Source organism: Neofelis nebulosa, chromosome 15, assembly GCF_028018385.1.
Source record: "Neofelis nebulosa isolate mNeoNeb1 chromosome 15, mNeoNeb1.pri, whole genome shotgun sequence".
NCBI lineage: Eukaryota > Metazoa > Chordata > Mammalia > Carnivora > Felidae > Neofelis > Neofelis nebulosa.
Window position 1 is genome coordinate 66,493,041 of NC_080796.1, and position 286,948 is coordinate 66,779,988.

General features: G+C 45.4%; 4 protein-coding genes and 4 long non-coding RNA genes across 14 annotated transcripts; 6 read left to right on the plus strand and 2 right to left on the minus strand.

The window, feature by feature from the left end:
- Positions 1 to 27,513: 27,513 nt before the first annotated feature.
- On the plus strand, positions 27,514 to 67,348 carry TMCO1 (transmembrane and coiled-coil domains 1). Its single transcript, XM_058702433.1, has 7 exons — positions 27,514 to 27,732; positions 28,125 to 28,202; positions 32,369 to 32,428; positions 37,951 to 37,997; positions 39,770 to 39,837; positions 49,398 to 49,542; positions 66,768 to 67,348. Exons 1-7 carry the CDS (start codon positions 27,663 to 27,665, stop codon positions 66,864 to 66,866), a joined length of 567 nt encoding a protein of 188 aa, XP_058558416.1. The 5' UTR covers positions 27,514 to 27,662; the 3' UTR covers positions 66,867 to 67,348.
- A 15,874-nt stretch (positions 67,349 to 83,222) lies between these two features.
- On the plus strand, positions 83,223 to 107,094 carry ALDH9A1 (aldehyde dehydrogenase 9 family member A1). Of its 2 annotated transcripts, none has more exons than XM_058701664.1 (11): positions 83,223 to 83,465; positions 86,123 to 86,268; positions 92,233 to 92,362; positions 93,322 to 93,456; positions 95,019 to 95,215; positions 96,131 to 96,271; positions 97,934 to 98,122; positions 98,576 to 98,663; positions 101,413 to 101,554; positions 104,291 to 104,403; positions 106,172 to 107,094. In XM_058701664.1, exons 1-11 carry the CDS (start codon positions 83,285 to 83,287, stop codon positions 106,213 to 106,215), a joined length of 1,506 nt encoding a protein of 501 aa, XP_058557647.1. In that variant the 5' UTR covers positions 83,223 to 83,284; the 3' UTR covers positions 106,216 to 107,094. The 2 variants fall into 2 exon arrangements, with proteins under 2 accessions (XP_058557647.1, XP_058557646.1); XM_058701663.1 differs by having other exon boundaries at positions 83,224 to 83,465; positions 106,189 to 107,094.
- A 6,439-nt stretch (positions 107,095 to 113,533) lies between these two features.
- On the minus strand, positions 113,534 to 137,697 carry MGST3 (microsomal glutathione S-transferase 3). Its single transcript, XM_058701665.1, has 6 exons — positions 137,543 to 137,697; positions 120,287 to 120,410; positions 117,889 to 117,962; positions 117,063 to 117,120; positions 114,695 to 114,767; positions 113,534 to 113,784 (listed from the first exon to the last, which is right to left on the minus strand). The coding sequence occupies exons 2-6, from the start codon at positions 120,401 to 120,403 to the stop codon at positions 113,648 to 113,650; spliced, it is 459 nt and encodes a 152-aa protein (XP_058557648.1). The 5' UTR covers positions 120,404 to 120,410; positions 137,543 to 137,697; the 3' UTR covers positions 113,534 to 113,647.
- Positions 137,698 to 137,996: 299 nt separating this feature from the next.
- Positions 137,997 to 163,919, plus strand: LOC131496244 (uncharacterized). Its single transcript, XR_009254393.1, has 2 exons — positions 137,997 to 138,604; positions 163,510 to 163,919. It is a non-coding gene; the product is annotated as an uncharacterized LOC131496244 (long non-coding RNA).
- Positions 163,920 to 169,453: 5,534 nt separating this feature from the next.
- LOC131495865 (uncharacterized) lies at positions 169,454 to 193,172 on the plus strand. 4 transcript variants are annotated; one of them, XR_009254170.1, is made up of 5 exons: positions 169,454 to 169,910; positions 170,169 to 170,273; positions 182,317 to 182,385; positions 189,687 to 189,752; positions 192,616 to 193,172. It is a non-coding gene; the product is annotated as an uncharacterized LOC131495865 (long non-coding RNA). The 4 variants fall into 4 exon arrangements; XR_009254171.1 differs by lacking the exon at positions 192,616 to 193,172 and having other exon boundaries at positions 189,687 to 189,809; XR_009254168.1 differs by lacking the exons at positions 182,317 to 182,385; positions 189,687 to 189,752; positions 192,616 to 193,172 and adding an exon at positions 170,533 to 170,750.
- Positions 193,173 to 203,648: 10,476 nt separating this feature from the next.
- On the minus strand, positions 203,649 to 222,745 carry LRRC52 (leucine rich repeat containing 52). The gene is made up of 2 exons (XM_058701784.1): positions 221,818 to 222,745; positions 203,649 to 204,114 (listed from the first exon to the last, which is right to left on the minus strand). The coding sequence occupies exons 1-2, from the start codon at positions 222,437 to 222,439 to the stop codon at positions 203,789 to 203,791; spliced, it is 948 nt and encodes a 315-aa protein (XP_058557767.1). The 5' UTR covers positions 222,440 to 222,745; the 3' UTR covers positions 203,649 to 203,788.
- Positions 222,746 to 222,775: 30 nt separating this feature from the next.
- LOC131496314 (uncharacterized) lies at positions 222,776 to 238,557 on the plus strand. Of its 3 annotated transcripts, none has more exons than XR_009254425.1 (6): positions 222,776 to 222,880; positions 227,910 to 227,995; positions 229,053 to 229,233; positions 232,186 to 232,309; positions 235,015 to 235,177; positions 236,113 to 236,187. It is a non-coding gene; the product is annotated as an uncharacterized LOC131496314 (long non-coding RNA). The 3 variants fall into 3 exon arrangements; XR_009254426.1 differs by lacking the exons at positions 222,776 to 222,880; positions 236,113 to 236,187 and adding exons at positions 222,931 to 223,101; positions 238,288 to 238,557; XR_009254427.1 differs by lacking the exons at positions 229,053 to 229,233; positions 236,113 to 236,187 and adding an exon at positions 238,288 to 238,557 and having other exon boundaries at positions 222,777 to 222,880.
- An 8,695-nt stretch (positions 238,558 to 247,252) lies between these two features.
- Positions 247,253 to 270,326, plus strand: LOC131496317 (uncharacterized). Its single transcript, XR_009254432.1, has 5 exons — positions 247,253 to 247,954; positions 254,295 to 254,444; positions 267,126 to 267,208; positions 269,347 to 269,673; positions 270,238 to 270,326. It is a non-coding gene; the product is annotated as an uncharacterized LOC131496317 (long non-coding RNA).
- The last annotated feature ends 16,622 nt before the right edge of the window (positions 270,327 to 286,948 follow it).

Consider the following 286,948-nt stretch of genomic DNA (forward strand, 5'->3'; position numbering starts at 1 on the left):
CCTGAAACAAAGGCAGACGCTCCACCGACTGAGCCACCCAGGCACCGCCCCCGCCCACTTATTTCTATAGCCTTTTTCCCCATGATATTTCCTTATAAAAATTTCGACACATAGAGTTTAAATGTTTTAAACTCTGGGGCGCCTGGGTGGCTCAGTCCGTTGAGCGTCCGACTTCAGCTCAGGTCACGACCTCGCGGTTGGTGAGTTCGAGCCCCGCGTCGGGCTCTGTGCTGACAGCTCAGAGCCTGGAGCCTGCTTCAGATTCTGTGTCCCCCTCTCTCTCCACCCCACCCCTGCTTGTGCTCTGTCTGTCTCTGTCTTTCAGAAATGAATAAACATAAAAAATAAATCAATTAAATGTTTTAAACACTGACAGAACCACCATCTAGACTCCACCACGAACATTGTACTACAGGTGCTCTATCACACTAGCCATGTGCCCATCCCTCTAGCCAGCACATTTTTATTGTTGCACTTGGGTTGCCTTTACCTTGTTAGTTTGAAGACACTTACTGCAAAATGATTTGTACATTTGTACATTGCTTTTTTTTTTTCCTTTTAATTGCTATATCCCTAGCACCTAAAACAGTTTCTGGCACCTGTAGGACCTTAATAAATATTTGTTGAATAAAGGAAGAAACACCATGTCTCATTTCTACATTCCCAAGGCCCACTGGGCAGAATGACAAGCAGGTAAGAAGCATTTGATACTTGTTGAATGTATTGAATCAACAAATGAAGAATGAGGAAGAGGTAAAAATACCAAGGAGTAAACTTCTCTCCCACCATTTGGAATGAAAGGTGGTGTTCCCTAGATGGTATTTCCACGGTTCCTAGTCTTATTTCCAAATTTTTTCTTTTCCTGGCATTCCAAGCAACTGTCTACATGTAGCCTTGTATGTGCATCTATTAACTAGTCCAACCAACTCATTAATTGAGCTAATTCATTACACTTATCTGCACCTTGTCTAAAGGTTTTATTTTGGGGGAGGGGGGCGCCTGGGTGGCTCAGTTGGTTAAGCATCCCACTCTTGATTTCAGCTCAGGCCATGATCTCACAGTTCATGAGTTCAAGCCCCTCATGGGGTGTTGCACTGACAGTGTAGAGCCTATTTGGGATTCTCTCTTCCCCTCTCTGCTGCTCCCCTGCTCATGGGGAAAAAAAAGAGAGAGAGAGAGAGAGATTTCATTTTTTTATGTGATTTCTACCTTCGACATGGGACTCGAACACACAACCCTAAGAGCAAAAGCCACATGCTATACCAAACCGGCCAGGCGCCCCTCCTGTACCTTGTTTCATAATTTGACTTCCGTGCATAAGTGCTCTGAAGAAAAAACAGAAGCTGTCTATATAAAGGTAAGGCCTAATTAGCAAGGACATCCAGCTGCGCTCTGCTCTCCCATTTTCACTCCCTTCATTCCCTAGGGCTGCCTTACCTCCACGTAAGGAAGTCACCCAAGTCCATTTACATTAAGAGTATTCTCAGCACCGGTGACCTCGACAAGGACTTTGTATCTCTGCTCTCTATAAAGCAAGGCAGGCTGTCCGTGCCATTCCCCGTGCTGTGTCATCCTCCCTCAGGGGCCTGGTCACCAAATCCCACAGCTAGGGATGTTCAAATGATGTTTGAGTCTACTGTAGCAATTCCACTGCAGATTCTGAGCTAAGTGATTTCCAACCTTCCTCCTTCCCCTCCCACTAAAGGAAAAAAAAAAATGTCAACAGACTTTAGCTTGTCTCTGAAACATTTTGGTGGCCCGTATGGGCCTTTTATCATTAGCAATTGCTTGGACAGATCATAAGCACTGTTCTGAAATGCTGGCCAGATGATATTAAAGCTCCTTACGTCTAGCTCTATGATATTAATCACATTCTCAGATACTGTTGGCAGTGTGTTATACAGCATAGTCTCAAACCCCAGCATCCGCAGCATCAGGGAAGGCAAAAGCTTGGGCCCCGTCCCAGAAGTGAAGAATCCAGGGGTGCCCGGGTGGCTCAGTTGGTTAAGCGTCTGATTCTAGGTTTTGGCTCAGGTCATGATCTCACAACTGGGGAGTTCAAGACCCACATCAGGCTCTGTGCTGACAGTGTGGAGCCTGCTTGGGATTCTCTTACTCCCTCTCTCTCCTCCCCTCTCCACTCTCAAAAATAAATAAATAAACATTAAAAAAAAAAAAAAAGAATCCAAAACTCTGTGGGTGGAGCCCATTAATCTGTGTTTTTTTTTTTTTTTTTTTTTTTTTTTTTTTTTTTTTTTTTTTTTTTTTAAATTTTTTTTTTTTTAAATTTTTTTTTTTTTTTTTTTTTTTTTTTTTTTTTAACGTTTATTTTTTTTTTATTTTTGAGACAGAGAGAGACAGAGCATGAACGGGGGAGGGGCAGAGAGAGAGGGAGACACAGAATCAGAAGCAGGCTCCAGGCTCTGAGCCATCAGCCCAGAGCCCGACGCGGGGCTCGAACTCATGGACCATGAGATCGTGACCTGAGCTGAAGTCGGACGCTTAACCGACTGAGCCACCCAGGTGCCCCCCATTAATCTGTGTTTGATAAGCCCTCCAGGTATCTCCAGAGCCCACCCACCAAAGTTTGAGAATTACTCATCTGGGGAAAGAAGGCAATGGGCTCCAGTTGGAAAAGCAAGGTTTACATCCTTGCTTTGCTACTAGTTTGTAAGCTATGGCAAGTTACTTAACTCCTATGGACTTCAGGTTCTTCAACTGTTAAATGATACGTGGTTTGTAGGATGGTTGTGAAAATAAAGACTATGTGCCGGCATGTAGTAGTTGTTAAATAAATACCATTTCCCTCCCCTTCAATCACAGCTCTTATTACAGAAGTCCCACCACTCAGGGATTAGGAGTTCCAGAGATAAAAATTCCTAATCCCCCAGGTCCCTTTAAGGTAAAAATTAAAATATCTAGAACAGCCAAACGGACAGAGACAGAAAGGAGATTGGTGGTTGCCTACAGCTGGGGAGGTTAGAAAGCAAACAGGGAGTGGCTGCTGAAGGAGTACAGGATTCCTTCTTCTTTCTTTCTTCATTTTAAATAGGCTCCCGGCCCAAATGAGGCTTGAACTCAAGACCCTGAGATCGAGTCAAATGCCCTTACCAACAGAGCCACCCAGGCATCTCCAGGATTTCTTTTTAGATAAATGTTCTAAAATCGACTGTCTTGATGGCTGCACAGCTTTGAAAATCGTTAAGAACCACTGAACTGGTTCTTACCTTCGTGAATTGTATGCGGATTATATCTCAATAAAGCCACTTCAAAAACCAGGTTTCAACAAGCAGGCTAGGAGAAGAGAGAGATTTTTAGGAATTGGGGACAGAAATGGGCAAAGGCACAGAGAGACTGCGAATTAAGAAGAAGGTGTCAGAAGACTTTGTAACCTATAAAATGTTACATAAATGCAAATGTTGTTAATGTTGTTTAACTCAACATATTGACTTTTGTGCATACAGCTTTACCCCACAAAGACAGTTGTCACACCAGGGCTTTTATATTTCAGCTGGCCCAACTACAGAAATCCCATATGTCCTAAGAAGCCTTCTCAGACTTTGAAAAGATTAACATATAGATTTTCGCTCTATAGAGATTTTCTGATTTTCTCTCCTGTCCCCAACCAGGATATATTTTCCAGCATGATTGTATGAAAGTAAGACTGGGGTATAACCAGAAGTTTAGTCGTCTCTCCCAGAACTTACTGGCTCCCAATATGAGCAAGCTCCTGGCAACCTCATTTTGTTCACTCTCCGTGTTCTAAGCCTTTTTTTAAAAGTTTATTTATTTTGAGGGGGGAGGGGCAGAGAGAGAGAGATTGAGAGAGAGAGAGAGAGAGAGAGAGAGAGAGAATCCCAAGCAGGCTCCACACTGTCAGTGCAGAGCCTGACTCGGGGCTCCAACTCAGGAACCAGGAGATCATGACCCAAGCCAAAATCAAGAGTTGGATGCGTAACCGACTGAGCTGCCCAGGTGCCCCCTAAAACATTTAGCTTCATTTTGTTCACAGGGCTTTTCCCAGACCCGTGTCTGACCCTTCGCTTCTTTTCCTGTCTCCAGACTAAATTCTTGCTCTCCCACTTTTCTGCAATGACTTCCCTCACTTCCCCCAGTCAGCTCTGGGCCATCTTCTCTGCAAACAACCTACTCGTCCCCCCTCCTTCACTCCGGGGCTAATGCTCTTTCCATCACACCGTAACCGATGCACTGTAGTTGGTGATGTACAGGGGTGGGACTAGGGGTTGAGAGAGGAGACCTCTAGGGTGCAAGATGTAAGGGGGCTCCGACTGTCAGACGGAGCGAGTGCAAGTGTAGGGTGAGCCTTGAAAAGGAGCCCCTCCTTATGCGTTGACTCTAAGCGCCTTCCTTGCTTCATCCCCGTCCCAGCCCAGGTGACTGTCGAGAAGAGAAGCAAAGAATTGGTATAGCTGATGGCAACTGCCTCAGAGGAGTACCTACATTTAGTCTGGTGGCCCAGGATGGCAGGTTTGACTGTCCTTGAGATCCTGGGCTGAAGTGCCAACTGGAGGCCAAATGAGATTAGCAGGTCCAGCCAATTAGTCTTAGCTCAGGGTTCAAGTGGTATTTTTCTATAAGGTTATTTTGGTATGTCAAAGTGAACTTTCCCTGGGTCATTAGGAGAGAAAATTAGTTCAGTTCTGCTTTGTAATGAAATTACAGCTGTTCCTGGTGGGAAGGAGGCTTCGGGCTTAAAGGGAGGAAGGGCTAGTGTTTCAGAAATATTTTTAGTCACAGACTAAAAAAAACTAACAACAGCAATGGATTCCCCAGGAAGACACGTGCCCACACACGCACACAAGTAGAATCTTGAGTATAATTTACTCAGGCCCTACATAACCCCCGTTATCAGTCTGGTGGCCAGGAGACGAAGTCAGGGCGAGGGCAGCCTCAGAGGAGAGCATCTCAGAAGTGTTAGCTCTTCTTAGGGAATATGGGCCACCTCTGTGAGTACAGAGGGTACAGGGGTCCAGTGGCTACAAGGCAATCTCCTCAAAGGCATCCATCCAGATGTCCCTACCCGTGTTGCAGGATCCTCAGTTTTTACCGCCGAGGCTCTAACATTCCCAACCCTCCTGCCTCGGCTGACCAACGCAAACAATGACGGAACTCTGAGACTCTAACAATTGGTATTTCTGCCTGTTGCTGAAACGTGTCTGCCCTGCTTCTGCAAGAGATCAGGTCCTCTTTGGAAGCCACCAGAGGCCTCTGACTCTCACACAGAACCCCTGACTGCTTGCTAACAGTATCATTACGACGTAGTAGCAAGAAGCCAACTCCACTGTGTGCGGGCACTGGTCCCCCGTCTTTCTGAAAGGCCTGAAACATCGCACCTGCCACAGCCTTCGCCTCTCCAGGGACATTGTCCCAGGTCACCACCAGGGGAATCTTTACCTCACTTTAACCTCACTATGAAAAGAACCGAGCCACCACCTGGTGCCACGTCCCACTTCCCAGCGTCCTCCTCATCTGCTGGGCAGTAGATGAGCCAGTCCCCAATACCCCATCTGACCACCAATTTCGTGGACCACTTTTGATACCATTTGTGCTCATCTGGGCCCTCGACGAAGCACATGCCAGTAGGAGTAAATGTACAATCATTAGGGGAAATGGCTGCAGGAGGAAATAGGAAGAGGCCGGAAAAGCCTGAGAGAGAGGTCGTTTGGACTGCAGCACGGGCCTAAGCCTGAGTATGGGAGAGGTACAGAGACAAAGAATGTTGGGCAGAAGCATCCTAGACTACCATGCAGACGAAGAAAGGCTCAGCCAAGCTGTCGTGAGTCCTTAAGTCAAAGTTGTTAGCGATCAGAAGAACCTCATAACTTCTAGGAATGGACCTGCCTTCGTATTCCGGTGACACACAGCCACCGGCTGGGACTAGCCTGGGGGGAAGCGTGGCCGGGAGCAAATGCAACAACATATTTCAGGGCACATTAGCCAGCGTCGATTATGTTCTTTGTAGGTAGAGATCTTCGAGGACTTCTCCCGACCACCACATACCGAGAGCGAAGTATGGAAATATCCAACTTGAATTGTTGAATTATCTATTGGGGAATGAATTCAAAGATCCAGCCAGTTCTCAAGACTCCCCTGTCTTTTGCCTTTCCCTGGACTCCCAGGTCTCTGAGGTCCCCTCCACCCAAGAATGTGTGAGGAGCTCCTCCCAGCCATTGTGGGTGTCTCTCACTTCCAGGATCCCCCAGTTAGATTGCCGACTGCTTCGCCACGTGTTCTGAACCAGAACCTCTCATCCTCAAGCAAGAATCTCCCCTATCTGTGCCTCACTAAGTCCGCCACTCACTGCTGGCCAAGGGCATGGAGCTTTGCCCCCTGCACCAAATGGGCTCTGACACCTCTTGCAAAACCGAAAACTTCCCAATGAAATAAAACACAGTGAAATAAGATTCTGGGCTCTGACACTTTCACCAGTGAATTCTACCAAACATTCAAGGGAGAGTTAATACCAAGATTACACAGACTCTTCCAGACAGGAGAAAAAGGTGGAACACTGCACAACTCATTATTTTATGAGAGCAGCACAGCTTTACCACTAACATCTGGCAACGTATTACCAAAAAAATGGAAAATTAGGGGCCCCTGGGGGGCTCGGTCAGTTAAGCATCTGACTCTTGATTTTGCTCAGGTCATGATTTCATGGTCGTGAAACAGAGCACAGCATCAGGCTCTGTGCTGTTAGCACAGAGCCTGCTTGGGACTCTCTCTCTCCCTCTCTCTCTCTCTCTCTCTGCACCCCCCCCAATTTAAATAAATAAACTTTATTAGAAAAAAATTGGAAAATTAAGGGCCAGTGTCTCTGATGAGCACATGTATAAATCCTGAACACAATTTAACAAACCCAAACCTAGTACTATATCACAGCCCGTCTTATTTATTTAAAAAAGAAAAACGAACTAAAATTAAGGTAATATTTGAAAAATCTATACTTTAAATAATGTAGATCTGGCTCAAAAACAATGATTGTATCTTTAGATATGGATAAATCTTGCGATGAAAAGAACTGTTTCTTGAACACTCCAAAGCAGTTTCCCAAAACGTAGGCCTTGAAACTTTGGTTTGGGGAGGGGAAAAAAAAGATACTGGGAGTGAACAAGTTTGGAAAAACCTGTGCACTGCTCTGCTCCCCTTTCACTTCCTGGAGAGAGTCACGGTGTCCCTGAGTGCTTTCAACACCCTGAAAAATACTGCAATTAAGAAACATGTTTGTTTGTTTAAACCTGTGTTTTACCAAAGTTACCAAACCACAGAATCCTTTTTTCTCATTTGCCTATTAGCAAGGGGCAGAGCCGATGTTCTGTGGAGTTCACCCTAAGAAATGCTTCTCTAGGGGCACCTGGGTGGCCCAGTTGTTTAAGGGTCCAACTCTTGGTTTTAGCTCAGGTCATGATCTCATGGTTCCTGGGCTTGAGCCCCGTGTTGGGCTCTGCACTGACAGCGAGGAGCCTGCTTGGGATTTTTTTCTCCCTCTCTTGACCCCTCCTCAGCTGGTTCTCTCTCTCTTTCAAAAAAATAAAAAAGTAAACATAAAAAAAAATGCTTCTCTATAGCGACTGAGTGTCAAAACAACAAATCATCTTACAAGGAATTAAACAGTATCCTGCTACCTTGGAGGAGGTCCTAAGAGACCTATTTACATGGAGAATAATATTTATTGACTTTAGCTTTATATTAGATAGATGTCTCATGTACAATATTCAGCTAGTAATAATTTATTATAATTGTTCTCTGGCTTAAAAAGTTGTAGATATTTAGTATAAAAAACAATGAGGGAATTTTTTTTTAATGTAACGTTTATTTTATTTAGTTTTTATGTTTAAAACTTCTTAATGTTTTTTTATTCATTTTTGAGAGACAGAGAGTGAGCCGGGGGAGGGGCAGACGGAGAGGGAGACACAGAATCCGAAGCAGGCTCCAGGCTCTGAGCTGTCAGCACAGAGCCCGACGCAGGGTATGAACCCACGGACCACGAGATCATGGCCTGAGCTGAAGTCAGACACTCAACCAACTGAGCTACCCAGGCACCCCTATTTTATTTTTGAGAGACAGAGAGAGAGCACGAGCGGGAGAAGGGCAGAGAGAGGGAGACACAGAATGTGAAGCAGGCTCCTGGCTCTGAGCTGTCAGCACAGAGCCTGACGCAGGGCTCGAATCCAAGAACCGTGAGATCATGACCTGAGCTGAAGTTGGACGTTGAACCGACTGAGCCACTCAGGTGCCCCTAAGAAATTTTTTATGCAGAATGTGAACATCCTCTCTAATCATCTCCCCAAGAGTTAATCATAATTATGATTATTATTTCAGTTTTGTTATTTTTATTTTGTTATTATTTTATTTTATTTTATTTTGTTATTATTTCAGTTTTGAATATTCATATCCGCAAAGTTTTCTACAATAACTGCTCACTAGCAGAAAAGCTGGTCAGTTTTTGTGAGCTACTGAAAAACATACCTATTAATATTGCAAAAACACTTAAGCATTCAAATAAATATGAGAGCTTTGAAAAATATGTGGGAAAGGAGAATATTTTTCTTTCATGTTTACTTATTTTAGAGAGAGAGAGAGAGAGCAAGGGAGGGGCAGAGAGACAGGGACAGAGGATCTGAAGCAGGCTCTGCACCGACAGCAGAGAGCCCGACATAAGGCTCAAAGTCACAAATCGTGAGATCATGATCGGAGCCAAAGTTGGACGCCTAACCGACTGACTGCACCACCCAGGCGTCCCTGGCAGAGAGGAGCATGTTGAAAGTTAAACACAAAAGGGAAGATTAAAGAAGTAAACTCTCAAGAAAAGAAGGCAGAAGATTGAAATCTGCTAACTTCCCAAGAAATAGGACACAACAAGATGTGAAACAAAGGGAACATTTATATGTTTATTTTAGGGTACTCCAAATATTTATCTTTTGAATATAATATTTGACAATATCATAAAAAGCAGCTTCCACTATGGCTACTATAAATCAAGACGTACTTCCATAGGAAACAATGCACAGGCCCCAAAGAGAAAATGAGTAAAAGACATCGGTAGCTGATAGGCATAACTGAAAGGGTGGTATCTCTCATCCATAACCAGCCAGGACTTGGAATCCAGATAACTGTCACCCTGTGACCCGAAGTACCACTACCTGTCACCAGAGAAGACTATAATGAGGCATTCATTTTCCCCTCTCCGTTGGGGTTTTTAGGGATTAAGTGGGCTTTGAAATGACAAGAAAAGGAGTTTTGTAAATAAAACCGCATGAATGAGCATACCAGATCAGACTCATGGATCCTTTAATGCAGGACAGGACATCTGGCAATAGCATCCATGGCTATTTTGTGGAAGGATCTCCTTTTCCTCTGCGTTCCCAATTAAAAGTTTCAGGTGCAGTGCTGATAATCGTATTTCCTTTTAACAGCTCAGTGTGAAGCATCATAATGTTTTCATCTTGTTCTCAATCCTTCTGTGAGATCACTTGCACCTCCTCCCGCGGACCTTTCTCTGGCTTTGCTGTATTTTTCCTGTGGAATGGACACAGAACTACGTGTAGTATTCCAGATGTGAAATCTCACTTTGTTTCATTTACAATGCCGTTCTTAATGACCCCCGATTTCTGCTCTTTGGGGCTGAAGAAGGAATCTGAACCAGAATGTTTGAAGAACAAGATGATTGTCTCTCTATTCTTCCTTTCCTAGACTTAGGTGATAGTCAATCCTTCTTTTAAGTTTGATGGAGAGAAAACTAGACCAGTAAGTCAGGAGACCTAGCTCATGGTCTGGAATTATCAATAAGGAACTCGGTGACTCTATAATTCATTTAAATTGTATGAACTTCAATTTATTCATCTATTAAATGAAGGGATTGACTTCAAGATGTTCTGAGTTCTCTTGCAGCTTTGCATTCATATAACTGAGACATTGTAGCCTGTGTGGCACTTTCTCTCCATTCTTATTCCTCACGAGGACTTTTAGTAGTATATTCCTACCTTGGCATTTCACTTACTGGAATTGGTTAGTGTCAACCATAAACATGAATGTTTCACCTTAAATGTAAATGCACTTCAAATGTAACATGCACTTCAAACCTTCAATGTGTAAGGAACCACCCCCACTGTGCATTTTAAAGCTTCTGCTCTTTATGTCCTAGCTCTAAATTGGAACTGAATCCATTCATTCATTTATACGTTCCTTTATTAAATATTGACTTCCGGGGCACCTGGGTGGCTTGGCTGGTGAGGCGTCTGACTCTTGACTTCAGCTCTGGTCATAATCCCAGTGTCATGGGGTCGAGTCCCATATGGGGCTCTGCCACCGGGCATGGAGTCCACTTGAGATTCTGTCTCTCTCACTCTTAAATTAAAAAAAAAATCTATATCTATCGATCTATATATATATATATAACTATATATATAACTATATATATAACTATATATATATAGTTCCTATTATTTGCCAGTAAGACAGACGTCATTCCTACTTTTACTGCACTTACAATCAAGAAAGAAAAGAGAAACAGGTTCTCGAATAGGTCATGACAAAAAACGTGAAGCTAGGGAAATCATTAAGGAATATATAGCAGAGACGTCTGTCTAACCAAGTTCCAGAGCAACTTCAAATTTTTATTTATTTATTTATTTTTAAATTTTTAACGTTTGTTTACTATTGAAAAACAGAGAGAGGCAGAGCATGAGCGGGGGGCGGGCAGGGAGAAGGGAAGACACAGAATCCAAAGCAGGATCTAGGCTCTGAGCTGTCAGCACAGAGCCCGATGTGGGGCGTGAACTCTGGAACTGTGAGATCATGACCTTAGCCAAAGTCAGACGCTTCACCGATGGAGCCACCCAGGCGCCCCAGCAACTTCAAGTTTTTAAAATAACCTTTGGCAGGGCACCTGGGTGGCTCCGTCAGTTAAGCATCTGACTCCCGATTTCGGCTCAGGTCATGATCTTACGGTTCATGAAATAGAGCCCTGCTGTGGGCTCCTCGCTGACGGCACAGAGTCTGCTTGGGAGTCTCTCTCTCCCTCTCTCTGTGCCCCTCCCCCACCACGTGCCTGAGGGCACTCTCTCTCTCTCAAAATAAACAAACTTAAAAAAAAAAAAAAAAACCTTTGGCTCCACTATTTGAAACTGAAAATTTAAATAAATTACACTTGTAGTTCCATTTAAGATAATGTAATTTAAGTAATAACATTTATAAATTTTCTTTTCCCTAAAAAAGTAGCTACATTCCAGTATCCCTATATCAAGAATACCTTCTAACCCAGGAGAAGAGTTTCCAAATGGCTTTATATTTCCTCGTAGCTGGAAACCACTTCCTTCCTTTTATATGGTAGGTAGTAAACAACAAAGCATTTTTCTCCAAATGCAAAAGTGGCCTGACATAGGTAAAATGCATCAAATCCAATATAATTTATCTGTTGGTCACAGAAATGTTTCAGCTGTATTCTACATGGAATGTCCCACAAACCAATGTAATGTATTTGCTACAAAGGAACATAATTGGCCAGTACAGACAATGGTCTTTTGTCTATTTAAGAGGGCAAGGCTTCACTGTTGCTGTTATTGTCGAATACTTTTAAATCTTAAATGTAATGGCTTTGACTTTTTAGTATCTCCGTTACATAAGTAGTATAGAATTATAGACAAATTAGAAACTCTTAAGTGTGTAAAAAGAAAATAATCACCCTTAAAGTTTTAGTCAGAGATAACTACTATTAACAATTGAGCATATAACCTCTTGATGCTCCCCCCTTTCCATTCTTTTATTTAACATACTTCAACTGCACAGATTTGAAGTGATCATCACCCTTATTTTATAACACATTCTCATCACTGACCCTCTTTATTTGTTATTTATTTAATAAGCCAATAAACATCTACCACCCTTGCAAGACCTAGAATACTGATGACAAATCACAACTTATTGTCAATGTTCCAAATGTTTTCCTATGCATAATACATATATATTACTCTTTTTTTTTAAAGTACCTTTTTGGGGCACCTGGATGGCTCAGTTGGTTAAGAATCTGACTCTTGATTTCAGCACAGGCCATGATCTCACAGTTCATAAACTCGAGCTCTGCAGCAGGCGCTGTGCTGACAGCGTGGAGCCTGCTTGGGATTCTCTCTTTCCCTCTCTCTCTCTTTCTCTGTCCCTACTCTGTTTTTGCTCCCTCTCCCTCAGAATAAATAAACATTTATAAATAAATAAATAAATAAATGTCCTTTCTAGTCAAGATTTTATTAGCCAAGTCTCCATAGTTAAGAGATTGCACTAAACAGCAATGTTTGCTCTAACACATATTTACCAAAGAGCCAATATAGTCACATAATATACTGTGAACTTGCAGTGAAATCAATATGCATTTATATAATTTTAAACACTGAACAGTATTCCATTGCATTCATTTGTTATGATGTATTTAATTAGTCCTCTTTTTTAGCATTTAGATATTCTGCTTTTTTTCAATTTTTTAAATTGGGTCCCTGCGTGGCTCAGTTGGTTAAGCATCTGACTTTGGCTCAGGTCATGATCTCGTGGTTCTTGAGTTCGAGTCCTGTACCAGGTAAGCTCAAGCCCTGCTTCTCTCTCTCTCTCTCTCTCTCTCTCTCTCTCTCTGCCCCTTGTAAGATTCTCTGTCTCTCTCCCTGCCTCGCTCTCAAAAACAAAATAAAATTTTAAAATTTAAGGCTATGAAAACATCCTTAAAAATGCTTAATCGCCCAACTTCTGATTATTTCCTATTGTTGGATCAAAGGGTATGCACGTCTTCAAGCCCTTTGATACATTATGATAAATTACTTTTAAAGTATTTTTTAATGGTTATTAATGTTTGAAAGAGAGAGAGAGAGGGAGAAGGGGAGAGGCAGAGAGAGAGGGAGACAGAGGATCTGAAGCAGGCTCTGTGGTATGTGGGTCTTGAACTAACAAACCAGGAGATCATGACTTGAGCTGAAGTTGGACACTTAACTGACTGAGCCACCCAGGCACCCCTATGATAAATTGCTTTTAAAGTTTAAACCCATTTAGGCTCCAATAGCAGAAGTTCCTGATGCCAGAAACCTCAGGCAGCTGGAAGTTGCTGGAGTGAATACAACAGGTTAGACCGAGGGTGGACAGAGCACTGGCAGAGTCTGTTACGCTTTACGAAGAGATTGCATATAGATCATTTAATTTGGGATATTTTGGCATACTTTTAGGTCGTATGTGCAAGAGTAACTGTATACCTTATGATGAATGGAGGTGTGCCTGGCTGGTTTAGTTGGTAGAGCGTGTGACTCTTGATATTGGGATTTTGAATTCGAGCCCCATGCTGGATGTAGACACTATTTAAAAATAAAATCTTTAGTGGCCCTGGGTGGCTCAGGTCGTTAAGCATCCAACTCTTGATTTCAGCTCAGGTCCTGATCTCACAGTTTGTGAGTTCGAGCCCCACATCAGGCTCTGTGCTGGTGGCATGGAATGGGGTTGGGATTCTTTCTCTCTCTCCCTCTCTCACTGCCCCTTCCCTGCTCATGCTGTCTCTCTCTCTCAAAATAAATAAGTAAACACAAAAGTAAAATAAAATAAAATAAAATAAAATAAAATAAAATAAAATCTTAAAACAAAACACTTAACTGACTGAGCTACCCAGGCGCCCCTTAAAATCTTAAAACAAAATAAAACATGATGAATGAAAAGTCACAGAAACAAAATTTAGTATGGCCAGAGGTGAAAAGTTCTCTCAGAAAAAAAACAAATTATATGATAAAGACTGTGGAAATCAATTAGAAAAACAATAACTGTTAAATCCCCTCCAATTTTTATGTATCTGTGACCTTTAGGCCAACTTGAAATGTGCAATATATAAGCCTACAGGTAGATGAAGACAAAGAAAATACTTTTAAACTCTTACAGGATTGTATATTTGCATATTTAAGGACTTTTCTAACCTGAATTAGTAATATTCTAACATCATTCCAGTCCTTCCATTTACCCATTATTTTAGGTTTCAAAAATGGTAACAACTTTGTAAAATAAAATTTATATCTATATATCTATATTTATATAAAATAGGTAATATAAACACAAGGTAAACAAAATTAAGCAATTTGAGGGGCGCCTGGGAGGCTCAGTCGGTTAACCAACCGACGTTGGCTCAGGTCACGATCTCATGGTTGGTGAGTTCGAGCCTCACATAGGGCTTTCTACTGTTGGCACAGAGCCTACTTCAGATCCTGTCTCTCTTTCTTTGCCCTTTCCCCACTTGTGTGCTCTTAATAAATAAACATTTTTTAAAAAGTAAGCAATTTGAAAGAGTATACAATAAAAAAGTGTATCTTTACCATGCGTATTCCCAGTGTTACTACCCAAAAGTAGTCACTCTTACTGGTTTCTCATGTATCCTTTTTTTTTTTTTTTAAAGAGAGAACAGAGAATTTTTTTTTAATGTTTATTTACTTTTGAGACAGAGAGACAGAGAGACAGAGCATGAACGGGGGAGGGTCAGAGAGAGAGGGAGACACAGAATCCGAAACAGGCTCCAGGCTCCGAGCCGTCAGCACAGAGCCCGACGCGGGTCTCGAACTCACGAACCGTGAGATCATGACTTGAGCCGAAGTCGGCCGCTTAACCGTCTGAGCCACCCAGGCGCCCCTCATGTATCCTTAAGACAGTCTATGAAAAAAACAAATACACACACATATATGTACACAAATACATCCATGAGTGTGTTTGTGCATGTATGTGTATATTCTACCTCCAACTAAAAAAAAAAAAGTAGCATATGCTATAAACCCTTCTGCACTTTGTTTTTATCACTCTGTCTTAGAGAACATTCCTTATCAGTACAAAGGTATTTGCCTTGTTAAAAAAAATTTTTTTTAATTGAAGTCTAAATGGATAACCTGAGATGTAACAAGAAAAAGATGAGGAAGATACCCATTCATTCATTCCTTTACTTACTCATTCAACACGTATTGAATGTTCACCATTTTTGAGGCGCATATCAGGAGCATACAGATGAATTAGAAACCATTTCTACCTTCTAGGAGTCACAGACTGTTACAAAAACACACTCACATAGGGGTGCCTGAGCGGCTCAGTCTGTTAAGCATCTGACTCTCGGTTTCGGCTCGGGTCGCGGTCTCGAGGTTTCCTTAGTTCCAGTCCCGTGTCCGGCTCTGCGCTGGCAGTGTGGAGCCTGCTTGGAAGTCTCTGTCTCCTTTCTCCCTGCCCCTCCCCAACTTGCGCTGTCGCTGCCGTCTCAAAATAAATAAATGAACTTAAGGATAAAGAGAAATGCATGCACGTAAACAATTAAGCGGCCGTAATACGATGAGATGTGATGTTGTGGCACATACCGCGGCACTACAAAGGATTAAGTAATCAACTCTACTTGTGGCAGGAACAAATGCTAAGCACCTCATAGCCATTATCTCAGTGAGGCTCACTGGAACCCTATTAAATGCCTGTGGGGTATCCTTATCAGTCAGGGTTTCATTAGCTAGGTCCCCACAGTTAAGACGTGGCACGAAGAAACAGCACTTTCCCTATCATATATTTACCAATGAACCAATTATCTAAAAAATGAGTCCTTGAACATCCCTCCTGATTCAACATATCCTTCTACTCCATTAATCTCTTTGCAAATTCGGTCCAAAGCACTTGCAAAGTGAGATTGTAAATCTCTTGTAAAAGAGGTAGGACTTTCATAAAGTCACGAAAAATAATAGTGGAGAACTGCTCCAATTGTAAGGAAAGCCACTGACAAAAATGAGGACGTTGTGAAAGTAGACTAGTTAATAATTGGAAAAGAAAAAACCAACAGGGGTGGTGGTATAAACAGACATTTCATAAGAAAATTATTTGAATGGGAAAGGATCTAAAAGCAAAGCATCTTTCTGTTTTATGTAAGCCTCATGGTAATCAAAAATCTATAGCAGATACACAAAAGGTAATGACAAAGGAGTCTAAGCATACCACTACAGAATATCATCAAATCTCACAGAGAACAAGAGAAGAAGAAAAGAATAAAGGAATTAAGAAATAGCCAGAACACAATGAAGAAAATGGCAATAGTAAGTTCATAGCTATCAATAATTACTTTAGTTGTAAATGGACTACACTCTCCAAGGAAAAGACATAAAGTGTCTAAATGGATTTAAAAAAAGAAAGAAAAAAAAAAAGACCCAACTATCTATAAGAGACTCATGAGCTTTAAGAACACATGCAGACTGAAAGAATGGGAAAAGATATTCCATGCAAATGGAAATCAAAAGAAAGTAGGAATAACTATACTTAAGTCACACAAAATGGACATTAAGGCAAAGATTGTAATAAGAAATGAAAAAAAGTTCATTAATATATTGTACCTAAAAGAGAGTACAACATTTGTAAATATTTATGCACCCAGTATAGAAGCACCTAAATATATACAGCAAATATTAACAGACCTCAAGGGAGAAATAACAATATAGTAATGATAGGAGACTTCAATAACCTACTTTCAACAATGCGTAGATAATAGGAACAGAAAATCCATAAGGAAACATTGCACTTAGACTACATGTTATAACAGATAGACTTAGCCATTTACAGAAAACAATAATCCAACAGGAGCAGAATGCACATTCTTCTTGACTGCACATGGAATATTCTCTGGGAGAGATCATATGTTAGGCCACAAAACAAGTATTAACACATTTAAGAAGACTAATATGTCTAGCATCTTCTTTGACCACAGGGTATGAAACTAGAAATCAATCACAAGAAGAAAACTGCAAAATTCGCAAATATGTGGGGATTAAACAACATGCTACCGAACAACCAAAGGTCAAAGAAAAAAAAAAAGAAATTTAAAAATACCTTGAGACACATGGAAATGGGAACACAATATACCAAACCTTATGGGATGCAGCAAAAGCCGTGCTAGGAGGTAAGTTCATAGTGATAACACCTACATTAAGAAAAAAAGCCTCTGAGAGGCATAGAGATTGGAATAGTCCGGTGAACTTTGCAATGTTGGTCCTCCTGGGGAAAACTTTGACATCTAAGAATTAGTACAACTGAAAGCTTAAAAAAGTTCTGTGATCTTCACTTACACTAGGCTCTTTCAAATAAATATTTACTTTTGTATCTAATTTTGATCCTATTTTGATTTTGCCATATTGTTTTTCTCAAAGGGAGTCCCCAGAATTGTGTAAGCTTTGGGTCACAAAGCTTAGATATACCTCTGGTAGAAACCTTAGAATTATTTAAGTATTCTCATTTACTTCATCTTATGTGTTCTAAGAATTACTATTCCATCCTGCAAAAGGTTCTTGGTTTATCTCCTTCTCAATTTCTGCTGCTACTACTTGGTTCAGGGCTCCCTTACTTGAAAACTGCATCATGATGATGGCCTGATACTTGGTTCCTCTGTGATCTCTCAAAAATATATCTATCCTATGTAAAACCGCCAGACTAATTTTTTTTTTCCTTCACAGAAACACTTACTTTGCAAAATTCCCATCCAAGCTCAAGATATTTTGGTGACTTTCCACTATTACTGATCTTCTAAATTGAGATGCTTAAATGCCCAGGCAAGAGTAGTAATCTATCAGAGGGTACCTGAGGCCACAAGGGAAATGTGACATATCTTCCTAGAGTATCATATTTGATGGCAAGTAATTTAAAAGATTACTCCCCACCTTCCCCACTGTCTTCTTCTACTTATATCATACTGATATAGAGTTGAATACGAAAAGAACTTTTTGGGGGGCACTGGGTGGCTGAATTGGTCAGGCGTCCGACTCCTGATATTGGCTCAGGAACTCACGGTTCATGAGTTCTAGCCCCACATTGAGCTCCTCACTGACCATGTGGATCCTGCTTGGGATTCTCTCTTGCTCTCTCTCAAAATAAAAGAAACAAACTAAAAAAAAAAAATTATGTATTTTCTTTTGAGAGAGAGTGGGCAAGGGAAGGAGGAGCAGAGAGAAAATCCCAAGCTAACAGCATGGAGCCTGACACAGGGCTCAAACTCACGAATTGTGAGATCATGACTTGAGCTAAAATCAAGAGTCAGAAGCTTAACTGAGTGAGCCACCCAGTGCCCCCCAAATATAAAATAAATAAAATAAATTAAAATAAAATAAAATAAATTTTTTGAGCTCAGATGCAGAGAATTCAATTCATCATTATTCTTGGTTCATGACCATCATTGGTGTGTTCAAGGGCCTCAAGCATTCATTCAGTCTTTCATTTAAAATAGCAAATATCCATGAAATCACCACCAACATGAAAACCAAGACATGAATTTACATTTACATACACCTCTTTGATCCTCCATTGCATCACCTATTATTATCGGTAACTTTATAAAAAGTCTACCACATGCTGTAATTCTTAAGGACTTACTCTTTCCACTCAGTATTATATTGCTAGGATTAACCCATGTTTTGGCATATATAACTCTAATACATTCATTTGGAGTGTTGTATAAATATACCCTAATTGATTTATCTATTCCTCTACATGTAGATAGGCATTTGAGTTATTTTCAGATCTTGGTATTAAAGAGGGGGCTCACATGAACTTTTTTTTTTTTAATTTTAAAGCAAGTTGGAAAGAGGGGCAGAGGGAGAGAATCTTAAGCAGGCTAGAGAGAGACAGAATCTTTTTTAAAAAAATATTTATTTATTTTTGATAGAAAGAGAGCTCAAGTAGGGGAGGGGCAGGCTGAGAGAGGGGGATTGAGGATCAGAAGTGGGTTCTGTGTTGACAGCAGCAAGCCCGACGTGGGGCTCGAACTCGTGAACTGTGAGATCATGACCTGAGTTAAAGTCAGATGCTTAACGCACTAAGCCACCCAGGCGCCCTGAGAGAGAGAATCTTAAGCAGGCTCCATGCTCAGTGAGAGCCCAACATGAAGCTTGAGCCCATGACCCCAGAATCATGCCCTGAGCCAAAATCGAGAGCCAGACACTCAACCGACTGAGCCATCCAGGCTCCCCTCACATGAACACTCTTGTACATTTGTCCTGGTACCTTTTGAAAAGTTTCTTTTGGATATATGCATAAAAGCAAAATAGTTGGTCAAAGGGTATGCACATATTTACCTTTACAGAGTAAGGACAAACTTTCCAAGGGGCCTGTACCAATGTATACTCTCACAAGGAATGATTAAGAGATTTTGCTGATCCACATCATCTAGATATGGTCCAACTTAAAAATTACTTAAAAATTATGGTAACATATACGTAACACTAAGTTTACCATTTTACCCAGGTATAGAGGTACAGTTCAGTGGTAAGAAGTCCATTCACATTGTTGTGCAACAATCACACACAACCATCCATCTCCAGAACTTTCTCATCTTCCCAAATGGAAACTCCATACCTGTTGAAACAATAACCCTCCATTCTTCCCTCTCCCCATAGCAACCACCATTCCACTGTCTTTACGGATTTGACTACTCTAGATACCTCATAAGTGGAATCATGCAGTATTTGTCCTTTTGCGACTGGCATGTTTTGTTTTGTTTTGTTTTTAATTTTTTTAATGTTTATTTTTGAGACAGAGACAGAGCATGAACGGGAGAGGGGCAGAGAGAGAGGGAGACACAGAATCGGAAGCAGGCTCCAGGCTCTGAGCCATCAGCCCAGAGACCGACGCAGGGCTCGAACTCACGAACAGTGAGATCATGACCTGAGCCGAAGTCGGACGCTTAACTGACTGAGCCACCCAGGTGCCCCTATCTATGTTTAATGTTTTTTTTTTTTCAACATTTTTTATTTATTTTTGGGACAGAGAGAGACAGAGCATGAACGGGGGAGGGGCAGAGAGAGAGGGAGACACAGAATCGGAAACAGGCTCCAGGCTCCGAGCCATCAGCCCAGAGCCTGACGCGGGGCTCGAACTCACGGACCGCGAGATCGTGACCTGGCTGAAGTTGGACGCTTAACCGACTGTGCCACCCAGGTGCCCCTATCTATGTTTAATGTTTTAAGTAAACACCAGACTTTCTCCCACTGTGGTTGTACCATTTTACATTCCTCCCAGCAATGCGTGTTCTAATTTCTCCATTTTTCCACATCTTCACCAACAGGTTCTTTACTTTTTTAAATGTTTGTTTATTTTGAGAGAGAGAGTGAGCAGGGAAGGGGCAGAGAGAGGAGACAGAATCTGACAGGATTCTGACAGAGCCCAATGCAGGGCTTGAACCCAAAAACTGTGAGATCATGACCTGAGTGGAAATCAAGTCAGTTGCTTAACCAACTGAGTCACCCAGGTGCTCCAGGTTTTTTATTTTAAAGAATTGTCATTCTACTGGATGTGAAGTAGTATCTTATAGATTTGATTTGCATTTTCCTAATGATTAGTGATGTTGAGCATCCCTTTATGTGCTTATTGGCCATGCGTATATTTTCCTTGGAGAAACGTCTGTTTAAGTCCTTTGCTCATTTTTGAGTTGAGTTTTGTTGTTGTTGAGTTGTAGGAGTTCTTCATATATTCTGGATTTTAATCTTTTATCAATATGATTTGCAAACATTTTCTCAATCTCATAAATTGCCCTTTTCAGTTTATTGTATCCTTTCATGCACAAGTTTTAGATTTTGAAGTCCAATTTATTACTTTTTTTCTGCTGTTGCCCATGCTTTTGGTGTCATATCCAAGAAATCATTGTCAAACCCAGCATCATTTTTTCCCCTATGATTTCTTCTAAGAGTTTTATAGTTTTAGCTCTTATGTTCAAGTCTCTGACCCATTGAGTTTTTTGTATATGGTGTAAGATAAGCATGTAACTTCATTCTTTTGCATGTGGATATCCAGTTTCCTAAACACCATTTATTGCAAAGACCGTCCTTTAGCCATTGAATGGTCCTGGTACCCATGTTGAAAAACATTTAACCATATAAGCAAGGGTTTATTTGGGGGCACTCTATTCTATTTCACTGGTTTATAGGTCTTTTTTTTTTTTAACATTTATTTATTTTTGAGACAGAGAGAGTGTGATCAGGGGAGGAGCAGAGAAAGGGAGACACAGAATCCGAAGCAGGCTCCAGGCTCTGAGCTCTCAGCACAGAGCCCGATGTAGGGCTCGAACCCACGAACCGTGAGATCATGACCTGAGATGAAGTCGGATGCTTAACTAACTGAGCCACCCAGGCGCCCCTATAGGTCTATTTTTATGCCAGTATCACACTTTTTTGATTACTGAGGCTTGAGAGTAAGTTTTGAAATCAGGAAGTAGGAGACTTCCAACTTTATTCTTTTTCAAGATTGCTTTGGCTACTCAGCGTCCTTAGAGTTTCCATAGGAATTTCAGGATGGATTTTTCTACTTCTGCAAAAAATGCTGAAATTTTGACAGGGATTGCATTGAATATGTGGACTGTTTAGGGTAGTATTGACATCTTAACAATTGAAAGTTTTTCAACCCATGAACACAAAATGTCTTTGTGTCTTATCATTTCTTTCACCAGTATTTTGTAATTTTCAGTGTACAAATCTTTTGCCTCCCTGGTTAAATTTATTCCTAGGTATTTTATTTTTGATGTTATTGCAAGTGGAATTGTCTTCTCAATTTCCTTTTTGGATTATTATTATGGAAAATAACTGATTTTTGTGTGTGGATTTTGTATTCTGCCACTCTGCCAAAATTTGCCTACTAGTTCTAACAGTTGGTTTTTTTCTGTGGAATCTTTGGGGTTTTCTACATATGAGATCTTGTCATTTGTAAACAAAGACTAATTTTAATTTTCCCTTTCCAATTTGATGGCCCAACTTTTCAGGCTTTATCTCCAGATCTGAGGTTCTCATTCCCTCCCTTCTGCTCCTTTCTTTTAGATATTTTTGTTAAGTTTATTTATTTATTGTGTGAGAGAGAGAGAGAGAACAAGCAGGGGAGGGGCAGAGAGAGAGGGAGAGAGAATCCCAAGCAGGCTCTGCATTGTCAGCACAGAGCCTGATGCATGCCTTGAACTCACGAACCAGATCATGACCAGAGCCAAGACCAAGAGTCAGTTGCTTAACCAACTGAGCCACTCAGGTGCCCCTGTAGTAAAAAATGTTTGAACATTAAATGGCTATAGCATCAAGCTTAAGACTTCTTATCAGTCTCTCAAATATACAACATAAATCTTAACATTTATTGGTTTATAAACTCACTTAAGAATTGGATTTTAAAAAAAACTAGGGCTCTTTGATTCAGGGGAAAAAATGTGCATACCAAGTTCTTTGCACAGTATCAGATTCATGGATCTGCTGAATTTCAACTTTGTACCTCTTATAGATATAATCCAGTTACCTTACCTAGTCAATTCCATTTCTATTGAATATATATTCTCTTTACACATATTGGTTGTTTCTACTACATACAGGCTGTGCTGTCCTCCCTCCTTCCCACTCCCAAGTCAATGTTTTTAATCACTGATTCTCCCATGTCCTGATTTCACTTTTTCTTCAAAGTCAAGCTAAAATTCCCCATTCTTCCAAGGTATTTATCCAACCTATAGTCCTCTCTCCCGAAAAGTATCATTCACTCACTCATTCATTATATATTGAGAAGCTTCTCTGTGCTGGCCCATGTTCCAAAAGTGGGAGATGTAACAAGAAGACAGTTTCTGCCTTCAATCCAGAGTGCTGGGTTCCCCAGAAGGCAAATTAAACACACACTTGGGACACACACTCACAGTGAAAATCATTTGAAAAAATAAGTATTCCAAAAGACAGTAAACTCACATTTCACTTTAGCATTAGTTTTATTTTAAATTATATTTTGGGAAGGGGCCTCATAATCTTTTCAGTGCTTAGTGTTTCTGAAGGTCTTTATCTAGTCCTCCTAGCCTAGTGGAGAAAAAAAAACAAAAACCTTCCCCTAAAAATCCGTTTTTCTCCTGTTTTTTCCAATGTGAATATATTCAGGTACCCAAGGGGGGAAAAATTGGGAGATGCCCTCAGCTCCTTCCTCTTCTATAAGTTTTTTTTTTTTTTTTTTTTTTTTTTAATTTATTTATTTATTTTTGGGACAGAGAGAGACAGAGCATGAACAGGGGAGGGGCAGAGAGAGAGGGAGACACAGACTCGGAAACAGGCTCCAGGCTCCGAGCCGTCAGCCCAGAGCCTGACGCGGGGCTCGAACTCACGGACCGCGAGATCGTGACCTGGCTGAAGTCGGACGCTTAACCAACTGCGCCACCCAGGCGCCCCTCTTCTAAATTCTCTATATCCAATCATCTTTGTAGTGGAGAAGGATCACTATTGGCTACATAAAAGAATGGCTTGGGTGGGGGGGGGACATAGGTGGGTGTGTAACTAGAGACCATTTAGAAGTCTGTAATGCAAAGGAAGACAATGGTAACCTGAGCTAAAGTGCAGTAGAAGGAATTGAAAGATGTAGAAAAGAGAGAGAGAGAGAGAGAGAAATGAAGCGGGGAGAATTTATCACATTTGGTGATTAGATGTATAGGATAAAGAAGAGGGAATAACTGAGGGTAGTTCCTGTTTTCTGGCTTGAAAACCAAGTGGTGCTACTCTGTAAGAGAAGAAAGGAAGAAGGGAATATTGGACTTAGTGTAGAAGAACTGGGTATGTTCAGTCTGGGATCTCCAAATGGAAATGCCCACTTGGCAGTCGGATATCAGGTCTGAAAATCAGGACAGAAACTCAGGCTGTAGCTACTGCTTTATGGATCATCAGAAGACAGACGGTAACCAAGGTTTTTTGTTTGTTTTTTTTAAATGTTTATTTTTGAGAGAGAAAGACAGAGAGAGGAAGACAGAGGATCCAAAGTGGGCTGTGCGCTGACGGTAGGGAGCCTGATTAGGTGCTCAAACTCACGAACCAGGAGATCATGACCTGAGCCAAAGTTGGACACTTCACCAACTGAGCCACGCAGGTGCCCCATAACTGAAGCTTTTGAAGAGAACAAGAATCCAGGGAAAATGGATAGAAAAAATAAAATTAGTTCAAGGATTATGTGCTAGGTGATTTAATAGAACCAGTAACAATAACAATCAACACTTCATGTGCCCTTTCTCTGAGCCTGGTACTCTTCTAAACACTTTACCCACAAAATCTTTAAAAAAGAAAAACCACCTTTGGATTTAGGCCTCACTACCATTATGCTATTGTATATTCTAGGAAACCATGGCACAATGCAGTGAAATGATTTGCTTAAAACTGCACATCTACTGGAGTGGCGAAGCCAAGATCTGAAGACAGGCGGTCTGACTCCAGAGTGGTGGTCTCAGTCCTACATAAACCTCAAAGTAGTTCTGGAAGGTAGGCATTTTTATCTCTACGAATTTAAACTCAAGTCAGGCTCGGAGAAGCTAAATCACTGATAGTAATAGGGCTCACACCTAGTGGGGCAGCATTCAAACCTAAGGCCCATATCCGTTCATATCTGTTATAAAGCAGGGGTTTAATTTCTCTCGTCTTTTATGATGCCTGGCCCGGTCCGAAACATTCGTTTAGAACCAGTGTTGTTACTAACACTTCTAATAATCACATTGCAGGTTTAGCTCCCATTTACCTTCCACAAGTTACTGGAGGATGTACCATAACGTAAGAAAGTATAAACTAAGGGAGAAGATACGGGTACATGTAATAGTGAATCCTATCCAAGAGAACAATAAAAGGAAGTCCCAGGACAAAAGCCTTGTCATAGGCATGGGGACTGAAGGCAGTACAGTAAACTCTGAAATGGTGGTCCTCATGGGGAAAACTTTTGAAATCTAAAAATCTGTACAACTGGAAGATTAAAAAACTTGGGATATAGGATAAAGGAATCTGGTAGAATGTAGGAAGTGTGTTATTTTAACTTGCCTCTAGCACTGTTCTTAAACAAGGGTAATAGGGTCATGATATTGTTGCCCCAGGAAATGATATCCTAGCAGCCCATGGTTCTGTAGTAAATTTTTACATAGGAGTAATAGAAATTCCTCTTATTGTATTGTTGATTGTTACTGTATTGAGGCTTTTTTCACTTAAAAAATATATATATATATATTTGTTTAGAGAGAGTGAGAAAGGCAGGGAGTGAATCCCAAGCAGGTTCTATACCGTCAGCGCACAGCCCAATGCGGGGCTTGAACCTACAAACTGAGACTATGACCTGAGCTGAAAGCAAGACACTTAACAGACTGAGCCATTCAGCCACCCCGCATTTTAACACCTCTGAATGGCATGCATCTTACAATCGACGGCGCGTCACGGTTTCCCTAGTTGTTTATTTTTTCTTAGCCGCTTATGTTTCATCTTACATGTTGGATTTGAGGAACTGTGTCAGGCACAGCTTTAAATGCTTTATAATATACTTTCTCATTTAATCCTCTGAACAGTTTTATGCAGCTTGTATTATTATCACCATTTTGCAGATAAGGGAACTCAGGCTCAAGGACAAGATGTTCAAGGACAACTGTCAATGAAGTGGCAAACCTAGAACAGAAAACCGGGTCTGATTTCAAAGGTCATGTTCTTGACAGATGGTAGTTAACATTTGTGGTGAGCAGAGCATAATAGCTGTGGAACCACTACCTTGTGCACCTGAAACGAATGTAACGTTGTGTGTCAACTGTACTTCCATAAAAAAAAAAAAAAAAAAAAAGTCATGGGGTGCCCGGGTGGCTCAATGGGTTAAGTGTCTGACTTTGGCTCAGGTCATGACCTCCCGGTTTGTGAGTTCGAGCCCTGCGTCTCGGGCTCTGTGCAGGCAGCACTGAGCCTGGAGCTTGCTTCGGATTCCGTGTCTCCCTCCCTGTCTGCCCCTCCCCAGTTTGCACTCTCCTCTCTCTCAAAAATAAACACTAAAAAAACAAAACAAAGAAACAACAAAAAAAAAACCCCACCATTAAAAAAAAAAAAGTCATGCATTTCTTGTGCTTCAATATTTACACAAGTGATACAGAGTTGAATAGAAACCTACCCTACCCAAACCTTTAGTCCTATGGTGGTCTAGCTCCAATGGGAAGTCTTCTCAACTCCTCCAAGAAACGAATTTGCCTTCATCTATGCTCGCATATTTTACAAATACCTCGATTATACCTTATTATAATGTATGACTTCCAAGAACTTGGAAGTCAGCAATACTATCTTAATCACCCTCTCTGACCCTACAGGGCCTACCTCTGTACCTACTACCACATAGAAATTCATAGTTCAGGGGCGCCTGGGTGGCGCAGTCGGTTAAGCGTCCGACTTCAGCCAGGTCACGATCTCGCGGTCCGTGATTTCGAGCCCCGCGTCGGGCTCTGTGCTGACAGCTCAGAGCCTGGAGCCTGTTTCCCGATTCTGTGTCTCCCTCTCTCTCTGCCCCTCCCCCGTTCATGCTCTGTCTCTCTCTGTCCCAAAAATAAATAAAAAACGTTGAAAAAAAAATTAAAAAAAAAAAAAGAAATTCATAGTTCAAAGGAGACAGGTTCTCTGCTGCGAACTCTTAAGAGACGAGAAATGCACATAAAACTAAAAAAGGCCAAAAGTAGCATTACAGAACTCTCAGCACATCGGAGTTTAAGTGAAAAGAACCAGTGGTAGAAAGTACAAGCCAAGGGGAGCCAGTTGAGCCAGCTTCCAGATTTTCATAAACACACACTCCACTCAGACATAATCAGTCTGAAAAAGCTGAAAACCTCTGCACAGGCTGAAACCAAGCTTCTGAGGCATTTTCTTTCACTGCTACGGCATTTAAAACGAGTTACCAGCATCTAGAGATTGAACGTTCACATGCATCAAGACTTCGGTATTTTCCTGGAAAGCGCGAAGATAATCAACACTGGGAGCTCCTTCTCCCAGGGAAACTGGCCGGATGTTGAGAACCCATCGTTCCTTTCAGAGAAAATGATCGCTCCCTCGTTCATGCTTAGCGCCTCCCATCGTTTCCTTGTGCCCAGCCTGCATAAGATGATTTATACGCCCCCACCGTCGGCATTTGGGTTTATGACCCCTCTCTGGACTCGCCACTCACTGCTCCACTACACCACGTACTCTCCACCGCCCGCGTCTTTGCCTAGAAAGGCCTCTGCTTCCCCGCAAAGCACTCCTACCCCTCGAAGCACTGCTCCCATTCCTTTCGCGGCTGTCTCTGACCACCCCCTCAACTGGGTCACAGCAGCCTTCGGGCCACACCTCTCTTAAAACCCTAATCGCACCGTCTGTACAAGTTTCTCTCCTTCGCTAGGACGGGCGTTCCTTGAAGCCAGCAGCCACGACTAACTGATTTCCGCGTCCCCAGCTCCAACTCCGTGGCCTGGCACCTAACGCAGGCGTTCAATAAGCCACCTGACCGGCCGTAGAGGTGTGGCTGGGGCGGAGGTGCGGACGAGCGGGCACAGTGGATTCCGGCAGGGAGGAGGACATCCCAACAACCCGGCGTGCTAGGGCCGCTGGGCCCAGTCTCGCCGCCGCAGTTCCGGCGCGGCCGCTCAAGGCCCAGCTCTCGCGAGATTGGGCCTGGGCGCCAGCCCTCGGGGCGGCGTGGTTCCCGCTGTGTTCGCGCGGCCACGCAACTCTCCGGAAGTAGCCCTTCCGGCGCCGTGCCCCGGAAGCGGAAGTGTGGCTCCGGGCTGTCAGAGAGCGTTGCTCGGTGGTCCTGAAATCTAGGGAAGCCGTTTTCGCTTTATTTTTGCTGGCTCTCGAGCGCTTCCCCCCTGGCGGGTGGGAGTGCAGAGAGGAAAGCGCAAGATGAGCACCATGTTCGCGGACACGCTGCTCATCGTTTTTATCTCCGTGTGCACGGCTCTTCTCGCCGAGGGTGAGAGCGGCTGCTTCTCTGACGTTTGATCAGCTTCCGAGGGGAAGGATCCTAAGGCGCGGGACCGTCGGGCCACCAAGGGAGTGGTCGCGAGCGTTGCTTGCTTAGGGTTGGGATGGGAGGGCTCATCCAGGGAATCGGGGTAACTCGGGAACAGGAGCGGGAGGGGTCGCTAGGGTAGATTTCACTTGCGTATTTGTGGAGACACCTTCATATCATGTCTCCGTTGTTTTGGTTGAAGAGTCCATTGTCTTAACATTCGAAAAAAGTTAGCTGCTGGTAAATATAAAGCAAAAAGTTGAAATCCCTCCTTACCCAGCAGTCACCACTAATAAGTTTGTTGTGAGCGTTATAGACATTTCTCTATTAGCATGTTGCTTTTGATGTTTCAGGCATCACCTGGGTCCTGGTGTACAGGACAGACAAGTACAAGAGACTGAAAGCGGAGGTGGAAAAACAGAGTAAAAAATGTGAGTATGGCAACAGCCTTTAGCTGTAGCTCCCTATATGGGAGTGCAGTATTGGATATTTTTATGCAAAACGTGTAATACAAATGGCAGTGCTACGGGACATGAGAAGTACTCGTTATGTGCTGTGGTGGTTCTAAAAAAGAGATCCCGTTCACTTTTGAGCAGCCCTGGAAGCGTTTGTGATGCAGATGGCCTTGGTGTCCTCCTTGGGTAGTTAGAAATTGGATAGAGAATGAGATGGGGGAAGGATCTGGGGTGAAGAAAATAGCATGTGTGCAAAAATGTGGGCATTTTAACAAGAAAGTGTGTTTGGGGACCAGTAGGTCATTATGATTAGTATCAAGGTAAGCAGTGTCTTCAGGGATAAGCCAGGTTTCTGATGTGTGAGGAGGTTGGTGGAGTTTGAGGAGAAGGTTAAGAACACGTAGAGTTTGCTGTCTTTGAAATACAGCAGGAATTCTCCAGGACGCAGCTGAGGAAGCTGCGAGAGGCATTACGTGAATGGTTCCTTCCAGGTTTGATGTGGCTTTCAGTGTCCTTTTCTGCCTTTTAAAGATTAAATATAACTTTTGTATCTTAACATTTCTATGACTTTCTGTATTCTATGACATACCTTTATGTCTTCATAAGAGTTTATAGGGTTTTCTTCTTTGCAGTATCTCACCTGATCCGCATAGTAGCCATTTATGGTTATATAAATATTACCGTCTCTGTATAGAAAAGAGATTGAGGCTCGGAAAGGTTAAATGACATACTAATGTCTCAGCAAACAAAGAATTAGAATCCAAACTTCTACTTTTAAAATTATAGTTTGCTGCTCCTTCACTTATTCAATGTGGATAATGTACCTCCACATATAGAAACCAAGCTCATTATCTTTACCTTCACTAATGCGGTCCTCTTCCAGTATTTCCCTATGTGGTGAATGGTACCTCCATGCCTCCGATAGTGCAAACCTGAAACCTTGACTGTGAACCTTTCTTCACTTGACTTTCAGAGTTTGCTCTTACCTTGCTGATCATTCTGTTGCAGTTTCCTTGTTGGTTACTCTTCTTAACCTCCTATTGTTGGTGACTCCAAATTTGTTTTTATCTCTCTTTTTTTTTAATGTTTATTTATTTTCTGAGAGAGAGACAGACAGAGCACGAGCAGGGGAGAAGCAGAGAGAGGGAGACACAGAATCCAAAGCAGGCTCCAGGCTCTGAGGTGTCAGCACAGAGCCCAACGCGGGGCTTGAACTCACAAGCCAGGAGATCATGACCTGAGCCGAAGCCGGACGCTCAACTGACTGAGCCACCCAGGCGCCCCTATTTTTAATCTCTATACTCAGTCCCTTGGTGAACTCAATCATGTGCTATGTTTGGCAACGGCACCTCAATTTATATCCTGAGCTCTCTCTTCTTAACGCGGGATTCATACATCCCTGTAAAAGCTCACCTTGTGGTGAGCTTAGCATAACATGTAAAGGAGTTGGATCAGTATGTTGTATACCTGAAATGTAACATTATGTGTCAGCTATACTCAAAGAAATTTTTAAAGATTCATGTCTCATTTGGTCAATTACACTGTAATGTCTAATACACATTTCAAACCCAGCATATCCAAATTGAATACTTGTTTCTCACTTCCAAGCCTCCATCCTTGGTAGCAATCATGATGGCAAGTGTATCCTTCTACTTGCTCAGGCCGTAATCCTTGTGCAATTATCTTTAACTCTCCTCTCACACCCCGCCTCTAAGACTTTTGCACCACCTTCGGATACATTCAGAATCTGACCACCTTTCATCACCTCCATGGATGACTGCCACAGTCCAAGACACCTTCATCCTTTGCCTGAATTATTGCCGCAGTCTCCAGCAGGTGTTTCTGTTTACCTGTGGTCTGTCCCCAAGATGACACAGAATGAGCCTTTTTAAAGACTCTTGGCTCATGTCCCATCTCTGCTCATAACCCTGTGATGGGGTCCCATTTTCACTCAAGAAGAGCCGAAGTCCTTACAGTGGCCTACAGAGCCTCCCCCATTTCTACTCTGATACACTTTTCCTCTCAACACACTCTGCTTCGACCACACTGCCCTGCTTGCTGTTCACTGTGTATCAGTCATACTCCTGTGCTGGGACCTTTCTACTGGCTCTTCCATCTGCCTGGAATGTTCATGTCTCTGATGTCTGCTCAGCCAAGCCTCTTACCTTCGAATCTTTACTCAGAGTTTACTTCTGTGAGTCTTCATTTGACCACTGTCTTTGAAACTGCTCATCTCTTCTCCCACGACGACTCCTCATTGTCCATATCCCGCTCTATTTTTTCCCCCATGGTTCTTGTCACTTTCTGATATATGATTTATTTGTGTATTGTGTTGCTGTTTATTGTTTATCTCCACTTGCTAAAACAAAAGCTTCACTAGGACAGGGTTTTTGTCGTTGTTGTTCTGATATATTCCACGCACCTAGAACAGTGACTGGCACGTACTAAATGTTTCATAAGAATTTGCTGATTTGAATACTTTCTTCCCTCACTCTGCATGTGCAGTCTACCCTCAAGTTACTATTCTCCTCTTGGGAAGCTTTCAGTCTCTCTACATCCCTCCAGTCCTGCCACCACCACATGGTCTAAACTTGTATCGTGTTTCATTTCATCTACTGCGGTAGCCTCCTCATTGGTCTCCCTGCAGCCACTCGAATTTATTCTCTATAGTGCATCTAGAGTAATTTTTTCAAGACACAAATCTTATGTTACTTGCCCTTCTTTTGTTCTTTGTTTTGATGTTTATTTATTTTTGAGAGAGAGGGAGACGGAGCACGAGCAGGGGAGGGGCAGAGAGAGAGGGAGACACAGAATCCAAAGCGGGCTCCAGGCTCCGAGCTGTCAGCACAGAGCCTGACGCGGGATTCAAACCCACAAACAGCGACCTGAGCCACCTAGGCGCCCCTTTAATACAACTTTTAGAAATAATACATGTACTGTACTGTTTGCTAGTAAGGGAAGTATGCTGAGATAATATACAGAACAAAGAACGTAAATAAACTAAAGCTAATTTTTGACATACCTATTCTTAGTGCATTCATAGGTGGACTATGATAGGTGGATAGATCAAAGATAGTAAATATAAAATTTAAATATGTTACATTATTCCTCTTTATTTATTTAAATTTTTTTTTAATGTTTATTTTTGAGAGAGAGAGAGAGAGAGAGAGACAGAGTGCGAGCAGGGGAGGGGCAGAGAGAGAGGGAGACACAGACTCCAAAGCAGGCTCCAGGCTCTGAGCTGTCAGCACAGAGCCCATTGTGGGGCTCAAACCCACAAACTGTGAGATCATGACCTGAGCCGAAGTTGGACACTTAACCGACTGAGCCACTCAGGCGCCTCACATTATTCCTCTTTAAAAGGTTACTTTTGCTTTTACTTTTTTTATCATCATATTAATTGAAATGCATCCAAAGAAGTTGGTCTTAGCTTCCTTTGTTTGTTTTTAAGTAATCTCTATGCCCAGCGTGATGCCCGAACTCATGACCCTGAGACCCAAGAGTCGCATGCTCTGCTGCCTGAGCCAGCCGGGCACCCCAGTCTTAGCTTTTTTGACTCTCCTGATCTCCCTACCTTGTGCATAGGTCTGTCGTGGCAGTTTTCTGTACTATAATTGTTATTCGATTGTCTGCCCTCACTAGATTGCTCCTCAGAGGGCAGGGATCATGTTTATCTTTTTATCTACCTAGAACAGTGCCTGTTATTTGGCACCAGTAGCAGAATGAATGAATCCCTACCTTCTGGAGGGGACTGAATATGAGAATGAACTGTAAGTAACCGTAGTTCTCTGAGAGAGCAGAATTTGAAAATCATGCTTAGACTCAACCTAAGGCAATCACCCTCAGCTGATGGCTTAAAAGCCATCTTAGTTTTTATTATGTTCCATCAGTTATTATTATTGTGGCCTTATGTAGTCCATTATAGGTGTTTGGTGATGCTTACAGTATTGTTTTAGCCTTAGATTGCTGTGTCTGCCTTGTCCTGCCACCAGGTGTGGGAGTAGATCAGGTGACTTACTCATGACCATAATCAAAGGCAGGTGTAACTTTCTTGTGAGCTTCTTTCATTGGTTCAGCTGTGGTAAAGCCTCCTTCATTAGCATAATGCATGATTAATTTTTGCCATATTACTGTGTTTACAGTGGAAAAGAAGAAGGAAACAATAACAGAGTCAGCTGGTCGACAACAAAAGAAGAAAATAGGTAAGATGAGTTACTGGTATACACAAAATTTACCAGAAATAAATTTTGGAAATTTGAAAAATTTTAAATTAGAAAAATAAATTCTTAGGTAATGAAAATATAATGTAGTTGTTAACAGTGGTAACTCATGTTTGTATAATTTTGTGGTTTACAAAGCACTTGAATACATTCCCTTGATTGTCTCTTGTCCATTTTGTAGGATAAGTTCAAGCAATTGCTACTTTTTTCTCTTAGCTCTGAAATTTTAGTTTTTGTAAAATGATGCTGACCATTGTAGCTTTTGAACTTGGCTGAGGGTTCTTGGCATAGTTTGATAAAAGTGTATTTTTTTTCACATCTGACATTATTTCCAGTTAAGTCTGAGTAACTTGTATTGTTGCCATGGCTTCCTTAATGAGAATTGACTAATGATGGAAATCCACCAGGGGTAGGAAATTTTCTGCTACGTAATTTTTATCTGATCTGGAGAGTAATACCTGTTTTTGGTTTTTCAGCGTATTTTAGAACTTAATTTCAAAATGTAATTCTGTTCCGAAAAGATAAGTGATGAGATATGATTTGTATTTATACTTTATGATACTTCTTTATTCTGAAATCAGGAAAAAACTGTGAAACTGTGTGTTTGGTTCAGAAACTGTGTCTCTGCCTAGGTCACTGCCGTTAATTATATCCTAGGAGAGAATTCTATCAAGCTGGACTGTGCTGCCGTCCTGTTCTGATTAAAGGTTTTGAATTTAGTGTAGCTGATGGTTTCTAAATGGCTGACTCATTTAGCTCCGTGGCAGGAAACTGCTGTAAACTTACTCTGGCTCAGGTGCTCTGGTCGGCACCAGAGAAACAAAAGTAGAAAAAATTCTATTAGAAGTCCATTCAGAGAGGGAAAACCGACCAATGCCGTATGGGAAATACTTTTGTAGGGGTATATTCTGAGTGTTATAAAGGTAAAGAGAAAGGGTATTTAAACCAAGCTAGGGGATTCGTTTTTCTTGAAGAGATAATGTTTTAGTTGAATCTTAAAGTTTTAGTGTGAATTAGTTAAAGAAAAATGTAAGTAAATAAAATAGTGGTCAGAATTTATTGAGTACTTAACCATCTACAGCACACTGAAGTAAGCACTTTACATGTTGTTGTTTTTTTAAGTTTATTTACTTATTTTGAGAGAGACAGTGTGCACACAAGGTAGGGGCAGAGAGAGAAAGAGAATCCCAAGCAGGCTCCACGCTGTCATCCCAGAGCCCAATACGGGGCTGGATCCCACGAACCCGTGAGATCATGACCTGAGCTGAAATCAAGAGTCCGGCACTTAACCGACTGAGCCACCCACGTGCCCCAAGGCGTCTTTTTAAAAATCAACTTTACCTTTTTATATGTGTCTTTTTTGTCCTGTTCTGTTGGGAATGGTCCCTAGTGAAAAGTGGAATCAGTGAAATATGTAACACACACCTTAAAATTTTTTTTTACATTTATTTTTGAGAGACACAGTGAGAGCGTGAGTGGGGGAGGGGCAGAGGGAGGAGGAGACAGAATCTGAAGCAGGCTCCACGCTCTGAGCAACAGTTCAGCAGAGAGCCCCATGCAGGGCTTGAACTCACAAACCGTGAGATCATGACCTAAGCCAAGGTCAGATGCTCAACTGACTGAGCCACCCAGGCGCTCCTGTAACGTACGCCTTTTAGGCAGCCTCAGACATAATCAGCTGTTACTTGCCCATGACTAAAATGCCTCATTAGTAGGACTAATGAGAATTAGTCTTAGCTTCTATGCCATCTGACTACATCTTGTACAGCTGATCGTGCTCGGCCGTGAATTTATCAGAGCTAGGCAGGAGTGAAGCAAACATCTAAGAAATTTGCGTTTTTTACCTCCTCTAAAATCAAGTGAATATTAACTTATTTCTGAATTATTTAAAACCCAACTAAAACTGCTTTATTTGTATATGGTCAGTACTTAATAACAATTTGAGTTGAAGAATCTTCAAGAACTATAGTAGTGTTGGCATGTTTCATATACCTGTGTTGCTATATTTTTGTTAAGCCATGTATCCATACAGCCTACCTTGACAATACTTAGGGTTATAGTTTCTGTTTGGACATAATTGGAAAAAATGGAATAGAGCTTCAGAAAAACCGTCGCTTTAGTTTGCTCTCAACTTTGAGGCTCTTTTTGCTTTTTCTGCCTCTTTAGGCTACCAGCTTTCTCATAAAGGACTACTCTTCCTAGAAAAGGGTTTTTGGTATGCTTTATCTTCAGATCAACTTTTATTATATTGCTGAGTCATTCATGCAACAATTGTTGAGCACACACTACAATGTTGAGCAACTAACTACATGCCAGTTACTAAGGATACAGAGGTGAAGAAGGCATAGAGGTTCCTTGTCCTCCAAGAGCCTACCATCTAGTTGGCTCTTGGAGTTTATGGGTATAGAAACAGATCATTATAACAGAATGTACAAATTCAGTGAGTATAATGATAAAGATGTATATGGAATATTCTGGAAGCATAAAGAAAGGACTGCTAATCCAGTGTCTTAAGACTACATTGTCTAGTACAGCAGCCATTAGCTATGTTTGGCTTTTTTAATTAATTAAATTAAGTTAAAATTTTAGTTCCTCTATCACTTTGGGCCACATTTTCTTTTCTCAGGAGCCACATGTAATTTGTGACTACTTTACTGGCGGCACAGATACAGAATCTTTTCATATTGTAGAAAGCTCCATAGAATAATGCTGACTAAGGAATCAAGATTTTCAAAAGGAGATGAGACAGCTGAGGCTTAAAAGTTGAGTACTAGCTAACTAGGAAGGGGTTGGATAGGGACAGGATAAAACATTCTAGGTAGAAATCCCAGTTGGTCAAGACTGAGGAGTTTTGGGGGATGTGTGGTTCTCAGAGCTAAAATGAGAACAATCCAGGGAAAGTTGAGACAGTTTGTCATCCAAGTAGAAAGGACTTCATGAACAAAGACGTTGAATCCAGAGAAAAACTTCATATAGAGGGTGTTTGGTGTTGCAGCAACATAAAACTTAATGGGTGGGGGGAGGGGGTTAGCAATGAGGCTGCAGAATAAGCAGGGCCAGACGGCCGACTTGCAGGTGACGCCGGGACATGCTCTTGAGGATGAAAAGCCATGCCAGAATTTTAAGCGTGGGAGCATCACAATTTTGGTCGGTTCTGCCTTGTGGGTAGATCTAACAGGCAGCTACGTGGAAGATGGATTTGAGGGAGCAAGTTTGGAGGCAGTGAGACGTGCTGGGAGACTTGAAATAACATAGGTAAGAGGGGTTAGAAATCTTCATTCAGATGTGGTAGGAAGGAGGTGAGCAGGGGGAGGGTTTCATAAATATGAGGTAAAATTAATAGGATGTGGTGTTTGGATGAGAAAGTAGGGAGTCAGGGATATGCCCACGTTTCTAGCATAAGTGCCTTTTATAAGTACCTTTTATTTTATTTTATCTATTTTTAATTCTTTTGAACATTTATTTATTTTTGAGAGACAGATCATGAGCAGGGGAGGGGCAGAGAGAGAGAGGGAGACACGGAATCCAAAGCAGGCTCCAGGCTCTGAGCTGTTAGCACAGAGTCTGACGTGGGGCTCTCTCAAAGCCATGAACCGTGGGATCGTGACCTGAGCCGAAGGCGGATGCTTAACCGACTGAGCCACCCAGGCTCCCCTCTGTAACTTTTTAAAATTTCTTAGCAGTAGTCCCTTCCATCTCTAGTTATTTTAAGCCTACCTTCTCATCATCTCATACCCCAGTCCTTAACCCCACAATTTAAAAATGTCTTGTTATGTTGTAAGAGGACTGCCCGGATAGAAAAAGAGCTCCTTCCCCCAAGATAGACCTCAGCTTCATTGCTTTTCGTTTATTTTCTTCCGTATACCCGCAGCATCCCCCTGTCTCCTGTCCATATCCTTTCCTCCCACGGAGAACAAACTGGATAGGAGCAGTTCAGGGCAAGAGATCATATATTCATCCCACTGTGTACTGTTGGGAAACTGCGGTACGGTCTGCAGGCCAGTCTTCCCGTAGGCCTGTTCTTCATCCTCCTTTCCTTTACCTATCCAAATTTGCTAGCCCTCACACCAATTTATTCTAATGGTGGATTTTTTTTTTTAATTTTAGAGGATATTATATTTTGATTTTATAATCTTCCCGGGAGGGTGGGGATTTTTGTGTGTTTTGCTCATTCATGTATCCCTACTGCTCAGAAAAGTACCTGGCATGTAGTAGGTAATCAATAAGTATTTCTTGAATAAATTAATCCCGGTGATAATAATACATGATCAAAGAGAGCGATAGCATAGTGTATATACAGAATATTGGGCTGGCAGTTGGGAAACTTGGATCTAGTCCTGGCTTATGTGATCTCTGACAAGTCACTTACCCTCTGCAGGGTCTCGGTTTCTTCATAGAAACCATGAAACCCTTTATGTTGATGGGAAGATGGTAAATAAGGGCATTAGCGCACACTTGAGACTTCTTCAGCAGTCGGGGTTGTGTGTGTGTAACGACTTTCTTGAAATCTATGTCAAATTTTCTAGCTTTCTAAGTGACTTACCTGTAAAACTGTTTATTTGTGGAGTGATTAGTCTGTAGTATGAAAGAACTTGAATTTTAAGTGTATCTTGATTGGCTTTTATTTTTTTAGACTATGCTGTCTTGAAGAAACTGAAAGGGGGAAAAGGATCAGAGATGAGTAGTAACTCAAAGTTGAAACCTAAGTGCAGTCATTATGTTTACACTTCCCATCAACGTAGTGTAAAAGTATACCTTAATGTGGAGTTAAAACACTAAATACCAGGGGCGCCTGGGTGGCGCAGTCGGTTAAGCGTCCGACTTCAGCCAGGTCACGATCTCGCGGTCCGTGAGTTCGAGCCCCGCGTCAGGCTCTGGGCTGATGGCTCGGAGCCTGGAGCCTGTTTCCCATTCTGTGTCTCCCTCTCTCTCTGCCCCTCCCCCGTTCATGCTCTGTCTCTCTCTGTCCCAAAAATAAATAAAAAAACGTTGAAAAAAAAAATTAAAAAAAAAACAAAAAAAAAACCACTAAATACCAGAGATAATTTTTAATGAATCTGTAAAGATTCTTATTTTAGGGGCACCTGGGTGGCTCAGTCGGTTAAGCGTCTGACTTTGAGTTGTGGTTTCGAGCCCCGTGTCGGGCTCTGTGCTGACAGCTCGGAGCCTGGAGCCTGCTTCGGATTCTGTGTCTCCCTCTCTCTCTGCTCCTCCCCCACTTGTGCTCTGTCTCTCTCTGTCTCTCTGTGTCTGTCTCTCTCAAAAATGAATAAACATTAAAAAAATTTTTTTAATTTTTTATTTTATTTAAATTGAAATATTTTAGTGCTCTGATACACTTGAATTGTTTGCTAATATGAAGTATACAGCGTTCCAGGTATTCAGCTCATCTTCTTAAGTGATACTGAGACAGAAGTGCTTTTGTAGTCACCAGTCAGTGACAGTTTAACATCTGCTTTGTGCTCCGCATTGCGTATATTAACCAGTTCATTAATTCTTTTCAGAGAGGCAAGAAGAGAAGCTGAAAAATAACAACAGAGACCTATCGATGGTAAGAGTCTTAAGTACAATTTTGTGATAAACTACAAAATATTTTTTTAGCAAAAGGCCCTGATTTGCATTAAGTACACCATACTTACCTTTTCAGAAATTCACCCCATAATGTCCTGGGAGTTCCTGGACCAGACAGAAGTGAAAATATGCTCCTGGGCTTAAACTTTGATTTCAGTAGTAGGAAGAACTCTTCTGGGCTGTCCGGAGCTCATAATTTGTCCCTCTCACACAGTTCTTGATAGCTTCCCCCGTGTGTTTTAAATGAAGTAGTCTGTTTTCTTTTTTATGTGTTTTATTTATTTATTTTGAGAGAGAGAGAAGGAGAGAGAGTTCCAAGCAGGCTCCGCACTGTCAGCACAGAGCCCGACGCGGGGCTCGAACTCACGAACCATGAGATCATGACCTGAGCCGAAGTCGGATGCTTAACTGACTGAGCCCCCCAGGTGCCCCTGAAGTATCTATTTTCTTTTTCTTTTCTCATGTCATTGCTGAGTCTTTGGTTTTCTGGTGACCTGTGTCAGCCCAGTATCTGAGTTGAAGCGTTAGAGATGGCCTTTATTGTTGCCTTTGTTCTTTAGAGGCCTTTTGTCCTGAGTGTCAGGCACACCATAAAGTGTGAAGACAAGTGATTTTATTACCCATTTACTCATTATTTGTAAGCGGTAGAGTTTGTTCAAGCGTGTCTAAGGCATAGGTAGGCTAATTATGTGGCTTGACTAATTTTTCTATTTAATTTCTGTATGTTTAACACAGGACATTTGAACTGTGCAACAGTTGCCTTTGCTTACTGAGAGACCTTTACTATATTATCTTCCGTTTCTTAAAATTCTTACTAATTTAAAGCTGTAACTCAGAAGTGCATCTTTTTGAAAATAACTTTTCTGTTGACATAATTATAAATGTTTATAACACCAAATTCAGAAACTACAGAAAGAAGAGAGAAAAATTACTGATAAGCCTGTCATCCAGAGATAACAGCTATTTTTTTTTTTTAAGTTCGTTTATTTATTTTAAGAGAAAGAACTCGAGCAGGGGAAGTGCAGACAGAGGGAGAGAGAGAGAGAGAATCCCAAGCACGTTCCGCACTGCCAGTGCAGAGCCCAACTCGGGGCTCGAATTCACGAACCGTGAGATCATGACCTGAGCTGAAATCAAGAGTTGGATGCTTAGCCGAGACCCCCCAGAGATAACAACTGTTAATCTTACATTTTTCTGATCTTTTGATTACTTATACTTTTACCACATATGTAATTAAGTAAGAAGGTAGCTGTAAGGAACAGAATACTTAACCAACAATGACTTAAATAGATAAAGATTGTTTAGTTGCTCAAGAAGTCCAGAGTTTGGCAGTCCTGGGCTGGTGTGGCAGGTTAGTAATGTCCTTAAGGACTCTAGATTAAGAATCTAGCCATCCTTAGATTATGGTTGTTCGGTTATTTGATAGTGCGTTGCCTTCAGGTTTTATGTTCTTCGTTCCGAGGGAGAAGAATGAGCAAAAGGCCTAACGGGATGCTGGCCAAGTTCATCCCTTTTAAAAATCCCATTCAGTACTTGTAAGTCATTGGCCAGAATTGGGTTGCACGGCTACCCTTATACCATTCATCAGTAGGGGACAAGGAGAAGGGCTTGGAGGTGGAGGGCGGATTAGCCAATAAACAACTTTTTGCCGTGAAGGGCCTTTTAAACATGACGTGAAACCAAAATTTTTGAGGGTGTGTGTTAGTGGCAGTTTTCTTTAGTGTGAAATGACAATTGTTGGTCTTTTTACAGGTCCGAATGAAATCCATGTTTGCAATTGGCTTTTGTTTTACTGCCCTAATGGGAATGTTCAATTCCATGTGAGTAAACTTTAATAATAACATGGTTTTACATCACTGTTGTTGTCTCTGTGTGTGTATGTGTGAGCAGTTAACTTTTTTGGGTAATACTTTACTTTGAAATTTGAAATTTATAGAAAAGTTACAAGAATAATATATCCATTATCCAAATTCACCCATTTTGCTCCATTTTCTTTCTCTTTTTCTGTCTTCCATATCATATATGTACTCATACACACATTTATGTTTTTTTTTTTAATTATTCAAGGGTATATCATAGGGTTCATGCCCTTTTACATATAACTACTAAAATGTATATTTCCTACACACATGGACATTCTCTTATATAACTTCGATTCAATTACCAAAATCAAGGAAATTCAATTCTGAGAGAATGCAATCATATGAAAACTTTTCATCCTCTTTAATATTGAGGATATTTTATGTACAAGGTAAAGACCAAGGTATTATGGGGCCTCTAAAAAGAATTTAATATGTCCTGTGTGTTTTTAAGTTATTTACCAGCATCCTGGTTCAAAACGAAGGGGGTCCTACAGAGATGTTTGACGCTTTAACAACTGTTACCTGTATGACAAGAAAGTAAGTTACTATTATCTAAACTGGCAGGTAGCAGGCTTGAGTAACGGTGGAACTACTTTTGGTAGGAACTGGGAAAATATCCAAAGATGACAAGCAGTCATTGATTCCTTGTCAGGGCCCACCTGTATCACCTCTACAGAAAGCAGAATTTCCCTCTCTCCCTCTTTACTCTTTCCTCCTGCTCTTCCTCCCCTGTTCCACTTCTGCCTGTCTCTGCCTCTCCCTGTACCTCCCCACTTCTTCTAGTCCATTCTTCCCTCCCCACCAGCGCAGTGCCTACTCTGTGCCAGGCACTGTGGTGGGTACTGGAATATAACAAATAAAGCATGGCCCCTGCCATAATCGATTTTATGGGAAGAAAAGATAGATAAACAAATATGTTGATAGATGTTGTAATAGAAATCTGTGTGTATAAAGTGGGGAAAAGAATTGAGTGGCTGTTTTTATTTAGGTGAGGACTAGAGGAGGTGTCCAAAATGGTTTTAATATAAAATTTCCTTTTAGCTAAGGGTCTAAAATCATAGACCTTTAGAGCTGAAAGGGACCTTTGGAAGATGAAATAACTTGCCTGAGGTATCTAAGAGTCTCATGATTTCAGTCTTATAATTCTTTTTTTTTTTTTTTTTTTTTTTTTTTACATTTATTCATTTTTGATATAGAGAGGAGACAGAGCACAAGTTGGGGGAGGGGCAGAGAGAGAAGGAGACACAGAATCCGAAGCAGGTTCCAGGCTCTGAGCTGTCAGCACAGAGCCCGACGCGGGGCTTGAACTTGCGAACCTCGAGATCGTGACCTGAGCCGAAGTCGGATGCTTAACCGACTGAGCCACCCAGGCACCCTTCTGTCTTATAATTCTAAACTCAGTACTCTTTTTCACTCTGCCATACTTTCTCTCATTTCTTGGATACATATCACCGTGAATTATCAGGCAAAGCAATCATTGAAAGGTTTTATAGTTAACTAGTAAGTGTCCATTTACAATTGAAATACTCAAATATCCTTCTTAAATTGTTACATTCTAGGCAGCATAGGCCTGGCTAAGTACTCATCTATACTTAAAAAAATTTTCTTTTAATGTTTATTTGGGAGGGGAGGGGCCGGAGGATCTGAAGCAGGCTCTGTGCTGACAGCAGAGAGCCCGACGTGAGGCTCAAACTCATAAACTGAGATCATGACCTGAGCTGAAGTTGGACGTTTAACTGACTGAGCCATCCAGGCGCCCTTCATTAATACTTTTTAAATTTGATGCTTCACTTCTAGTGTTCTCATACTTCTGATTTTTTAAATAATATTTTTAAGGTTAATGCAGTGTGTGTGTGTATCTATTCTGATTGGCCTTAGCTTTATTGTGTGATTTTTGTGACAGATTTCAGTCCTGCCCTACTAGAGGTTCAGCATTTTGTTTTATTCCTTAGTTTTATGTTTGTTTGTCTTTTACCAAACTTATGTTTATGTCTCCCTCTAGTAGACTGTAAGTTCCTATAGTCTTCCCATGTAACAGTTTTTATATCCTTAGGGTTTCAGGGCTTACGTAGATATTTACTGAATAAATTAAAAAAATAGTTGTAAATATACACCCCAGTTTCCTCATTCATGGTTTCTGTACTATTCTGAGGTAAGAATTTGATCCCATTTGAAATGTGAATCAAAACAAAAAAATTTTTTTTTAATGTTTTATTTATTTTTGAGAGAGAGAGAGTGCGAGCAGGGGAGGGGAAGAGAGAGCGGGGACAAAGGATGCATAGCCAGCTCCACGCTCACAGCAGCGATCCCAATGCGGGGCTTGAACTCACGAACCATGAGATCATGACCTGAGCCGAAGTCAGACACTCAACTGACGAAGCCCCCCAGGTGCCCGTGAATCAAAAAATTTTAAATTATGGGGCAACTGGGGGGCTCCATCAGTTGAACGTGCAACTCTTGATTTTGGCTCAGGTCATGGTCCAAGGGATGTCAGATTGAGCCCCGCATCAGGCTCTGTGCTAAGTGTGGAGCCTGCTTGGGATTCTCTCTCCCTCTACCCCTCTCCCCGCTCACATGTGCGCTTGCTCTCTCTCTCTCTCTCTCTCTCTCTCTCTCTCAAATAAAAACAAACAAACAACTGATTAGTGAATCAGTTGCAGTGGAACCAAATTCTCAAAAGTATGAGTCTGAATGTAGTTGATGAAAATGTCTTCTACTAACTCTTTGGTCATAGTTTATTTTAGCCCCAGATAGCTCAAAGTGTCCTTTAATAAGATAGACTAATCTCAGCAATAAATGTTGTATTGAGAGTGTTTATTTCAGTATTAACACATCAATAGTGTTTGGAAAAAATAATACAGAATTGTGTACATTCTGTTGACAGGTCAATAATGTAAATCTAATTTTCAAAGACTGTATGTCTTTACTGATAAGAGTGTTGACATTAGGTTTAAGTAGGGAGAAGTCTTGACTTGTAATCTAAGTTGTGAAACATGGAAATGGATCATTTGGCTTATGTTCATTATTTACAGTAGGAGGTAATATTAGATTATCTTTTTAGAAGAATTTGCCAGTTCTTTCATTTTTTTCTGTAGTTAAAACTAGAGCTTGGCATGCAGTTTTGATTTGAATCCATAGTTGGTTTAGTTGCTAAATGAAGCTAATACATTTGATTATAATCATGGAATCACATAACCACAAAGTATCATAACATGTTTTTCATTTGCCTTCCTTTGATTTTCTCGCTCCAGTTTTCAGTTTTCCATGAGTGCTCTGTGTGAATATTTATAGTAGGTTTCAACTATTTTTAATGTTTATTCAGGTTGAAAAGCTGGCATGCCATTTTTTTGGTCCCTCTCACTGTGGGAGGTAAAAGAAAATTGCCCAGTCTAAGCTCTCAAGCAGCTTACTGCCTTCAAATGGAATAGACATCTATATAGGAAATATTGATTTACGAGTTAAAAACTGTTTGTTCTTATGTAGCAGTCATCGTAATTTGTAGAAGGTCCATTATAGAGGTCTCTTAGAGAGAGAAATTCTATAACAATAGCACCCTATCCCAACTATATTTTTCCCTTTTCTTGGGCTACAGAACAGCCTGGCCCTGGGCCTTGGAGACGCATATTTCTGTTTATGTTATTTCTGAGACTCACTTGGAACCCATCATGTTCTCTGCCACAGCAGCATTCTTCCTGATACTTGTGTGTCTTTCAGTGGGTACTCATTTCTAGTCACCTGGAACTGAAGGCTTTGTAGCTTCCCTCCCTCTCCTTTCTTCCTTTCAGCTCACATTTCTTGTGTATCCAGCCTGTCCCAAATTTATCCCAAGTTATCTCTAATACTGTCAACCCTCTCCTCCATTGGTTAACGGTTCCTGTGGACTCTGACCCCTCTGTGTCTGTCTAGTCATCCATCCATGTATCCATTCTTTCCTTTCTCCTTCCCTTCCTCTCTTTCTCCCACCTCCCTCTCCTCTTTCTGTTTGTGCAACACCAGCTCTCCTAGTTTCAGCATGTTACCTTTCCTCTCTGCTATTACCCTTAACCTTGGGCGTAGCAGTAGCTTCCTCGCTGCTCTCTCTCCTCAGGTGTTCTGTCATGGCAGCATTAAGTTAACCATCACCAAAAGCATGTTCCTCATTGCCTAACGACCACACTGCTGCTGATGGAATAGTAACTGTGTGTTGGCCACTGTGCTAAACCCTTAACTTTTGTTGCTTTTGTAATCTTAACAGCCTTCTTTTTTTTTAACTATTTATTACTGAAGCCACAGTTTCTTAATTAATTAGTTAATTAATGAAAGAGAGCGAGCAAGCAGGGGAGGGGTAGAGAGAGGGGGACAGAGGATCCAAAGCGGGCTCTGTGCTGACAGCAGAGAGCCCGATGCCGGGCTTGAACTTCTGAACCATGAGATCATGACCTGAGCCGAAGTCCAAGGCTTAACTGACTGAGCCCCCCAGGCACCCCTTAACAGCCTTCTGAGCTGAGGATTATAGTCTTTCTTTTACTGATGAGAATGCGAAACTCCCAAGTTATTTAACTTGCCCAAGGTTTCAAAGCTAGTAAACGTTGAGCTGGGATGTAGTTCATGTGTCTCTGATTCTAGTCCTTACATAGCATTGTGCTGCTCTGACTACTGACTTAAGTCCAAATTCCATAACCTGGCTTTCACAGCATTCCATGCTTTGGCCAAAGCCTGTTTTTCAAACTTTGTTTCTTTTTATTGCCTACCAACTATTGTGTTCTAACTGCACTGTTCACTGTTCCTGAGACACACATTCTTTCGCATGAATTTTAGAATCACTTATGTCCCAATGTCCCCTACAATAATCTCATTTGAGTTTTGACTTAAATTTTATTAAATTTATACATTAATTCTGAAGTGTTAGACACCTTTATCATTTTTCATACTCTCTTCTAGGAACATGGTGTTTCGCTAAGTTTGCTTTATGTGCTTTTGTGGTTACTTTCCAAATAAGTATTGTATATATTTTGTATTGTCTAGCGCGTTACTACTCGTATAAAAGCAAGCCACCAGTTTTTGTCATTTTATTTTGTAACTGACCATCTTGCTGAACTCTAATAGATTCTAGGATTTAATTTGGTTCTCTGATTTTCTAGATAGATAATCATATGATCAGACAAATAACTTGTTCTCATTCTTTCTAAATTTCCTCCTCCCTCCTTTCTCCCTGCTGTCTCCTTCTCTCTAGTTCTAAGCTGAATTGAATTAGAACAATTGGAAGAGGGTCAAAAACTTAATAATGAAATACCAAAAGATAGTCCAGAAGGGGCACCTGGCCGGCTCGGTTGGTGGGGCATGCAACTCTTGATCTTGGGGTTGTGAGTTTGAGCCACATGTTGGACGTAAAGATTACTTAAAAATAAAATCTTTAAATAAAGGGGTACCTGGGTGGCTCAGTCAGTTAAGTGTCCGACTTTGGCTCAGGTCATGATCTCATGGTTCATGGGTTCAAACCCTGCGTCGGGCTCTGTGCTGATAGCTCAGAGCCTGGAGTTTACTTCAGATTCTGTGTCTCCCTCTTTCTCTGCCTGTCCCCAGCTCGTGCTCTGTCTCTCTCAAAAATGAATAAATGTAAAAAAAAAAATTTTTTTAAATCAGATTATTTGTTTTTTGCTATTGAGTTTGCATTGTATTGTATTTTGAGTAATAGCTCCTTAGTCAGATGTATGGTTTGCAGATTTTTTTCTCCTAATCCATAGGTTGCCTTTTCCTTTTCTTGCTTGCTTGTTTCTTTTGCTGTCCAGAAGCCTTTTCATTTAATGTAGTCCCACTTGATGATTTTTGTTGCTCGTGCTCTTGGTGTCATACCCAGAAAATGATAGCTGATGTCAAGGAGCTTTTTCTCCACATTTTCTTCTAGAATTTTTTTTTTTTATCTTAATTTTTGTAAATTCTTTTTTTTATTTTTTTTTTTAACACCCAAGTTAATTGGCATATATAGTGCAACAATGATTTCAGGAGTGGATTCCTTACTGCCCCTTACCCATTTAGCCCATCCCCCTCCCACAGCCCTTCCAGTAACCCTGTGTTTGTTATCCATATTTAAGAGTTTCTTATGTTTTGTCCCCCTCCCTGTTTTTTTTTTTTTTTCATTTTTTAAGTGTTTATTTATTTTTGAGAGAGACAGAGCATGAGCGGGAGAGGGGCAGAGAGAGAGGAAGGCACAGAATCTGAAGCAGACTCCAGGCTCTGTGCTGTCAGCACAGAGCCCAACGTGGGGCTCAATCTCACAAACCCTGAGATCATGACCTGAGCTGTAGTCAGATGCTTAACCGAATGAGTCACCCAGGCACCCCAGCCCCGTTTTTATATTATTTTTGCTTTCCTTCCCTTGTGTTCATCTGTTGTGTGTCTTAAAGTCCTCATATGAGTGAAGTCATATGATATTTGTCTTTCTCTGACTACTTTCACTTAGCATAATACCCTCCAGTTCCAGTCACACAGTTGCAAATGGCAAGATTTCATTCTTTTTGATTGCTGCGTAATACTCCATTGTATATATCTATACCACCTCTTCTTTATCCATTCATCCATCGATGGACATTTGGGCTCTTTCCATACTTTGGCTATTGTTGATAATGCTGCTGTAAACTTTGGGGTGCATGTGCCCCTTCAAAATAGCATACCTGTATCCCTTGAATAAATACCTAGTAGTGCAATTGCTGGGTCGTGGGGTAGTTCTATTTTTAATTTTTCGAGGAACCTCCCTACTGTTTTCCAGAGTGGCCGCACCAGTTTGCATTCCCTCTTCTAGGAGTTTTATGGTTTCAGGTCTTACATTTCAGTCCTTAATTCATTTTGAGTTCATTTTTGTGAGTGGTATCAGATAGAGGTCTAATATCATTCTTTTGCATGTGGCTGTCCAGTTTTCCCAGCACCATTTATTGAAGAGACTGTCCTTTTCCCATCAAGTATTCTTGGCTCCCTCGTCAAATATTAGTTGACTTATATGAGTGGGTTTATTTTTCAGCTCTCAATTCTGTTCCCCCAGCCTGTTGATCTGTTTTTATGCCAGTACAATATTGTTTTGCTTATTATAGTTCTGTAATGTAGTTTGAAATCAGGATGTGTGATACCTCCAGCTTTGTTTTTTCTCAAGATTGCTTTATCTACTCAGGGTCTTTTGTGGTTCCATATGAATTTTAGGATCATATTGCTGTTGGAATTTTGATAGATATTGTATTGAATCTGTAAATGGCTTTGTGTAGTATAGACATTTTAACAATATTAACTCTTCCAATCAATGAACACAGATATATTTTCATTTATTTGTCTTTTTCACCTTATTTCTTAAAAATTTTTTTGATGTTTATTTTTGAGAGAGAGGGAGCACAAGTAGGAGAGGGGGCAGAGAGAGAGGGACAGAGGATCCAAAGCAGGTTCCACACTGACAGCAGAGAGCCCAATGTGGGGCTCAGACTCACGAACCGCGAGGTCATGACTAAGCTGAAGTCTGGCTGCTCAACTGACTGAGCCATCATCAATTTATTTCATCAATGTCTTAGAGTTTTCACTGTACTCCTTGGTTAGGTATATTCCTAAGTATTTTGTTTTTGATGCTATTGTAAGTAGGATTGTTTTCTTTGTTTCTTTATGATATAGCTCATTGTTAGTGAATAGAAATGCATAGAATTATGATTTTTGTGTCCTGAAACTTGTCTGAATTTGTTTACTGGTTCTAAAAGGCTTTGTTTGTTTGTTTTTGTTACAATTTCAAGTTGAAAATAACAGAATAAAATGACTATATGTGATTAATTTATTGGGTTTGTATGTTAGTGATAAGAGGGGATAGACAGCTTATATGTGTTCTGTCCCTTCTTCTCGCGGTCTGACTCTCCAGTAGGACAGTCACAGCAGCGTACCTGGAACAGCATATTGTGTGCAGCATGGAACCAGAAAATATTGGGGCAATTGCATTTAATATTTCTTCTGAGAGAATGGGAGTATCTTCTGAAAAAATTATTACTTTTGTTTTGCTTTTGTGCACTTAGGAGAGAATGACGGTGATTACTTCAAGCAGATCTTTAAATACTTGTGTCGTATATAAGTCAACTCACTTCATGATTGAGCCGTTTCCTGTGTAAATATATACTGGGAAGGCAACTGGCAGTAGTAAGTGGACGGTCATGTATATAGAAGATGTCAGATTCATTCTATTCTGTATTTACAGGACAGTTGTGTAAGAAGCTCTTTAGAAGCACGGTAGTTGGTCTGGATATTTAGGGATTTTTTCTCCCCCAAAGACAAAGGTGGTATTTCTACTTCTCTTTTCCCTCTCCCTCCATAGAAACAGTCTAAATACCAAGTGTTTTTCTAAGAGGGCATTTTCTAGCCACTTTAATTGGAATTAAAGACTGTCTGCATAATTCAGCTATGTTATAAAGTATCACTATCCTTAATCACGTTAATTTTTATAATTTTAATTATTGACCGATTATACAACTTATTCATAGAAAAGTATAAAAGAAACTCAACATAAATGCTGATATGTATCTTTTTAGAACTGTTTTCTAAGCTTTTCTCTTTCAGGAACATTTTTCTTTTCTATTTTAGAAAAAGTAAAAAGAAAACTTTCAAACACTAACAGTATGTTAAAAGTTATGTCTAAATATTGTGTATGCATCTTAAGCACCTACTTTTTTCATTCACTGCTATATAGTCCGTGAATTTCTATTTAGAAATATTCAGCCTGTTTAATGTGTGTATTGGGAATCTCTGAGTCTTGTAAAGAGGGTTCTTAAAGTCTCCTTGGTGCCACGGTTCAGAACAGCGATTCTCAAAGTCTGGTCTGGGGCTCCCTGGACCTCCTTGAGACTCTGAGGAAGCCCTTGAGATGAAAATTACCGCCGTCATAATTGTAAGATGTTCCCCCCCCCCCCCCCCCTCCGCTTTTTTACTCTTATTCTCTTATTAGTGTGCGGTGGAATTTCCCAGAGGCTTCAAGGTTTCATGGTGTAACCCTGCAACAGCCTGAATACTGAAGCAGCTATGCGAATTCAGCAGTGTTCTGTTAAACCAAACAGTAAAGATAGTTGCCAAAAGAAAAAAAAAAAAAAAGAGCCTTTCTTCTCACTAGATTCTTTTTTGTTTTGTAAAAGATATTTTTCATAAAAAATATTTGTGTTAACATAATGAATTTCTCACTACCTTTTAAATGATTTAATACATATTTTAACATTTCTCAGTTTTAATTTATAAAGCAGTAAATATGGATAGATATAACCTTTAAACAATGTAGGGTTCTCAAATTTTCAGAACGTTAAAGGGTTCTGATGCTGAAACAATTAAGAATCATTAGTTTAGAAAAAGATTGATGGGAAAAAATCTAGGTCTTTCCCTACATCCTTGTTCAGTACGTCTCTTTTTAGAATATCACTCTTTGTTTTTTAGAGATCAAGGGACTTAGAGTTCTATTTCTGTCTCATATTCTTCCCTGGAACTAAGAAGCTTGTCAGTCTTCTAAAAATAACAATTCCTTGTTTTTTCCTTTTTAGATTTGATGGTAGAGTGGTGGCAAAGCTCCCTTTCACCCCCCTTTCCTACATCCAAGGACTGTCTCATCGAAACCTGCTTGGGGATGACACCACGGACTGTTCCTTCATCTTTCTGTATATTCTGTGTACCATGTCAATTCGACAGGTGAGTGACCGTATCCACTATTAAATATACGTATCCTTCCTTGCTCTCACACTCTAAGTTTGCTTTTGCTTTTTTAATACTGACAATGTTTCAGAACCCCAGTGGATCCTCTAAAGCTGTTTTATTTTTATTTATTTTTTATTTATTTATTTTTTAACGTTTATTTATTTTTGAGACAGAGAGAGACAGAGCATGAACAGGGGAGGGTCAGAGAGAGGGAGATACAGAATCTGAAACAGGCTCCAGGCTCTGAGCTGTCCGCACAGAGCCTGACGCGGGGCTCAAATTCACAGACCGCGAGATCATGACCTGAGCTGAAGTCGGCCGCTTAACCAACTGAGCCACCCAGGCGCCCCTCTAAAGCTGTTTTAAATGTGTGTCTAGTTACTGATCCTTGGGGATGGGTGGTGGTAGCCATAAAGTGAAACATGGTTTCCATATCCCATGTTTAGAGCTCTTAGGTTCCTTTTTCATTCCAGTCATCTAAAGATACAAAAATAAAGAGCGGGTTTGGTCTTCTCAGTGTCGTCTCTTCCTTATTACATACCACTGCCTTCTGGCACTTCAGGAACACAAACAAATGTAGTAATTTGGTGATTTTTAGAATATTCACAGTTGAGATACTCAAGTCGGTGTTAGAGAATTTACATTTGGTCACCAGGATTGTAAGACATTCATAGTAAAAAAGGGTAAGAGCCAAGAGAGAAGTATGGATAGTTGGGGGAACCCGGACAGAGACAGGACATTTGAATAGTTGGGGAAGATTCAGGCAGAAAGGTTTAGAGAATGAAGTGGCTTTTGAGATAGGACTTTAAAAAGCAAGAAGAGTCATGATCTCGTGGTTCGTGAGTTTGAGCTCTGCATCAGGCTCTGTGCCGACAGCACGGTCAGTACAGAGCCTGCTTGGGATTCTCTCTCTCCCTCTCTCTCTCTGCCCCTCCCCTGCTCACTCACTTTCTCTCTTTCTCTCTCAAAATAAATAAATATACTTAAAAAAAATTTTTTTTGAAGTGAGAAGAGTCCCTGGCTCAAACATTTTATATTTCAGTTTATATATTCAGTTTATAAATAAATAAAATATTTATTTATTTACTCATTTTGAGAAGGAGAGAGCAAGCAGGGGAGGGGCAGAGAGAGAAGGAGAGAGAGAACCAAGCAGGCTCCACACTGTCAGTGGACAGCCCCATGCCGGGCTCCCTCTTACAACCATGAGATCATGACCTGAGCCAAAAGCAAGAGTCAGATGCTTAACGAGCTGAGCCACCCGGGGTCCCTATGTTTCAGTTTTTGAAATACTACCATTCAGCAGGCATTTCAGTGGGGAGATTGGCGCATGAGAATTCTTCTGAATACTGTCAGTGGCAGCAGATTTTTTGATTGCCCTGGCATGTGAGAATAAGTAGGAAATGGAATAATAGTTTGAAGCTTACAAAGGTCTTTGTGGTCTTACTGCTTAATGCTTTCCCCACCTCCTCTCTCATCCAACCCTCCAGCCATTCTCACTTGCCTGACAATTTCCGTGTCCCGCTCACCCACGTTTGCTTTTTGTGAATGCTCTTCGCTCTCTCTGGCTGCCTCCCCCCTCGTCCTTTTGCAGATTAAATGCAACCGGGTCTCAAGTCTTCCTGGCATCATTTCTGACATTTACTACTTTCTGAAGGATAGATTTGAGAAGGCCCTGATGAGGTGAAGGAAAGTCAGAAGCCTATCTGAATTGTCTAGCAAAACATCATCATATTCCGAACTACTACGGTGATGAGAGGGATGGAAGGGAGGGGCAGGTTGGGACCTACATGGAGGGAAAGCAGCAGAACTGAGTGAGGGAGAAAGGAGAAACTCAGGTGAGCCCCAGGTATGGCTTTGGTGACCAAATGTAGACTGGTCTCACGAAGAGGGTGGAAATTGAGGAAAGAAGAGCAGGTTGGTTAGAAGATGAGCGGTTTGAGATGTTTATGGGGCAACTAAGTGGGCATGTCTGGCAAAAGTTGTACACTTGTGTGGCTGCGATGGGGTGTAGGCTACGTGCCTTGAAAATGTCTCTTCAGTGAAGCATTGTGTTTGGCTTAACCAAAGGTGAAAGCCAAGACAGTGACAACACAGATCTCTTTTGTTGGTTTAGCGGAGGTCCGTTGCGTTCCAGAATATTGTTCTTAAATGTGATTATTTAAATCTGAAACTTTTAAATTGGAGCTGTGTCCAAATAGTAATAAAACACAATGATGTATACATTCCACTTTAAGCAACAAAGAGCAGTTCTGCTTTAATTACATTCAGATGTTAATGCTTTATGTGTGACAACTCAAAATAGTCACTTAAAAAAAAAAGTTTTTGAATGTTTATTTTTGAGAGAGAGAGAGAGAGAGAGCGCGCGCAAGCAGGGGAGGAATGGGGGTGGGGGTGGGGTTGGGGAGGACACAGAATCCAAAGCAGGCTCCAGGCTCTGAGCTGTCAGTGCAGAGCCCGACGTGGGGCTCGAACTCACGAGCTGTGAGATCATGACCGGAGCCAAAGTTGGACACTTAACCAACTGAGCCACCCAAGCACCCTGACAACATTTTAGATGGGACATTTGCACTGCTACCTGGCCATTGCTCCCCAGAATCACCGTCTGAAACTGTAGAGTTTTAAAACTGAAATAAATGTTAAGAATGATGGGGCATCCGGGTGGCAGTCAGTCTGACTGCCACTCAGGTCATGATTTCATGGTTCGTGAGGTCAAGCCCCGCGTCGGGCTCTGCGCTGACAGTTCAGAGCCTGGAGCCTGCTTCGGATTCTGTGTCTCCCTCTCTGCCCCTCCCCTGCTCACACTTGCTCTCTCTCTCTCTCTCTCTCAAAAATAAATAAAACATTAAAAAAAAAAAGGATGGTTGAGGATGTTCACCTCAATCTGGTATTTAAACTCCTTTCAGGTATTTCAGAAAGTCTGGTGAGGTGTTTGTTTAGCAGTTAATTTTATCAGGAATGCAGTGCTCATTTACCATGGTGGTCAGCGGTTTTTTTCTGTTAAGGTCTGGATAGTAAATATTTTTGTGTTTAATATACTCTGTCATAACTGCTCAGCTCTGCCATTATAGTAGGAAAACAATCATAGACAGTATGTAAATGAATGAGAGTGGCTGTGTTCCAACAAAACTTTGTTTACAAAAACCGGCAAGGGGCCAGCGACAGTCTGCTAATCCCTGAAGGTTCAGGCAGAGACTTGCAGCTGCTCAACTCTGCCATTAGACTATGAAAGCGCCATAGACAATGTGTAGACGAACATGACTGTGTTCCAGTAAGCCTTTGTTTATAAAAACAGGCGGTGGACCAACACGATATATCTTAACTCCTGAGGACTATAGTGCACAACATGTGCTACAAAGTTAAAATAGAATAGTAGATCCTAGACAGGTACAGCTTAATAAAATAATTGTTTATTGAGTACAGAGAAATGGAGGAAAGGGGCAGTGAAACACACACACACACACACACACACACACACACACACACACATACGCACACAAATAATCAATGTGTTTTGAGCCAGGGAGGATACATACTCATTTTTTTTTTTTACTTGTCCAGTTCTGTGTGCTGATACTAATAAGAGAAAAGTATACAAGAGCTATAGTATTGCATAACTAACATAACAGCGTTGTATTTGAAAGATTTATTTCTTTTGGTATACGGTTATCTTCCCCAAGACGAATGGTGAGTTCTAACTTGTTGTTGCGTCCTGACTGCTGGTCATCTTGGGCAAATAATTTAATTACCCAATTTTATACAAGGTATTCTAATATATTCAAAATCTTAGAAAAATCACCCAAATGACCTGCTTTTATAATTTTTACTTCACTGGCTGCAAATGGTTTCTGTACCTGTTCCTCACTGATTATTAGCGTATATACTGGAGGATTGTGAACTTACATCGGGTCTAACATACCTTAGCATTTGAAGTGCTATTATGGAATATATGCCTCTTTTTTCTTTAATTACAATGTTTGTTAGCTTGCTATTTCTATGTTTTGTTTTGTTGTTTTGTTTGCTTTATAGGATCTTAGGTTACCTGATAATAGACTATATACAGATGCCTATGAAATGAGCAGCCATAAAATACGAGGCTTTAAGAAATTCAACTTATAGACGTACTGTCATTTCCCCAGCGAGGCCATTCTTAGGCACGGAAGTAGGCCACTTAATTTCAGATATACCCGTGGCATAAAGTAGTTTTAAGAGAACGTAATGAATTGGGTTTTTTTGTTTGCCTGTTTTGGGATGTGAAGTGGAGTACGTGATGGGGAAACTAATATAGAATGATTCAAGCTTCCATGATGATTGCTTATATTCTGCCTTATAGGAGTTTTTGTTTGGTCTATTTGTTATTTTTATCTATTTTCTTCTTTCCTTTCCAACTGTTCCAAGGTAGTAAGTTCTCAATTGTCTGCATATATCTTAAAGTACCTATGTATGCTACGTAGTATACATCTGAAAAGTATATGTTAAACAAACAGTAGGTGCTACACCGAAATATAAACTTGTAAATTTGGCAAGTTGGGGTTACACCATTTTTTACTCCCAAGAGCAAGGTAGGAAAATGCGTTTCTGCCAGCCTCACCAGCAGAAATTGCTTTTGAGTTTTTATCAGTCTGAGGGATAAGAATTGCTTCCCCGTAGTTTTAACTTGCATTTTGGATTGAGCATCTCTGTTTGTCTAAGGCTGTTCATATATTCTTTCCTTTCCGTGGTGGCGAGAGACTGTGTATGCCTTTCGCCTATTTCTCTAATAGGTTGTTGGTCTTTTTCTGAATTTTAGCTCTTAACTTTGGGACATTCGCCCTCTCTGTGTGCTCTAAGTTGCACATAACTTTTCCAACTTGTCGTTTGTGTTCCAGTTTTACTTATAGTGGTTTTTGCCACACAAAATTTTATTTGCTCGCTGGATTTTAGTTTTTCCTTTTAGATCAGATTTGTCTGTCTTTTGTGGCTTTTGGATTTTGAGTTATGGTTAGAAAGTTCTTCTCCACTCTAAAGTTACCAGGAAATTCATCCTCCTTTTCTGTTGGTACTTTTTTGGTTTCAGGTTTTGCATTTAAATGATGAGCCAGCCCATCTGGAGTTCATAGTTACCTTCTTCTTTCTTTATGCTCTTCTACTTGGCCAGCTATTACGTGATTTTGAAGAAGGAGAACGCAAAAACATGGATTCATCTGAGATCACAGTTTGCCTACTTCTTTTTTTTCCAAGACTAAGAAGCCAGAGAGCCAAAAGAATGCAGTGAGATGAATGATTGGACTTGAATATAAGCCCCGGCCAGCAGCCTAGTAGTGTTTTCTCTAGAGCTCTCAAAATCCGTCTTTGAAATTGGAAAGTCTGTTCAGTCCCAGTGACAAGTGTGTGAGTGGAGACGCTCCTCCTTCCTTCACACCTTGTTTAGATAAGAGGTCTTCTGAAATGTGCTAGTGTCCTGGGGCCGGCTAAGCAGCGTGATCTGAACCCCTAGAGTAGAAGAATGTGGAGGAGTAGGCCAGACGTCTCTGTCATGCCTGCTGAGTGTCAGGGCTCTCGACTTGTCAGGGTGACTGCCTGTGGCAGCAGTGGAGTCTTGCAGGATTCTCAAGCCAGTCCTCTCTGAGGTCCAGACACTACTTTCTGGTTTCCTATGTTCGGTAATTCCAGTGCTGTTAATCTTTCTTATTGATTGTGTTAAAATAGACGTAACACAGAATTCACTATTTAGCTATTTTCAGCTGTGCAGTTCTGTGACATTAAGCACATTTATGTTGCTCTACAAGCATCTCCATTACCCCCAATCCCTGGCACCCACCATTCTGCCTTCTCTCTCCCTCTGAATTTGACTACTCGTGTCTGTGGGTTGATCTCGTGTAAGTAGACTCATACGATGGTGGTTCTTTTGTGACTAGCACGTTCTCAAGTTTATCCACACTGGAGCATGGGTCGGCACTTCCTTTTCTAAGGCCAAGTAATATTTCGTTGTATGTGTGAACCACGTTTTGTGTGTCCGCTCACCTGTCAGTTGGGCTGCTCCCACCGTTTTGCTGTTGTAACGCTGCTGTGAACATGGTGTGTCGATGTCTGTTTGAGTTTCTCTTTTTACGTCTTTTGGGCTATAATCCCAGAAGTAGAATCGCTGGGTCATAAGGCAATTTGACATTTAACTTTTTTGTGGAATCACCAGCTGGTGTTCACAGCTACTGCGTCATTTTACCCAGTGCCGGTCATCTTAAGGCTTCAATTCACTACCAACTTGAGACCATTCATTAAAAGTTTCAAGTAATTTTTCATGTTTTTGTTTCAGTGAGTGAAACCACAATTTCATTCACTCAAGGTCAGTTTTATGCTAAACATGTAAAAACAATGTGTGTTTCATGCAAGTTACCTCCAGCAGCACTTATGGCCTTGCTGGTTTTAACAGGGAAGTCTTCTTACAATAGTAAACTAGAGTATAGCATCTAGGAGAATGAGAAACATTTCTGTTATTAGTGCCTTTAAAGTGTCAACAGTTTAATTGCTGAAGTGATTAGATACATTTACCATGGGTTTTCCTGCATTTATGTTTTTAAAGTCTTTTAGTTGTGAAAGATTATGACTACATTTACATTTGTCAGTTAATAACATCTCTACAGTGTTAACCAGAATCCACTTTACTAAATGTGAGTGATGGTATAATTCAAACAACCAGCTCTGTTCCCTTCATGACAGTGTGCACTCCTTTTTATAATGGAGGTATAATATAATATAAGGCTGAATCACAGGTGTCTATCTGCTTCAGTCATTTCCCCCCCATCCTTAAGAGATTATTATCACATTAGTAACAATTTCTTGGTAGATTCTGTTTGTTCATTTATTCATTCAACAAAATGGAGCATGGATATGTATGAGGCTCCATGCTGGGTGCTTAGTATACACTTTGAAACAAAATTCACGTATAATTATGGTCCTTGCTGTCATGGAACTTCTGTTTCTTTTGAAATTAAAAGGTTAATTTTTCCAACTATAGCTTCACTTAAAAAAAATCATTATCAAATATGGAGGTGTAAAAGTACATTTAAAATTATTTTTTTCTTTTTTATCAATGTTTATCTTTGAGAGAGAGAGAGGGAGAGGGAGAGAGTGAGTGAGCGGGGTGGTTGGGGGTGGGGGGGAGACAGAGGATCCGAAGCAGGCTCTGCGCTGACAGCAGAGAACCTGACATGGGGCTCGAACTCACAAACCATGGGATCATGGCCTGAGCTGAAGTCAGCCGCTTGACCAACTGAGCCACCCAGGTGCCCCTAAAATTAATTCCATTATACTAGTCATTCAGAGTAGAAGCAGATTGAACAATGATTGAACTTTGAACCTAAACTAACACAATTTTATGATGTATTGCTAGTTCACATAAATATTTGTGAATCTGGTTTTCATCCGTTACTTATTTTTTCCCATAGTAGGATGTTATTAGTTAATTAAATGATTCGCCATTGACTTAGAGCTTTCAAGGAAAAGTGGAAGTAATACTATACTGATCATGTAATAGATTTTAAGACACATTCCTACTTGAGAAACTTTGAAATGATGGGGAGAGAGGAGGAAGACAACATAAGGTTGAGGAGATACAGGTTTTGGAAGCAAAGCACCAGGTTTTGACTCTTGCTGACACTTAACTAGCCGAGTGTCCTCGGGAAAGTCCTAGAACCTGAGTCTTTCCACAAAGGTGAAATGGGGGCGAGTGTACCATCTCACCATGTTATGATGATCACAAGACAATAATACACAGTGTTAGCAGTTCTTAGGGTGACATTTTAAAAAAAATAAGTACCCCCTCCTTTGGGGTATTTTTTAAAATTAGTATTTGTTTCGCGGCCCAGATAGGACAAAGTTGCTTTTTAAAGATTGAAGCAGGGTGGTATGTCTGTCATTAACTGAAAATAAATCTAATTAATTTTTCTCATTTTATCTTTCCCCCTTTTTAACATCCCTTAACGTTTAGTGATTAGTGCTTAGCTGCCTTGACCTTCACACCGCAGCTGTTTCCTTTGTGTGAGTTTGTAGCAGCGGAAATGGTAGGTCTGCCAGCTCCCATCGGAGGTGTCAAGTTGGTCCAGGGTGGTGGTGGAATTCAAGAATAGGAGGAAATTTCCTTAATTGCTTTTTAAATTTTCTTGTTAGTACGAGTGAGTAATAGATTACATAAATAGTGATCTCCTCTATTAAAAAAGTGCTCTAAATCAATAAAAACTCAAGCAGATTTACCTGGTAAACAGCTAAGGGGAAAGTGGTCGATTCTTATGAATTTATGTGACTATAAAACCTATGAATAGAATTCCCTTTCTTTGAAAGCAAGAAGGATTAGTTGTTCTGAGGAAGAATGGAAGAAAGAGTTTTATCTTTTTTCTTTTGTCACCCATATCTTAATATATTACTTGATGTGTGTACGACTATTATCTGGAAAAGTATCGGTGAGAATTTGTCATGGTCTCTTTGAACAGCTGTGTGCTCAGGAGAGAGATAAAAATAAGCATATTTTATTTTTTTTCACCCTTGGCTTTCCTGGGGCAAAGAATTTTGATATGCCTTGTGAATTTATAAAAACAGGTTCTAATTATGTCTTGTCAGTATATCTTAAAGTCATCAAAATGAGAAGACCAGATGCCTGCCATCTCCTGTGCCACATCATTAACATATGTCACTTCAGGACTTAGAGCTCAATTCATTAATGTCAGTATAGCTCATCTACAAGCAGGGTGTTTTCATTTTTAGCACTTAACTTAAAATCAGAGAATTGCATGAAGTTTAGAAAATGATAGCTTAGCTAGTACGTGAGAAGAACAGATTATTCAGGCATTATCTTACTCTGATCTCTGCGAATTGTTTCAGTGCAGGAGTTCAAGGCTTTATTTAGAATATCGCCTGTCTTGCTGAAGATTGACTCAAGTCTTTATGCTATGCCAGGAATTCTTTGATGCTGAGAATACAGGGTAAAAAGCAGTGGTTTCTACCCTGTGAAACTCATACTCTTTGTGGAGAGATAGATCCATAAGTAATAGAGTATGATTGATGCCCTTTGTCTGTGTGTTCACGTGCAAAATGGTATTGGAGGGAAGACCATGCTGTGGAAGCCAAATGGCTAAGGGATGAAAGTAAGAGTTTATACAGAGGGGCCATTTTGTTGTATCTTGAAGGACGAGTAGGGGCTTTCCAGTCTTAACAGAGCGTTCTTGGCATCGGAAGTAGTGTGAGGAACAGCACGGAGGCTTGAACGTGTACAGTGAATACAAGACTGTACAAGTCAATGCAAGCGAGTGCAGAATTGTTGGTGGGGTGTAACAGGAGAAGAAGCGGGCCCCTGCTTACTACCTGTACCTCACAGTACAGCGTCGAGTGATTCCTTTGTTTTTCTGGGGTTTGTCTTTTGTTTTGTTTTGTTTTTATCGTGTTTACAGTGCAAGTCTCCTGGCAACAAATTCTCTTAATCTTCGTTTATCTGAAAATACTTTTATCTATATTCTTGAAGGATATTTTCACTGGATATGCAATTCTGGGTTGACGAGGGGTTTTGTTTGTTTTAATCCTTTCAGCTTTTTAAAATGCCCTTCCCCTGTCTTCTGGCCTCCATTGTTTCTGATGAAGAGTCCTTCCTATCTTTTTTTCCCTGTAGATAATGTGTCATTTTTCTCTGGCTGCTTTTAGATTTTTTTTTTTTTTTTATGTTTGGTTTTTCAGCAGTTTGATTGGATGTGCCTACGGTATTAATTCTTTTTTTCTTGATCGAGCTACAGTTGTTTTTCCTGCCCATTCCTTCCCTCTTCTTCTGTGATTCCAGTGTCTTATATGTTTGTCTGTTTTTTCAGTATTGTCTAAGAGGACACTGAGGCTCTGTTCAATTTTTAAAAATCTTTTCCTCTCTGTTCTTTAAGCAGGATAATTTCTCTTCATTTGTCTTCAAGTTTACTGATCCTCTGTCATCCCTAATCTGAATTAACCTTAAATCCATACAATGATTTTTAATTTTTTTTTTTAATTTTTAAATTTATTTTGATAGACAGCATGAGCGGGGAAGGGGTAGACAGAGAGGGTGAGAGGGCGAATCCCAAGCAGGCTGTGCACTGCCAGCACAGAGCCCGATGCAGGGCTCGAACCCACAAAACTGTGAGACCATAACCTGAGCCGAAACCGAGAGTCGGACGCTTAACTGACTAAGCCACCCCAGGTGCCCCCCCATACAATGGTTTTTAAATTTTGATACAATATTTTTTTTTTCAACTTTTTTTTTTTTTTTTAATTTATTTTTGGGACAGAGAGAGACAGAGCATGAATGGGGGAGGGGCAGAGAGAGAAGGAGACACAGAATCGGAAACAGGCTCCAGGCTCCGAGCCATCAGCCCAGAGCCTGACGCGGGGCTCGAACTCACGGACCGTGAGATCGTGACCTGGCTGAAGTCGGACGCTTAACTGACTGCGCCACCCAGGCGCCCCTGATACAATATTTTTTTAGTTCCACAATATCCATTTGGTTCTTTTTTTTTTATTTAAAAAAAATTTTTTTTTTTAACGTTTATTTATTTTTGGGACAGAGAGAGACAGAGCATGAACAGGGGAGGGGCAGAGAGAGAGGGAGACACAGAATCGGAAGCAGGCTCCAAGCTCCCAGCCATCAGCCCAGAGCCCGATGCGGGGCTCGAACTCACGGACCGCGAGATCGTGACCTGAGCTGAAGTCGGATGCTTAACCGACTGAGCCACCCAGGCGCCCCCATTTGGTTCTTTTTTTGTGATCCTTTTTCCCTGCTGAGATTTCCTATTTGTTCATTTATTATTATGAGCATATTTTATGCTTGTAGGCATAGTTATTTAGTTACTTTAAAATAAAAACCTTATCGGGGCGCCTGGGTGGCGCAGTCGGTTGGGCGTCCGACTTCAGCCAGGTCACGATCTCGCAGTCCGTGAGTTCGAGCCCCGCATCAGGCTCTGGGCTGATGGCTCAGAGCCTGGAGCCTGTTTCCGATTCTGTGTCTCCCTCTCTCTCTGCCCCTCCCCCGTTCATGCTCTGTCTCTCTCTGTCCCAAAAATAAATAAATGTTGAAAAAAAAAAAAATTTAAAATAAAAACCTTATCTACTAATTTCAACATTTGGATAATCTGAAGGTTGGACTCTGTCGCCTGCTCTCTCAAGTATGGGCTAAGTTTCTCGTTTGTTGGTATATTTAATTATTTTGGATTGTATCTTAGACATTGTTCTGATAGATTGTATAGACTCTGGATTCTACGATTCTTTGAAAGAGTGGTGAGTCTTTTAGTTAAGCAGGCAATTAACTTGGCATTCACACTCTGAACTCTCCTCTGTGGTCGGCTGTGCCTGAGATCTCTGCTATGTTAGTCTCATCTGGGCTGCTCGAGGGCTGTCTAGTGCACGCATAGTTTAAGAGATGTGGGCAGAGTTTCAGTGTAGTTTTGAACTCCTCTGTTAGCTGTTTTCCAGGATCCTCTCACTATCATCATTAGCTGCTGTGGCTGCACTAATCCCTGTCTTTTGGTTTTTCAAATGAGTAAGGCTTCAGTTTATTTTTAAAAAAATTTTTTTTTCAACGTTTTTTATTTATTTTTGGGACAGAGAGAGACAGAGCATGAACGGGGGAGGGGCAGAGAGAGAGGGAGGCACAGAATCGGAAACAGGCTCCAGGCTCCGAGCGGTCAGCACAGAGCCCGACACGGGGCTCGAACTCACGGACCGCGAGATCGTGACCTGGCTGAAGTCGGCCGCTTAACCGACTGCGCCACCCAGGCGCCCCAGTAAGGCTTCAGTTTAATTCTGAGTCTTAGATACCCCGCCCAGTGCCAGCTGCATCCTCCTACCCATTATAAGATTAAAAATACATACATCCGTTTATACATCTGAAACATACAAACATCCATCTTGTCTTCCAGCACTAAACTAAAATTCAGAGCATTCTCCTTGACTGCTCCTCAGATAAAGGGCTAAACAAGAGATCTAGGAAAGTGTTCATTGGAAGGATGGTTATAAGAGAGAGAGAGATTAGGATTGTCACTTGATTGTCTGACGTACCTCCACCCCCTCAAAAAAAAAAAAAAAAGACCTTTAGCACCAGCAAGGCCTTTAGACAACTTAGGACAGAAAATATTCATTCAGTATTACAAAGGAAGTGACATCACTATAGTGCAGATTTGATGTGCTCATGTTTCTTTCAGAATTTCGATTTCCACTTTGTAAGAAATGTGTGCAAATCTGCATTATAATTTGTTACAACATAGTCACGTTCTAGAATGCTAGAGCGACAGGGGACTTGGGCTCCTTGAAGGTGCTTGGTGAAGAAGCTTGAAAGGTCCAGCAGGAGGCTTCAGGTCCCTTCAGTATTTTATCTGTTTTCTGTAGTGGGTTTCTTTCATGAGATTTTGTTTAAAGAAAGGATTAAAGGGTTGAAAATGATTGATCTGGCCATCCCGCTCCTTTCAAGGGGGGAGGGCAGCTGAGATTTGGAAAGGTGAGAAGACACTGCCTGTTGTTTCTTTGCCTGGGCTGCCAGTACTGGAACTCAGGTCTTCTGACTGCTGACCCAACAGTGTATTTCAGGTACCCCAGTGTACTGTCATTTTCTTCAGTAAATATTTCATCTTTACATCCTTTCTCCCAAACAGCTTATTGAAGCATATTTATTTATTTTAAGAGACAACAGGGAGGGGTGGAGAGAGAGAATCCCAAGCAGGCTCTACAATGACAGTATGGAGTCTGATTGGGGGCTTGAACTCATAAACCCATGAGACTGTGACCCGAGCTGAAATCAAGAGTCAGATGCTTAACTTAACCACTTAACCGACTAAGCCACCTTAACCACTGAGCCACCCAGGTGCCCCCCAAACAGTTTACTTAGATGTAATGTGAAAACTGTGGGGCTGCTGGGTTGGGCCATTTGGTGTGATTGGATTTTCACACCGCTTTGTGGATATAGTAAAGAATATGTTATGGGAACTTGATGAGAAATTATCATCAATTGGAAGTGAAGGCTGTTTGCTTGATGCCAGAGAAACTAACAAAGAATAAACTAAGGATTGCCATGGCTGAGTTATTTTAGCTAAATGACTAAGAAATAACATTTAGCTGAATGTCTTTATGGCTGGTGACCTGGGTCTTCCCAAAATATCCAGTTAGCAACCAACAACTTCCTTTTCTTGATCACCGGCTCTTATCCTTTACAAAGAGGAAGGAACGCAAATCCTGTAATGGTATTTTTCTGGGTTTCCTGCCAATAAAAGGCATGATTATGGGAAAACGTTTTTCCTTTGTTTTTCCCTTCTGAGATACACTCCTCAGTTGTTACCCTATTTATGACACAGGACTGGACAGAAATTCAAAATCGTTTTATATTTTTCTATAAGCTTACCAAATCGTATTATATTTTGCATGTGTGTTGTGTTCTTCCGTATCATCTTCATGATATATTAAAACTTTTGTCTTTTAGCAAAGTATTTCTAAACTAATCTTACGAATTCAGAAGGCCCGAAAAATAGGCGAATTAAGAGATATAGGAAAGGGGCGCCCAGCTGCTCAGTCAGTAGAGCATCCGACTCTTGATCTCGGGGTCGTGAGTTCACGCCCCACTTAAAAAAAAAAAAGAAAGAAAGAAAGGGAAAAAAAGGAGATTAGAGGAAAGCAGTCAGCTCGAGTCAGGATGAGGTTGTTGAAAGATATAAAGGAGATAATATAGGGAAAACTATCTGCTGCACAGGGTCGCACTCAGTAAGCATTTGCTGAGTCACGGCCTGGCAGTCGAATTATTCTTCATCTGCATGTGAGGATAATAAGCCCACCTCACCGCCTGGTTGGGGGATTGAATGAGAACAATGCCTGGCACTGTGAGACAGAGCTGCAGAAACACTTGTCTTTATTTTAGGTTATCCTGTTTAGCAATGTTTCAAAAAGTTGGGAGGCAAGCAATGAGAAAGGGGTATAAACTATTGTTATGTGTCCATATATTTTTATAGTCTTTACATGCATTTTTTTATAGACTATTTTTTAGAGCAGTTTTAGGTTCACAGCAAAACTGAATGGAAGGTGCAGGGACTTCCCATATAGTCCCTGTCCCCACATATGTTCAGTCTCCCCCACTGTCACCCCCTAGCACCAGACTGGTACATTCGTTTCCAGTCAGTGAACCTACAGCAACACTTCGTTATCACCCAAAGTCCGTGATTTATATCGGGGCTCACTCTTGGTGTATACATTCTATGGGTTTGAATTTATGTACTTTAAAAAAAAATTTTTTTTAATGTTTATTCTGAGAGAGAGAGAGAGAGAGAGAAAGAGAGCATGAGCAGGGAAAGGGCAGAGACACAGAATTCGAAGCAGGCTCCAGGCTCTGAGCTGTCAGCACAAAACCCAGTGCGGGGCTCGAACTCACGAACTGTGATTCACGCCTAACCGACTGAGCCACCCAGGCCATCCAAATGTGTGTGTGTGTGTGTGTGTGTGTGTGTGTGTGTGTGTGTTTAAGTTTATTTGTTTATTTTGATAGAGAGCAGGGGAAGGCAGATAGGGAGAGAGAACCCCAAGCAGGCTCTGCGAGCCCAACATGGGGGCTTGATCTCATGAGCAGTGAGATCATGACCTGAGCTGAAATCAACAGTCAGATGCTTAACCAACTGAGCCACCCAGGCGCCCCCTATTTGTAAACTTTAAAGTGCATAAGAGTGTTGAATGTTATTACTATGGTGGAGAGAATGGTTACCTCTACTCTTTTTCTTAGGTCATTTGTCGTAAGACCATCACTTAGTTCCTACATGTGTTTTCAAGGAAAAGACTTCATGGATCAGGAGACAGAGTAATTTTTATCTAAGAAAAACCATGATAAGACCTGGGCTCATTTGTGAGACTATAGGAATTTGAACAGGTTATTTAGAAGTTCACTGAAGGAGGGGTGCCTGGGTGGCTCAGTGGGTTAAGCTTCTGACTTCAACCCAGGTCATGATCTCGTGGTTCATGGGTTCGAGCCCCACATCGGGCTCTGTGCTGACAGCTCAGAGCCTAGAGCCTGCTTCGGGTTCTGTATCCCCCTCTCTCTCTACCCCTCCCTTGATCATGCTCTCTCTTTCTCTCTCAAAAATAAATAAACATTAAAATTTTTTAGAAAATTTTCACTAAAGGATAAGATTGCATTCAGTAAATACAGAGCATTTACATTAAAATACAAATACTTGAGGGGCGCCTGGGTGGCGCAGTCGGTTAAGCGTCCGACTTCAGCCAGGTCACGATCTCGCGGTCTGTGAGTTCGAGCCCCGCGTCAAGCTCTGGGCTGATGGCTCGGAGCCTGGAGCCTGTTTCTGATTCTGTGTCTCCCTCTCTCTCTGCCCCTCCCCGTTCATGCTCTGTCTCTCTCTGTCCCAAAAATAAATAAAAAACGTTGAAAAAAAAAATTAAAAAAAAAAATTAATAAAATACAAATACTTGAGTAATGTAACATTGATAAACCTAATTTAGTGTTCCCAAAGGAAGCCTGTGACAAGAGCCACAAGGAGAACAAAGTATAGAGCTTCCATGGACTTAAGCCTTGGCTACTAAAGTGCCTCCGTTCTAACATTCTTGTTGCTGTTTGAGCTCTTCCCCATCTAGAGCAGTGGACTTATGTCCAATAGTCATTTATATGTTTTTATTTCATAAATGAGACTGTCAACAGTCTACGCTTCAAAATATTTCCTATTTTCCTGTCAGTTGTCTTCTGTAAATTATAGTCAACCTGTAATTTAAAGGGCATCGGGCACGCCTGGGTGGCTCCGTCGATTAAGCGTCCAACTCTTGATTTTGGCTCAGGTCATGATCTCACGGTTCATGGGTATCCTCATGGTGCTTATGGACAGTAGGTCCTCGATAACTATTGAGTGAATGGAGATGCACACGCTAACCTGCCTTCCCGTGGGGTGGAGCTTGTTCTGAAGACGGGAACTGTTAGTATAGGATGTACTGGATGTACTGTGTAAGAGAATCCATCCGATTAAGAATCAAGACACATGAGTTTTAATTCTAACTCTGCTCTTCATTTACCTTCGTAACTTTGGACAAACAATCATACCTTTTTAAGTTTTCATTGGAGTTCCTCAAATACAAAAGGAGACCAAGCAAGAAAACGTAGGTGATCTTTAAGGTTTTTCTGTCTTAGAAGTGCTGTATGAAATCTTAACACCTGACCTTTACTGAAGCTCTCCACACTCATAAACCCTCTCACTTCCCTCTTTGCGGCACAGCCTGCAATCCCCACATCACACTCCCCCCTCCTGGTTGCTCTCTAGTACGCCCACGCCTGTCTGCTTCTACCAGGCGAGTCATTGCTTTTTCAAGAGCCTGTACTTATCCCAAAACACTTTATGCTGGTTTTACTTGTCGCTGTATTCATGTAATTTAATCTAATGTTATAGTACCTTATAAAATGTGAGTATAAAAATAGTTATTTTTATGAGAACTAGTTTAATGAAGGTGAATTAAAAAAACTGTTGAATTTGGGGCGCCTGGGTGGCTCAGTCGGTTAGACGACCGACTTCGGCTCAGGTCACGACCTCGCGGTCCGTGGGTTCGAGCCCCGCGTCGGGGGCGTGCTGACAGCTCAGAGCCTGGAGCCTGCCTCGGATTCTGTGTCTCCGCCACTCTGCCCCTCCCCTGCTCATGCTTGTGTCTCTCTGTCTCTCAACAATAAATAAACATTAAAAAATTTTTTTAAAAAGCCGTTGAATTAGATGCAATGGGACACGTGGACAAGATGAAGGGAGGTGCTGGAAATCTAGGAGGACTCTGGACTCACATTGCTTTGCAGGAACCTAAGTGCCCTTATCACTTTAATAAAATTGAAATTTAACATCTCGGTTTCAGCTTTAGACGGTGCAGTAATGACTAACTCCAGCTGATGATTCGTATTCAAAGAAAAGGCCTTGCTACAAGAAACAGCTAATGAATATGTTTTATATGGTTCATGTTGAAAGAAAGATTACCTCTTTTAATGATTCTTCACTTGAAAAAACCCACTCTTTGGCTGTAGACCAGGTCCCATTAGGTGGCAGTACTTTAATTGTTGTATGAACTCCCATCATGTCGTAGGCCTTTTTAAAAATAACACAGTAATAATTGTCCTATTTTAGGTCATAACGGTACTTTTAATTTATGTGGCCTCTCTTCATATGTGATCCATGTAATATACTCTTCTCTACGTCTCATATTCAAACCGAGTTTTAATTCTGTTTTCTTCACAGAACATCCAGAAGATTCTTGGCCTTGCCCCTTCACGAGCTGCCACCAAGCAGGCAGGTGGATTTCTGGGTCCTCCGCCTCCTTCTGGGAAGTTCTCTTGAAATCAGGAAGAGCCCTATAATTCCTGTCATTCTTTTTAAACATTCAAATTAGACCGCAACTATTTTGTAGCAAGAGCCATCGACAGACGTAGCACTTGGGCCACTTTCTAATTCTGAGTTATTTCTAGACTTTCTGGATATGATTCTAAAGAGAATGGCACCCACCAAACATGATAGTACTTTCAGTCACAGATAAATTAAAAAAAAAAAAAAAGTTTGTTGATTAGATAAGTTCAGGTGATGTCTACGTAATAAGAAACAAATAGCATCTTTCTTTTTGGCTTACACCAATGCTTTCCGTGGAACCGACTCTCAAGTCTGTGCTGTGTGCCGTATACCGTGGAAGTTGGCTCCCCGGAGCATTTAGCGATCTGGAAGGAGAAGTTAGTTTGTATTACTCTTCAGTGGAACTATTTGTTGTGCATTTTTTCCCAAGCCAAATATATGACCTAAGATCAATAAAGAGGCCAAAATGTTAGCTATTTCATCTACAAGGAGAGATCTGTTTTGTACCATATTCCTGGAGTCATGTTTTTAATAATCTGAACATAAACATTAGCCAGGAAGGGCTAAACTAAAACTTTTCAAATGTACTACGTTATCATACTTGCCTAAAAAGCTCAAAACACACAACTGTCCTATCGCGGAAAGCGTGAGAAGGAAAGAAGTAGCTCACGAGAGTATAAATACGAGGGTCCTCGGCAGTTCCCTTGATACCTTTGTGCGGCCTTCTGGGTCCTTGGGAAGGCACTCCTCGTCCTCCCCTGGAGGCAGGGTTAGGGTTACATGTAAGCGATCTTACGTGGCTTCCTTTTGGTCACAACAGCCTTTAGTTCCTGCCATGCTCCTTCGTAAAGGAGGAGAGGGCGCTTGGACCATGGTCATCCCCTGCGCAGTCCGTGGAATCACTAAGGAGAAGGTAGTCTCCTTAGATGCACATGCTCAGCCAATGAGAAAAGACGGGTTATTTGCAAAGTAACGGCTGTTAAACCGATAGCAAACTTCGCAATGGCATACAACCCAGAAGACAGTGGGGCAATATCTTCAAAGCTGAGGAGAATACTTACCAGCCCAGAGTCTTATGTGCAACTAACCCAACAGTTGGAAGCAAAACCAGGAGGCAGTATTGTCAGAGCTACAGAGTCCAAGATAATTGAATTATTAAAGGATATATTTTGGGGGCATCCGGCTGGCTCACTCAGCGGAGCATATGACTTTTGGTCTTGCGGTCGTGAGTTCGAGCCCCACGTTGTGCGTAGAACTTGCTTATTTAACAATATATAGATATGGATACATTTCCAGGACAAAAAAGAACACCAAGAGGAAGGTGTGGGATACAAGATACAACGATCAACACAGAAATTGATCAAATATGTGGATAAACTTCAGTGTTTTATGGATTATCTAATTAAGAATTATTTCAAGACGATCCCATAAGGTAATCACTGTTCCTACCCTCATTTTTTAAAACATTTCTTTGAGAATGTTTTAAAGAAACATTAAGAGAGAGAGAGGGAAAAGAGAATCCCAAGCAGGCTCCATGCTGTCAGTACAGAGCCCAACGCGGGACCGGATCCCACAAACCGCGAGATCACGACCTGAGCCCAAATCAGGAATGGGATGCTCAACTGACCGAGCCACCCAGGTGCCCCCTTATCCTCATTTAACAGATGGAGAGAAACTGAGGCAGGAGAGGTTAAGTCACTTGCTCAACATTACTTAGCTAGTGAGTGGCAGAGTTGGGATTTGAACCGAGGCCGTCTGAAGTTAAGCCGGGCTCTCTGGTGCCTCCCCACAGGTTATGCTGATTCTCTCCCCTCAGCTCTTCTCTCTTCCGCTAGAGATTATGGGCGCCGAAGTTGGGGATTTTTTTGTCATTCTTGCTCTTGTTTCCTTGACGCGGGAAACAGAAAAAGCTCAAGCAGATGACATGGAACAGAAATCTTTATTTCTAGGTTGCTTTTCTCAGAAGGACTGACTGATAAGGATAATGGTGATGATTTCTTAATGGCCAGAATGCCATGGACTATTCTGGGCAAAATGATAATTAAAAGAACGATCATGAAGACGATAATGATGATGATAACAATGATGACAAAAATGACTGGCTCTCTAGAATAAAGCATAAGAGGAGAAGGAGCCACACAGAAAATTCTGTCAGTGACTTTGTAAAGTGAGACTTTGTAGTCCTTCCTACCACCCACCTCCTTAGGTTTTGATAATAGGGCTTTCTAATCAAAAAGTGTATTTCAGGAGCACCTGGGTGGCTCAGTCGGTTAAGCAACTGACTTCGTCTCAGGCCATGATCTCACGGTTCGTGGGCTCGAGCCCCGTGTCGGGTTCTGTGCTGACAGCTCGGAGCCCGGAGCCTGCTTCGGATTCTGTGTCTCCCTCTCTCTGCCCCTCCCCCACTTGTGCTCTGTCTCTCTCTCTCAAAAATAAATAAAATTTAAGAAAAACATTTTAAATAAAAAAGTGTATTTCAGTGAAAGAGGGTGAATAAGAAGGGTCAAAAGGAAGGAGAGTAACTTCTCTTCACCCTGTTTCTAAAAGAGCTCAGTAGATGTATTACAAATGAAATAAAGCTACCACGTCACAGGAGGGTAAATTCGAGGATATATTAAGGGCTATGCAACCTTACAGTGTTTTTCTTTTAATTACTTGCCCTGAAAACTTTCAAAACTACTCATCTGGATGACTAGATCCAGGCCATCACTGAATATTGGAGATGAGATTTCAAGCCAGAGAAGCCTCTGAACAACTCTCAAAATGTATGATTTGGCTACTTCGCCTGTGTAGAGGATAGTTGTCCCTATTCTAGTTTAGGGAAAAACTGAGCGTTCTAATGCCTGCATTTGCCTACTCAGGTTGCGCTCCTAAAAGGCTGCTCAAGCAGTAAACTTTGAAAAACTGCAGGTAAATCTGAATTTGTTAACAGATAGCATTCCAAAATCTTAAGTCACTTTGGAAGCCGGAAAGCAAATGTGTATAGGTACTCCTATGCCCTTGACCAGACTGCGGTCCTCTTCTCCTGCAGAAGTCATCCTCTGCAGGGTCAGGGACGTACGATGGCATCATTGGGTTGATGAGCACCCAGAATTCCCTTACCTCCAAATCAAATCATTTTGCCACATTGTAGGATGTAGTGGGGCTTTTTTTAAGTACACTTGTACTTAATTATTTTGTGTATTTCAGTACTGCCCTTCAGTACAAGTAAAGGTGCTGTTACTTTCTTTTTTTGGATTAATTCTGCTTAAGTTATAGTCTTTTAATTTACTTTTTCCTTTGAGTTTTTAAACTTTTTAGAATGGAAAAAATCTTAAAAATAAAAGTCTTAAAAAGTAAAGAACTCTGAGATACCCATTACTCAACTTCAACAATTAACTCGTGGCCAATCTTATGTCTACCCCTGCCTGCCTCCTGTGGTATTTTGAAGCAAATCCTAGGCATCCTGTCTTTTATCCATAAATATTTCAGGACTTTTAAGCATGTATGCACACACACACACACACACACACACACACACACACACACACATGTCTAAAATCTCTCAGTATCATTTTACATAGCTAAAAATTCATAATTCCTTGATATCATAAGTTGTCTATAGATGGCAAAAATGTTCAGTCTTCGGAATCAAGAGCCAAATAAGACAACCGTATTGCAATTGGTTGATAAACAATGGAAATTTCTTCCAGTCTGCTGCAGCAGTTTTCCAACTAGAGTGCATCAGAACCGCCTTCAAGGTTTATTAAAACAGACTCCTGGGCTCCACCCCAGAGCTTCTGACTCTAAGTCCGAGGTGGAGCTTGAGAATTTGCACTTCGAACAAGTGCCAAGGTGATGCTGATGCCGTAGGGTTTGGAACCTACTCATGTTGTAGTTCCCTACTGTTTCCGCCTCCCCCCCCCCCCCCCTTGCAGTTTATTTGTTGAAGAAGAAACTAAGCTGTTGACCCTGTAAAGTCCCTCAGTTTGGATTTTGCTGATTGCATGCCTGTTTTACATACTGCTTGTTGTCGCTTTTTGTGATGTTAGCTTTCGATGCATTAATTGATTAATTAGGGATTGACAATGGTGATGTTTTAATTTCTAGTATCGCTTCATTTTATTATTAAATACCTCTATAGATAGAAACTTCCCCTCCATCTATGGGTTAGTTACATACAGAGTAGTAAACTTTTTTAGGAAAGGCAGAATAAAAGTTGACTGATTTTCAAAATAATGAGTTCACTGGTATCCTATGGTGAACAATTTCTCTCTGTGTGTGCGTGCGTGTGTGTGTGTGTGCTTAGCAGTTCATTGACTTAAACATACTTGATTCACTTTAATCCCCTGTAATTATTTTTCTTGTGAATGCCGAGATCGTACCATTTCTAGCCAACGAAGAGGCTTTCTAAGTTGGCTCCTGGGTCCATTTAGCATGACTCTGGTTGTCATTGGTGGCTTCCTTGCTAAGTGATATGACGAGATGTTTCGGAGCCATTTTGCATTTCCTACCTGACTTGACTGCAACGCTTTCACCAAAGAGGCCTGGTTCTTTTTAGTGGGAAATGGTATTTGGAGACTGTAATCACAGCACTAAGGTTGTGCACTGAAACTGGGTTGCTCGGTTTCTAGGCTTTTTTGTTTTTTTTAAATTTTTTAAATATTTATTTTTGAGAGAGACACACAGAGTGTGTGCAGGGGAAGAGCAGAGAGAGAGGGAGACACAGAATCCGAAGCAGGCTCCAGGCTCTGAGCTGTCAGCACAGAGCCCAACCCGGGGCTCAAACCCATGAACTGTGAGATCACGACCTGAGCCGAAGTCGGATGCCCAACCGACTGAGCCACCCAGGTGCCCCGGTTTCTAGGCCTTTTTTGTGGACTAAGGTGGGTAATATGTTCTGTTGTTGTCATTTTAAGATAAAATACATCATGAATTTATACCGATGCCCTCCCCCCTACTTAAATTTAGGGCTTTATAGTTTTTACCTAATTTCTTTAATCTGTGTCTCTTTTATCCACATCCTAAGAATTCCAGTTTTGAGTACCAGAAATGATAGACTACCACGTCATTCATTGGCATAATCCTGTAATATCTGCCAAAAGTCTCAAAATATCAGTACTAATATCACTTCTATCAATATTACTGGAAATAGTTAAAGCTTTTTTTTTTTGGAAGGGTGGAATTCTTTTTTTTTCCTTTTCAAATTTTTATTTAAATTCTAGTTGGTTAACATATAGTGTAACATTGTTTTCGGGGGTAGAACTTAATGATTCATCACTTAACATACAACACCCACCCAAAAAAAACCAAACAAACAAACAAAAAAAACATACAACACCCAGTGCTCATCACAAGTGCCCTCCTTAATGCCCCCCCCTCGTCTGTCCCATCCCCCACCCACCTCCCTCCATCAACCCTCAGTTTATTCTCTATTGTAAAGAGTCTCTTACGGTTTATTTTGCAAGGGTGGAATTCTTTAAGATACATACCACTCTGGGTTCATAGACCACTGAGATTTCAAATTACGTGCAATAGTCTATGCCACCAACTGGATATACATTTGTATTCATTTATTTGATTTTCTTTTCAACTTTTAGGGCATGCTCTTTCATTTTACCTTATAATTATAAAAATGACATCTAATGTTTTAGTAGGTTTCTAGCCTCGCCCAAAAAAGCATATTTAACCTCCGTAGAGAGGGGGCACCTAACTACCCATCACCATTCTTCTTTTATGGCTGCAACCCCACTCATAAGCCACCACATGCATGGCAAGTGGGTAGGTAGAGAATATTGCCAGAAACAATTGTATTGAAGCCAGTGGTGGGGATGGCAGAAACAGCAGCAGCACTGCTCCCTTATTTTTGCCCGCACTTGCTGGATAAAGCGAGGAGGTGTTTTGGGAAGAGAACACCATGTGCGGACGTGGCCAGCACTGACTCCTGCAGGTTCCTATCTCTGGCCCCCGGGCCCCCCTCCCAGGGAGTCTCCCTTACCCTGGCCCGTCCATCCTCCATCATCTGGCAGTAATCTTCCTAAAATACAAATCTAATTGTGAAATTGAGAAGTTGAATTTCTCCAAGGAAAGTGGTCCAGTGGCTCTAAGTAAACTTAAACTAATTGCCACGGAACCCGCCCCCCCCACCCCCCGCCCCTGGTCTGGGTCTCCAAGCACTCCCCACCTGATGACCCTGGGCTCCAAACAGATTTATTTGGAAAATCCTTTATTTTTCACAATCGTTTTGGACTTTATTACCTTTGTTTTCTCTGCCTGGAATGTTCTCTCCCTACTTCTATTACCTTCTAGACTCAGCTCAAGCATTACCTCCTTGTAAGTTTTCTTTGACCTTTACATGGTTCGGTTGTTTCCCTTTGCTGTATCTCTGTTTGAGGTTTTCATGTATGAATCACTTATTAAAAATGGGCAAATGTCTGAACTTTCTAAGCCTTGGTTGCCTCATCTGGAAAATGGGGTTAATACTCCATTCAAAATTCCCTTATCCAGCGTCCTCTCGTCCAAAGCATGCTGACTGATGCCCACAGCACACCGAATGCCCTTAGCCAGGCTTATGCGTCTCAGCTCCTGCTGGCAAATTGTAGCACGCTATTTGTTTTGTTCATTTTAATCATATAAATTGAAAAATATGCAAATTAGTGAAATATGAATGCAAAAACAATCGCATCTATGAAAACAATGGTTTGGAATGACTCAATAAAAGTTCAAAATAATTGCTTTGACTTATTTGTGGGTGAAATAACTGAGACTGAAAAAAGTAACAAAATTTTACAAATATTCAGTCCTTTTATATCCTTTCTTAGTGTTTCAGTTTGTATTCCACATTAAAGAAACCAAAACTGGAAATCAAAGATGATACGTTTTGGTTTTAAAACATTTTATCTTAGGCGGGGCGCCTGGGTGGCTCAGTCTGTGGGAGCATCTTGATCTCAGCGTCATGAGTTCAAGCTCTGCTTTGGGTTTGGAGCCTACTTAAGAACATTCTACCTGAGGAAAGCATCCACCATAAAGCTTGGGATTTTCATCATTACAAATTCTGTTTAAATTCTTCCAATTGTTAAAAACTTTGAGTTGCAAATGTTTGCTTCTATTGTATTACTGCTAAAAAAAAAAAGGTTGCATGGAAAAGAAAGATAATGATTCTTTGAAATAAATGAGGCAGGCATGATCAAAACAAAACCAAAACAACCAAACAAACCAAAGAAAAAACCCAATAGGATTCCAAACAATAGACTCATACTGAAGGAAAAGGCCATGGCCATACCTCAGGAATAAATGGGTACGTGGGGTGCCTGGGTGGCTCAGTAGGTTGAGCGTCCTACTTCGGCTCAGGTCATGATCTCACGGTTTGTTAGTTCAAGCCCTTGTGCTGATGGCTAGGAGCCTGGATCCTGCTTTGGATTCTGGGTCTCCCTCTCTTTCTGCCCCTCCCCAGCTTGTGCTCTGTCTCTCCCCCACCCCCCACCCCCGCCCCAAACAAACAAACAAAAATTGTTAAAGAAACAAATGGGTATTTATTTGTATATTTCAAGTTAAAAAGTGCCTTAAGTATATATAATACTTTCTTTTGTGATTCCACTCCATATTTGACATTTTAGTCAAGTCAGAGCAACTCAACAGCACCATACTGGGTGCAGGGATTAATAATACATAGTATCCTCTAGAAGGATGAGCGACACTAATGATCGTGTTGTATATTGCAATGGAGGTAGCAACTCAGAGATAAAGAAACCACTGGTTGTTTTGGGGGAGGATTTGGGGTACTGGTCAGCAAAAAATTAGTCAAATAAAAACCCTTGCCTTTAAGGAGCTTGGAATATAGACAGGGCAGCAAAGTATGGTAAGTATTAGGAACGCTACATGTTTTAGGAGCTTAGAGGAGGCTGCCCGACAGATCCAAGAAACGTTTCTGAAAGAGGTGACAGGAGCCAAATTGTGAAGGATTTCTTGGCGTTGGCGGAGAAAAGATTGGAAGAAATCTCACTGGAGACAGAATAATGTACAAGACCGTAAGCAGGCGAGGAACAGTAAGCAGGAAAAGATGAGCATTAGGGGCAAGTGGAGAATTGACAAGCGATGAGGCCTCTTCATGGTAAGCTAAGGGATTTAGTTTGAAATCTCCAAGAAGCCTGTGATTACAAGCAGAGAAGTAACATAAGCAGATTTACTTTATAAGATCACTCTGGTGGCAGGGTGGGCATAGATCAGAAAAGGCAAGCCTTTGGACGGGTTGGGAAGCCAACCATTCGTCAAATATTTACTAAGCACCTACTAAGCACCTACAGATATTTACTAAGCACAGGATACTGGAGTCACTGAAAATACAGTCACACTTTCATGAGTTCCAGTCTGGTGAGGGAAGTACATGTCCAGCGAATTGTCAGACAAGTTACCAAAATTAATTATTCTAAGTGATCACTGTGAATCTGGCAGTGTGACTGGAGTATATGTCGGCGGTCCTTGCCCGGTATTCCTTCTTCTGATAAGTTTCCTGTAGGGAGCCATAGCTCCCCTACTCCATGTACTGTGCCATGTCAGAAACGGCGTCCCTTGAAGATGGGCATAGAACCAAGGCCAGCCAAGTAGAGTACCCGATCCTCCTCGCCCCGGTGATTGGGCTCCAGACTGGGCATATGGGCCAAACAAAACCAATCAGGAACTACTCCGATATTTGACGGGTGGATCAAAGAAGAGAGAAGGCCTCTCACTCTTTTGGATTGCGAGCTGTAAGGGTACACACTCGACCCATTCCCCATCATTTCTGATGAATGTAGAGAAGCAGAGAATGAATCCAATAGACATATAGGAGTAGAGCAGAGGTGGGGGGAAAGGGGGACCCTGACAACATTGTTTGAGCCCTAACTCAATTGTTTAGGTCTAACCACCTAAAGCTGAAGCCACATCTGAACGTCCGAGGTACACTGAAAGGAATATAGGAGGAACAGCAGCACACGTAGGGGAAAACAATGAGTCCAATTTGGGGAGAAACGAAAGAAGCTTGTGGGATAGCTAGGTGGGAATGCCTAATGGCGTGTGGATCTAGGTTTCTGGCCCTCAGGAGGGAAATCAAAGATGGAATCAGGGACCTGGGAGTCGTCAAAATGCCAGTGAACGTTGAAGTCATTGGTTTGGGTGTGATCTATAAGGAGAATCTATAGATTGTGGAGGAAGAAGACCAAATTCTGGGGAACATTATCATTTAAAGGAAAAACAGAGATGTCGACAAAAAAAATAAGAATAGTCAGGAGAAAGAGAGGCTCCACCAGCTGAAGATGAAGAACATTAAGATGTGGGCACCCTGGGGCGCCCGGGTGGCTCAGTCTGTTAAGCTTCTGACTTCGGCTCAGGTCACGATCTCACAGTTCGTGAGTTCAAGCCCCGCGTCGGGCTCTGCGCTGACCGCTCGGAGCCTGGAGCCTGCTTCGGATTCTGTGTCTCCCTCTCTCAATGCTCCTCCCGTGCTCACGCTGTGTCTCTTTGTCTCTCAAAAATAAATAAACATTAAAAAAATTTTACAGGATGCGGGCACCCTTGGTTCTTACACACACTCCCCACATCCGATCAAATCAGCGTATTCTCCTGGCTTTGCTTTTCTCATTTCCTCTCCCCGGACTACCACCTTGCTCCCCATCACCTCCCCCCCAGGTTATTACATTTGCATCCTAACTGGTTCATTTGATTGCACTCTTTGTAACACGGCAACAATGCGAGATTCCTTTAAAAGTCAGCCAGATTGTGTAACTCTTCTGCTCAAAACTCTCCACTGGCTCCCTGTGGTCGTTTACTAGAGCTCCTGTAATAAAGTACCGCAAACTGAATGGCTTAACCAACAGCAATTAATGTTTTTAAGAGTCGGAAATCTTTTCCTAGGAGATGCCTCTCCGGTGCTCACCGGCTGGACCTGGGTCACATGCCCATCCCCAAACCCACCAATGCCAAGGGGGATAAGACAACCCTGGCTGGCTCAGCCTACTCATCATTTGCCCTAGTTATGTGAGCTAGACTCTGGAGCAAAATTGGGGCTCTGCAAGTCTGGAAAAAGGGAGAAATGGCTTGTGCCCAGGTTGCGAATCTTAGGCAGTATGGATGCTGATTTGGAGAGGCCATTCAAGGTAGAAATGGGCTGCCTGTGCGGGGCAATCAGGTCCTCGCTGGGCTGTCAGCCTCTTTGTATCTTGCGGGTTGCTGCCACCTGGTGCAGGGATATTTCTATCATGACAAATACCCACCCAGCCTTCAAGTTTTGGGGCACAGGATAAAAGCAGCTTGGTGGTCAAGATTTCAAAAATGCAACAGCTATTTGAATCCGTTAACGACATTCTTGAACTCCTTCTTTGTTCTATGGGTTTGCTTTTTCTACTTTTCTAACTTTTATGCCCGGGCCACTCAACCTCCTGCTTGTGTGCGTGCGCCACCTTGTGACGATAACGCGCTCTGCGAGCGTTAGGGGAAGGACTGCTTTGCTCTTGGAGCCACCTGCCCGCTGTCCCGGGCAAGGGAGGCCGTGGGAATGGACCCCACACACTGAGAGGGTCGGTGGAGCATAAGACAGAGGCCTCATAGATGCACGGCAGGTATATTTTCCAATTCTAGAACCTCCCCTCAAGCCTTTCAATATCCTTCCATGAAAAAAGAAAACCCGAAAACTATAAACAGGTTTGTTCCTCCCTTGACATGACAACCAGCCTTCAAAATAGGAGAGAAAGAGAGCAGTGGACCCAGGAGGGTCCCCCTCACCCTGCTGGTCACCTCGGTGTGTTTCTTCCTGTTTACATGTCTCCATCCAGCCTAGCTCTGCCTTCTCTCTGTCACCCTCTTTCTGCTGCACGATTGTCTCCGCTGGGTCCTCTGCAGCCTTTTGTGCATCTGACAAAGGCTGTTCTTTCCCGACTCATCCTCAATTTTATCATTTTCCTCAATTTTATCAATTTCATCGACTACATCCTCAATTTTATCATAGGATGCCACTTTAACTAAATACTTCTTCGTGACAGAAATATAATTGCATACATTTCTCTGATAACACGTGGTGACGCACACCCCTCTCGAGCAGAGGCTGCCGTTTCCCTGACTCTCCTACCTGGGGACCAGGAGGCCGGGTTGACAAGCCCTTAGCTACGCATGGCCCCATCCTTCTTTTCCCAAAAAGCCTACCTTCTTTCCAGCCTTACATCATCCGTCTACAACATTTTATCTCCTTTCGGAGAAATACCAATTCAAAACGTATAAAGTGGATAAACATTTATAAAAAATAAAATGTATTTTTGTAAAAGACAAGTGTCTCATGATTTCATTTGAATACGGAGTCTAAAGAACAAAACGAACACCAGCGGAAACAGACCCGTTAAGTGTAGAGAAGGCTGTACTGGTTGTCAGAGGGGAGAGGGGTGGGGGCTGGGCAAAATGGGTGAAGGGGAACGGGAGGTACAGGCTTCCAGTTGTGGAATGAAGAAGTCGACTGGGATGAAAGGCACAGCACGGGGAATACAGTCAACGGTATTGTGAGAGCATTGTGTGGTGACGGATGCTAGCTGCACTTGGTGGCCCCCAAATCAAATGTTTATAAAGACATAAAGATAGCAAAAATCTATGCTCTCCCTGATGCTGTCCTCCTATCCCTTCCTTTACTGCCTATTCCGAAATAACCGCTGTTAATACCTGTGTATTTGTGATGGTTTATTTTATGTGTCAGCTTGGCTAGGCTACGGTGCCCAGGGGTCGGGTCAAACACCAGTCTAGAAGTTGCTGTGCAGATATTTCTTAGATGTGATAAACACGTGCGATCAGTAGACTTTGAGTAAAGCAGATGATCCTTCATAGTATAAAGGGAGCAGGTGAGCACCTCATCAAAGCAGGTGAAGGCCTTAAAAGCAGACTCAGGTTTCCCAAATAAGAGGGAATATTCCTCAAGGGCACAACATAGAAATTCTTTCCCAAGCTTTCAGCTTGCTGCCCTGCAGAATTTGGATTCGAGACTTGCAACATCAACTCTTTTGTTTTTGTTTTTGAGAGAGGGCAAGTGAGTGAGGGGCACAGAGAGAGAGAGAGAGAGTGAGAGAGAGAGAGAGAGAGAGAGAGAGAGAGAGAGAACCCCACGAGGAGCAGAGAGAGACAGGAGAAAGAGAGAAGTGGGGCTCATGTTCACCTGAAGTGGGGCTTGAGCTGCCCTGATGAGGGACTCGAACTCAGGAGCCATGAGATCACAGACCTGAGCCAAAGTCAGATGCTTAACCAACTGAGTGGCCCAGGTGCCCTGCAACATCAACTCTTACCTGAATCTCCAGCCTGTCAGCCTGACCTGTGACTTTCAGACTTGGCAGCCTCCAGAACTTCGTAAGCCAATTCCTTAAAACCTCTCTCTCTCTCCTATTGATTCTGCTTCTCTGGGAACCCTGACTAATAGAACACCTGTGGTGGGGATAGATAGCTGTCTCCCCAAATCCACACTTTGCTCTCCTAGTTAACTATGAGCTGCAGTTCGCTGTGGCCATGCAGCTAAGTTCTCCCCACCGGTATGGAAAGAGAAGTGATATGAACCATTTCCATGCCTGATCCATCATTACACCTCCTCGCTCTTCCTCTCTTCTGGATGACTGACCGGGTGACACTGAAAGCATCCTTGGCACCCATGTGTTGAAGATGGCATCCTGGATCCTTTAATAACTGTGTGGAGCAGAGCCCCCTCCTTCCCACCCCGGCCCCACAGATCTTGAATGTTCTCACCTACGTGTCTCCGGACTGTTTGGTAAGTGGTAAATAAATTTTCTACAGCTTTCAAGTTATTGCATTTTGGATGTGTTTACTAAACTAGTTTCACATATCCTGACTAATTCAGAAGCTGGTCCCTTGGAGTGGAGTGCTGTGTAAAATAAACACCTAAAACATAGGCACTGGCTTCGTAGATGCACAGCAGAAGGTTAGGAACTGGTGTCACTGGCTGACCAGCTGGCGTATCCTCTGATGTTTGGCAAAACAGTGGTGGGACCGTTGCTGTGGTGACTTGAGCAGATACAGTTCCTATGGCACCAGGACTTTCTAGAGCAGGTGGTCGGAATGAGCCAGAATGTGTGAAGTGGCCGCCTCTTGCTGTGTTTAGCTGGGTATTACCAGGAGGAGAGGAGCTCAGACCAGAATCTACTGGTTTTGAAGCAGAAGAAGGGAGTGAAGAGTCCCGAAAGTTGGGGACCCTGTAGATATTGGAAAACCAACTGCTTCGGTAGCATAAATGGCAAGAGGCATGACTTGCTGGCCTGGTCTCAGAGGTGTCTCATTAAGCCATCTCAGGCCAACAGAGATCTCGTTTCAGTCTTACCCAATTGTTCCAGGGGTTTTCAAGGCAGCTGCCACTAAATTGACAACAGAGGAGCTCAGGGGCCAGGAAGTCCCTAAGTTACGAAACAGGTTAAAAGACTCCAACTGGAAAGGAACTCCGGGCGTGGCTCCTGACACGTGGGCTGGACAGAAGCAAAGTAATGCCTTGTAAGTTTCCGAAGTAAGCGTATTCCTGAAAAACCCACCAGGACCCTGGCCTAAAAAAAGTCTTTGTGAAAATAAAACAAATCTTGCGCTCCCAAACTTGCAGACATCAGGCTGTGAAAGCTGAATAGTCCTCCAAGAGGGCTACTCTTGACCACCTACTTTAGATTTCTGCCCATCACAGGTTTTTAGTATTTTGATTAAGATGTGTTTTGGTGTAGTTTTCTTAGGGTTTCTTCTGCTTGGAGCTCATTGAACTTCTTGGATTGATAAATTTATACTTTTCATGAAATTTGCAAAAATGTTGACCATTATTTCTTCAAATATTTTTCTTTCCACCTCCCCCCCCACCCCCCCACCAACTTCTGAGACTTCAGTTACATATATGTTAGGTCACTAGATAATTGTTCCACAGCCCAGCAATGCTCTGTTCATTGTATTTTCTGGTCTTTTTCCTCTGTTTCATTTTATTTATAAAAAAAAAAAGTGTTTTTAATGTTTATTTATTTTTGAAAGAGTGCAGGCGGGGGAGGGGCAGACAGAGAGGGAGACATAGAATCCCAAGCAGGTTCCAGGTTCTGAGCTGTCAGCGCAGAGCCCAACATGGGGCTTGAACTCACGAACCATGAGATCATGACCTGAGCCGAAGTCAGATGCTGAGATACCCAGGTGGCCCTGTGTGTTTTTCATTTTAGAGAGTTTCTACTGGTATGTCTCCAAATCCACTAATCTTTTCTTCTGAAGCATCTATTAATCTGTTAACTCCATATGGTAGATTAAAAATGTTTGGATGTTTTTCTTATATCTTTTTTTAATGTTTTTTTTTTTTAACGTTTTTTTTTTTTTTAATTTATTTTAGAGACAGAGAGAGACAGAGCATGAACGGGGGAGGGGCAGAGAGAGAGGGAGACACAGAATCGGAAGCAGGCTCCAGGCTCTGAGCCATCAGCCCAGAGCCCTACGCGGGGCTCGAACTCACAGACCGCGAGATCGTGACCTGAGCTGAAGCCGGACGCCCAACCGACTGAGCCACCCAAGCGCCCCTCTTTTTTTTAATGTTTTATTTATTTTTGAGAGAGAGAGCATGTTAGGGAAGGAGGGGCAAAGAGAGAGGGAGACAGAGGATCTGAAGCGGCCTCTGAGATGACAGTAGACAACCCGACTCTGGGCTCCAACTCAAAAGCTGCAAGATCATGGCCTCAGCCAAAATCAACAGTCTGACGCTTAACTGGGTCACCCAGGTACCCCTGTGGATCTTTCTTTTGATCGATTTTTCTCCTGGGGGTTGGCATGCATGATAATCTTTTATTGGCTCTGGACATTCTGGGTTACACTTTTTTAGATGCTAGACTTTGTTGTATTCCTTTAAATATTTGGGGGGGGGGGGGGTTTGTTCTGGGGCACAGGTGATTTACTTGGAATTGATTAGATCCTTCTGAGGTTGGCTGCTTAGCATTGTTATGGCAGGCCCAGAGCAGCCACTGGCCTAAGGCTAATGTGACCCCACTATTGAGGCAATATGCTTCTGAGGACCCTGCACAACGCCTTATATTATATATTTTAAATGTTTATTTATTTTTGAGAGAGAGAGAGAGGGGGAGAGGGGCAGAGAGAGATGGAGACAGAGAATCCCAAGCAGGCTGCGTGCTGTCAGCTCAGATGTGGGGCTCGAACTCACAAATCCTGAGATCATGACCTGACTGAAATGGAGAGTCAGATGCTTTACCGACTTAGCCACCCAGGCGCTCCCACGATGCCCTATATTATAAGGTCTGGCTGGAACACAAACAATCCTCAGTCCTGTAAGAGCTCAAGGGATTTTTCTGCTTATTATTTTTTGGGGGGGTTCCCTTGGTCCTGAGTAGTCTCCTCACTACTGAGTGATTACTATACACATCATTACTCAGCCTTCAAATCCAGGGCACTCCCTGCGGATCTCCGAAGCTCTCCCTTTGTCTAGCTCGGTCCTTTTTAGCCGCCTTCACACTCTTGAACTCTGCATTTTGTCTCCTCAGTTCAGGAAGGTGGCTGGGCCCCGTGTGGGTTCCTTCTCCCTGCACTGTGGCCTGGAAACTCTTTTTAGGCAGAGAGCTGGGAAATTTGAAGGGCTTGCTGCAGACCATTATTCTCCGTTGCCTGTCCTCCCCTATCTGTAAGTTGTTGTTTCCTGTGTTTTGCCCAGTTTTCTAGTTGTTTAAGGCAGGAAGATAAATCTGGCCCCGTTATTCCATCATCACTGGAAACAGGAGTCTCAACACCCACTTCAGATGAGGACCTGCAGGAGAGCGGATAAGAAAGTACCACAGTCAGGGACTTAACGCTCTCCGGGCTCTTCCCCCCCCCCCCCCCCCCCCCGCTTCTTATCTTTATTGAGGTATAATTCACAAATAAAAATTGTATATATTTAAGGGGTTTTCACATACCCCTCGATGTTTTATGTATATACGTATACGCTGTGACATAATCACAAGCAAGCTAATTCACATGTGCATCTCACATAGTTAACATTTTCTGTGTGTGTGTGTGTGTGTGTGTGTGTGTGTGCAGGACACTGGCGTGTGGCCCTTCTGGCTAAGCAAGGGCCTGACCTGGTCCGCCCAGGAGCCTGCTGACCCCCAGCAAGTCTCCCAGACCCCGCTCCTCACCTGGGGTCCCGCCGTAAGGCCACCAGCTGCAGCTCGCCCCGCCTGCCCGCGGCCCCGCCCCTCCTCGGCCGACCCGCCTTTCGCCCTGCCTCCCGGCGGTCCGACCCCGCCCCTCCACCTCCCCGAGGGCCCCGCCTCTCGCCAGGCCTCCCGAGGCCCCGCCTCCCAGGCCGGCCCCGCCCCTCCCTGCCGCTCTTCCGCCTTCCCCGAGACCCCGCCCCTCCCCGCCCCTCGTCCTGCCTCTCCGCCCCGGCGCGGCCCTGAGCTTTGGTTCCCGAGCCCCGCCAGTCCCGTATGTTTTTCCGAGGGGGTCTGGTCGCCTTCTCGCCTTGTGTCCGCGCCCTTCGGCCTGGTCCTGTCGCGGCCATGAACACTGGCAGTTTCGTTGTGTCGCAGCCGCTCAATTACCGTGGCGGGGCCCGCGTGGAACCGGTGGACGCCTCCGGCACCGAGAAGGCGTTCGAGCCTGCAACCGGTAACGGAATGGAGACCGGGCGGCGGGGTCGGGGGTGTTGCGGCGGGGGGCCCGCGGGGGTCGTGGAAGGGGACCGGTGGGGGGAGGCGGCGGCGGGCCCGGGGGATCGTGGCGGGGGGAGGCTGGGGGGAAGCGGTGGGGTCCCGGTGCGGGTTGGCGCCTCCCCGTCCCACTCGTGGACGGACGTGTTGTACTGCCCTGAATCTTCATTTAGTGCTTTCTGCAAACGTTTTCTGTGACAGATGAGTGACGGTGTGGAAAATAGAGTTGTCTGTGCAGGCAGCTAAGGACTCCATGCAAACACGAATGCATCTGCACAGGGACCCGGGGCGGGGGGTGGGGTGGGGTAGGTGTGTGAGGTTGTGCCCCTGTTTATTATTAATTTTTATTAAACGTTTTTTAAAATGTTTAGTCATTTTTGAGAGATAGAGACAGGGCACGGGCGAGGGAGGGGCAGAGAGAGAGGGAGGCACAGAATCCGAAGCAGGCTCCAGGCTCTGAGCAGTCAGCACAGAGCCGGACACGGGGCCCGCACCCACAAACCGTGAGATCATGACCTGAGCCCAAGTTGGCGCTTAACCACCTGAGCCACCCGGGCGCCCTGAAGACTAAATTTTTATTTTACCTTATATATTTTGAGAGAGAGCAAATGGGGAAGGAGCAGAGAGAGAAGGAGAGACAATCCCAAGCAGGCTCCCTGGTGTCAGCCTGGAGCCCGACATGGGGTTTGAACTCACAAACCGTGAGATTATGCCCTGAGCTGAAACCCAAGAGTTGGTGGTTTAACCAACTGAGTCACCCAGGTGCCCCTTTTTTTTTTTTTTTTTTTTTTAAGTTAGAACTACAGTAATGTCTTCAACCACATGCACAGAAGAGGATTGGGATTTCTTTTTTTTTTTTTTTTTAATTTTTTTTTCAACGTTTTTTATTTTTTATTTATTTTTGGACAGAGAGAGACAGAGCATGAACGGGGGAGGGGCAGAGAGAGAGGGAGACACAGAATCGGAAACAGGCTCCAGGCTCGGAGCCATCAGCCCAGAGCCTGACGCGGGGCTCGAACTCACGGACCGCGAGATCGTGACCTGGCTGAAGTCGGACGCTTAACCGACTGCGCCACCCAGGCGCCCCGAGGATTGGGATTTCTTGAAGGAAGTTGGTGAAAACATTACTGCTGAGAACAGAGGAGCTTGCACAGATGGCTCTAATGAGTGTGAATGAGAACTCTGTTGCCATCTCAGCCTTAAAATACTCCTGTGGGTGCATCAGACTTGGGAAAGGGAGGGGTGTCTGGGTGGCTCAACTGGTTAAGCATCCGACTTCGGCTCAGGTTACGATCTGGTTGTTGGTGAGTTTGCTTTGGGCTCTGTGCTGACAGCTCAGAGCCTGGAGCCTGGTTCAGATTCTGTCTCTCTCTCCACCCCTCCCCCGATCACACTGTGTCTCTGTCTCTCTCTCTCAAAAATAAATATTCAAACAAAAGAGAATTGGAAAAAGGGGGAAAAAGCCCTGCTTTTATCCAGTGCTTCAAGTTGCCAAGCACAGTGCTGGGCCCTGGATTTGCTCTGAGAATTCTGAAGGTAACACAGCTAACGAGGAAGAGGTTTTGGTTTTGGTTTATGTTTGTTCTGCTGGGCTGTGTGGGATATTTGTGGGGAGAAAAATGTGAATGTTTGGTGCAAACCAGAATGGCGGGTAGCCAGAGACAAAACTGGGTTGCAAAGGACTGGAGAATTTAAGATCAACTAATGGCACTAAACCACAGAGCAGCAGTTAGTCTGAGCAGGAAGGAGCCACGGGGGTCCTCAGACTCTCCTGGGGGAGACCGCCTCTCCACCCCCATCCCCACAGTTACGAAGGGAAAAGAAAATTTGCTCTGTATTTTAATTGCCTACAGTGTATGTGAACTTTAGCCACTGCCTTTACCAACTAGCTATTCACGTTTTAACAGAAATTGCAGGCTTGCCAAAGGTCTCTGGACAGAGTCCCAGAGGTTCTTAGAGGGGGAGGGAGAAGGAACTGCTGCTTGGTGTACTTCAAGAATTCAGTGGGAGAGTCCGTCACAACCCCTGGCCTGTGGGGTCATGTTGCATGGAAATAGGGAATGACCTTGGAGTGAGAAAAGGAGAGACGGGGACTTTGCTATATTTGGGGGAAACTTTTTCTGGCGTTTAGGGTTATGTCTTCCTGATAACTCTTTGTTGATCATATTCATCAAGCATCAGCAGGATGATAGGATTTCTACAGAACAGAGCTTTTAAATGAGAGTTCATAACCCAGGAAACCGAGTACTTGAGCCTCGATTTCACAAGACCTCCGAGATTCTCAAATACTGTTAAAGAGAGGTGGCAAAACCCAGCTGCAAAATAGAGGACAGAGGTTCTCAACCCGGAGGCCATGCTGTGCTTAGGGCAAGGCGCCTGGTCTCTCTGGAATTCTGTGGTGTGGTCAAGTACTTTTTCCTGGACCGTAGTTTGCAACTTTTGTTAGATTCCTAAAGGATTCAGTCACCTCAAAATAAAGGAAAGAACTGCCTGTGTGTGTGGGGGGGTCATTAAATCCAACCACACTTACCAGCAAGAAGGGTCACTTACAGGGAATTTGGATACACAGTACTTTGAATGTGAGGCCACGTTGGCGTTACTGTCCTGTCCTCCTAGGCCGAGTGATCACTACCTTCGCGTGCTCAGGAGAGAAGGAAGTAAACTTGGCTGTCCAGGATGCAAAGGCTGCCTTTAAAATATGGAGTCAGAAATCTGGCATGGAGCGTTGTCGAGTTCTTTTGGAGGCTGCCAGGATAATAAGGGTATGTTTCATTAGTTTTTTTCTCTTTCAGAAATGTCCCCTTGTGTTGCTCTGAGGGTTCTTTGTGATGCTTTGCACTTAGACTTTGATGCTGTATTAGGTTAGGCCTTTTTTACAAAATGGAAACACCTTTTCTTTCTTTTTTCTTTTCTTTCTTTCCCTTTTTTTCCCCCCCATTGAGAGAGAGGGTGCAGGTGAGAGAGCAGTGGGGGTCACCTGAAGCGGGGCTCCTACTCCCTGGAAGTGGCTTGAACTCATGAACCATGAGACCATGACCTGAGCCGAAGCCAGATACTTAATCAATTGAGCCACGGAGGAGCAAGGAGAAAACATTTTCATTTGATCACCTGGGTATATATAGGACATGCTTTCTTTGATTAATTGCTTTCTGGACCATGGCTCTCTGTGACCTCTCCCTTGTCAGGTTGTTTTCTCCATCTTTGTTATAATGTATCCTTTGTAGCTTGGCTCCTTTTCTTTTTAACTCTGTGTACTGGTTTCCTGTTTACTTTTTCCTCTGATGACGCTTAAGTTTTCTTTTTCCGATGCATTTTCTACCTTAATTGCCTGGGAAGATTTCATAAATTTATAGATATCCCCCCCCCCTTTTTTTTTTCCAATTTTAGAACATGGGAAGGGGAGAGGGGTGGGGGTGGGTGGGAGAGAGAGAGAATATCTTAAGCAGGCTCCACACTCAGAGCCCGATGTGTGGCTCAATCGCATGACCCTGGGATCATGACCTGAGCCAAAATCAAGAGTTGAACACTCAACTGAGTGAACGTCCCAGGCACCCCTAGATATTCCGTTCTTAAAAAACAAAGTTAAATGTTTTATAGTCTTTTTAAAATAATTTTATTTATTTAAGTTATCTTTAGGCTCAACATTGGGCTTGAACTCATGACCCCGAGATCAAGCATTGCGTGCTCCACTTGTTTGAGCCCCTAAACTTTTCACAGTCTTTAAAAGCAAAAGGACTAGGTGCTTATTAGAGAAAATTAGAAAATTCAGAAGGATGTACACCAAAGCATGAATCGTGGTTATCTCTGAGCTGTAGAACTTGGGTAATTTTTATTCTCATGAGTGTGTTAAGTCAAAAGCTGCGATGTGTCTGAGAATTCCCCTACTTGCAAAGATACGTTGCATATAGGGATACAGTAAAATTTTGGTTTGCAAGCATAATTTGTTCCGGAAACATGACTGTAATCCAAAGCACTTGTACATCAAGGTGAATTTCAAGAACCGTGGGCTCAGTTGTGATCATGTGTCATGTACTACTCGAATTGCAAGACATCACTGGTTTATCAAGTTGAAATATTTGGAGGTGTTTACTTGTCTTGCGCAACACTCACAGAATAAGTTATTCACGATCCGAAGCTTTAATTTGTTTTAGGAAATTAAGAAGAAAAGTGTGTGTGTGTGTGTGTGTGTGTGTGTGTGTGTGTGTGTGTATAGTGATGGAAGACTTGAGAGTTGCTGGGTCAGAGAAAGATACAGGTTATCACTCACAATAAAATGCAGTAGCCAGAGCAGTGCCTTAGCACTAGTTTTCTGAGCCACAGTCCCCACAGGGAAATGCATTGAGCCAAACATCACTCTCTTGCATATAGTGGGTTGCCCCATAGGATGGGAACCCTAAAGTTACGAGATTCCGTTGATATAGGAGCTGCTTCTCACATCAGTGCGTGTTCTTCTCTGTAGCGAGAGAGATTACTCCTTGTTAAATAGATCTCCAGGGTTAAGGGGGAAGGTGTTACTGAGTTTATTTCCCTGGAAAGTAAGCAGATGTCTCCAAAAAGGGGAAGCAGAGAGCCTTCTATCTCCTCACCCCTCCAGGCACCTCTATCTTTAGGGAAACACTGTGTCTGTTTTTCAAAGGCCTTTGCTTCTCAGTCAGCTTGCCAGAGTCCTTTGCTCAGAAAGCCGGGGCCACAGAGATGTCAAAATGTTCATGGAGCATTTTCTCCTAACTAAGTATTTTCCCCTATTATTAAAAAATTAATTTTGGGGTGCCTGGGTGGCTCAGTCAGTTGAACATCTGACTCTTGATCTTGGCTCGAGTCATGATCTCGTAGTTTGTGAGGTTCAAGCCTGCGTTGGGCTCTGTGCTGACAGTGCGGAGCCTGCTTGGGATTCTGTCTGCCCCTTTCTTCTCCCCCGTCTTTTCCCTCCCCCCTCCCCTTTCTCTCAAAATAAATAAATAAAAACATAAGTAGTTTAAATTAGACCAAAAGCAATAAAGCAGATGATTTATGATTTTAGTTTTTCACTTTTTCTTAGCACATAAGCATTTAGGGTTGTTGTGTCCTCTTAAGAATTGACCCCTGGGGTGCTTGGGTGGCTCAGGTTAAGCATTCGACTTTGGCTCGGGTCATGATACCGTGATTTGTGGGTTCGAGCCCCATGTCGGGCTCTGTGTGGACAGCCTGGAGCCTGCTTCGGATTCTGTGTCTCCCTCTCTCTCAGCCCTCCCCTACTCATGCTCTATCTCTCCCTTTCTCTCAAAAATAAACAAACATTAAAAAAAAAAAATTGGCCCCTTTATCATTATTAAGTGACTTTTTTTTTAATCCTGAATAATATCTAATAATATTCTTTTGCTCTGAAATGGACTGTTTGATATTAGTTTTCTTTTCCTTTTAACCTCTCCCCCTTTCCATTAATATCTGTGTTACTGTGTTAGTCAAAAATATATTGCTATCTTTTTGTAATGCTTCTGTCTGATGCTCATGCTTTATACCTGCCTTTACCCAAAATTATCCCGTAACTGAACAGATTCCACCCTCTGATCATAACCTATAATCATAACCTTCCATTGTTTATTAGTTCTTCCCTTTCTTTTTTTTTAAGATTTTACTTTTGGGGCGCCTAGGTGGCTCAGTCGGTTGAGTGTCTGACTTCGGCTCAGGTCATGATCTCACAGCATGTGGGTTCGAGCCCCATGTCAGGCTCTGTGCTGACAGCTCGGAACCTGGAACCTGCTTCAGATTCTGTGCCTCCCTCTCTCTCTGCCCCAACCCACTCACATTCTGTCTCTATGTCTCTCAAAAATAAATAAACATTAAAAAAAAATTTTAAGATTTTACTTTTTACTTTTTTAAAGTTTATTTATTTTGAGAGATGGAGAGCGTGACTGGGGGGTGGGGGGAGAGGCAGGCGAGAGAATCCCAAGCAGGCCCCACACTGTCAGCCGCCGACGTGGGGCTCAAACTTGCAAACTGTGAGATCTTGCCCTCAGCCGAAATCGAGTCAGACGCTTAACCAATGGAGCCACCCAGGTGCCCCAAGGTAAAAATATTTTATATTTACCCACATTTTTACCATTCCCAGTGCTCTTCATTTCATTCCTTTGTGTAGGCCCAGATTTCCATCTGGTGTCATATTTTTTCTGCTTGAAGAAATTTCTTTAGCATTCCTTATAGCACAGTTTTGCTCGTGATATTCTTTCAGCTCTTGTGAGTCTGAAAGTCTTCATTTTGCTTTCACTTTTGAAAGAATTACAGGTATCGAATTCTAGGTTGATGGGTTTTTTTTTTTGTTTTAGTTTTTTTTTTTTTTAATTTTTTTAAATGTTTTATTTATTATTGAGAGAGGGAGAGGGACAGAGTGTGATTGGGGGAGGGGCAGAGGGAGAGGGAGACAGAATCCGAAGCAGGCTCCAGGCTCTGAGCTGTCAGCACAGAGCCCGACGCGGGCTTGAACTCCCGGACCGTGAGATCATGACCTGAGCCGAAGTCGGACGCTTAACCGACTGAGCTACCCAGGTGCCCCAGTTATTTCTTATTTTGTAAGCTATCTGCGTTCCTTTCATTTTATTTCATTTTTTTAAATTTATTTTTTTAATGTTTACTTATTTTTGAGAGAGACAGAGCTCGAGAGGGGGAGGGGCAGAGAGAGAGGGAGACCCAGAATCCAAAGCAGGCTCCAGGCTCTGAGCTGTCAGCACAGAGCCCGACTCGGGGCTTGAACTCATGAACCGTGAGATCATGACCTGAGCCGAAGCCAGATGCTCAACCGACTGAGCCACCCAGGAGCCTTTGTTGTTTTAGTTCTTTAAATTAGGAAGTTCTAACTAAATTTCTGCCCATCTCTTCTCCTCAGGGCCTCCAATTACACATAGCCTCGGTGGCTTGAAGCTCTCTCCTGGTTACTGATGCTGTTTGGGTTTTTCCTGTTTTCTTCTCTCTGTGTGTTTTAGTTTGGATATTTTCCAGTGTTACCAGTACTTTAATTTAAAACTTACTAACTGCAAGGGCACCTGGGTGGCTCAGCCGGTTGAGCCACCGACTTCGGCTCGGGTCATGATCTCGCGGTTTGTGAGTTCAAGCCGCGCATCGGGCTCTGTGCTGACCGCTCAGAGCCTGGAGCCTGCTTCCAATTCTGTGTCTCCCTCTTTCTCTCTCTCTGCCCCTCCCCCACTCATGCTCTGTCTCTGTCTCAAAAATAAACATTAAAAAAAAAACAACTAACTGCAGAAAATCTGTCTCGGTGCACACAAATTGCAATGTCAGGCCTGCCCAGAGTATTTTCTGATCTTACTAGCATGCACTGGGCGGGACACCATAGGTAGTGGCATAGAGGTCTGCAGTATACTTTGAAAGTGTGCGGAGGAGGGAAAACACTCAGAGGGATGACCGCAGCCTGCTGGTGTTGGGCCCCGTGGAGACAGATGTTGTCTGTGTCCGAGAGCACAGGGTCTGGGCTAATTTATTTAGGACTTACCAGCTTCCTGTTTTAGAAATAGGTTTCGTGAAGGCAGAGAATGGATCTCTGTATTTTTTCTTAGTAATGAAGGTAGAATGACTCAGTCAAAAGTCTTTATTTCTCAGGTCTTTATAGAAATATGACACGTTCAGATCTCACTGTCAGGACTTCCCTTTCCTGTGTTTCCTCTTGATTTTGATATTCCTGCTCCCTCTTCTCTGATATTTGTACTGTTGACACATGGCTTGGGATTAATTTCAGTTGCCATTTCATTTGCTTGTGGTCTGGCTCACCGCTTACCCATTTTAATAAGACAGTGCTACATCTTGTCATTTGTTTGATTCACCTTTTATGTGTGTTCACATATCACCCTCTCCTGTATTTTACATCCGGTCCATGAGAGCAAATGTGTGTTTCTTACATGCTCCATTCATTCGGTTCTCTCACCTTTGGGACAAAGAAAGGGGAAATTAGCTTTTCTCTTGAGGTCAGTTTCCCAAACCTTTCCAGTCATCCCTGGACCATCTCCAGCATCTCTCAGCCACATAGGCTACAGCTGGAACAGTATTTCGTAAGAGAATTGATGAGTACTGACCATTAGAAAATAATTATCTTGGGGCGCCTGGGTGGCTCAGGCGGTTAAGCGTCCGAGTTCGGCCCAGGTCATGATATCATGGTTTGTGGGTTCGAGTCCCACATCGGGCTCTGTGCCCACAGCTCAGAGCCTGGAGCCTGCTTCAGATTCTGTGTCTCCAGCGCTCTGTGCCCCTCCCTCACTCACTCCCTCTCAAAAATAAATAAACATTGAAAAAAAATTATCTCGTGATTTTCACCTGCTGCATGTCTTGGGGTGAATTAAAGCTGTGCATGTAATATAACTTCTCACCTGCCACTTGTGTGTGTAGCCATCGTGTGTCATTGGCTGTCGTAGTGATGGTTGTCTCTCACTCTATACGTGCAGACGCATATGTGCGCACATATACATATTTATACGTGTATACACATATGATGCTCGCTTCTCAAACCATACCTTTTCTAATTGATCTGGAAAGGGGGTATTGGTCTTAAATCTGTGACGATTAACTTGAGGGGGGCACAGGGCTGCTGTTGAGCGGTAAGCTTTCTCTCCCAGATGTCGTAGTGCCACTCCTTCTAAAGCGTGAGCTGTTTCTGTTTTTGGAAATTGGGCAGCATATTCTGAGTGTTGAATCTGTTGGGGCGTATGATAAGAAGTCTTAAGTCTAGTCTTCCATTTTACCCAAAGGAACGGAGGGATGAAATCGCCACCGTGGAGACCATCAACAATGGAAAGTCCATCTTTGAGGCCCGCTGGGACATCGACACCTCCTGGCAGTGCGTGGAGTACTACGCGGGCTTGGCTGGATCCATGGCTGGTAAGCCCCAGCTGGGCCTTTCGGGAGCCACTGACCGGGAGGCAGAAACAGATCCTAGTGGCGAAGGAGAGACATTTGGGGCTTGAGACAGACCTGGCTTAAAATCCTGGGTTTAGCCACTCTCTGCATGGGTGACCCCGAGAATTACTTTACCTTTCCTTGTTGAAACTGGAGATGATAATCCCTGTTTTCTTGGGTTATCATAAGGGTTAAATGAGAAAATATATGGAAAGCACTGAGCATGGTGTCTGAGCTTCAGGCCAAGTTGTTGAAAAACCAAGAGTCAGTCAGTGTTCTCAGTATTTACTAATTCTACCTAGTTAGCAAAAAAGATTTTCTCGATTCTTTGTGACGTTTACAGTAGTGGGTGTTGGATGGCTTCACAGGACCCAGGAGGGCTGTGGGGAGCCAGAAGTCTGACATGTGGGTCCTGCTCTGGAGGCTCCCCTTATTTCCATCATTTAAAAAAAAGGTTTTTTTTTTAATGTTTATTTATTTTTGAGAGAGACGAGTGCGAGTGGGGGAGGGAGAGGCTGAGAGAGAGGGAGACACAGAATCGGAAGTGGGCTCCAGGCTCTGAGCTGTCAGCACAGAGCCTGATGTGGGGCTTGAACCCATGAACAGTGAGATCATGACCTGAGCCGAAGTCGGACGCTCAACCGACTGAGCCACCCAGGCGCCCCCCCATCTCACTTCTTCAAGTTACTGTCTGTTAGGTGCTCTCCGGTTGTAGAGAATTATATGAAGTTGAGCGAACACGGGTTTGGAGGATGGAAAGGATTCTTCACTGGAGCGACTATGCAGAGGCAGCGTCCGACCGGCGAGAATGAACAAAAGAGCAGAGACGGGGAGGAGGCCGGCGCAGTGGAGCACGGCTGAGCACGGCTGTGCACGGCTGTTGACGGAGTCTTGGGAAAAGCAGACCTGCATTCTCCGTGACGCCCCTGTTTTCCCCTCAGGTGAACACATCCAGCTCCCAGGCGGATCCTTTGGTTATACCAGAAGAGAACCACTTGGCGTATGCGTGGGAATAGGCGCCTGGAACTACCCCTTCCAGATCGCCTGCTGGAAGTCTGCTCCCGCGTTAGCGTGTGGTAAGAGTGAACGGTTCTTCCACCCATGAGCTGTCCGTTCTGTCCCTCACCTTTTCGTGTGCGCGTGCACACACACTCATTTGCACACTCACGCTCCACATCATAAGGGGCCTGCGTTGGGGCACCCGAGGCCCCGAGGACCTGCGTCTGCTCCCGCCCGGCCTCATCGGGGCTTCTAGTGTATGTTATGCGTGCGGATTACATCCATATTATTCCCACTTTTGTTTTTATTTTGTTTAAAAAAATTTTTTTTAATCTTTATTTATTTTTGAGAGAGAGAGAGAGACAGAGTGCGAGCAGGGGAGGACAGAGAGAGAGACACACACGGAATCGGAAGCAGGCTCCAGGCTCCGAGCAGCCAGCACAGAGCCCGACGCGGGGCTCGAACCCACAAACCATGAGATCATGACCTGAGCCAAAGTTGGACGCTCAGTTGACTGAGCCACCCAGGCGCCCCTATTCCCACTTTTATTTATCTTATTTTTGTTATGGAAAGGAAGAGTGTTCATTTTGGTCCTGGAAGTCTTCTATTTTACTGTGGAATTGATTTCGATTTGTGCTACTTGTAAGCTCTCTTCCTTTCTGGACAAGGATTGTGAAATGAACCTTTGTGTAGGAAGAGGCACTTCGTTGGGGGGGGGGGAGGGGCGCCTGGGTGGCTCAGCCGGTTAAGCGTCCGACTTCAGCCCAGGTCATGATCTCACAGTCCGTGAGTTCGAGCCCCATGTCAGGCTCTGTGCTGACAGCTCAGAGCCTGGAGCCTGCTTCAGATTCTGTGTTTCCTTCTCTCTCTGCCCCTCCCCTGCTCATGCTCTGTCTCTCTCTGTCTCAAAAATAAATAAAACATTAAACAAAGAAAAAACAAGGAAGAGGCACTCGGGAGCATGGCTTAAGCAGAAGATACACTTGCTCCTTCCTTTGTGTCTTAAGAGAAATGGTAAGACTTCCTTCTGAGTGACTGGTGGGCTGACTTAGAGAGTTTTTCATACTGCTTAAAGAGGAATTGATGGGAAAAGAGGATTTATGGTATCTTAGAAAAATACAAGGTGTAAAAAAAGCATTACTGAAAAAAAAATGTTACTGTTAGGACATTGTGTTGAAATCGCAGCTTTTCTCGTGTTGCTGCCTCGCGTTCTTCTGCTGTTTGCATGTTCTCTTGTGAGCTGGAGCTTCTGTTTTCCGGGACGACTACAGCTAAGCCACTGGTTTGGAGACTCTGAACAAATTAACCCTTTCTGGTCTTCAGTTTCTACTTGTAAAGATTTTTCTTTCAGTTTGTTTTTGAGAAAGTGCGCGCATGTGAGCAGGGGAGAGGCAGAGAGAGAGGGAGGGAGGGAGAATATCAAGCAGGCTCTGTGCTGTCTGTGCAGAGCCTGACTCCGGGCTCAAACTCACGAACCGTGAGATCATGACCTGAGCCAAAACCAAGAGCCGGACGCTCAACCGGCTGAGCCACGAGGCACCTGTGGAGTTGTTCTGGACTCGTCCTCCTGTCCCATCCTGTCCTCGGAGGATCACCAGCATTAAAAAACCTTTTGTTCTTGTGTCTTGGGTTTGTGCAGGTAACGCCATGATCTTCAAACCCTCTCCCTTCACGCCGGTGTCTGTGCTGCTGCTGGCTGAAATCTACACGGAGGCCGGCGTGCCCCCTGGGCTCTTCAACGTGGTGCAAGGAGGGGCCGCCACGGGCCAGTTTCTGTGTCTGCATCGTGATGTGGCCAAAGTCTCCTTCACTGGGAGTGTGCCCACTGGCTCGAAGGTGAAGATAAAATCAGCATCGGTTCACACACACACACACACACACACACACACACACACACACACGGCAGTACCCGGCCGGCGTGGAGTAGATGTCGGAGGCTCGTCTTCTGATCTGACCTGGCTTGAACTGGGAGGGGGCTGCCGCAGGGATTGGGGGCAGAGATCTGAAGTGTGTTCCGAAGGTGTGAAGCAGGGAGGGAAGTACAGTGGGACGATGAGGACCGCCGACCAGAGGGGGCCCCGCGGGGACGGAAGCCCTCACCTCCCGCCCGCGTCTGAGAGCGCAGGGTCTGGGCCGCCGCTGTGTCTTTGGTGTCTTAACTCATCAGTAGCAGCCACCTCAGAAGGAGGGGTATCTGCTCAGTTTATTTCAGATGTGTTGTTTTGACCTTAATTGTTAGCCTTGAACATAGTGACAGCATTAGGAGTTTCTACCCATGGCATGCAAATGAACAGTATTTTTTAAAAAAAATGTTTATGTTTATTTTATCTTTGAAAGAGAGAGAGACAGAGCGTGAGCAGGGGAGGGGCAGAGGGAGAGAGAGAGGGAGACATGGAATCCGAAGCAGGCTTCAGGCTGAGCTGTCAGCCCAGAGCCGCATGTGGGACCCGAACCCACAAACCATGAGATCATGACCTGAGCTGAAGTTGGACGCCCAACAGACTGAGCCACCCAGGCCTCCCCGAATGAACAGTATTTTTAAAATGAATTCCCTCTTCAGAATGTCAGCTGCAGTCCTATGGTTCTTTTCAGGTGTTCTGGAAAAGACTGTTCTAAATGGGTGAAGGGCAGAGTCATCGACCGGAACAAGGCTGCAGGTCCCATGTAGTTGTCCCGGAGGCTCAGCTTCTGGTGGGCTTAGCCTGCAGTTTTATCTGTGCTAAGCTTCTGAATGTGTTTGTCCTTGTTAAGATCATGGAGATGGCAGCTAAAGGAATCAAACCCATTACCTTGGAGCTGGGAGGCAAATCTCCCCTGATCATCTTCTCCGATTGTGACCTGGAGAACGCCGTGAAGGGAGCGCTGATGGCCAACTTCCTCACACAGGGCGAGGTGAGCACTTGTCCCCAGCCGAGGGGTGAAAGGAATCTCTTGCCTTCGTCTAGCAGCATGTTTTGAAGCTGTCTGTTTCGAAATAATTGCAGATTGACAGACCCGTTGCACAGAGTGCAGAGAATTCCCAGGCACCCCTGAACCACGTTTCTCAGATGTTAACATTTTATCACTTTTCCTTTATCATTGTGTTTACCTCTGTACACCCGTAGGCTTGTTATTTTTTCCTGTTTCCTGAACGGTTTGAAAGTTTGCAGACGCAAGACTCCTAACTTCTGTGGGCCTCTGTGCATTTCCTAGAAACAAGTGTGCTCTCTTCCGCAAGCACAGTGCACTCAGTAAAATCAGTAACCTCACGTAGACGGTCTTCAGTCCACAGCCCCTCGTCAGATGTTGTCATTTGTTTGCCGGGAGTCCTTTTAGCGAAGAAACAGACCCCACACAACCTCTTCTTCTCTGGTCCAAGACCTAATTCAGGAAGGTGTGTTGCATTTAGTTGTTGTGTTTCCATAATCTTTAGTCTGGAACAGTTAGCTCTTTGGTTATTCTCCTCTTTCCAGGACCTTAACATTTTTGGGGAGTATGAGCTGTTTATTGTGTAGAATGTCCCTCATGATGGTGGGGAGTCCGTCTGGTGTTTCCTTTTGAGTAGATTTAGGTTATGCATTTTGGGCAGAAGCCACCACAAAAAGTGATGTTGGGTCCTCTTTGAAGGGCGGTTGACCTTGCCGAAGGCGTGTCTTCCTGGGAAGTTGCTGTGTCCTCCTCTGTGGTTCAGTCGAATCACACAGGAGATGGTGGCAGAGGCCTCTGTGACTTCCCAAGCTGTCCCCCACTCATCTTAGTGCCCTTTGGTGATTTTTCCTGGAAGCAGTTTCTATTATGGTGGTCCCCAAATGGTGATTTTCCAATTCTGTTGTTCTTTCTACATTTATTAGTTCCAAGTCTCTACTGTAAGAAGGAACTTTTCCTTCTCCTGTGTTTTTCTTTTTTTCTTTCCTACTCATTTATCATTATGGACCATGGATTCTTTCTTCTGTGGATTATAGTCCATTACTGTCATTATTTATTTTGATGCTCAAATGACTGTAGATCTGGCTTGTGGCAGCCCATTTCTGTGACCTTTCTTCATTATTCCGTGACCATGAGTGCTTGGTGTATTTTTGGACATCAGGATCTACGGCTCTGATGGCATTGGAAGAGTATTCATGCTCATGTCTCCAGGAGGGTCTAAATAGTCAGAATTGATTTGTGATTTTAGAGCCAGACATTGGCTGTGAAATGCTTCAGGTTTTTATTAGGCTCATGCCCTTAGTTCTTGGTCTGTTTTCACTCTTCCTCCCCTTCTGCTCTTAAAATACGTGGCCCCATTCAGCCACTGACAGGAGGCCATGGGAGAAGTTATGTGGCTCATGGCACTATGAATGGCATTAAGGAAATGTAGACAGACAAAGAGCCCTGACTTTCACCTCAAAGGGCAGGCAGGTTATTTGCTGATAGGGTGGGATGTGTGGTCCTGTTCTGGATGGGGATAATTTTTAGAGAGGGAACTAACCTTTTGAAAAGGTCTACTGTCTCCTTTTAAGTTTAAAACTGCTGGATTCTTCCCCCTTTTCCTTTTTCTTTCCTTAACACACATACAAACTCATGTCTGTCTTTTAGGTTTGTTGTAATGGCACAAGAGTATTTGTGCAAAAGGAAATTCTCGAGAAATTTACAAAGGAAGTGGTGAAACGGACGCAGGGGATAAAAATTGGAGATCCCCTTCTGGAAGGTACAAGGATGGGCCCCCTCATCAACCGCCCACACCTGGAGCGAGTCCTTGGGTTTATTAAGCTGGCAAAAGAGCAGGTGAGGAGCAAGCGGAGATGGCATGGGGCAGGGGGAGGGGAATTAGTCCGAGTTGCACGTTACGTGTGTCGCTTTCCTGCTGGCTCGCGAGGCCTCAGCAGTGCTGTGCTCAGTACCTGCAGTGCAGTGACCGTGCGCCTGTTCAGGACACACGTACCACTTCAGGACTGCGTGTCAGGGTTGTAAGTTTAACATGAAATGTGGGGCGCCTGGGGGGCTCAGTCGGTTAGCGTCAGACTTCAGCTCGGGTCATGATCTCACGGTTGGTGAGTTCGAGCCCCGCATTGGCTCTGTGCTGGCAGCTCGGAGCCTGGAGCCTGCTTCGGATTCTGCGTCTCCCTCTCTCTCTGCCCTTCCCACGCTCATTCTCTGTTTCTCTGTCTTTCAATAATAAATAAACGTTAAAAAAAAAAAAACACCATGAAATGTGCATTCTTTTTTCTTCTCTGGCAGGGTGCTAAAGTGCTGTGCGGTGGAGACGTCTATGTGCCTGAAGATCCCAAGTTAAAGGATGGTTATTACATGAGACCTTGCGTGTTGAGTATGTCCTTTTCTTGTTGGCTTTTAAACAGTTTGAATTAAGTATCAGTTAGAAAAGGAGATTTATAAAATACGTGTATGGTGTAAAGCAGGCATTGGCAAACCGTGTCCCCGCTGCTCAGATTTAAGGAGTAGAAGTTCTCCATTACCTCCCGTGTGCCCTCCCTCTTGGACAGTCGTGTGCGTTGCTTTACCTGAGACTCAACTGGGTCTGAACCTGTTGTTCTGGAAGCAAGAAGCTCAAAAAAAAAAAAAAAAAAAAAAAAAAATGGAAGTGCATGTTTGATAAAAAACTAATGAGTTTCATTTTCTCAAGAAAGTTGATGAAGAATAGGTTTTTCTTTAACTATACGTGTCGTTAACAAGCCCAGTTTGTCAGTATGGCAATATCTTAAAATTAATGCAGTTTAATAATTTTTAGCATCTCCTTTCAGTCTTAAACATCTCGTGGCGTGGACAGTTGATTGTAGGGTCATCCCGCTGTCCTCAAATGCACTTATTTCTTTCCACCTCAGAGGTGACCACGGCCCTGGGTACCGCTGTTCTCATACCTTCTTCTGTCCTTTCACAGTATACGTTAGGATCCACGAATAAATGCCAATATGTAAAAACAGTGGTAGTATAATAGGCTTTAAAAAACTATATTCAGGTTGAAGTACATTGTGTGATTTCTTACATCTTATCTAGAAGATAGATTCAGCTTACTATTGCCCTAAGGTCGACAGTGGGGTCATTTTTCAGCACTCAATCATCTGATGGATTTTAAACCTTGAGCCCTTGCTAAAAAAAGAACCACTGAGGTTTGAAAGCTGTGAACCTAACATCTATAACATGGATTAGCTGGTAGTTACTAAGTGAACGGGAAAAGCTTACAATATATTTTTAACCATCAAGGTTGAGGATATTGTTTCCAGTTGAAGCTGTTGTAAGGAAAACTGTTAAACCATACTATGTGTGGGATTAACCCAAATGTATTAAGTATGCACTTCAGAAAAAGAAGGAACAGAGTATGCATCACACTTCAAGTAGTGCAAATAGTGTAGTATAAGATAGTATAAATATTTATAAGTAGTATAAATATTTCTCTGGTTGCTGGGATTAAAGATGATTTTTATTATAGTTTGTACATTTCTGAACACTACAGACTTCCACAGATAACATGTATTTGACAATTAGGCAAAAAATAATTGGTTTAAAGGTTATTTTAAGAGAGAGAGAAAGAGTGTGAAGTGGGGGAGGGCCACAGACACAATCCTGTGCTGACAGCACGGAGCCCGACACGGGGTTTGATCTCACAAACTGTGAGCCAAAATCAAGAGTCCGGCACTTAAGTGACTTAACCGCCCAGGCGCCCTTGGGACAAAATTACTCTTTTTTTTTTTTTTTTTTTTTTTTTAATATTTTAATGTTTATTTATTTGAGAGAGAGAGAGAGAGAGAGAGACTGAGCATGAGTGGGGGAGGGGCAGAGAGCGAGGGAGACACAGAATCCGAAGCAGGCTCCAGGCTTCAGGCTGTCAGCACAGAGCCCAACACAAGGCTTGAACTCACAACCCGCGAGATCTGACCTGAGCCCAAGTCGGACACTTAACTGACTGAGCCACCCAGGGGCCCCAGGAACAAAATTATTCTTAAACAGGCTGTGAACCTAGGCAAAGAACAGGGAGCTGACCATACTGAACTTTATTCTAGTGATTGCCAAAAGCCTGGTTTGTGGTCCGTGATGTCGGTGCCACTTGGAAAACTTGTTAAAAAGGGAGATTTCCTGGCTCCTGCTCTAGACCCCTGAATGTAACTCTCAGGGATGGGGCCTCGTGATCTGCTTTTCTTTTCTTTTTTTTTTTTTTTAATTAATTAATTAATTAATTTTAATGTTTATTTATTTTTGAGACAGAGAGAGAGCATGAACAGGGGAAGGTCAGAGAGAGGGAGACACAGAATCGGAAACAGGCTCCAGGCTCTGAGCTGTCAGCACAGAGACTGACGCGGGGCTTGAACTCACAGACCATGAGATCATGACCTGAGCTGAAGTCGGACGCTCAACCAACTGAGCCACCCAGGCGCCCTGTGATCTGCTTTTTAATGAGCCCCCCATTCATTTTTACTCACATTAAAGTTTGAGAGTGACTCCAGAGTCTAGATTAACTTTACTTAAGGTTTGGGAGTTAAAATCTGGTAAGTGTTGTGTTTCAGGCAGGAACCTTGCCTTTCCTGTATGTCAGTTATCACTTCATCTTGACATCTCCTTTGACTTTCCAACATAGAATTCACTGCAAACAGAGACCTATGGGGTTCTCAACTTGCAGGAGATAAGAAAATATTTTCTGGGACTGCTGGGTGATGCATTGTCCTGAGTCCTTTTCTGGCTAACGGTTTCCCTAAAAATTGTACACAGATTACTAGTCTTCAAGGAATTAGGACGTAGTGAACCATCCTTACACACGGTACTAAGAATTATTTAATACATCCTTGAAGATAGTTCGGGTGTCCCCAAAGTACCGTGTGTCCAGAGTACTTTCCCTCCTTTGTTATACACAAGCTCTAAACCAGCTGTTAAGAGATTGTAGACTTGTCCTCTTTGCACATGTGTGAGGAGCTGGTTTTCACACTTCGGCTAATACAAAGCTGATGTTCACGGTAGGGTTCTCGAGCTGTCCTTACTGCCGTGTATTCGAGCATAATCACCCTCCCCACCCCACCCCCCCCCCCGCTCCCAGACCACTGACGTTGGCTTTATCACCCTGTTTGCAGCCGATTGCAGAGACGATATGACCTGTGTGAGAGAAGAGATCTTTGGACCAGTTATGTCCATTTTATCATTTGACACTGAAGCTGAGGTTCTGGAAAGAGCCAACAATACCACTTTTGGCCTGGCGGCTGGTGTCTTTACCAGGTATGTGGGGAAGGCACCTCCAGCAGCATTGCAGGAACAGAGGCCCGCTCGGTCTGCTCAGAGACCTTTACTCTCATTTCCTCCCTGGAGTTCACGTTGTCATTAGCATTTTCTGTTTGCTTCAGGTGGAGTCAGAAGGTGCCAGAGTAGCATTTTGTAGTTGCTCCTGAATGGCCAGAGAACTGCTGCCGTTGAGTTTAAAGTGAGCTATAAACATTGTTGGTGAAAATTCTATCCCATGTCATTCATTTCATCGGACAGATATTTAAGGTTCGATCTATGTGTCTGTGTCTATGTAAAGCATCGTGTTGGGTGCCTATTGAAAATGTACACATCAGGGAATGTAGAAACCCATAAGCCTTTAAACGCTGGGCAGGAGTCTTCAAAAACGTGATTTTTAGCCGCTTTATAGTAGTTCCTAATCGGAATGCATTGTAAAATATGTAGGCATTTTTTTTGGTTGTTGCGTATTTAGGATATTGTTTCCAGTTGTCGCTGTTGTAAGTAAAAGTGTGATTAATCTCTCTGTACATAAACTGTTACCACGATAACAAAAGTAAGAAGCGATCTGGGAGCAGAATCTCCTTCAAAATGATGGCAGGTTGCTCGATTACATACAAACTTTGATTAGTCTTTGGTAGCGGTAGGAAGTTTTCTAAGACTACTTTGCACTTGGAATTACGCTGTTTCTTTGGTGACAGTCGAGGTTAAGTGTTCTTTGTAGCTTCGTGGCGAGCAACCTGGGGAGGAAGACCGAGGTCCCCCCTTGAGGACCTGATGGGATAGCTTCTCTGTGAGCTCTGAAGAAAAGATTGAGGGGCTGCTGCTTTCTCGTGTGCCTCGTTTTGGGTAGGCTTTATTTTTTAGAGTAATTTTAGGGTCACTGCAAAGTTGAGTGGAAGGCACAGAGGTTTCCCATGCACCCCCTCCCCCCAGCCGCCTCCACTATCAGCGTCCCCCCCCTCCAGGGCAGCCCGCTGGTTGTAACTGGTAAACCTACTTGGATAGATCGCGATCACCCAAAGACCACAGTCACCCTAGGGTTCATGGTTGGAGTGGTGCATTCTGTGGGTTTGGACGATGGATCCGCTGTTACAGCATCACACGGAGTAGTTTCACTGCTCTGTAAACCCCCTCTGTGGACCTGCTTTCCGTGGTGTGAGGAGTGAGTGGGTTAAGTCACCCCAGCACAGAGCGAGGCAGTCACGAGGGGGGCGACTCCAGTGTGCTGCCACTTCCCTCACAGCCTTGCAGGTCGGTTCACGCACCATGCAGCATATCCGCCTAAAGCGTACGATTCAGTGGTTTTTAGTGTATTTGTAGAGTCACACAACCGTCACTGTAATCTGATTTTAGAACTGTGAACCTCCCAGGAACACAGGGAACGTTCCCCACCCCTCCCCGCACCCCGGCCCCCGGGCAGCCACTAATCAACCTCCTTGTTATCTGCGTAGATTTGCTTACTTTGAATATTTTCTATAAACACGGCATCATACAGCATGTGACCTTCTGTGACTGGCTTCTTTGACTTGGAATAATGTTTTCAAGGTTCCTTTATGTCGTGGCAGCTGTCAGTACTTGGTGACAAATGGTCCATAGTGTGGATTCATTTTGTTCATCCGTTCACCTGTTGATGGACATTGGGATTGTTTCTACTTTTCTCCTACTATGAATAATGTCTCCGCGAACACTCCTATCTTTGTGTGGAAATGTGCGATTTGTGCCGGGTGTATACCTAGGGGAGGGATGGCTGGGTGATTCTGCTCAACTCCGAGGCACCGCTAAACTGTTTTCCCATGTGGGGGCACCGTCTGGCGTGCCCACCGGCCACGTGGGAAGGTTCCAGTTTCTCCACATCCTGGTCAGGGATGTCCTGGGACTGTCTGTCCTTTTTTTTTTGTTTTTTTTTTAAATGTTTATTATTGAGAAACAGAGAGAGAAAGCATGAGCAGGGGAGGGACAGAGAGAGAGAGAGGGAGACCCGGAATCCGAAGCAGGCTCCAGGCTCCGAGCTGTCGGCACAGAGCCCGACGCCGGGCTCGAACTCACGGACCGTGAGATCGTGACCTGAGCCGAAGTCCGGACGCTTAAACCACTGAGCCACCCAGGCACCCCACTGTCAGTCCTTTTGATTTCAGCCGTCCTGGTGGGTGAGAAATGGTGCCTCACTGTGGTTTTGATTTGGGTTTCTGGCAGTTGTCTTTTCCACTTTCTTGATACTGTCATTTACAGCACAAAAATTTTAAATTTTCACAAAGCCTGATGCTTTTATCTTTTTGTCTGTTACTTTTGGTATCCTGTCTGAGAAGGCTTTGTCAGACCCAAGATTATGAAGATTTATTCCTGTTTTCTTTGAAAAGTTTTATGGTTTTTGCTCTGATGTTTTAGGCCTGTGATCCATCTGAGTTAATTTTTATATATAGTGTAAGAAAGGGATCTCCCTTCATTCTTTGTGGATATGTGGGTAGCCTGTTGTTCTAGCCCTGTTTGTGACAATGTCCCTTCTCCCCATTTGAACTTGCTGCTGCTACGTGTTTCATAGATGCTTTTGGATGAGACCATGAAACTCAAATCCTTATATCTATTTTTGCCTGGATGACACAAGATTTAAAGCACATCTTGAAGAAACAAGAATCCGGCAGGATCTCAAAACCTTTAGACCTGGCAGTCTATCTTTTCCGTGGAAGTCGCAGAATAAACTGCTTCACAATAATATAATACACTGTGTCTTCACAGGGACATCCAGCGTGCCCACAGGGTGGTGGCCGGGCTGCAGGCAGGGATGTGCTTCATTAACAACTACAACGTCAGCCCAGTGGAGCTGCCCTTCGGTGGATACAAGAAGTCAGGTGAGGAGCCGGAAAGTGTGGATGCAAACCCGGCCTGTAGGGATACGGGTTGTAATTCAGACCGCACTGACCAGGTTTCTGAACATTCGTGTCTCAGAATCACCTGGGAAAGTATACAGATTCTGGTCCTCCCCCGACCGGCCACAGTGATCTCTGGGAATGGGAACCAAGCGTCTTCTTATTTTCCTTTTCTTTCCCCCAAAGCTCTCCAGAAGGTTCTAATGTGTATGTAGCCTGGCTTGTGAACTGCTAGTAGGCATCTCAGAAGGGTTTCTCTTGTGGGTAGAATTACTCTTTCTTCACGGGCTCTGGTCGCTGGTGGCATAAAACCGTTCCTGGAGGCTCCAGACTTGGGGCATTTGTTGTCGTCCACTGTGGGGGTTTTTAGGTGGAAAGTGTCTCTGAGCACCTCAGAAAGCATACGTTAATTTGTTTCCTTTATTCTGCCAAATCACTAAAGAGCCCTCAGTCTAACATTGAACAGTCCGTTATGGCTATCTTGGTTGTCCCGGACGCTGCACAGGGACGTGCCCCCCCCCCCCGCCCCCCCCCCCCCGCCGCTTGCCCAGTGTTCCCGGTGACGCAGTCAGTCTGGCCCCCCTGACGGTGACACGGTGACCGTGCAAGTCCAGTGTGTCGAGGGGGTGTGGGGTCCAGGACAGGCTCTCTGGAGCTTGTCGCCTGTAAATATTCGCTGGCTGCCCTTCCCTTTCTCTGGAAAGTGGTGTGGATGTTGCGGGGGCACCAGTCTGGGCGCCCGACCCCAGCCCCTGGGCAGGTGTGTGTGTGGCCATCCCAGCAGACACGTGAACCCTGATGGGTGCTTGTGAGACGGCGGGTGTTCGCTCGACCGTCTATTTGGCACCTGGCTTGGAAGTGCCCTGGCACGCCCAGGGCCTGCCCGCCGACCGGCCTCGTCCCTGCACGGGTGCCACTGCGGCCTGGGAGTCCGGCTGCTGCTGTGCCAGTACGTGCTCTCGGCCGGCTCCCCCCTCGGATCAGAACCTCTGGGTCGGTGCCCTCCGGCTTGTCTCCCTGGGGTGAGGTGAGAAGCAAAGGGGGCACACACACCCACCCTGGCCTCACATGCCCACCTAGCTCTGTGCTCAGAGGATAAGGGAGGGAGCCAGAGACCGAGTGAGGCCTTGCCGGGGCCGAGCACCTTTTCTTTTGAAGAGCGCCCCCCCCGGAGACGTGTATTCTGGGGGACCGGGCCTTGCCCTTTGGAGGCAGAACCTCCCGAAGTCAGAGGCAGGGGAAGGCCAAGCACAGGGTGCCGTCCTTTGAACGGGTGACCTCGTAACAGGGCAGGACTGGGGCTCTGAGCTGCCGAGCCGCCTGAAGCGGCCCCCGCCCCCGTGAGTCGGCAGTGTGTAAACAGCAAGCTGCTCTTAGCAGATTTCACAAAAGGAGGGGTTAAAAGGCCTGTTGTGTAGAGTTCGGTTCTCAGCGAGCACCAACTATCGGTTGTCGTAGAGACTTTCACACTCGATAGGAAGGTCCGAGCGCTTTCACATCCCAACCCAGAGTAGTCGGTGCCTAAAATAAAGTTCTGTTGTAGGACCAAGATGCGGGTATTTCCCTGTCCCCGTCCCCGTCCCCGAAGGCCAGTGGGTCACTTCTCCCGTGCCTAGCTGTACAGCTGATGATGTGCACTTGAGGACTTTGTCCCAAACCTTGTCAGTTCTGTGTTCTTCCCCTGAGGGGGTGACTGACTTTGGAGGTCCCCGTGACTTTTCAGGCTACCACGGTGGTGGCTCTTCCTCAGCCTTCTCTTCCTTCCAGGGTTCGGCAGGGAGAATGGCCGCGTGACAATTGAATACTATTCACAGCTGAAGACCGTGTGTGTGGAAATGGGCGACGTGGAATCTGCCTTTTGAACGTACGCGGCGAGCCCCGTCCGCGTGGCCACGCGTGGAACGGGCGCTGGATCTCCAGGGGGCCACACGGCTGCCTCGGTTTCACACCCAGAATTGTGTCCCTCGGGATAAGAGAACGGCTCGGTGTTCTTCCTTCCCCACCTCTCAGTCCCCTTCCTGATGGAAAATTTGCCCAAGTGCCTTTAAGACAATCAAGAAAGTGGTGATTTTCTCAAAGCAGATTCCTGCAAAATCTTTAACACGCTTCTGGAGAACAGGGAGAGGGACCAGGATTATACTTCGTCCACGGGTTTGACCTGACAGCGCTCCTCCTCCGGCTTGCTTCAAAGTAGAGCTCGTTTCTTGCTCCCTGACCGTTTTGAGCTCTGGCCCTGTCATGGATTGCATTGCGAGAGCTGACAGTCGGGATGGAGATAATAGCCAGGGTCACGTTCTGTGTGACGGTTCACTTGCCAAAGTAAGCCCTTTGTTTCCACTCAGTGCTGGTGTCCAGTCCTTGAACTACAGCTTTCTCCCTTGATAAATACAAAGTGGCTGGAGGCTCCTGGGGCACACTGCAGTTAAATAAATCACACCGCGGATCCTTTCAGCTTTGGGGCGCCTGGGTGGCTCAGTCGGTTAAGTATCTGACTCTGGCTCAGGTCATGATCTTGCAGTTCCTGGGTTTGGGTCCCACCTAGGGCTCTGTGCCCACAGCTCAGAGCCTGGAGTCTGGTTTGGATTCTGTGTCTCCCTGTTTCTCTGTGCCCTCCACCCCCACCCGCTGCTCGCACTCGGTCTCTTTCTCAAAAATAAACATTGAAAAAACCCCTTTCAGCTTCATGTTTTAAAACTAAGCACATCTCAGGGTGATAGCAGTTCACAGAATAGGGGCCAAGGTTCAGTGTGTAAGGCAGGGGCTTTGTCCTTTGCACTGAGTTCACAAGGCCGGGCTGTACTTGCTGTAATGAAGGTTGGCGGCCTGTGGGAGCTTTTAGGCTCCATGTTCTTTGCGCCCTGACGAGCAGAGGCTTGCGGAGCTTCTGACCACGGTGACTTCTCCCCCCTGCCCCTTTCTCTTCCTTTGAGGGAAATAGTTGAAGTCTGATAGCTGCATTAGTCAGGGTTGTCCGGGAAAAGAGCACCGTAGAATAGAATAACGGGACAGACAGGCGTATGGAAGGGAAGATTCAGTCTGAGAATCGGCTCATGTGACTGTGGAGGCTGAGAAGGTGCACGGTCTGCCGTCGGCAAGGTGGAGACCCAGGAACGCCGGTGATGTGATCCGGTCCGAGTCTGAGGGCCTGAGAACCAGGGAGCAGAGGGTGTCCGTCGGAGTCCCAAGGCCCGAGAACCAGCACGGCTCGTGTCCGAGGGCAGGAGGAGACGGACGTCTCAGCTCGAGCAGAGACGGGATTCACCTTCTCTCTCCATCTTTTTGTTCCGTTCGGGCCCTGAACAGATTGGGTGTTGCCCACCCACGTTGGGGAGAGCCATCTGCTTTACTCAGTTCACCAGTGCAGTTGCCAAAAACTTCTGGACAGATCCTCCCAGGCACACCTGGAAATAATGTTCTGCCAGCCGTCTGGGCATCCCTCAGCCCAGTCACGCTGCCGCGTAAAGGAGCCATCACGGTGGCCACTTTGGTGGAGCGAAGGAGTGGTGTTCCTCACCAGGACTGCGTCCGACTGTGTGTTGTGATGGGGAAGTGCCGTCGTCGTCTTGCAGGGTGAGGACAACTGATCAGCCTCTCGGTGGTTATTTGCACAGACGGCATGTCCAGGATATGGGCCAGGCCGCGTGAGCTCATGTCCCAACGGCCTTTCCGCAGGAGCTGCGCGGGCGAAGACGGTTTCCTCTGTTCCTCGACGGCGAAAACAGCGGGGAAGGGGAAACCGGTATCTGAATCCTCGCTGTGTTCCTGCTGCCATGCCCTTCTCACTTAGCTACCAGCCCTGATGTTCCGATGAAGAAACCGAACTGGAGAAGCCTTGGTGGTCACCACCAGGTTGAGGAGCAGGACTCTGAGCCAGGTGGGTGGGAGTTCGATTCTTGGGGTTTCTGCTAACCTTCCCCGAGTCGTGGGACATACGTCCTGTGACAAATGACCACTGACTTCGAGACTTGGAATCCCACGTGGTGTTGCTGAGGAACCAAGGTGTTGGCAGGGGCCGTACCTCCCTCTGGAGGCCGCAGGAGAGAATCCTTCGCCTCGCCTCTTCCACGGCGTTCCTTGCTTGGCATGGCCCTAGTCCCTTCCTCCCTCCCAGGCCAACAACTTAGCAACCCTCTACCTCCCTCTGCTTGCTTCTTACAAGGTCCCGTGCGACGGGCTTCAGAGCCCATGGAGCGTCCGGGGTCCTTACTCAGCTCAGGCTCCTTACCTCAGTCACCTCTGCAGAGTCTCTTCTGGCCTCAGGAGGAAATGTTCACAGGTTTCAGGAATTAGGACCGGGGGGAGCCTTACTCAGCTGCTGCACACCCTGCACCGTCCCAGGCGTGTTCCAGGATGTTCCCCAGCTACATCCCGGGGTTCCCTAGTTGCCACAGTTGCCAGAACAGTAACAATATGTACAGAACACACTTCAGGCAACATGAAACCAGGAGGCCAGGTCTTCCTCTGATTTGGGAGAAGTCCCTTCCTCTAGTTAAAGTCCCCTGGACTCGTCTGTTTTCTCTATTATTTTGATTCATTTTTGAAAGTTCTGAAGAAAGCACCCTTCTTTCTCCTTTCCCATCTCTTCTTCTCTCCCGGGTGGGGCGGGGGGGACTACTGTTAACATCTGGGTGTGTGTATCCTACGATTTTCTTTCTTTTTTTTTTTTTTTTTTTTAATGTTTATTTATTCTTGAGACAGCGTGAACAGGGGAGGGGCAGAGAGAGAGGGAGACACAGAATCCAAAACAGGCTCTAGGCTCTGAGCTATCAGCACAGAGCTCTATGTGGGGCTCAAACCCACAAACTGCGAGATCATGACCTGAGCTGAAGTCGGACGCTTAACCGACTGAGCCACCCAGGCGCCCCTCTCCTAGGATTTTCTTAAAGGGGGTAACAGCAGACTAATCCTGTGTCCGCACGAGTCTCTGAGCTGTCTGCTGCTTGCGACACGGCTGCAGCTTCTCGCCCAGTACAGGGGTCCTGCCCAGTCCAGGAGCTCGTCAGCCACTGGTTTTACAATGGAGAGTGGAGCTTTTCCCAAAACGCGAGCTCTCCTGTCCAGAAGTTGTCTACAATTCCATAGACGCGAACTCTCAGAGCCAGAACTGTCACACCACCCAGCTCTTGGGAGGGACTGTTTGCGTAAGTGACCGGATCAGCAGGGCCCGGTTCACCTTTGCTGCTTAGTGCGGCCCAGGATCAGCAGGGTCTGCTCCTTAGACCGGAGAATCTCTGTCCCCCTCTCAGACCTAAGCATCAGAATCTGCATTTGAACGAGGCCCCCGGGGGATCCTTACGCACAGTAGTTGGCCAGCTGCTGCTCTGAGAGCAGTGGTTCTCCACTTCTGCACGTTAGAAGCGCCCAGAGAAAGCTTGAATCCATCTGGGGTGTGGCCTGGCCATCTAGATTCTTCGAGGTCCCTGCCAAGGTGAATTCAGCAGACGGCTTGAGAACCACTGCTTTGCTGTTGTGCGGTGTAAGTACAGTAGCCCCTGGCCATGTGTGGTGACTTAACATTTTTTTTTAATTAAAAAAAATTTCTCAAGTTTATTTATTTTGAGAGCGAGGGAGAGTGAGCAGGGGACGGGCAGAGAGGGAGAGAGAATCCCGAGCAGGCTCCAAACTGTCAGCACAGAGCCCGACGTGGGGCTTGAACTCACCCCGAGACCATGATCTGAGCTTAAACCAAGAGTCAGAGACGCTTAACCGACTGAGCCACCCAGCCCTTAAGTTTCATTAAGTAAAAATTCAGTTTGTTAGCGGCTTTAGCCACATCGCGAGGACTTAATGCCACGCACGGGTAGTGGATGCCGTACCCGACGCGACGCGGGTGTGGGGTCTCTCCTTGGTGTCAGTTCTGTCGGACGGCGCTGCTTACGAGGGAAGGAACCGAGACCCCGTTCAGTGTTTGAGTGAGTTAGGAGACCACCTGTGGGGGCAGGTGCTGTGAGGGATGCAGAGAGAGAAACAGGGCAAACACCAGAGTGGGGACTCCTCAGACCCACTCCTTAGAACTCAGGGCAGGTAACCTGGTTGCTGCCCTGATGAATGAAGCTTCACCAGCAGGTGGTTCCCTCGCTTCCCACACCTTGCGCAGCAGCGTGCGGGGCACCGGCTGGTAACTGTCGTTAGACCCTCAAGGACTTTATGTGGTTAAGTGTTCTTATCCCCAACTTAGAGCTGGGAGAGCTGAGGCTCAGGGAGGCCAATAAACCTGCCCAAGGGCACACGGCCACCCGCGTTGGGGACACTGAGGTGCAGCGTGGAGAATCAGGTGTGGCTGTCTAGTTTCCATCTACCACGGAGCCCAGAATGTGTTGTCTGCAGAAATACACCAACTCTTGGGGCCCCTGGGGGGCTCAGTCGGTTGAGCGTTGGACTCTTGATCGCAGCTCAGGTCTTGATCCGAGGGTTGTGAGTTCAAGCCCCATGTTGGGCTCTGTAGAGTAGGAGTACAGGCTACTTCAAAAAACAAAAAACAAAAACAGACTTTGCAGCAGTGAGTGGCAGTACTCAGACCAGATTTTTTCTCCACAAGACAAATGAATTTTACAGAAAGTAGCTTGCCAGACATGGTCATTCACTAGCTCTCTTTTAAAATATAATTTTTTGTCTAATTGGTTAACATACAGTGTGTAAAGTGTGCTCTTGGTTTTCGAGGTAGATTCCCGTGGTTCATCACTTACAACACCCAGTGCTCATCCCAACAAGTGCCCTTCTCAATGCCCATCACCCATTTTCCCCTCCCCCCCATCAATCCTCAGATTGTTCTCTGTATTTAAGAGAGAACAATGGTTTGCCTCCCTCCCTCTCTGTTTGTAACTATTTTTCCCCTTCCCCTCCCCCATGGCTGCCTGCTAAGTTTCTCAAGATCCACATATGAGTGAAAACATGGTATCTGTCTTTCTCTGACTTATTTCACTCAGCATAATACCTTCCACTTCCATCCACATTGCTGCAAATGGCATGATTTCATTCTCATTGCCAAGTAGTATTTCATTGTATATATAAACCACATCTTCTTTATCCATTCATCGGTTGATGGACATTTAGGCTCTTTCCATACTTTGGCTATTGTTGAAAGTGCTGCTATAAACGTTAGGGTACATACGCCCCTATGAATCCGCACTCCTGTATCCTTTGGAAAAATTCCTAGTAGTGCTATTAACGGGTCATAGGATAGTTCTATCTTTAATTTTTTGGGGAACCTCCACACTGTTTTCCAGAGTGGCTGAACCAGTTTGCATTCCCACCAACAGGGCAAGAAGGTTCCCATTTCTCCACATCCTCTCCAGCATCTATGGTCTCCTGATTTGTTCATTTTAGCCACTCTGACTGGTGTGAGGTGATATCTGAGTGTGGTTTTGATTTGTATTTCCCTGATGATAAGTGATATTGAGCATCTTTCCATGTGTCTGGTAGCCATCTGGATGTCTTCTTTGGAAAAGTGCCTATTCATGTCTTCTGCCCATTTCTTCACCTGAGTATTTGTTTTTCGGGTGTTGAGTTTGGTAAGTTCTTTATAGATTTCGGATACTAACCCTTTACCTGATAAGACATGGTCATTCTCCAGGGCAGGTATCTATAGGATTCTGCCAAGCCCTAGGTGCTGTTGGTGGGGGGCCTGGGGAAAGGGAAAGGCAGAGCTGTGGGCCCCCTACTCAATCACAGCACCATTTTACGTGGTGGGTTCCTTCTAAAACTTCATTGAGCCCATTCAAAGGCAGCAAAATGACTGAGATGGACCACATGATTTGAAAAGCCTCCCCTGTTCAGACTTCAAACAAAGGTGAAAATGCCACGTCGCCCCCAGGTCTCCCCTGTGCTGCTTCCCTGGCACCTGGACTCGGTGACGAGAAAGGAAACCACCACGAGTTCTCCAAGCTGCAGTGCATCTTATTTAAAAACCAGAAAACAAAACCAAACAACCAGAGTAGCCTATTCTAAATTCTTAATGCGTTATTTTTTTCCAAGTCAGGACCGAAAAAGAAACTCTGCCACTCATCATCATTTTCTAAATGACGTTTTAATGTAAAAACACAAGTTTCAGCTTTATGAAAACAGCCCTCATTTTCCTTATTTTGCTCCATGCTGGGGCAATCGTCTCATGAACTACGGTGGGGTATATGCCATGACGGCCCAGTCTCCTCACCAGATGGCCGGATGGCCCCGGGGTGGGGGGGTAGCATGTGGCCATGGCTGACCAGAGCATTCCAGCCTGAAGGGACGCAGGAGTGCAATGGAAGAAGCATGGATCTTAGAGCCGGGCCTGGGTTCAGATCCCATCTCTGATCCTCATGGGCTATGGAGCGTTTGAAATGTGGTGAGAGCAACTACAGAACTGAGTTTTGTTTTATTTAAAGTTTATTAATTTGAGGGGCGCCTGGGTGGCTCAGTTGGGCATCCAACTCTTGATGTTGGCTCAGGTGATAGCTCACGGTTCGTGGGTTCGAGCCCCACATCGGGCTCTGCACAGACCGTATGGAGCCTGCTTGGGATTCTCTCTCTCTGCCCCTCGCTCCCGCTCTCTCTCAAATAAACGTTTAAAAAAGTATTAATTTGAATGTAAGTAGCCATGTCGCTCACAGCTACTATACTGAACAGCACAGGTGTAGACACTGTCCTTCTGTTAGTGGTGTTCACGGCCATGTTCGCTCAGGGGAAACCCTCTCATTCTACCAACCGGCATCCCTCTCCAAGTCAACTAAACCTTCTAATTTTCCCCATTTTGTTGTAAGGTGTCTTTCTGCCTTTGGACCTATGCAATCAGATCTTATATTAAGTTTCATACTCTTAGTCGTAAATAGCTTTTCAGCAATAGAAGCAATATTTAATAGAAATTTTAAAAAATCCTTGTTCCCATACGTATTAGCAAGTGATAAGATAATCTTACATCCTTAGGCTAGAAGACTTCCCTTCCTTGAGCCCCAGCTTTTCACGGCTGTGGCAGGATTATGAACATATTACCACAGCAGACATTTTCCCAACTTCACATAAACAAACCCCCTCTGGGGCAGTGAGGAGGGGCACTTACTATCCGTCATCTCTCTCGTCTAGTAGGAACAGGCTACTTCTTTTAGATAAAGACTCAAAAGGAAGCGATGGAGTCAGGTTTAGGTATGAGGCTAATGCCAGGTAGGTTTTTATTATATTTAGAAAAAAAAAAAGTAACTGAAAATAAAGGTCACTCAAAATGAACGAGAGTTTTTAAACAGCCTATGATTCTTCAATGGCAGCATTTGGACCCCCCGCCCAAGCCGGTTTTAACCCAACCAAGATGCTGGAAGGCAGAACACACGGTTGTGCCCAGCAGGCCAAGGAGGGCTATGGAGCCGATGGCGCCCCGACTCCGCTTGCTGGGTTCTGTAACAGAAGAAAGGGAGGTGACTGGGGGTGTCCCCGAAAGGACAGTGCTTCCAATATCCACACGCCACCCTACCTGAGGCCTCTCGGGTTGCACCTCAACTGTCTGGTCTCACGAGGTCAACCAACCTCTGGCCAAAAGCTGTCAGGATGTTAGATACTACACGCAAAGAAACATGCCACGACTGGGGCACCTGGGTGGCTCGGTCGGTGAAGCCTCCGACTTCGGCTCAGGTCATGACCTCACGGTTCGTGGGTTCGAGCCCCGCGTCAGGCTCTGTGCTGATGGCTCGGAGCCTGGAGCTGCTTCAGATTCTGTGTCTCCCTCTCTCTCTGCCCCTCCTCCTCCCCCCCACTCGCGTGCTCTCTCAAAAATAAATAGAAACATTTAAAAAATGTCACAATAGTATTGTTTGGACCTTAAAAAAACGATGGGATAATAATCAGAGCAACTTTGCTCCAGGACCTTTGGGAGTGTTCCCCCTCTTTCAAAAGCACAGCCAAAGGAATCTTCCTCCCCCTTCTCTCTCGGGCACACTACTGACAGTAGGGAATTAGGAGTGGGGGCTCTGGAGTCAGGCTGCCTGGGTGTGAATCTGGCTAACTAGTGGACACTGGTAAGCGCTGAGCCTCAGTTTCCCCATCTATACAACAGGATAATATCCTCTATATCCTAGAAATGCCATAAGGTTCGACACCATACGCAAAGGTCTTAGAGCAGCAAGTGACACAGAAAGCGCTCAGTAAAAACAAGTTTTGTTAGTCTTGAAAACTTAGCAGAAAGAAGATACCAGACCTTTCACCTAAATATCAAGTTACTCCCCCTTTTCTTAAAGCCCTGCTAAGAAGAAAACTAGAGTCGCATAAGATTTGAAATTTGTTTCCCTGGCAGACGTCCGTGCGCACTTACCTCCTGTGTAATAACCATACGCGTAGAGAACTCGTCCCACGATCCAGGCCAAGCCCAAGCCGGAAGCTACACGCTAAAATAGAAGGGCTGTGTTAGGATCAGCATTCAAGAAACAGCCACATGTTCTTTAACATCTAGGGTTTTGATGGCACAGTGTGTTAAGAAAATAGTATTTTCCCGGTTATGGGAAGATACCAAACTTCGCGTGAGAGGGAGGTTATTTGTCTCGGGAACATCAGAGATTTGTGATCCCTCTACAAACCCCTCACAGACAGGGGAGAGGAGTGCCAGCCTCGATGGAAGGAGCCCCCCCCCCCCGCCCCAGCCCTGGCTTGGGAGAGGGAGAGGCAGGCCTGGGGCTCGAAGGGTGAACCCCAAGCCCGGTCATCTCCCATGGGGCTGTGAACAGGAGGCAGCCTGGGACCCCTTGCCCCCGCAACCCTCCGTGAGGCTCCCTGCCAGGGTCGGGGGGTTTGGAAGGGGGCTGTGCTGTGGCCGCACAGGGGCGAGGGGCTCCGCTAGAAAAGGTGGACGTGACACGTGGTGCTGTCACCCCAGCACAGGAGGTGTTGGGAGGGGGAGGTCTTTCCCTTCCCATTACGCCTGAGAGAGTAAAACTCCTGCAAGATGAACAGTCCTACTGGGCACCATCCTGGGGTGACCATTAGGTCAGAAGGAGTCTGGAGAAAAAGGGAGGCTGTGCGGGAACGTGCAACATCGCTCGTCACGGTCTCCAAGTGCATCACTGGGGGCAAGGTTAGTAGCTTAGGACTTTGTTTAGTTGATTTGGGGTAAAGTTCACGATCAGGTGCGTGAAACCACTAAAAACACAACCCCAGGCCTGTAAGTCACCACGTGCAAGGTGGTCTCTGCCAGGCCGTGCCAGACTAAGGCTGCAGAGTTACCATCAACCTCGGACCCACGTACTCGTCGTCCTAGCAGTTCTCAGAGTATTTTAAAGACCGAAGCACAGGGAATGGCGTCTAGGGAAGAGGGACGGGAAAGGGGATGCGGGTGACAGCGGGTGACGCCTAGCTGGAGAGACCAACTAGTCTAGACAGGCTCGTCCAGTCACGTGCAAGGATTGGGGCCCCTTAGAGGCACAGGAAGAAGTGTCTTCTCTAAGACAGCAGACGTGTCTCTGAAAACAATATGAACTTCAAGGCCATGGGCTACAGGTGTGCCATTCTGGGAGCTTCTAACAAAAGCACAAGGCCCTTCAGGTACCGACCAGAGGCTCACGGAAGGCTGAGGACCAGAAACGCAAAGTGTCAGCACTCTGGTCAGAATTAAGGGGAAACTAGGGGCGCCCGGGTGGCTCAGTCTGTTGAGTGTCCGACTTCAGCTCAGGTCACGATCTCACGGCTCGTGGGTTCGAGCCCCGCCTTGGGCTCTGTGCTGACAGCTCAGAGCCTGGAGCCTGCTTCGGATTCTGGGTCTCCCTCTCTCTCTGCCCCTTCTCCCTTGTGCTCTGTCTCTCTCTCTCTCAAAAATAAACATTAAAAAAAAAAAAAAAAAAAAAAGAATTCAGCGGAAATTGGTCCCTGAAAGGGAACCACGTTCTGTCCAGGGCAGGAACCACGTTCTGTCCAGGGCAAGACCCACTGGCACCTAATCGGGCATAGACACACCTGCTTTATTTAGGTTAAGGTGAAGTGCAGAGCATTTCTCTGGCCGACAAGGCTCCGCTCGCCCCTCAGGCCACCTGCCCTTCTCCCTGTTCACCAGACAGACCCGGTGGGCTCCTGCCTCAGGGCCTTGCCCTCGCTCTTTGTCTGGAAGGTGTCTAAACACCTGCAGCACCTACTCCCTCACCTTCTTAACGTTTTGCTTGACTCTCACTTCCTTTGCTTAAACGTCACCTCCGCAAGCAGCACGATCCTCACGTGACCACCCCGCTGACAGGTGTCTCCCGTCAGCATCACCTTCTAGCCTAATCACATGCTGTACCCATTTGATTTCTGTCTGTGACCCCAACTAACAGTAAACCAGGGACCTTTGCCTGTTTTGTTCACTGTTGTAACCCCAGGGGACCAGTAAATGCTTGTGGCCAATAACAACTACGGACACGAACCCTCCAGAATCAGACAGACCTGGGTTCAAATTCTGATTCTTGTATTCTGCAGGTAGCTCTTTGCCCCGTGACAGTTACACAGTCCCCAAGAGGTTTCTCCTCACCTGTCAAAAGTGGGGAAAATTCGCCCTACTTTAAAGATTAGCTTTGTAAGAAGCAGCTGAATGCAATTCTTTTAAATAGACGTTGATGATGTTCAGTACGCGTTCCTTTCCTGCTGTCTCTTCCTTAAATAGCGCAGCGAACTAAATCCAAACAGATGAACCCCCCCCCCCGCCCCCCGGAAAAACTTACCGGGTGATAAACACCTCCAACAGCTAGGAAAAATAAGAAAGGAGGATACACTTCCAACCTGGAATAGACAGAGAACTTTTTTAGAAAGGGCCCCACTGACTTACGTCCTGTAAAACGAAGAGCCCCTTACTAACTTGCCAAGTTAGAAAGCTGAGAGTAAAACAACATGGAGGAGGGAGAGCAGCCCCACCACCAGGATCTACCCTCTCTTCTCCGCATGGGAGTAAGGGTAACTCAGAACACACTGGGCAAAAGACCTGGCTCTAACACGCCCACGAGGAAGGTCTTGGAGAATTTCAGTAGATTTCCTTCCCAAGCCCACAGCTGCCCCCTCCCCAGGGCTGGGAGATTCAAGCTCATCTCAGATAGGACAGCTTCCAAATGCTCTAGATGGACGAAGCGATGCAAAAGACATTTTTGAAAAGATTATCTGAACCTCGCTATGCTAACAACTCACAATATTTAATCTGCTCACATACATATTTTTACGACACTTCAATAGTTTTTATTTTTTTAATTTAGTTATTTTGGGGGGCGGGGGCAGAGAGAGAGAATCCCAAGCAGGGATTCTCCACGCTGTCAGCCTGGAGCCCGATGCGAGGGCTCAAACTCACAAACTGTGAGATCATGACCTGAGCTGAGATAGAGAGTCGGATGCTTAACTAAACCACCCAGGTGCCCCTTTTTATGACACTTTCAGCGAGGTGCCTTACTATGATCGTTCTCACAGCTGCTACTCAGCACACAGTGGTAAAGGCCGAGGCGCTGGGCAGAAAGCACGTACCCTACAGACACCCCCCCAGCACCCGGCAGGGCCAGCACTCACGTGTTCTGGTGGGCGCGCTGAATGCAGTTGAAAAGGTGCCCGTTTTCAGGGTCCGTGCTGTACATGGTCGGATACTGTGAAGACAAAGTCCGTGTGGATCAAATGGTCAAGAGTAGCACTCGGTGTTGAGTTACAATCAACCCTAAAAGATAACCTATCCTCAAGCAGCTTCTGTTATGCCCTTGACAGCTGATCGCTTTCTGCTTAAATATCTGCAGGGAGAAGGGTCTCAACTACCAGAAGCAGATCCAATGTATTTCTGTCAATACCCGGTGCGAGGAATGAAGGTCTGTGCCGTAGTTGCACAAGGGACAGAGGCAGCGCGTGTTGCAAACTCCGTGCTCTTGACATGGTGCCATCACGGGTGAGTTTCCAGTACCTCACAAAGACACCACAGGGAAATAGCTCCTTCCCCAGAGTGATCCAATGCCACAAGCTTTTAAGAGTTTCCTTAATGGGGGAACAGTAAGTGTGTGAGAATTTTCATGGACGTGTCCATTAAAAAAACACAAACAAACGAAAATCAATATATGAAAACTTTAAAAGAAGCTCTAGTCAGTCTAATTAGAAGTTGCTAAACAGAAATAGACATTTAAATGTGCTCACCAGGGACAACCTTGGTAATTATCCCTTTTAGATCATCTGGAACTACATAAAGGGAGCATTTAATAGAGCTCCTTTTTATGTCCAATGTCTGAGCTCAGGCTAACCTCAGCAACACATGCTTCTTCACTATTTGGGAAACAAAATCACCTTAAGACATCACTTTTATTTATTTTATTTAAAAAAAAATTTTTTTAATGTGTATTTATTATTGAGAAACAGAGACAGAGCATGAGCCATGGGAGGGGGAGAGAGAAAGGGGAGACACAGAATCCGAAGCAGGCTCCAGGCTCTGAGCTGTCAGCACAGAGTCTGACACGGGGCTCGAACCTACAAACCGTGAGATCATGACCTGAGCTGAAGTCAGACGCTTAACCAACTGAGCCACCCAGGCACCCCAAGACATCACTTTGAAAGTGGCACACCAGGAAACACTGTTGCCATTCAGCCCTCTCTAGCTTATTTTATTATTTATGTAAAAAAAAAAAAAAAAACCCAGGTATAATGGACATACCTTATATTAGTTTCAGGCATATAATGTAACGATTCGATGTATGTATGTATTGTGAAACGATCACCATAGTAAGTCTAGTTACTATCTGTCACCCCACAGAGTTGCAGATTTGTTTTTCTTTTGATGAGAACACTTAAGAGTCGCTTTGTCAGCAACTTTCAAACATGCAGTATAGAAAAATTAATTATAGCCACCATGCTGTACATTTTAGCTTTTTTTAGGTTCCATATGTGAGATCATACAGTGTTTATCTCTCATTTATTTCACTTAGCATAATGCCCTCAAGGTCCATCCATGTCGCAAATGGCAAGATCTCATTCTTTTTTACGCCTGAGTGGCCCACTGTGTACATATACCACATCGTCTTTACCCACACATCCACCGATGGACACCTGGGTTACTTCTGTATCTTGGCTGTTAGAGATAGTGCTGCGATGAGCATGGGGGTGCACATAGCTTTTCGAGTTCACGTTTTCACTTTCTCTGGATAAATACCCAGAATGGAAGAGCTGGATCGTATGGCAGTTCTATTTTTAATTTTTTTGCGGACCCCCCCATACTGTTTTCCATAGTGGCTGAGCCAATTTACGTTCTCACCAATGGTGCGTTCCCTTTTCTCCCCATCTTCACCAGCTTTGGTCATTTCTTGTCTTTTTGAACACAGCCAGTCCAACAGGTGTGAGGTGACAGCTCCTTGTGGTTTTGATTTGCATCTCCCTGATGATTAGTGATGATGTCGGGTACCCTTTGATGTACCTATTGGCCATTGGTATATTTCCTTTAGACAAATGTTTGTTCAGGTCCTCTGCCCGATTTTAAATTGTGTTGCTTGGTTTTTTCGCTATTGACTTGTGTGAATTATGTATCTTGGAAATTAACCCCTTATGGGATGTATGATTTGCAAATAGTTCCTCTCATTTAGTAGGTCGCCTTTTCAGTTTGTTGGCGGTTTCCTCTCCTGCACCGAAGCTTTTTGTTTTGATGAAGTCCCCCTTGTTGAACCCTCTTTAGAAAATAACTCTTCCCGGCACCTAGCTCCAGCCAAAAGCATCCTGTTCTTGTCCCAGCACACCTGGTCTTTCAACAGGAAAGACAAAGCGCAAACAAGATGGAAATTGCTCCCCAGCAGGGCCCCTCGGTTCCCCGCCTTCCTCCTGCCGGAAAGGGGCAGCGTTTCCAACGGGTGTAGTTCAACTGCCACTGCTGACTGCTGGCGTCGCCCCTCTCCCTCCACAGCTGAAAACAAGCTCTAGCCCCAGCCAAGTCTACGTTCCCACTCACCTCCACTTTGTACTTCTTTCGGGCCTTGGAAACGTTGATGGCCAGATGAGCTACCATGATAAAGCTGGCGGCGCCGGTCAGAACCACAAAACCATACTCCTTAGAGAGGACGGCCATGTTGGCTCTGTGGAAGGAAGAAGACATCAGGATACCAGCCGGCATGGTAGACGCCCACAGAGGGAGGCCTGGGGCCGTGCACTTCATTACCTGCAAAGGCATACCTAGCCCACAAAGGTGTGGGTAAACAAGATGTTTCTAAGAGGCAGATGGAGATGTTCCTGTGTATCACGCAACAGAGTTTACAAGTTATTCAGGTCTGGGGTGTCTGGGTGGCTCAGTCAAGTAAGCGTCCGGCTCTTGATTTCAGCTCAGGCCACGATCTCCCGATTCCTGAAAGTCTGGCCACCCCCCGCTGCCACGGGGCTCCGTGCTGATAGCTGGGAGCCTTCTTGGGATTCTCTCTCTCTCTCTGCCCCTCCACCCCAAGATAAATAAACAGACTGAAAAAGTATACAATCATATCATAACACGTTCTCTTCTGATGAACGTTACATTTACGAGATGTAGCTATACCTCTGCAGTAGTCATTGCTATAGAAAGATACAGCTGCTAAAAACTATGTTTTTGAAAAAGGAGTTTAACATGGCAAAATCCTAAAGGATATATTCAACTGTAGAGAGGGGGTATGGAGCGAGGGAGGAGCAGAGGGGGAGAGAGGGGGAAGGAGGGAGACGGAAGCAGGATATGAAACAGTAAGTATACCACGATTCCAAGTTCTTTGTTTGTATGTCTGTTGGCGTGGGGGACGCTGTGAGGGCAGGGGGTCGGGACTCCCTTTGATCCTGGGGCACACTCTCGTATAGCAGCGGAGGCATCACAGGTAGGAGACCCAGATCTAGTGCTTTGAAAGCAGAGCATGGCTTTGGAGCCTGTCACGCTGCGAAGAGACCCAGCTCTGGGAGGCTCAGGGGAGCCCAGGCTGTTCATCGAATCCTCACTCCAAAACTAGCCCGTGACATGTTCTGCTGCCTGCAACTCCTCTTGAAATGCATCAAGAAATGACAATATAAACCAACAGAGCCAAATGTTAACTATGGAACCCAGGTGGTGGCTATAAGGATGTTCAGTGTATAATTCTTCCAACGTTTCTGTGTATTTGGAAAATCTCCCCATAGAATGCTTGGAGAAAAAGCTAATCTCAGCATTTTCAGTGTTCTGCAATCTTAGCTGTGTTAGCCACTGTTTTGCCCCAGAAGAAGAGAGAAGAAACAGACTGGCCATCAAGGAGAAGAAAACTTGGCAGCTGGGAGGAAACCCTCATCATCTCAAGGTAAACTCGTGCTGCCCCCCAACCTCTCTAAGCTTTGGTCACGGGATGGAGACAGGCGAGGACAGGCAGGACACAGGGAAGAGGCAGTGCTTCCTGGGACCCTTACTGCCCACCCACCGTGCACGAGGCTGTCCCAGGCAAGCAGCTCCTGTGTGTTCTGCACTCAGTTTACAACGTCCATCTCGATGACAGGCTCCCTGCAATCTCACGTGTAAGCCCGGGAGGGGCTACCGAGCCCCAAGGTGTTTCCAGTCACCCTGACCATACGGTGAGTTACCCCTGTGTCCAGAGAGTACCCAGAGGTGAAATCATGTGCCCAAGGTCTGAAATGGAAAGCATCAGAGCTGGGTTTCAAATTTAGATTCCAATTTGGTTCCAGTGTCCCCTTTTAAGCCCATGTGCAAACTGAGAAGTGTCCCAGCACTTTCCTCAGTGTGGGATTTGGGGGCGCCTCAGTGGCTCAGTCGGTTAAGAGTCCAGCTTTAGCTCAGGTCACGATCTCGCAGTTCGTGGGTTCGAGCCCCATGTGGGGCTCAGTGCTGACAGCTCAGAGCCTGGAGCCTGCTTGGGATTCTGTGTGTGTGTGGCTCTCTCTCTCTGCCCCTCCCCTGCTTACATGCTATCTATCTCTATCCCTCTCTGTCTCAAAAATAAACAAACATTAAAAAAAAAAAATACGTTTTGCTTAGGTCTGAAAAATGACATTTGGGGCTGAAGCCCCCAAAAGTCTGTCCCCCACCTGCCACGATCCATAGTTCTTACCAGTGTCCCCCTCCTACATTCTTTACGGAGCTGCTCCGGAGGGGCGCCCACCCCACCTCACCCGGGTGGGGGACACACCCCCAAAAGCCGTCTGCATGACTCAGCATAGGAAGGGCCTCCTGGCCACCATGTCCCCACCATCAGGTATGGCAGCAGCAAGCAGTCAGGCTGCCCTCCAAACTTCCCTGCTCTCATTCTCTTGCAGAAGTAGTTGCTTCCGAAATTCAGAGTCAGCTTGTGGAAGAAGCTTCTGTACTAGTTATTAAAATAAAACCACAGGGCGAATTCCGAACGCCTCTTTGAAGATAAAAATGACCGAGCCTTCCAATCTATCTGATGTCCGTTGAGTTCAACACACTGGGGCCAAACAGGTCACTGAAAATGACGCTGTCACTCGCTCGGTCAGAAGCCACCTGTTTAAGGACAATGAAGGAAGCACACTTGGCTTAGGTCACAGTTTGCGAGTTGAGAGGCCTGGACCGAGAACCCCATCTCCAGAGCCTTGCCTTTTCACTTGGCAGAAAAGGAAATCGAGGTTCAGGTGGATGAGAAGAGAACGAAGACCAGAGCAGGTTTTAGAATTCTTCTCCGAATGCTCAGGCACAGGCAAAACAGTAGAATTTCATGGCTTAGTCACTGACTTTGGAGTTTCTGGTTTGCAAGGGCTTGGGATACAAGCGGCTGAGTGGCAGGACAGATAAGCACCTCTTGGCTGAATGTTTCTGTGGCAAAGCAACGAACACTCAGGTGACTGCTCAAAAATTCACAATTAGGAATTACTATTTACTACTGAGCTCCTCTTGCAAAGGATACATGCAATCTGGGAGTTTAAACCTAGTAGGCTTTCACACTCTAGTGAAAGTTACCTTCCCCCCACCTTGCTATGCTGACTGTGGTATTAGGGAAAAGGGGGCAGGCAGAGCCGGGAACACAAAGTACCTCTGAAGGGCAGAGAACGTACAGGAAGGGGGACCCAGAGTCCAATGCTAGAGTGGGTGGCTTGCAAAAGACCACATGATCAGCTGTGGGACAGTGAGTGTGTCAGATGGGAGGAAAGTGCCTCCCTTCCCTGAGCCTCTCCCTGCAGGAGCCCTGGACACACCCGCAAAGGTGCAAGCAAGAGCAAACTCCAGGAAGCCGCCTGTGGGAGGGGCCCTCCTGACACCCCCTCACGCTCGCTCCCACCGAGTGAGGACCCCCGCTTCATACAGCCTGGCAGTCAGCACTTCCAGCACCCGCTGGTGTGATCGGGGCTAGACCAGACAGCAGCCAGTTACAAGCTCCCCCGCGGGGCGACTGTGCTTGTCTGGCCCCTCCACGCAGGGCACAGCCTGTGCCTACTGACACCTGCAGAATAAACAAAGCAAGCCGCAAGTCCAGGTGGCTTTCGGGAATCATGCCTCCAGCTCACATAATGCTTCGTCGCCGAGCACAGAGCCAGGCATCAAGTAGGCGCTTAAGCAATTCAAGTCTCCTTTTGTTCCCCTCACAAGTATCTACTGAAACCTCTGAAGCAGAGAAAGAGGAGGTCAGAACACAGAAAAAGGCTCTGTCCCCACTGCGGTTTGAAAACAGAAATCCAGCAGGGACTGGAAAATGGGTAAGGCTTGTCCTTTAAGGAGAGAATCAGCTTAATTCACTTAGGGTTCAAAAAAAAAACCAAACCAACCCCGATCTTTTGCTGAATCCTTCTATTCGGAGGACTCGAGGGCAGAGACGGACGTTCCCACCCCTTAAAGATTGGCCTCTGTGGGCTCAGGTGCAGGTGTGCGCACTGGTGAAGTGGAGGCAGCTCAGTTCACAGTGGCCACACCCCAGGCAGCGGCAGCCACGCCCGAGGCTGTCCCAGCCTGGAGCCAGCAGATAGCCCCAGGGCAGTGGCTTCAGGACCTCTCCCGCGTGAACACTCAACATTTTGTTGATTACATACCTGCTCTGTGTTAATAGCAACCCTTTTATTGAGGCAAGAAGATGAGGTTGTCTTGGGGGTGGGAGCTCTGCCCTAGACTTGGGTCTTTGTGGCACCAGATACACGGCACATGGTGCCCAACCACCAACGCAGGTATGGGTTCCTTTGCAACCCACTTAGCTGTGTAATGGCATTTGTTAATTGTCACCCTCCAGCTGAATACATTAGAAATTATAATTTGTATAAATAGAAATTCACTTAGGTACGTATTTAAATGTACCTAGTTTGCACTATTACACAGAGGGGGAAGTGTAAAATAGAACCATCTGGAGAGCAGCCTAACAACGGGCATGTTCTTGACATCGTTTGTGCCTTTTGACTCATGAACTCCACTGGGAACGTAGCTGGAGGTGACAATCAGAAACTCAGACAGATTTGGTTCAAAGGCATTCACCTGAACAGTATTTATAACAGCAGCGACAGAAATGGCACAATGACCAAGCAAAGAGGACTAATTAATGCACCCATAATACAGAATATTGTAGAACCATTAAAAATGGTGCACACACAAGTAAAGATGTTGAAACAGGCTTAACATACAGCATGTTACATTAAAAGAAAAACAAAAACACCTCAGAAAGTGTATACAGGGGCGCCTGGGTGGCTCAGTTGGTTGTGTCTGATTTTGGCTCAGGTCATAATCTCAGGGTTTGTGAGTTTGAGCCCCGCATTGGACTCTGCGCTGGCAGTATGGAGCCCCCCTGGGATTCTCTCTCTGTCTCAAAATAAAGGGGTAAACTTAAAAAAAAAAAAAAAACTATTAAAAAGAAGTGTATGTAGTATATAATCTTAGTTTTCTCAATAACAGAAGAGAAAATATCAAAATCATAAGCATAATTATTTCTAGATGCGTAAATTACAGATTTCCCTTTGTACTTTTCTATCATTTCCAAAATGAGCAGACACATACCAAAAAAATTATACAGAAAGTGGCCTGACAATTAGGAATTGAGAAAGCAGAGGAACAGGCAATATGTTACGAATCCTGTCATACCGCCCTATGTGACTTCTAGGCTGACGCTTGTCACTTACCTGCTCTGTGCAGTGCACGGGACAGGACTGCAGTTGTGGAGGGACACTGAACTCAACCTGGTTCTCACCTTCCTAGCTGTTGTGTCCTTGGGAACATCCCTCCCTGCATTTCAGCAACTCTCACCTTCCTAGCTGTTGTGTCCTTGGGAACATTCCTCCCTGCATTTCAGCAACCTGGGCTTCCTTCTTCCTTAGAGGGAGACAAGGGTGGTGCCCACCCACCCCTGTGGGTGTCTCCAGGAGGAAATGGGGAAGCCATTAACGCTCAGCAGGATGCCTGACACGTGGTAAACTCTCAAGTGTTCCGCTTGTTACATCACATATGTTACATCACATATGTTAATGTTAATTTTGCCCTGATTCAGTTATGAAAGGGGATGCTTAACTAAGTGGCAATATACGTTTAAGAGTTTATAATTTAGGACTGCTATTTTAAAACAGCAAACTACACTTAAAATGATATACGTTCACTTCTTGTTCTGAGCTCTTAGACAGCTGTGTTAAAATCTCGGAAAAGCAGGAGGTATTCAGGAGGAAGCAGGTTTGTAGCGCTGACCATGGAAATCAGCACACCGTAGTCATGGAAACCCTCATCGCAGCAGCGGGAGAGGCTCATCCCTGTGTGGGTGTGAGCGGGCACTCACTTATTCAAGTTTACCACTCACAGGTCCAGGGCTGGCGATGAAGAGATGAACACACCAGACTTTGGTCCCTGCCCTCATGAGGCTCATGTTCTACTGGGGGAAAAGGCAAATATAACACGTACCCAATTCCAGATTCCCCCCTTCCTAGCAGTGATCGGAAACTGGGGACAAAGGGGCTCCTGGGTGGCTCAGTCAGTTAAGCGGCTGACTTCGGCTCAGGTCATGATCAACACCGCTCATGAGTCCGAGCCCCTTGTCGGGCTCTGTGCTGACAGCTCGGAGCCTGGAGCCTGCTTCCGATTCTGTGTCTCCCTCTCTCTCTGCCCCATCCCCCACTCGTGCTCTGTCTCTGTCTCTCTCTCAAAAATAAACATTAAAAAAAATTAAAACAAAAAAGAAACTGGGTACAAAAATACCCTTCAAAATGAAAGTGAACGTCTTGGAGAAAGGAAGAAATAGGACAGAAGCGTTTCTGTTCTTCCCTCCCTTATGAGTGTTTCAGAGGTGTAAGCTTTTAGTTAACTGTTTCCGGAGAGTTCTGGAGATGAGTCAAAACAGTTTTTGAAAGAATATTAACTTGAAGGCTTAAAAGAAACCAGATTTTATTTTTAATGTAATTACTTATCACTCATGTAAAAGCAGAGATCCTTTCGGAACTTTACTCCTAACAGACTGTTTTCTGATTTGTCTGTTCCTATGGGAAAATCCACAGGAGCAGAGACAGCAGGAATTCTGCAGTCAGATGGATGTGTGTTCAGACACTGGCTCTGCGAGCTTGGGAATGTTCTCTAATTTCTCTACAAAACAGAATACTAACTACGTGCTTCACAGGATGGTTTAAGGAATTAACTGAAATGAACTAGGTAAGCATCTGGTATGAGCATTTAATAAACGTGGGTCCAAATACGGAGGCATCTTGTAAACACTGCTAACTGTGCATGTCTGCCCACATAAGTAACACTTCCTAAATAAGGAGATACTGATTTTTCTACAAATCAGTTAAGGTACTCCGACTTAGAAACTAGTGCTGGGTCGCCTGGGGGCTCAGTCAGTTAAGCGTCCGACTTCGGCTCAGGTCATGATCTCACCGTGTGTGAGTTGGAGCCCCGCGTCGGGCTCTGTGCTGACAGCTCAGAGCCTCGAGCTTGCTTTGGATTCTGTGTCTCCCTCTCTCTCTGCTGCCCCCCACTCACGCTCTGCCTCTCTCTCTCTCTCTGCCTCTCTCTCTCTCTCAAAAATAAAAATAAACCTTAAAAAAAATTAAAAAAAAGAAATTAGTTCTGAGACCATTTAAAATAGATTCGAATTTGGCAAAAGGCTGTTCTCTGTAGATTCCCAGTGTGGACAGCATAATGTGTCTAAGAACACTTAATTCACTTACTCAGTCACAACATGGAAAGCACTCACTATATGCCAGCACTGCAGAAGTGTGGGAGACACAGCAGTGGACAAGATGGGGTCCCCCTGTCCTTTAAGGAACCGACATTCTAAGGAGGACAGAAGACTGACCGGAAACATGCCAAGGGATCGATAAATATTTGAGACATTTAAACTTACACAATCTCATATGTCAATTATATCTCAGTTAAGACCAGGAAGACCTCCTTGCTAGGGCAACATTTGCAGTGATGCAGGAATGAGGAAGAAACACCAACAGGACATTTCGGGGGCGGGGGGAGAATATTCAAATCAGAGAAAGCAGCCAGTGGGCCCCTGGATGGCTCAGTCCGTTAAGTGTCCGACTTTGGCTCAGGTCACGATCTCAAGGTTCGTGAGTTGGAGCCCCGCAACAGGCTCTCTGCTGTCAGCACAGAGCCCGCTTCGGATCCTCTGTCCCCACCCCGCCCCCCCCCCCCCCCACGCCTCCCTACTTGCGCACTCTCTCTCAAAAATAAATATTTAAAAAAAAAATAAATTTATTAACAAAAAGAAAAAGCGGCAAGTGCAAAGCCCCTAGATGAGGGAAAGCCCGGCACACTGGTGGGCCAGGAAGGCAGCCGGTGTGGTCGGGCCCCAGGAGCTGATGGGAGTGGTAGGAGATGGGGTTAGAGAGGACAGACAGGTCTGGATTATGAGATGGACTCTACGAGCAGAGTTAACAGCCATCACCTGCTGGTTCTCCCTCCAGGGACTAAGCTGAGAGGCAGAGAGGAGGAAAGGTGTGAGGGAGACTGTTATGTGTTAACAGAGGAAGTGTCACCTCCCAAATGCTCTTGGCTTTGGTGAGTGGGACCCCTTGACAGCCAGGTTTTTGTTTTTGTTTTTTAAGTTTACTTATTTATTTTGAGAATGAAAGAGAATGTGAGTGGGCAAGGGGCAGACAGAGAGGGAGAGAGAATTCCAGCGCAGAATTCCCGTGCTGTCAGCGCAGAGCCCGACATGGGGCTCGATCTCACGAATCGTGACATCATGACCTGAGCCGAGGTCCAGTCAGACACCCAGCTGAGCCCCTCAGGCGCCCCGACAGCCAGGTTTCAGGGCAATGGTAGAAAGTGGAAGCCCATGTGTCGAGGGTTAAGAAGCAGCCTGTGAGGCAATACATCTCCGGCAGCCCTGCTCCTAAATTTGTTCCCGCTGCCCGATCCTGGTCCAGTGTTAAGTACTCCCCCTTCCTCCATGACACCTGCACTCCTGACCGACCCGCATGGGCTGCAGGCTTGCCTTTGAATGTCTGCACATTTGTTGCGCGCTCATCAGTGAGCTATTATAACATGTACCTTGCATACTGATCAATGAAAATAGTACACATTTCCAAATATGCTCCTTGAGGGCACAGAATCTGTCTCCTGCTGACATCTTCTATAGTTCCTTCCATGAAGACGGAAACTCGATACAGTGCTGTCTTATGTTCTAGGTCAGTGGTTCTCAAACTTTAGCAGCATCAACGTCACCTGAAGCGTTTGTTAAAACACGCCCCACCCGCAGGTGGGGTCTCAGATCCCGAGGGGCTTAATGGGGCCTGGGTATCTACATTTCCAACAAGTTCCTAGACGATCATGCTGGTCAGGGACCACATTTTATGAACCACTGTTCTAGGCAAAGATACAGTTTTCGGGAGGTGTTGATTTTATCCAATCCTAAAACCACTGGTAGAGTTCTGTCTTGGCGGTCCTATCTTGGCAGTCCACATTCTACCAACATCCTTGGAGGCTTGTGAGGGGCCCCCTTCTCTACAGCATCCTTAAGAACCCGACGGGCTGATGAGACCAGAGGATGTTCACAATCACACATGGAGGATGTGCCTGTCAGGAGACTGCTTTCTTCTTTCAGCTTGAACAGAGGGCTCAGACCAAAGCAACACAGGTAGGTAAGACAGCTCAGTCTCTTCTGAGACTTCTCTTGTGAGCCTAACCTGGGACAGCTCGTAGATTCCCAGATCTCTCTTTCATGGTCATGATCACTTGCCAGACCAGATTTTCCCACCAGGCAAACGAGTCAGAGTTGAACACTCTTCATCTTTCGAGAGTGGTGGTCATTATGGTCCAGGATGAGCTCTTCAGATGATCGCTTCCAATGTCACGGGTCAAGTGTCCCTCAAATTCTAAACAATCGGCAACATGACTTCAGATGAAAGGCCTATTTAAGGATCCAGTGGGACCTCCATCTAACTCCCCATGGAATTCTTCATCCCATATGACCGAAATAGCAAAATGGGGAATGATATTATCACTACATCCTGAACATCTACTTTAAGACCTACTGCTTCTCCTCTGTCAGGCCCATAATAGAGTTAACAGAAATTAACAATGTCCATAATGATCCTACGTGGTAGTTACTGTTATCACCCCCATTTTACAGATGGGGAGACTGAGGCAAAGAAGAGTTCAGCAACTTGTCCAAGGTCCCATAGCCAGTGAGTACGGAGCTGAGGTCTGAACATAAGCAGACGGACAGCAAGGTCTAGCTCTTTGCTACCACATCCCTCTGCTGGGTTTGCTCCTTACCAAGGAGTTAGATTGCTTTCTCCCCCAGCCAGGGAGCAATGAGGAGGGTCACTTCTGCAGAACTCCCGCTCAGGGGCAGGACTGGAGCTGCACTGCAGGAGCAGAGCTGGGGAACAGAGCCAGGGCATGAGAGCCCAGGAGAAGGGAGAGGTAGATCCACGATCTTTGTCATACTTAACATACAGGATGGTGTTAGCTGCGAAGACAGTTTTACTTCTTCCCTTTCCATTATGGAAGCCTTTTTCTTTCTTTTGCTTGCTTGCTCTAATTAGAACTAAAACAGTGGCTTTTTTTTTTTTTAAGTGTATTTATTTACTTTAAGAGAGAGAAAGCAAACTGAGAGGGGTGGAGAGAGGGGAGAGAGAATCCCAGGCAGGCCCCACACTGCCAGCATGGGGATCGACCCCATGAACCGTATGATCATGACCTGAGCCCAAATCCTGAGTCAGACACAGCCGACTGAGCCACCCAGACGCCCCGGAACCAGGACAGTGTTGAACAGAAGTGACATCTTTATCTTGATCCCTATCTTAGAGGGGGAAGCATTCCAGCCCTTCATCATTAAATATGTTAGCTGTGAGTTTTCCATAGATGCCCTTTTTGAGAATACTGCAGAAACCTAATTATTTCTAGAATATATTAAAAACATTTTTTAATGTTTATTTATTTTTGAGAGAGAGAGAGTGTGTGAGCAGGGGAGGAGCACAGAGAGACGGGAGACACGGAATCCAAAGCAGGCTCCAGGCTCTCAGCTGTCAGCGCAGAGCCTGAATGTGGAGCTCGAACCCACGAACCGTGAGATCACGACCTGAGCCGAAGTCAGATGCTCAACCGACTGAGCCACCCAGGCGTCCCTAGAATATATATTTTTTAAAACGGCAACACTTGTATTTGTAGCTTTTTTAATCTATCAGAGTATTTAATAGCTGAACATGGTTTTTTGAGGACATATCAAGGAGAGGAAAGAAAACTGGGAACAGTATTTTAAGCAGGTGGGGTATGGGCCATGAGGCAGCAGAAGAGCCCAGGGGGAGATTAGAGAACAAGGGTGCCCAGCGCCCTGGTAACCGGTGGGGCCACGGGACAGTGGGGGGCAGGAGCAGGGGCAGCAGTGGGGCAACAACGTTCAGTGCAGCCAGTGAGCGGGCACCCAGGCGACTTTAAGAAAGCCACAAGGCATCCCTGCAAAGGCTTCCCTGGGAAGGGGATCAAGCTTGGGTTTAGAGAAGACGCGCTCCATGCTAGTGCCTGAGTTAAGCAACACGGATTCTCATTAGGACCTCTGCCCGAGGTGGTCCCTTGAGGAATTTCCCAACAGACTCGCTGGAAACCTAACCACCCCAGTGCATACACGCAGTTCAACCTTCCTTCCAGTCCCTGCTGCCGCCACCCTTCCTGCCTTATCTCACTGGGGCAGGGGTTCCTGCAGTTACAAGGATTACCCAGAACACGTCCTGAACCACATTCATCAGAAGGCTCCTGGGGTAGAGCTCTCTTTCACTACTTACTCAAGTCCCTCTGGGCGGCCAGCGAAAATCCCCCAGGGCGCAATCAACCCGGTACAAATGGGGCAAAAGGCAGGCTTTGCAGATTTGGGAACCTGCCTCAAATTATTGCTTCTGAGCCATGAAGTTACATTAACTTATCTTTGCTTAAATTAAAAAAAATGTTTTTTAATGTTTATTTATTTTTTAGAGAGGGAGAGATAGAGCTTGAGCGGGGGAGGGGGAAAACACAGAATCTGAAGTAGGCTCTAGGCTCTGTCAGCACAGAGCCTGACTTGGGGCTCGAACTCACAAACCATGAGATCGTGACCTGTGCCAAAGTCGGAGGCTTAACTAATTGAACCACCCTTAATTGCGGCTCTTAATTTTTTTTTTTTTTTTATTTTAGAGAGAGAGAGAGAGTGTAAGAAGGGAGAGGGGCAGAGGGAGGGAGGGAGAGGGGGAGGAGCGGGGGGAGGGGAAGAGAGAGAGAGAGAGAGAATCTGGACGTGAAGCCTGACACGGGGCTCCATCCCACAACCCTGGGATCATGACCTGAGCTGAAATCAAGAGTGGACACTCAACCGAGCCACATGATCTTTAGCTAAATGAAATTAATTAGATTAAAAAAAGTTTTTTTAATGTTTATTTATTTATGAGAGAGAGACTGAGAGAGAAAGAGAGAGAGCAGCGTGGAGTGAGAATCCCAAGCAGGCTCCACGCTGTCAGCCCAGAGCCCGATGCGGAGCTCGACCTCCCGAACCATGAGATCATGACCTGAGCCGAAATCAAGAGCCGGACGCTTAACCAACTGGGCCACCCAGGTGCCCCTAACTGTCTTTTTTTTTTTTTTAATTTTTTTTTCAACGTTTTTTATTTATTTTTGGGACAGAGAGAGACAGAGCATGAACGGGGGAGGGGCAGAGAGAGAGGGAGACAGAATCGGAAACAGGCTCCAGGCTCCGAGCCATCAGCCCAGAGCCCGACGCGGGGCTCGAACTCACGGACCGCGAGATCGTGACCTGGCTGAAGTCGGACGCTTAACCGACTGCGCCACCCAGGTGCCCCACCTAACTGTCTTTTTTAAGGGAGAAAGGATTTCACCTTTCAGCTTTCTCTTTGCCCTCAAACAAGCAGATAAACGCCAGCCTGGACCATGGTAACCCCTACTTCCATTCGCAAGACCGTTCTCCTCAAATTGTACTGTAATTTCTCAGTGGTGTCCTTTTTTCCACACGCACGAATGGGACGAAGATAAAGCACTCCCAGACTGACTTGGAGCTGTTCCCCAGCCTTTCCTGAAAATTCTCATTTGGCTCCCTGTGCTATTAATCCAATCTTCCTTACATATGGCCCCTTATCTTATGTGGCAAAGGCCACCATTTTCACAAGACTAACCCCGAAGACGGTGACTTTAAGGGCTGGTCTGATCGTCCCAAATGGACTTCCGTAAGTCCCCGATGCCGGAAGGTGGTTCAGAAACCTCTGAGGCCGTGCTGGGTGTCTGCTTAGCCTGCTTCAAGCTCCCCCGGGTAGCTGCCCAGCCTCCCCTCTGCCTCTAGGTGTTTCTACAAATGAACGGTTCTCCAAATCATCTCAGGCAGGGCAGCTGACCCCTCCTGAACCCATATAAAGCTCAAGAACCTGGAGGGAAACAACTCAAAAGGCATCTCCTGTTTCCATGATGGGAGAGAAAAGAGTCACAGGATTTCTTTTCGTCCATCCTACACTTTCAAAGTGCCAATTCTGGACGCTTCTACGTTAAACAGATGATAAGGTCTGTGTGAGTGTCTAAGTTTCACAAGACAGCTAGATTTTTTTTTTTTTAAAGTGCATGGACGTTTAAGAGAAGGAATAATAACCCAGGTGAGGAAAAATACTGCCCACGGCTGCATTGCACATTTGGTAGATAGGTCTCCGAGGGCTAAACGTGAAGTTAGCTGAACGGGTATACCTTTACATATCCAGCACTCGGTCATTAACTCAGTGAGGGGAACAGCAGAGGCAGGTCAGAGTGGTACTTCCCCAGCATCTCAAGTTCTTCGATTCCTCGTCAATGTTCCTGGGTGAACATTTGGAAAGTGGAAGCTAGCTATCAGTGAGCAGGGTAGAAGATCTGTGCCCTTTAAGAGATAAATGTGTTATAATCCAAATGTATTCAGCTTTAAATGGCCACTGTCAGTGCTGAAAATAATTAATACCTAACTGCGCCGACCAGGAGTGGGGGAGGGCGGGATCAGCGTGATGGCCAAGTTCCCGGGAAGAGTTCTGTGTGGGGTGAGTCTGCATGGACACAAATAAACCCCAGTAAGGCCAAGTGGGCTAATTATCCGCTGTCTTCTCTGGAGTCTGACTTCTGTATGAAAAGACACATGCCTGAATGGAACTGAATCTCCCCTGGAAGAAAAAACTGTTAATTCAGCTCCTCAGGAATCTAAGAAGAGTAGACTGTAACAAGACAGGGCAAATGCTAGGTAAGCCTGCTGGTGTGATGGCAAACCTTCTCAGATTCTTGACACAAAAGGCTCTATGCGGCGAGAGTTCCTTGATGTGTCGGCACCTCACCCAGAAGCCCTGGGTCATGCTGGCCCATCTGGAGCAGAGCCCTCTGGGAGACGTCAGCCCAGCGACAGGCTGCGGGACATTTCCCATGGTCTGAAGGCACCGACCTCAGAGGACAAGGGAAAGAATGAGGAGAAGCCATGGGATGCACAAGAAAATAAAAATCTCGTGGCAACTCATTGTGGAGCTGATTTGATTAAAGTCAACGTAGGACAAACCATTTCACCTAAATGGAACGCTTGCCTTAAGCCCACACCTACCACCTTCTTCAGTATTGCTTCGGAATGATTCCTTCCCTGAATTATCCCCCACTACATACTGACAACATGTGAGGTGCGCAGGGCTACGAGGGCGATCGAGACTCAGAGAGAAGGTCTTGACCTTCTAGAAGACACGGTGAAATGGATGGAGACCACACAGAAAGGACCATGAAGCAGGAGGGTAACAGATTGAGAGCAAGGCTCTGAGGACATAAACTGTGATGTACGAGAGAGAACACAGGGAAGGAAAACAGCAAGTACACAACAGACAGGAAGGGGAAGCTGAGCATCAGAGAGGTTAAGTAATCTTGCCCAAGGTCACACAGCCATCACAGAGGAAGCCTGGACTCATACACAGCCAGACAGCCTGGCTCCTGAGTCTGTGCTCTCAACCCTTGCCTATACTGCCTCTTAATGAGAATGCAGAGCAAGTTTGACCACACCTGATCTGTTTTGCAATTTTTCTATCTCCCCCAAACTGTCTCCGGAGCATAAAATATATTCATAGGAATAGAGAGCTAATAATTAACTCCAAGTCTTTGACTGATTAAAGCCTCAGAACTTTCTAATTGGAAGGAAAAAAAAAAAAAAACTTGGAAAAGATCCAAAAAGTTACTTGTTTTTAAATTTCTTTTAATGAATGCAGGCACTGCCGGATGACAAAAGGAGAGATTACAGGAAGGGAAAACTTCCTCTGCTTTCAGGTGCACAGGTTTGCAAAGGAGCAGATCAACAGCAATTGGCACTTTTCATATCATGATTTCTACATAACCTGTGCCTTAACTGGCATTACATAGGAACTGAATGGAGGTCATGGGGAAACTAAGCCCTGACTTCCACAAGAGGAAAACAAAAATCTCGAATGAGTCACAGTGATACCAGTTGGATTTTCCATCACAAAAAAACTGGGCAGACTGTAGTTAATTCCTAGCAGCTGCTGGGCCCTTGCTAGGGTACCAGACATTCTGGATGAAGGAACCCACCTGGGCTGCTGGCTCCTGCCTCAAACGGGAGTCTAACTCTTTGTACCTGACAGTACTTAGAATGAAGCTGTGCCCAAACCATCCACGTTGCTCTGGCTGGAGAAGTAAAATACCACTTATCAAAAAAAGAGTGAGCTAAGGCACCGACGTATTAGAACCCGAGTTCCAGTTAATGAACAGCTCAACTCTGGAAAGAGCTCAGAGGGTAAAAGGGGACTTAAAATCTCAAATGCAGAAATCCCTTAAAGGTATTTGCAAATGTTATTTGGAAGGTCGTGTAATTTTCCCGTCTCCTCGTTGCTGTTTTTCTCCTCACCAAGACGGATAGGTAGGTAGACACTGCAAGAGACAGGGAGGGAAGCAATTCTCCTTCCACAGTAGTATCCTAGCCTTACTGCTGAACTCTTCTCTTTCAGGAGGATGGTATACTCATAAGGAGTATTAATGAATTCAGCTGCGTAACTGTAGCAATATGGAGATTCTTTTAAACATTGCTTAAAAATGGTTCGTGGTCGATTGTGGTTCACAGCGGTATTCTGTATACAGATTCAGAATATTTAAATATAAATATAGGGAACAATATGTTTAAATACAGCTACCTGTGCATGCAGTAGGCACTAATTGCATTTTGACAGCTTGGTCATCCACTTCATTCCAGATTGTTCCAGGGGCTTTTCAGCATGTCTCTGGATAATGGGGTAAAGCCCTTTCTTTCATGGATGTTCAGTCCCTTTGCTGTCCTCCAGGTTAGGAAATTCCCTTTCATGACTGTGTCTCTTCAGGACTCTAGGCCAGCAGAAGGAAATCTAAATTAGGGGGAAGACTGCCATTCTCCAATTTTGTTCCCTCATCTAAAGCAGCCCCTGGCGTGCACTTTCTATAGCTGGCCACAGTATCCCTCTAGCAGATCTGTTTTATATATAGTAACATCGGTTCAGGAAAAAAAAAATTGCTCACAATGTTCTATTTCTGTAACACTGTGTCACTTTGGAAGCTTAACAGAATGTCTTCCCAGGGGTGAAAGTACTTCTTTGGATTTCATGGGGTTAGTTTTAGTTAATTTAGTTACATTTAACTGCGGTGAGAATAAACATTCTTGAATCCCTGACTAGGATACTGTGCTCTTAATTACTGAATTCATTAAACTAAAACAGCCTTGGAACTCTGACCAGTAACCTTGGGTGAAACTGCAGGCTCCCGGTGATCTACAGATTTCCCAAGAGAAGCCCTCGCTGCAGCTCCCACGCACAGAGGAAATCTCAAACCTGCCGCATTCCCACACGACCACGCCTAGGACCACAGCACCGGCAAAGAGCCATACGTCTGCACAGCAGTTGTGTCCTTCCCTCTAGGACTCCTTTTCTCCAGTCGAGGGATTGGAGAAAGCCCCAACTCCTTTCCTACATACCCTCTTGTCTCAGCTTTTCCTTTACCTCCTGTCCCCACACCCACTTGTCTCCTAAGCTACAAAGTAGCTTGTAAACTCGTGGCCCGAAAAGAAGGATAGCACAAGCCACAACTTCGGGGAATAACTCACTAGTGAATTCTCCAGCCCCTTTTTCACCGCTCTGTAGCTGCCCCACCGCAGTGGCTCTGGGGCTCCCTGCAGTGGCACAGATAAGGAGGAAAGTGCTCTGAAATTCAGTGCAGAACCGTCCATAAAGAGTCCTCTTCCCCTGCGGAGTCTCCTGCTCTCAGGCAGCGGTAGGAAATGACCCACTTAAGGGTTCCAGTACTAATGGTCAAACGTTTCTATGAGGCAGAGCGAAAACAAACTCAATTCCCTGGGAGGCTCTCCCCGAGGGTTCCTAGCAACACATCCGCAGCAGGCGCAGGGCTCCCGGGGCACTTGTTACCGATCGGGCCTGCACCGCCGACCGCCCCTGCAGTGTCCTGTCCGCCCAACCTCTGCACCAGAGGGGCACTTGGCAAGGTCAGGTGGGCTCTGGGAGGCAGAAACAAGGAGCGCCGGGTCTGCACAGCCCCGGGAGAGGAGGAGAGGAAAGGAAGGAACTGAAGGGCTGACCTTGAGAATCTCCCTGCCTGACAGACAGCGAGGTGGGCCCCATTTCGACGCTCCAAACCTATTCCATCAGGGGGGAGGATGCAGGGATGGTGGAAGGCAAGGGGAATGGAAAGGTAGACAGAGGTGTATAGACCAGAAGGGGGAAAAGGAGGGCGTCCCTGGTCAGCTGGGGATGGCAGAGGTATGGGCAGTGCCCAACGCAGGAGCTGAAGTGACCCGGGGGCCGGCGCTCCTCGCTGTCCGTAGGTGTCGGCACTCACCTGGATCACCTTCGCTCGGCTGGTGCAGACCTGGTGCAGACCGCAGCTTTGCAGCGAAGTGAAAGTGCCGCGCCCTTGGCCACTGGCAAGGAGGGGCGTGGCCGGGACCAGGCCCCGCCCCCGCCAGAGCCCCCGCGAAACCACGCCCCCAGGGCGGGGCATCCGGCACGCCTTCTGAGTTGTGGGCTCCCAGCCCCAGTTCAGTGCTTAGGCCGCGGAGACCGAATTTTCTGTCTCCTCACGCCTGTCCACGCATTTACCCCACCTACTCCCCAATCCGTTTATTAGTCCCCTTCCGCAAATGGCTCCGTGGCCGCGTTCCCAAACTGTCCCAGCCAGTGTACACTCTTCGGATTGGGGTCGCAGAACAGTAGCTCGTGAATAATTTGTCCCCAGCAGAGCCACCGTAGCTTGCTTCTAGGCGCGTGCGCGGCCTGTGCGGCGAGTACGCGGCAAGTGGTAGTGCCCCCGCGCCGGGGTCCCGAGGTGGGTCGGCGGGGTCTGGCTACAGTTCAGAGACGCGGCAGGAGCTCAGTTGCTACACTCGCCGAGTGAGAGGATTTAGGGATGTCGGGGCCTGTACGTTTCCCTCGCTAATAAGTATTGCTGTAGTCAACTTTGCGGAGGGCGGAACGGAGCCCAGCCCGCGTGGCGGCCGCATCCGCCCTCGCCCGCGGCTCCCGCCAGCCGGCTCGCCTGGGCCCGCCTCGCAGGTCCGCCTCTGGGAGCGACGTTGCACCGCCTCGGGGACCCACAGCCCTTCGGGAGTGTGCACGGGCCCCTGTTACGCCCTCGTGCGCAGCCCTGGAGCGGGCTCGAGGCGGTGAGACCCCGACAGGCCTGCAGGCGGGGCGGGCCCTAGGGGGTAGAACTTGCTTCTGAGTGCTGTGAACTCAGCCGGAAGAGCCAACCCCACGAGGCACCAGGGTCTCCAGTTCTCGCGTGTTTTAAGTGCGTCCCTCTCCCCTTTCCTCTGGGTGCCCCACATATCACCAATGGCCACCCCCTCTGCGTCTCCCCTCTAGGAGAGTGTGCTTGGGACCCGAAGGATTCCAAGCCAAGGTATGGAAAGGCTGGAATCTAGGGGTTTTTTTGTTTTTTTTTTTTTCGTTTGTTTTTCGTTTGTTTTTCCTTTTTATTGTGTTGTCATGTCCTTAGAGCTCGAAGTCTTCTGAGGGCTCCTAAAATCTTCATTGGTGTTTCAGCGATTTCCATTCTCATGCTTTCAACGTCTTAGGTACAAGAAGGCCTTATGTTTTAAAAGTTTCTGGCATGTTGGGTGTAAAGGGCTTGTTTTGGTTGAACTTTGAAAAGAAGAAAGTCGGAAAGCAGTGGTGGGTTAGTAAGGGAAAATTTCCCCCCTTGCTGGTATAGACTGTGTTTTTCCCAATTTCTGTATTGAAACCTAGTCCCTAGAGTGAGTGAGTGGAAATAGAACCTTTGGGAGGTGATTAGGCCATGAGGGTGGGGTCCTGGTGAATGGGATTAGTGCCTTCATAGAAGACCCTAGAGAGCTCCCTTGGCCCTTCTGCTGTATGTGAGGACAGAGCCGACCTCACATATGAGAGAGTGCAGTCTGTGAACCAGGAAGCAGGCTTTCATCAGACACTCAATCTGTTGGCACCTTAATCTTGACCTTCTCCGCCTGGAGAACTTGGAAAAATAAGTTTTCTATGTAAGCCATCCAGCCTATGGTGTTTTTGTTACAGCAGCTGAAACTCAGTAAGTTACTGTTGATCTATAAGCAGAGGCAGCCTGAGGTGGTAAAAGGAGTGAAGAACCTGAAGCATTCATTCTGGCCCCTTCCTTTCTCACTTATCTCTGACCACAGACAAATACTTCACTGCTGAGGACCTTCTTTTAAAAAATCTCAGTATAGGGGTGCCTGGGTGGCTCAGTGGGTTAAGCATCCAACTCAGGTCCTGATCTCAGGGTTCATGGGTTCAAGCCCCACATGAGGCTTTCTGCTGTCAGTGCAGAGACTGCTTTGGATCCTCTGCTCTCTCTCTCTCTCTGCCCATCCTCTTGTTCTCTCTCTCAAAAAATAAATAAGCATTTTAAAATATTTAAAAAAAAATCTCATGACAGCTGAGGCTTTGGTAGGGGGAGGAGGTAGAGCTGGCTTAACCAGACTTTGTCGAAAACAGAAAACCAGTGGAACCAAAGATTACAAACAGGAATGGGGACTGTAGCAAAACAGAACAAAAAGGGAGGGGAGAGGAGTGTCAGAAGAATGCATGAATGACTCATTCCTGTGGCCCAGCTCTCTGGAAGTCCTCTGGGTTCCTGATCTTTTTATGAAACCTGTATCTGCAGGCCGTCACTGACTCTGTGAGCCCCCACAGCCTTCTAAGAACTATCCTACTCAGCAAGTTAGCCAGCGGCCGTTTCTGTTTTCATGAAGAACCACTTAATTGCGCTACGGGCTTCTCACAGGGTCTCCAAAGCTGCAGTCAAACCTTTAGGCATTTCAGCAAAGGACATTATCTAAATAATGACCTTAACTAGAAACGTGGCTTCATTTCTTGCACTTGGGGATTGGCTAGAATTCCAGAATAGCCATTTATTTAATGGCTATGTGATTCTGGGGGAAATTATACAAGTTCTCCGAAATTCGTTTTGCCCTTGTAGATAGATACAAAACTGGTATAGTAACACCTGTTTTGCTTGGCTTGTTAGGAAGATAGCACAGAGTCTGGGAGTACTGTAGGCGCTTAATAAATGTTGTTACTACTACTGATTCTTGATGCAGGCACCCCAAACAGTCTTCTTACTAGTCCCTCTGCCTCAGTTTGGGCCTTAAGTATCCTCTGATCTGGACAATTACAGTAACTTTGATGACTGACCAGTGCCTGTAGAATGAAAGTGCAGACTCTCAAACAGGGCATTTCAAGATCCTTAACAGCCTAGACGCAAACTACTTTCCCAGAATGCTCTCATTTAACATGAATTTAACAAACCTATAAGTGCCTAGTAGAGGCCAGGCACTAATAGAACTTACATCCTAATAGGGGAAACTGTCAGTAAAACCAGTATAATTACAGATGGTGACTGCAATTTCAATGAGGCATGGGAAATTGCTCTCCTCTCTTTTGTGCTGCTGCCCCTCCCACCATGAAAACAGAGCGTGTTCCAGGAATCCCTTGTTTCTTCCCTCTGAGTCTCAGAATGAGAAGCATGGCTTGCAGACCCAAACCTGCGTTGCAGTCTGGAGCCAAACTGGGCTGAACTCAACCAAAGTTAGCGAAGCCCATCTCAGTCACAGACGTGTGTGAGCCATAAATATTTATTGTGAATCACTGCGAGCTTGGGTTTGCTATTGTAGTCAAACTGAAATAATACAGAGAGAACCAAGAGCCCTTGCTTGTGGACTCAATGTGTGGGTAAGGAAAGAAGTCAAGGCTTCTGTTCTGAGCAATAGAATGGAGAAAGGCATCACTTACCAAGGAATTACCACAGTAGGTAGAGGAGATGGGTGGGGGCAGGAATTTGGGTAGGAGAGTCAGGTTCAGTTTTGGACGTCTGTAGCCTGGGTAGGCTAACGGCTGCTGGACAAATAGCTTTAAAATAGGAATGGCTGAACACAATAGATTTTTCTTTTCTTGTTCACAAAGCAGTTCAATGCGGGTATTCAGAGAGTAATGTTTTATGCATTTATTCATGAATCTAAGCCCTTTCTATCTTGTGACCTGCTAGGCTCTATGCCTTCATCTAGCATCATGGGAAGCCAGGAAATGCTTAGTTGGGTGCATAAGATGGGGATTTAGGGAACAATTAGCCAGTCTCTCTAACTGCATTTTATCCTGAGATGCCTCTTAGATATTCAGGAGATAAAGAGTTGCTAGAAGAGTTTAGCTGTCAGGTCTGAGCTTTTGGAAATCAAAGATCTATGCATGGGTTTTATAGTCACATGTAGAGAGAATAGAATGAAGTTCAGGACAGATCAGAGGTCCCTACTATTGGGTTTTTCAACATTTAGAGGTTGGTAAAGGAGGAACAGCAAATAATATATCTAATGGCTTCCTCTTCTGTTCATATTCCTCACGCACCACACTGGCTCTCATTTCACCGTCCTCCAGATTTACCCAAAAATCATGCCCCGCCCTTGACAGATGATCACTGGTCCCCCCTCTTCCATTTCTGCCATATTTTATATCCCTAAAAATCCCAAAGAACAATCTAGCCAGACTTGTTCGTGGCTAGAATGAGCGTGCTCAGGAATGTTTGGCTCTTCATTAATGGTAGCTAGTAAGGATTCTCGGGCTACCCTACATTCCTTAAATTCTCTTGTAGTTAGGTGTGGCTATCTCTAGGTGACAGTTCTCCCTCGAGGAATGTTTTAGGTGAGTTCTCTCAAGCTGGTGGTGAGCAGGTGGAGGCCAGAGTAACCTCGGGGGCCAGAGCTGTCAGCCTGGGTCCCTGCATGACCACGCAGAAGAGAGCTTCTCACCGACGGGGAATCGCTTCCCCCAAACGTCACATGAACGTAAAGGTTTACTTTGCTTGAGCCGTTTCATTTGGTGTCGTATTTATGATAGCAGTTTAGACTATTCTAAATACATAGAAATTAGAACCAGGAGTGGAGGGCTGCCATAATAAAGATCCAAAATAATGTATCATCAACTTGGTATCTGGGCACCAGCCAGTGAGGCGGATCCTTGTCATGCTGGGGAAATAGAGTTGGTAAAACACTGCCTGAGAGAGCCAGGAAGGCAGATACAGATTCCTCTTGAGCCTATAATAATGGGAATGGAAGTTGGAAAGAACCAGAATTTTAGGGTGAGTTAGCAGCACGTTGCTGCTTTTAGCAAGATACAGGTCCAAACCCTTTGGAGCCAGATGCTGTTGAGAATTCAAAAGTTTTCTAAATTTAGGAAGTTAAGAGGGCAGATACTATAGAGTGTAGCACAAAACTCCCCAGCAGAGTCTTGGGATAGCACCCCATAATCAAGCATATTCTTATTTCTGCAGTGAGATGCATGATTATTCACACGAGCAAGGATAAACAGAGATTAAAAATAACCCACACCAATTTAGGTCGAGTTTTACCGCCATGGAGTTACAGGAATGAGCTACAGTAAAACTTATTTTTCAGAGCTTTTTGGGTTTCACATTTGTGGATAAGGGGTTGTAGATCTGAATTCTTTTTTTAAATGTTTATTTTTGAGAGGGAGAGAGAGACAGAGTGTGAGCAGGGGAGGAGCAGAGAAAGACGGAGGCAGATCCTGAAGCAGGCTCCAGGCTGTGAGCTGTCAGCACAGAGCCCCATGTGGGGCTTGAACTCACGAGCTGTGAGATCATGACCTGAGCCGAAGTCAGATACTTAACCGACTGAGCCACCCAAGCTCCCCTGTGGACCTGAATTATGAGATGTGTCCAGGAAGGAGCTGACTCATTTTCAAGCAGAAAAGGACCTGGTGGGGTAGGAAAAGTCCAGAATTGGAGGCATCTCTGGATTATACCTCAAACTGCAAGAGACAAAACTGTCCTTCCTCAAAGGCCACCCCATTAAAGCTTTTCAGTCCGAAGGAACCAAGCTCTGAGGGAAAGATCAGAATACGGGTATCACCTTCCTCCTATGTTTGTTTCAGATGGTCTTGAAGTAGCCTCCATAAATTAGAAAAAAAAAAAAAAGTCTATGAGTAGCTGCAAATCTGTATTTCTCTCTCTCTTTTTTAAGTTTATCAATTTATTTTGAGAGAGAAGTGGAGGGAGGGAGGGAGAGTCAGAGAGAAAGGGAGAGCGAGAATCCCAAGCAGGCTCCATACTGTCAGTGCAGAGCCTGACGTGGGGCTCAAACCCACAAACCGTGAGATCATGACCTGAGCCGAAGTCAGACACTTAACTGACTGAGCCTCCCAGGTGCCCCTGTGTTTATCTCTTTATATAAAATTTTGTTAATACAAAGGGGTTTCCCCTATACTCACAGTAGTTAGCTTTAAAAAAAAAAAAACAATATAAAGTCTTCATAAACCTTTTCATATCAGCACTTAGAGCACTAGCTCATTCTCTTTAAAGGTGGCATTTTACTTCAGAGGATGGATGTACCTATACTTTGTTTAGCCAGCTCCTCGTGTAGTTGGTTCCATTTTTTTCTCTCTCATTATTATGAAAAAGGCTGCAGTCAACATCCTACAAGAGTTGAAGAGACACCTGGCGACTTTTGCCAGTATATTCTTAGGGTAAATTCTTAGTGTTGGGATGGTTGGGTTAATAGGTCTGTACATTTTATTTATTTAAAAAAATTAAAAAAAATATTTATTTTGCGAGAGAGAGAGTGCGAGCAGGGGAGGGGCAGAGAGAGAGAGAGAGAGAGAGAAAATCCCAAGCAGGCTCTGTGCTGACAGCACAGAGTGATGTGGGGCTCGAACCCACGAATCGAGAGACCAGGACCTGGGCTGAAATCAAGAGTCAGACACTTAACAGACTGAGCCACCCGGGCGCCCCAGGTCGGTACATTTTAAATATCGAAATCAATTGCCAAATTTTCTTGCAGAAAGAATTCGTGAATTTGCACTTTGAGTCCACGACAGCAGGCGAGAATGCGCATGCTCAACCAGACAGGTGCGGTGTGGGGCAGTGGTGTGGAGAGTGTCCCAGCCTCTGTGGCTCCGATCTGCAGCCCTGCCTTCCGTTCTCATGGGAGAAGCACTGCATCGCTTTGTCTTGGTTCTCATTTTTCTTACTTTGGTGCAAGCCTGGGAAGGATTACCCATCCACCTTTTTATTTTCTTTAAGCTGCCGGCATATCTTTTCCTTATTCTTCTATTTTGCACTTGTTGTTTGAAATTATTTTGTCAGCCCCAGTGAATTTTAGGCCGTATTGATTGATCGAAGAGAAATTTCATAAATGTATAATTTTGTGTGGTTACATTTATCAGACTTCTGCCTTACAGCCCCTTGGCTTTGCTTTCCTTCTGGGAAAAGCCTTTTCCACTCCCAGATCGAATGTATAAATTATTCACGCTTTATTCACAAATTATGTGGATATATTTTATTCAAAATCTTTGATCCATCTGTAATTAATGTTGGTATAAACAATAAATTATAAGCCCAGCCTCATATTTTTTTTTAACAGTTCTTCAATTTCCCCAACACTATTTTATTTATGCCACTGACTAGATTACCTGTAAATCCACTAGTCAGAAATGACATCTTTAGTATGAACTAAAATGCATGGATATTTAGGTCTGTTTCTGGATTCTTTATTCTGTTCCACTGAGGTCCTTTTCTTCTCTAGTAATAATCAATTTTTTAAACGTTTATTTTTGAGAGAGAGGAGGGGGAGGGACAGAGAGAGAGGGAGACAGAGGATCCGAAGTGACCTCTGGGCTGAGAGCAGAGAGTCCTCTGCTGGGCGTGAACCCACAAAGCATGAGATCATGACCTGAGCTGAAATCAAGAGTGGGACGCTTAACTGATTGAGCCACCCAGGTGCCCCACCAGTAATAAACAATTTTAATCACGGCAGCACTCTCTGGGTTTTTAAAAAAGTCGTCTCTTTGGCACCCTCAACAAGGTCTGTAGAATTGGGGATGGGGAATTGGCTGGCAAGACTGGTGGTGCCCATGCCAAAGAATTAGCCAGTCAGGACAGCTAGGGTTGAGGATTCGACCTTTGTGGTTGGTGTGTTTGGTGAGACCAGGGCCAATGGCTCAGCCAACGTGGCTGGGGCTGCCAGGGCCACGGCCAAAGGAGACTGTGCGAGTGGTCAGGAGATTGGTTACCACTGGGGAATTGGCCAAAAAAGTAAAGATTGAGAACGGTGGAATCCAGTTTCTTACGATCTGAAAAGGAAATTACAAAACATGGAAAAGCAGAGGCTGGAGAAAACCCTGTGGTGATGGTCTGGAGTTGGGAATGTTTGTGAACCCACGGTTGTCAGTATGTGTAGATAGACTGACATAAGCACACATTTATAGGCAAAGTGTATGTGTGTTCACGTATTTTTAGTTCTGTCTCCTGTGAGGATGTAGAAGCAATAATATCCCAGTAGCAATGAGCATAACCAGTGCCCAGATCTTGGTTTCTATTTTCTTTAATGTTTATTTATTTATTTTGAGAGAGGGGTTATGGGTGGGGGAGTGGCAGAGAGAGAGAGAGAGAGAGAGAGAGAGAGAGAGAGAGAATCCCAAGCAGGCTCCACGCTGTCAGTGCAGAACCGAATGTGGGGCTCAAACTCACAAACCTGGAGATCATGACCTGAGCTGAAATCAAGAGTGGGATACTTAACTGACTGAGCCACCCAGGTGCCCCCCAGATCTTGGTTTCTAAATACCATTTTCCACTAAAAGGAACCAGGGATCTTTGGGTAAATGGCTGATTCCAGATATGGAAAAAACAAGTAAAGTTTGAGCCTCAAAGATATATTTGTGCCAGAAAGTAAAAATTGTTCAAAGAGTAATACGGGGTATGTCATAAGGACGTAAGAATCAGCTTAAGGGAGCTTCCACTGGCTAAGTCTGGGAAAATTTGAGCAACAAACAAACAGTAATAGTAACAAACATAATCCGCTCAATAAAGTAGAAACCCATGAGTCCATACTGAATCAGTCAATCAATAAGAAGGGAAAACTGCACAGTATGATACTAATTAATAAGTGCAGAGGGAATGATGGAACTAGAAGCATTTTGCAATCGTTATAGTAATAATTGATTCAGGTCAGATTCATTAATGGATGCTAAATCCAGTGGGTGAATGTTTGACGAGGGACCGAATATTTGCCTAATTTCAAAGTTGTCTCCACACAGACGATGCGTTAAATGTTTATTAATTAATGGCAAATACTTCCCAGTTAATTTTACCATGGAGAATTCTGACAGACACTATCTTACAAATGTTAAAATACCACCAGTATTGGGATAAATAGACAGTGTGGACTTCCTGATAGGCTGCCGTTAGAAGAACATAGCATCCCTTTCGGGGTATTTCTACCAAGAATATATAGTTTGCATGTAATTAGAAGGCAATATCAGATAAATCCAAACTGTGGGACTATCTTACTCAGCTAGGCTGCCATAACAAAATACCACAGACTGAGTGGCTGAAGCGACAGACACTTATTTCACGGTTCTGGAGGCTGAGATCACAGTGAAGGCTTCCTGACTCGTAGATGCCCATCTTGTCACTTTGTCCTCACGTGACAGACAGAGATAGAGACAGAGATCGAGACAGAGACAGGCAGAAGGAGAGAGGGATTTCCCCCTCTTCTTATAAAGGTACTAATCCCGTAATGAGGTCCCCCCCTCATGACCTCATCTAAACCTAATTACCTCCCAAAAGCCCCATCTCCCAATACCATCACAATGTGGGTTAGGGTTTTGACATACATATTTAGGAAGGACACAAACATCCGATCTGTTAACAGGGATTTTCTACAAAGTAACTGGCCTGTTCTCATTAAAAATGGTCAAGGCCATAAAAGATAAGGAAACACTGAGGAACTAGAGGCTAAAGACACATGACAACTAAGTGTTAGGTGTGATCCTGAATGAGATCCTAGACCTATAGTAGATACTATTAGGATGATTGACAAAATTTGAGTGGGATCTGTGGATTAGATCGAATCAGGCGAGCTCTGTTTCTAGAGGCACTTTCCTGTTAGCCTGGACCGAAGCCAACGGCCGAACCTGTGGTAGATGGCTTATGGAGGGCCCACCTGGCTGACCCCTGAGGGTGGGCTGCAGGAGCCCCGAGTGATGCCCAGCCGGCAGCCAGCAAGAAAACAGGGACGTTGGTCCTGCAATGGAAAGGAGCTGAATTCTGCCCCAACCTGGATGAACTTGGAAGAGGACCCCAAGCTCCAGATGGGTCTGCAGCCTGGTCAACACCTTGCTTTAGCCTCGTGGGAAAAGAAATTTCTGTTGTTTAAGCCACCGGGCTGTGATGTTCTGTTATGGCAGCTCGAGCAGATTAATACAGTGGTGTACCCAGTGACGGGTTGACTGGTCAGTCTTCTCTAAATAGTTCAAGTGCGATCAAAGTGTGAGAATCTAGTTTTCAGTGACTGTATAGACAGTGGCCTGGCTTCAGAAGGAAGGAGGGACTGGGTGGAGTAGGGAAAAAAAATTTTTTTTTAACATATCCAAAGAATGAGTCACTCCAGACAACTCAGTTTTCTGAAAAGCTGAATGCGTATAAGCACTTAATATCCTTTAAAAAAATTATTTTGAATGGGCAGTTATTTTTACAGTCTTTGTTTTCTTTTTACTTTTAAGCTTTCGTAAACAGAGTCAATGCACATTATTAAAGTCCAATGGGGGGAGGGGAGAGAGGAATGGAGAAAGGATTATCATGAAAGTGCTGATTCACCTATGAGGTTGTCTCCTGCCTCAACTCGTCCGGTCCCCAGATACAACTTTAAACCTTTCTATTTTTTTCCCCTGTGGTGGTATCTCCATATTTCCCAACAAGAACCTTACACCATTTTTTAACTGTATCCACCTTACGCCTTGCCATCCTAGTAGGAGAGGAGTTAGTTCACCTCCATCACCTTTAAAATGTGTTCACCACTTACCCACCTTCCAAAATGGCTCGAACTCCCGTCTCATTTCCTCCACTGTAATTGGGCGTCTTTAAGCGAAACATTGAAATCTCAACCTCTTGGTGCACAAACAAGAGACAGTGTTTAATTTCCCATTGTGAACCTTGATGCCTCTACTGCCTTCTGCCCCTCTTTACCCCATTTTCGTCCCCCCGCTTTTTTTTTTTTTAACGTTTATTTATTTTTGAGACAGAGACAGAGCATGAATGGGGGAGGGGCAGAGAGAGAGGGAGACACAAAATTGGAAGCAGGCTCCAGGCTCCGAGCCATCAGCCCAGAGCCCAACGCGGGGCTCGAACTCACGGGCCGTGAGATCGTGACTTGAGCTGAAGTTGGACGCCCAACCAACTGAGCCACCCAGGCGCCCCCATCCCCCCGCTTTTGACAGCTATAGATTTGACAAAATCCAGATGAATAACATTTTTACTTTGTTTTGAAACTACGGTTTTCCCATAATTTATCTATAGTTCAGTTCTACAAGTCGAAAGTCAATAACTGGTGTTAAAATTATGATGGTGTAAATCCTGTTTATGACAAAAGCAAACATTGTGTTGGGCTTCTTTATAATTTGTTTTGAAACTCTGGTTTTCCCATAATTTTTTTTTACAACTTAAAAAAAAGATTTTTATTAACGTTTATTCATTTTTGAGAGAGTGTGAGCAGGAAGGGGCAGAGAGAGGGAGACACAGGATCCGAAGCAGGCTCCAGGCTCCGAGCTGTCAGCACGGAGCCCGATGTGGGGCTCGAACTCACAAACCGCGAGATCATGACCTGAGCCAAAGTTGGACGCTCAACCAACTGAGCCATCCAGGCGCCCCTCCCATAATTTATCTGTTGTTCAGTTCTACAAGTCGAAAGTCAGTAACTGGTGTTAATATTATGATGGTGTAAATTCTGTTTATGACAGAAGCAAATACTGTGTTGGGCTTCCTCTCTTTATTTCACGTCATGACCTCTCTACCTCTTAACGATAATGGTGTTAAACTGGAATATAATGAACGTGTGTTAGCGTTCCTTCGTAAGTCAGCATCATAATTGTGAACCCAGGGGTGCCTGGGTGGCTCAGTCGGCTGAGTGTCCGACTTCGGCTCAGGGCATGATCTCACGGTTTGTGAGTTCGAACCCCATGTCGGGCTCTATGCTGACGGCTCAGAGCTTGGAGCCTGCTTTGGATTCCGTGTCTCCCTCTCTCTCTGCCCCTCCCCTGCTCACACTCTACCTCTGTCTCAAAATGAATAAACATTAAAAAAATTAAAAAATAATTGTGAACCCCAAATACTTTGCTTGCCATAATCTAGTGATGTCTTTCTTCCAGTATAAATAATAACTACTATTTATTGAGTACCTACTATCAGGTATTCTGATGTGCAATATTCTTGTTTTATCTTAATAACAATCCTGTATTACTCCTATTTTTACAGATGAGAAAACACAAGATAAGTAGCTGGGAGGACTGAATTTGAATGACTGACACCAGGTTGGGTTGACCAACTCATCCCTGTTTGCCTGGGACTTTCCAGTGTTAGCATTCAAAATGCTGTGCCTTGGGGATCGCCTCGGGCTCAGGGCACCTGGGATCATTGGTCATTCTACAAGTCCAGACACTCTTTCTCATTCTTCTTTTGAAATTATTCACCACCACCACCACCACAACAATATTAGTAATCAGTCATTTCCATGGCTTGGGGTTCACGGCTCTTCTGCTAATGGCTTGTCTGAACTGGGAGTTGTTACCAAAGCCTGGATTGATGTCAAGACTGGAAGCATCTGCAGGGCTTCATGCCACTTATTTTTCAACATATTGAAAGATATTCTTCTCTGTCAGGCTCTATTAGGATGGTAATTTTTCTGTATGGAGCATGCTTTAGGGGCTCCCTTTGCTGGTTCCTCCTCACGTTCATACCTCCTACTACAGGAGCACCTTAGAATTCACCCCGCGAACTGCTTTTCTGTCTGCACGCTTGTATGGTGTCTCATCTACTCCCATGACTTTAAATCACGTCCATTTGAGCCTATGAATCCTAAATATACATTGTCAGTTGGGTTCTCCCCTGAACTCCTGACACAGATGACCTATTGGACATCTCTTCTTAAAGATGGAATAGTCGCCTTAAAGTTAAAACATCTCTAAGTGACGGGCGCCTGGGTGGCTTAGTCAGAATCAAGTGTCTGACTCTTGATTTCAGGTCATGATCTCACGGTCTGTGAGTTCGAGTCCTGCATTGGGCTCTGCACTGGCAGTGGGGAGCCTGCTTGGGATCTTCTCTCTTCCTCTTTTCCTGCCCCTCCCCTCCTCATGCTCTCTCTTCTCTCTCTCTCTCTCTCTCTCTCAAAAAATAAATGAACTTAAAAAAAAAAATCTCTAAGTGGATTCCTCACATTCCCTGGAAAATTTGCTTCTCTCACGGTCTTGCGCATTCCCAAATCCTTCCAGTTGTTCAGGCCAACTTTAGAGCATCATTGACTCTTCTTTTCAACTCTCACACTGTATAAAATCTAGCAAATCCTCCAAAATGCACCTAGAATCTGACTACTTCTCACTACCTTTGCACTAAGAGCACTCTGGTCCAAGACATGTCCAACGTCATTTAGGGCAATAATAGCCTCTGAACTGGTCACCTTAATCCCACTCCTGCCCATCTGTCTTACCTAGTCTCAGTAAAAGTCCAGAGTAATCATTTTCTTATTTTTATTTTTTATATTATTTTATTTTTTAAAGTTTTATTTATTTATTATTTTTTTAATGTTTACTTTTGAGAGTGAGAGAGACAGAGACAGAGCATGAGCAGGGGAGGGGCAGAGAGAGAGAGGGAGACACAATCTAAAGCAGGCTCCAGGCTCTGTGCTGTCAGCACAGAGCCCAACGCAGGGCTTGAACTCCTGAACTGTGAGATCATGACCTGAGCTGAAGTCGGATGCTTAACCAACTGAACCACCCAGCTGCCCCCAAAGGTTTTATTTATTTAAGTCATTTCTATACCCCACTTGGGGCTCGAACTCACAACCCTGAGATCAAGAGTCGCATGCTCCAACCAGGCTCCAGCCGGGCACCCCCAGAGTAATCCTTTTAAAACACGTGTTGTGTCACCCCCTGCCCAAAGCTCACAGATTGCTCTCTGTCTCAGGGCGAGCCCAGCACTCAGGATGGTCTTGTGTTATGTGGTGCATCAGCCTGTCACTGTCCTGACTCCCATCTCCAGTCACCTGGCGTCCTTGCTCCTTGAAAACTCCAGGTATGGTGTTTGCCATTCTCTTTGCATGGACAGGTACTCCCCAGATTATCTGGAAGCAGGCCTAGCTACATACACTGCAGTGCCCCATACAAAATGCAAATGTAGGGCTTCTTGTTCGAACTTCATTAAGATTTTCACGACTGTGACAGCAGAGCCCAAGCCCAGGCACAGGGCCCTTCTGGGCAGAGTCTGGAAGTTTCCCTCCTTCAACAGCTTCAGGACTTTGTTCAAAAACCATCATCATCATCATCATCTTTTTTTTTTTAAGCTATTTTTTTTTAATGTTTATTTATTTATTTTGAGAGAGAGCAAGCCCGAGCAGGGGAGGGGCAGAGAGAGAGGGAGAGAGAGAATCCCAAGCAGGCTCCACGCTGTCAGCGCAAAGCCCGATGTGGGGTTTGATCCCATGCACCATGAAATCATGACCTGAGTTGAAGTCAAGAGTCAGATGCTTGACCGACTGAGCCACCCAGATGCTCCCAAAACTCATCTTCTTATTGAAGCCTCTTGCCCTGATCACCCTGTTTAAAACCTTAATACCTACCTCTGCACCTAAAACTCCTTATATACCCTCCATGAAGTCCTCTTCCTCTTGGGTGTTTCTTACCCTCTAACACACTATAGTTTACTCACTTCTTTTGCATTTTTTCTGACCTCTCCCTGGATTAGAATAGATGAGACCCGGGGTTTTGTCTTGGTCAAAGCTGTTTCCCCTGCACCTGGAACAGCGCCTGAAAGAAAGAAAGAATGGGGGCGCCTGGGTGACTCAGTCAGTTAAGCCTCTGACTCTTGATTTCAGCTCAGGTCATGATCTCAACAGATTGTGAGATTGAGCCCTGCATCAGGATCTGGGCTCACATTGCAGACCCTGCGTGGGATTCTCCCTCTCTCTCTGCCCCTCCCCCCACTCACATACTCTCCCTCTCAAAATAAGTAAATTAAGAAAAAAAAAAAGAATGAATGAATGAATACGTTGATTTTGCAGTCCTCTGGTAGAAAAAGCCAAGCTTTGAAATCCATCCTTTAGAGGGAAAATTCCGTGGACTTGCAATATTTGTATAAAAATAACACAAGTCGCTTCCATTTACTTCCTTTTTTTTACCCCAGGACATGCTGGGACCACAGAACAGCTGGGCCATCTCGTCTTCTAGAATTCAGGCTCTCCACACGAGCTTTGTCCTAAGCACTTCTGCCTCTCCTTTTAAGGTTCTAAAGTTGCCATTGTTTTGAATCCTTCGCTCTTTTTCCCTTTGAAAAGTAGTGTTATTGATAATATTATGGTTTGGAATTCACAAGTTATGAAAGTGAAAAGCCTTCTGTCCTTGTTCGTCCAGTCACCTTGTCCGATCCCTTCCTTGGAAAAAACCAATTATCTTTCAAGCCCCCTGTGAATCCTCCCAGAGATATTCTATGCAGACACTGTACTAATAAATGCTAGTGTGATGTGTAGGTATGCTGCCTTCATTTTTCATGAAATGGTTCGAGAATAGCGTATGAGAATGGGGCCATTTCTGCCTGTCTCCATTTTGATTGAGGCTCCAAGACTCTGGTTTTAAATACTCCACATTTCTCAGCAAGATGGCAGGGGGCCTTTGCAGTCCTTGGAAAAGAGTCCTGAAAACTGGTTTTGCAAACTTGGAACCTTCACCATTTAGGCTATAAGAGAATATGGAAAGGTCAAGGTGGAGTCAAGATTGATTAAGAGCTTTTGCCTTGGACTTTGAGTCCGAGGTGAGTCACGCCTATTCCCGCAGGGAAGCACGTTTTTCCCTGAAGGTGGTTCTTCAATGGAGGGGAGTGGCTTCCACACACAGGGGGCGATGGCCATGTCTGGAGACATTTGGAGTTGTCCTGACTGGAGAGAGGCCAGAGATGATGCTAAATATCCTGCAGGGCACAGGACAGTCCCCACAAGGAACACCAAGTACACAGCCTCAAATGTCACTGGTGTCGAGGTTGAGGAACACTGGCCCAAGGAGAGGGGCTGCTTTGGGACCACTTGAGGAGCGGGGAGATGTCTCTTGCAGTTGGTGAACACAGGGAACCGCTGTTTGGCCCACATGCGGAGGTGCTGAGGCTGCCTTGCTGCGTTCCTGGTGCAGAGGTGAAGTGAGGCTGCTGAGTGGTGAGGGCAGCCTGTGCTCCCGGCACGTTTGGTAAGAGGGAGTGTCAGGGGTTCTTGTGGAACGAGATAAGGACTGTGATGGCAGAGCAGGACTGCTACGTGAAGGGAAGAGTGAGCTCAGCCGGGGCTATGGAGGGAGGAAGCCGTCATAAGTACTAACCTGTGCCAAGGGAGCCACGGGGGAGATACATCCAGTTAGGATGGGGAGAGGGGAGATGTGGTGTGTGGTTGTCTTTGAAACACCTCCCAAAGTGCTTCAGGAGAGAATGCGTTTGGCTCAAACCCCTGGAAAGCCCAGCAAGCGTCACATAAAAGTTTGGCTGTCACTGCGATGGCACACAGAAAATAAAATGCAGAGCTCACAAGAAAGACCCTATTTGATTTGGCCCCTGCTGACCTCCCTAATTTCATTTTCTCTTATTATTTTGAGCCGCGGTGGACTTCAGGCCTTTCCTCAAACGCACTGGGCCTGCTCTGACCTCAGGGCCTTTAGGCTTGCTTTCCTTACCACGTAGCATGCTGCCCCCCCCCCCCCCCCCCATTTCTGCATCATTGTTTCCTCTCTTTGAGTCTCTGTGCACAAGTCCCCATCTCAGAGAGGCCTTTCTTGAACAGTCTACCTGAAACAGGCAAATCTCTGGCTATTTGCTTAATTCTTAATCCCTAACCTTTTATGATAACGTATCCACTTACTGTGTCTCTTCTCCATTATGATGTAATAGCCCAACAGGAAGACACTTGATTTGTATGTTCCCAGGGTCTAGGGCCATCTCAGCGTTTGGTAGGTGTCCAATAGATATTTAGCTAGTAAGTGAATGAATGAATATTTGAGCAATGCTGTTGTGGTTTGCTGAGCTATTCGATTTGGCTTCTGATCTGTGAGTGAGTGGAGTCTCAGCCCTGCCCGAAGACAGGCTCTGGGCCTGCCCCCTCTCTGACTCGTTCTCTGCTGTCAAATTCCCTGGCCCCGGAGCAAAAGACAGCCATGCAGGGGAATAGAAAGACCAGGCCACCCACTTCACACAGCTTTTCAGATAAAAAGCTAGTTAGGACCCTAGCTGTAGTCACCTGTCCCTGTTTAAAGACCAAAGTGAAAAGTTGTGAATGAAAAGGGAGTAATGACCACCTGTGTCCTTTTATTATTTTTTTTAAGTCAAGTATGTCTGTTTTATTTATATTTTAGTTCGATACAGGCATGTTTTAAAATGAAAAATATTGTTGCTGTTTTGGGAAACATAAATGAGGGGCACAATGGAGTAAGATTGTCCCCAATTCTGTTACCAACCATTATTATTTTAATATTTGTGGTACACTATTGCCATCTTTCTTATCCTATGAATATAGAAGAAAATATATTTTTAAATGATATATTAAGCAATTTATCAAAATGGCATATACTCCCAAGTAATGTCATGTCATATTTTATGGATGTATATTGTAATGTTGTATGATGGCGACCCCTGTTAATTGTCTTCTAATTCCCTCCCCAGTCCCAACAAACAAAACCTGCACACACGAATCCTAAATATTATCTGTGGGTCTATCCACTTATCTATCACTGCATCTGTGTATCTATGAGTTAATATATCTGTTGTTTATTACCTTTGTATGTTTTATGTTTTTATCATTCTATGTTATCCTTGTATCGATGTACTCATCTTTCTGTCTATCATCTATCTATGTATGGGTCTTTCTCTATGCATTTATCTCCCTAGGTATCCATGTAGGTATCTGGGTATCAAAGTATCTATCTATCTTTCTGTTTATGCGTCTATCATATATCAGTGCTTTTATGAATCAACCAGTTATCTATATATTTATCAATCTGTTATCTATCTTTGTATCACTATATATGATATATGATAGTGATATATGATATATAGTGATATATGATATCACTATATCATACCTGTTTATTTATACATAAACGTGTATATATATATGTATGTGCATATCCGTTATCTATTGCTTATCTCTGTGTCATTCTTTCAGTTTTATTTATAGGACTTTCTTTCTGCCATGCAAGCTTTGGCACCTTGCTTCTTTCACTTAGTGCATCTTAGAGATCTTCTGCGTGAGCACTTCAAGAGCTATCTTCGTCCCTTCTTTGATGATGCCATTGTATTCATCATAAGGATGTTCCAATAATACATTTAGAATTTCTTTTATCCTTATTCTATTGTGCTATATGGTGTACACACACACACACACACACACACACACACACGACTTAGATCCTGCCCAGGTCAAAAAATAGAACATTGCTACCACCCAAAGGCCCCCGGTAGACTTCTACTCAATTACAGCCTTATCCTTACCTAGTAGAAGTCACTCTATCTTGATTATTGTGATAATAATTTTCTTGCATTTAAAAAAAAAATTACCGTTACGGATGCATTTCCATAGAAGGTGGTTTACTTTTCTGTTTATGAGCTTTAGTTGGATGGAACCATACTTCATGAGTTTTGTTGTTTCTTGCTTCTTTTGCTCAATGTTATATTTATGAGATTGACGCATGTTGTGGCAGGTAGCTGAATGTATTCATTTTCATTATTCTGTAGTAGAATTCCATTGTGTAACTTAATCCCACTTAAAAAAAAAAACCAATTCTAATGATGGTGGACATTTGGATTGTTTCCGCTTTTGGGCCTATTGTGGAAAATGCTTTTATGAACATGTTTATTGAAGTATTTTGATGCTCATGTGTACCAATTTTTAAAGATATATCTCGGGGCGCCTGGGTGGCGCAGTCGGTTAAGTGTCCGACTTCAGCCAGGTCACGATCTCGCGGTCCGTGAGTTCGAGCCCCGCGTCAGGCTCTGGGCTGATGGCTCGGAGCCTGGAGCCTGTTTCGGATTCTGTGTCTCCCTCTCTCTCTGCCCCTCCCCCGTTCATGCTCTGTCTCTCTCTGTCCCAAAAATAAAAAAAACAAAACAAAAACAAAAAAAAAAAACGTTGGAAAAAAAAAGATATATCTCTAGGACTTGAATTTCTGGGTCAGGGGTACATCAACTTCACTAGGTAGTACCAGACTGTTTCTAAACATTAGCACCCATTCTCCCCACACCCCCAAGAAGAGGACACTTCCCATTTGCATAACAACCTTGCCAACATTTGGCATTGTCAGACATTTAATTATTCTTACAAGTTTCTTGCTGATGGACAGTCTAGTCTTTCTCTCTCTTTTTCTCCCCCTTAAAATTTTTCTTTTCTTCTTCTTCTCCTCCTCCTTCTTCTTCTTCCTCCTCCTCCTCTTCCTCCTCCTCCTCTTCCTCCTCCTCCTCCTGCTCTTCCTCTCCTTCTTTTTTTTTTTTTTTTTTTTTTTTTTGCTATTACAAACAGTATAAGGAACCCAACCTCATAGACTCTCCTGGCAAGCTTTTGTAAATATGCCTAGAGTATATCTCTTTCTTGGTGGAAATGCTAAGTCAAGGTGCCGTAAATATTGATAGCTATAGTCAAATATTCCTCCCCATGTTTATATCCCTCATTTTATGTTCCCACAATAGGACACGAGAGCCTAGTTCCCCCACATCTTCAACAACATTGGCTGTCCTTAAATATTAAGCGTCTGCCAATTTTACAGCTATTTCGTTTTATGTTGATTTGCACCTGTCTAGTTATTAGTAAGTTTTAATATCTATTCATTTGGATTTCATGGCTGAAACTCCTTTTCTTTAAAAACTGCCAGTTCTTATCTTTTGTCCATTTTCATACTGTTTTGTCATTTTTGTCTTACCAGCTCATACATACTTTTTATCAGTTGAGGACATAAGCCCTTTGCTGCCAGATATTGTTGTAGCTGTCTTTTCTCGTTTAACACTGGTCTTTGGACTTTGTTCGGGCTACTTTTAGTCCATAAAAAAAAAATTGTGTATTTAAATTTAACCAATTGTTTACCTTATGGCCTCTCTGTTTTTATATCCTTCTTAGGAAGACCTTTACGAACGTGCACTCGTGCTTTCTTTTTGAAATTTTGTGGTTTATTTTATGTTCAGCTCCTTGACACATGCTACATCTTTGATAATTTGGATTTAAATATTTGAGGCGCCAGAAAGGGAAGGATGCGGCAGGAATCCAGCTTTTCCTTGCTAACAATTTGTCAGCGGATCCGTGTTTTTCCCCCTCCTTGTTTAAAATGTCACCTTTACCAGAAACTAAAATGCCATATGTATTTGGGTCTATTTTTGGATTCTCTATTTTGTTTCACGGATGTCTGTTTTTTTCCCCCCCAGCATTAAAACAGTTTTACATTTTGCTCACTGCCTGAGTTTTACTAAGCAGAAGCATTCTTTTTCCTCAACCAAAGAGTCAAAGCTAAACTCAGGCACAAAGCATACAGGCAGTGGAGTGCATCCGAGCAGGGCTGTGTGGAAGGAAAGTAAATGTGTGGCCACTGGCAAAGGGTAGTGGGTTGTAGGTGCCAGGCGTACAAAGGTGTAATGTTCTTGTAGATTCTTGATTGGGAAGGAATGCTCTGTGCACACATAAAACTGCACGTTAGGCAAATAATGAATAATTGGCCCAGTATCTTGGGGCAAAGTCTGATTTCATTTGAAAGAAGTCGTGTACCTAGTGACTCGCTGATTAATTATTCTTAATTTAAGTGGTTAACAGTGCAACCAAGCTGCAGGCATCTGGTTTCCCGTGGCTGCGGGAAGGAGGTGAGCAGTGACCTGCTTCACAGAAATGGGAACTGATGTCGTGAATCTGGCTGCCTTCCACCTTGGAGAAATGGCTCTGTTTTCTGGAAAGAACAAGGCCTTTAAATAACCCAATATGCTTTAATTTTACTATTTTGGATGGGTAGCTCTCTCACAGGCACGGCAGCCATCCTTCTCTTATGTGTAAAATGTTCATGACCGTAGTTCAGGCACAGTTGTTAAATAAATGAGGTAGTACAGGCAAGCCACAGTCCTGGGGCCACCTGATCCTTCTGGCCTGTCTCGGAGCAGCCACTCTTGGACTCTTTTTATATTTGATTTTTCTGATGGTTGCCTCCTTACCTCTGTGTATTATATGTGTGCTGCTCCTTGATACATCAATTTTAATTATTATTATTTTTTATATTTTTTAAGAGAGGGAAAGGGGCAGAGGGCAAGGAAGAGAATCTTTTTTTTTCTTCCAATGTTTGTTTGTTTGTTTGTTTGTTTATTTATTTATTTATTTATTTATTTAGAGACAGTGTGAGCAGGGGAGAGGCAGAGAGAGAGGGAGAGAGAGAATCCCAAACAGACTATGCACTAGTGGAACCCCAATGCGGGCTCTATCCCATGAACCATGAGACCATGACCTGAGCTGAAATCAAGAGCTGGAGGTTTAACTGACTGAGCCACCCAGGTGCCCTGAGAGAGAGAATCCTAAGCAGGCTCCACGCTCAGTACTGAGGCCAATGTGGGGGCTCAATCTCACAAACCGTGAGATCATGACCTGAGCTGAAATCAAGAGTCAGATGCTTAACCGACTGAGCCACCCAGGCGCCCCTGGACATTGCTTCTTGACTGTATGGTATGACAGTTGACCTTCATCACCCTGAACCCAGGCCCTCTCCACACTGTACAGTTAAATAACCTTCCTCCTCCTTCCATGAAGAAGCCTGTGTGCTGTGTGCTCCAACCCTCTTTGCTGGGATGCCTTGTGCCCTTTGTTACATGCCCCTCTTCGGAATCCTGGCTTTCCATGACATTCTTTCCCAGGGCTTAGCCTTGATGGTCCTAGGGCATTCATGGAAGTTCAGCCATGGTCCGTTTGCAAGTCCTCTGTGCCTCTCCCCTACCTTGCTGAGTGTTCCACAGCTCTGGGGCCTGACCTGCTCCGACTTCTCTCTCTCCCTCATTGCTGGTGCCCTTACTTCATCAGTGACCCTCTTTTCACAGCAGCCACTTACTCAGGCTCTGGGCCAGAGATGTTCTCCTAACCTTTGTCCCCAAGGCTCTGTGGTTGGCCTTAATAAGATCCATTTTGAACATGCCCAGACCCTTCCAGTGCTCACAGCCTGGGGAGTGATCTCATCCCAGGAGGTGTCTGCTCTGCCCACTTAGCATCATGCCCAGGTGTGTGAGGTGTGAGCTGCTGGAGCAGCACCCCAGGTGACCCTGGTGACACTGGACCATCCATCAGTCTTGTGGGAACACCTGTGAGAGGGAGGGAGGTGGATCGCTGTGAGAAAACAGACTGATGGGCGGATTATTGACCGATTACACTAAGCTGCAGCTTAGTGGTGCGGGGTCCTAAGTTAGAAGTAGGAGGGGCACCAGGCAGGGTTTTCAAGGGGAGCTCCCAGGGCACACCTCCTTTCTAGGGGCCAGCATGCGGGCTCTGAAGGCCATGGTGAGCCACTCCCAGAGATATGGATGGATCAGAAGAAGGTGATGCTGTCACAGGGCCAAGGGGAGCCCACGTGGTCCCCCAAGAGACTTACCATTCAGGAGGGAAGAGAGACTCATAAATAGGTAATGACAACACAGGTAGTAAATGTTCTGGAACGATGCCTTGAGAGTGTAGGCATGGGACTCAAGGCACCCTGCCAGCTCTCTCTCCCCACTTTCTCATCCCTCAGGTGTTGAAAGCCCACGGGTTGCAAAACCAGTTTTCAGGAACCTCTTTTCTGGGCCAGCATCAAGATGTGGGAGTGGTTGGTGACATCTATTGCCTCTGGGAGGACCTGGTGGCTGGAAGGCAGGGGTGCAAGGAGAGGCTTTCTACCTGTGAAGGTTTTGAACTGGAAGCTTCTATTGCTTACCCATAAGTGTAAATTTACTTAAAAATACAGCCACAAATTACCAAAAACCCCTTTGAAAGTGCCAGGTAGGGGACCTCAAAAGGGGAGGCAGGGTTGCATAAAGGAGGAGCTGAGTGAATCGATTCAGGGTCTGGACACGTTGCAAGATTATCAGGGAGACCAGTACCTGCAGGCACATGCACGTCCTGGGGCGAAAACCAACCCAGATTGCAGAAACTTGTGCTGTTTTCACATAGATGTGGCAAGTCCCTGGGATTGGCCTTTAAAACCGGAAGCTCTTCTCACCCAGCGACAGGTCCTAAAGTTGGAGTCATAACTAAATTTTCCACGCCAACGTAGACAGGATGGGAAGGGTCTGATTGACTGTTTCCCAAGACATGTGCTCTGCAGCATTGCAGGTCCACACTGCTCTGAAGGCTGTCGGGGCTCGGGTATCTGCTGATCTCAACGTAGCAATCGTATACTTGATCGAGACTAATGAAACCCAATCTGTGAAAACAGCTGGGGTTATACATCCAATCTTTTTGGACCACTTTCTCATGAGAAGAAATAGATTTTACATTGCAACTCAATATACATGTTCATACACAGATAGATATGAAATAAATTTTCATAAAATCATACTTCATTTAATTATGTCGGATGGACTAAATTTTCTGTTCTATTCTTTCCTATTGATATTTTTATGTTTTGTTTTGTTTACTTTTTTTATTTTAGAAAGAGAGAGAGCATGAGTGGGAGAGAGGGGCAGGTAGAGAGAGAGAGAATATTAAGCAGGCTCTACATTCAGCATGATCCTGACACAGAGCTCAATCCCATGACCTTGGGATCATGACTGAGTCAAAATCAAGAGTCAGATGCTCAAGTGACTGAGCCACCCAGGTGCCCCTCCTTTTTGATATTTTTAAAAGCTGGTCACAGCCCCCTAAACTGACTTCATGGTCCATTCCGAAAAGTTTGGAAAATCCTGAGCTGGGACAGGTACATGTATACTGATTCATGATATAAGAGATATATTTTCTGTTAGGTCACTGTCAATAAAAGTTTGAAAAACACATCACTAAGTCATGTCCCTAATATTTAAATTTGATCTTGTCAAGATCTCTTCCATTTTGTTTGTTTGTTTGTTTGTTTGTTTGTTTGCATTCAAGGGACTCAGTCTTAGGGCACCTGGGTGGCTCAGTAGGTTGAGCATCTGACTTTGGCTCAGGTCATAATCTCAATGGTTTGTGGGTTCGAGGCCCGCATCAGGCTGTGTGCTGACAGCTCGGAGCCTGGAGCCTGCTTTGGATTCTGTGTCTCCCTCTCTCTCTGCCCCTCCTCTTCTCACGCTCTGTCTCTCTCTCTCCAAAATAAATAAACATTAAAAAAAATTTTTAATAAAAAATAAATAAAGGGACTCAGTCTTAGAAATATTACAAAAAATACAGACTCTTCCAGTGCTTTATAAAAATTTGTTTCATCCTGAGTTTTATGGATACTACAACTTTGCTTTTTTAGAAAAAGTTTTATGACCCATGTGTTCATCCCTGAACACTAGAGTTTAGTTGTTTCAGTTTAAAAAAATGATGTCTTTTAAATCTCTTTTAATCTATAACTTTCCCCCCACCTTTTTCTCCCACCTTGCATTTTATTTATTGAATAAACTGGATTGCTAGACTGATAGAGATTCTTCTAGATTTTGCTCCTTCCATCCCATGGTACACTTTAGCATGCTCTCTGTCATCTGTCTTTCCTGTAAATTGGTAGTTAGATTCAGAGTTTTGATCAGGTTCAGGTTTTATTATTATTATCTTCTTGGTTAGAGCACTTTGTAGATGCTATAGTGTTCTTCCATCAGCCATCACATAAAATGTTTACTGTTTGTGTGCATGTGTGAAGTGCGTGCGTGTGTGTGCACGTGTGTACATGTGTAGGTCTGTGCATGTGTACATGTGTAGGGGTGTGTGTGTGTGTGTGTGTGTGTGAGGTTAACTACCACCGATGCTCAGTGTACGTCAGGAGTCACAAAAGGTTATTCTAATCTAATCACTCCTTCACTTATTAGTTCAAATACATCTATTAAAAGAACTTCCTTCTACTATTTGGTTACCTAATAATTCAGTTCACATAGGAAAGGCAGAACAAACATCTGGTTCTTTCCCTTTATTAACCATTTCTCAATAATATGTTGCTCCCTTATCATCCATCAAAGATGATCAAATAAGGGAATTTTTATTTATTTATTTTTAAAGTTTATCCATTTATTTTGAGAGAGAGAGTGAGCAGAGGAGGGGTAGAGAGAGAGAGGAGAGAGAGAGAATCCTGAACAGCCTCTGTGCTGTCACCACAGGGCCGGGCACAGGGCTCGATCTCACAAACCGTGAGATCATGACCTGAGTTGAAATCAAGAGTCAGATGCTTAACCTATGGAGCCACCCAGGCGCCCCATCACATAGGGTTTTTTAAAAAGTAATTTAAACCCATGGATCTAAACATATCTGATGCATTTCAGTTGATTGCAATTTTTTTTTTTCTTGATGCACCAATTATTCCTTCTTTACCAATGAGTGGCTCCTGAATCATGTTTACACCACTCTAATGGGCATTCATAGCTTCCTTCTTTCCTTCTTTTCTTCTTTTTTTTAACTTTTTAAAAGTTTTTTATTTTTTGGAGAGACAGAGACAGAGCACAAGCTGGGGAGGGGCAGAGAGAGAGGGAGACACAGAATCAGAAGCAGGCTCTAGGTTCTGAGCTGTCAGCACAGAGCCTGATGCGGGTCTCAAACCCACGAACATGACATTTTGACCTGAGCGGAAGTGGGATGCTCAACAGACTGAGCCACCCAGGTGCCCCTATAACTTCCTTATTTTCTTTTTTCTTTTTTAAACTTTTTAAATGTTTATTTTTGAGAGAGAGAAAGAAAGAGACCCAGAATCCAAAGCAGGCTCGAGGCTCTGAGCCATCAGCACAGACCCTGATGCGGGGCCTGAACTCAGGAACCGAGGGATCGTGGCTAGAGCCGAAGTTGGACACCCAACCGACTGAGCCCCCCAGGCACCCTGTAACTTCCTCATTTTCTATGAGGTGTTCCAGACTCATCTTTATCTTTCCTGCCTCAGACCTGGAATCAGCCATTTTTTCCAGAAGCCATGTTTTTGTTTTGTTTTTTTTTTTTTTAGTGGTAAATATATTTCAGGACCACAATATTGGCACTAGGAATGTTCACTGATACTGAGTTGACTATTTTTATTGTGGACTTTTCAGTGGACAGAGCAAGGGAATATTTTAGATAAAATAGCTCACAAGTTAATACTGACACTTCTCTATTTCTTTTTTTTAAGGTTTATTTATTTTGAGACAGGGAGAGCGCACCAGCAGGGGAGAGGCAGAGAGAGAGGGAGAGACAGAATCCCAAGCAGGCTCTGCACTATCACCGCAGAGCCCGACACAGGGCTCGAACTTACAAACCGAACTGCGAGATCATGACCTGAGCTGAAATCCAGAGTCAGAAGCTTAACCGGCTGAGCCACTCAGGTGCCCTGATACTTCTCTATTTCAAACTCAGCATCACAGCGTTTTAACTTTGTCTTTTATATTTGTGTCACCTTTCTTTGTGACCAAGAACCTCGGTTCTCAAGAATGGGGGTGGGGGTGGGGGATAATAGGATCATGTGACGTAATCCCTCATTTGTCTTTCACATGCTTCATACACAACAGTCTCGCTGTCAGTAAAGTTCTATCAAATATTTCAGCCTGGTCTCAAAGATGCTGTATGGGATTAAGGGAGGGGTCTTTATTCATGCTACTGACACAGTAGAAAGAGACATTCCTGCCTCCCTGAGGCCAGTATGTTGGCCGTGTCCTGGGATTCAGGGAAGCGGTTTGGAACCATAGAAAGTGGCCGGTGGCAAGGCTGGGACAGCCCATGAAGGAATGGAGATGGTTGGCCTGGAATTGGGTGACACAGGAAATGAGACAAAACTTCTTCCCAATTATACTCTACGGAAACTTTATATTATATAGGTGAGGGCCCCTGAGCCAGGAGACATTTTATTACAGTTACCGCCAAGTATTTGACCAAGGCTCTCGGTGTCTGCTGAACAACCACAGACACGGTATCTCGCTGAGCCCTGATACCCGAGTGGGATTGAGGTTCTCTGCGTCTCTGCCGCTTGATCTGCACAAAGCACTTTTGACTTATATTCTCTCATTCCAGGGTCACATTCCATCACAGGAATAACACGAGGTTACGATGAAATCAATTTAGCGTATTTATTTCTCTGGGCGTAAAATCTGCTTTCATATTTCCATGTCTCTGCTTGTCTGGTTTTGTTGAAGAAAATCTCTTTTCCTGTCCTGTTTCCACGTCTGAGCTCCTATTCAGTCCCCGAATCTCTGCACAGAGGGGGCTCCCTGCCCCTTTCCTCGGGGGTGGGTGTGCATGCAAGCAGCACCTGCCTGGAGAGAGGGGCTTCTCAGATGGTGTACAGGGCACAGGCTCACTGTTCTGTCTTCTGGGGAGTGGCTGGGAGCAACGTGCAGGGTCTCAGGGACACTCCCCCAGGGCCTTGGAGGCGGCTGCATTCCACTCCTAGGGTTTGCTCCTGTCTCTCAAGGAGAAAACAAAACACGCCCTTCCTCTCCCCCACTTCCCAATGTTTTATTGTTACTTAGCCCAGCTTCTCCCCCCTCTTTGAAAGAGATGGGTCACTTTTTATCTGAAGCGGGACAGAGTGGGACATCTGTTTAGATTTTGGTTTGGGGGCATATTTATGTATTTTTAGTTACACATCAGTGAGCTGTATTTTCTTTTCTTTTTTTTTTTTTAACGTTTATTTATTTTTGAGACAGAGAGAGACAGAGCATGAACGGGGGAAGGGCAGAGAGAGAGGGAGACACAGAATCGGAAGCAGGCTCCAGCTCTGAGCCATCAGCCCAGAGCCCGACGCGGGGCTCCAACTCACGGACCTTAAGATCGTGACCTGAGTCGAAGTCGGACGCTTAACCGACTGAGCCACCCAGGCGCCCCAGTGAGCTGTATTTTCTAAATAAATCTACGTTTGGGATAAGCCCTGACGCAAACTGAGTTTTGAGGAGGGTAGACGGCAAAGGTGTGGTGGCTGACGTGTTCCTGGAGCCAGCGGGGACTTTGTACAACAGGCTTCATTTTGAGGAAGACGGGGAAGAAGATAACTCTCCATTCGAGATGTCCGAGCCTCCCGGGGGGCTCCTCATCCACCCAGATATGGGGACAATCAAGGCAGAGTTCGGGGTGCCATGTAGGGTTGCCTCCTTCCAGAGTGGGACAGTACCCAGGGCTTTGCAGAGAAGGCCCCTGGTGGTTTGGTGGTTCTCTCCCAATTTCAATGCCCACATCTCTGTCCTCTGTAAAAGATCATATCATCTGAAAAACTGAGGGTGACGCCACTCAGGAAATTTGTGAAGGTGACATAAAGCATGCCAGCAGCTTTAAGCGGCACTCCCAGACCCCAACCTGATGGGTGAAATGGGGGGGGGGGAGGGGGGGTCGGGCTGCCCCCTGCCTTGCTCAGCTTCCACTGGTCTTGCAGATTTCACTGGAGGAACCGCTTTCCAGAAGCAGGGGGTTGCGGAGGACAGGCCAGCAATCAGGGTCAACCCGGAGAAAAGGAATCCACCATCGTAACCATGGGAACCGGGACATTACGAAAGGAAAGAGGGACTGCGGGGAAAAGGCCACAGATTGTGGAATGCGGAAGAAGACACGAGTGTTTGCAAAGAGAGCTTTCAAGGGCATCAATGATGGGCCCTCGTGCAGAACGGAGTCAGTCGCTCATCATCCTGCGCCACCGTGTGGCCACTGTGTCACTTCCCGTCAAACGCTCCACCTCATTCGCTTGGTAGTTCCTGTTACCACGCCCCTTAGAAAGTCACTTGACTGGTGCCCACAGGCAACACTTAATTTCAGTGGTGGCTCTCAGGGCACTGATTTTTTTACGTCCACCGCGCCCTTGGCTGCACTGGAGCATCTGGTCGTGGAACACCGACGGCTACGGTGGAGCAAATGGGGGATGTGTGCATGTCTTTGCTGCTGCTGATAGGTCACAGAGGAACTCGTGTCGGGGAATTTCCAGCATCAGTGGTGACGATTCATATGCACCCTTGTACTGTAGTAGAAATGAAAACGGATTCCGATGCTTTCCCTACAGTTTAAGCAAAAGCTTTCTGGACACCAAGTACCTCCTATGGCAAGAAAGTAGTGAGAAAAAAAAAAAAAAACAACCTCTTTAGAGGCCTGATCTATACAAGGGAAGCCGTTTTAGATGTCTTTCTAAGTCAACATGACTGTATGTAAACTTCGTTCAAACCCAAAGCCTGATTTCCGGCCCCACCATGCATGCATTGTACATCTGCTTTGTGAAGAGCAGCCCAGAGGAAAACCATCTTGTCCTTGAAATAGCGATCACGGCTCCCGCTCCCTGCTTTCCTTGATGATAAAACCCGTGACTCCTGCCTAGATGCTAATCTCTAGTCTTTTGAGCTTCTCCAAGATGTGAAAAGGCTATAACCCCCTAAAAACTCTTGATGTTCCAGAGCATTTTCCTTCTTGTGAAGAATGTGTTTTCCGGGCAGCTGTCCTAACTTGGACTGAAATAAAACTCTCTTTCTTACTTTCAGAGATTCTAAAAGGTTTGTTCATTTGGTGTCAACAAAAAGAAGACGTGTGAGAAGTCCCACGCCTCACTGTCCAAACCCGGAGAACGATTCTGTCAGAGACGCTCACGGGGGGCGGCACACCGTTGTGGGTGTGGGATCATGGCTTTATGATAACGACACTTAATACGTATGGAGCACTTCAAATTCCAGGTCGTGTTTTAAGCACTTTATATGACTGACCTATTTAAGTTTCACAGCAACCTATGAAGTTGGTTCCATTCTGCCCCTTTTACAGACAAAGAGGTGGAGGCTGAGTAAGTCCCTTAGAGTCTCCCAGACAGCAGGTGCCACAGGTGGGACCTGTGCTTATGACCCCTTGTGTGCACAGTCTCCCTCAAACCTGCACTCGGCTTAGGACATGGGGTACAGACCTGCCTGTGAACTTCGGGGGCTTCCTCTGGGTACCCTACTGTTTCTAGAGTAGTCTGCCCTACGCAGCTGTGTCTCCTGACCAGGTGCTTTTAAGGGAAGGCTTTCACTTCCAAACACTCAGAATATACTGATTCAGGAATAAGTGTGTGTGTATGTGGGGGGGGGAGTCCAGAATATTGGACATTTAAGAAAAGGACGAAAGAGCTGGAGTTGGGGAAGGTAATTCCTATTCGATTCTTTCCTCCTGAAGGCTTAGCAGGCAGAGAGCCATTTACATGGATAGGAGGTGAAATCAAAGAACAGCGCCACCAACCTGTCTATGTGGGGAAATGATACTAGGATCTAAGGCCAATAGACCTGAGGTCTAGACATTAACGGTCTTCCTTGTATCCTCAACTGGCTTGAAAACCTGCAGCATAATTCATCTAAATACTAACAGAATGACATCAGTAAGGTGGGTCAGCTGCATGGAGAGGGGAAAGGAAGAGTCAGGAAACACTAGAAGCTAGACAGCTGTCACATTAGTTGTTAGAAAATTAAAGAGAGCCAGCCTGCTGTTTCTAGCCCTCTGCGCTCTGATATCCAATTTGAGAGCTCTGTAAAGAATGAGATGCTAGACTCCTAATGAAGACAGGCCCCAGCCTCTTGAGATTCAGAAATGAAACAAGAAATTCCTGAGGAACAAATGAAGAAGTGACTGGGCAGAGCTGCTCAAGGAAGTGAAAGTTAATTATAGCAAAGCTGGTTTCCTAAGAGAGGACGAAAAGGTAAGTAGCACTGGTGTATCTCCATAATGGAAAAGAGGGATCTTTCCTTTCACGAATAATGTTCCTGGAAAAGTAATTTTATGTATAGCAAGCTCAGAATTACAGCAGCCTCTGTGGAAATCAGAAACAAGCTTGGAGAAGCAGTGAAAACAATATAAGGATGTGAGCCAGGGGATGCGACTTGGGGGGAACGGACACAAAGCCTCCGCAGGAATGGGACATCTGGGGAGACACAGTGTCAGAAGAGAAGGGAGTGGGTGAGTGTACTTTGCAAAGTACAAAAATGTCACACATGCGGAGCTTTAAAAAAAAAAAATCCATCATTGTTATTCCTCCCAGAACAGGATGCTTTCGGAAGAAGGACAAGGTCTGCAGGGCTTAGAAGCACAGTGCCACTTGGCAGGTGCCTTTGATGGGAGAAACTGAAGTGAATCTAATAAAGGATTGACCGTGTTCTGAGATTGTTCTGAAGCTTCTTGAGGACAGTACGGTACACACTCTGAATGTTGATGGATGAGAATTCTTGCCGGGTCACCCAGGCATGCTTGGGTCCTCCTGACTCAACCCTGAGCCTGACAAACACACCTCCTGGATTTTCAGGGGCAGCACTAACTTAGATCAGCCTCAACTCACTCCATAAGTAAGCAGCTTTTTTTTTTTTTTCTTTTTTCTTTTTTCAGGTATCCTGTGGACGGGCCAGAAAACACGGTGAGGTACCCACCGAGCAGAGGCTTAGAGACTTTTCTTTTCTTCTATTTTTTTTTTTTCTGACTCATCTGTTCCCTTTCTTCTTCTAGAGTTTTCAAATACTTTCCTTTTCTTTCCACTTCGTTATCCCCCGTTATCTTTGTCCAACCTTTCTTCCTGAAGCCCTCGTTCCTTTTAGGAGGTCTCAATGGCCTGCAGAACATCAATCAGCTGACTGCCTTCACTTTTTTGCTGACAGTATTTTCCTTCTTTGAAAAACAAACAAACAAACAAACAAGCAAGCATTTCCTTCTTCAACTCGGAAAACTTCTCCGAGCCCACACAATCACAGACTTTCATATGACCTGCTGCAACTGTCCCCTCCCAGGGACGATTGTTATTATCAGAAGTAACTATTGGGTTGTTCCGTTTCCCTGTCTCAGGGAGCAAGCCGGAGACTTGGTGTAGGACATTTCAGCCAGGAGTGGGGCCCGCGGGCCCTTCCCACATCCCAGCACCCGGCCAGGGGGCTCTCTCTTCCTCGGGTTCCCCTGAAACCTCTCTCGTCGCCCCACAGAACCCCCTGATTGAGGGCCCCTACGCTAACTGGACAGCGCGCATTCACCACCAGTCTCCCTCCTCTAGGCGCCGCGAGAGCGCTCCCACCTGGGGCCCGCCCCAGTGTTCCCCCGCCCCCGCCCCCTGGAGTCTGACCAATCAGCTTCGGGCTTGCGTAGCAGCGCCTGATTGGTGGAACACGGAGGGCCCCAGAGAGGGCTGAGCTCATTGGACAGCTTCCCCGCGCGTCTATAAAAGTGTCGTGGCCGCGGCGCGGGTAAGCGAGCTAGAGGGATCCTGGCGGCGGACGAGAACGCTAAGCCTCGCGTCTCAAAGCCCCGGGCCGGGCCTGCCAGGGTCCCCTAGACCCCAGGTCCCTCACGCCCTTCGCACGCGGGGATGGGATGGCCTCCTTCGCCTCTCTCTGTCCGCGAGAGGAGCTCTACCTCTTAGCCTTTATCCCCAAAGAGAACATCCACTTGCTTTGATTTGGACGTAAGAAATATTTTTCGCTTATGGGTCATTGTAATTGTTCAAGTAAACTCTGAAAACGTTGGCAGTTATTCTCACGTGGAGAGGCTCCCTCACGAATCCATCACGCTGCGCAGTGTGCCCATGCGTCAGTAGAGGCAGAAAGTGAAGGAAGACCCCAAAGTCACTAGGTGGGACTGGGGCTGGCCACCCTAGGGACATTCCCCAGCGGCTCATTCCTAATCGCCTTGGTTTAAAGACAACACACACACCTGTTTTTTCTCCTCGGAGGGTGGAGGGTACTGATGGTGGAGAAGAGGGATAAGGGGACAACCAGGGAATGTGGGCACATGGGTATCCTCAGTGTACACAAATGTCCCATTCCTAAGAGCGGTTTTTAATTTTATTCCTATGTCATTTTTTTAAAATTAAGATTTTGCCATTTTTAGAGCACCTTTAGGTTCACGGCGCAGTTGAGGTGTGGAGATTTCCCATATACCCACTGCCTTCACACGTGCACAGCCTCCGCCGTTTGCAACATTCTTCGCCAGGGGGTACGTTTGTCATGGTTGATAAGCCTGTATTGAACATCATCATCATCCAAAGTCCGTAATTTACATTAGGGCTCACTCTTGGTGTTGTACGTTCTACGGGTTTGGACAGGTGATGTATTATTTAGCAAATAACCCAAAACCATTTGGATCCACGTTTGTGAAATAAGGTTAATAGTGGTCGACCCCAGTTTGGAATTTGAAAGCAAGAAGGAAAAGGAGAAATAGGACTGTTGAGTAATATACTGGTTTTCTTATGCAGATTTGAAGGCAGTTCCGAGAGTAATTCCAGAAACATTCTGAGCAATATGATAGTGCCACCTGGGAAGAGATACATAGTGTTCCATGGGGACGCCTTTGAACGCAAGCCTCATTTGGATGTGTAAATTCTGATAATTAAAATTAGTCCATCTTTCCTCCCCCCCCCCCCTTTCTTCCATCTTTGTTTCAGTTTCACAAAAGATTTAGGGATGTAGCTTAATGACTGATTTCAATTAAAGCTACTTTGAAATGTGGAAATATATAAATGTGGAGTTTATTACTATTATTTTAGGCATTGCCAAATTTATTCCCCAAATTCTTGGTGATCACTGACTACATCCTGTAATACTCAGATTAAAACAGGGTATAGGTATGTTACTGAAAAATTATGTAGATCAAAATTGAAATCGTTGGACAAAATGTTTTCCTGTTGACTGTGAATTGTTATTTGGGAAGTGCTTTAAAAATCTCTATTTCTGTTATTTTGAACTTGTAGGGATTCCTAGTTCTCCCTTAAAATTTTTCTAGTAATGAAATGTATAGATTGAACCACACGGGATTGCCAGGATTTTGGTTTTATTTGGTCAAAATAGTCAAAAACTGGCAATTTTGTGTGATTCAACCTAATATCTGAATAGGAAAAAATTTACTTAAAAAGAGGTTGAAGTTAATTCTTTTTTGATATGGATGATTACCTCCTAATGTATTGATTTTATAAGTTAAAATTTTATATATTGAGTTTACTTACAGCAGGAACCATTTAAAATTTACCAGACTTTTCTGTTTTGCACATGTGTGGTATGATATCCTGACTAGAAATTCAGGAATTTAGGGGCAACTAGAAACCTTTCAGCACATGTCTTTCGCAGCATTAACCACAATCCTCCCTGACAAGTTGGAGGTTACTGACTTTGAAACATAGCCAGTTGCCGAGAACCCAGTGTGTATTCTTTCCATGACCCTTAAAAACTGGCCTGTTTCCTATTAATGATTTTTTGTTTTGTTTGAGGCATGCTGTGGTCCAGTTTCCTGGTTAATTTCCAGATCTTCTGCCATTCTTCTTGTACAACTCATTTTCTTTGTGGTGGGTCTCACCCAGAGATACCATGTATAGAAAGGGGGCTTCTGGAAATTATCATGTTTCAGCAACAAAATTGTTTAAACATCTGACTATCATTTACAACCAACATCTCTGGTCTGATCCATGGAAAATATCACACATAGCAGAGAAAATTGAGAAGAGCTGGCAGAAGATCTCTGTTGAGTTTGCTTTGTGCACTGTTCAAATGGACTCCTAGGAGACCTCAGGCCAAGGGTATTTCTTTTTACTTCAATTTAACTTGTTGGGTGTGTTCCTTTCTGTGGAGACCAGAGGATCAGAGTCTGGTTTTGAAGGTGAACTTGAGAAATCAATTAGCCCAGCCTCCCCCTGTCTGGAAACTCAGCATCACGATGGACACAGAGCCTGGTCCAAGGCAAGAGGAGGCTCTTCAAAATTGTTGGGCAGGCAGGGGGCATTCTTGTTGGCCCTCACCCTTGCTGATGTTCTAGTCACAAGTCACTATTTTTTTTTTTATGTTTATTTATTTATCTTGAGAGAGAGAGGGAGAGAGAATTCCAAGCAGGCTCCATATTGTCAGTGCAGAGCCTTGATGTGGGGCTCAAACCCACAAACTGCAAGGACCTGAGCCGAAGTCAGTCATTTAACGGACTGAGCCACCTCGGTGCCCCCCAAGTCCCCATTGTTCTGAGGGCCCTGCACAGGAGGGAACTCCTAGTGGTTTGCACCAGTAGTTTGTCATCCTGGAGAGCCATTGACTAGACCTGTCCTATAAATCTTTGGTTGGAACTTTGAATATATCTTGTTTTTAGGAGTTCATTGGCTTGTCGATTTCTCTAAGGCCATTTTTCTCCAGGTTTTTTTTTTTTTTAATTTTAACATTTATTTATTTATTTTTGAGAGACAGAGAGAGACAGAGTGCGAGTAGCAGAGGGGCAGACACAGACTCTGAAACAGGCTCCGGGCTCTGAGCCATCAGCACAGAGCCCCATGCAGGGCTTGAACCCATGAAAGGTGAGATCATGACCCAAGCCGAAGTCAGATGCTTAATCGACTGAACCACCCAGGCATCCCTCCAGGGTTTTTGTTGTTGTTGTTGTTGTTGTTGCTTTTTTTTGATGAGATAAGGAAAAGCTGCCAAGAACCTTAGTCAGTTAGCCTGGAGGGAACCTTGGAAGCTGAATCGCTTTCCTCTTAAGGTATGACTGGTCTTGCTCACGATGAGATTTCCCTCTACTTTGAAGGTGTTGAGCTCAACAGGGATGAGACGATTCCACAGCTTTAGGAACACTGGTAACAGCCCTACTTTCCTTGACATAAGATGTGAAGTTCTTTGTTGAGCCCTATTGGGCACATGCTCCTAGAATATAAATTACACTATTATTAATGCAGTTTGCAGGATAAAAACTTTGGGATAATTAGTGAACAAGTCAGTCACCCGTAAGACACACAATCAGAGCAAATGTGGCTTCATTAGTTTCTTCACAACGTGAAACTCCTGGTTAATAATTATAGCTGTCTTAATTGAACATCAGGTGGTAGTTTTCTATCAGCTGAGGAAGAAATAGATTTTGGTTTCATGCTCTTATCTTGTACTAATTAAGGTATGAAATGTCTTTATTGACAAAAGCATGTTTGCATGTCTTTAATTTTTTTTAATGTTTTATTTATTTTTGAGACAAAGAGAGACAGAGCATGAGCAGGGGAGGGGCAGAGAGAGAGGGGGACACAGAATCCGAAGCAGGCTCCAGGCTCTGCGCTGTCAGCATAGAGCCCGACATGGGGCTCGAACTCACAGACCGTGAGATCATGACCTGAGCCGAAGTCAGACACCCAAGCAGCTGAGCCACCCAGGTGCCCGTGCCCCTGCGTGTCTTTAAGTGAGTACAAGCCAGTAGAAATGGAGGGCTTTCTGCATCTGTGGTGTAACATTTTCTAGTAGTCCCATTGAAAAGTAAAGAGAAACAGGTGAAATTAATTTTAGTGATAACTATTTAACTTACTATATCAAAAATATCATGTTACCATGTAATCATTATAAAAATCATTAATGAGATATTTTGTATTTTTATTTTTGTATGAAATCTTAGAAATCCAGTATATATTTGTCCATGTAGAGTACATATTAATTTGGACTGGCCACATTTCAAATGCTCAGTCACTGCATGTAGCTAGTGGCTGTTGGACTGGACAGTGCAGCTTTAAACTGAGATTGTATCTGTAGTTAGGCGGAGGGTTTTATAGGGGAGAGAGAAATGGGCAGGAAAGAGAGAGAGGGGAAAAAAAAAAAAAGAGTCCCTCTGGATACAGAGATTCCTTGGCACCAGATTTCCAAGAGTGTGCATTCCTCCGTTCAACATCTAACCTTTAAACCGAAAACATTGACTCTTTAACACCCCAGCAGGAGATTGTGATTACAAGAAGAAAACAATCTTGTAGACCCAGTGTCTGCCCTAAACAAGTTGAGAAGTGAGAGTAGGTGGTTGTGGTCTGATGGAATCCGAGTGGGCTTTGGGAACAGAACAGGTAGAATGGAGTTCAGACCAGCCTTGCTGTGTCTGAGCTGTGAGCTTATGCACGTCTGTAGCTTCTTTGGCCCTTACCCACTTTAATAATGGGCACAAAAGCGCTAGTCTTGCAGAATTTTAGTGGGGATTAAGTTAGATTCCTTATAGGACTGTACTTCGTGCGGTCAGTGTGCAGTATGTGGAAGTCTCCTGGTGTTGTCTGCCTCTGACTCCATCTATTTTTCCCATTAGGGCATTTTGCTCATCTCCCTTCGCTCCTTTTTTTAAAGTCTGAACGGATTTCCTGCTCCGCATTCCCAGAACCTCAATTTCTGATGCAGCGCTGACTCATAGGCCTGCTGCTGTTGTGATTATGGTATAAATATCAGAAACTTATTGTTGAGGCACCAGTAATGATGGCGACAACAATTCGGCTACTGTCCGTTCCAAATCCACGTGAAATGTTCCATTAAGTCACTCCAGACTCTCCGCAAAGAGCAGCAGTACTTCTGTTTTTGGCCAATGGGTGGTAGCATTGTCTAAGCCACTGATCTCTGAGCTGCTGGGTCTTCAGGGTTAGTTTTCCTTTTTTTTTTGTGCTTTGCCAATTATCTGCGGTTCATTCCCTCAACCTGGAAGAGAGGGAGCTTTTCATCAAAAAGTCTAGGACTCTGGAGTACAATGGCAGCTTCCAGAATGTGAGAGAAAGGCCAGGACACAGAGCTGCTGTTCATTCAGACACTGGGGGAGACTGCTCAGGTCCAGAGTCAACGTGTCTGTCGGGGTGGGTCCAGGGCAGGAGTCTGGGAGGCTGATGGGCATCCAATGCTGGTCCTGTAGGTTCACTGTGAGCACTGGGAAATGACTTTATCACTTTCATCCCCTTATTAGGGGATCATCTTTGAATTAGGAGGATGTGCTTTAAAAATATTCTGCTTTTTATTTTTTTCTTTTAGTATCTTGTCACCTGAAATTTGCCATACACGCCTCTCCCCCCCAACACCCACTACAATGCTGGTTTGGCTTTCTGAATACTAATCTTTAGGCTCCTTGTTACTCGACTATTTGAATTAAAGGGAGTCTGATCATACTTGCATACTTAGACTTCTTTCAGACTTTCCTTTACATTTCCTGATTTTTGTCAGGTGACTGATCTGGTATGGATCAAGAGAACAACATTTGGGAAATGCAGAAAATCACGAAGAAGAAAATAAAATCCAACCATTAGCTTTAAAAGATACGTGTGTTGGGTAATAGGATAGAAAACTATTGGTTGTTATAGAGGCATGGACTAAACCAGAAAAAATTTCTGAATTGAAGTCAAGCTACATGCATTTTATGATTAACCCTGCTGACAAAAGAGGGGGGGAACATGAAGCATCTAGGATTATCTTGTTCTGTCGGATTATTCAGTTATTCACTAATATATGAAATCATTTAAGGGCCTTCTGCGTGCTGATCAGGGAGAGGGGAGTTAAGCACTGAATAAGATGGTTTTTTGCCTGTAAGCTCCTTACAGTTTCCTGGAGAAGAGAGACAAGCAAGTCAAAATCCCAGTGTAGTGAGTACCACAATAGGGGCACACACTTTGTTATAGAAGCAGAGAGAAAGGCATTGAACTGCCCACTGGTGGCCCGGAAAGGCTTTATAGGGAGATGCCACAAACCAAGTCTTTAAAGGCAAATAGATTGGGCGTGGGAGTCGGGAAGAAGGACATTTCAGGCAGAGGAAAGAAACGTGTAAAGACATTTATATTAGATTACTTGATGTTTGCAAGGAATGGTAAGTACCATTGTATGAAGCGGGGGCAGAATGTGTAAATATATGGGGCAGGAGAGGGAGGGGTGGGAGATGAGCTTGGACGGGGAAGTGGAGGTGAGATAACAATGGGCGTTTTATGCCATGTTGAATCCTTTGGAATTTTATAAGATTTGATGAGAAATGGATGTTGGGGGGGAGGTAGGTGGGAGCGATATGGGTTGAGTCCCATTAGGCTATGGATTCGGACGACCGGATGAATGTTTGTAACAAAGGGTTGTGGGAGGTGAGAAAATGGTGTAGTCGCTTTGACTTCGGGGGATCTGGCCCAGGGACGCCTGACTGTATGGACCTGCCCATCAGGAGAGAGATTAGATTTCCAGTTACACATTTTGGTTAATAATAATTACCATTTACTGAAGACTTAGGATGTGCCAGATTCTGTACGAACTCTCACCTTAAATCCTTTTAACAACCCTATAAACACATTTGGCACGTGAGGAAGATCAAGATACAGTGACTTGTCCAACATTGGCTTGCCCAGCAGGGGGTGGAGCTGGGATTTGAGCCCATTCTGATTTCAGAGCCTGAACGCCCCACCACGGCCTTCTACAGCAGCCGCCTGCACAGAGGTGAAGTTAGACAACAGCACACAGGCCTTTCAGGGACAGGATGGAACATGAGAGAAGGACTAAGGCGGGAGCTCTGCGGATGATGGTTGTGGGACAGGTAGCAGCAGACGAGCTCACAGAGCCCAGACTGGAGTTGCCTGGAGGGAGGAGGAAAACAAGGAAAGCATATCGTCCAGAAAGCCAAGAGGAGAATTTCAAGGGGAGAGGGGTCCATGGTGGCAAATATCACAGGGGGGTGAAGTAACCGGACTGAATGAAACCGTTGCTTTTTTAATGTTTATTTTTGAGAGAGAGAGAGAGAGAGAGAGAGAGCGCGCAGGAGAGGGGCAGAGAGAGAGGGAGACAATCGGAAGCAGGCTCCAGGCTCTGAGCTGTCAGCACAGAGCCCGACACAGGTCTCAAACCCATGAACCATGAGATCATGACCTGAGCCAAAGTTGGAGGCTCAACCGACTGAGCCACCTGGGGGCCCCATGAATGAGACCTTTGTATTTTCTCCCCTGAGGGTCTTCCTGGCACCAGCTCCACAATGCCATCTGATGGCCAAACATAAACATTTAGGGGCTCCACAGGCTTTGTCACCCCCTAAGTTGTGTTTCTGTTGATAATATGACTATCTTCTCAGACATCCAGAATGCATACGTCAGGATGGTCTTTGATGTTCTGGTCCCACATGACCACCGATAGCAAATCCCGTTGACCCTGACTCAACCTTTCTCTAGTCTACCTCTTCCTCTTCACACCCTCTCTGAAACCCCAGATCTTTTTTTTTTTTAATCTACACCATCATATTTCTATCCTGACTTGTCTGTCTGCCTCTGGTTGCATTTTCCTCTAATCTATGTTCTGAAGTCTCACCGCCACTCCTGAGCTCAGAACCTTCAGTGGCTTTTCATTATTTACAATACAAATTCCAAATTCTTATCGAAGGCCATCCGTGAAATAGTTATAGCTTACTTTCCGACTTTCCCCCCTCTGCTTTATATGCCTCGCAGCCTATTTTCCAGCCAGACTGAAAAATGTCTTGTTTTCTGTGTTGGCCTCCTCAGATCCATTGGTTAGGCCAATCTTTCCAGCTGGATGCACTTTTCTTTCATCTTTCAGGTTGAAATCTTACCCATCCTTCAAAGGTCATCTGAAATACTCTTTTCTCTGCGAGGCTTCTCTTGACCCCTTCCACCAGGAACGATTTCAGGTTTCTCTGAGCTCGGATGAATATGGCACTTGACCCCTCTCAGGGCAATAACTTTCTGTGGTGTTTTTTTTTCTACTTTCTATTATATTTTTCTTTTCTTTATTGTTTTGGTTTTGATTTTATTTTTGTTTTTGTGTATGTGTCTTGACTTAGTTTTTGAAGGCAAAGTCTATTTCTTACCTATTTTTCTATTCCTCATTTTGCTTGTCACATGGGTGCTTTATAATAAAGATGTTTGGTTTAGTTGAATATTTATTGAATGGATGGATGGATAATTGACATTATTGTCAAGATTTGTGCAATCTCTGTAGGTTTTATTTTTTAATGTCAATGTCTACAATAGAAGGCTTAATTATTAATCATATATTAAGTATATATGATTCTTGAGGTATGCTCTAAAGAACTAAATTTTCCTATTGGGGAAAAATCTACTGGACTTTTGTCTGGAGCATCTCAGCATCCTATTAGATTATTCTTGAGTCATTTAATGTGATCACCTTTTTTTAAAGCTTATTTATTTATTTATTTATTTATTTATTTATTTTGTGTGTGTGTGTGTGAGAGAGAGAGAGAGAGAGAGAGAGAGAGAGAGCGCAAGTTGGGGAGGGGCAGAGAGGGAGAGAATCCTAAGCAGGCTCTGTGCTGTCAGCACAGAGCCCAACTTGGGGCTTGATCTCATGAGCCGTGGGATGATGACCTGAGCTGAAACCAAGAGTCAGATGCTTAACCGACTAAGCCACTCAGGTGCCCCATTATGTGATCGCTCTTTGAAGGTGGGTAGATAAAGGAAAAGGAAAAGGTACTTCTTTGGGGATGGCGTCCTGCGTCTCTTGGAAATGCCTTCATGCTTAGTATAACATTTCCAGGTTTTCCCTTGACTCATAGACGAAAGTGGATTAGAGAAGCAGAAGCCATAGCCATGACGCTGGACCCAGTTTGGTGGTGCCTGCCTGTCCTGCTTGTGAAATTCAATCTGGAGTGTGGAGTTTCCACAGCTGAGCCTATTATCCCATGGACAGGTCTCTTGAGCTTTCTCTGCCTTTGAGGGTATTGTCTTTTCTTAGCCACACATGGTGAGCATCATGTTAAGCAAAATGCAGGGAACTCAAAGGAGGGATCAATGGAAAATGTCTTATGGTGTTATGTTTATTTGGGTTTCGTTGTCAAGTTTAAGTCTTATAATTTGAGCACATGATCAGTTGCAGCTCTTAGTTTCTTACCAGCTTGACAGAGTTAAATGCCTCTTTGGGAATGGAATCCAGGTTTTCTTATATCCTTTTTAGCTACTGTTGTTGATGATGGTGTGGATAATCTAAGGGAAAACTCTCACGTAAGGAGATCCTGGGGTTATCCAGAATTTGGGAGTGCTTCAGACAATCCACCTATTTAAACTTGAATGTCCTACAGAAGATAGCATATCTTCATTATAGAAGACCCAGGGAAATTAAATTTGTTGCTGATTATCTGCTGGGCATGGAATCTGGCAGAGAGCAATTCAGTAATAGTCTTATTAAAAATCTCTTCCCAGCTGCCTCTCCTCATCTTTCTTATACATCTTCTTCCCTCAGTCCAGCGATGAGCTAGCCAATAGGCAGTTGTGAATCAAGGTGAATGCTACATCTCCATTAAAAGGCAGGGCTCCTGCAATCCAGGGGTTGGGGGTGGGAAAAGATACCCACCACCAGCTGCCTTTCTGGAGTAGGAGCTCCAGACCAGAAGCAGCCTGGTTCTTCTTTGACCTGGTCCATAGGTACCTATATCCCAAATGTGAAGCTCAAAAATAAAGAAGGTCCTATGTGCTACACCCTCCGTTAGCTTGCATATCACTTTGTGGTTGCGTCCTCCCTTTCTCTGGGTCCCCTTTCACCTAAGCTCTGACTTATCCACACTGGCACCTTTCCACATAGAACCTGAAGGGATCACTTTGGAATCTTTTTCACCAGAAGGCATTGGATCCACAGAGGCTCACAGTCTTTTTCATCTATTTTAGAAGGAATAGATTTGGTATTTTTGTGTAAGCACTCTAGTGACTTTTCCTTAATTCTTTGTTCCTTTGGTCCTGGGTTCCACGCTTTTGTCCCTTCTAACTTAGCCCTGTTATAATCTGTGTCTGATGCCTTTGCCTGCTATTCATTAGAGACTTGAGGACAGGAGAATCTCGATTTCTAGAATTCAAAATGAATAGGAGTCTCTTTTTAAAAGGGGATCAGATCAGAAATACCTTTTGTGCTATGGATAAGCTATAGTTTGGAAATTTTATGTGGAGTGTGAGTCTGAGAATTAGGAATTTAGATTTAGAATTGGTGGTCTAAGGATTTTGGCTTCTGCTTTATGGAATTAACCCAAACAGGTTGGTAGAATCAGGTGACTCACGACACAGGGGAAGGTAGCTAATCTTTAATATCCTAGCCAAGATTGTGAAGAGTGACAAACTTGGCAGATGGTTACTACATTTATTGTGGTGAGCACTGAGTAGGGTACAGAATTGTCAAATCACTATATTGTACACCTGACACTAACATAACATTGTAGGTCAACTCAACTTCAGTTAAAAAAAGCAAATAACCAAAAAAAGTCTATTTCAGAAAAGTGGACAATCTGGAAAACAGGCCATTTTATATCTCTAAGTATCTTCTTAAACCTTCTATAATGATTGAGAATGATCCATATATAATATCCAAAGCAGTGCAAAATATTGAAGCCAGCAGAGGCACCTGGGTGGCTCAGTCGGTTAAACATCAGACTTAGGCTCGGGTCATGATCTCAGGCTTCATGAGTTTGAGGAGTACGTACTTCACAGTTTTCTTGTTATTTCTTATGACAAAGCATATTTTCTCACTTTATCATCATCATCATGTCCTTGTGATGAAAACATTATTGTTATCAAAAATTTTTTTTAATTTTTTAATGTTTATTTATTTTTGAGAGAGAGAGCACAAGCAGGGGATGGGGAGAGAGAGAGGGAGACACAGAATCCAAAACAGGCTTCAGGCTCCGAGCTGTCAGCACAGAGCCCAGTGCGGGGCCTAAACTCACAAACCATGAGATGGTGATCTGAACTGAAGTTGGATGCTTAACTGACTGAGCCACCCAGGTGTCCCTTCCCAAGTTTCTTAAAATTCATTTTCTTATTTTATTTTTATTTATTTTCTTTTGGAGAGAAAGAGAGAGAGAGAGCACATGGGTGGGGGAGAGGGGTAGAGGGAGAGAGAGCGAGGATCTCAAGCAGGCTCCACGCTGTCAGCACAGAGCCTGATGCAGGACTTGATCCCGTGACCCTGGGATCATGACCTGAGCTGAAATCAAGAGTCAGGCACTCAACCAACTGAGCCACCCAGGTGCCCCACTATATATATATATATATATATATATTTTTTTTTTTTTTTTTTAGTGTTTATTTATTTATTCTGAGAGGGTAAGAGAGAACACGTGTGAGAGAGTGCGACTGGGAGTGGGGCAGGGGCAGAGAGAGAGAGGGAGAGAGAGAATCCCAAGCAGGTTCTGCCCTGAATAGCATGGGATTCGATCTCAAAACCCCGGGATCATGACCTGGGCCAAAATGAAGAGTTGGATGCTTAACCAACTGAGCCAGTCAGGCGCCCCACTGTTACTTTATTTTATAGATAAAATACTTTATTACTTTACTTTATTACTTTATTTTATAGACTGAGGCCAGAAAGTTTAGGTTCGTTGCCCCAAGTTCTCATACACAGTGACTAAGACAATCCAGGTCATCTGACTTCGGGTATCATCCACCTTCCATACATTTAAGTCTATATTTTGGTGGGCAAGTGAGATAAAGACAAAAAAAACCTACAACGTGTTCACATTCAGAAGCTTTCCTTTCCCCCCTGCCTTGCAAGAGGAAGTAGGCTTCTTGGATGTGTGGCCGCTTTTGCTCACGATGTGTGGGATCACATCTTAAGGAGGCAGTGGGGCTGAGGGATGGGCTCCCTGGCAAGGGCACAGCAGTCCTGGAGGGAAAGAAGAGCATTCCAAAAAGCAAAGCCAGAAGGGGGATGGCAGCAAATGCCAGCCGAGGTCTGAGAGAGCGTGTTTGGGCAGAGGGGGAGTGTGGGATGTCACGTCTGTGCTCTCTGAGAGAGAGAGAGTAGGAAATGGATAGGGAAAGACAGTCTGAGAAGTTTTATTATTATTATTATTATCATTATTATTATTACGAATGGAATGCTCACTGGGTGTCCTTTAAAGAAAATTCCAGCTAAGATTTTAATTGCTTTTAAGATTTCTTTGAAGGCCAGTTTGTTCTTTCTTTGGATTCAGCACCTCTCCACAGCTTTATGGGTGTTATATGAGCTAAAAGTCCAAGACGTGAGTCCGGGTTTTCACTCTCTCCTGTGCAGGGGAAAAGGGGCCAACAGTGTGCTTAGTCCCAGCTCAACAGCACCAACCGGAACTTGTAGAGAAATGGGCCAGGGGAAACATCCCCCTCACTTCCTCAGCTCCGTTGGCGGAGGTCACAGACAGGCTTGAGGCAAAGAACCTGAGTTGAATTCTGAGGGTCTTTACTTCGGAAGTCCTTATTTTCTTCTTAAACCCAGGAAATTCTTCTTGGTGTTAATATGATCCTTCCCTGATTACATAATGATCACAAATATCATTTTATTCACAGGAAGAGAAGTAGCAAAGCTCTAAAGGGAGAATTATTTTTTTGCAATTTCCCCCCATTTCATCGCTCGTGGTGAGTAAGCGTGGTCTTATGACTCAATTCCACTGGTGTAATAGCCTGGGCGGCAGTGCCGGCCATGGGTCGGGAGCCAGGGATGGAAATGTGCTGGAAAAGTGCTGCCTTAGCTGAACTGCTGACCTTGTCCCAGGAGAGGATATAGTGCGTCTCAGCCCAGTCAGGGTTGGGAATAGGAAAATCTGAGGCCAAAGGTAGACTCTGGCATATGACTTGTCTGGGCACTTCGGGTCTAATTTTGCTGAGAATTGGTATTTTATCTGCTGGTTTCAAGGCTGTTGGTTCATGGACAGGACATCGATTACTCACTAATGTCCAGAATGGGGCATCCACGTGCTGACTGAGAGAGCAACACCCTGTAGTTTGAATACGAGTGGGAGCAAATACTTTTTTCTCTTTTTAAATGTTTATTTTTGATAGAGAAGGAGACAGTGCATGAGTGAGGGAGGGGCAGAGAGAGACAGACCCTGAATCTGAAGCAGGCTCCAGGCTCTGAGCTGCCAGCACTGAGCCCGACGCAGGGCTCGAACTCACGAACGGTGAGATCATGACCTGGGCCGAAGTCAGACGCTTAACCGATTGAGCCGCCCAGGCGCCCCAGGGGAGCAAATACTTTTCCTTCCTGTCCCTTGAGTGACTTCTTTCTGCGGCATGAGGCAAGTGTGCTTGCCAATGATGTACATTGCTTCTTCCAAGATACTGCTCAGTGCTTGATTAATACTGTAATTACAAATATTTGTAACTGGTAAGGACGTAAACCTTCTGCCCTTCGGTTGAGTATTTAGTGGCAACTTCCTTTCCCCTAAAATGACTCTTTCAAAAGGAATTGTTTTCATTTGGCTAAATAAACTTTGGTACGTGAGTTTTTATTTTTTACCTTATTTTTTAAAATTTATTTGTTTACTTTTGAGAGAGAGGGAGACAGGATCGGGGGAGGGGCAAATAGAGAGAGGGAGAGAGAGAATCTCAAGCAGGCTCCATGCTGTCAGCATATAGCCCGACGTGGGGCTCGATCACACAACCCTGGGATCATGACCTGAGCTGAAATCAAGAGCCAAGACACTCAACCGACTGAGCCAACCAGGCGCCCCAGAGTATTCTCTCTCTCTCTCTCTCTCTTTTTTTTTAATAAGCAGGGGAGGGGCACAGAGAGAGGGAGACACAGAATAGGAAGCAGGCTCCAGGCTCTGAGCTGTAAGCACCAAGCCTGATGCAGGGCTTGAACTCACGAATTGTGACCTGAGCCGAAGTCAGATGCCTAACCGACTCAGCTGCCCAGGCACCCTGGGAAGTATTCTTTTTGTAGAATTACAAATTAGAGTCTATCTTAGTGCTTTATACTTGATCAGTATTTGTTGCATTGACTTGAATTGCCTTCAGAGTCAGAGACTGTCTTGTTAACACGTTTGACGGTGGAAAATCTTCCTTTTATCAGAGCGGATTCTGTAATTCAGAGCCAAATCTAATGAATAAGGTGGGGGGATCAAGCTGAGTGGCTCTGATTCAGATTGTTAAAAACCCCAATAAACTAAACCAGAGTGATTATTTTTTTTCTCTGACTTAAACTGGCTTTTTAAAAAAGTGTTTTGATTTATTTTTAAGAGAGAGAGCATGGGCAGGAGAGGGGCAGAGAGAGAGGGGACAGGGCGTCTGAAGCAGGCTCTGCATTGACAGCAGTGAGCCCGACGTGGGCCTCAAACTCATGAACCGTGAGATCATGACCTGAGCTGAAGTTGGACCCTCAACCAGGGAACCACCCAAGCACCCCTGACACTGGCTTTTGAAAACAATGGTATGAGTAGAAAGTTGTAACACTGTAAGAAATCAGTTTCATAATTTCACATTTTACATATGGAATATATTAGCAAATTATGGAATGCTTCTGCATTCTAGGCATGATATTCAGTGCTGGGGTTACAGAGATCAGTAAGTATTCGCCCTTGGGGAAACCATTGTCCAGTGGGGAGAGACAGCAGAAGATCAGTCATCAGAATGTGGTGAGATCAGACCTGTGGAGCTCATTCAGTTTCTGTGAGCAGTCACAGGCGGTGGGTATGGTTGAAGTAGGGCAAGGGTCTGGGGTCTGGGAAGTTTTTAAAGTAGAGGTGATGCTTGAATGGGATGTTGAAGGATGTATATGGGCGTACAAGAATAAAGAGGGTATACAGGTGCGCGCGCGTGTGTGTGTGTGTATGCTTCTGATAGAAATGCATGTGGGATAGCTTGGAGGCCATGATGTCAGGAGAATGTTCTAAGGAGTGAGTAAGATCAAACAGATGAAATGCTTAAGAGCATTGCAGTTTTGATGTCTAACTAGGGTTAGCACTCAAAGAATACTTCTAAGAAGTCCGGTCTTCAAAGTCAGCCAACGAAAGGCAGTGAGCTGCGAGGCAGCAGTGGGTCCTGCCCGATGATCACTGTCAACAGTCTCTTGAGGGTTTTAAGATGACGCTTCGTGGGTTTAAGTAATTTGCCTAAAGTCTTGTGGCTGCGAAGAAGTGGGAGTGGGATTTGAATTGGAGTCTGCCTCGCTCTGAGAACCGTACTTTACTATGAGTGTCGTCTCGTCTTTATCTGATGGCATAAGATTTCGCGTAGCTTCGGGCCCACCAACCTGAACATGAGATTGTTTGTATGGTCTGTAGCTGGAGACGAAGGGGCAGGTCCAGCCCTGATCGCGTGGACTGACACAGGCAATGCTCACCCTAGTAGTTTTCGGACTTCAGAGTGCCCAAGTTTCCTTCCGGGGAATTCCTCTGATGGCTTCAGTCCTGAAGTCCCACTTCAGAGAGTCTGTCCTGTTGCGAAGCATCCCGGGCGATTCTGATGCAGATGGTATGTGATTCATGCTTTGATGGCCATCCCCCTGAATGAATGTCTTCTGTGAACGTGGGTATCTCTCTCCCTCTCTTCTTCCTTTCTCTCCCTCTCCCTCCTTCTCTCTCTCCCTTCTCTCCTTCCCTTCCTTCCTCTCTTTCATTCTGCCTTTCCTTCCTTCTCCCCCGCTCCTCCCTCTTTTCTTTGCTTGCTTCCTTCCTTGTTTCCCCTTTCTTCTGAGGCTTCTCTTAATTGGGTTCCAATGACGCAAGGAGATCACTCATAAGTACTATTCCCTCCCTTTCCAGCAAGATCGTCTGTTCCTTGCAGGCAGAGATCCCACGTCCGTATGTCTTTTGCAGACACTCACCTGGGTGTGCTCCCAGGGATGAAAACATACACTGGGCACCCGGTGACACAGTTGGTCACTTTACAGCGAGGCATTTTGAAACACGTGGTTTAGCCAAGGAAGGCACGCTCAGCAGTTTTTCATGTCGTCTCTGTGAACTGCCTGTGTACTTACCTCTCACGGTCTCTGCCTTTCCTGCTCCTCACACAATTCTGGAGGGTCCCTAATGGGAAGGACACAGACTGATGCTTAGCAGCGATTCCTTGCTGGTCCAGCCCTCGCTATTTCCCACAGCCCCCGGCCAAATCCCACCCCCTGGAAGTCTCCAGACCTGTGCTTCCCTCCTCATACTCGCTTCTTCGGATGCCTGTCTTGTGTTGCATTTCTGAAACGGGAAATCCCGTTTGCAGCTGGCTTAATATCTGGGGTACCCCCTCTTTCTGGGCCATGGCATGTCAGAGCCACATGGATGGTTTGACCTTGTCCCATTTGGGCAGTTTTCTCCTCTGCGCCCTGGTGACAAAGGCCCAGCATTCCTGGCATAGTGGACTCCTTGCGTGGTATCACACAAGTGATGGATTCCTGTCTGTTTCTCTGCTGTGGCCTGGGTGCCCAGATTCTGAAGTCAGGTTACATGGGGTCCAGCTTTGCTTGTGGACTGGGAGTGTGGGCATGTTTTAAAACTCCTTCAAGCCCCCATATCCTCATCTGTAAAATAAGGACCATACAGTGGTTGTGAGGTTTAGAACCAAATGATGCTTGGGAGTGCCTGCTTTAGGGTAAGCACTATTGCAATTATTGTTATTGGTGATAATTTTTTATTGTCCTTTTATGTCCTCAGTTGAAATTCTGTCAGTCTTGCAAAGCCCAGCTAGAGCTGTGCCTCATCCGCAAAGCTTTTTTGTCCACTCAGGTCCGCAGACAGCGCTGCCCTACATTCTCATGATCACTTAGGTCTAAGATTAATGTTTGATTGCCTTTAATATTTAATACTGTGTTCTTATTGCACTGGGTCCTAATTGGTTTTATGCTTGGTCTTGAGAAGTTCTTAAATGTGGCTAATAAAGACTGCCTTTTTCTTTTAGCCTCCCCACTACTGGTTACGTAATTACATTACCTCTTCTTTCAGGTGTTATGATTAAGGATGTACGGGTCAATTCCCTTAACATGAACCCATTTGGGATAAGCTCATATACACTGGCAGCATCTACACTGCAAATGACAGCATCCTGGGGTCCCACGTCAGCTGGCTTTGTGCCTCTGCTCTTACTAGATAAGGAGAAGGTCCTGGTTCAGGGAGAAGTGTTTTTAAAAAATTTTTTTAATGTGTATTTATTTCTGAGACAGAGCATGAGAGCGGGAGCAGCAGAGAGAGAGGGAGACACAGAATCCGAAGCAGGCTCCAGGCTCCGAGCTGTCAGCACAGAGCCCGACGTGGGGCTGGAACTCCTGAGCTGTGAGATCATGACCTGAGCCGAAGTCGGACACGCTCAGCCGACCGAGCCACCTGGGCATCAGGGAGAAGTATTTTAAGGCTCTGAGTGTTATGGATGGAAGGAAGACCTTGTTTTGACACCATTTCCTTCTGAAGTTGGTAACTCTGAGCCCTGGATGCACCGGAGAATCACTGCAGAGCTTAAAAAAAATACTGATGCCCCGGCCACATTCTGGGCCAGTCAGATCCAGAATCTGGGGGGGTGAGGGGGGGGTGGGGGAGGGGGAGAACAGGGGCGGGGCAGGAGCGAGATGGCGGAGGTGCCCAGGTATATAGTATTTTTAAAAAGCTTACCAGCAGGGGCGCCTGGGTGGCCAGTCGGTTGAGCATCAAACTCTTGATTTTGGCTCAGGTCATGATCTCATGGTTGGTGAGTTCAAGCCCTGTGCCGGGCTCTGCACCTGACAGTGTGGAGCCTGCCTGGGATTGTCTCCCTCTCTCTGCCCCTCCCTTGCTTGCTTGATCTCTCTCTCTCAAAAATAAATAAACATTAAAAAAAAAAAAAAAAAAAAGCTTACCAGGTGGCTTTATGATGCTGTCCAGGTTGAGAAGGGTGGAATTGCTCTAAAACCAGGTTCTCCAGCCCCTCCGCCTGGTGAACGGGTTTCGGTTTTAGTTACATGCCTTCATGCTGGTTTTCAGGGATACTGGCTACAATTAGCTTGCAGGAATTAGCTTTTAAGAGAGCCTGGATGTCTTAAGGGCCCAAACCATGCCGCAAAAGAGCGTTTATTATCTGAGAATGCCTTGTAACCAGGCTGCTCATGGGCACTCAGTGTGCCTAGGAATAGAATTTTCCTTGCCCTAGGTCACTGGTGCCGTGGCAGACAAGTGACAGGGCTCCCGTAGGACCTAAAGTATTTATAGCTCTTACAGTATTTCCGCAAGGTGAGCTTTGCTGTGGAGGCCTGAGTCGGGGCCGCTCAGAGTCACTAAGGTGCAGGAGTTGAACCCAGCTGCTGCAGGAAATAGCTCTTAGTGCGGAGAGAGGGGCTCAGGTGTCCTTGGCCGAGAACAGAACGCGCGGGAAGCTGTGGAGCAGACCCATCCGGGATTCCTCCTTCACCTTGTGTGAGATATTTTGCACAGGAATTGATTAAGACCTCTTAAAAACTAGAGGTTTTGAAGTATAATTTACTTACCATGAACTTTATCTGTTTTAAATGTACAGTTCAGTGAGTTTTAGTAAATTCACAGGGCTGTGCAGCCATTCCCACAATCCAGTTTTAGAATATTTCCATCACCCCAGAAAGATCCTTGGTGCCTGTTTGCAGTCAGTTCCTGTGCCCAGTTCACATCCAGGCAACCGCAAAGTTGTGTTCTACCTCTATAGTTTTGCCTTTTCTGGACATTTCATATGAATGGAGTCATACAATACGTAGTCTTTTGTGTCTGGCTTTTTTCACTTTAGCATAACAATTCCGAGGTTCATCCAAGTTGTGGCCTGTGTCAGTATTTTTTTCCTTTTTTTTAAATAGGGGCGCCTGGGTGGCTCAGTCGGTTGTGTCCGACTTCGGCTCAGGTCATGATCTCACAGTTCATGGGTTCGAGCCCCGCGTCGGGCTCTGTGCTGACGGCTCAGAGCCTGGAACCCACTTAGGATTCTGTGTCTCCCTCTCTCTCTGCCCCTCTCCTGCTCGTGCTCTCTCTCTCTCTCTCAAAAATAAATAAACATTAAAAACTTTTATTTTAGAGAGAGGGAGAGAGAATGCGAGCAGGGGAGAGGGGCAGAGGGAGAGAATCTTAAGCGGGCTCCACACTCAGCGTGGAGCCAGAGCCCATGAATAATGACCTGGGCAGAAATCAAGAGTTGGACACTCAAGGTCGGAACCACCCAGGCACCCTGGTATTTTCCTTTTTATTGCTAAATAGTGTTACATTGTATGGATATGCTACATTTTATTTATCCATACTCAGTTGACTGAGGTTTGGATTGTTTCCACTTTGGGACTTTTATAAATAATGCTGCTGTGAGCACTCAAGTTCAAGCTGTTGTATGGATGTATGTTCCCATTGCTCTTGGAGTGAACTTCCTGGCTTGCATGGTAAATTTATGTTAAGCTTTTTGAGAAACTGCAAATTTTGCAGTTCCATCAGAAATTCATGAAGGTTCCAGTTTCTCTCCATCCTCACTAACCTTTGTTATTACCTGTCTTTTTCATTCCAGGAGGTGTAATGTGGGTTTAAGCCCACTCAATCATTTTTTTTTTCTTTTTTGAATCATGCTTTTGTTGTCTTATCTAAGAAATCTTTGCCTATTCAAGGTCATACAGATTTTCCCCTAGATTTTAGGATATTTTAGATTTTCTTCTTAATCTTTTATAGTTTTAGCTTTTACATGAGGCTTTGATTAATTTTGAGTTAATTTCTAAGTATGGTGTGAGTAGGGATATAAATTATTATTATTATTATTATTATTTTTTTTTAATTTATTTTTTAATATATGAAATTTACTGTCAAATTGGTTTCCATACAACACCCAGTGCTCATCCCAAAAGGTGCCCTCCTCAATACCCATCACCCACCCTGCCCTCCCTCCCACCCCCCATCAACCCTCAGTTTGTTCTCAGTTTTTAACAGTCTCTTATGCTTTGGCTCTCTCCCACTCTAACCTCTTTTTTTTTTTTTTTTTTGCAGGTGGATATCCACATGTTCCAGTGCCCTATTTCAAAAAGATGATCCTTTCTCCTTTGAGTTGCCTTGGTGCGTGTGTTGAAAATCAGTTGGCTGTAAATATAAGGGATTATTTCTGGACTCTCAGTTTTATTGCATTGATTTACATGTTTCTCTTTATGGTCAGTACCACACAGTCTTGATTACTGTAGCTTTATGATAAGTTCTGCAATTAGGAAGTATAAGTCCTCCGACTGTGTTCCAAATTGTGTTTTGGGTGCTCTAGGTTCTTGGCATTTCTCTGCAAATATTAGGACCAGCTTGTCATTGTCTGCAAAAAGCCTGCTGGGATTTTTTTTTTTTTTTTGATTGTTGAATTTACTGATCAATCACTACCTCAGTGATATTGAGCTGTCTGATCCATGAATACAGATCTCCATTTATTTAGATCTTTAATTTCTCTCAACAATAATTTGTAGTTTTTGGTGAACAAGACTTCAATCAATATTTTTGGAGGGGTCCTGATAGGAAATTTCTTTTTCTTCCCTTCAGAGATCTCATTGAAAACAATGGAGGGGGTCACAGCTGAGCAGCCAGGAGCGGGAGGTGGGGTGGAGAGTGGAAAAGGCACCAGCTTGGGCGACGGGAGGACCGGCTCTAATCTGGGGCAAGCCACGTCACCTCTCAGTTTGCTGATCCCTAAGACGAGTGTGATGTAGTTTGTTTTGCTTCAAGGTTGTAAGGTTAGAGGTAATGTGGGGAAGGAGCTTGGAAAAATGTTGTCTGTCCTGTGATGAGGCTGATACGGCCATTAAAGGGGACACGAAGAACTAACAGAAGAAGATGCTCTGAGAGACCTCATCTTGGCCACTGAGTCTCTTTGCAGCTCGAGGCAGAGGCCAGTGATCCGCAGCGAAGTGAACATACCATCTCATTTGATTGCCAGACAACTCATTGAATTAGCCATTTTCATCCACATTTTGCAAAACGGAAACTGATGTTCGGAGAGGTCAAGTCAAGTTTCAAGGTCACAGAGCTAGTAAGAGGCAGTGCAGGATTTAAACGCAGCCTTGTGTAACCTCAGTGCTTCTGCCTTTCCACGGCACATCACCACCCTCGCTATCACCACCAGCTCCCATCAGGGAATCTACAAGGCAACGTTAAATCTCAGGCACAGCACAAAACCCCTCAAAGGATAAATGAACACTGATAAGTGGTTAATGTATCTTGCTCATCTTTCGTTCTTCACATGTTAAAGGTTTAGTTTTGTCTCAAGATTCAGGAAGGCAGATGTGATTTCCATCATCAAGGATTAGGTGGGAAAACCAAGCTGAATTCGTAAGGGTTGATCATAGCGAGCTTTTATTTATATTTTTTAAAAGCTTATTTATTTTGAGAGAGATAGAGACAGCACCAGTAGGGGAGGTGTGGGGAGAGAGAGATTGAGAGAGAGAGAGAGAGAGAGAATCCCAAGCAGGCCCCACACTGTCAGTGCAGAGCCCAACATGGGGTTCGAACCCATGAAACCATGACGTGAGATCCTGACCCGAACTGAAACCAAGAGTTGGATGCTTAACCTACTGAGCCACCCAGACGCCCCAGATCATAGTGAGCTTTTAAAAAAAGTCACTTGGGTTACGTGGCTATATAGATCGAGATGAAAGGCAACCTTTGCTCCCAACGTTTATTGTGATCTGACTTGAGCTCTGAGTTGCACCTTGTAGCTTCCATTTTCTCAGCAGTGATAGCACTGGTGAGAGGAAGGTGGAGTTTGTGGCAATGTGAAATTTCAGATTCAAGGTTACAGATGTCCTGTAGCTGGCTCCTCTGGGCTTGCTCAACAGCAGCATACGTACCCACAGATGCGAGTAGACCTGAGCCTACACGGATGGGTCACCAGTTTTTTCTTGCTTCCCACACAGGAGATCTGGGTCTGCTTTCTAGAAAATCCTTTAATATGGCAACATGGAGAGTGCACAGGCTTTTGGAATCAGACGAATTTTTGTTCCATTTCCACCATGCGCTAGTTTTGCGATCATGGGAAATGGGCTTAAATGATCTGAGCCTCAGTTTGTTCATGTAACACGGTGCAAATAATTGCCATGATGATTACAATGAGACAAGGTCTGTGCTTTGCTTATTAGTGGCAGATATGTAATATGTTCTAGACAAAGAGAGTCCTTTTGCTCTTTCTACTGGAGTTACACATGATTAGATTTAATTGTAAAGAAATCTCACTGTGGACAAGTGCATTAGTCTTCTTTTGCTGCAGTAACAAATAGCCCCCAAAGCTCAGTGGCTGAAAATCACGTACACTTAATTTCTGGCTCATGTTATCTGAGGGCTGAATTAATGCTGCCTTTCCTGGGCTTCCCTGGGTTATGTTCTGCTCTTTGTGTCCTCTCACCTTGGGATCCCAGTTGAAGAAACATGCTGTTCTCATGGTGAAGGACAGAAACTCCAGAGAGCCGGAGCCAATCTGTAAAGCATATTTAAAGTTTCTGCTTGGACATCGTGTGTATCACATCTGCCCACATCCATTGTCATACGGCCAAGGCCAAAGTCAATTGATGGGTAAGTATAATCTGCCTAAAGGGAAGCATGGCATGGACTTTCTAAATAAATAAACAATCTTCCTTAAGAAGTGAGAATTTTGACAATTCTTGGGGTAATTCTTGGTAATCTGAGGAATAATCATTATATACATGGAATAGCCCGGCTTCTTTATTTTTCATCTTTCCCTTTGGCTGTGGCAGTTTGTTTGCTTGCTTTTTCAGGTTTTCTTTGTAAAAGCAGAGCCAACGAAAAACAATTTGTCAGAGTCTGAGAAAAGACTTTTGTGTTTTTCTTCCTCCGTCTCATTCTTCTCAGTCACTTGCTGTTCATCCCTTTTTACTCATCTAAACGTGGGTTTGCTTCGGCCTCTCTTCTCCTTGGACACTCTTTTCTCCAGGTAATCTCATACGGAACTCTGGCTTCAGCAGACTTCTCACCGAGGCATCCTGTGTCAACATTTGCAACTCAGATGCCACGGAACTGTCCACTCATATCGCCAGCCTGGCGTCTCTGCTGTGATGCCGTATGAATCTCAATGTAATAAAACCCAGCTGCGGTGACTCTAAGCGTACCTTCTAGGACCGGACCGTCCAGCCAGTTGTGGACATCGAGCCCTGGAATTCATCTTGCTACCTCCCTCTCCCTCGCTCTCTTATCCAGTCCTTTGCCAATTCCCTGTCTTTACCTCCTAAGGGCCTCTCTGATCATCTACTTCTCTCCATCCCCACTGCCACCAGGAATCCACGATCCTCCTTCATCCGGACTCTTGCAGTATCCCCCAGTTGTCTTCCTGTATCCTTGCTTTCTGCGTCTAATTTGGTTTCTTCACAACAGCCATAGCCAGAATCATTTTTTAAAGGATTTACATTTGGGGTACCTGGGTGGCTCAGTCAGTTAAGCGCCAGACTTCGGCTCAGCTCATGATCTCGCAGTTCGTGGGTTCGAGCCCCACGTTGGGATCCGTGCTGACGGCTAGGAGCCTGGAGCCGGGAGCCTGCTTCGGAGTCTGTGTCCCCCTCTCTCCCTGCCCCTCCCCTGCTCATGCTTTGTCTCTCTCTGTCTCAGAAATAAATAAACATTTAAAAAAATTCAAAGATTCACACTTGGTCATATCTGCCTTGGGCTTACAGCCCTTCAGTGACTTCCTGTCTTTCCATAGCCCTCAAGGTCCTGCATGATCTGGCTTTTTTTCTGTCTCTCGCACTTTGTTTTGCAGCACTCTTGTCTATACTGTAGCTATGGTGTTCTCCCCTTTTGAATCCTTCCATGTGTCACGCCCTCACCTCTCCTGGGGACTTTGCACATGCTTCCCTCTGTTTGAAATGTTTTTACCCTGACCTCCATCCTTGAAATCCCAGCTCAGAAGTCTCTTCCTTGCTGAAGCACTCCCTAGCATCTCCAGGATGAGAGGTTTGTTTTCTCTTCTATGACCACAGTTTATGCGAATTGAATGCATCTTGTGTTCTTGTTTGCTTACGTGAATCTCTGCCTGGGTTTCAAGGTCTGAGGGCCGAGTTCTGTCTCATTCTCCAGACACTGTTTTGTTTGTTTGTTTCTCTTTTGAGCTTAAATAAAACTACGCACAAGCCATCTGTAAGGTTTAGAGAAATCAAAATTCGCTGCTCATAGAGCTCTTTTGTACTAAAACTCATAATCACAAACATCAAAATTGGGAGGTGGCAGGGATACCTCTGGTCCATGGCCTTTAGTTTTATTAATGACAAAACGGAAGCCTGGAGAGAGCAAATGACTTGTTTAAGGTCATGCAGCTGGTAGGTGTCAGGTAACATTAGATTGTCTGAGTACCATCTGAAAGGGAAGGTTTCCATAAGGGGTCGGGTGGGGGGGATGGGGGGGTTGGGATGAAGGTGGAGGGGAGGGGCGGTGGCTAAGATGGCTTATCTTTCCCCGAAGGTACCATTTTTCAAAGGCTTATTTTGGGCCAGGGATTGTATTAGCTCCTCATAGAAATAATCTCTAAATTTTAGGACCACACACGAGTTTAATCCCCATTTTAACTTGAGGGAAAATGAGAGTGACAGAGATTACAATGTGTTCAAGGTCCACGCAGCTCATGAGGAAATATCTCAATGCCTCGATAACAGTGATCCTTAACGCTGATTTCTTTTTACTGTTGTTTGTTGGGTGGGGATGAGGGCTTGAGATGAGATCAGCCTAAACGGATTTTCACTGACAACTGGTAATCCCAAAGAGGCTTCCTAGTAGGAGACTTGCAAGGTTTCAGGGCTTTAGTGTAAAGCCGTAATCACATGGCCTTCAGGGAGAGGTTTATAGAGCTCCCACCAAGTGTACCCACGTGTACGGGCCAAGTTCAGTGAGGTGAAGAACTGTAAGCCATGAACTGCTTCTGAGGGAGACCAGATCAAAGGATCAGGCCTGTTCTTATCCGCCTTGCTGACTGGGAACGCGCCTATGGTCACTTCAGTGAGTGGGCATCCAAGTAGACCCCAAGTCATACACCAGACTGTATTGTTCTTTTTTTTTAAAAAAATGTTTTATTTATTTTTGAGAGAGAAAGCACATGAGCAGGAGAAGGGGCAGAGAGAGAGAGAGGGACACAGGATCCAAAGCAGGCTTTGCGCTGATAGCAGTGAGCCCTGATTTGGGGCTTGAACTCATGAGCCATGAGATCATGACCTGAGCTGAAGTTGGACGCTCAACCAACCGAACCACCCAGATGCCCCCAGACTGTGTTTTTTTTTTTTAACTAAAATTTTTTTTAATGTTTATTTATTTTTGACAGAAAGAGAGACAGGGAGAGAGAGACAGAGCATGAGTGGGGGAGGGGCAGAGAGACAGGGAGGCACAGAATTTGAAGTGGGTTCCAGGCTCTGAGCTGTCAGCACAGAGCCCGACGCAGGGCTCGACCTCACAGACCGTGAGATCGTGACCTGAGCTGGAGTCAGACGCTTAACCGACTGAGCCACGCAGGTGCCCACCACCCCCCCCCGCAAAATGTTTTTAATGTTCATTTATTTTTGAGAGAGACAGAGCACGCGTTAGTGAGGATGAAGGGGGGAGGGGCAGAGAGAGAGGGAGACAAAGAATCCAAAGTAGGTTCCAGGTTCTGAGCTGTCAGTACAGAGACTGACGCAGGGCTCGAACCCAAGAACCATGAGATCAAGACCTGAGCTGAAGTCAGGCGCTCAACCGACTGAGCCATGCAGGTGCCCCCAGACTGTATTGTTCTTAAGTATTAATCTCTCGGCCTAAATAATTGGTCTGCTTAAGAAACCAGTTAGCTGCACCCTTTCCTAATCCGATCCTTGTCAATCACCCAGCACTGCCTTCAGATCGCCCCAGATTCCCACTGGGTCCTCCCTCAATCCCCTCCCCCCTCCCCCCCAGCAATATCAGAACTTCTTGCCGGAGTGGATTGCCAGTGTGCTGTCTTCACCTGTCTGGCGGCTTGCAAAGAGCAGATAATCCGTTTAAATCCTTTATTCTTAATAGTAATAGATGATCTGTTTGGCCTTATTTTCTAACATTAGCTTTCAGACTGCCTGTATCAAATCCACAGGTTTTGAATTTGAATCCTAGAGACAAAGAGCGGTTAGCAACAGGAAAGAGCTGATGGCAGAATTGTGCAAAATCAAATCTGGAAGAATTAATTTTGTCGCTTTCCCTAACAGGGCCGTCTTCTTCGTACCGAGCGGCAGATGATATTGGCAGTGAAAACACAAAACACGGAGTCAAGAAGAACTGGTCGCTGCACATGTCGGTCCTGCCGGGCACTAACAAGGTGACATAGGACGACTGCTAACCTTTTTAAACCTTAGTTTTCGTATTCCTACAATGGGACAGTAAGATCTTTCAAGGCTGCAGAAAGGCTTTGTGAGTTGGAACTCGCTCTACAGTCTGAGGTACCATTCTGGGTGGAGCCCAGGCCCCTCCTCCTCGGGCAGAGCTTTTGTTTGGGGAAACTGAGGAGCCGGGGGTGGGGGGGGTGGGGTTGTGTGCACTGTTGCCCACGAGGTATCCTCAGCTCTGTTGTGACCTTAAAATCTCAGAGACGGCAGCTGTGTAGATGGAACAGAGGGCCCTTCCCCACAGCCAGGGCTTGGTTTATTCAGGCAAAGATCTGGCAGGAAGGGGAACTCTCAACAGATGTGCTGATGGGCAGAGGGGAGGGTGAGTGGACAGTGATGTCACCTCCCTGTGTTAATCTCAATTACACAAGCCTAAATTACCCATACTCCTCACTAAATGGCACCTTCTCATCGTCTTTCTATGCTAAGCCCTTCCCTTTTTAAATTTAATATCCTTGGGGCGCCTGGGTGGCTCAGTCGGTTAAGTGTCCAATTTGGGTTCAGGTCACGATCTCACAGTTTGTGAGTTTGAGCCCCATGTCGAGTTCTGTGCTAACAGCTCGGAGCCTGGAACCTGCTTCAGATTCTGTGTCTCCCTCTCTCTCTGCCCCTCCCCTGCTCATGCTCTGTCTCTGTCTCTCTCTCAAAAACAAACATTAAAAAAAATAAATTTAATATCCTTTAACCCTCATTCGCACTCACCATTCATTGAATGATATTCATTGAATGTGTTTATTTATTTATTTTGTTTTTAAATGTTATTTATTCTGAGAGAGAGTGCAAGTTGGGCAGAGGCAGAGAGAGAGAGGGAGAGAGAGAATCTCAAGCAGGGATGCGGGGCTCAAATAATGCCCCGTGAGATCACAACATGAGCCAAAATCAAGAATTGGATGCTTAACCGACTGAGCCACCCAGGAGCCCCAATGAATGTGTTTAAAATTGCATTTGACGTGTGTGTGAGTGGTATGGTGTTGTAATCATTCAATTAGTCAACAAAATGTATTAAGTGCCTCTTTTATGGTAGGCTCTGTTCTAGGCCTTGGGGGACATCAGTGAACAAAACAGGCAAAAACTCTCACTCACATAGTAAAAGGTGGGAGTGGGGAGATAGTACTTACTACCTTTCACTATTACATTTGATTGTTGTCTGAGGTAGAAATAGAGCTGAGTAAGGGGGACCAAGGGTGTGTGTGTGTGTGTGTGTGTGTGTGTGCATGAGTGTGCGTGCGTGTAGAGGATTTTGAATGCTTATGATTCTAGATGGAGGGAGTAGCCAGTGCAAAGGTCCTGTAGCAGCATCACTACCCTGCATGTGTTGACTACAGCAGGGTGGCTGGTGAGGCTGGGCCAGAGTGAGCACTGGGGACAAGGGTGCTGTCAGGGAGGTAGAGGGAGTGTGGGGGGAGGGGGAGGAAGATCATCTAGGGCCTTGTGGGACATTGTAAGGACTTGTGTGCTCTCAGGGTTATAGAGTAGTTAGGGACCCCCCCCCCACTTATTTTTCCACTCAGCATTGTTTTCAAGATCCAGCCGTGTTGCCAAACGGACAGCTAGCCAGTTGCTTGTGCCATTCTGTAGCACTACATAAATTTTACCTGCTCACTCATCCAGCCTCCTGCACTTGACGTCCTCATGTGGGTTCCATCACAGGCCTGTGTGATCGTTTCTGTGGGCGACACACAGGGGCCTGGGCAGACTTGCTCGGTCACAGGGAGGCATACGCTTAATTTGGCTTAAGTAGTTCCAGATTGCTCTCCAGGCTGTCTCTACCCGACTGTGCTCCTTCAGCGGCGCTCCAGGGTCCCCGTAGCCCCACATCCCTGCCAAACGAGACGTGATTCAGCTTTCCATTTTTTGCCAATCTAATAAGTATGAAGTCCGTTGTTCTAATTTGCATTTTTCTGATTATTAACGTGCGTGAACACCTCTTTATATGCTTGTTCGTTTTTTGAGTTTCTTCTTTTATAAGTTGCCTGTTCATATTCTTGGCCAATTTTTCTATTGGGGTTCTTATTTTTTGTTTTGTTTTTTTTGCAGGAGTTCTCTTAGATTCTGAATATCATCCATAGTTGTTTTCAGGAGGTTAGATTTGAGGTGGCCTTTGAGGTAATCTAGTCTAACCACCCCATTTTACGCTTGAGGAAACTGAGACCCAAGCAATGAAATGACTTGTTAAAACACACACATAGTGGAAAAGCTGAGACTGGCAGTCAGTACTTTTCACGCCGTATCGTATGGAGTGGAGGTCCTTTTACGAGGCAGTGATGGCGGGAGGTGGTGGGCAGGAAGTGTGGGGTGTTGCTGGCTCCCTATCATCGACGCTTCTTTAGGCAGCGGGGCCATGTGCCCTGACTGCTGGCAGAGGCCAGTTCTGGATCCAAGAGGCCCTCGGTCTGATGACTGTTTCCTCCTTCCCATTCAAACTGTTACTATTTTATTTCAGGATGTTATCTCCTCCCGCTCGACTAGTGTTTCTCAAATTTTAGTGGTGTGCAGGATTCACCCAGAAAACATACTACAATGCAGATGCCCCCTCCTGAAGATGGAAGCACTGCGTGGTATTTAGGACCCTGATGCAGGTGGCCCACAGACCTCATTTTGCGAGTACCCTGCCCCAAACAGTGCCATTAGCCACCTCATTCTTCTTCTGTCTCCATCCCAGAGCACTGCATCTGCCTTCTGGGCCGCCAAACAGAGCCACTGTCATTCCAGAACATCTCTCTCTCTCTGTCTGCCAGGCTTTCACCTTTAACACCCACCTGAAGTGCTCCTTCCTTTCGGAAATTCTGTGATTCTCAGGAGCCAGGTCAAACGTGGTCTTCCTTAGAAAGCCCTCTCTGATTTTTCTGAGAATCGAGTTCAGGGTCACAGTACGAATGATGACATATGGCAGGAAGTAGGAAGAGCCCCCTCCCCGGCATGTTGCCCTTTGAAATCCTGGTGGACCGGGGCACCTGGGTGGCTCAGTCGATTAAGTGTCTGACTTTGGCTCAGGTCATGATCTCATGGTTCGTTGGGCTCTGTGCTGACAGCTCAGAACCTGGACCCTGCTTCGGCTTCTGTCTCCCTGTCTTTCTGTGCCTCCCCTGTTTGTGCTCTGTCTCTTTCTGTCTCTCAAAAATAAATAAATGTTAAATTTTTTTTTTAAATTTTGAAATCCTGGTGGACACCCCTCTGTGCAAAGTGGTGAAGGACACCTCTTGAAGGTGGCAACACCCGGCAGCAGCTAGTCTTTTTTTTTTTTTTTTTTTAATTTTTAATGTTTATTTTTGAGAGAGAGACAGAGAGAGAGAGGGAGGGAGAGAGAGAGAGAGGGAGAGAATGAGTGGGGGAGGGGCAGAGAGAGGGAGACACAGAATCCGAAGCAGGCTCCAGGCTCTGAGCTGTTAGCACAGAGCCGGACGCGGGGCTCAAACCCACAGACCATGAGATCATGACCTGAGCCGAAGTTGGATGCTCAACCAACTAAGCCACCCAGGCGCCCCAGTCTTTTCTTTTTTTTAAAGAAACACTCATTTTTTGTAATCAAATATATATGTACATAGTTTATTTAAAGAGTTGTAGTTCTACAAAATTTGTTATGGAAAATGGCAGTCTTCCATCATTTCCTTGTGTTGTTTTTTTTTTTTACTCGCTAGAGGCAGACGCATGAAACGCTTTTGGCTGATTTTTTTCGTTTGTGTTTTTGATATCACCAAAGAATATGGTTATATTGATCCTGTATTTGATTTTTTCAGTTTTAGACACTGCCTATTGACTTCCCTTTGCCGAGAATCAGGCTTTACCCTCCCATCCTGCCCCTGTGGCTCCACAGGTGCCCCTCCCCACCCCCCAGGTTCTATCTTTGCCCGTTTTTTACGGACTCGTTCTCCCTGCCTCAGTGCCCAGGGCTCTTCTGGCCACGGCCACCAGCTGTCCAGGTCAGAAATTTGGGCCCCTCCATAACTCCCTTTTCTCTTAATCCTCTACCCATTTTTCCACCACCTCCCACTCCTGGAATTCTGTCAACTCTACCTCTGACAAAGCTCTTAAACCCATCCAGTTCTGTGTATATTGCCACAGTCCCTGCTCTGTCACCCTCCCAGCTTGCTCAGGATACGACAGGTGTCCTAGTCCCCTTGCTTCCTGTCATCCCTCCCTCTTCTGTCTTCTTGACCTTACAGCCAGAGCGAGCTTCCCCAAAATGCCAACTGGACCATGTGATTCTCGTGCTTAAGACTTTGAGCGCACGGGGGAAGTTTCGAATTCCTTATCGTGGTGGGGTGGACACAGTACTTTGTTTCCCATGGCATCGCGTCTTGCTGGCACACAGACCACCTTTGCTTGCTGTGAAGGTGGGGGTCGCGTGAAATGTGAGGGGAAGCGACGCGTCCTTTCCAGGCCCAGGGAGTTAAGAGCAACACGCTTAGGATGCCTCTTCTCTCTTCTGCAAGGGGCCTCCCAGGCCCATGTTCCAGAAGCTGTAGTTACAGAGTTGGGGGGGGGGGGCTGCCCTCCCCCCATCGGACTTTACACGAGTGAGAAATAAGTCTTGGTTACACTGAAGCCCACGGAGCTTTGGGGTTGTGTGTGGCTGCGGCATAGCCTGTCGTAACCTGGAGCGACACCAGGAATGAAGAAGGCCCTCTGGGGCCTGGCCTTGCTTCTCCCCGATGTTATTTCTCTTCTCCTTGCCGTGGGCTCTGTTTTCCAGCTTTGACAGGCCAGGCTCTCTCCTGCTTCCAGGCTTCACATGTGCAGTTCTTGTCGCTAAGAATGTCTTCTCGTTACTCACCCCCTCTTCGCCACGTGGCCTGGCCAATCCCAACTCAGCCTTCGAGCCTCGGCTCGTGCGTCTCCTCTTACGGGGACCTTGCAGGATTCCGCACCACCCGCTGGGTGAGGTGCCCTTCCTCTGTGTCCCTTAGCACCCCCCGTCCACCCTTCACTTTCCACTCCGTCCTGAGGTGGCCTGATTACTTGTGTCTCTGCCAAACCAGACTGGACGCTCCCTGAGCGTCTTAACCCTGCCTGTTCTTTGTGGTTTCTTAGGGCCGGTCAGGGTAGGTGCTCAGTCCATTTTGTTGTGGGACCATCCAGGGGATCTTAGAGGTTATCGTGAAAAACTGCAATTCAGATTTCTTTTGCCAAGGTCTTCTTGGTAATTTATATTCCTGGGGCGCCTGGGTGGCTCAGTCGGCTGAGCGTCCCACTTCGGCTCAGGTCATCGTCTCATGGTTTGTGAGTTTGAGCCCCGCGTCGGGCTCTGCGCTGACAGCTCGGAGCCTGGAGCCTGCTTCGGGTTCTGTGTCTCCCTCTCTCTGGCCCTCCCCTGCTCGCGCTCTGTCTCTCTCTCTCAAAAATAGATAAACATTAAAAAAAAAAATTCCTGAGAGACAGTACTTGTTGCTCATTGGGAGAAAGAGTTTGCAGTCAGACACAGCCGGTCTCATTTCGGTCTTTCTAGCTGGGTGATGTCAAGCAAGTTACTTAACCTCTGAAGCCCCAGTGTCATTATCTACAGGGGATAATAATAGTAACCATCTCACAGGGTCATTGTGATAGGGTTAGTGTCACAATGAAATGAGCTGGTCTATAGAAGCACTTAGAAGAACCCTTGCCCCATACATGTTAGATATTTTGCGAAGAATGTCCCAAGTACAAATGTGGGATTAGACCCTGGAACAGAAACACGGGAACAACCAGGGCATCCGAATGAAGTCTGAAGTTAAATTCCAGCTTTGGGATTTCTTATTTTGACAGATAAGCCACGGTCGTGGGGGTAACTTTATGGGGAATAACTTTAGGGGAAACCCGGTGAGGGGGTATGTGGAAACTCTGTGTTCTACCTTTGTAACTTTTCTTTTTTTTTTTATCCTTAAATACTGTTTTTATTTTTATTTATTTATTTATTTTTATATTTATTTATTTTTTATTATAAAATTTATTGTCAAATTGGTTTCCATACAACCCCCAGTGCTCATCCCAACAGGTGCCCTCCTCAATGCCCATCACCCACTTTCCCCTCCCTCCCACCCCCCATAAACCCTCAGTTTGTTCTCAGTTTTTAGGAGTCTCTTATGTTTTGGCTCCCTCCCTCTCTAACCATTTTTTTTTTCTTCCCCTCCCCCATGGTCTTCTGTTAAGTTTCTCAGGATCCACATAGGAGTGAAAACATGGAATCTGTCCTTCTCTGTATGTAACTTTTCTATAAGCCTCAAATTCTCCCAGGATGTTGCATTATTACTTATATATTCACATTATTCTTATAATATCCCTTTATGATGTGGGCACTATAACGATGGCCATTTACAGATGAAGAAACTGAGGCAGAGAGAAGTAAAATAGTTTGCCCATGGTCACCTGTCACAATCCGCATAAACAGAGTAGGAATGATCGGTGGGTTGTGATTTCAATAGGATGTGATAATGAACTCTTATGGAACCCCTCCTTTTGTGTAAGGCACCTCCCTACGCACTGTGTCAACAGAGAATACCAGGAGGTCTCGGTCCTAAAGCTCATTATAAGCAGGAAGCCTACGGTGACACGGGGGTAAGGGCAGAATCGGGGGACAGGAACCTAGCCCCCAATTCAGGAGCTCCTACTCTTAACCATTATACTGGACAAATCTGGGGGAAATCATGTGGGATTCACAGAGGAAGGGCAGAGGTAAGGAAGATCTGGTTGGGGGTTTAGGGACAGCTGGCCTCATGGGTAGGGCCTTTGATCAGAGTCTTGAATGGGTCTTGGGGTTGAGCCACGCCTGTCAGCTGCTCCCTTTCCCTTCCTCCGGCCAGTCCTGAGAGGCGGATCATACTTGTATACACTTGGCTCTTCTGTTTAGCGCTTCATGAAAGACGGGAGCTCACAGTACGCAGGGCACAGGCTTCGGGGTCAAGTGGCCTGGGAATCAGAATTCCTTTGGCTTCTCGTCAACCGTTTGATCCTGAGCTGGTTCCTTAGCCTCTCCGAGCTTCAGGAAAACGAGGGTAACAGCGACCACCTGACCTGGGGTCGTGAGGGCTGACCTGGAGAGAAAATGCATGCAACGCTGGGGGTGAGACTGGGTGCCGGGGAGGGGCTCGGTAAGTGGTGGTCGCCTCTGGGTTTCACTCCTTTGTTTCATACAAGACTTACGTGGTGAGTCCTTGGCTGCGTTGCCAAACATTTCTTGGGGAGGCAACCTCATGGAAAGGAAAGTGCGTGGAGTTTGGGGGGCTGCGCTCCTGACCTGTTGGGTGACCTCAGTCGCTTGTTTAACCTTTCTAGGCCTCAACTTTTCACTGTCAACTAGTATCCGTACCATGGGATGGTGGTGGCGGTCTTGAGACGGGGTGTGAAGTTGGCCCGTGGGCGTGTTCCACTGATGTCAGCTCTGATCACTGGGTCTTGCGTTTTTCTCCATTTCATTCATATTAGTCTTGACTTGCCCCAAACCGTTTGCTCTTTGGGAACTGGTCTTCAGTCTTGTGTTTTTCATATCCCTCCCGCCAGCCAAGGCATAGTAGTTGCTCATTAAACAAGTCGGCCTGCATTGAAGAGGGTGCAGCAGCCTTGTTCTATACCATCCTGCGGAGCTCACGGAGGTGCCCTTGGGCTGGTGGAGCAGGAAGGGACCAACTTGTGAAATGGCCACCAAACATTTTATTTGCTTTACTAATAGGTGTCAGTGTCTCAGACAGCTGTGAGGGAGTGGGAGGGGAAGGCGGAGAGAAGGCGGGGAGCCTTGGGAAAGGCACGTCCGATAGCCGTCTCGGGCCGCTAAATCAGCTGAGGGAACCCGTCCTGGGCCGAGTCGACCCTGCTTCTGAAGATCCGCCCGCTGACGTTCCCCCGCTGGCCGTGTTCGTCCTCGGTCTCGTCTTCGCTCGACTTGCGCCGGGCGTTCTGGTAGAGCACGGCACACATGCCTGTGAGCCAGGCGGCCACCGTGCCCGCCGAGAAGATGCAGAAGCCGATGAGCAGCAGGAAGAGGTAGTCCTGGCGGTCCAGGTGCGTGATGCACATGTAGCGGAGCGGGTTCCCCACCTGCGTGATGGGCCACCCCGCCAGCTCCGTGGGCTCCGTGCACGTGGCATTTTGATCATCTACGAGGAAAAACACAGCAGGCACAGAGCTGAAACCGCAGAACCTCCAGGGTCCTAGGTCCAAAGGGGACCCGGAGAGGCCTCGCGGACCCGGGCTACTCAAAGCGTGGTCTGCGGGCCAGCAGCACGGGCTGGACCTCGTTAGAAACGCAGGACCTCAGGCACCACAACAAACCTCCCGAGGCAGGATGCGGGTGTGAACGAGACCCCCAGGTGGTATGTGGGCACAGCAAGGTTTGACAAGTACTGCACCAGCCCTGCTTCTTGTCCCCACCCCCCGCTTCCGGGTCCACTGTATTCAGTGGCCTCCTGGGAATGCGCTTGGCTTCTTCGGGATGCTCAAGGGACGAGAAACCACAACCGGGGCTGAAGGATCCCCCTGGAGTGTTGACCCCCACTGACATCCGTCACCTCCCTCCCGCCTCCCACCTTTCCAGCCACCTTGTCCCTTTTCCCCGGGCCTGACTGAGTCCCGCCGGGGACCACTGAGGCATCACACCCGGCTCAACTCTCCGGAGGGACAAGATTCCCCAGAAATGCCTCCTGTGTGTCCTCTGCGCAAGACGTCGGGGTGCGGGGAGCTCAGGGGAGAGGATGGCCAGGAGGAGGAGCGGCTCTGCTTCTCCATGGTGAGGTCGACATCACTGGCTCATCACGTGATCCACATGAGTCTTCGGTCCTTTTTAGCAGCCGACTCAGCGACCTGGCTACTTCTCTGAGCCCCTCCCTGTGTCAAGCGTCGTGGACTTGAGTATATGACAGAAAGCAAACTGGGCCCTGGATCCAGACAGACCAGACCAGGGTTCAGACCCAGACTGTCACTTACTAAGTTTGTGAACTTCGGCAGGATGTCCATTTCCCTCTCTGAGTCCCATTTCCTCACCTTACACGGGCTGGGCCATGAACGCTACCTGCTCTCAGGGTAGTCGAGAGGATTTCATTGCCGCAGGAGGGAAGGCAGGCCTGGTGCTCAGTAGTTGCACAGAAAACTCAGAGCTCTGCCCTCAGCCCTGCATTTTCCCATTTCCACATGCTCCTCCGTGCCGAGGCAGAGGGGTGTGTGTGTGTGTGTGTGTGTGTGCGCGTGCGCCAGGGGACTATATCCAGCAGGCATCACATAAATGCCCTCCAACGCAGGGTGAGACCAGGGCTTGAGATAATCATGCCCCCAATTATAACAGCAGCCACTATGTGCCAAGCTCAGACTACATGCTAAGTGGTATACAAAGGTCTTGTTTAATTCTTACAACAGCTTTGACACACACAGTGCTATCATTCTTGTTTCGCACATAAGGAAACCGAGACTCAGAGATGTTTCTAGATAACCTGAAGGATCCAGGCAGGAGACAAGACACAGAAAACACAGACCGAGCTCTCTAAGCTCATTTGTAGACGTGGGAGACACAAGCCTGCTCGTGTGGAGAGATGCTTCTCCTAAACTTTAGGGCAGAAGCTCCCGGATGGGTGAAGGCATTCCGATCCTTGGGTGACCAAGGAAGTTAGGGAAATCGGGTTTGGACTGGAGCTATAGCAGCAGAGGAATTAGAGAAAGGGGTTACAGAAGTGAGCCAAGTGGCAAGGAGGCTGTTGGGCCTGGGTGGCCGGAAAGAGCTGACCAGGCTGGGTGCCCTCAAAGTCCGCCGCGGGCTGAACACCCATCCCCTGCGCCTTGCTTCTGTCCCAGTATGCCTGCAGTGAGGGTTGTTTGTTACTTTCAGGAAGATGGCCTGAAAGCTGTGATGTGGTCGAGGACTGGCTCTTGGTGGAACCTGTAGACACAGGAAGGGAAGCCATGGGCTGTCACCTCCGCTATGTGCAAAGATTACAGAGGGAAGGAGAGGAAGAGGCCGTTTGGGCGACCCTGCCCTGCCCGGGGGAGAGCTCTCAGGAGAGGAAAATGGACTGGGGCCCTGGGATCCATGACAACTGCTGTCAAGGGGCAGGACCACAATCGTGCCTGGAGGCCTCTCTCCAGTCAGCCTGGCTTAGCGATTTGCCCAGGAGGCCCCAGAGTGGGGGCGGTGGGCAGCTGGGGGCTTCTGGCCAGGCTTCGGGAATTCTATCAAGAGAGGGCTTGGGGCATCTCTCCAAACTGCCAGAGACCCGACATGGGACTATACAGAGAAAGATGTATTGGAGGAAGGAAAATGTGAGATTCTGTGGGTCCGGGTGTGTCTGGGGAGGTGGGGTTATCTCATTCTATTTTAAGAAGATTCAGCTTTCAAATTGGGGCTTGGGTGGCAGAGAGGAGACTAAACACGAAACACCGTTTCCCCATTTTGGAGCGTTACCTTGAAAGGGGCAATTAGCAGTGATTTTAAGGCTTTGTTAGGTTGCTCTTAAGTGCGGGATGTGGGTGGCTCTGCGGGGAGGGAGGTCTGGGTTTTTCTGCTGCTGTATTCTCTCCCCCTCCCCGCTCCCCAGTCACTGCCAAGGTGGGAGCCTTCCTACCTCCCAGCAGGTCCCCCTAAATCCACTTTCCCCCATTTTCCCCATTTCCCAGCTCTGGACCGTGACACACATACCTGCCAGACTTCCCTTCCTCAAGCACAGCTCTGTCGTGGCACACTGGCTCGAAGCCTCCTCTAACTCCCCCGTGGGCCTGGGAATAACATCCAGACCACCTGGCCTGGCGTTCAGAGCCCTCAGCATCTGCCCCCTTCTACCTCGCCCTCCTTTAGCACTCCAGTGCCCCTCCTTTTGCTCCAGTCAAATTAAACTATTAATTCCTTGATTACATCTTACCCCTGTTGTAGTGAGCTTTGTTCCACCACTCTTTCTGTATCAAATGCCTCCTCCTGCAATTTTTGCATGATCAAGTCCTTCCTATCCTTCAAAGTCTGGTGTGAATGCATCTGCTCTCAGGGTGCTCCCACAGCCCCCTCGTCCTCATAGCTCAGACTACATGTGATTGTCCCCCTTCCTGAACCATCCATAGCGTTCTCACTGTGCCTATCGCGTTGCCTCTTGCCGGGGGGTCGTGGTGGGGTACTTGCCAGAGGGGGAGTGTATCTTTTCTCCCCCACCAGGCAGACAAAACTCTTGAAGGCATAATCCATATCTTCTCATTCTTGTTCTTGTTAAGAAGACATTATCATTTATTGAAAGAAACACTTATTTTGGGGGGATTTTCTAGTTTGTATTTTTATTGTTGAATCCTACTTGAATACTGTGGGCAGAGACATACTCTGTATGATTTCAGTCCTTTGAAATTTATTGAGAATTTGCTCGATAAAGCCAATTTTAGTAAATTTTGCACGTGCCCCCCAAAAGATGTGTATTCTGTCTTTGCTGAGTACGTCGTTCTGTGAATACCAACTAGGACGTGATTTTGTACAGGTCTTCTGTATCTGTATTGGCTTGTCATTTATATCTTTACTGGCTTTTTATCGATAAAAACGATTGTCTCTTGGTTACTATGAGTTTATTCATTGTCTATTAGTTACCGCAAGAAGGATGTTAAAGTCATCGGTTTTGGCTGGGTATTTACCTACTTCTTCGTATCGTTCTGTCATGATTTGCTTTACATATATTGAAGATATGTTATTGGATGTGTAGAAACTTCTGTTACCTCTTTCTGGTAAATTTACCCTTGCCTCACTGAACATTATCTCTCCTTATCTCTAGCAGGGCTTCTTGCCTTAAAGTCTACTGTCTTTGACATTAGTATGGCTCTATTGAATTTCTTTTGGTTAGTGTTTGCATTGTTTATCTTTTTCCATCCATTTACTTTTATCTACATTCCTATGTTTAAGATACATCTTTGTAAGCAGCATATAACTGAGTTTTGTTTTCTATGCAATCTAGCAAACTTTGTATTGTAATTATTCCGTTAACATTTAATGTTGGACTGATATATTTGTTTTCAATTTGTCCCACATACTTTATCTCTTTCTCTCTACCTTGTTGCTTTTTATTTTATTACTTTGTGTCCTTTTTGCTAGCTTGATAGTCATACATTGTTTTTCTATTCTGGCCTAATGACATTAGAGATTATAGGCCCATCTACTGATCTTGGAGAGCCTGATATATGCTGGGCACCATAGAATGTGCTTTTCAAAGTTAAATTCTACTCTGACCACTCCACCAGGTAGTTTTAATCATTCCCGTGCTATAGAATGAATAAATTGTTTGTCAATTATTCCCTCTCTGGCTTTCTTGATTTCCTTTCTTCTGACAAAGAGCTACCAAGTACTATTGTATATGCTGTGCACTGCACAATTCTGGGGCCTTCATTCATATTGGAAACAGGTTACTAGACCCCACGTCATCCTTCTGTCAGCCCCACTCCATGGGCGCAGGGCGTTTGTTCCAGTTAGAGCACCCAGGTACGATTACAGGCGTCATTGATGTTTAAACTCTTCCTGCAAATAGTTCCTAAGGAAACGTAAACTCCCCCCTTGTTTATTGCCACACATAGCGTGTTACTCACAGGCAGAAAACCCGTCTGCCAGAATCATGTGTCTGGAGGAGCAAGAGCTTCTGTGGCTCAGAACCACACCTGTTGGCGCAGGAGCCCAGGAAGCCTCTGTCTCAGAAAACTGGTTTGAACCCAGTGGTTGTAAGGCAGACTGTTCCTTTCTTGGCCTGCAGGGACCACAGTTCTGACCACAGTTCTGCACTGTGTTCTACTGCAGGTTCCCAGGCCTGAGTCTCCAGAGGAGCCAAGTGCAGGCTCGGAGCACCCCCTGCCCCCACCCCCGACCCCGTGCTGGTGTGCGTGTTCGGGAACCATCTGGGCTGAGTGGAGCCTCCACGCGGTGGCAACGTACGATGAAGGATGGAATTTGGAGACTCCCTCCTCTACTAAACTGTATCTGCTATCACCCTCAGGGTGCAGCACCGGTTTCTAACAGCTTTAGCATTTTTGTCCTAAGACTTCCACCTTAACCCCGAGAAAAGACCTGCTTCCCCCCATTTCTCCTTATTAGGCCCTAGCTTGCCCGATCATCACTAGATGTATAGTTGGCCTTATTTTTTTCTCCAGCTAATTATGCATTTGTCAAGGAAGTGGATTTACCTCCCACTCCTTCGTCTGCCTCCACCCGCCAGATTATGAGCTCCATGAAGACATGGGAGTTTTGTCTGTGTGGTTCACTGTTGTTCCCTCAACACCTAGAACCGCGCTTAACCCACGCTAGAGCTCAAAGCAGGATTGTTGAATGAACAAAATGCTATTTGTTATTAATACCCCTCGGGGCCAGGGTCATTGACATAATGCTCAGCCAGAGGAAAGGGAGTCTGGGGAGAAAGGACACCATACGTGGGTCAGCTAATCCTTGCCACCTTGGATTACTCGACACTAGACAAATACAAATCCCTGCTTCCCTTTCGAGAATTTGGGGAGGATTCAGTGAGCCATGGGGCGTGAAGTCCTGGCGGAGTCAGGAACAGGTGGTCTCCGGGACCAAATGGAGGGGTAAGCCTTGAACCGGGAAGCGACACTCTTCTGTCCTCAGTCACTGCAGAGAGGGAAGTGAGGGCAAGTGCAGATGGAGACAAGTGACAGTGCAGGTGTCGTGGGCATGCCATCAAAAGGTGCTTCTCACTAGTCCCTCATTAGCGTTAGAGAACTGACGGCAGAGGCCCTCTTTGTTCACCTTTGGGTTCCTGGTACCTGCTCAATAAATGTCTGTTGGATGCATACAGGAGAGAATGGTGGGCTCTTGGTCTGATCTCTCTCACACAACAGTCCTTAATCGCTGCTGTCTTTGGCCTCACTCTTTAGGACCAGTTCCCGACTGGAATTTGAAAGGACCGCTGTTACATTCTGCTGTACTATGGGTGTGCCCAGAGGAAATGACTCCCTAGAGGGGAGCCTAGATTGGATCACCTAGCAGCCCAACAACACCAGAACCAGCCAGCCAGCCAGGCCCCCTTCTCAGACTCGCATGTGCGGTCCTTTGGGCACTGGCTTCACCTTTGCTCCCTAGAGCTCTTTTTTTCTCATCACCTAGCCGTCTTCTCTAGCCCGGGCTCGGCAAACTCCAACCCGTGGGCCAAATTCAACCTGCTGCCTAGTTTTGTAAGTACATTTTTATCGGAACACAGCCATGCCCACTCATTTACGTATTTTCTGTGACGGCTTTCAGGTAACAGATGGCAAAATCGAGTAGTTGCAGCAGAGGTCCACAGAGCCTAAGACATTTCCTGTCTGGCTGTTTATAGAAAGCAGTGCTGACTCCTGGTCTAAACCATCCCTGGCATTGTGAAACCTTAAAGATTTGGAGGATTTGGGCTTGGGCCCTACAGTTCTTATCTGATACATTTCCCCCCCCTTGGATAAAGAGTCCCTACTTTGGTAAAGGTTAAAAGTGATTCATAGACTCTTGGAACATTACAGAAAAGACCTTCAAGTCCAGCAAGTTCAACTCGATTATTCCTGTGCTTTAGAGGTGCTCTAGGCTACAGGACTAGTCTTTTGCATAAGGGGTTGTATATGGGCATGTTTTAGGGGTAGAAAGACCCCCTTGCCTCAAAATACCGTCTTGTGTACTTGTGAGTACACGGGATTCCGTCAGCAGGAGATGTAACCTTCCATTCTGCCGACAGAATAAGGCTTGAAGGGTATCGTCTTCTGAAAAAGAAGGTAACGACTTAACGCCCTACGCTGGGAGAAACCGGCCACCTTTCTGAGTAAGGTTTTGATGGGACAGGGGAGCCAGCTGCATGGCCGGGCTGGGGGGTGGTACCAGTTGGTTCTCGGAGGCTAAAGGCAAATTCTAGTTTCTTCTTAGTTTGCTCTAGAGCTGGGCCTGCTTAATAACTACCCATCTGCCCAGAAAAATCCAGGTAGCGGACGGCTATCCTCATGGAGAGAGGCAATTTAGAAAAGTTCAGAAGCAGAAGGGCATCACTGATCACCAGTCACCCAGGCAGAAACTTGGGACCCCTCCTTGCTTCCTCCCTCGCATCACGAGCCACATCTCAAACCATGAGCCATTCCTGTTAGTGTTCGAAACCCTTTCGTGATATCCTGTCACACTTAATTTTTTTTTATGTTGATTTATTTTTGAGAGAGACAGAGACAGAGTGCGAGTGGGTCGGGGCAGAGAGAGAGGGAGGCACCGAATCCGAAGCGGGCTGCAGGCTCCGAGCCGTCGGCACAGGGCCCGACGCGGGGCTCGAGCCCACGAGCCGCGAGATCGTGACCTGAGCCGCAGTCGGACGCCCAACCGACCGAGCCACCCGGGCGCCCCTGATGTCCTGTCACACTTCGAACAAAATCAGAAGCCTGTCATTGGCCCAGCGGTCCTGCCTGATCTGGCCTCTATTTTTCTGTCTCCTTCCTCCACCTGCCTCTAGCATACTCACCTTCTAATACATTGAGCTCATTCCACCCCAAGGCCTCTGCATTTGCTCTCTTCCCTCCGTCTAGAAAGCCCCCCTCCGCCACGTCTCCTGTCCACAGCTCGTCTCCTTACTTCCTCCAATTCTTGGCTCAAATGTCACCTCGTTAGCAACCACCCAGTGTAAAGTATCTGCCTTGTCCTCAATCCCAGGCACGCTCTCTCCCTTCCCTGCCTGCATTTGCTTCTGTAGCACTTACCATCACTTGGCATTAGGTCATATATTTATTCGCTTATTTACTCCCCTCCCGATAGAGTGGAAACTTCACGCGAGTGTGTCTGTTTCTGTTCAGAGCTGTGTGCCCAGTGCCTGGCCCAGGACCTGGCACCTAATAGGTGCCCAGAAACTAATAGTGGAATGAGTGCACTCAGGTGCCGGGCTGGGCTCCTTACCCCTGTGTGAATGTCAAATAGAGTCAACAAGGCCTGCACCTCACCTCAGCCACACGCTCTGGCTGAGCATCGTAGCTGTTGGAAGAAAATGTGGAAAATTGCAAGACTCTGTTAACATGATTTTAATTCTTGTCTGAACTATATTTTAATCGGATGCATTGGCTATTCCTTTATTTGGGTTGAGGGGAAGGCCAAATCTACCACTGTTCTGATAAAAGAGAAAATCCCTGTATATAGGCTAAGCATTAGGTTTCTTTCTCTCTTTTTTCACATAATGCTGCCATTTTGAAAGCTTTAAAACACCCTCCTCCACCCCAAAAGCCCTGGGGCCCCCCCTGAGCGGGACTCCCCATGGACAGTGCACCCCAGCAGGAAGAGTGCCAAGTCACAGCCGTACTTACCTGTCTCAGTAAACCCACACTGCTTTCCCCCCTCTCCATGTCCCCTGTGGAATTGGCAGTCGCCACCAGGGATTGTAACAGCAGCGACAATAGCCAACGTTAGTTGAGCACTTACTGTGTACACTTCTAAAATCTTCCTGTGGGCGATTTCATTGAATTAGCACAACGACCCCAGAACTAGGAACTAATTGATCTCCAGTTTTCAGATGAGGAGCCTGCTTCTCCCGGAGACTGTGGCCCAGCCGGTAAGTGCCAGAGGCAGGATTAAAAACCAGGTCCTTTGAATCCAGAGCCCACCTTGGTTTTGCTTGTTCAACGGGAGCATGATCATCTCAAGAACAAAGGGCCGTTTTGGGATCACCTAATTGGGTTGATGGTACAGAAGCATCACAGAACACATCACGGGAACCTGTGCACTTTTCTAGATACAGAGTTGTCCTTTGTCTTTTATTTCACTGCAAGAAAAGCAGGGACACTTGGGTGGGCCCCTCGATTCCATTTGCCGCACATCCTCACACTTACCCATGTGTGCTTACCCTCGCTTCCTTCTCTGCGGTCCCAGGGGAGGGGAGTTTCCCTATTCAAGGCTTACCCTCCATTTGGCCCTGGAGTCCGTCCACTCCTGCCTCCTTGGGGCTTTACGCCATTGCTTATTCCCCCACCCCATGTCTTTGCCCTGCGTTGCCTCCTCAGCAGCAGATAAAACACATGCATGGACCTCTTTGCTCCTAAGAAAGAAATACCCCCTTTATATCATTCTCGGCTGTCTGTCTCCTTTAGTCCATAGCCAAGCTTCCTAGAAGGGCTTACAATTTTTTTTTTTTGTTCAAGAAAGCTCTACGCCCAACGTGGGACTTGAACATGTGACCCCGAGATTAAGAGTTGCATGCTCCGCCAGCTGAGCCAGCCAGGCGCCCCAAGCTTACATTTTTTCTGCACTCTTTTTATTCCTTGCTGTTCCTCCGTATCCCACTGTGCTCTGGTGTCCACACCCACGATGCCACTGGAAGGTCCAAGACGTCAGGGACCTCTTGGTAGCTAAATCTGACGGACCTTTCTCAACCCTTACTTGACCTGCTTCCACTCTCTGAAACTCTTCTTCTCTTGGCGTCCATGAGTATACCCTTCTCTGATTTCCTTTCTCTTCCCTGGCTTCTCCCACCCGGGGTACTTCATGGGTGCCTCTTCTTCACCCTTCTCTCTGTTGGGATTCCCCAAAGTTTCTGTCCTTGCTCTATTACCCCTTACTTTTTTGCTGGCTCATCTCATCCTTCATTTAGTTTCATTGGTCACCAGGGAGCTGATGATTCTCAAATATATACTCTAATCTCTATTCTGGATTTCAGGTCAGAACATCCAAAGACCTACTGGTTGACAGGGGCCCTCCCACTCAACATGCTCACGGTGGGATATGGTTGTGCCCTAGGCTCCTCACTGCCCCTCCTCTAAGAGTGTCCGTCTCAGGGAAGCCCCCAAAGTGGGCTGAGCCAATTCTTGTCTGTTATTTTCCACATCTCGCTTATTCATTGATTTTTCTCAATGAATATTTATTGAGCCCTTTTCTGTGTCAGGCCTTGAGCTAGTTTCTGAAGATTCAGACATGTTCCTTGCTCTCATAGACCTTACTTCCAGAGAAGACACATGTTAAATATACAAATCTATTAATTACGTAGAACTGTGCCAGAAGTCATGAAGGGCATACAAGGAACCTTGGGAGGGTCAAGTTCAGTCCTGTGTCCTATTGCTTCTATCTTCTAAATGGTTCCTTCTGACCTATTTAGACTTCTTCATCCCCATTGCCGCCATAGACCACCTTCCTCTTACCTGGGTGCCTACAGGAGCCTCCCAGCCCTGCACCCAGGCTCGCCTGCCTCTTAGGGCTTCTCAGGATGCACTGCCTGTTCCTTTAAAGGCCCTTCATGATTGGATCCCTGTTTCTCTTTCTAGCCACATCCACATTCTGCAGATTACCTCCGGGCTGGAGAGCTCTTCTCTTCTACAGATAAGGAAACTGAGGTTGGCTGCTTTGGCTAGCCTTGCACTACTGCCTTCCAGAGGCCTGGCTGGTGTTGGGTGACCAGAGGTCTGGCATTGCTGGGCATGAAGGGACTTTGGGTCATCTCCTTTCAGGGGTCTCGAGTGAGCCGAATTCAAGAGTGTGTGAGAATCATTCAGCCTCCTTCCTAGACCACACGTGCTTGCCACCCCATCTCTTCTTGGCCTTTTTGGGCGGTTTAGGGATCACTGACCCAGATGCCCCCCTCCCAGCCCCCTCATTGCCCTCATGAGGCTGCACCTCTGGCTCTCAGCAGGGTGAGAAGGGAGGAGAGATGGGTTGGAGGAGAAGTTGATGGCCTTGGAAATGTCTGCTGCCCAGCTGTTCCCTTTTTGGGTGTCTGGTCTTTGCAGCAATTTCTCTGATGGAGGAGATGGGTTAGCATTAATGGTGGAAGAGTATGAGGACCTGAATTCATTCTGGAAATCTAAGTCTTGGCACAGCTGTAGATGACTTTGTACTTGGTGGCTTGAAATGGGGCCATTATCCTATTACAGCAGCCTTGAATACAAGATGAAGTAGCCTTGGAATGAAACTAAGATGTTCTCTGCTCAAAACGCCCTCGAGATGATGTGGACTTGAAATAGCACATGACCCAGCCCATCTGTTCCCTGCAGATGTCTCTGAGCGGCTTGGTGCCCCTTCCTCTACAGCACTCTTGCCCAGACTCCTCTTTGATTTGTAGGCCCCACCACCGGGTCACCCGAGACTGCTTAAGGACTATAACTTAAGAGCTGACACAGAGGGACACTCTGTCCCCAAACTACCCCCACTTCTACCCCTGGTGGTCTGTTGCTTTCTGAATTCTCACTGTTTCTGGTTGTTTTCTGTCACACTGCAAATGCCCCTTGAGGGAAACATGTCAAAACATTATTAGCCATTAACATCTCAGTGCAAATCAGTTTATTCACCAGTGGGGGTAACCGCTGTAGACCTAGAACACAAGCCATTGTCATAGGGTTTCTCAAAATATGGCCTAAGGATTTGCACTGTGCAAAACTAGAATCTCTGTATGTGGGGCCTGAGGTTTTTATGTTCACTGGAGTTTGAGAACCACTGGTTGAGCAGGCCAAGCCTGGGAGGACAGTCGAGGGCAAGGCATTGTTTTAGTCAAGTAGACGGTGCTTAAGACAGGAGGTGGGACAGCGCAGGAGTTCAAGGCTGCCTGCTTACTACTTACATGCACGTCCTAATTACGTGACCATAGCCTACATCTCCAGGAATGGCTCCACCTCAGCACTGATCCATCACATTGCCCATCCGGCACCCTGTCTGCTCATCACCGCTCTCCTACATTCAAGTGCACCTTATCTTTCTAGTTAGCTCCATCGACTACCCATTCGAAGGGGCTTTAGAGAATATCTAATCCTACTCTCTTTTTATTTCAAAGACAAGTGAGTCTCAGAGGGAAAGTGACTTGCCCCAAATCACACAGTGGCATCACAGGGACCAGGTCAGGGCTTTCTGGCTTTCAATTGCATCTTCTCTCTCTTATATCCCAAGATTGTCTTATTACAGACAGGAATTATGGCGTCATTCTCTGTGATGAAAGCCATCATTACAATACAATGTTGGACATACACTGAACATACAGCAAATGTTTCAGAGTGGAGTGGACTGTGGTGTGTCTCAGAGTAAGGAGGTATCATGGCATGGGGGAAAACACTGAATCTGGTTGTCAGGAGATCTCCATGCCAGGCTTGGCTGTACAGTCACTTACCCGTGAGGAAGCTAGATTCTAAAGTTCCAGCTTTGGCATCTCTTATTAAAAGGCTGCTCTGACCAATATGGTGGCCAATGGCCATTCATGTGGCTACTTACAAGATGTAAAATGACGTAAAATTAAAAATTCAGTTCCTCTATTGCAATAGCCTAATTTCAAGAACTCAATAGCCACATGTGGCTAGTGGCTACTGTATTGGACAACACAGATATGACCATTTCTACTGCTGCAGGGACTTTTATTGGACAGTGCCAGACCAAGCTTTGGGAGAAGAGGGGATGGAGGTCAGGTTCCTTATGTCCGGGAGCTTAGAGTTGCATGAGTTTTTGAGAGCATCTTCAGAGGCATTCGACCCTATCCTAGTAGGCAGCTCTATCCTGGGAAGAGCTCAATTGTCAGTCTCACCTTCAAATGGTATTAATGACTGGAAAATTACAGTTCCAGCCAGGAATTAGTCCTCCTCTCTACTGACCTGGGCCAAAAAGAAAATGGAATCTGTGGGTCTGTTTACCTCTGCATTGATCAGAGCATCCTGGAAACCAGCACATTACAACCCACCTCCATTTCTGCTGTGACTTTCATGTTTGTAAAGTGAGTATGTGAACTCTTTGAGGACTTAATAGTCTTTAGTGCGTCTGGTGAGTATATCATTAGAGGGCTTCTTTTGATGAAGACCTTTTGATAATAGAATAGAACCTCTTGCCAATATGGGAAACTTTTGATTGATGATGAAATAGATGAATGAAACATTTAACCTTCTCTACAGCTCCTTTGTGGGGGTGGGTTTAGCCAAGATGGGCCATAGGGGAAGGACATATTTACTGCCTTCATATTTTTTGTTTTAAGATCTCCTCATTTCTTTGCTGGACCTTGGCTTCCTTCATGGTTCCCCACTGCTGCAGAACTAATCTTGGCTAATTGTATTTCTCAAGAATTCACTTCTGCCTCTAAGAGCTGATAAAGGCTTGGGGACACCAGTATTACTCAGCCCTAAAGTTCATATATTTTTGCAGGGTCCTCTTCAAGATTGGGGTACTTTTGGGGATCTAAAAGGGTAAATCTCTAATGGTTAATTTTAACTCAATGGTAGGCACTGGATGGGAGCCAAGGTATCACTTAGTTCTCTTCCGATAACAGAATCATACCATGTGGGTGACTTCTTGCTTTCAAGGCCATGTCTACCCCACAGTTGGACCTCCTTGCCCTCAGCTCTTGAAAGATCTCTGCATGTCCACACCTGTTTCTGGAAAGGGGCTTGTCTTAGATAGAAGTTCAGTTCCAGACTCAGGTGTCTCAGAAAGAACCACTTGGCTACTACTGGCCCAGCACTGAGTCTTATGGTCCAGGCTGAGACCAAGCCTTGACTTGGGCTTCTGGTTTTTTTCCCCGGGGTCTGAACTCCTGTGTTCATAACTCGTCTAATACCTATCTCCCCCTAAGATCCCTGCTATCCCATTTTCCAAGGGATTAGAGTCCTGGGACCCGCTGCCCACCTCCCCACATCCTATCTATATCCCCACACGCATCCCTATAGTCCTGTCTCCTGGACACTGTCCTCTTGTTCCATGTGTGCTGAGCCTTCCTGAAGTCCACCGCTTATCCTGGGGTCACCTAACTGATGTCTGTACTCTCTTAAGTACCCTATACCTTTCCCACGCCTGCCAACCATTCACTTATTGAATGTTTTTTGTGTGCAAGACTTGATGCTAATGGCAGTTTGTAAGTGTTCTCATCTCCACAGCCCACATAAGTTGGTTCTATTCTTATACCTGTCTGAAAGATGAAGTTGAGGTTCAGAGAGGTTAAGTAACTTCTCTGATATCCTATAAATAGCAAGTGGCAAGGCTAGAATTACAATCCATGTCTGTTTTTAACAGGAGCTCCCCTGCCTGCATGGTGCCTGGCCTTCCCCATCTGCAACTGAGGCTTTCCCAAGTGCCTGCTCTGCCCAGTAGGCACATGGTAGTCTCTTTTGTCCTGCCCTGTCTGGACAGTGGGGTTAGTTCTGCTGCACGTGACTGGACCATGGGACATATATGGTGCAGATGACCACAGTCACACGAGTCTACACACACAGCCCCAGACTTCTTGGCTGGTTCCCTCCATGAACACTTTATGGCACCTAGGAGGACTCAATAAATATTTAAATGGATGAATGGATGACTGAGTGGTGGTAGCATGGAAGTTCCTTTCTTCACTTCTTGCTTTTCAAGGGTTCTGCATTTTGCCATTCTTCTGTCATGCTGACCTTAATTCTGTACCATAGGTAAAATCGCCCAATACTAACGTTCAGTATCTTCCTGGGTCTAAAATGAAACCCATCTTTAGTTTGGATTCTTTTCTACAAATAACCAAGTTACTCAGCTCACTTCATAGAGAGTCTTCTTATATCCTGCAGTGTGGGTACGTGGGGAGAGATGACTACACTCCATTGTAGAACATGCCCAAGGTCACCTGTTGATGGCAAATGTGGTATAATAGGAAGCTTGAGCATTCGCCACGAGTATTTGTCAATAGTGAAGATATTTCTACTTGAGACATGAATCGTACGAGAGTCACTTGAAATAAGTTATCTTCCATTATGTCGAGGTCTGGCTAAAGGGCAAGAGAAGCATCTTCTGAATTCTACTGTGTGTGTGTGTGCTCGGTTTCATGTGTATGTGGGTGCCTTCTCAAGTGTGGCTGTGTATCTGCACATCGGTATATGTATGTGTGTTGTATATATGTAATATGTGGGTGATTGTGTAAGTGAGTGGGTGTATATTTATGTTTTCATGTATGGTATGTGTGTGTGGGCACATCTTTGTGCTTGTATGTATGTGGGTATATGTGTGTGTGTTTGCACATGGGTTTATGTGTTTGTCACGGGGTGTATGTATGTGTAGGTGTGGGAAGGGAGAACCAGACTGAGATGCAAAGGTAAGCAAGGTTAGGCTCCTTCTTTGGGAGTTTGGGTAGGTTGTGGTGAACTTGGGTTTGCAAGAACACAGGCATATGATGAGTTTACCATGGCTAGAACTCACTATCCAGTGGAAATGATCTTGGATGCATTCATGTGTGGTCATATCGGAAATAAAGCTGTAATTTAGATGCTGTGGCCAGATGCGTATAACATATGGATCATAGTTATGTAATATGGGGATTTAAGATATAGTAGTCTCATGAATAAAGACCTGACTCAGGAGGTTCAAATCATTTTTGGGGGGCCATTTAGTAGCTGTGTGATTTTGGGCCAGTCTATTTTCTTATCCATATGATAGGGTTAAAATTACCAATCCTAGGGGCGCCCAGGTGGCTCAGTAGGTTGAGTGGCCGACTTAGGCTCAGGTCGTGATCTCACAGCTTGTGAGTTCAAGCCCCGTGTCAGGCTCTGTGCTGACATCTCGGAGGTTCCTCCCTCTCTCTCTGCCCCAACCCACTCACATTCTGTCTCTGTCTCTGTCAAAAATAAATAAACATTAAAAAAGTTTTTTTTTTTTTTTTTTTAAATTACCAATCCTAGCCTCTTCCATAGGCCTAGGGCACAAAATTTAAGGGTTGGTTTGACACTCAAAGTAAAGAAGCACGTGTGAAAAGCTCTAACAGCTGCAAATCTCTCTACAAAGATAAATTGTTCTCTGTCTGGCCTTGGGCTCATTAGTGTTTTTAAGAGATAATAATTGTTAGCCAGGGCAACGAGACCACAGTTCTGCATGGAGTGGCCTGGGTGGGCTCCTCTAGGCCACCAAACCCCAGAGGGAGATGAGCAGATTAGTAGTTGTTGGGGGGAGTGTCTTGGGAGGGCGGGGCTCACAAAAGACAGACTGTTGTTCGTAAAGAGTTTATGAGTTTGAGAGGATAGATACCCACTTCTGATGTTTTTGAGAACAGGCAGTGAAACAGATCTAGTCTACAATCCTATTCAATCTCAGAATGAAGTGAGTCAAAGAGTCCAAGGTAGTCAGCCTGAAAATTCCGACAAGAGATAACTCTATAAGCAGAATTTTGATGAAGGGAGATCGAGGTCAGGTGAAGTGGTAGGTTTAGGGACTGGGGACGAGGCCAAGCTACATCTCCCTTTTCTGCTAGGGTAGGAGGTTCTCCTGGCTATGTGGTGGGCTCTGCTCAAGGAAAATATATATGTGTGATGGGGAGGGGGCAAGAGAAGATGAAGCTTCTTCACAGGCTGGTTATGTGAACACTGAGAGGAGAATCCCATTTAAAAGCCACATTTAATGCGCGAGAATGACCAATCACGACCCTCTTTCAGGGAGCTTTCTAGAAAGCACCACAACACCAGTCATTGAGAAAAGTAGAAGACATTCTCTTGGAGAGATCAGGCAACCCACCCAAGATAACTGCTCCTCTATTCTTTTATGATTGGTGGTCTTAAGAAGATAGTCTGATGAAATTCTTTCCTTTCGATTTATTCTAACTCAGATGGAAGTGCCTGTCAGCAGGACCAGGTGTCTAGGGCACAAAATGTGAGGAGCCACCCACTCTTAGTGCCTCCCTCAATTTTGCATTCCAGGAGGCTCGCTTGCCTCGCCAGAGTCCAGGCATTGCCCGGAAGACACGTTAAGACCCTCCCGCTGGAGGGGAGACCAGGAGTGCTGCCACCACTCAGCTCCCTCTCCCCCAGATCCCCTTGAAACCTGTCATTTCGGCTAGGGATCTTTCTGGGATATTGCCACCTGGGCAAGACTTCATGGTGGAAGCTTCAGCAGGTGCAGGTGCATGGAAATATTTTCAAGAACAAACACTCAGAGAAGGGAGAAACGACATGGTTTTGATAGGGTTTGAATCCAAAGTCCAATCTTGCCAGATTACATCAGTGGCTCCTGGCTTTCTGTGGGGAATTATCTCACATTCAACTGAAGTTTTGACTTCCTGAGTGAAGGTAGTATTGGTGGAGTGGGATAATTGGAGGATGAGGACTGGACAATAAAGTTACTGAACAGAAGAGGGGGTGAGACATTGGAGGGCCCCAGGGACCATGGCAGAGGGGTGGGGACAGTGGAGAGAGTGGCAGCATCTGGATTGGAAATCTACCAGGTAAGGCTTGAGAGTCTGCCTGGGAGGTTGGAATCTCCCTGCTGGACACAGTGGGTACTGGTGACCCATTCTTCATGGATTCATGCCGTTCTCTCCTTCCTTATTGGGTTAGCATCTTGAAGATGAACCATCAAATGCCTTCTCCTCTCCCTTCTCTCTGCTCCCTCTCTCATTGTCTGGGGAGCTCCTGTGCCCCTCCTCCCCTCTCTATTGAACTTTCTCTTCCGTACATTATACCGTTGGATTTTCTACTGCCTATGCATGTCTGAATTTACTTTCGGATCCTGGAAAAATTCAGTCACTGAATCAAACAGATTAGAATAGTCCACCAATGGAATAAAGTGTCCCTGTATTACTTTGCTACTGTGCAGTTACAGAAGTCAGTCATTTCCACACATACCATCTTAGGTTGACATGACAGCTCTGTTTGGAAATATTATTGTCCCCACTTGATGGATCAGGAAACTGAGGCTCAGAGAAATTGGCTTTCCCAAGGGCAGCCAACTAGTAATTGCTCAGCTTGGGACCAGAACTCAGCTCTTTGGATTCCTCCTCCAGAACTTTTTCTACTGACCCTACTGCCTCTCCAGTCAACCCCAGGATGGATCTTGCAGAGCCATAAGAATGTTTTCAATCAGATTAACCCAGACTTTTTCTCCCATCCTGACCATCTTTCGACTGCCTTTTCTGTAACTAATTCCTCCTACTCCGTCACATCCGCGTCCCCACACCCAATCAAACCCTCACCTGGATGGTTCAGATGGGACACTATTAAGTAGATGGTGAAGTCCAGGAAAGAACAGTTGCACCTCCATGGGTTTCCGCTCAGATACAGGGTCTGTAGTGTTATGAGGCTATGGAAGGCAGCATGGTCCAAGGTCTGCAAGCCGGTATTTCTGAGGTCCAGGTACCTCAGAGAGCTGGTGTTGGCAAAGGTGTACTTGTTGAGAGATAACAGGTGAGGGTTGTTGGAAATGTTCAGCTGCACCAGGTTGCTGAGCACGGAGAAACTGTACGGGGAGATCAAGGTTAGGTTGTTGGAGCTGAGATCAAGGTAGATGAGTCTGAAGACCCCGATGAAGGTATAATCCATCACCTCGCGAATCAGGTTATTCCGACAGTCCAAGTAAACAAGGTCACTGAGGAGTCCCAGAGTCATCGCTGGCAAAAAAGTGATGCCGTTATCATTCAGGTACAGCCTCCTGGTGTTCAGGGGTATGTCTGGGGGGTATTCGGTTAACCGGATCCCTGTGCAGATCACTTCTTGGGCTTGACACTGACAGTTATTTGGACACTTTGACCCCGATACCAGTCCCATTCCAAAGGAAAAGAGTAACCACCCAGGCCCAGGGCCTGAAGCAAGGGACATAGTAAGAAACCGCAACTACCCTCCTTCCACCTTCCTGCGGGCGCTGTCCCTCTGATCAGAAGGCTGCCGAGGGGCGGGGTGGTGGGGGGGAGGGGCGCTGGAAAGAACTGTAACACTCTAGCTTTGTGCAAAGCAATTTTCCATTACAGGAGAACAGAACAGAAGTTGAAACGAGAGGCCCAATGCCCCGCCGCCCGGCTGGGTGGCTCTGCCGCTTGCTCACTCCCAGGCTGCTGCTGGAAGCTTGCCCGCTTGGCGGCTTTGAAAGGTCTCACCCTTTCCCTGCGTTGCAAGTGAAGGGGAGCCAGGGGAGAGCCACATGACAATGAGGTTGCCAGTTGACACCTTTGTGATGTCAGCAGCCTCAGGAGACTGCCTGGCTGAGGGAGGGAGAGTCCCGCCTCTCCTTCTGGGTGGTGTGGGGGTGTTTTGTGTATCTCGGTAAGCTGGCTTTCCCCGGGGGAATCAGGGCCCTGCAGCATGGGGGTGGGGGGCCGGTTCACAGTGTGTGTGTGTGTGTGTGTGTGTGTGTGTGTGTGTGTGTGTACCAGTTCCCAGGGAGGTGTAGTAGAGGATTAGGTTAGGGATCCAACCTAAGAGGGACCTTGGCGGTGTTCAGCACAGCTCCCTTCTATACTGAGGAGCAAAGTGACTTGTTTAAGGTCAGTTCTCAGAGTGGGTCTTTTCCTTGGGGAACGGATTCGGACAGGCGCCAGTTCTTGGTGGGAGAGGAAAGGGGAGCCTCCTTTGAATGAGGGAAGGGAATTCCTCTGATGAGGTGGTGCTCTTAAGATTGCATTCCTAGTGTGCATACAACCCTTTCTGCATTTGGAATATATGTGCGTTAGTATTTTCAAAAACCTTTAGAGCAAGTATAAGCTACTCTCCTTAACACAAAACTCAAATGTATGAGAAAATATCTGAGTGCGAGGATATGAACTATTTCTTACCCTTAGTATTCTCCTGGGACTTTTAAAGTAGCAAGTGCCTCTCTAGAGTTTCTCGTGAGAGTTTATAGTCATTAACTGTTTGAGGGATGATGGGAAAGAGGGTCTTTTGGAGGGAGGGATAGAGGATCTGGAAGCTGAAGAGTTACGACGCATCATCTACTCCACGGAGGAAGGCGTATTGGGCAGAAATGAAGAAAAAGCACCTCAGGAATGAAAATTTATGTTTTGGGGGAAAATAGGATTTCATAGGTAACCTAGCTGTGAATATTCATAAAATAATGCCACTTATATTTAGCTTAGCATAGTGTCTGGCACCTGGTGTGTAATAAATATTTATTGAATGAATGATGCGTGAATGTCTCTGATGGTTTGGTCCCTTTTCGTGTTTCTCTGCCAAGAGAGAAATTAATAAACTCAAGTGGATTTGTGGCTGGTTAGCTAATGCTTGATTATGTTTACTTACTCAGCATTCCTAGGGTGACTGGCCGTGAATTAAGATGATGACTTAGGAGTGTTTACCAAATTGAAAGTGACCTTATTTAAGTAGAAATTTCAAACACTTAAAATAATGACCCAAAGGATGGTTGAACTAATTGAAGCAGGATTTTATTGATGGGGGAGCCACCCTTTCCTTATAATTAAAAAAAAAAAAAAAGTTCCTTGCTAGACCTTACATGATTGCCCGGGAGAGGAATTTCGCCTGTGAAGGCTATATATGGGGAAGAATTAATTTCTGGGGCGATGGCTTCCCCTGGGGGCCAAGACAAGTTGAGGGTGTGGTTTGGAGGGGGGTGTGGTAAGAATGCCACATTCCTTCCCAGTAGGCTGGGTTTGCTTTTTTTTTTTTTTTTTTTTAAGCGTATTCATTTATTTTTAGAGAGAGAGAGAGGGAGAGAGAGGGCATGAGTGGGGGAGGGGCAGAGAGAGAGGGAGACAGAGAATCCCAAGCAGGCTCCACAGGGTCAGCACAGAGCCCAAAGCAGGGCTCGAACTCATGAACCATGAGATCATGACCTGAGCTGAAATCCAGAGTTGGCTGCTTAACTGACTGAGCCACCCAGGTGCCCCCATCCATTTCCTTTTGGGGAGAGATGATGGCTGCCTGGTTTGCCAAAGCTTGTGGAGTGACTTTTCTGCCTCTCTCCTTCTTTCTGACTCTTCCTTTCAGGGGAGCTAGCGTGTCCAGGTTTACGCATTTAATTTCTAGCCGCCGCATGTGGATGCACTTTCTCAAGGCAGCAGCCTCTGGCTCAGGCTTTGTTGTTTGGCCATATGATTGCAAGTGCTCTCACTTGGAAAAGCCTCGGACAAACAAAGTGCATTAAAAGTTATCAGGGACGCCAGTCAGTTATGTCTTTCTCTCTCTCTGGAGCATTGCCATTTTAGCAAAGCCACATGAATGGTTAAATCGAGTAATAGTCCTTGGCCTGGGGTAGCTGTGTGCTTTGTGGTCCTGAAGTCTGCACGCCCATAGGCTGGTTCCAGCTCTGCCGGGTTAGACCAGATCCCTCAAACGTGGTCCTCGTTTTGAGACTGAGTAAATATTTGTTAGATAGAGAATGAGTGTACGAGACAAAGAATAGAGAATGCGGCCTTTCCCAACTACCTGATCTCAGAACCTTTAAGACAATTTCTCTTCAAGGAACATCTACGAGACTCTTATTTCAGGGATCCTGCTCTGGGAAGTTCTGGACTAGGCTGTTTGCCCTTGGCAGAGTTGCTTAATGTCTCCGTGCTTTATTTTTCTCATCTGTATATTGAGGGAGGTGAACGAGAGAATTTCCAACTCTCCTTAGGACTGCTGAATTCCTACATCATGGGAAGATTTCAGGCCCCACAGGGAGCCACTAGGGGAGGGCCAAGAGAAGAGCCTTCCTGTTCCTTCTGATGACCCCTGTGGCCCCACGTGGTCAGATGGCTGCAGAAATAGAATCTGCTCGCCCCAGCTTCAGAAGCAGCTGGGTTGCCCTTAGTGTATACAGCTGTTTGCTGAGCCCACCTCTGCCCCTGAGGTGGCTGGGGTGGCTGTCCTTCCAGTAGCACTGGTGGGTATCAGGTGAACTCGGTGAGGAGCACCTGGTCTCAGTGCACACTCACTAGCTGAGGCTGCTCTCGGGCCGGCTCCTATTTTTAGCTGTATCTGACAGAGACAGCTTCCCGCTTACCGATCCCTCTCGAGTGCCAGTGTGCCTCCCAACAGACTCTCATGATCCAAAAGACAGGTGGGCACAGTCCTTGATGTTATAAAAAGGCAAGGGTGGGGGAGGGTAGAGCAAAGTGGATATAGCCAGGACCCTTGATTTCCATCCCCTCCCAGGGCCTTGGTTTCCTTTCTATAGAACAAGGCGGGATGCTCTCTGAGCACCCGCCCAAGTGTAAGGTTCCATCAAGAGCCAGTCTGTGCAGGGGAAGGACAGATGCTTGAAGCCTTAAGACCCGAGCACCAGGACAGATTCTAGCGACTGCACGGTGCCCGGCACAGGGTAAACAGTTTGTAAATGTTAGTCAGTGCCTGTTCCATCCGACGCCCGGGAGCAAGGGCCGGGGGCAATATAATTTCCGCATACTTGTATTTGCTCAGGAGAAAAATAGAAAGAAATGCCGGTGCCATTTTATTCAGTTAAGACTGCTCATGTGTTCAACTCAGGACTCTCCACAGGGTTAGCAACCTAGCGGCATAGAAGTCAGTTCTCTGTTCTGCTTCCTGGGCCAGGAATTCAGTGGGTGCAGGTCTAACGAATGCAGAATGCTAAGGACTTTGATGTCAAAGCTGCTTATGGCATCCAGGTCACTCCAGACTTCTGACAACGCTTGTGTCCTATTCAGCAGGGCTGTCGAGGCAGGTATGGGGCTGGGGGCAAGTCCCACGGAAAACAGATTGATGATGAACAGGAAAGACAGCCTGGAAGAGAAAAGAAGTCCTAATATATGCCAGGAAGGTGGGGCCTAAGGGCCAAATATGTCTGTCTGTCTGTCTGTCTACCTATAGATAGATTTATCTCTACCTATCTATCCATCCATCTATCATCTATCATATCTATCATCTATATCTTTATCTGTCATCTATTCATGTATCATCTCTATATCTATCTATCCATCCATCCACCTATCATCTATATCTATCTATCTATCTATCTATCTATCTATCTATCTATCTATCTATCATGTATATCTATCTATAATTTATCTGTTATCTATCTATATCTATCATCTATCATATCTATGTATCTACCTACCTATCTACCTATCATATCTATCTATCTCTCCTCTATCTGTCATCTCTCTGTCTATAATTTATCTGTTATCTATATCTATCTATCTATAATTGATTTGTTATCTATCTATACCTATCATCTATCATTTATCTATTATCTATATCTATCATAGCTGTCTATCTACCTACCTACCTATCTACCTATCTATTGTATCTATTTATCTATCTGTTGTCTATCTATCTATCTATCTATCTATGATTTATCTATTAGCTATCTAGCTAGCTAGCTGTGAGCCTTGGGTCTGTTTTTAGTACCACCTGGTATGAACTATTTTTGTCTTTCTCCTTCAGGTTGCCTGAGTCCCTGCTCAGGAGATTGGACCTTTACAAGAGTGTAGGCCAGAGGAAATCACTCCAATTGCTGTGTTCCCCAGGGATGTCTTTGTTTTCAGGCTCCCCCTACATTATACATTTCTGTAGTATTTATTATCTAGAGGAATCTAAGGGAAGCCTTGAAATTTCATACCGTGTTGGGGGGATTGGATCACCTTCTCAGCTTATAACAGACATACTAACTAACGCCCAAGGCTAGGCTTATAGGTGTAGTAGTCATTATGCCTGAAACCCGCACTGCGACTTTGTCTGAGTCCATTGATTTGGGAGGAGACCATGGGAGAGACACCTGTGTTGTGGTATGGGCTTCGGAAGGAGAAACTCCTTGCCGAGTGACTTCAGGCAAACACTTCAGCTTCTATGGACATGTTTCTTTTTGATACAATAGGGATGCCAAATAATGCTTCTCCAGGATTGCTATAAAGATTGAGTATCATTTAATATAACATACCAACTACCCTTTACTATTCACTCTGTCAGGTATGTGATTCTCACAGCAATGCAGCGAGTCATGTGGCATGACCCTATCTTATAAATGAAGAAAAAGAAGCTCTAAGAGGGGCCATTTGTCCAAGGCTACAGAGCTGATGAGTGATGAAGGCAGGATTGGGTCCAAAAAGTTTTATTCCTGAGTGCACGCTCTTTGTTACTAAGCCAGACCACCACCACTTATGCAAATGCCTCAAAATGCTCATTATTGTTTTTACAGGCTCCATGGAATAAATGTACTATAAAAGTGCCCCTCCGAGGCACTAAATGGTACATTAACTCCAGACCAGCTCAAACCACTGTGGTTATGTGATCTATTTACACTTTGGGGTTCCTTGTCTTTCAGAAGGCTTACAACCTTTTCAGCTTTAAAGACTTACATTAACCTTTGAGATTGTTTTGTATAATTTTCTTCCTTTTGCAGGCAAGGAAGCTGAATAGAAAAACAACTTTCCTAAGCTCAAAGAATGAATGGCAAAGCCAGCAACCATTGACTCATCGATGCTTGAGGTGACCCATATTTCTGTAATGAGGAATTCCTTCCAAGGCCATCTGCAACATGCTGTATCCATTGGGCAGACCACTGGGCATTTCATACTTTATCAAAGCCCCAGAAGGGGCAGAACCACTATCGTGGAAATCTCTCCATAATCCAGCATGGCTACCCACCTCCTTCCTGCCCTTCAGAACAACCTTTGATACTGAAATTCTAAAGCAGTGGAAGCCTTTGGTGGTCTCTCGGGGGGAATCTGTACTTCACAGAGGCTCTGGGAGGTTAGGAGGAGGACTGAGGGAAATTGAGTACTATCTCTCCTTCAGCATTCCTCGCACACAGATTTTCAAGAAAATATGTCATGTGGGAGGTAGAGACAAATGCCATGGGCAAGGTGAAGGGTGTCCCCACAGGGTGTCACATAGAGGGGCCAAGTTGGCATTTGGCATAGAAATTGAAAAGGAGAGCATGAATCCTGAGGGAGGCAGGTAAGAAGGTCTCAGAGTTTTCCCCGCATCTTTGAAAGGCAGTTTTTTGTTTTTTGTTTTTTGTTAATGTTTTATTTATTTTTGAGAGAGCACATGCCGGGGAAGGGCAGAGAGAGAGGGGGACAGAGGATCTGAAGTGGGCTCTGTGCTGACAGCGGTGAACCCAATGCGGGGCTTGAACTTATGAACTGTGAGGTCGTGACCTGAGCTGAAGTCCGACGCTCAACTGACTGAGCCACCCAGGTGCTGGGGCTCTTGGGTTTTTGGAAGGGCTGCTGTCAGAGGTCAATGGAGTCATGTGGGTGTGTCATTGCCATACTCCCAGAAGCACAATGGGGGGAGGACCACGGAGCTCCTGGGAAGAAAGCTTACTGTACCGTGGGTCTTACAAGGAGCATCTGTATTTCTGATCAGAGCCCATGAACTCACTCCCCCAGGAGGGTCTTCCCAGCTCTTTACTTCCTGGACAGACTGAAGAAGACACCCTTAAGACCTGGCCAGAGTCCCAGTGGTGCCAAGCAAGGGGAAGGCAGGTAGCTGAGCGACTGGTTAACATTGTGATAAATGCTTTCACTTCTGTCTCCAGGCTGACTCTCAACCTGAGCCCTTCTCCACCAGACCCCAAGTGTCCAAGTATCAGAGGCAGGCTCACTAACCTGTCATGGGGCTCAAATAGCCCCTGTTTCATGGATCACGCTGTCTACCTTCCTGGAGAGCTTGCTTTGGATAAATGTCTCTCCACTTCCCAAACTAGGAAGGATGGAAAGGTTAGAAAAACCTCAGGGAAAATCCTGGTGCACGCGGCTTGCTGTGTCATTTGGCCACTCGCCTTCACCCCTATCTCAGAGAGAACCCAGCTTACAGCCGCCATGCTTCTGTGTAAAAACGGGCCGCGCTGGGTTCTCTCCGAGATAGATTCTTTTGCTGTTGCCCTAGTAACAGAATTATTAAAGCTCCAGCCTTGGGAGTATTTGTGCCTGGTGAGGTAATGTCTGTCGCATGCAGCCTTTTCATTCCCACCCCCACCCCTCGCCTCAGGCCCTTTGTACCTCACACCTAGACTCATGGACTGCCTTCCTCCTCGGCCTCCATGCCACCTGCCCACCCTCCCCGCCAGGGTGGCTCCTAGCTGAGCAACACCCTTTCTCAGACTCAGAGACACTGTGTTGGTCGTATTCCCCATCAGCCTGGCATTCTGAGGCTGATGGGGAATTCAGTGGTCTGTACCACTTTCCGAAAACTCACAGAGTCTTCTGGGCTTGAGTAGAGCAGGATGTGGTTGCAGTACAGTGACAGGAAGCCGCAGGGAGAATGCACCAGGCTAAGGTAGTGACTGGTTCGTTGGGAGGCAACACAGTGTAATAGTTCAGCGTTTGGGCTTTGGAATAAACGGTCTATAAAATGTGATCTCTCTCACAAAATAGCCGTGTGACCTTGGGCAAGTTTCTTTCTTTCTTTTTTTTAAACTTTTTTTGAATGTTTGTTTATTTTTGAAGGAGAGAGAGAGAGACAGAGTGTGAGCAGGGGAGGAGCAGAGAGAGAGGGAGACACAGAATCCAAGGTGGGTTCCAGGCTCTGAGCTGTTAGCACAGAGCCCGACCCAGGGCTCGAACTCATAAACCGTCAGATCATGAGCCAAAGTTGGTCACTTAACTGATTGAGCCACCCAGGCAGTCTGATCTTGGGCAAGTTTCTTAACTCAAGTCTCAGTTTCCCCAGATGCAAAGCAGAGATAAGGATTGTACCTTCCTCGTGAGGGTTTCGCTGCCCAATTAAAGATCTTGTAAAGTGCTTGGCTTAGTATCTTTGAACGTAGAATCACACCGGAAGTGCTAGCTGTGATGGTCAAGATGGCGGAGAAAGGGGGAAGGGCGGCCGTGTGACAAGTGGAAGAGAGAGCGGTGTCCGGTTTCGGCCAGTGGGTAGGAGTCATGCAGGTAGAGAGACCAGGTGCAGAAGGAACCCGTTTGTGAGAACAGATCACATTTTTGCTTTGGGTCTTCTTGAGTGGGAAGTGTCACAGTTCACTTTTCCTGATTGGCACTGAATGCCAGGCACTCTGCTAAGCACATTCCATGCATCATTTCTTCTAGAATTCCCCCTCCCCACTGCAGCCCCCTGAGATAAGGCTTAGTAACACAGGGCAAGGTTAAGTAGCTTGACGCGTTGTTGAGCAGAAGAGCTGGGATTTGAACCCAGGTCTGTGTGCCTCCAGCAGTGCACTCTATAAGCTGCCTTGACTGGATATCTTTAAAAAAAATTTTTTTTTTAACGTTTATTTTTTTATTTTTGGGACAGAGAGAGACAGAGCATGAATGGGGAGGGGCAGAGAGAGAGAGGGAGACACAGAATCAGAAGCAGGCTCCAGGCTCTGAGCCATCAGCCCAGAGCCTGACGCAGGGCTCGAACTCATGGACCGCGAGATCGTGACCTGAACTGAAGTCGGATGCTTAACCGACTGAGCCACCCAGGTGCCCCTGGATACCTTGACTGGAGTTAGGAAGTTGGTCCATGTGTGTGTATGCACCCATGTGCACATGCTTTTAAAGCTAACATGGTCTTAGGGGGCGCATAATAGTTTGCAATGCTTCCTGCCTAGGCAGCGGTCTGCCCCCTCATCTGGGGTCCCTGTGTGTAAATTTGGCCCCTAGACTTGGGGACTTCTTTTACAACAGGTGCTCTCCTGCACTTGTGCTCAGAGTCAGTGACTCAGTGCTCAACTCTCACCCAGTCTTCCTGCCTCATTCTCAATCCCCCCACATGGCATCCTGGTCTTGAGAAGTGCATTAGCATCTCTGAACCTCAGTTTCCTCCTCCGAACAACTTAAGCAGTTAGAGAATTGCAGGAAGCATCAAAAGAAACAGAGTTTTCTTGAGGAAAAGGGCTGTTTTCGATTTCTCACCAGTCCCAGCGCCTGGGCCAGCGCTGGGCATATACTGGGTGCTCTCTGGTTTCTGAACGAATACATGCCCAACTTACTGCTTATGCTGATATGTATGGTGCAGGGTCCACCCCTGTTTTTGACTCTACTGAGATTGCTTCCTTTTCTACTTGTCCTGCTGTCCTGAGTGGTTACCCCAATTTTAGTGCTTTAGGGCTGACTTTCTTTAAAGTTTTGGAGTCAGCTAAACCACAATGGCAGAACTGGGTTACAGCGCTGGTGTTGGGTGTTGCCCATATATGTGACGGGGATGGGGAGGGGGTGGGAGGTAGCAGGTGTGGAGGGACAAGGGTGTAGACCGGATCCTATTTCCTCCACAGACTTTTTTCGTAATTGAACGTATGAATTTACATGCAGTAAATGGAACCCAGGTGCTATGGTTGAATCTTAAAGGCCAGTGTGATGGTATTAGGAGGTGAGGCCTCTGGGGGGAGGTTAGGTTGTGAAGATAAAGCCTCATGAATGTGATTAATGCCTCATAACGGAGGACCCCAGAGAGCTCCCAACCCCTTCTGCCCTGTGAGGATACAAGAAGTTGGAGACCCAGGAAAGGGCCCTCGCTCAGTCATGCCAGCACCTTGACCTTGGACTTCCAGCTCCCAGAACTGTGAGAAATAAATTTCTGTTGTTTACAAGACGCCCAGGCTGTGGCATTTTGTTACAGCAGCCTGAACAGACAGCAGGGTACAATGAGTTGGTTTTTAACAGTTTTCTGTTCTTTTAATAACAATACTTCAACATGACAAATTTCAAATATTTTTCCCCCCTTCTTTCCAGGTATTTACACTTTCAGTAACCTGCGTATGGATCCCACTGCTATTTAATTAAGACTTAAACCTATAAAGATGCACATTTAATACTCAGAGTAAACCCTTGACTTGTTCCCTTTGAAGATAAACAGGTGAGATACCTTCTTGAACTCAGATTTCTGAGATAATTAAGATTAGTTGCCATAGAGAGAGAGACAGAAACGCATTAAAATGTATCATACTTTTTGTGTTTAGGAAACTCACTTAGTTAAATATTCAGGGCCATTAAATCTACCCAGACCCAGATACCTATTAATCTGCTGGCCACACAGCCTCCAGAGTGATCTGTCTTTGTCAGGAAAGCCTTCTAATTGCTCTGCTCCTCTGCGCGGAAACTTCTAATGGCTCACCATTGTCCTGTGTACAGATGGTGTTCCCGACCCTCAGGGCCTGACCCAGCCTCCTTTCCCCAGCTCATTTGCTACTCCCTAGCCTCATAGGTGCCTGCTGGCCCCTGCTGGCCCCTGCAGTGTGCCAGTTCTCTCTATATTATATACCCTTTGGGTCCTCTGTCTTGTCCTCTTGTGACTTTATGAGGTCCCGCTCACTCTGTAGGTACGCACTTCGAATTCCACATCCAGGTTAAATGCTGGGCCTCTTTAGATTCCTCCAGACAGAATTACCCTAGGCTTTCTTGGACTTTGTACCTGTATGACAATTCTCATTATAATGTACCAGAATTATGCATTCCCCACCCCCCCACCCCCCCCAGACCGAGAGCACCTTGGGGCCCAGGGACCAATTCATTATATGAATATGTAGAATGCCTTATATGAATGTGGAGATTCATATACTATCTAGCTTATAGTAGGTCCTGCATTACTCTTGTTGGAGGAAATTAAGTTAATGGCATTACATGGTCAGTTAATAGTATGTGTTAGGATGTTATAGAGATTTTTTCAAGGAATGAATTATGTGACCCAGCCTTTTCTGTGGTGCCCCATATAAAAGCTCCAGAGAGTGTGTGTGTGTGTGCATGTGTGTGCGCGTTCATGTTTTAATGTTTATTTTTGAGAGAGAGAGAGAGAGAGTAGGGGAGGGGCAGAGAGAAGGGAACAGTTGGGCCCCTTGCTGACAACACAGAGCCTGATGCACGCTCAAACTCAAGACCCATGAGATCAGGACCTGAGTTGAAGTTGGACGCTTAACTGACTGAGCCATGCAGGTGCCCCCGTGCCATAGCTTATTTTAGTTCTCTCTCCATTGATGTTTAGATTGTTACCAGTTTTCTGTGGGTAAACAGTGCCATAGTGAACGAGCTTGGCAGTGGTCCTGGATAAGGCCATCATAGGGACCTGTTTAGAGAATTGTGCCCTTGAAGCAGAACGAACAGCACTGGCTTGTGGAGAGCACCAGTTTCACACGTATAAATGATTATTAGGGAGTCAGAGTTTAAGAGAAGGAAAGCCCTTTTGAAACCACTAGTCCCAGCCACTGCTTCTGTGGGCAAGAAAGCAAACTTGTCCAAGGTCACGTGGCCCTTTGGACACAGCTGATGTTAGGACACAATCTCTTGACTCTCAGTCCATGCTTGGCAGAACTGCCTGTTGTGTGCCCAGGCACTTCCAGTGGTCAACTCCCCCAAATTGGCTGAGCTCCAGTGGTCAACTCCCCCAAATTGGCTGAGCTGCACAATGTGAACATAGCTCTTGATTGGAGGCCACGAGGTGTAAATGAATGAGCAAAGATTTGGGGCCAAGCTGACCTGGAGTGAATCCTGTCTCCAGCTCTTAGAGGACTTGACTCTGAACCTTGATATCCCCACATGACAAAAAACACTTGTCACAGGTGGCGTGGTGGTGTAAACCCCGTGCCCCACCCTGCCTGGTGCAGATGCTACGTGGGAACTCCCTTCCTCCCACCTGCTTCTCCTTCTTCCTTCCAATGCAGTTGTTAGGAGAAGCAAATCGGCAAAAAAATTTTTTTAAAGCTCACTTATTTATTTTGTGTGTGTGAGAGAGAGTGCAAGTTGGGGAGAGACAGAGGGAGAGAAAGAGTCCCAAGCAGGCTCCATGCGGTCAGTGCGGAGCCCGATGAGGGAATGAACTCATGAACTGTGAGATCACGACCTGAGCCAAAATCAAGAGTCGGGGGCTTAACTAACTGAGCCACCCGGGAGCATCCCCCACCCCAGAAAATTTTTCATAAACCTTCAAGGAAGCAAAGGCTTCAGAGAGCAAACCAAAAACAGTGTTCTGTGTGGATACATGTAATTTCAAGCTTTATTTTGTTCTGAAAATAATGTCCTCACTCAGATGTTTCTAAGCAAACTACAAATATATTAGAGACATCACTCTCAGAAGATGAGTGGTGATAAGACTGAGAACGATTAGGGAAAACAGAAATCCTTTGATAATCCTCATTTTAAAATAAAACCCTGTTTTTTCTGAGTATAAAACCTTTTTTGCCCCCAATTATGATGTGTTTTGCAAAAACATGGAAAGTACAGAAAAGTATGAAGAAGAAAGTAAAGTAATGCATAATTCCGTAGGCACTACTAACCTTTTGATGAGTTTCCAGGCTTTTTTTCTGTGCGGATTGTGATATGTGCCACTCGAATGTCCCTTCGCTAGAGAGCTGGTGAGCTCCTTTGGAACTGGCCTCAGCTTTTGAACCAAAGTCCTAGTTTTCTAGAGCTGGCCCCAGACGGTGACTGAGCAAGGCTGCTTCATAGGAGCCTATCTAGTTTTCAGTTTCCCCTCAGATGGCTGTTGGCTTTTTATTTGGCTTTGGGACATATAAAAGTTTTACATTTTTAAAAAAGATTTATGATTATTATTACTATTCTTTTTTTTAGAGAGCGAGAGTGAGTGAGGGAGGGGCAAAGGGAGAGGAAGAGAGAATCTCAAGCAGGATCCATACCCGGTGCAAAGCCTGATGCAGGGCTCAATCCCAGGACCCCAGGATCACGACTTGAGCCAAAATCGAGAGTAGGATGCTCAACCGACTGAACCACCCAGGTGCCCCCAAAGGTTTACATTTTTGTGTAGACTAATCTAATATTTCCTTTTTTGATTTCTTCCAGTGTTGTTATGCCTAAAAAAATCTTTCTTCATCCAGAGATCAGGCAAAATCTTCATTTTTTTCCCTTTTGTTCATAGTTTTATTTGTTAAGTCTTTAATCTGTCCAATATTTATTTTGTTTTATGGTGTCAGGTGAAGAATCTAGAAGGAGCTCATTTCAAATAGTTTTCTGGGCCCCACTTATTGACCAAAGGCAAGTTACTTAACCTGTTTTAACATCCATTTCTTTATTCACAGAGGGTAAAGGAAATCCTACTTTGCAGGGTTAGGTTGAAGAAGAAAACAGGTCATGGATATGAAAGCATTTTATAAATGCCATAGGAGTGTTGGTTTTTGCAGTTGTTTTTAAGTGAGAAAATCATGTGTGAATGCTTGTTTGGTCTGGTCTTGTTCCAGTCCACTTATGAAAACAACACTGACAGGGCTAGCTCCGAAGGTCCCAACAAACCCAAGACTACTGGACCCACAGAGAGGTTGTAGGGTGCCACAGAGGAGTTCAAACATAGGCTGTTTATAATAAGTATGATTCAAGGGCCCATATGTTTATGGGTACGGAGCAAAGGAGAATTCATTCTATATGGGGGTGGGGGTGCTGATCCATCAGGGAAAGTGGCCAAAGCCTTTCATGAGTAGTGTCTGATGAGGGGAAACAGTTATTTGTCTCTGGAGTCCTGAAGGACCACAGAGCGGTTGGGATTTCAGGAATTATTTGAATGATAGGAGACACATGGCCTGGCATGTTGAGAGGGAGGGTTTTCCAGCCATGCTGTGCTGTTTTGGAGCTGGCCTGGGGGCTGGTCGAAGTCAGACTCAGAAGGGTGAGTTGGACTGTGTTATCTTGGCGTGGCCACGATTTCCTCTCCTCATTTAGACAAGAAGAGAGATCTCTTATTTCTCATCGGAGGGAGATACAAAAGAAGGTTGCTGGCAGATAGAGCCAATTTTTTTTTTTTAAATTTTTTTTTTCAACGTATTTTATTTATTTTTGGGACAGAGAGAGACAAAGCATGAACGGGGCAGGGGCAGAGAGAGAGGGAGACACAGAATCGGAAACAGGTAGAGCCAATTTTTAACCACTGAGAGGAGAGGCTAGCTGAAGACCTAACATCCTAAGGAAGGCTCTCCAGATGTAAGCATTTCACCCCCAAATTATTTATTGTCTTGCTTTCTTCTTTCCTCTCTTTTCAAACCTACCAGCATGTTTCAAATGTGTTTAATTACAGGAGGTCTGGAGTCTGATGGGGCCCCTAAAAGGATACTGCCCCTAAAAAATGGTAGCAGAGAGAGAAGTGTGGAAGAAGGAAAATAAGACGAAAATACGTTCTTCAAAGCTAGGAGTTCTGTCTCCTTCATTTTTGAGTGATTTAGGGAGTTTCGTACAGAGAGCAGGAAGCAGTGGGTGTACAAGATGTACTGGTTGGTTGAATTAGGGAGAGCACAGACCAGAGAAACACACTTTGGTTAGTCAAGAGTTAACACGGTTCTCTTGAAGAGAGTAATTGGCGGTGGCTGAGTTATAGTAACACTGCACATTCCCTGCTAAGTGCACATTTCCTGTTCAGGACGTGGATTTGATGGGGCCTTTTAAAAGTAGGTGACTTAGGCGGTTCTTTTTATTGGGGGGAAAATCAAGATAATATGGTCTGGCTTTGGAACCTAATTTCCCATTATTCCTCATCAAGGGCCTTCATCCAAGCCACGCACATCTACTCGTGATTCTCCAAATCTAAACAGACTGCACAGATCCTGCCTCTGAACCTTTGCTTATGTTGTTCCTTCCAAAGGCTGCACCCTATCCTCTCCCCTCTCCTGAGATCCTACTCTCCTTCAAGACCTGAGTCTAGCTTCTTTTTTTTTTTTTTTTAATATTTGTTTGTTCATTTTGAGGGGGGGGGGTGCGTGGGGAGGGGCTGAGAGAGAGAGAATCCCAAGCAGGTTCCTCACTGTCAGCACAGAACCCCACGCTGTGCTCGAACTCACAAACTGTGAGATCATGACCTGAGCTGAAATTAAGACCGGGTTGTTTCACTGACTGAGCCACCCAGGTGCCCCTAGCATCGTTTGCAAAACTGCCTCAAAAGCCCTTCCAACTTTCCTCCTTTTCCTGCACTCTCTCCCTCTCTGAATTTCTCCTCTCACTGTTAATGTGTATGTAATTTATTTGCCCTCATATTCTCTGATGCAAAGTTAGTGTTTTATATGCATACATTTGAATCTTCAATTAGATAATATATTTCTTATTGTCTGAGACCTAGTTTTCTATTTCCTTATTATCTACCCCCTCCCCACCATAGTGCTTAGTATAAATCTGCCCCCAGACCAGGTAGCAAAAAGTTATTTGATAGTTTGATGATTTCAGAAGATTCCATGATGCTCATCCCCAGGTAAATTATCTTTGTGACGCTAACAAGGCAGGAACAAAGGCAATGTTTGATTTAGGCTCAGCACGTGGAGCATACTGTCAAGGGGAACGAAATAGTTGCCATGAGGGCACATCAGCTACTGGTCAGTGTTTCTCTTTCTGAATTCTACTGGAAAGTCTGGCTCCCTGGATGAAAAGCAACTGAGGCATGACCCTATCCTCTGTGCGCAGGCCAAGCATGGGAGACAATAAGGATACCTACCGATGACTAAAAGACAGCATGGTAAATTGGATAGAGAGATATAGAGATGGTTATGGGAGTCCAGAGAGAGGGCATCCAAATGAAGCTGGGTTAGGCCATCAGGGAAGACTTCCTGGAGGATGCAGTGCTTGACCTAAGTTTAGATACAGAAGAAAGGAAAAGATTTCGAAACACCATCACAGTCCAGGTCAGGAAAGGGTGTGCGGGGAAATTTAGAAAGGGAACTTTTCAAGATCAAGTTATTTTACAAAGAAGCAGCACTGGGAAATCAAGGGAATTTAATTACAACTGCCTCACGAGCAGGATTTGAAAAGGAGTGGGAAGCTCATGGAAACCTTAATTGCTGAGAAAAGTTAAGAGGAGAAATATGACAGAAGTAATAGGTCTGTATGTATGTCATGTCTGATTTGTCATTTTTCTAGACAGGCACTCTGCCTCCTGCCTTCTAGGTTAGAGGAAAAAAAGATCCTTCGGCTGCTAAGGTGAAGATAGCATTTAGGATGCAGAAATGGGACTTGGAAGTACTCCTGATTCCTTTTAGGGAAGAAAAGGTCCATCTCGGCTTACCTCATTGCTAAGAAGAATAATAAGCATTTGTTCAGCGATAATAATGTGTGAGGTGCCTGAAAGAGCCCTGAATCAGGCTAAATAATTTCTTCCTTCCTTTAGAAAATAAAAAACAGCTTGCCCGATTTCTCTTCCAATTTATTCTTGTGGCTTTCCATTCCTTTGGAAATCCGGAGGATGCCTATTTTATGAGCTTTTGTGGACCAGCCCTTCGATACTCAGAGAGGGTGTCCTTGTGTGCATTAAGCTGGATCTTTAAGATTAATGCAATATGCAGGAACATGTGATCAATGATATGGCATTAGCAACTTTTACTTTGGCAAGTGGCTGCATGTTGAAGGCATCTGGAAAAATTGTAAATCACAGCATGACCAGAGCATCAGCCACAGACATCAAGACAGGGGAATGGCCAAGTGAGAAGGATGGACCTAGAGCCTCCTGGGTTGTCCACACAGGTATTGCTAGAGACAGAGAAGGATGTAAGGATGTCCCAGCATAGAGGGGCTAGAGGACACAAATCTGTTGGTACCCGGAAAGGGAATCAATATGGAGAAGAGTCTCCATACACAGGTAGAAGGGTAGATTAGACAATCTCCAAGGTTCTGTCCAAGTCAAACTTTGATTCCATGACTCTCTAAATAAGGACTTAATGAGTTTTTTCAATAAGCTCTAATATCTCATAGACCAATGGAGTCCTTGGCTACACACACACACACACACACACACACACACACATATAAATTATATACAATGTAACTATATAATATACTAAAATATATTAAAAATATAAATGTATTATTATGTTTGATTCATATGTAAAATGTATATATATTATATAATTATTAAAGCTCAGAAAGATATATATTTATATATAATATATAAATATATCGCTTCTCGGCCTTTTGGCTAAGATCAAGTGTATAATATATAAATATATATATCACTATATAACATACAAATATACATATAAAGTATATAAATATATAATTAAATAGTATATAATTATATAAACATAATTATATAATATATATAATTTTCATGGGCTTTAATACTTTACATTTGTGTAGTACTTTACAGTTTGTGGGGACTTAATCTCACAGACTCTATTGGTTATCTGTTGCCACAATGATGCCACATAACAAAGAACCCTGCAATGTCAGTGCCATACGACAACGAGTGTTTATTGCTCACATGTCTGTAGCTTTGCGGTCTTGTCTAGGCTTGCTCACGTAGCTGGACATTGGCTGGCTGTCGGTTGATCTAGGATGGCCTCAAGCTGAGGTGACTTGGGTGTCTCCTAGCTTTCAACAAGCTAACCCAGACATGTCCTCCCGTGGCAGAGAGGGTGATAGAAGAGGCAAAAGAGAGCAAGCGGAAACTTGCGAGGCCTCATTTACTCCTATACTGGCCAGAGGAAGTCACAGGGCTGAACTCGGTGTCAAGGTGTGGGGGACTGTGCTCCATTCTTTTTGTTAGAGCAGCTGCAGAATCACCTAGGAAAGCCTGTAGATATAAGTGAAGTAGCAATCTACCACACAGATGTGGCCTTGCTTAATCCTGTCGGTGTCATCCTTTACCCTGGTATTATTCCTGCTTTTACAGATTAAAACATGGACACCAAAGAGGTCAGCAACTTATATGAGGCCACATGGATCATAGGAACTGGAATATTGGCTTTCCTGCTATAAAACCAAGGCACTTTCTGTTGTTCGACACCATGCTTAATTAAAAGCATGAATCCCAGGAGTGTTGTCAGGGGCTTCCTAGAGGTAGACTGGTAAAGTGTGAGGCCCTCAATGTTGCGTGAGTTGCAGAATACACAAACTTTTACTTATCTGTTCTAATCCTTCTATGTAAAATATGATACTTTAACAAAATAATATATGGACCCAAGGAATTTACTAGTCATCTAAACATTAGTTTCTTTGTAACTAGATAGTTACTTCATGTATTTGTCAGAGTAGGCTAAATGCTGTGACTAAGTACCCCTAAATCTTGGTGATGTAGGAAAAAGTTTATTTCTTGCTCATATTGGCCAGAACTCTGGCACATGGCCACATCTAATAATAAAGAAGGCTGGTAAATATAATATAACTGTATGGAGAAAAGAGGATATTGATAAATACTTAGCAAGACTCAAATGAATGGACCATAGTATAGGTAAGTTTTGCAAGGAGACTAGGAGGTATGTGGTAGGTGATGGAAGACGTAACAAAGGAAGATGGGACAGAAAAGCCCATAGCTTGAGACTCTATCCAAGGACATGTGTAGACCATTGGATCTAAGACATTTTGCACAAATATACTCTCCTGTCAGTAGGTGGGATGACAATTAGGAATTTAAGAATTTAAATCTGATTATGTCACTCCTCTGCTTAAAACCCTTCAATGTTTACCCTAAGGATAGATGGTTAATGTGTGTTACACAGTCTTCCAAAATGTATCCTCTGTCTCTCCAGCCTTATCTGCTATACCTTCCCATTCACCCTTTTTTTTTTTTTTTAATGTGAGGATCTCTCATCTATAGGCCATTAATCATGCTATTTCTTCCATCTGTTCAGAATCTTCTTTTCTGAAACCCCCTTCTCAACCATTCTTTTTCTGGCTGAGACCTACTCATTTATCAGTTCTCAGCTTAAAAATTACACCCTCCCAACAACCAAAGGTAGGTCCAAAATTAAAACACCAAACCACAGATCTAAGAACCTGAGAGAACACCAACAGAGAACACCAAACAGCATAAATACCAAAACACAAACACATCTATACATATCATTCAAAATGTTAAAAGCCAAGAGATATTATTTTTTTAGATGTTTATTTATTTTTGAGAGAGAGAGAGAGAGAGAGAGAAAGAGAGAAAGAGCAAGCAGGGGAGGGGCAGAGAGAGGGAGACAGAATCCCAAGGAGGCTCCATGCTTTAGCACAGAGCCTGATATAGGGCTCAAACCCATGAACTGTGAGATCATGACCTGAACTGAAACCGAGTTGAATGATTTACTGACTGACCTACCCAGGCACCTCAAGCCAAGAGATATTCTTGAAGGCCCCTGAGAAAAAAAAGACACGTTGCACTTAGATAAAAGTTATGGCAGACTTCTCATCACAAACTATACAAGCCAGAAGACAATGGAGTAGCATTCTTACATTTCTGAAAGAAGAAAATGTCAACCCAGAATTCCATACCCAGCAAAAATATCTTTTGGAGATTAGGAAGAAATAAAAAAATCTCATTGGACAAATAAAAACTGAACTAATTTACTTTTAGCAGACCTAGAAGTACAATAAATGTTAAAGGAATTTCCTCAAGAAAATAAAAATGATACCAGACAGACTCTTGGATCTACACAAAGAAATGAAGAGCACTGGAAATGGAATAAATGAAGATAAGTTTAAATGCATTATTTCTTCAAATATTTTTCTGCCATGTTTCCTTCTTCTGGGATCCCAAATATATGCATATTAGACTCTTCAATATTGTCCCACAGTTCTTGGGTGCCTTTTTTTTTTTTTTTTTGGCTCTTTTTTCCTTTGGGTTTTCCTTTGGGTAATTTCTATTGACCTATCTTTAAACTTACTTATTAATTCCCTTATTCATTTCAAGTCTATGATGTACCCATTGGAAACATTCTTTATCTCTGTGACTATGGTTTCCATTTCTAGCATTTTCATTTGATTCTTTTTTACAGTTTCTCTCTTAGTGGAAGTTACCCATCTCATCATGTATGTTTTTCATTTTTTCCACTAGAGCCTTTTACCATAATAATCGTAAGTATTTAAAATTCCCTGTTTGTTGGTTCTGACATGTGTGTAACATCTGAGTCTGGTTCTATGGATTGCTTTGCCTCTTGACAATGTTTTTGTTGTTCTTGTTTCCTTGCATACCTTGTAATTTTTTGATGAAAGCCAGACATCTTGTCTAGGGTATTAGAGACTGAGTTAAATAGTTGTCCCTGGAAATGGACATTTTTTCCTATTCTTAGCATTTAGTGTGGAGGGTTGAATCAGCCTAATTAAGAGTTGAAAACCAGTTTGGGATTTGTTGTTGCTATGGTTACTTTCATTATAACACAGTTTTAAACTCCTCTGGTGTTCGGCGCCTGGATGGCTTGGTCGGTTAAGTGTCTGACCAGTTTAGGTCATGATCTTGTGGTCCATGAGTTTGAGTCCTGTGCCAGGCTCTGTGCTGACAGCTCAGAGTTTGGAGCCTGCTTCAGATTCTGTGTCTCCCTCTGTCTCTGCCTCTCTGTCTCAAAAATAAATAAAAACATTAAAAATTTTTAAATTTCCCTGGTGTTTAGGGTGGTGGCTGGTTTGTTGGAAGGTTTTCTCCCCACGGTGTCTGCTCTACCCTTGGGTGTTGATCTTCCTTTTGCCCTGTGCTTCCATGGGGGTTTCTCACCATGATTTTGCACCTCTTTCAGCAGTAGAGTACTATCAGTAGTTACTAGATGCTTATTAGCCTGGTGGGGGGTGGGGAGCATTCTCTGATGTTCTGATTAAGTCTCCATTGTAGCCAGGACTTGTGTCTCTACATCTTGGAGGTGGTGCTTTCTTAGTGGTTGTCCTTTACCTTTAACTATAGGTCTGGGTACAGAACATATTCCTGCGCCTTCCCAAGACTATAGAGCTGCTCCCCTGCCTTTCCCCAGCTACAATAGCTTTTCACCAGCGTCCTAGGACTGACAGGGTTTGTTGCCCTTCTGCCAATATTTCCAAGCTAGATTTGATAGGAGATAAGAATCTAAGTGGAATTCGAGACATTTCCCACAGTGTCTGCTACTTCTTTCTCCCAGGCCTGCAGCGCGTAGGTTGCTGCCTGAAGACTCGTGTCCTAGTCTCCATCTTTTTTGTGTATCCTTAATGAGGTCTGTGGAGGAAAACCTGCTAGAGGGTGTGAATTTGCCTTTGTCTGTGTCCCAAGGGGTTCTACAGCCTCTTGCTGGTCTAAGCTCAGCCTTTAGCAATTTGTTGAAATTTTTGTTGATTTTTATTCTTTGTTTATGTATTTATTTTTGAGAGAGAGAGAGAGAGAGAGAGAGAGCGAGCGAGCACATGAGCTGGAGAGGGACAGAGAGAGAGGGAGTGAGAGAATTCCAAGCAGGCTCCATGTTCTCAGTGCAGAGCCCGACATGGGGCTCAATCACATGAACCACGAAATCATGACCTGACCTAAAATCAAGAGTCTGATGCTTAACAGACTGACCCACACAGGTGTGCCAATTTGTTGAGATTTTTAGCTGAATTAGTCTTATCTGGGTCCAGCGGCATTGGCCCCAGATAATCAAGTGCTTATATTTGTCTCTCTCTGGAGGTTCCTGTAGTTTCCTTGGGTTTGGGGTTAGCTGACTGTCTTTCAGTCCCAGATCTCTGATGGGTCAAGAAAGGTGAATTTGCAGATTATTCAACTTTTCTTTTTCTTGGTGTAATGGTAGGAGTGATGTTCTTTCCAGTTTTCTACATCCTAAGTGGGAAGCTAACACATAATTCTTAAAACATTTGTGTATCAATTTTTCTATTTTTCAAGAGTATAGAACAGTATTTATTATAGTATCATTTCCAGACCATCTATATCAGAGTGTTAAGGCTTATTAAAAATGCTGATTATGGAACCACACTCCAGGTTTATAAATCAATCTGAAAATCTAAGGGTCATTCATTTTACCAAGCTCCCCAGGTGATTCTCATGCATTTTTAAAAAAAGTTTATTTATTTATTTTGAGAGAGAGAGAGAGAGAGAGAGGAGGAGGGGTAGAGAGAGAGGGAAACAGAGAATCCCAAGCAGGCTGTGTGGCGCTCGAACCCACGAAACTGTGAGATCATGACCTGAACTGAAACCAAGAGTCAGATGCTTAACCCACTGAGCCACCCAGGTGCCCCATCTCATGCATTTTTGAAATTTGAAAATGGTTGGATTCACAATTAGCCGTGAACATTTATTGGCATTTATTATAGTGCACCCGGCATATTACAAAGATTATCTTAATCTCACAACAAACCTATGATATAGGCACTTTTATCATCCTTTTTTTCCCTAAATTTTTTAATGTTTATTTTTGAGAGAGAGAGGCACATGCGAGTAAAGGAAGGGAAGAGAGAGAGGGAGACACAGATTCCAAAGCAGGCTCCAGGCTCTGAGCTGTCAGCACAGAGCCTGACGCAGGGCTCGAACTCACGGACTGTGAGATCATGACCTGAGCCGAAGTCAGACGCTGAGCCACCCAGGCGCCCCTATCGTCCTTCCTTATACACTATGCAGCTGGGTCTCAAAGAGGTTAATTAGCTTATCCAAGGTAACCCAGCTGGGATACAGCAGGGGTGGAATTTGAACTCAGATGGTCTGATTCTGAAGCCCCAGATCTTTTTAAACACTGAGCTATAGGGGCGCCTGGGTGGCTCAGTCGGTTAAGCGTCCGACTTCAGCTCAGGTCGCGGTCTCGTGGTCTCGTGGTCCATGAGTTCGAGCCCCGCGTCGGGCTCTGGGCTGGCTGATGGCTCAGAGCCTGGAGCCTGCTTCTGAGCCCGTGTCTCCCTCTCTCTCTGCTCCTCCCCCGTTCATGCTGTGTCTCTCTCTGTCTCAAAAATAAATAAATGTTAAAAAAAAAATTTAAAAAAACCCCCAAAACATTGAGCTATAACTCACATTTCTATCTTTTAAAGCGTACCATCAGTGGTTTTTATTATATTTACAAGATGATACAATCATCACCACTCTCTAATGGCACATTTTATTTTCATCGCCCCACCCCCCCAAAAGCAATTTGGTACCTGCTAGCAGGCACCCCCCCACCCCCCGCCCCCCCTCCAGCTCCCGGCAATCACTAACTCACTTTCCATGTCTAAGGATTTGTCTCTTCGGGACATTTCATGTAAATGCAATCATACAATACGTGGCCTTTTGTGTCTGGCTTCTTTCACTTAGTAAAGCCGGAGATCTTAACCACCATGTCAGAAAATTAGAAACGGGATCGTATCTGCTTAGACAAAAAGAACTAACACCTGTCAGCTCGCTGGTGCAGGAGGAGACAGGCTACCCAGGAGACACAAAGACAAGAATTCCATTCAGTTTAGTGAAGACTAATAAAGACCACGTGTGTTACGCGCGAGAGCGGTTTCGCGCGGGGAGGGGGGTATCTGGGTGGTGGGGTCTGGGGTCCGGGGCGGTTCCAGCTTCAGGTGGCCGCATTCCCCGGGGGCTCCAGATGCCCGGAGCAGAGGGGACCCCGGCGGGCGCGCAGGAGGCGACGTCCCCGCGGACGCGTCTGCAGGAGCCCCAGTGTCCGTGACCCTGGCGCGCCTCGCTGCCGCCGTGCGCAGCTCTGGGCCGGGCTGCGGAGGCGGCTCCCCACGCAAACTCAAGCTCCCCGAGCCGCGAGAGATGCGTTCGCCAGGAGGTTTGGTCAAAGTCCCTGATGAGGCTAGAGCACTGATGACAGGACGCGGCCAAACTTTAGGCTTGGGCCTGACGCCGTGGACCGCCCCGCCTCCCCCCCACCTACAGGAATGATGGTACAGTTTTGAGGCGGCCTGTACAACGCTTTGCAAAAAGTTCGTGGGTTTGGTTTGTTAGGAAGAGTTGAAATGAAGAATGTGAGTGGAGAGAGAAAACTGGGGTGCCTGAGAGCAAAATCTGGGGCCGGATACTCCATGCGGATGCACATCAGAATTGCCCCTGGGGTGTGATAAAAATAGATTTCTGGGCTTCACTGGGGGAAATTCTGGTTTTGGGGTCTAAACAGGGCCCCGTGTCCCGTGATTCTAATAGGCCTCTGCAGGTGATGACGAGTGAGGGGCCAGGGCCAGGCTGGCACGCACAGCTGGAGGGTAATAGTTTTCCGCGTTTAATGGGCATGCGAATCATCTGAAGGTCTTATTAAAATTCAGAATCTAATTCATTCAGCAGGTCAGAGAAGGGACCCGGAGAGTCTGCGGTTCTGACGACCTCCTGATTCACTATCCGGGGACCACCTTTTGAATGGCAAGGTTGTAGGGGATACCGGCTTAAGGATAGAAAGCTCTGGCTCTCACTTAGGGTGCTTGCCGTCTAGGGCGGGGAGCCCGGTGGACAGCTGCTTCTAGGCCAACGTGAAGCGGGCTGTCCCAGTAAAGACCCAGAATCGTTGTAAAGGGAGACACACCCTTTCTATGGGCATCACGTGTTCGTAGTGAGACATCCAGGAAAAAAAAAAGGTGTATGTCATGTTCGACAAACTGTTCAGCAAGATAGGAAAGGGTACTACAGATCTGACGCATATTTCTATCCCAAATGGTTAATATCTTCAGAAAAAAATATGGACGCTAAAGAGGTAAGCCCTAATTTTCTAGAAAATTCACTGATGTGGAAAACTTCATTTCCTGATAATGCCGGGAAAATCTGTGTTTTGTTGGGTGCTCCATATGCTGTTGGTGCTTATGAATTGTGCAGTTTTATTATCCTCATTAACAGGGATAATGCTTGCTTTTTAACAATCATGATCACCATCTGGAACTTGGAAAACCATCGTTTGAGACTCAGGTAGGAAGGGGAAACGGTCTTGATGGGGTCCTGGCTCACTCACTCCCCCACTGCCCCAGCCTTGTTCACGTCCAAGGGCTTGGCTGCCAGGCACAGAAGAACCATACAGACAGATGTGATGTTAGTTGTGGTTCAAGAGGAAACAGAAACAAAGCAAAACAGAATGAGACTCAGCACAAGGAACGTTTGGCTTTGACTTCACTGTTTAATTTCATTCTCATCTTTTTTTTTTTTAATTTTTAAAAATGTTTTTTTTTTTTTTAATTTATTTTTGAGAGGGAGAGAGATGCGAATGGAGGAGGGGCAGAGAGAGAGGGAGACACAGAATCGGAAGCAGGCTCCAGGCTCCGAGCTGGCGGCACAGAGCGTGATGTGGGGCTTGAACCCACATCATGACCCGAGCCAAAGTCTCAGCTGAACCACCGACTGAACCACCCAGGTGCCCTGAATGTCATTCTAATGTTAACAAATATTCATAAAGTGGCTTTCCATGTGTGTTCCCCTCACAGCCCTGGTGATCTATAACTATGCTGTGACATTGTGACAAGCTGGCTAATGTGACCGTCAGTGCTCTCCCAGCTCTTGGGGGGAGTTGGATTTGGGCACCTGAATGTCTTTTTTGCTTCACGGAGGATTACCTTGTCAGAAAGAGGTGGCTAGACCTCCAGGACCTGGTAACCATAGCAACTATGCACGCCTGACCTTGTGGGTTCTTTAAGACACCTCCCCAGACCTTTCCCAGACGGATCTTTTCAAGCTTTCCCCAAACTGTTAGTGGCATTCTTAGACGGGCTTAGCCCTAACATGCAGGGCACTTCAGGAGTATTGACCTGACTGCCTTTTCCAGGTACCTAAACAACACTCCATGGGGAACAGGAGGAGCTGGAAAAATTGGGAAAGCGAGAAGAACAACACGAGCAGAATCTCGCCAAGGAAATAAAGCACCTGCTTTTGATCACTAAGAACAGAAGATAAAATGCTCACATTCGAGAATGCAATCAACTCACTGTAAGGAATTGCACTTAGAAGTTTCTTGGTGGGGGCGGGGTGGGTAGCAGGTATGTAGGTGAGTTGGAGGTAGTTTTCTAGAGAAGGCGGGTTTCCAGTAGAATTGGTGGAGGAGAAGAAAAGGGCAAAACATGGCTGTGAAAAAGGGAGGAGATGTTAGTAGTTCCCCCATAGGGGCTGTGTATTGTTTCAGGGGCACAGGTGGGGGCAGGTCCTGTGAGGCTGAACAAATGGAACAAGGCATTGGGGGCCATATGGCTGAGTTTTACAGGCTGGATCCATCATCATAAGTAGCCAGTTCCAGGGTGGGCAGACACTAAAACAATCAGGCTTCCCCAGGTTGTGTCCTCCCTGAGTTTTCCAGCCTTTCTTCTTGCCATGCTCCCCCTTTCCCCGTTTCACCCTCCCCAGCAGCCTCTTCCTTGCATGTGGCTTCCAAAGCACCCGTGCCATCCCATCAATTGGTACCAGATTGAAATGAGGTTGAGACCAGATGTTGACATGCACTGAAGCTTAGAACACTATTGGGGCTCAGCCAAGTCAACTCGTTGTGGTTTCTTGACCGTTTCTCTGCTGACATGTGGACATTTACCACAAATAGTGAATGTTTACACCAAAGAAGTGGAAGGATGTGCATTCTAGCTGACCTTCACTTCACCTCCCTCTGTCATCTTCTAGAAATAGGGCTTTATCGTTGGAGATGGAGTCAATGGGTTATGTCTCAAGTATGAAGACTACTTCACCACAGGGGGGTAAATAGTGATGTTTCCCATTGCAGTTATTATGGGATGGAAGGGGTAGAAATATGTAGTCTGATTTGCGCTATTTCTTCTTTGGGGGAGGCACACACTGTATTAGGCCTACCTCACGTTGCATTTGGTGCTGGTTGGATGAGATCATGATCCTGTCCTCTGTAAATGGGAGGTGACTCGGATACTTTCTCATGGATCCTATGTAATTGTCCTGTAACTTACTGGGTGACTCTGAACTTGGGTTCCATTGGGTGAAGTTACTAGGTGACCTGGTTTCCTCAGCTCTCAAATGAGGGGAGTGGGGTTGGACCTTAGTTAGACTAGATGATAATTCATATCCCTTCCAGTTCAAATATTCTGTGACTTTCCTGGGTACTGGGCAAAGCTCAAGTTCTAATCACAGAAACACCTGTGAGCCCCTTCCACTGCAGACATTAGCTCCATCCTCTGTGGCTCTGGGTGAAAAGTGACACATTATCATTAGGGACCATGGGCACATGTCCAGTTTCATACCTGGAAGGCACGAGGCCATGAAGTGTCCAGAACCCAGTACGAGAAGTAATAAAGAAGTTCTTTGAGAGCAGGGATGATTTACATCTGGTAAGATTAAGTGTGGCTCTGTCTCAAGGAAAACCTAAAATAACTGTTTTAAAGCAGTAGTTCTCAAAGTGTGGTTCCTGAACCAGCATCATCAGCATGACTTGAGAGCTTATTAGAAATGCAGATTCTTAGGCCTCAGTCATAACTGAAGAATCAGAAATTGGAGCCCAGCCATCTATGGTCTAATGAGCCCTCCGCATGATTCTGATGTATGTTAAAGTTTGAGAACCGCTGGCCTAAACATACCAAGATTATTCTATTATGGAAAAAGAGGTCTGGCGGGTGACCTCGTGGGCTGATAGAATGTCACCAGGAACCTAAACTGACCATCCACCTGTTTTACCAGACTGGGTTCTGAATGATTTTGGCTTGCCCTGAAAAATAAATTCCATTCTCAAAGCAAAAAGACCCAGTGGCGATTACAGGTACCCAATATAATTTGGTTCATTTATTGAAAAGAATTCACAAATATGAATTCTAAAAATATTTTAAGCGATGGCACCATCATTGGGTTGTGCGCTTCCTAAGGTGAGGTGCCACTCACATGGATGTGTGTAGTCTTTGGTGTGTTTGTTTAAAAATTAACCTAATTAATTCATGGTCATACATCTTAACACGGTAACATTATAAGGCCATCATCTTTAATGCTTACTTCTTCATTTATTTTGAGAGAAAGAGAGAGCATGAGAGAGTGCTTGAGCAGGGCAGGGGCAGAGAGAGAGGGAGAGAAAGAATCCCAAGCAGGCTCCACGCTCAACATGGAGCCTGACATAGAGCTCAGTCTCACAACTGCGAGGCCATGGCCCGAGCCGAAATCAAGAGTCGGGCACTCAACTGACTGAGCCACCCAGGTGCCCCTCTAAGGCCATATCTTGCAGTCCTTTTGTAACCCTCTCATAACATACTTCTTTCTGGCCACTGAGTAAGCTTTCAATAAATAATGATTGAGTTAAATGGGTGACTTTAGGGGCGCCTGGGTGGCGCAGTCGGTTAAGCGTCCGACTTCAGCCAGGTCACGATCTCGCGGTCCGTGAGTTCGAGCCCCGCGTCAGGCTCTGGGCTGATGGCTCGGAGCCTGGAGCCTGTTTCCGATTCTGTGTCTCCCTCTCTGTCTGCCCCTCCCCCGTTCATGCTCTGTCTCTCTCTGTCCCAAAAATAAAAAAAATAATAAAAAAAAAAAAAAAAAAAAAAAAAAAAAAAAAATAAATGGGTGACTTTATAGAGACCAAGGCAAGGCAAGATGAAATCAAGAATCAAACACTGATCTGGATAACTAAATCAGTGTAGACAGAAATGTAAGATGTTTCAGAATCTCAAACATTTGGTTCTCCATTGTAGATTTTTTCCTTTTTCAGTAATAGTTTGGGTTATGTTGATTTGAACAGGGGACTGAGAGCTAGGACCCAAGTTAAAAGCTCTGCCTTCAGCATTGGGAAAGTCACTTACACTCATTTTGTATCCCATTTCTTTTCCCTACAGGCAAGGGTTTTTACAATTAAAAGTGTTGGACAAGAGCTAGTCCATGAATCTGTCTTCTGCTCCTGAGGGGATACGTATGCAGGGCCTCCCCGTAGAGAGAATGGCACATTCTCAGTGGCACCTTTAGGACACAGCAGATACCTACCGTCGACCCCCATTCCTTCAGATGTGACTGTTTTCCATTGGTCTGTATGGATCTGCGGGTGGGAGAATTATGGGGTGACCTTGAAGACCGAATGACACAGTGTGTTCTCATTTCTAACCTATCTGAGAAGCCTAGATGGTTTAGAAAATTGGAATAATTTCCTTTCATTTTCACAGAGAGCTGTGGTTTCTAAGAAAAAATATCAATGTTTTTGACCAATTCCTTCCATGAAGACTGGAAAAACCATGCCCTGTCTGCTTAGCCCAGGCACTGCGGGCCAGACAAGACAGTTGCCTGTTTACACGAGCAGAAAACAAAGCCGCTTCTAGATCAGGCTGTCTGACTGCTGCCGATCAGATCAGATCAGCAGCACTGAATGGGCTCCTCGCAGGGCCAGCTCCTGGTACCCCAGAAGACACGGGGCTGGTGGGGTCTACTCGCAGGTTCTCTACCCAGCATTCATTCTGGCTTCTTCTTGACCAGCAGAACTCCTGCATCATTGAGGGCAGCAAGGTGTCCACTGAAAAGCGATGCTTTTTCAGCTTCCTTTTCTCCTTACCTGTATGTAGCCTTGTGACCGTGTTCTGGTCCTTGAAATCCAAATGGAGCCTTCACGTGGATCTCCAGGAAGGCTCTCTGAAGACTGCCGATTCAGCCCAGAGGTGTGCCTGTGTTATTATTGGTCTACTCTTTCTCCTCACTGCTGCCCGGAATTGAAAGGTGGCATCTGGAGCCTCAGCGGTCATGCTGGGCCGTAAGTGTAGAAGCCAGGCACTGAGGTGGGCAGAGCAGAAAGGCGGAAGGATTAGTCCCTGTTGACTTTGTGTCAATCATGAGTTGCCTCCCCAAAGACCTCTTTTATGTGGCAGAGTAACTTTTTTGTGTTTAGACCTCAGTCATTTTGGGCTTTCCATTATATGTGGTCGCATCTAATCCCAGCTGATACCGGTGGTCCCTGCTCTCACTTCATGCCTGTGGATGCTGTGGAGTCTGGCACATTCGGGTGCATGCATGTGGTCCCTACTGTGGAGTGTATCACTCTTCGGTCAGAGTCTTCGAGGATTGGAGTGAAGGACGAGGGGATGGCAGGGTATTTTCATGATCAGGGTACCAGGCTTCCCTAACTCCCATGAGAGGGTCACAGGATGTTAACGATGACCTGGTTTAGTTCCTACGTCACCGCCTGCCCTTCTACATGGTGGGCCCAGGTTCATTATCTGGTACGTGTGAGATGGAGATTTCAATCACCAGGGGTTTTGGGGACCTAGAAGGAAACCTTGGACCACCGAATCAACACCTCTGCTTGAAGCATGAAGTGGAGACAAGGCTACATGGGTGATGATCTCTCTGAAGTGATTCAATATGGTCTGGATTTCAGCCGCAGAATGCAGCCTGATGAACAAGGTTCAGGCTTGGCTCCTTGTATCTGAGTGTTCTCGTTGAGTATGCTCGGGAATTTTTGACTAGATAAACCAATCGCAACTGAAGTTGACCATGGATCCCAGCTCATAATTCCAATATATAATTTTTTGTAATGCTTATTTTTGAGAGAGTGAGAGATAGAGACCTAGCATGAGTGGGGGAGGGGCAGACACACACACACACACACACACACACACACACACACACACACACACACACAGAATCCAAAGCAGGCTCCGGGCTCTGAGCTGTCAGCACAGAGCCTGACACAGGGCTCAAACTCACAAACCATGAGATCATGACCTGAGCCAAAGTTGGACGCTCACTGACTGAGCCACCCAGGTGCCTCAAGTTCTGTAGATTTTCACTCATGCACCGAGTCTTGCCAAATACCACCACTAACAGAACACAGAACAGTCCCAACACCTCATGAATTTCCTTGTGCTACCTGGTAGTTTTTTAAAATACCTTTCCTGAGTTATAATCACATACCATACAGTCCACCCATTTAAAGTGTACAGTGTGATGGCTTTTCATATATTCACAGATAATGTGCAGCCTCCACCAGTAAATTTTAGAACATTTTCATCACCTCCAAGAGAAGCCCCTTACCCTTTAGCCATCCACTTATCTTTCCATCCTTGTCCCAGGCAACCACTAGTCTGCTTTCTGTCTCTATAGATTTGCCTGTTCCGGACATTTCCTATAAATGGAATTATGTAATATGTGGTCTTTTGTTACTGGCTTCTGTCTCTTAGCATACCATTTTCAAGGCTTCTCTGTGCTGTGGCATGTATCACTATTTCTTTCCTTTTCATGGTCCAGCGACATTCCATTGCATGAGATACCACATGTTCTTTAGTTAATGGACATTTGGATGGTTCCCACCTTTTAGCTATTGTGAACAGTGCTACTGTGAACACTTGTGTACAAGTTTTTGTTTGAACAACCTGTTTTCGGTGCTTTTGGGTATGGAAGTAGGAGCGGAATCGTTGGGTCACGTGTACTTTTATGTTGAAGTTTTTAAGGAATCACCAAATTGATTTCCCACACTGGCTTAGCTGTTTTATGTTCCCACCAGCAATATATGAGGGTTCTAATTTCTATGCATCTTTACTAACATTTGTAATTTTCTGTTTTTGTTTATAGCCATCATGGTGGGTGGAAAGTTACATGGTCGTTTTTTGGATTGTAATAGTCTCACACGCTGGGTGAAAAACGTAGACATTTTTGTCCTGTTTCTTTGCCTTCAGCCAATTGAAACTTAGCAAAACATAGACTTTCAGAATGAGAGATTTGTATAAAGGGGGAATTGGCAGAGAAAGTGAATCAAAAGGAATGGTCTATAAACACAATATAAGGAAGAGCCAAATGTTATATGAAAATCATGGGTCCAATATACACTTCAATCAATGTATATTATTTGTTCCTACCGTGTGCCAGGCTACCATGTGCTAGGCACTTGGGGCTTAAAACTTAAATAGGAACAGAGCCTTTAGAATGTTTACTGTATGGAGCGGGTGCTCAGAGGAGGGGCCCTTCACACAGTCTAGGTATCAGGAAGGCTTCTTGGAGGCAGAGGGATGGAAAGTAAAGAAATTCTGATCAGAAAATAAGGGACACTAGAAGTATTTGAGAGGGAAAGAACTCATGCTGGAACATTTGGGAACTATCTTCCGGATGGCCTATTTTTTTTTTTTTTTTTTTTTGCCTTTAGGCTAAAATCTTGATTAGCCTGATTTCTTTCATTTCCCAATCTGCAATTGGTGGGTAGAATTCTTTCTTGAGGAAAATAAATCATAACTAAGACTTTTGTAAATATTGCTAGCTTTTGATTATTTGCACTAATTAAAGGGGAATGTATAATTCAGGATGGCAACGACGTAAACAGGGTTTATATTGACTTTGGAATATGTTTTTTGTTTTTTTCTGAAATTCCCAGATGTTTCTGTGTCGGATGTTCTCAGAACACACAGACCCGACTACGGCATGATGCCCTAGGAAGTGGGCTCTGTAGTGCTTCAGGATAATGCGTCGGCCTAAGCAGACAAATTTTCTTCAGACAGTGCTTATGGGGCACACCTTTCCTGCGGTGAGAATTCATTGTTTGGGCTTTAGGTTTTCTGTCTCCTGATTTATACTAAAAAGGAGGAATAATTCCAAAATTGTTTGCTCTATTTTAGAGGTGGCAAAAAATCCTCGGAGATCACCTGTGCTGCCCATTCTTTCTTGGTACCATAAATAAGACCTTTTTGCCAAATTCAGGGGAGGAAAAGAAATTCTTCTGATATGATCAAATTCTTTTGATGACACCCTGTGGCTTTTTAAATAAACACAAGTAACTTACTAATTCATGTCCCAAGTAGCGGCCTAGACATTGCCATAAAATATACACACATATACAATGGACCAGATTTTGGACGACTTGTTTCTGAAGGGTCGCCAATGGAGAACAGACTCTAATCCCAAATAAATAACATTGCCAATTGGTCAAAGTAAGAAATAGATTCACATATGTACAATAAAACCTGAAACTCATTTGGGCTACTTATGGAGAATTAGCAACAAGTCTTTCTTAAAATTTTTTTAATTAAAAAAGTTTTTTTTATTTAAAAATTTTTTTAATTAAAAAAGTTTTTTTTATTTAAAAAATTTTTTAATGTTTATTTTTGAGAAAGAGGGACAGAGCATGAGCAGGGGAAAGGCAAAGAGACGGAGACACAGAACTGGAAGCAGGCTCCAGGCTCTGAGCTGTCAGCACGGAGCCTGATGTAGATTCGAACCCACAAACCATGAGATCATGACCTGAGCTGAAGTTGGACACTTAACCAACTGGGCCACCCAGGCACCAGGGGCACCTTAGCCAGGGGCTAAGTTCATGGTCTTGTGGGTTCATGAGTTCAAGCCTGTGTTGGGCTCTGTGCTGACAGCTCAGAGCCTGGAGCCTGCTTCCAATTCTGTGTCTCCCTCTCTCTCTGCCCCTCCCCTGCTTGCTCTCTGTCTCACTCACTCTCTCAAAAATAATAAGCATTAAAAAAAATTTAAAAAATTGGAAAATAAAGATCCTTGAGTATCTGGTTTGAATGAATAATAAAAAGTAATTTGTAATTAGCACACCAGTTATATATTTGCTATCTATTGCTACATAGCACATTATCCCAAAACTTAATGACTTAAAGTAACAATAAACATTTCTTATCTCATGTAGTTTCTGGAAATGGATTAGCTAGTGTTTCTGGCTCAGGTATTGTCATGAGACTGTAGTCAGGCTGTCAGCCGAGTCTGCAGTCATCTGGAGGTTTGACTGGGGCTGGAGGACCTGCTTCCAAGATGGCGCACCCACATCATTGGAAAACTGATTTCTCAGTCCCCTTTCTAGTGAAACTTGCTCAAAGCCTGCTTGAGTATTATCACAGCATGACAGCTAGCTTCTCCCAAAACAAGATCTGAGGGGGCAACGCAGAAAGAGCAACGTCTTTTATGACCTAGTGTAGGAAGTCACACGTCATCACTTAAGCCATATTTTATTGACCACACCAAGACGCCCTGATACAGTGTGGCTAAGACGGCACAAGGGTGTGTATACCAGGAGGTACTGGAGGTACCAGGAGGCATCACTGGATGCCATCTTGGAGGCTGACCACCACGAGCTGTTAGTACATAATTGGAAATGAGTCACTCCAAAAGAGAATTGGATTAATCACTTTCCTATTCTGGCAATTAGCATCTGACTACTATAAAAAATTCCAAGTGGGTGAAGTCAAATTGTGAATTTGAGCGCTTTCAGGATGAGAGGTTTATGATCAACATCAAGATAAGTCATTAGCTCAGGGTCATAGAAGACCATCTACAGTTAGCTGGATTCTACTCTTTGCCGTTGTGAGTACAGAGCCCTTGGGTATTGGTACCCTACCCAGATTCTTCAATGGTGATTTCATGCCACCTCTTGTGTCTTCTTCATCATGAAGCTACTCAGCTGGATTGGTTCTGGTGGTGGCTTCCAACCACTTCTGTCTCTACTGAGGACGTTCCCTCACGTTGCACACACTCTCGGGCAACTCTCAGATTATATACATCTCCCAGACCACTAGGTGCTAGCCCATTTTGTTTTCTTTTAAATTCAAGAAACGTATTAGAATACCAGTGAATGAGAGGGGGGGTTATGCTAGGGATAAACTCAACCCTGTTCTGATTTATATGAATCAGAAAAGCATGTGTATAAACACATAAGGCATTTACAAACATTAGCACATTGACTATTACTAGGAACAAGTCTCTCTTAACACATTAGTGTGTTCACCCTGAGATTGAGGGCCTCAGTAAGGACACTGGCATGGCGAGTTCAGATCTGAAACCCAGACTGGCCTGTTAGTTCTTCCATGTTTCCTGGTAGGCTGGGAAGCATCTGCCACTAATTATAGGGTAAACTGAGTGAGCGTGTCTGTGTGACTGGTCCCTGCCCATTTAAACAGACTTCGCTTCCACCAGCAAATGGGCCCTGAGAAGTATTTAAAGGAGAGGCGTGGACATTGGCTTCAAATGGCCAGAAGTTTTTCAGACTGACTCCTGTCTTCCCATGTCAACTCACTGTTTTTGTCTTTATCTCCCTTTTTCTCCAACCCTATTTTCTTTGTACCTTGGCTCTGATATCCACCAGGTCCCCGTGCTCCAATGATGGGTGTAGACGTGTTTGTTGAATTCACTCTCTGGATCTGAGCAACCTTGGCTGCGCTATGCTGAAGCACTTCACCCCTGCCACCATCCCCTGGTGTGAGTCTGTCCCTACTCCCTTTGAGCCCCAGTGGCCACCGGTAGGGATCACACCTGTTATTCTACACAAATGCATCACTGCCCCCCAGGGCAAACAAGTCAATGACCATTAGATACGATTATTACCATCATTGTTCATTTATTGTGGTTCACTTCAAATTCAGACATTTGTTCTTAGAAAGGCTTTTCTATTCCTTTCTTAATAAATGAGTATTTATGTGGTGAGTTTTCTTCCAGTTAACACATGAGAAAACCAAGGTTGAGAAAAAGTAAGCCACATAGCCACTGAGTTATGGGGAGAGGATTAGAATCTCAGCCTTCCAATATTTGGTCTAAAATGATTTTTTTAAGTTTATTTATTTTAAGAGAGAGAGAGAGAGAGTGAAAGAGAGCACACAGGAGTGGGGGAGCGGCAGGGAGAGAGAGAGAGAGAGAGAGAGAGAGAGAGAGAGAGAGAGAGAAAACCAAGCAGGCTCCACAATGTTAGCGCAGAGCCTCACATGGGGCTCAATCTCACGAACCATGAGATTATGACCTGAGCCGAAATCAAGAGTTGGACGCTTAACTGACTGAGCCACCCAGGTGCCCCTGGACTTTGTTTTTAAAAGAAAATGTGCAGTGACTTTCACCATTTGATGTAATAATTGTCTCCCAGCATTAGAGAATTAAATTCAACTTAGTTAAGTTGAATAGAAGGGTAGTGGCAAGGGGCACCTGGCTGGCTCAGTCAGGAGAGCATGAGACTTGATCTCAGGGTTGTGAGTTCAAGCCCCATGTTGGACATGGAGGCTACTTTATTTTTATTAAAAAAAATTTTTTTTTACATTTATTTATTTTTGAGAGACAGAGACAGAGCATGAGCAAGGGAGGGGCAGAGAGAGAGAGACAGAATCTGAAGCAGGCTCCAGGCTCTGAGCTGTCAGCACGGAGCCTGACACGGGGCTCGGACCCACGAACCGTGAGATCATGACCTGAGCTGAAGTCGGATGCTTAACCGACCAAGCCACCCAGGTACCCCTGGAGCCTACTTTAAAAAAAGCACAAACTAAAAGTTAGCAAGGCAGTGGCAAAAGTGTCAGAATGATGGGGGTTTGGGAAGAAGTGCATTTGTAGTTCTTCATCTTTGCACTTTGGTATAGATAGTGAGGAGTCCACCTGCTAAAAATGTTCTTAATTTTTAAGTACTTGTTGCAAAGCTACTGGGGGTAAGGCATTTACCTTGATATGAGGGACCCTGTAGGGTCCATATTTTGGGGGATATTATAACCAGAAGTACTTGAAGTGTCCTTTGAGGGCTATTCTAATAAGTTCTCTGTGAGACATTTTTGTGTCTTGCGTGGGGATGTTGTGGAGAACCTGGTCGGCCACATGATGCTGTGTTCCTTCGTAACGATGGAGAGATCTTTTGGATCTCAGCATGTGCAAGAGCTGCTCAGAAACCCTAAGTCTCAAAACCTACTGCATTTCCTTCTTTGAGTTTGTCTTCTAGCTTGTGTTTCTGTGTGCTAACTTTGCCCCAGCGTTATCTTTGAGCGTTGCTCAATTTTATCTTTGCCTTGATTTTCCTCCCTTTTTGTGTATAGTATCCCGTGGTCCTGCATAGCCCTGACGTGATTCTGAATGTGAATGCATGTCTACGTTAACTTGGACAGATATAATAATTTCACAAACATCTGTGGAGGAAGGTTATTTATTTATTTATTTAGAGAGTACGCGTGCACGAGTGCGAGAGGGGGAGGGGGAAAGGCAGCGGGGGGGAGAGAGAGAAAATCTTAAGCAGGCTCCACGCTCAGCACAGAGCCAGTCCAGGGCTTGATCCCACGACCCTGGGGTCATGACCTAAGCCGAAGTCAAGAGCCAGCCAGCCAGCCTGAGCCACCCAGGCGCCCCTGGAGGAAGTTTTAACAAACAGATGAGATTCATTTTGGTTTAGTAATACTCATTGCTTAGAAACAATGTGTTATCAACAAAGGAGGGAGTAGAGACGGAAGAAATAAGAGGGCATAGGCTGTCGGGTCATTTTCTACAGGCTGCCTGTCCAGTCAGTGGCCCAGAGAGGCTCCCTGAGAAGGCTGTGTGACTTTGCTTCTGGAAGCCCTTCAGGACAGCACAGTGCTATCTGAGAAACTGTCAGGGCCACCCAGAAGACTGGCTGGTTGATTGATCTCATGGGATTACTTAGTATGATGCTTTCATTGAACTTTTTTTCTGTACTGGAAGAGTATATGGGGAAGAAGAAAGGGTTCCAGCAAGAGTTTTCTCTGGGGGCCAAAAACATAACCAGTGGTTCTCAATGTGTGGTCCAGCATCATCGCCATCACTGGGGAATGTGCTAGAAATGTAAGTCTTCAGGCCTCACCCAGAGCTACTGAATCAGAAATTCTGAGTGTGTGGCCTAGAAATCTGTATTGTAACAAGCCCTCCAGCTGATTCTTCATGCTCGGGTGTGAGAGCTGCGGGCATTTAGAAGTCAAGAGCATGAGCTCTGGACTCTGACCTCCTTTGCTAGAATCCTGGCACCAGCCCTTATTTAAGCTGTGCGACTCTGGGAGCATTGCTAGATCTCTCTGTGCTTTAGTTTTCCCATCTGTAAGTATCTGGAGAGAATTATAGTACCGCCTTCAGAAAGTTGTAATAAGGATTAGATTTGTGAATATACTCAAGAGTAGTACCTGGCACATAATAGCAGCTCAGTAAATGTTAGCCATTATTATCAGCGGACTTCTTGTCATGGAAAAGTGGGAGAGGGTTTCTCGCTCTAGCCTCTCTCCGTAAGAACCCGCGAAGCTCATGCAGCCTTCTGTGAGGAACAGCTACAGGCTGGAATTGCTAGGATAGTGCAGAACACGAGATGCTCAAAGCCCCGTCTGCGCATATCATGTATGTTGCCTTAGAGATAGCCCTGAGTTGTGAGAAACTCAGTTTCCTTCTCAGCATTGGTAAGATCCGTTTCTGACCTGGGGGACAGAGAATTGATTCCTCAATTTTGGGCGAAACCCAAGTGTCTGAGGGATCACAAAGGTGTTGCAGAATTCACCAAAAAAGTCTGAAAGTAATATCACCTAAAATTAACTTTAAATATCTTAAAAGAAGTTCTAGTTTGCCCAGATTTTCGAAAACTGTGCCTTAGGGGGTGGTGGGGAATGGGGGAATCTAGAAAGAACCAAATGACTATTGGACGTGGTAACCTCTCTCCAAAGCCTGGGGATCATCGTTGCAATGTTTAAATGGATTATTTTCAAAAGTTGCTACAGACACACTCATCAACACGGCCTCAAGACCCACTTTCCAGTTGCGATAGGGTGGCATTGTGATTTCCCTTCTCCCAAGGTTTGAAATTTTTCCAAGATGATGTGCAGCTTGGCTGAATTAAATCCTTGTCAATAAGATGAAATACACCAGATCAATTGGGGGTTTTCTTTTGGCAGCCCCCACAGCCAAGCCGGCTCATCTGTACGGCGGATCCACTCAATCATGCAATAGTAGTTGCTGACATGACCAGAAAGAGTGATTTGTTGGGGAAGAATGGTTGGAATTGGAAAGGGCTGGGATTAAACGCAGGAGCTCAGAGGTTCCATGCTGTGCCTGAGCAGCCCAGGGGCTCCGGCGGCCTCTTTGTCTAGTCCCGGCGGAGTCACTAAATGGAAGGAGAGGACACAGGCCAAGCTGGGTCAAGGTCTTTGGATGAATGTGCACGGGTAGCCCTGGAGTGTCCTGGGGATTCTAGCCCCCCCACCCCCCATCTCTCTCTCTCTCTCATTCTCTCGTTCTCATGTTCCAGACCTGAGAACCTGTTGAGGCCAAAGAGAATGAATTCTGAGGTCCAGTCCTAGGTCCAAGAGCCAGAAAGCAGAGCTCAGGCGTCTGGTTGTGTAGACAACAGCCAAGTGCTTTTCTTATCTCAGTACATTCTTCTCCTAGCCCACCCCTCCCCCTCACCATCTCTCCTCATCAAACTTCCCAGTGAATTAGGCTGTTGCTTTGACAACAGCTGGGAAGGGGGGTGGGGGGGATGGTGAAGTGGAGGACTGGAAAGTTCCACGTCACTCTGTGGCAGAACTGCTGATGAGACCCAGGAAGGAGCACAGAATGAGATGTTAGCTTGAGTATTGCAAACATTGGCAACGCAGGATGATTTACCCCGGGCTGGAGAGGCTTCTCTTATTCCTTCGCCTGCCCCCCCAGGAAGCCTCTAGGACTCTGAAAATAATGGATTTATCTCATGGGAGAGAGCTGGTGTCTTGCCAAGAGAAAAGCATCCTGATAGCAACAGGTCGAAGCCTCACGTTGTGGCAGGATTTATGATGGGGGTTTATCAGCCAGAGAGAGAGGCAGTGTGGGGAGGCCTGGGCGGTATCTCTCCCCACAGGAATGTTTTGCATGATCCCTTTACTACATGAAAAATGAAGTGTGGTGGGCTAGTGGGGAGACCTCGTAAAGCTCGGGTGATCACACAGACTTGGATACAGAGCCTGGCTTCAGAGCATAAGAAATACCCAGGCTATACCAGTGAAAGGGTGTGGACATAAATAATGGGCAACTCCCATAAAAAGGTCAAACGTCTGACTTCAAATAACATGCTTTTTCTTCCTGAGCTGAGTTGCCGAGAGTTGAATGAGGGTCAGATTTGCATCCACATCTCTCCCTAGCTCAGCTCTTGGCTTGCCTCGTTTTCTCCCCAGGGTGTATTAAAAACAGAGCTGCTTCACGTGAATGTGATGGTTCCCATTCGGAACCCTGCCTCGGCTTTGGTTTTTCTCTATCATCCTGAAGGGGGAAATGTCCCCCACAGCTTCCAGGTCACCTGCAAGCTATTTGGGTTTGGAAATGAAATGAGACCCTTGGAAAGCGTGCCTCTTTACTCATACTTCGCTGATGTTAGTAAGACTCGGTCATTCTCCAGCCCCGGGTCAGGGGTCAGGCAGCCATAAACCTGCCCGCGGAATTTCTTTTGGGCAGAATTACTTTTTCTTTCTCTCTTCTTTTGCTGTGGAAGGAAAGGATTTTGGAAAAAACGGTTTGCTTTTGCTCTGTGGTTTTTGTTTTTTGTTTTTCTGTTTTGGTGGCTCTTTAGAGCTAATCTTCTGGCCTGACAAAGCACCTGAAAATACATGTGTAAACAGTGATGGCCTATCTGCCTGGCCCACCCCTGCCCCGGCCCCCACCCCTGCTTCTTTGAGTCTTAGACTCAGCAGCTGGAATCCTTAACTCCCAGGGAGAGACCTAGCCTTAACCTTAGGCTTTGAAGTTGATTTTATTCCTGGCCGAGGGTTGTAAGGAGACCCAGGGCAGGAGTGGGCTGAGGTGGAAGTGAGTTTCCCTCGCTGCTGTCTGACCGGTGCCTTCAGTCCCCAGCTGGGCCCTGGTCCTCATGGTCTGTTCCAGCCTTCCTGCTGTTTGTCCTCTGTGGCACTGGCCCTTCTGGCCATCACCTGTCCCTCCCTTGGTTTCCAGGCAACCACTCGTTTCCTGGTTCTTCTCCTACCTCTCCCAGAAAACTCACTGCCTCCTTGGCATGCTCTCCTCTGCTCCCCCCCCACCCCCCACCCCCCACCCCCACCCCGAAACGTTGACATTCCTTAGGGCTCTACCATTTGTCATTTTCTCCTCTCTGAGTAACCTTGTTTACACCTGTGACTTTAATCACCAAGTCTGGGCTACTGGTTCCCAACCATGGAGACTAAGCTCCAGGCGTGTTTCCAGAACTTTCTGGCCACATCGACTTGCAATGACCCGTAGTAGCTGAAACTTACACATTCCAATATGACCTCATTTTCTTCCCCCTCAAGGAAAACTTCTTGTAGTCTTGTTTTTGATAGATGGTTTTCCATCCATCCAGTCCCTCGAGTAAAAAAATCATGAGTGCTCCTTGACTCCCCCCGCCCCCATCCCCCATGTTCAAACACTCACATGTCCTGATGTTTACAGTTCAGAAATTTTTCTGGAGCCCTGCCTCTCATTTCTGTTTTCCATATTTACTGCTATTGCTTTGGTCTAAACCCTCACCCTCCTTCCCCTGTAAACATATAACATTATAATTCTTGAACAACCATAAGCTCAACAAATATTGGTCGAAAGGATGGATAACCTCTCTAGACCTCGGCAGACTGCTGTGAGGGTTATATGAGATGCTTTATGAAAAGCCTCCTTAGCACAATGATTGGCTCACAGTAGATGCTCAGGGGACATCAGTTGTTATATGTTATATACAGGAGCTGTTTGAAAGTGTGGACCTTGGACCCAGGCTGCCTGGTTTCAGACTCTGGTTCCATCCTGTTTTCACTTCTCGTATACACGATGTCCGTGTCTCCATTTTTTTTCATCTGTAAGATGAGATGATGATCATACAGCTGTTGGGATTACATTATTTAATTTATGTAAAGCTTTTAGAATAGTGCCTAGCATATGATAAATGCCCAATATGTCAGTCCTTACTGTCATTATTTTTGTTAGTCTCCTGCTTCCTGGGTTTCATAGTCAACATGTTGGGCTCTGTTAGAGGAAATGTGTGTTCTCTGAGCTCTCATGTGTGGCACCCTAAAATGACGTTGGGGAAAAATCATCACCTCATTTTCACCAAGTATCATGTCTGTCTCCTGTGGACTTGATAAATACTGAATCACAGTCTTTTTTGCTGCATTTTATAATCGTTCTTTGGGGTGAGCAGCTGTCCTGGTTTTCCTGGGATGAGAGGTTTTCCAGGATGGGGGACTTCTGGTGTAAAACTAAGATAGTCCTGGGCAAACCAGGACAGCTGGTCATCTTGCCCTTTATCTTCAGTACCCTGAGCTCTTCTGAAGCTCAGCTTCTAAACATGCTTCCCCAAGCATATTTCAGAGGCAAAACCAAAATGCATAAGTCAAGGTGACGGGCTTGCATATCACATTGGGAAAATAATCCGGGAGCCCTCACATGCCATCTTCTGTTCTTCTCCACCGAAATGTCACATTCTGGGAATTTTTGGGACAAACCAAGGCTGTTTTTTTTTTTTTTTTTTTTTTTTTTTTTTTTTTTTTTTTTACTGGTGAGAAGAATGACTTCTCATTTCTGGCTCTGTCCTTAAACACTGCAGCTCTCTTTAGCTGAGTCTCTGCGCTGACGAGCAAACCGAGATCCCCTTTCTCATCTGCCAGGCCTTCTCCGCACACGGGCTGCAGGGCCGCAGGATCCTGGTGGCAGCTGACCAGCTGTGAGCCCAGCCATTGCAGAGAAGGTGGCTGCTGCTCCCTACCAGCTAATGAGCAGCTTCCCTCTGCTTCACTCCCGAGGTGTCTCCTTCTGTTGTTTCTAAATTGCAGAGTCTCTCTTTCCCTATTGGCACCAGACTTCTCTTCATAGAAAAGAAATCAGTGCACATCATTTCCCAGCCCAAATCTGTTGGTTCCGGAGGCCCATAGCATTGGAGCCAAATCCTTGGCTCGCTCTTGGGCTCCTTCACGGTCTGGCCTCCAACGATCTCTCCAAAGCCTTCTTGGCTGACTTCTGCTTTCATTATCCAGAGGTCACCACTGTTCCTCAAAGATCACCATGTCTTTGGATTAATCTACTCAGGCTGCTGTAATGAAATACCATCGACTGGGTGGCTTAAGTAACATTTACTTCTCATACTTCTGGAGCCTGGAAATCCAAGATTGAGATTCCAGCCAGTTTGGTTTCTGGGGAGGGTGCGCTTCCTGGCCTGTGACAGCCGCCTTCTCAAGCTGTGTTCTCATAGGGCAGAGAGAGAGAGAGAGAGAACTGGTGTCTCTTCTTTTCTTCGAAGGGCACTAATCCCATCACAAGGGCTCCACCTGCATGACCTCATCTAAGCCTAATTGTCACCAAAAAGTCTCACCTCCAAATACTACCACATGGAAGGTAGGGCTTCAACGTTTGAATTTGGGGGGAAACAGTTCAGTCCCTGACACCTTTTAATTAACTCCGGCTTCTGCACATGCTATTTTCTCTGTCTTGCATGCCCTTTCCCTTTGCCAGACAGATTCCTACTCATCTCTTAAAACCCACATAAGAGCTTCCACTCCCTGTGAAGCCTGCCTTGGCTCCCCTCTGGGTGCCTGTAGCATTTTGTCCAGTGCTTAGAGAAGTTGCCACTTTGTACGAGAACACGTTTACGTGTCCGTCGCTCCCTGGAGTCTTAGAGAGTCTTGAGGGACTGCACTTCTGGAGTATTCTTCTCAGAAAACCCGGTGCCTAGCACAGGTGTGGTTCGGTCATCGAACGACTGGATGAGAGTGCCAGCCAATCTGTAGCCATGACAGCAGCAGTTAACCTTGACCGGGAGCACTTCCTGGGTCCTGCGGTGCTCTGTGCAGTGCTTTGCAGGTCCCATCTTGGTCCTTGAAGGAAAGCGGTGTTGCTATCCCCACTTGACGTGAAGGCCATCGCTAATTTGGTTAGCAGCTGGAGTCCATCTTTGCTCCATCCACGCAGAAGGAACTTCAGACATGTCATCAACAGAATGCTTTTTTTATTGTCATTATTATTAATTTTGAGAGACAGCAAGTGGGGGAGGGGAAGAGAGAGAGGGAGACGGGATCCCAGGCAGACTTTTCGATGTCAGTGCAGAGCCCGACGCGGGGCTTGAACTCACAAACCGCAAGCTCATGACCTGAGCCGAAATCAGTTAATCAGGGCTCTTAACTGACTAAGACACACAGGCGTCCCCAACAGAATGTTTTTTAAAAGCTTTAAAATACTATATAACCTTTCTCAAGACATTCTAACATATTGAAAGCTCTCATGTATTAAGAATTGATGTGCTAATCACAAGTTCAATGTGGCTCCTAAGGCAGCCTCCAAAAAATGATTATATGACATTTCCTTGACGTGATGTCACTTTTAGTTTGTATCTGGAAGTTATAAGACTGATTTTCTTTTAAAATATCCTTAGCTAGTTGGTGGGAATGCAAACTGGTGCAGCTACTCTGGAGAACAGTATGGAGGTTCCTCAAAAAATTAAAAATAGAAGTACCTTACAACCCAGTAATTATACTATTAGGTATTTATCCAGAGGATACAAAAATGCTGATTTGAAGGTGCATGTGCTATATTGTTTATAGCAGCCCTATCAATAATAGCCAAATTATGGAAAGAGCCCAAATGTCTATCAACCAATGGATGGATAAAGGAGATGTGGTATATATACACAATGGAATATTACTTGGTGATCAAAAAGAATGAAATCTTGCCATTTGCAACAACGTGGAAGGAACTAGAGTGTATTATGCTAAGTGAAATTAGAGAAAGACAAGTGTCATATGATTTCACTCATGTGCAATTTAAGAAACCCAACAGATGAACATAGGGGAAGGGAAGGAAAAATAAAAGAAAAACAGAGAGGGAGGCAAACCATAAGAGACTCTTAAATACAGAGAACAAACTGGGGGTTGCCAGAGGGGAGGTGGGTGGGGGACGGGCTAAATGGGTGATGGGCATTCAGGAGGGCCCTTGTTGGGATGAGCACTGGGTGTCATATGTAAGTGATGAATCATTGGGTTCTGCTCCTGAAACCAATACTATACTGTATATCAACTAACTTGAATAAAAATATATATATATATATATATATGTATAAAAAATTAAAATTTCAGAAAAAAAACATCCTTAGTTAGGATGTTTCATAGAGCCACATTGGCCTTGACCTTGCTGGCCTGAGTCAGGCCTATGTGCCATTTGAGGCCATGTCTCTCACTTGCTTTCCAGGTAATTTCTGCGTTCGCTTTAGCGGATGCCTCCACTTTGTGCCACGTACCCGCTTTGGTGTATAATTGGAAGGGAAAAAATTGTTCGGTGAAAAAAAAAATTAAGTTAATGCACAGAATAAGGCCCTGAGAACATTTCTGTTAGGTGGACAGACCTCATTATAGCTGCATCATTCTAGATGCCGATAAAGGATACTAAAAGCAACCATAATTTCTTGACTCCTTTTTGTGTTTCAACATTTTACACTGCGTTAATCTTCACATGTGTCCTACAGAGTAAGTGGACTTTTTCCATTTTACAGAGGAAGAAACTGAGGACCAGAAAGTTGCATAACTTGTTCAAGGTCTCCCTTGAGAGAACAGAGGACTTGGGAGCTGAGCCAAGGTTAGTCTTACGTCAGATCGCACGCTCTTCACCTGCGAGCTACACCGTCAGGTGATGCCAATAACACAGTGTCCGCAGACACCCCACATTCTAATCTAGAGTGTGACATCACCAGCCTGTGTTCCCCAAATGTGACCTAGTGCCCATTCCTGGCCTCAGTATTTCTAGGTGGCATGACACATCCTGTGTCACCCGAGCGGCCGATGCTGGAAATAATCCTTGTTCACTCTTCTGTAGGGTTGGAGATTCCTTTGGACATTTTCCCCGGGCAGAGGAGGGGTGGGGCCAGGGTAAGGATATAGTGGATGACAGCTGGCATAGAAGCTTGATAGCAGGGACACGAGCTGACTTGCTTAGTGAGACGCGTTTAAATCTGTCCCTGACCTTTCCCCAGGCGTCATGCCTCCATCTTGTTTCTACTTCTGGTGTGAAGGATCTGGTGAAACGTAATGATGAATAATTCCAAAACCCAAGAAATGTTCTTATTAAGTAGGGTTTTTGTCTTGAAAACGGGGCATCTGTGGGCAAGTACAAACTCATCAGGCGACTCCCAAATAAAGACCTGGGTGGCCCTCCTCATTCTTTCCCACGCTGAGAAAATTTTGGTGGTGGAAACTGCAAATTTGCAAAGCTGTAGCAACTTGAAAATAGTTCTCCGGGCTGTAAAATTTACCCCACTAAAACCAATCTAATTTCTTGAGCCAAAGATCAAACTTTTGCCAGATGTGGTTTTTCCATTGTCATTTCAGCCTTCAGGTGGCAAAGCAATGTTTGATGAGTTTAAATATATGGAAGCTATGTCTCCATGGGCCAAGAGGTATAGGTCAGAGCAGTTAACTGGACAACTCAGTCTACAACCTGGATTTGACGGACCAGTGTCTAGACGTAACTACATTTGTCCTGGTTTTAATTCTGTAGTTTACCGGTGTCCAGAAGTTTGGTTTGCTCCACAACGTCTACTTAACGACTTGCTTTTGGAATCTGGCCCTGAATGAGTGCTTCCTTGGATTCCTCCCCCCACCCCGCCCCCTTCCTTGGGTTTGTTCTCCACAGCTGGAATCAAGGACTGGACAGTGTGAAATGAAGGGCTGGGGCCATCCACTGTGGGCTTCCAGGATGGCTCCCTGGCAGCGGGAGCGCAGTGACCCTGGAAGGCTGATGTGGACTCAGTTTTCCTGATGTAACATGGCTGGCAAAGCTCCAGCTCTGGAATGTTAGCATATTCTTCCACGCTGGTGGTTCAGCCGGCACATGGGAAACTGGACTCGGGTGGGGCTGTCTGGCAACAAATCCAAACCAAAATGGGAATCAGTCCTTTAAGGCCAACCGTGAAAATGTACGTGGGCCCACAGCCCGAAGGCCCGAGGGGCACTGGGAAGGGCGGAGGTGGAATCAAGAACACTTTTAGTGACGTGCTGCAAACACCCCTTACCCAACCTGGCAGGTCTTTGTGTGTGCTGAGATCGGGCTATGGGAAGGGCCACTGAACATCTTCTCAGGCCAGGGAAACATGGCAGAGCACAGCATGTGGGGGAACCTATTTTCAAAGATGTCTTAGATTTTTTGTTGTTGTTGTTGCTCGATTGAGAGCTCTATTCAGTTTGGAAAAAAAGAAATGGTAGCCTTCGTAGGAGGCAAAGTAGCTAGCCTCGAGCGGGCTTCTGGGATGCCTCCATCGTGGATTACTCACCTCTTCTAATTGCTCAGGAGAAGGCTGGGGCCGGAGGGGGAGCCTCAGGAACATCCACCGCAGGGCTTCTCAACCTGGTCCCGCACTGGAATCCCTTGGGGAATATTCTAGAAATACTGATGCCTGGGCTGCATTCCAAGCACATCAAATCAGAACGTCTGGGGTCCCCGCCCGGACATCCACATGTTCTGATATGGCATTCTGCGGTGCGGCCGAGGTTGAGAAGCACCAAGCTAGGCGAATCTGACATGTGAAGAAATGAACTGTCCAGAGAAGACTCTCACTGAGCCCTCTTGTGCCACGTTACGTTGCTTCTCTTTACTGTAGTTTGGCCATAAATTAAAAGCACACTTCAAGGTGTAAGTTTACGAAGTAGCTTTAAGAAATGAGTTCCTTTGAAGGCAAACAGGGATTTAATCACCGGTAATACACTGATGCTTTTTTACAGGAACGTCTGGCCGGCATGAGCTTATTGTGTCTGGGGCCAGCTGAGCTGAACGTGGGCTCCTTTGTGGCTTCTCCATCGCTGGCCAGCAGGCTGGCCTTCTGTTTCTCCTCCGGAAACCTTGCACACTCCTTTGATTCATGGTGTTAATGGAAAACCTGTAGCTGGTGGTCCGTACATCTGCTAGAGAAACATTTTTCACAGAGCTCACCTCATCTGGGGACCATGTGTCCAGGAGAGTTACCGGTTTTTGGCAAAGGGCACATCCAGACCCATGTGCCAGCGTTACCCTCTGGGACATCTGGTTACCAACTAATGACAGGCAGCCAGGTATGCTTACTGGTTTGCTTTGGTTTGGTCTTGTCTTGTCCTGTCCAGCAACCCCCCCCCCCCCCGCCCCATATTTGCCACATTGCAACTAAAAATTCTTAGCTAGACTTACCAACAATGCCATTTAATCACATTTAGACCAGATTTCAAGGTGTTGCTGGTCTCTATACGAAAACATTTGAATTTCTTCTTGTGTTAAAAGAATGACATGATCTATGATGTAATTTCTAAGGTGTTTAAAAAAATTGCTTGGTCTAGACTAATGGTCTTTAACTCTGGCCACTTTAGACTCACCTGGGGTATTAAAAAATACTACTGTCTCCTGGGACCCACCTCATAGATTCTGAAGCTGTCGGTCTGGGGTGGGGCCATGGGGTGGGACCAAAGCGTGAACACTTCTGAATCTCCTCACTGAGTCTAGCTTGCAGTCTGGGCTGACACTAAAACAGGGCCCCGAGCTCTGGATTCTTCACTGTGACCTTGGTGCTATTTGCAATTTCATTCATTTTATTTATTCAATGAATTTATGTTTAAGAGGGAAATTTTTTTGAAATACTTCCCTAGGTATCCTTTCCTCCAGTCGTACATGCAGTCTTTTCTTCACCTTTGCAACCTCATTATGGCTAAAGCAGACATTTATCACCCCTGGGAAGGAGAAGGTAGGTACTGTGAAGAAAGGTGATTTGCAACCTTAGATGCCCTTTAGAGCCACTTGGGAAGCTTTAAAAAATTGGCAGTGCCTGGGATCCACTCCAGACTAATTAAATCAGAATGTGGGGGATGGGTCCAGGGATTACTATAAAAGTACTCCAGGCATAATACTTTTTTGTTATGTGTCCAAGGTGGAGACTGATGATTCTAGTAAGAAATGGATGGCTTACCAACTTACAATGAAATTCTGTTTTTTTAATGGTATTTATTCGGCACTGTTGTTTAAAAAATTATTTTAGGGGGAGAGAGAAAGTGAGTGGGGGAGAGCAGGAGAAGGAGAGAGAGAGAGAGAGAGAGAGAGAGAGAGAGAGAGAGAGAAGAGAAAAATCAAGAGTCAGATGCTCAACCGACTGAGCCACCCAGGTGCCCCTACAATGAGATTCTTATTTCTTAAAATCTTGTGTATTCGAACCCAAAGTTTTGAGATTTAAGGGAAATTATCTACTGACCTGTAATTGGAAAAGATGGAGGTTAGTTTTGTTATTGGTGATAGGACTTGATGATTTACCTTCATAAATATTTATTGAATAACTAGTATATGCAAGGAAACTGTGATTAGAAACACCTGGGAACTTTTGGTTTGTTTACTTTGGGTCAGGAAGGAGACCAGCGTGGATATATGGGTCTGGGTCCCAGCAGGAAAGACAAGGCACGCTCGCACTTGATAAGTATATAGGATTTAATAAAGGGACTGTTTATCATGATACAAGCAGGGTTTAGGGAAACCGATAGGGAGGGGTGCAGCTCGTAGGAATGGCGAGTCACAGGGGGAGCCATGAACAACCCCAGGCCTGAGGGGCCAGGCAGACTAGCTGTGTTAGGAGGGCACCTGACAGAAGCCACAAGCTTCTTGAGAAGGACACAGCATTGCCCAGGGACCCTTTCTGTATAAGATCATTCTAGTTGAGTTCCTGTCTCACCCAGCCCAGAGAACTAAGTCATTCACAACTGGTCCTAGAGGTGAGCAGGTATAAGTGACAGAGTCTATCTTTTGAAGGTGGGCAAACGAGAGGGAAGGGGTAGGTAGCCCCTGATTCTGGCTTGGGAAACTGGTAATCCCGCAGTTTAATAACCACTGCCCCGTCTCGTGGGACTCTGCCTTTGAGGCTCACCGGGGCTGGAGAGTCTCACGGCAGCACAGAAGACGTCAGCCTGCCATTCATTCATTTATACCTTTACTCGTTCTGTGAAATCGAGAAATACTTCCTGAGTGGCTCCCAAGTGCCAGGCACGGTTCTCCCAACAGGAGCTAGAGTGTCGATAGAGAAGCAGTAGAGGAGACCGCGTCTGACGCAGCTGGCTCTGAACAAAAATATTCACACCTGTCAGGGGATCGTGTAGAAAAGTGTCAGCGGTCACTGCCTTAACTCCATTTCTTTTTTAAAAGTTTTTTAATTTAGTTTGAAAGAGATAGAGTGTGTGAGCAGGGGAGAGGCAGAGAGAGAGGGAGAGAGGATCCCAAGCAGGCTCCACGCCGTCAGCACAGAGTCCGATGTGGGGCTTGAACTCACAAACCTGAGATCGTGACCTGAGCCGAAACCAAGAGTCGGATGCTTAACCGACTGAGCCGCCCAGGTGCCCCTAAAATTCATTTCTTAAAAGGTGCTTTCTGAATTTACATTTGGCATTATGCTTTGAATTCATGGTAAAACCGCCATGAAGAGAAGACACTTGGTGTGGAATCGCACTGCTAAATAAGAAGCTGGTTTTGGCACGAACTAGCCACATAGCATCCTACCGTTGTTCTGGAAATCTCTATTCTCAGTTTCTTAGATGTAGGGATGTGACTTGGGCACTGGGGGTGGGTGGGGGCTGGGAAATGGCCCTGAAGAAATTTAGGAGAGAAAAGAAGCCTTTCCTTGTAGCTGGAGATGGTCTCCATAATAAGGGAGAGAGTTTCATTCATTCATTCATTCATTCACAGACACATTTGTTGGAGGACTGTCATGTGAGGACACAGGGTTGGGTGGCAGGGATCCCCAAATAATGACAGCATCCTTGTCCTCAAGGCGCTGGTGGTTTCCTGGTGATTCAAGTGAGCACGTCACTGTTTACCTGGAGTTTGGTGGGGTTATCCTTGAGGAATCTCTTGAAAATGGTTCATTTGATAAAGGATTTGACCACCTGCCAAATTCTAGCCTGAGTATTTGTGACTTGTGTGCTCTGTGTGTGCACACATGTGCTGGCCTGCACATATGTCCTTCATCTAGAAAGAATTCTCTACTGGGATGAAGTGAGGAGGAAGGACAGAGAAGCACGAAATTTTTCCTTAATGTTTTTCTGGTGAGAAAGTAAGCAGGAACCTAACGCAGCACAGGCTGTGAAGGTAGGAAAATTCTGGTCTACACAATCTTCTCTCTTTTGACTCAGAACCAGGTGACGTCAGCAGGATGTTGGGGTTTCGGGACCAGTCCTAGGGTCTAGTGAAATGGCTCCACTTTATGATCCCTTAGAACAGGGGCCCGTTTTCATGTGAATTCTGCAACGTCTTTGCTGGCAGGTGGAGCAGGTCTTTGCTGGCAGGTGGAGCAGGGCGGGCGGGCGGGGTGGGGGTGGGGCTTCAAACAAATGGACTTAGCATCTAGGGTTTCTTGTTAGGTTGGCCTCCCTTTGCTAATATCTGGGACTTTTGCCAACGTCTTTGAACACCAAAGGTGAAATCAAAGCCCAGAAGGTGACACGTGTCCGAGAACAGGAGGAAGCCCATTATGTTAATGTGTTCCTCTGTGTCTCTGTCATCATGTACGTGCTTCTGTCCTGACTTTGAGTAGGCGACCTTTAGCTGAGATGTGAGGGTCTGTCCTTCTCATGTCTGACAGCGATGGAGATTTGTTCCAAATGGAGCAACAGTTAGGCTAGTTGTCCAGTGCTAGTGTCTGTGAGTGAGGAATAGCACCAAGGGAGACCAGGATGGAGTAACTCACCACTGCTCGACCTCGCTGAGAGCCCGAGACCCAACTGGGTCCCAGGAGGACTTGTACAGGAGAGGACTGAGGGGTTTATTTAGGGATATCACAGAGGTGCCTTTTGCAGAAACAGGAAAGGAGCAAGGATAGATCCCCTGATAACCCGGGGGTTTGATGCTTTCTCAGTTCCGGAGGACACAAGGGTAACTCATTGTGGGTGGATGCCACCTGGATGCACTAAATTTCCTTATGGATGTGCCCGGGGTGACTTTGGGGTGTTCATGTGGCCCCACAGGCCGGGGTGGGGGGACCAGTGGCCGCCCCTTGCATCTCTAACCCTGCTGCTGTCAAGGTTCTGCCCTCATTTGCTTCTGATGTGTACCCTGAACTTGAGGTGACCTATATTTAGATTATGTAAAAAGGGTGGAAAGCAAGTGGCCTTTTTGCTCTAAGGTCAGAGTTCGGCTGTGCTTGATAATGCCGCTTTGATCTCCAGGACCCTGCCTGTCGAGATCTATGGTGTCTGTCAACTAACCTCGCCCCGCACTTGACCTTTTGCTTGCCTGGGCCTGTAGTTACTGCCAAGACTCTAATCCCTCAGCATTGTCACTTCTGGCAAAAAAAAAAAAAAAAAAAAAAAAAAGTCCCAAAAGCCCGAGATTCAGACATTCCAGATTCTGCCCTGGCCCCTTAAAAATACATTTAATGAAGACTTTTTTGAAATAAAAAAAACCAAGAGGGTGAAGGAGTGGTTTTAAGAGGAAACTTCAAACAAACTGTACAGCCAATGATGCAGAGCTCAGTAACAGTAGTTGGCTTGGCCAGAGTCCTGTAGAAGGCACTCGGAATCCTAAGAGCTGGCCGGAATGGAGACATTTGCTGCGGCTCCCTGTTTGGGAGCAGGTGACCCCCCACCCATCAAAGACATGCTTATCTCCTGTCCTGTTGAGAATTTCTCCCCGTGCTTTCCTTTGAGTTGCTCATTTTGATATTTTATCATGCAGGCAGCTGAAAAGTACTTCCTTACGTCCAGCTGGAATCTTTGCTACTTAATTTAAAAATCAATTTTCCATCCCTTGTCAATTTCAGTTACTTATTATTATTATTATTTTGTATGGGTCCTTTCCGGATGTGCACGTGGTTTCCACAGTGTGGTGAACCAACTTGGACCCGATACCCTCAGAGGTCTGACTGCCGCACGGCACGTCAGGACCGTTGGCCCAGGACTCAGGAGGAGTCTGGTCATCTGCCTGCCTAGAACCTATTGCTTGACCTTGGATAAGTCGCTTTCCCTGTCCGGGCATTGTGTCCTTCCGCTCTAAGGTAAGGGAATCCAATCACATCATCTCTAAGATTTCTTTCAGTTTTGATGCTTGTATGATTTTGCTAAGAGCACTGTATTGAAACAACAAATCTGCTTAACATGTAATAGATACACAATAAATATTTCTCAAGCAGAATTCAATCATAGGGATTTCCACTGAAGGCTTCTTTCAGCACTGGCTGGCTAAACCTTGGAACCGATGTCCTCAGTCCCTTCCGGGAGTGATCTATCTCTATCTCGTGTGGCAGTAGGAACCAGATGGCAGTGGTGAAGACCTTTCTTCACAAGGTGCATCAGGTGCCTGGTACGGGAGTAGGCAGGACTCTCCAGCTCCACAGACAACCTGTTTCTAGTCACTTCTCCTCCATCATAGCCAATTCATTAAAATGCCTCTGTGATTCCAGAAAGAAGGCAAGTGTCCATGAGGAAGAGGTTATAAATACATCCAATTATAAATATATCCCATTAAAAATAGATATCAACAAGCAGCTCCAGACAGCATTGGGCTCGGCAAACTTAGCCAAGGAGAAAAAAGGAGGCTAATATCCAGAAAGCAATCCAGTTGTCCGTTGAGCAACATGGCTTTGAACTGCACGGGTCCACGTAGTATGTGGATTTGTCTTGATAAATACAACACAGTGCTGTGAATGTGCTTTTTATTATGATTTTCTTAATTATATTTTCTTTTTTCTGTCTTCTAAGAAGACAGCATATAATATGTATAACATACAACAATGTACTAGTTGACTGTTTATATGATTGGTAAGGCTTCCACTCAACAGTAAGCTATTGGTGGTTAAGTTTCTGGGGAATCAAAACTTTTATGTGGATTTCTGACTGTGCAGGAGGTCAGATCCCACTGTGCAAGAGTCCAATGTAACGTTTTCTTAAATGATTCCTTAGTAATATCTTTGGCATTGTATATGGCTCTTAACTAGCTACTAAATAGCGTAGGTGGTCAGAGGAGGGTTTGGCTTAGAACGTCCAGTAAAAATAGAAGTAGGACTTAATAAAGATTTCTCTGTGTCACAATATGTACACAGAAACTCCAGTGGACAGTTAGGGGTGACTGTGTTCCTGAGACTTTGGAAAGACAGAGTGGCATGCAGTCCCTAACATTCCTGGCTTTTAAAGTCTCCAGAGAGGGGTGCCTTGATGGCTTCATTGGTTAAGCATCCGACTTTGGCTCAGGTCACGATCTCGTGGTTTGTGATTTCAAGCCCCGTGTCGGGCTCTGTGCTGACAGCATGGAGCCTGGGGCCTGCTTGGGATTCTGCATCCCCCAATCTCTCTCTGCCCCTCCCCTGCTCCCGCTTTGTCTCTCTATCTCTCAAAAATAAATAAACAAAAACATAAATAAAAGCTTGAGGGTGTGGCTGCCCCTGGAATCAGAGGGCCTGGGCTTCCATACTGGGTCCAGCAGGTCCCAGGCGGGTGACCTTGGGGAAACCAAGCCCTTTCACTGCTTTAAGCCTCAGGTGTGTATTAACAATTACGTGAGGTAACAGAATAGAAAGGAACCTAGCCTAGAATCTGGCATGTGGGAAGAACTCAGACGTCGGCTTCTCGTAGTGGCTGTCTGGGGTCAGGGCCAGTGGAGGACATGCGCCACATTGGAGGAGCTCCCAGGGCCCCTCCCTCAGACCACATGATGCACTCCGATCCCCTCTCCATGAGTCTGTGGAGTTTCTGTGGCAAAATGCCACAGACTGGGTGGCTCAGACAGCAGGAGCCGATTTTCTCCCAGTTCTGGAATCTGGAGCCCGAGATCAAGGTGCTGACAAGGGTTGGTTTCTCAGAGGACTCTCCACTTGGCTGGCCTGCAGGTGGCTGCTCTCTTGCTGTCTCTTCACATGGCCATCCCTCTGGGCACACCCCCCCCCCCCCCCCGCCCCCGGTGTCTCTCTGCATGTCCTAATCTCCTCTTCTTATAAGGACGTGGGGCAGATTGGATTATGGTCACCCTAACACTCATATTTCAATTTTAACATCATCGTCTCTTTAAATGTTTTTTTAAGTTTATTGATTTATTTTGAAAAGAGACAAAGGTGGGGAGGGCAGAGAGAGAGGGAGGGAGAGAATCCCAAGCAGGCTCTGAGCTGTCAGCACAGAGCCTGATGTGGGGCTTGAACCCACAGACAGTGAGGTCATGACCCGAGCCCAAGTTGAGAGTAAGACGCTTGACTGACGGGGCCACCCAGGCACCCACATCATCGTCTCTTTTTTTTTTTAATTTTTTATTTATTTATTTATTTATTTATTTATTTATTTATTTATTTATTTTTGGGACAGAGAGAGACAGAGCATGAACGGGGGAGGGGCAGAGAGAGAGGGAGACACAGAATCGGAAACAGGCTCCAGGCTCCGAGCCATCAGCCCAGAGCCTGACGCGGGGCCCGAACTCACGGACCGCGAGATCGTGACCTGGCTGAAGTCGGACGCCCAACCGACTGCGCCACCCAGGCGCCCCACATCATCGTCTCTTTAAAGGCCTTGTTTCCATGGTCATGTTCTGAGGTACTAGGGATAGGACTTTAAGTTTGCAGGGAGGGAGACAGAATTCAGTCCACGAGGCCCAGGCACCCACTGAGCCTGCACGTGGAGCTAAGACCTTACGGTCCCGGCCGTGTCGGGCTTTGCAGTTCAGCTCCCAGACGAGCGTCTGTGCTCAGGTCAGTCCTCTCTGCTCCCTCCTCCCTTCCTCTTCTGGGAGGAAGACTCAAGCTAACACCCCCATTTTTCCAAGGGAACACTGCTCCCTTTTTAGAGAGGCTTGATGTGTGGTCACTCAGGTTTACAACCAAGGACACTGAAGTCCCTGTGTCCTGGGGGAAACCCCCAGGGAACTTGGGGGGGGACTCTGAAACCATCTCATAAAATGGCTCCTGAGCGCCGAAGGCTGGGCTGTGTGAGGCCATGAGACAGAACGCCAGAGCCACACCCCAAGGGGCCCGAAGGGGGTTCCCATCTTCTGTGGCTTTCTCTTTTCGTCCCTCGGCACCCCGCCTACATGGTGAGTCATCGCAAACTCCAAACACCCAGCCAGCTGTTTGGAACAGAAGAAACAACCACAGTCAGAGGCATCTTGGGCCCAAACTCTCCCTCTCCTCCCTCCCCCCCTCCATCTCCCTCTCTCCATCTCCATCTGCATCATCTGCATCATCTGCGTCATCTCCATCTCCATCATCTCCATCATCTGCATCATCTGCATCATCTCCATCATCTGCATCATCTGCATCATCTGCATCATCTGCGTCATCTGCATCATCTGCATCATCTCCATCATCTGCGTCATCTGCATCATCTGCATCATCTGCGTCATCTGCATCATCTGCATCATCTGAGTCATCTCCGTCATCTCCGTCATCTGCATCATCTGCATCATCTCCATCATCTCCGTCATCTCCATCATCTGCATCATCTGCATCATCTCCATCATCTCCGTCATCTGCATCATCTGCATCATCTCCATCATCTCCATCATCTGCATCATCTCCATCATCTGCATCATCTCCATCATCTCCATCTTCTCCATCTTCTCTATCTTCTCCATCTCCATCATCTCCATCATCTGCATCATCTGCATCATCTCCATCTCCATCATCTCCGTCATCTCCATCATCTGCATCATCTCCATCATCTCCATCTTGTCCATCTTCTCTATCTTCTCCATCTGCATCATCTCCATCATCTGCATCATCTGCATCATCTGCATCATCTCCATCATCTCCATCATCTCCATCATCTGCATCATCTGCGTCATCTCCATCATCTGCATCATCTGCATTATCTCCATCATCTGCATCATCTGCGTCATCTCCATCATCTGCATCATCTGTATCATCTGCGTCATCTCCATCATCTGCATCATCTGCGTCATCTCCATCATCTCCATCATCTCCATCATCTGCATCATCTGCATCATCTGCGTCATCTCCATCATCTGCATCATCTGCATCATCTGCGTCATCTCCATCATCTGCATCATCTGTATCATCTGCGTCATCTCCATCATCTGCATCATCTGCGTCATCTCCATCATCTCCATCATCTCCATCATCTGCATCATCTGCATCATCTGCGTCATCTCCATCATCTGCATCATCTGCATTATCTCCATCATCTGCATCATCTGCATCATCTGCATCATCTCCATCATCTGCATCATCTCCATCATCTCCATCATCTGCATTATCTCCATCATCTCCATCATCTGCGTCATCTCCATCATCTCCATCATCTCCATCATCTCCATCATCTGCATCATCTCCATCATCTGCGTCATCTGCGTCATCTCCGTCATCTCCATCATCTGCATCATCTGCATCATCTCCGTCATCTCCGTCATATCCATCATCTGCATCATCTGCATCATCTGCATCATCTCCATCATCTGCATCATCTGCGTCATCTGCGTCATCTGCGTCATCTCCGTCATCTGCGTCATCTGCATCATCTCCGTCATCTCCGTCATCTCCATCATCTGCATCATCTGCATCATCTCCATCATCTCCATCATCTGCATCATCTGCATCATCTGCATCATCTCCATCATCTCCATCATCTCCATCATCTGCATCATCTCCATCATCTGCATCATCTCCATCATCTCCATCTTCTCCATCTTCTCTATCTTCTCCATCTCCATCATCTCCATCATCTGCATCATCTGCATCATCTCCATCTCCGTCATCTCCATCATCTCCATCTCCATCTCATTGTTGGGTTTTCCAACTCTCTCTTTTCCCCCTCTTCTCATTCTCATCCTCTCAAGGCTTAATTTGATTGTCTGGAGACACTGGGTCTTTGCCAGTCAATGTCTGATCTATGGAAAAATTAGCATTTACCAAACTAATAGTTACAGCAAAGCCCTTAAGCCAAGTTTCTTCCTGAAGCAAGATCACTTTTCTTGTAATTCTTACCTAGAGTGTTAGCTTCTCACGAACAGGGGCCATGTTGTGCTCTCCACAACCCTCATGCCTTCCACACAGAAATACACAAACACTATTTGCAGAGAGAGATGAAACTTTTAATGATAATAATACTCTCTGAAAAGCTCAGGCCTGCAGTTAGTTTTTTTCCAATGTTATTTTTGAGAGAGAGTAAGCCAGGGAGGGGCAGAGAGAGGGGGGGGGGCACAGAGGATCCAAAGCGGGCTTTGTGCTGACAGCAGAGAGCCTGACGTGGGGCTCGAACTCACGAAGTGTCAGATCGTGACCAGAGCCGAAGTCCGATGCTTAACCGACTGAGCCACCCACATGCCCCAGGCCTGCAGTTAGCTTTAAAGACACTTAGTAAGCCCCTCCGGGACCCAGACCTGGAGGTGCCAGCGTGCCAAAGCCCGGCTTCATCACTTCTGGTGATTCAGTTTGAGCCACTGAGCTCAGCAATAGATACAGTTGATTTAAAGAACAAACCTCAAATATGGCTTTTGACACTAAACTGTAAAGCAGAAAATCATGTAGTTTTCATGGACAAAAATGCCTGCATCAAATGCAGCACCTTATCAACTCAAAATGATTTTGTCGTGATTATCTGTTTTAAAAAAAACCTTTTTTTGTATATCTATACAATGGAATACTACTTGGCAAGGAGAAAGAATGAAATCCTGCCATTTGCAGCAACGTGGATGGAACTGGAAGGTATTATGCTGAGTGACATAAGTCAGTCAGAGAAGGACAGGTGTCATATGTTTTCACTCATATGTGGATCTTGAGCAACTTAGCAGAAGACCATGGGGGAGGGGAAGGGGAAAAACAGTTACAAATAGAGAGGGAGGGAGGCAAACCATTGTTCTCTCTTAAATACAGAGAACAATCTGAGGATTGATGGGGGGTGGAGGAGAGGGGAAAGTGGGTGATGGGCACTGAGGAGGGCACTTGTTGGGATGAGCACTGGGTGTTGTATGTGAGCCAATTCGATGATAAATTCTACTTAAAAAAAAGACCAAAACCTTTTTTCCCCTCTTGTGGCTTCAAAGTTAGAAATTCCCTTGCAGGTACTTGGTCTAATATTGAAGTCCCTGACGTTCTGCTGAAGTCAATGCCTTCAAGTTTGCTTCAACAGATGGGGGCCGTGGGCTCTGAACCCGGTCTTGACCTCATTTGCTCTTTCTGTCCCTCACTCTGCTGTCAGAGGAAGATGGGGCTCATGAGAAAATCGAATGGATTTTCGTTTCCCGTCTCTGACCTTTCCCACACTCCTCTACGCTTAGTGGAAATAAGAAATAAAGATTGGGCACAAGCGTGAAGCATGTACCTGTTCACTCATCTAGTCATTCAACAGTTATTTGTTTAGCATCTATTACGTGCCAGACATTTTGCCAGTCCAGGCACTACAGAGACGAGAAAGAGATCCCTGCCTGCAGGAAGCCTGCAGTCTACTGGGGGGTAGACGTTCAACCAAATCATTCCTGTATACTGACATACGAGAAATACGTATGAAACACTATAGGAGAACCGAAGAGGGGTCTGTCTCTTCGCATGAGCAGAAGGAAGGTTGGAGACCTTGGAATGAAGCCTTGAAGGATGAGCCCAGTTTTGCTAGATGGTGTGGAGTGGGAAGGACCACCTAGGGCTGTGGTGTCCCACATGGTAGCCAGTAGCCACATATGACTATTTAGATTTAAGTTACTTAAAATTAAAACAAAAAAGTTAATTTCTCAGTTGTTCTGACTTTACTTATTTTTTAGGTAGAGAGAGAGAGAGAGAGGGAGGGGCGGTGCAGAGAACGAGGAAGACCGAGAATCCCAAGCAGGCTCTGCACTGTCAGTGCAAAGCCCAACTCCGGTTTCGAACTCATGAGCCATGAGATCGTGACCTGAGCTGAAATCAAGAGTCAGACGCTTAACCGACTGAGCCACCCAGGCGTCCCAACATTTCAAGTACTCAAAAGCCACACCTGGCTAGTGGCTCTCACATTGGACAGGGAAGATACAGAACATTTCTATCACTGCAGAAAGTTCTACTGGACAAAGCTGTTGTGGGCAGAAAGGACAGCGTGCTGACTTCTGGGACGCCGCCAGCTTTGGTCTGAAAATGCTTCCCTGAGGCTGCTTTTTGTGCCACGAGCCTCGGAACCTCCAGCGCTGCCTTGTGACAGAGACTGGCCCATGGGGCATGGCCTGGAAAGCTGGGCGCCCAGTGACCACAGCATGAGGCTGCTGGGTAAGCCGTCCTCGCGGGCCATCTGCTCTGGGGGCGGGGCAGTGGATGCTGACTGGCGGTTATCAGCAAGGACACAGCAGCTGGCTTCAGTGGCATGTGACCTCAACGTCTCCCTCCATTGGACATCCAGTGGACATCTAAACCCGAGCCCCGCATCCCTCATGCCCACCTGCTTCCCCACAGTCCTGCCCCCTCAGGTGATGGCATTTCCACTCTCCCAGCTGTTCAGGCCCAGGCCCTGGTGAGTACCTGACACCCCCCTCTTCTCCTGGCCCTAACTCTCCACCTAACCTATCAGGAAGTCCTGTCGGCTCTACCTTTCCAACATGGCTGGTGCGGGCCTCTTCCTCCCATCTCCATTGCTGCCGCCATGTTGAAACTCCATTACCTTTCACCAGGATTTCTGCAGCAGCCCCCTCACTGGTGTCCCAGGTGTCCCCCTTGCCCGCTCCCGTACCTTCTGTCCCCAGTAGAGTGGCTGGAGTGATAGTGCTAAAAGTTAGGTCATTTCATTCCTCTGCTTAAAAGCCTCCAAATTCGGAGTAAAGGTTAGAATCCTTACAATGTCCTGTAAAACCCTCTGTGACTGTAGAACCTGGCCCCGTTCCCTCTCTGACTTCATCTATTACTATTTCCCCACTGCGTCCTCTGCTCCACCTACATTTGCCTTCTCCCTGTTCCCAAGGGCCTTTGCTCTGGCTGTCCCCTCTCTTGGAAAGCCTTTTCTCCAGATAACCGTACGCAAACTCCCCTCTTCCTTCGGATCTTGGCTTAAACGTCAACTTCTCAACGAAGCTCATGGCAATCTTATTTAAAATAGTAACCTGCACGCCTCCCTGTCTTTCCCGGCACCTCCATCCCCATTACCCTATAATACTCTTTTCTCAAATAGCGCATGGCGCCTAGCCTGCCTCTTCGTTTATGGGTTGGTTGCACTCATTTTTGCTTTGCCGTCTCCCCTCCCTAGAACAGAGGCCAAGCGAAGGCAGGGGACTTTGTCAGTTGCATTCACTGAGATGTCCTATGTGCCTAGAGCCCACAGTGGTTCACTTGTGTTCATTTGTTCTCATCCCGAGCTGCTCTCTGCCGCTGGGGAGCAGGTCGTATGTACGTATGAGCTAATCGGCAGCCTGGGTGGGCAGCCCTCGCCTCTCCTTAGGCTTGCTGAGCGGGGCTCCAGGGGCGGACGGACTTACTGAAATTCTCAAGCGGAAGCTAGAGGCTTGGCCCTCAGGCAACCTGACTCTAAAGCAGTCTTCTGCTTTTCTGCGGGTCCCGGGTTGACAGAGGGTAGGAAGGGGTGGTTGGAGCAGTGAGGAAGGGGCTCCTGGGCAGGGTGGTGGGTTAGGGACCCTCGACGGTACGGTGGGGAGTGTAGTGCACCTGCCCGCAGTGTCCAGGGCGGCTGACTCTTTTCAAAACTGCTCCGTCATGCCCTCCGGTTGTACGAGCCTCCCTCCCGCGAGCATGCCTGATGACTCAGTAGCTGAATGGGACGGAGGAGGGTTTCAGGCATCGGAGCGGGGCTTATCAAGGGGTGGATGTGGAGTCTGAGTTGCGCACCGAGCGAGTGAGGAGAGGGCGCCGCGGGCAGTGAGTGGGGAGCTCTGCCCGCACCGCCCCCCACGCCAAGCCATGGATTTTTCATCTGTTCAAAGGGAACAGTAAAGCCTGCCTGTCTCCCTTTCAGCGTCCTGAGGATCAAATGAAATAATGTATATGAAAATGTTCCAAAAAGAATAAAGAGCTTGGCCAGGATAAAAAATTGCTTTTATTCCCAACGATAAGTCAAGGGTGAGGTTTCTAAGAAGTCGTTTGTGTGGGCTGTTATTTCAGATCCTGTTTGTTTTGTTAAAAAAAAAAAAAAATTTAAACCAAATCTGGGCCTGTTGTATCAAGGGACAGTGGAAGAAAGCGTGCTATATGGTTCCTCAGACCTGTGGTCCAGCCGTTTCCCGCCCCGGCGCCCTCCCCCTCCTCCCCCTCTCCCCTCTCCGCTTGTCTGATGGTCTCAGTGCCCTCCAGCTGCTGTGACGCCCCTGTGTGTCTCGGGCCGGCTGTGACCTTGTAGAAGGCGGGATGCAGAACCGTGCCGCTTGGTCATGGGGCCAGAACGACCTGCCCCCAGAGCCTCGCTGGCCCCGCTGAGGGACAGAGGGAAGCTGGGGTAATGGCTTGTTCAGGACCTGAGTGGGGAGCAGCGGAGAAAGAGGAGGGCGACTTGTACCCGTAGGACCTCCGTGCTGTGCCAGAGGCCGTCGTGACTTTCCGCCTCCCAACGCACCTGTGTCTCTCTAAGGTAGTGTTGTCCTTAGCTTAAAGATGAAGAAAGCTGAGGCTCAGAGAGGTTGATAGTCGGTCCCAGGCCACACAGCTTAGCTGTGACCAGCAGTGTCAGCATTGGAACTCAGATCTGTCTGGTTTCAGAAGCCGTGCCCTTTCCAGGCTGCCCTGCTCCGCCCTCTACACAGGCCGAGGGGTGGGGCTCCAGGTTTGGCTCCTTCCCTCAGATGTGTGATGATGGGCGTGTCTTTCCAACGTTTCTCACCCATTTCTTTAGCGACAGGGGCAGCGGTAACTTCATCCCTCATGGGGTGGTTGTGAGAATCAAGGGAAACCGTGTATGTGGAGGAACCCGAATATTGCAAAGTGTTGCATGCAAGTGAGGAATGGCTATTAGAATTTTACCCTATGACTGCCTTGCTCAAGAACCTTCAGTGAGTCCCTCTTCCCCGACCCGCTGGATCCTGGCGTCCCTATAGTTCCATGCCTGCGCTCTCCCTGTCTGCCCCTCACCTGGCCTTTCTCTGTGGTCTGGCAAATGGCATGTCCATTACTGGAAGTGTCCTTCCCGCCACCTCTCTGCCAATGTGGCTCTCTCGCCACCTTTCCGACCTGACACACATATGCCCCACCTCCTCCAGGAAGCCCTCCCTCACAGCCTCGCCAGCCTGTGTCACGTGGCTTTCAATGTGCTGCCTGGTGGCTGGGCACAAGTGCTCTCCAGCTGACTCAGAACCTTGAGAACTTCTCCCCAAGGAGGTTTGCCAGTCCTGTACCACTGAGATCATGGTTCTGTGCTCTTTGAATGCCCCCACAGCGCCTCGTCCAGTACTTGGGACCCGCGACTTAAACGGTCAGAAAATGTCACCCAATGGACCAATGCTTCCACTTTCTCATGTGGTGAGGGTCACGGAGAGCTCTGGCAGCTTTTCCAGGCAGCCTCCTGCAGCCCCTCGGTCTCTTCTGGAAGAGGCAGCTTACGGCCTGAGCTCACACGGTGCCTGGAGTGAACCGGGCCCCTCCTGTGTGCCTGGCCAGACCACCATGTCCTTGTGGGGCCAGCTCACCGCAGAGCTCTGGGAGCAAGGACGCTGACCTCAGCCCCCTTCCCTGCCCTGCACTTCTCTCAAATGTCATGCCCGGGCGGTGCGTTACACCCTGGCTTGTCTTCCAAGAACCTAGAGAAAAGAGAGCAGCCTTGGCCTTCCTCGTGCATGTAGTGGTAGGACCTCGTACGTCCACCTTACCGTGGCTGGACACAGATCTCGAAGCAGGGTCACGTAACACCTGCGTACGGAGACTCCGAAGCTTGCTTTCCAGGTGCCTTCTGTGATTCGGGAGAGAAGGTACGAGGACCCCAAGGGGGGGAGGGTAACAGAAAGCACGCGTTGGTGTCACTCACATCGGCCGGTAGCCTGCCACTGGGCACATTAGCTCATCTTCCGGGGCACCAGTGTCCTGATGTGTAAAGTGCGGATGACAATAGCATGGCCACCACAATGCATGGCTTTAAATTCCGTCTCGAATTTTGTCCGCCTCCCCACTGTTCAGGTCTCAGGGTCGACGTCACCTTCTAAGAGAGACGTTCCCGCCACCCTAGAGATGTCCCTGGTGCCATCCTGAGTGTCGCGCCCTGGCAATCCTTCCTGGCACTTCTTACGATCTGTAATCATTATGTTTGTGCACCTGTGTATGTTTGTGCTACTAGAACGGAAGCCCCACGAGGGCAGGGAACACATGGGTCTTACTCACTCTTGGGTCTCGAACTCCTAGAACAACGGCTGGCACTTAGTAGGTGTTTGGTACACTCTGGTTCCCTTTCTTTTCCTTCCCCAGTAAATAACACATCAGTGTCAGGGAGAGAAAGTTTCCCATTGGGCTTCCAAGTAAGTTCCTGCAAGGGTGTAAAAGTCTGAGCGGCCCGTGTCAAAAAGAAACTCCTACCCGCCACGGAAAGCTTGACCAGTGGGGGTCAGGGAGGGGCAGGTGCTGGTGACCTTTCAGCCTGAAGCAGTGGAACAGGTGCCGCCCTTGTACCGAACGAACTGGCTGTGGGGTATCCTCCAGGAGACCCCTCCCACCCGGCCCCCGCAGAGCCGCAGGGCCATGGGCATTTCTGGGGACAGCAGCCTGGTTTTGCCCTCCTTCCTGTGCCCACCCCCACCTTCCCAGTGCTTAGCGAGCACCAGACATTTCCACACGCAGCCACGGGGCCTCTGAGGACGCTCTGGAATCTGTCACCTTTCTCCCACGACACACATGCCAGGAAGATGGACATGAGTGTGTGCGTGGGGACGGGAGGTGTCCACGTAAACTTTTCCGAGGGAAGAGAGATGAAGGACAGAGCGGGAGAGAAGGGACTGGCAGAGATGTGAGGAGGGCGGAGAGAAAAATGTTGGAAAAGGGACTTTTTTTTTTTTAAATCTTAGAAAGGTTTGAATGAGTGGGAAGGAGCCAGCTGACAGGAGGAGCTTGAAAATCCAGGAACACAGGGTGAGGGAAGGCTGATAAGCAGACAGAGTCTAGGGGTTACCCGGGACGAAGGGGCTTCCCAGGAGGTGGGAAGAGGCCCACCAGGGACTTCTCCGTGGCCGAGCTCCGTGGCTGAGCAGGCCAGGCATTGGCACAGGTGTGACTTTGTCCTGTCCTCACTCAGGTAGCTAAGGGTGCAATTATATGCCTTCCGAGGCCTTCCAGCAATCGAACCTCACTTCCCCTCCACCCCCCACAAAAGCACATTCCCCGTGCTGGAGATGGGACGCTAGAAAGCCACCTCATCTTGCCAGGCCTCGTTCTCCAGGACAGAGGGCTGGTTGGATGATGTCTGAGGTTCTTTCCAGCTGAGCTGTTGCGAGTCAATGGTTTAAGTTGCCTGTGATGGCTTT

Coding starts and splice junctions, on each gene's coding strand:
- LRRC52 (XM_058701784.1), bottom strand. CDS start 222,439: ATGTCCCTTGCTTCAGGCCCTGGGCCTGGGTGGTTACTCTTTTCCTTT. Junction 204,115..221,817: donor GTCCCATCTGAACCATCCAG/GTGAGGGTTTGA, acceptor TTTTCCTCGTAG/ATGATCAAAATGCCACGTGC.
- MGST3 (XM_058701665.1), bottom strand. CDS start 120,403: ATGGCCGTCCTCTCTAAGGAGTATGGTTTTGTGGTTCTGACCGGCGCC. Junction 117,963..120,286: donor GAAAGAAGTACAAAGTGGAG/GTGAGTGGGAAC, acceptor TTGTCTTCACAG/TATCCGACCATGTACAGCAC. Junction 117,121..117,888: donor CAGCGCGCCCACCAGAACAC/GTGAGTGCTGGC, acceptor TGTCTATTCCAG/GTTGGAAGTGTATCCTCCTT.
- TMCO1 (XM_058702433.1), top strand. CDS start 27,663: ATGAGCACCATGTTCGCGGACACGCTGCTCATCGTTTTTATCTCCGTG. Junction 37,998..39,769: donor ACAACAGAGACCTATCGATG/GTAAGAGTCTTA, acceptor GTCTTTTTACAG/GTCCGAATGAAATCCATGTT. Junction 49,543..66,767: donor GTACCATGTCAATTCGACAG/GTGAGTGACCGT, acceptor TTTTCTTCACAG/AACATCCAGAAGATTCTTGG.
- ALDH9A1 (XM_058701663.1), top strand. CDS start 83,285: ATGTTTTTCCGAGGGGGTCTGGTCGCCTTCTCGCCTTGTGTCCGCGCC. Junction 96,272..97,933: donor ACTTCCTCACACAGGGCGAG/GTGAGCACTTGT, acceptor TCTGTCTTTTAG/GTTTGTTGTAATGGCACAAG. Junction 98,664..101,412: donor CATGAGACCTTGCGTGTTGA/GTATGTCCTTTT, acceptor CCCTGTTTGCAG/CCGATTGCAGAGACGATATG.